This window comes from Chrysoperla carnea, chromosome 5, assembly GCF_905475395.1.
Source record: "Chrysoperla carnea chromosome 5, inChrCarn1.1, whole genome shotgun sequence".
Classification (NCBI taxonomy): domain Eukaryota; kingdom Metazoa; phylum Arthropoda; class Insecta; order Neuroptera; family Chrysopidae; genus Chrysoperla; species Chrysoperla carnea.
In genome coordinates this window covers 3,670,193-3,897,647 of record NC_058341.1, presented here as the reverse complement: position 1 = coordinate 3,897,647, position 227,455 = coordinate 3,670,193, and the positions used below count along the sequence as shown (strand labels likewise).

The window sequence follows — 227,455 nt, the reverse complement described above, 5'->3', positions numbered from 1 at the left end:
TTAGGGAATTCTTAGATATTTCATTGTTTTATATAAATATTTGAGTTTAAAATGTGTGCGTTTTGTTTTTTCTTTAAAATATTTACATTATATAATATTCTAAAAATTTATCTACAATTTTTAATTGCTTTTTAAGTTTTTTTTAAAATGACCAGCATTTCAAATTTTATTATTATTTTAATATATTAATTATTAACTTATTTTTAAATATCCATGTTCCATAATTCCACGAAAATTTGGCAATATATATTTGGCTTCAATATACATAATTTATGAATAAAAAATTTCTGGCACTATTTCATCCAGAACATGGAACTATACTATTTTAAATGGTCCTTGAAATTCTTTAAAATCTTTTTTCATACAAAAACTAAAAATTAATAAATTATTAAATTAGCAACATTGGATAAAATTTCTGAACACGTTTTAAAGAATTGAATATGTTACTTTCTCGACAAGCAGGGAAAATAGAATTGATAAATATTTTTTGATGAACTTTTTGTGTGTATTAAAAATTGAACACTTTGTTTCCAAGCCAAAAATTTGTAACTTTAGTGGCACGTAAGGAATTATTGGAAAATCAAGGAAATGCTATTTGTGAATTTTTGAACTTTACTCCGTATAAGAATCGATTTTCATACATGTATGTCAAAAATACCGTAAGAAACCTGTTGTCAGATAAATTTTTGAATACTAGTTTAACAAAATGTCCAAATTTAATGTTTGAGTTTTATATGTATAAACATGTTTATTAGGATTTAAACATTATTGTATTTTGTGAACAAAACCATATGTAATCCCGAAAATGTGGTCACAGATGTGTAAAAGCTCACCACAAAAGATTTGTCAGAGGATTAAAATTTATTATTGGTATTGTTATTTTAACACATCCTGGTTACTAAAATATAAGTCATGTATAATATGTTGATGAATCTCGTCAAAAATTGTCCCTTTTTTTAAAATTAAATCAAAAATGAAGACACTTTGTAAAGTATTCTATTCTAAATTAAAATTGGGTATAATAATATGAGCCCTGCATAGGCTTGCAAAGTTTTGGCTTGATTGTATCTTTTTTCAAGGATATTAAGACAAAGGTGGACTATCCCAAAGCAGTGGCGTAGCGAGCTTAATTCGCTCCTGGATCACAATACTTTCTTAACGCCAAACTTACTTTCTGCGGATCATTTGGCGTCCTTTGTGGGTAGCGCCCAGGGCATGATGCATCCCCTGAGAGAACTCCTCGCTTCGAAACTTTATTTTCACCAATTCACTATAAATAAAGACTCAAATTAACAGAAAAATTTCATTTTCTACAACGAAACCCCCCGGAAAATCGGAATAACGTTTTTTTAACGGGTCTAATCAACGCGATGTTTTATTTTTTACACTAAACTATTTGGCGGTGAATCTAAATTAGTTTTGGTCCATGATATGGGTGTCATTGAACGTGTTAAATTCTCTTGTAAACATTTCCCATTACTTGTCACACTCGGCTTCGCCTGTGTACTGTAATTATGATGACTATGTACAGATGTTATCGAACCTAAACTAATTGTAATATTTTTTAATTGGCAGCTATCATTATCACTTAACGATGCATCTGAAGCGCTTTCTTCACGGATGCGTGTCGCAGCACGTCGTGAAATTAATCGTGGCGTTGTCGAATTCGAATTTGTTCGATAACGTATAATGGATGTATATTCGGGATCCATTAATGTACGTGCATTTAATTCAGTCCATTTGATTTGTTGAATTTCATTGTTGTTTGTGTTATCAATCTGTTGCTGTTTAATTGACATTGTTGTTGGTGATGATGATTGTTGTTGTTGTTGTAACAATGGTGGTGATGATTTTAATGATAAGAGATGAGCTTGTATTAAAAATTGGATTAGTTCGTTGCCGGTTTGACATGATAATGTACGTTTTTCTGGTTTTCTTTGATCGTCGAATTCTGAAACAATTAAGAAATGATGTATCTTAATATTTGATAGAATCTTTATTAAAGGGGGGGGGGCTAAGTTTTCCAAAATATTATAGGCTTTTGATCAAGCGCGGATTCAACCACTTTAAACTGAATTAAAACTAAAACCGCTAATATGTATGACGTATTCATTATATGACGCAAAATATAACGCATTTTGGGTCAAATGTAGTGTCAGTCACGCATGGAATTACCGTACCAGTTTGAAAAACGTAGTTTCGAAAGTTTTAAATCCTATTCGGTGTATGGCTATAACTTTCTTTCTACTTCGAAACTTTCTACTTTCTATAACACTACGGAATATTTTCATGTATAATTGATTTTTCGAACAGGTTTAACTGTAATAGTAACAATGTTGAAATGCAACAATATATATTCACATATAAAATACAAAATATGTTTGATTCATTGAATATCAAACATTGTGAATACATTACATTACATTTATGATAGCTTTTAAAATATCCGTCATAAAATTTTGAAACATCCATCTATTATTAATATGATGATGATATTTCTAAAATGAACAAACAATATTATCACTAGATAAATACATAAAATATTGAAATGTGTTCTAGCTGTTGTTGGATATTATAGTAGCCATTCGAAAATTATTATTATTATTAATCGATAATTTAATATTTTATAAACTAAATATAAATTTTATTATCTATATTTTGTGAGCAGATAAAATTGTATTAAACATTTTTTTTTTTTGCAAATAATAAAAAATTATAAATTTTAATCCTAAATTTAACACTTGAAAACCTACAGTATATATTTATTTATTCATTTTTTAATTCATATAGGCAATAGTTATTACATGCTGGTTTTAACTATTGCATATATTACATAAATAATGAACCGAAAAAAATTATACATTTTTTAAAACTTTACACTATCTATCCAATAAACGTTTTTGGTAATATGGATGTTTTGTAGGAGTATCTGTGCTGTGTCGAATCATAAAAAATTTCATTTTTTAACAAATTGGTGAATGCAATGGTAAAATGCTTCACAAACATTTCATGATTGATTTTAAAGCTCAAAATTTTTTATAGGTAGACTTTCAATCAAAGAATAGTTCAAAGTCCTTTGATCACAATAAACACAGTTTTAGGACCACTTGTGAGGGAAAATTTTGAATTATTTCATTTGAAAATTGTGATTTTTAGCATAGTACCTTTTTGGAAGAACTCACAATAATGTTAATTGTACAAAAATTAATCGGTACCTTCAAAAAAGCTTTCATCATGAAGAAAATTTATCACAGATTCTGTCTATACAATAAAAACATTACCTTACGGCGCTTTCCAAAGAGGAAACATAAAAAAACTTTGGTTTTTGACGCTTTTTCGATATTTTTAGATCATTTTTTTACATTTACGTCATACGAATTGCCTAGTTGACTAATAGTCGAACCATTTTAAAGCATTTGGAAAAAAATGAAGCTAGAATTATTCTCGAAAGTAATGGAACTGACCATGACAACGTCAAATTATGTAGTCAGTCGTCTATAATTTATCAGTTTTTGATTGGATATCTGAGAAAAAATATTATTTCTTGTTCAGAGTCAAATATATGTCGTAATTACATGATTTCATTCAATATTTATTTTACTTTATAGAAATTGTTTCATATTTATTTTAAGACAACTTGTCAAGCGTGTGCTCTGTGTGATCGTTCATTCACTGCTGATAAAATAATACAAACTGGAATTACATTTAAACAATTAATTAATTCTTAAGTAAATATTGAGAAAAAATTGATTACAAAATTTCAAAAATCTTTTTTTTTCCATTATCATTGTTTCAAAATCCTAGAATTAATTTCATTTGGGTACTTGTTGACTTATTTGTTTTACAGTGTGTTAAAAACCAGTTTTATCTACAATTTTATTGTTACTTAAACTACAGTGGTGGGACATAATGACCTTCAATTAGTTATTTTAATTTATTTCTCGAGTGATTTTAATGTTAAAAACGTTTTTCAAATACACGATTGCTTTTATAAACTTTGTATGTTCAGATCAATGTTAATTTTTTGAGTGTTGTACTTTTTAAACACACAGTAGTGTGTTTGTTTTACTTTGTGTGAAATAATTGTAAGTACGATTTTATATTATATATGATTGAATTTTTTGCGCTCCAAATGTCTATAGTTGTAAAGTATTTCAATTAGAGCCGTTACAGCGAGCTTATTCAAGATTCGAAGCTTTTATACTGGTATCTTAATTTATGGTTTAATCTGTGATCAGCCATAAAAGTCATATTTTTAAATAATTTTTCTCTGGTATGAAAATTTAGAAAAAAATTCGAATTAGCATGAATTTTCATACGTTGATGGTTCCGTACATAAATTATAGTATGAAAATTAGATCGAAATGACATTATGTTTATGATAATTCGCCAAAAATTGGAGAGTAATTTTCAGGACCCTTTTAGAGAAAGCTTAAGATACTTTCTATGCTTCGTAAAAAATAAAGTCCTTTGATATTAACCCTTTTTACGACCTGATTTTTTTTTTAGATATTTCGAAACTTATTTGATAAATTCGAACAACCAAATTATTATTTTCTATGATTTTAGTGAAATTTAATAAGACAAAGAATTTTCCATTTAGAGGTTCACGATTTTTGAATAGGAAACCTTTAAAAATATTTTACTCATATTTTAATAATGTCTGATAGTAAAAAATTAGTTTTTAATAGTATTTTATCATTAGACGTCGTGAGCTAATTAAAAGCTTAAAGATAAGAATTTTAATTCATTTAGAATGTGATTACATTGTGAGTTTACGTATAATATTATTAATTAAATTTATAGGCAACTTGGCGGCTGCAAGGACAGTTTTAAAATCTGTACCCATGAAGCTAACACCTCCTAAAGCGAACTAATAATTTACTTCCTTACATTTTGAAGGGAATATTTGCTCCCAATCGTACTGCGTTATTGATTTTTTCATACCTTCTCGAATTCTTGTTGTATACAAACCGTCTACTTCGCTTAGAAATTTCAACTTTAAATGCTTAAATATATTTAGCATCCATTTAAAAAACATAATTTTTCGAAACTGCCTGATAGTTCCAGAGATTAACGCGTTTAAACGAACAAATAAACAAACAAAAAATGAGAGGTGTCGTGGGTCACTCAGTAGGAACTGTGTTCTTTTCCTATATTCGTACAATACAAATGTAGCGTAATAAAACTAAAAATGATCTTACAAAATTGAACATGTGCATAATCAATCATTCATACCAGCAAAAAAATCAAAGCAAATCCGAACAATAAGTGCGTTAAGGAACATATGGAACTAAATTCTTTAGCTTTAACGTACATTATAATTTTTGGAACACATTGTAATTTTTTAAAGTAGTTAAAATTTATTATACTTTTTTTCTACTTCTAGCATTCAAATATTAACAATGTCAATAAATCATCAATCACCGGAAACAATCAGTCGAACACAGGACAATAAAGACGTTCGATCGTTAACAACAGATGAACATTCTTCAGACAAATCACAATCAAAATGGCAACACAAAGATTTCCTGCAATTAATACTTGAAAAAGCATTGAATACAAAAGATGAAGAAACTTTAACAATTAACTCATATCAGATTAGTTTATTATTACCAAACGGAGAAAACTATTGTGGAAAATTATATCGAATCGATATCGAATATAACAATCATCTTCGAAAACGTTCATTTGTTCTAAAAGATTTACCAGACGGTGAATATTGTCAGACATATGTACGAGAAACGAAATTTTTTGAACGAGAAATCGAATTTTATAAAAATACTAAAACACAACTTGAAAAATTGTTATCAATTCCTGCCCCAAATGCATATTTTTTGGATTCATCACAAAAATTTATAATTATGGATAATCTAAATGAATTTGGTTATCGAATGACTGATCGACATACCCAATTAAATTTGGATCATTGTAAAATTGCCTTAGGATGTTTAGCGAAATTACATAGTGCTTCGTATAAGTTGAGAAATAGCGTACCGGAGATTTACACGGAATCGATGTTAGATTTACCAATTGTTAAATCATTTTGTGAGAGTGCATATTCGGCTTTAACCGATATCGTTTGCCAATGGACGGATAATGATCGTAACTTTGGGGGGAAAATGAAAGAAATTAATTTATGGGATCGATTAAAAAAGGTTTCTAAATATAATCCAAACAAGTTTAATGTTTTAAATCACGGTGATTTTTGGATTAATAATATTTTATTTAAATATTCTGGAACAATTCCAATTGATGCCAAATTGATTGACTATCAAAAAAGTCGTTTTAATTCACCGGTTTTGGATTTACATGAATTTTTCTTTACAAGTGTACAAAATTTAGATGATATAAATATTTTATTAAAATTTTATTATGAAAAATTAACGGAAAATTTCTTAGATTTAAGTTTTAATTTGGAAGAAATTTATGATTGGAATGATTTCATTAATGATTTCGATGAAAAATTATTTTTTGGTTTTTATTCAACATGTGCAGTTTTATCAGCAGTTTGTGCGCAACCAGAAAATGTTATCGATTTAACGCAACTATCGGATGATGAAAATGAAAATTTGTTATCGAATATTTATCGAGGAGAACATTTTAAGCGATTATTTGTGGAACGATTAAAATATTTTGAACAAAGGAATATTTTGTAGTAATTTTAAAAGTTTTATACGATAAGGATTCGAAAAACCTATATAATGGGTATGGCTGTTCAAGTCAGATCTATAAATTCTTGATTATTTAAATAATTTTCGTTCTAAGAAGCTGCGTTTTATATTTTTAAATTCGTGACAATTTAATTAAGTTTCTCTTTTTTAAAGATATCACATTTGCCAATTAAAAAAAATATACTTGCTTTGGAAAAAAACGCTTTAAGCTAAAAAAAATTAAATCAAGTATGAAAATAAACTAACTCGTGGAAGACTTTGTAAAATTAAAAAAAAAAACTAGGATTTTATATCAAGGTATACGAAATTTAGTCGCAAGTGTGTAACGCCTAGAAATATTGATGCTACGAACAAAATTTTGGTATAGGTGTTCATAAAATCACATAAGTAGTTCATTTCCTGTTGTCAGTCTGCCTGTCTTTCCGTCCATCTTTGGACATGAAAACTTAAAAACGAAAAAAGATATAAAGCTGAAATTTACAGCATGCTCTGGACTTAAATTGTTCATTCATAGGACCCATCTTGTAAACCGTTAGAGATAGTACAAAAGTTTGTGTAAAAAATGTTCCTTATAAATAAATAAACAACTTTTGTTTGAAACATTTGTTCGATTACATCACTGTTTACCCGTACTGTCTCCTTTTTCAAAAATAGAAAAACCATTTCTACCAAAAATAGAAAAACTTTGTCATATAATTTCAGTATTAGCTCCTGATAAATCAGAATAAAAAATTACATTACTTGCGTCATTCCGAATTGAAAATACCGTAAAAGAAATGACAAAAAAGTGAAATTAAAATCAATCTGCCTAGAAAAATGGATGATTTACGCATTTTAAACTATTAATTTGACAGAGAGATCGAAAGATTTCTTTTTGCTAGAAGGAGATACGAACAAAAATTTGAGATGGCTTTTATTTTGTTTGTTATAATTATTTAAAATAGTTAATAGTTATTTAAAATGAATATTTACTACTGTACATAAGACACCGATGCAGTTACGAAATATTTATTTTATGCAGGCAACTTATAGCCATTGATGTAAATAAAGTTGCATATATAAAAATAAAATAAAAATTATTTTTGTTTACAATTCAATTGAAATGAAATGTTTCTTGTCTCAAATGATATAAATATATGCTACAGAACCATTCAAATGACACACAATAGAGTTGATGAGTACGATGGGAAATTATATAAGAAAATAATGGAAAACTTATAAACAAGAAAAGTGTAAATAAATATTATAAGTATTAATGCCTTGAATTGAGTTTTCCAGTTAGTTGATGTGTACCTCTCTCTTTCGAATTCTGTTTATGAAGAGTACTAATTAGTTTTGTTAATGACATTTATATACACAACAACGTACAAAAACGTAAGTAAATTGAATGGGAAAAACAAGTAAAAGTAGGTAATAGGAAGATAAGATAAGATGTAATAATAATAATATATATATACACACATAAAAGTTTCTACTTCGAAGGTTTTCCTTTTTCGAAGAAAATTTTGTTTTGTGTGTTTGGACAAAGTACTACACTTGTTTACCGTACTTACGTAACAAATTTGTTGTGTTATACAAACATAGAAAGTATAGAAACTTTACAAAACGTTACAAATTCAATTTCTAAATCGTTTAATTTTATATCTTATCTTCCTTTATCAAATTCCATGATTCACCAATATCGTAGTTATTTGACTCCCAAAAGCAATGCCCACCTCCTTGAATCCTTGCTGGAAATTAATTTGATTGCCTATTCAGAATATGAAAAAAATCATAACATTTTATTTTATATGCAACTCTAAATACATAAATGTTATAATATTGCATACTGCAGAATAAGGTATTTTTTTTATATATTTTTTTATGTAATTATTATTCAAAATAATTTTTAAACATGAAAAGGCGACACAAATAACGAAATAAAATTACTAACTGCTTGATCATATCCAGGTTAATCCAGGAAAATTACTCAGGACATGATTTTTAAAGTTTTTTTGTATCCAAATTAAGAGTACTTTTATTTTGTAAAAATTAGTGCTAAATAAACTTATATGTATGTATTACACTTTATATATCAATTTGTGTTACCCCCTGGTATAATTTTATTCTTATTTTAGAAAAACTAATCTAACTGTGAAAATTCCAAGTGTGTATTTGTGTGTAAAAAAGGCTTAAATAAAGGAGTATTTTAATTTTCCACTATTCTGCAAACATTAGATATTATTTTATATCTAGTATTTTATTCTAAAATTTTATAGTCTAGGAACATTAGCACACATGTACTGATGTATTAAGGCAAAGTATTGTACCTTAGATTAACATACATTTTCTTGGCATATGATTTTAAGTTTGTTATGAGTTTTTTACTGTTTGCAAGTTAGTTGACTTTTGTGTTCTGTCTTTTAAAATGATTCGGTTATCACGTGACTAGTCAACTAAGTTAATTTGTAAATGGCTTAAATGTATGAAAATGCTTTAAATATATCGTAAAATAGATTCTTGTTACAACTCTTATAGAGAGAAGACATAAATATTTAATTGTCGCCAACAATAACAAGAATTAATATTTTTATTAAAAATAAAATAAATTGATTAATCCAATATTAATATTATTGCATAATAGTTAAAATTTTTTGTTTGTTTGTTTGTGATATACCATTTTGTTTACAACTAACTGAGGTGAGTCGGATACTTTATATACATATATCTGTTTTTGTAATACTAAATTTGTTTTTACTATATTTTTTCCAAAAACTCGTGTCTTTTAGTACATTTAAATTAAATTAAAATTTTTATTGCGTATATTTAAAAATAAAACCAACTTCTTAGAGGTGGCTGAGGATGATCCTCCGCCAGACCCTTCTCGGAGGGGTCTGGATGACCCTCCTCCCAATCCCGATACTCCAGTAAATGTTAATAATAAACCCGATCTACCCAATATCTCTACAAAAGAAAAACCTGTCTACAAATATTCGATAAACTCACTTGGACCTTTCAAAGTATTTGTAGAGTCAAATGAAAAAAATATAGGAAGATTGCATCCGTTGGCAATTGGGCGCATATTGTTTAATAATAATGTACCCAACATTGTGAAAATAGAAAACTTGGGACGCAATAGGATTTGTATCCAATTTAACTCCCGTACTGCCGCTAACTCTTTCTTGGACAATCCCGTACTAAAAACTGAAAACCTTCGCGCCTATGTTCCTACCCACTGTGTCACTCGAGTGGGTGTTGTTAAAGACATCGATGAAAATATTGATGAACAAATTATTCTTGATAATATGAAAAACAACAAAAACATAAACATCCTAAAAGTTCATCGAATGTCAAGAAGAACAACATCCCCCGATGGCACACCATCCTATAAACCTTCCTCTACCATACAAGTAACCTTTGAAGGAAGAAATCTTCCCGATTATATTACCCTATTTTATTGTTCCCGTCCCGTAGAAATGTACACATTTCCCGTGACCCAATGTTACAATTGCTGTAGATTTGGGCACATTACCAAAAATTGTAAAAGCTCTCCACGATGTGCCAAATGTTCCGAAGACCACCAATCATTGAATTGCACTAAAGATGACAGCTTACCTAAAATATGCATTAGTTGCAATGGTGACCACTCTGCTACCTATAAGAACTGCCCAGAGTATAAAAGGCAAGTTGCCATCAAAAAAATTATGGCCTCAGATGGCTTAACATATTTTGAAGCCAGTGGTAAAGTACCTAAAATCTTAAGCAATGTAACCCTTCCTAATCCTATTAATGTGTCGTCTACCCCGCAACAATTTCCTTTGCTGTCGTATAATTCTTCTCCAATTGCCACAACGACTAGACAAACAATTCGACGGACGTACTCTAAGGCTACTACTTCACCAACTACCGCCCCTGTTCCTAAGAAACGAAAAGACTCCACTCCCCTTACAAACCCTATTGCGGCCCAAATTGATAATTTGTTGATTAACCCCAACGGTAGGTCGAATTCTCCCATATTTTATAGTTTTCCATCTACTTCTACTACCTTACCCTCCCCCAACGACCCATTTTTTTCTACACTAATCTCAGTTTTGAACTCTTTTGAATTAGACCCGACTATTAAAACAAATGCCTTTAACAGTGCTTCGTGGCAGATCATTCTTAATGAGCTAAGGGTGAGGAAAATTGATGAAAGCCTTATCAGTTTAATAGCGTCGTATCTGTCGGAACGGGAAATAATACTAGAAGCAGAAGGAAAGGTCACAAAGAAGGAAGTCAGTAGTGGTGTACCACAAGGGTCTATACTAGGCCCAACCTTGTGGAATATCCAATACGACAGCCTACTGAAAATGAAACTTCCTATAGGAGTGGAGCTAGTGGGTTTCGCTGACGATATAGCTATGACTGTGGTAGCAACCAACGAGGAAACTCTAATGAATCACGGAAATACTGCCGTTCAAAGAGTGGTCCAATGGATGGAGAAGAGGAAACTGACAATAGCACCAGAGAAAACCGAAGCAGTTCTCTTAACAACTAAAAGAAACGTTGGTCTCATTGAGTTTGAGGTTCAAGGGGTCCCAATCCGTCCAGGCAAGGTTTTAAAGCAGTTAGGTGTTTGGTTGGACACCAAACTTAATTTTGGAGTGCACCTAGACAAGACTATACAGAAAGCCGAGAGAACCATGTCAGCATTATCGAGCCTCATGCCCAATTTGGGAGGACCCAGAGCCTCCAAAAGACGAATATTGTCCAGCGTAATTCATTCTCAATTACTTTACGCAGCTCCTGCCTGGCAACAAGCGATGAAGAAACAACACCTGCTGAGAAAGATGGTGAGACTGCAAAAGATCATTTGCATCAGAGTGTGCAGCGGATACCGGACAATTTCAGCTGAAGGTGCTGGTGTTATATCAGGCATACCCCCGATAGACCTATTAGTGGATGAAAGACTTCAACTCTATGAAGGTCGGCCTACTGAAGAAGTCAAAGTTAGCACAATGGAAAAATGGCAGAAAAGGTGGGAATCTGGGATCCATGGTCGCTGGACATGGAATTTAATTCCAAATATCAAAAACTGGATCGAAAGACCACACGGAGAGGTGGACTACTTTTTGACTCAAGCCCTGTCCGGTCATGGTTGCTTCAAAAAGTTTCTGTTTGACCGAAAAAGATCCGAAACCGATAAATGCCCTTACTGCAATCAGATAGATGACGCGGAACATACACTCTTTTTCTGCCCTAGATGGGAAGCAGCCAGAGAAACATTCCAGAGGAAAACAGGGGAGACTTTCACCTCGCAATCCATGATGAAAAGCTTGCTACTGTCACGAGACGAATGGATAAAGGCCTATGAAGTAGTGCGTGTCATTATAGAGACGAAAGAAAAAGAAGGCAGAGAGAAAACCTGATGTAATTTTAAAGACAGTACTCGCATTGAAGTAATGCTAACGCGGTTCCAATGCGAACTACTAGATTGAGGAGGGGTTTTAGTCGGTAGGAATCTCGACACTATCCACGAGGATGTCTTATGCAAGATTTCCCCTCCTCCTTACAAAAAAAAAAAAAAAAAAAACCTTTGAAGGAAGAAATCTTCCCGATTATATTACCCTATTTTATTGTTCCCGTCCCGTAGAAATGTACACATTTCCCGTGACCCAATGTTACAATTGCTGTAGATTTGGGCACATTACCAAAAATTGTAAAAGCTCTCCACGATGTGCCAAATGTTCCGAAGACCACCAATCATTGAATTGCACTAAAGATGACAGCTTACCTAAAATATGCATTAGTTGCAATGGTGACCACTCTGCTACCTATAAGAACTGCCCAGAGTATAAAAGGCAAGTTGCCATCAAAAAAATTATGGCCTCAGATGGCTTAACATATTTTGAAGCCAGTGGTAAAGTACCTAAAATCTTAAGCAATGTAACCCTTCCTAATCCTATTAATGTGTCGTCTACCCCGCAACAATTTCCTTTGCTGTCGTATAATTCTTCTCCAATTGCCACAACGACTAGACAAACAATTCGACGGACGTACTCTAAGGCTACTACTTCACCAACTACCGCCCCTGTTCCTAAGAAACGAAAAGACTCCACTCCCCTTACAAACCCTATTGCGGCCCAAATTGATAATTTGTTGATTAACCCCAACGGTAGGTCGAATTCTCCCATATTTTATAGTTTTCCATCTACTTCTACTACCTTACCCTCCCCCAACGACCCATTTTTTTCTACACTAATCTCAGTTTTGAACTCTTTTGAATTAGACCCGACTATTAAAACAAACATTGTACAAACTATTATAAATAAAATCACTAATGGATCAGGTGTCCCAAGAACTCAAACTGCTTCAATGGAACATCCGAAGCATCAATCAAAATAAATCCAACCTGGCTCTCATTTTATTTACCTATCCCATTGATGTTGTATTGCTTAGTGAAACTTGGCTAAAACCAACCTCAACATCAAAAATTCGCGGATATCAAATTTTCCGGAATGATAGATATGATGGCTATGGTGGCACTGCGATTCTTGTAAGGAGGGGTGTTTCGGCTCAACTTATTCCGATTGAGTCGAATAACCCTTTTTTCCAGGTAATCGCGGTGAGAGTTGCTGGCATATCTATAGTTTCCATCTACAACAATTCTTCTCAAAATATTTTATCTTCCGAAGAACTTAACCTAATGTTTCAGAATGTTCCCGAACCTGTAATAATTGCCGGTGACTTAAATTATCATCATCCTCTATGGGGTTGCACTGCGTCCGATAGAGGAGGTGATATTCTAATGGAATTCATGGATTCCAATAACTTGGTTTGCATGAATGACGGATCACCGACAACTATTCCTTCACCTCAACAAAGATCATCTGCTATCGATATCTCTTTTTGTTCTCCTCACCTAAGCTTAATTTCGTTCTGGCATACATTAAATGATAGCTATGGTAGCGATCATTTTCCCATTTTAATAACCTTAAATCATCGTCATAATTTATTCCTCCCCAGACATACCCCCCGTAGACAGTACGAGAGAGCAGATTGGCCTCTGTTTTCTCGTACTGTAGACGACTTTCTTCCACCCCCCACATCCGATAATAATCCCTTGGAATGGTATTCCAGTTTTCATCAAAGTTTGGTCTCTGCTGGGGATATAGCCATTCCAAATTCCAAATGTCCTAAAAAACCGTTTTCCCCAACACCTTGGTGGGATGACGAATGTAAATTGCAAATTCAAACCAGGAAGGAGGCTTTGAGGTCTCTCAAGGCCAATTTTACACAGGATAATTTTTGTAATTTTAGAAGAACCCAGGCACAAACCAGGCGTCTATTTAAGGAAAAAAAGCGGAATTCCTGGAAGATTTTTTGCGAAGGTCTTTCCAGGAGTACGCCTATTAAAGAGATCTGGAATAAGGTTAAGATGTATAGGGGGGCTATCAACCCATATCCTCCTTTTCCATCAAACCAGGGTTGGATCTTAGATTTCTTACAAAATCTGACTCCAGACTTTGCCCTTATACCTATTCAAACCCTGCCCGCCCAAAATGATCATCCTATGGATCGTCCGTTCGGAATATGTGAGCTAAGGGGTGTGTTGTCCGGTCTAGTGGATTCGTCTCCTGGCCCGGATAACATATCCTATAGTATGTTGAAAAACTTGTCGGACAGTACAATATCATCTTTTCTGTCAATATTAAATCAACTACTTAGTAGCTCATCTATCCCCGACGAATGGAGACATACGATGATCATTCCAATCCTTAAACCCAATAAAGACCCTAATATACACCAATCTTACCGTCCCATTGCGCTAGCCTCGTGCGTATCAAAGGTTATGGAACATCTAGTAAAAAACAGGTTGGAATGGTGGTGTGAATACAATAACATCGTTCCACCATACTCACGAGGCTTCCGTAAAAATGCCTCTACCCTAGATAACCTTTCTGTACTCTTGACTGATATCCAGATTTCTCTCTCCGAGAATGGATACCTGGTTTGCTGCTTGATCGACGTGAAAGGAGCCTTCGATAATGTTGACATTAATATTCTCATTAACATTCTCACGTCTCTGTCGGCTCCCCCTGGACTAACTTCTTTCATCTACGAATTTTTAAAAATTCGTCATCTCACCGTCAACTACCAAAATCATTTATCCGGTCCTAGAACTGCATCAATGGGCTTACCCCAAGGTGCAGTCTTGAGTCCCCTTCTCTTCAATATCTATACCTCTGGCTTACAGAATGTAATTCAGCCTCCCTCTCAACTCCTGCAATACGCAGATGATCTTGTCCTATACTCGTCGTCCAAATCCTTACAAACGGCTATAGATAATGTTTCAAACGCTCTAGTTTTACTACATAACCATTTAAGATCTATCAATCTGGAAATTTCTGCTACAAAAAGCTCAGCTCTTGTTTTCACTAGGCACAGATACAATATCGAATCAATTCCGTTTCTCAACACATCCATCCCTTGCCACCCATCCGCAAAATTCTTAGGAGTCCTTTTTGATGGAAAGTTGCAATGGAACTCCCATGTCGAATATATCGTAAGTAAGTGTACTCCTCGAATTAACATCCTCCGTGGCCTCACCAAAGTTTGGTGGGGAGCTGATCAAAGTACTTTACTTATGATATACAGACAAATCATTCGAAGTTTCATCGATTATGGCTCATTCCTCCTATGCCCAATATCAAACCAACGATCCTCAAAGTTAGATAAAATCCAGTTTCAATCCTTGCGTATTGCCCTAGGACAAATGCGCTCCTGTCCTACTAACGCCCTATTGATTGAAGCAGCGGATCCTCCATTGATAGTCCGTCGTCTGTATTTGGCAAAAAAATTTTTCCTCAACCAATATTCCTCTTTATCCCACCCGTTAATTCCAAAACTTGCCCAACTCAACCAGCTTTGTACAAATTCGGCCTACTGGAGAAATAAAAATCTCCCTCTTCTCTTGGTGGCTTATCGTGTATTTGCAGTAATCCCCATTTATCAATCTCTTTTATCTCCCTTCTTCACCTTTGACTTTCCATCCCGATATACGGAAATCCCGGTATTTATTGATTGTGGACTTGACAGCGGACATGCAAACTATGGCTCGCCCTTCGTCAATTCCACTTTCAATGATTACCTTTCCTCAATTCTCCCCAACTATACCCACATCTATACAGATGCTTCTAAGTTGAGTGTAGATTCACGAGTGGGCGTTGCTTTTCATTGTGGTGCGCATTCTGCCACACTTAGTATATCAGAACATTTTTCAATTTTCTCTGCGGAATGCGTTGCCATTTTGGAGGCACTAGCATACGTGGACTCAAACAGTATTAGAAAAACAGCTATAATATCCGACTCGCTGAGTTCTCTCTCGCTTATAAAACAAAATTGCATCACCTCTAAAACTCCCTCCCTCATAGTACTAATCAAAAACACCGTACTGAAACTAATTCAAAAACGTTTCTGCGTTGCTTTTGTGTGGTGTCCATCACACATTGGTATACGTGGGAACGAATTTGTTGATATGTTGGCTAGGGACGCAGTTCATATTGGACCAGAAGATAATTCACCTCCACCCGCACAAGATCTGTGGGCTATCTGCAAAAGTTCTATGCTGAGTGATTGGACTCAAATGTGGAATACATCGCCTAAAGGGCGTAAGCTACATGACATACAACCAACTCCATCACTTAAAACATGGTTCCACAAATGGGAAGTGGGCAGGAAAAACATAACAATGATTGGTCGCTTGAGAACAGGCCACAATTCGTTACCTGCCCATCTACATCGAATACATATTGTTCCAGACACCAGATGTAGATGTGGATATTATTATTGTGACATAAATCACATAACGTTCGCCTGCCCACTCCTTAATCAGCATAGAAATATTCTTCTAAGTTCCCTAGCCCGTATGGGCGTTTTTGGTCCGTATTATATTCCCCATCTCCTATCTCTAAATAAGCTTGAAATCCTCTCTGCAATTTGCAATTTCCTCAACAAATCCAAATTTCAAATATAAATATAATCCCCCCCCCCTTCTTATCTAATTTTTGTTTTATAATAAAAAAAAAAAAAAAAAAATTTGTGTGTAGCCCCCTCTACTGTCAACCCTTCCGCGGCCCCCAACCTATGTGTTTTTTCGTGATATTTCCTTTGTATACAGTCTCGACGGGTCCCGACGACGAACTTCCTGTCTAATTCCATGTGTCCTTGTGTTCGTAAAATAGAAAGTACGTTTCATATATTTGTATTTTTATTTATTTATTTATTTTTTTTTTTTTTTTTTCTCTGTCTTCTCCTACTCTTTTTTTTAACTGAATTTATTTATTTTTTCTTTATTTGCAATTTACATATTGTATTTATATGATTTTTTGTTTGTTTGAGATTCATCTTTTTATTTTTGGATACTAGAAAACAATTTACTTTTATTTTTTAATTTCTAAATTACACTTTTTTTTCTCCTGAATGTTAAATTTTTGTTTTTCTGATCTATTTATTATTTAATTATTTATTGTAATATAATTGTATACTTTATTTGGATAATGGCTGTATAGCAAATTAGCTGAAGCCAATTTTAATAAAATAAAAAAAAAAAAAAAAAATATCGTAAAATAGGCAATTTGTATGACGTAAATGTAAAAAAATGGTCTAAAAATATCGAAAAAGCGTCAAAAACCAAAGTTTTTTCATGTTTTCTTTTTAGAAATGTTTTCAGAAAATCTTTGATCCATGGTACACTAAGCTCCCTATATTTGAGATGGTCTATTCTTTGATCATTATAATTTTGAAGATATTATATAATGTTTAAATAATAGTTACATAAAATATAATAAAATACCTTAGGGAATCTTAAAAGTTCAAAAAGGTGTTCTCATAAAATATATTTGGTTTAAGTATATAAAGGGTTTTTAGGGTATATTTTAACGATAAAATATTATCTAGTTAGAATTTCTTGAAATTTTACACAAAAGGATTTTAATTATCTACTTTAAAAAAAAATATTCTATAATAGATTGTCTTAAGATACGTAAAACTCTTATGTTTACATGGTTTTAATACTCTTTTCAAAATGTGCAAAGATATATTCCCTGCACATTTTGAATTCTTTTTTTTTTTATTTGCCCTCAAGATAAAAATATTTCGTCGCCAACTTTAACAAGTATATAGTTCTAAATTAATTTGGTTTTAGTGAAGATAAATTGAAAATTCAGAGAATTAATAGTGGCGTAATATTTTTAAATTTTTGAAATCATTTTGTCATGATATCAAGTCTAGTTTTATATATAACTAGCTGTGAACTACCCGCTTTGCCGGGCAACATCCCCACTTGCACCCCTCCCTCCACATTTCCTTGCGTGGGATAACAGTTTTGTAATGTACACGTCATGCTCTTTTATTTGATACCCCACTTAGGTATATTTGTAAATATTCGATAACTCCTTCCCACTTTCTCGCTACACCTTTCTACCCTCCGAAGGTTAAAAGTAGATAAAAACAATAGATCTTTGAAGCTGGTTGTATATCGTGTCAATATTTGAGCTTAATCGATGCACAACTTTTTTAGTTTTTGAAGCATATCGACCTTTCAACCCCTATTTCAACCCCTTACTCTACTATAATATGGATTTATTATACATAAAAACCTTCCTCTTGAATCACTCTATCTATTAAAAAAAACCGCATCAAAATCCGTTGCGTAGTTTCAAAGATTTAAGCATATAAAGGGACATAGGAACATAGGGACAGAGAAAGCAACTTTGTTTTATACTATGGAGTGATGGCAAATTCCACATCAGGCAACTATACTGTATTGGATCTTGTTCTACAAAAGATCTATTTTCGTCTTTTCACGACCAGACTAAACTAAAATGTTGTTAAAGTATTAAAAGCTCACCTATAATATGCATTGCTATGCTGTACGGGTCTACGCTATTAAATAATAGCAAACTAACGCTTATAAATTTGTAACTACATGCTGTAAGTACATGCTACAAGCACAAGCTACATGTATGTACATTGTTCATTAACAGGTCCATACCTACAGTATATAGCTAAACGACATGAAATTCTACATGATAATACTGAAACAGCATAGAGTGTATATAGATGAGACCTTCTTATAACACGATTACTGGAATAGACTGGAATAGTGTTCTGACGTTGAATTCAATGTATCTTTCGTTCAAATATGAAAATGTGCGAGAATAGATTGATAATATCAGAAATAAAAATTAAAATCGATGGATAAACATGAAAGATGTAAGTAATATGGGATAATCCTGATGTCGAATTGACTATAATACCCATAAAAATGTAAAACTTGATTTGATACCATCACCATGACAAAAGTTGAAAGTAAAATTAAAATTGATTAAAAAACGAAGAAGTTATAAGCAATCAAAGATTGAATTCAAAGGTAGCCCATCTCTTTTTAGCAAAACAAAGTTTTATATTTAATCTCTATGGCGATATCAACGTATAACGTCACCACTGGGTATCTTCCTCTTTGTTTAATTAGAAGTTTTAAACGTTCATATCTTGCATACTAGTAAAACGATTTTTAAAAAAGAACTTAACTTTTCTATTCGGGAAATGATAAAAAAATATTTAGTTCGATCCCCTATTCTTACTGAATGGACAGAAAAGTGAAAAATGGACAGTAAAGTGATTGTTTTTGAAAATCATTAGAAGTATGCAAAATATGAACGTTTTAAATTTCTAATTAAACAAAAAAGGAAGATACTTTTAAAGTGACATCATTATGTTGAGTATAGTCATAGAGATTAGATATAAGACTCTATTTTGCAAGGAAAGAGGCGGGAAATAATCTATGAATGCTTATAGCTTCCCCGTTTTTTGATTAATTTTAATTTTCAAATTTTGCTACGTTATACCTAAAATCTAGTTTTACTAATTTTTATGGATAATGCTTCAAAATTCGATTTCAGTTATCTTATCCAATTGCTTAAACTTTCAAACATCGTGTTCTATAAAGGATGCATGTATATAATAAATATATTTTTGTATATACGAGTACAATGTCATAATATGAAAATAAGATTCCATTTGTATGTGCTACAGTGCACGATATAGTCCTAAAGCCGAGACATATCGTTTTATGGAATTGTTTAAAAGTTTGTCCAAGCGAAGTTATAAGGCAGTTCTAAAAGTACCTACTGAATAAAAGCGATATTGAGAAAGCTGTACTACTTAAGTTATGAGCCCAAAAAATTTGTCGTGTCTGTAATCCGTCACTTTTGAGATTGAATGGTACGAGAGGTCACAGTGTTTTTTAGGGGTGATAAACATCAAGCTAATATTTCAACGAGATGTCCAATTTTTTTATCTACAAAAATTGATGATTAAAAAGAATTGAAAAAAAGAGGTACCAAGATTCGATCCCGGGTCTTTTAGACTAATGTCAAGTGCCTTAACCATCTGGGCCATGTGTGCTGTAGGCAAAATGTGTAATTTTTTCTACTAAACGAATTTTTTTTGCGTTTTATTTTGACAGATATGTGATTTTTTCTTACTCTCATAGGATGATAGTTGAATAAAAAATGCAAAAATAGTTTTGTACCAACATTGAATTAAAGAAGAAATCAGACAACTTAACGTTAGTTTCCGGATAATGGAAAAAAACGATTTTTGCACGAAACGATAGTTATTATTATTATAGATTACTTAAATAATTTTCGTGGGTAAAAAAAGTTTGCCGTCTCGTCGAAACAATTTATGAAATCCTTTGATCTGTCGCACTAAAATGACGGCTTTAGAACTATTATGTATGCTAGAATAGCTATTCTATGTTAAAATGTTGCTCATTTTTCGAGTAAAAGTATCATAAATGTTATTTTCACATTCTAAATAATCATAATAGTTATTATTATTATTTTGTTGTTTATTTGGATTTTCAATTTACACAAAATATTAATAAAATGTTTAACAAAGCATTCTAATAATTATCATTATTGTTTAACTATGTTCTAAAAACAATGCTTTCATGGCATTATTGTTGGTAATATAGGCCTAGGTTCAGTCGTAGACTTAGACAGTTATTTCAGAATGGTTAGAAAATATATAGACCGTTGGACAGATCTCTATCACGAAAAAATGAATCAGGACACATATTCACTGAAAAACGGTAGTCGAAAGTTTAAAAAGTTGCACCGTCATCTATCTTGGATCAATTAACTTATTGTACAATTGATCAATAATAATAGATACGCAATAAATTACACAATTGTTTTCTCCTTTGTTGCGTGCTAACGCAATATCTCTCAGATGTAAGCCACGTTAAAATAAACTCACAAAAACGTTTGCAATAACGGAACCAATAACGGAAATCTGTTAATCAATAGGTATGTATAATATAACAACTTCATTAGGCTATCGTTTCGATTTAACCACAAAATGATTCGTTGATTATTCAAAATTATCCGAATCAGATATTATGTAATATTTATATGAATAAAAAGTTATTATCCATTCAGGAAATCTTCTCTTGAGATTTCTATACGATGTATACTGGATGAGACAGAAAAGTGACGTGATTTTGAAAACGGTGTACAAATAAATCACTATATAAGATTAGTTAAAAATCTGATAACAAAATATCGATGGAAATGAGTCTAATTTTGTAACTCGGAGTCGTTGGGGTAGCTGAACATATGAATATCAGTACGAAAATGGCCTCCGAGGTACCTGAGGCTCTGAACTGACGAAAGGGTGACGCCAGGGACCAAATAATAATTTGTAAGATACCACCTTATTGTAAATCTCAGGAATTCAGGAAAATTTGATGTGACAGCTTTGAGTTCTACTTTCGAAATATCTCGGTGTGATAGCTCAAAACTTGACCAAAATATTTGTCACACTAGTAAAAAATAAAAAATTCCTGGGAAAAAATATTTCTGCTAGGATAAACTTTGTCACATCTAGTCTTGTATGTGATTCATATGCGAAATTTTGAAATTCTTATAAGCGCAGTTTTACTGCCACGGGATTTAGGGCTTTAAAAAGGAGAGGTTGGAAAGGAAAAAATAATTTGGAAAAATGAAATTACATATTCAAAATTGCACATTTCTCTATCCCACCACGTGCATTTCAAAGTTGATCTATTTCGATAGATCTATTTATGTTGCACAATCATATTTACTTATCAACTTTTGAATAGAAATGTTCACTAGGTAATCTAGACGAAGAGGTCCATCGAAATAAATATATACAGAGACGAAAACGTATATACAGCAGATATACAGTTATAAGCTATTATATTTACTTCTTGAATTAAAATATTTACTTTTGAATTTCAATAAAAGGATTTTATTCGAAAATGGAAATGTATCTATAGAAATGTAAATCGGAGTGTAGGAATGTCGAGTTCGAATTCAATCTGTTTAGAACGTCACTAGTTCAGATACAGTAAAAACTGTTTACGTACGGTGGCACTTTGTAAAAGAGAATTATATAGTTTTGTGTTTGAAATAATCTTTAAAATTCTATCAAACATTAATTAATAAAAAATATTTCTGCCAGTATAAACCCTGGCACACTTAGCCCATATTGAACCTATCGTTTAAGGATGTATGAGCATGGTAGTGGAGGGACAAATTTAAAAATAGATATTTTCAATTTTGATGATAAATTTATATTATTACTTGATCATATAAGACGAAAAGTAAGAATAAAATTTTTCGATATCTGGCTTAATTTTCAAAATATCGAAAATTGAAAATTTTGTTTAATTATTTAGCTTTCGATATTTCGAAAACCAAGACACATATCGAAAAATTTTATTCTTATTTTTCGTCTACATTCATGAAGTTATAACAAAATTTATCATCAAAGTTGAAAATAAGATAAAAATAATTTCAACCCTTAATCTACCCTGCTCTTACATCGCTTATATGGACGGTGACACTTAGTTTTTTTCTTTTCTAATTCATTGCTAATATGTTTACTTTCTATTAAAAAGTTTTTTTTAAATTTGTTTTCATTCATTCCAAATGAAAATTATCAAAAACTTCCAAAATATGTCGTTTTTTAAGATTCCTCCATAAGAGCCAATGTATTTTATATCGATTTTTAATGATTTTTTTCTTAAAAATTTGCACGGATACCTAAGCTGAAATTTTAACCACATATTCTTTGAGTAAAAGACTACCTACAAACAAATTTTGAGCCTTTAAATCAAACATTGTTGTCATGCTCATACATCCTTAACTATAAGAAAAGACATCTAGAACTTTTTCAATAATAACACAAAAACTTACCATTTTTTCCCATTTGATTTGATTGTTTATCTTTCCAATTGACATGTGGCTTTGTCATGATTCCACCACCTCCAAAACCAACTTCCCGTCTTCCTGTTGGTGGTGCCATAGAATTCGTTGACGATACCGAATACTGTGTTGCATGTTGTATTTGTGATGAAATCGATGATGCCGTTGTAGTTTGTGTCATATTTTCCATATCGCCACCGCTACGCCAATGATGATGCGATGATGTTGCGGATTCTTGAAAGCCCGAACTACTAAATGATGATTTCTCTGATACGGCCGAAGCAACACGTGATCCGATGTGGCAACGTATGGATTTGGATGTAGTGAATAACGCCCGATTATTCCGTTCGGGTCGTAATAGTATTATATACATTTTTGGTATAAATAAAAAGACAAATGTGACCATTGCACTTAGTGTTACACAAACACACATTGTTATAATCTGTAACAATCGAGAAACAACAAAATTGTATTAAAAAATGTACTATTTTATAATTCTTGTAAACCGATTTTTGGAAACTTAGCTATAAAATGTTCTCAATCAAGTCGGTTCGACTGTTTAGGGGCTACGATGCCACTGAGAAACATACAGACGCACAGATAAACATTTTAAACTTATTACACTCCTTGTTAAATCGATCTCGAAGTTTTTGTCAAGGACATCAGATGAGATGGAAAAGATTTTTAGAGAGCTATCATTTTTTGCTACAAATTTTTGGAAATATTTTAATTAAAATTGAAATATTTTAGTTGACTTTGTTCTTTTAAATTATTGTTTTGAATTACCTAATTATTTTACCATTACACTTTTCGAAATGAATTGAGCCAGGTTTATTTGACCATTCATTTCTATAGTAATTATTTATATGTTAAAATTATATGTCATGCCTTTTCCAAACTAAATTGATTTTGAAGATCATCGCCAACTTTTGAGTTTTTTCGGGTATGTAACACTAAGCTCACACTTGAAACATAGCTAAGAATACTTTGCGTTAAATTACCTTAAAGCATAATTTGCCCTCTCGCAGGTAAACAGTGATGTTTACGAAAAAATGCTTGAAACAGAGGTTGTATATTTTTTTACATTTAAACTCTTGTTCTATCTCGAAAAGCTTACAAGATGGGTCTCAATTGACTTGATATTTGTCATTTACGAACTCGACCTCACGTTATATACGTCCTAAGCAGGCTATACATTTCAGCTTGATATCTCTTTTCGTTTTTTGAGTTATCGTGATGACAGACGGGCAGACAACAGACAGACAGACAGACTAATTAGGTGATTTTATGAATACCTATACCATAATTTTTTTCATAGCATCAATATTTTTAAGCGTTACAATCCTTCCTGTATGGAATGGCTCACAATAAAAATATTACACGGACTTAAAAAAAAATAAAAAAAACTCTTTAAAAAATTTATGTTTTAATTAAAAAACTGTACATTATGTTACAGATGATAAAACTATACAAATTGTTACAACTTGATCATGAACTTTTTCTGAGAGGAGTAAATAATAAGTGTTAGAGGGCTTTGAGATGGGGGTGGGGGGTGACTGAAAGGGGTTGTAGAAGCTGATATTGATGTTCTAATCCAGTTACGCTATCTACTACGTTCATCGTGGTTATTGTTTTATCAACTTTTTAACAAGTGTATCTGGTTACTATTAGTAAAACAAATGTAGAAAAACTTTTTTGAAGAAAACTTTAATTTAAATCAATTTTTGTTCTGCACCCAAAAGGATTCCGTACTTTTTTTGTTCTCTTACAACAGTATTTTATAAAAAGTGAGCCTAAATGGCCGAGCGGTCTCAGGCGTTTGTCTTTGTCTGTTTGTCCAGTTAGAGTAAGGTTGCGGGTTCGAATCCAGGTAGCGGCAGTGTGAACATTTTATAATCAATGGGAGTGCAGAATTGATCACATTGTCGTCGCTTGGATAAGAACGAAGTAACCGACTCTATCCACATCAAAATGTAATTGTAAATATGTTTGTAATTAAATAAATAAAGATTAACAAATAATGATGTGGGAGGCCACTGTTACAGGCGTATATGTCCGAGAAACCGAGGTTAAGCCCCATTATTATTATTATTATTATAAAAAGTACAGTGTTATACTCTGGAACCTGGTTAAGTGAGACACCTGGATATCTAAGCCACTTACCCAATGTCTTAGATATCCAGGTGTAAATAAATATTTGTCTCATTTACAGAGGGTGCCATTAATAGAGATCAGAAAACAGGTTATTTCAGTTATAGAGGTGCGACTAGTAAATTGAATAACGTATTATCAACATCATTGCTGCTACAGACATTATGACTACCGAGCCTTCACGCAGACTCTTGTCCCTTTTCTTTAATCATCGGTCCACTTACCAGAATGTTTTTGTTACGAAATTGCTTGACCCATGTTAGCAAGAACTGTTCAAGTTCAGGTTATTCTGACGTTAGCAGAAGTAAGTGGCTGTTAAAATCGGAGATGTTCTACCAATTTTCCACATTTTCGGATTATTAAGTGTCTCAGGTAAAGGCATAAAGAAAGTAATTTTCGAAATAAAGCAATTTTAAAATAAACTGTCGAAACCGGCATCATTTCTCGTAACATAAGGTCCCTCGATCACTGTCATTTTATTGGCTATAAACAAAATATGTTATGAGACTGACACTTACCTTCGTTTCACTACCAAAATAAATCGGAACAAACGCCACCCAAATCACACACGTCGTATACATTGCAAATCCAATAAATTTTGCTTCATTGAAATTTTCTGGTACATTACGTGTTTTCAGCGCGTACACCGTACATAAAATAATTAGAAAAAAATCGAATGCTAACGGTGCCAACACCCCCGTTGGTGTTGTATTACAAACTAAAATCACCCGATCCAAAGCCGGATATTGAAACGTTGCATCCGCTGGCTCATAAATTAACATTGTTATAGCAAAACCAACTTCCAAACTAATTAAAAAACATGTGATTAAAACTTGTGATGTTCCAGACATAAAACGTGGTTTACGTGTTGGAAAACGTTTTTTTGAACCGGCTAAAATTCGTGCAATACGATTTGTTTTCGTTAAAAGTGATGCATAAATCATTGCGAAACTTATTCCGGGTAAAGTACGCGATAGCGAACATGAAATATCGGATGGTTTTGATATAATTGGAAAAGTTGTCGCATGAGATAGCGTCATTCCGGCTAATATTAAGTAGGATAATTCGCGTGTCGAAGATTTCACCACTGGTGTGTTGTTGAAACGTACAAAAACAATGCAACCAAATGCTGTTGTTAAGAATCCAATACATGAAAAAACAATTGCAACGATGGCTTGAGTATCCGTCCATTGGACGAATTCCACTGGGATATGATTGCAATCTGAAACAGAAAAAATAAAAGGGAATTGAAGAATGATAATTTTTGATATCGATAATAGAAACAGTTTCTTTTTTTTCATTTGGTTTTTCATTTATCTTAGTATTATACCCTGTGAAAAGAAATGTTCGTACCCTGTGTAAAATATTATAAACTGATGGAATGAGAATAAAAAATAATGGATATGTATCGTGAAACACCCAGTAAGAACTATGCTCCTTTCAAAACAAAATTTAAAAAACCCCTGACAAATGCGATTTAATTCTTGTAAACCGATTTTTGGAAACTTAGCTTTAAAGTGTTCTCAATCAAGTCGATTCGACCGTTTAGGGGCTACAATGCCACTGAGAAACACACAGGCGCACAGATAAACATTTTAAACTTATAACACTCCTTCTTAAATTAATATCAAAGTGATGATCAAGGACATCAGATGAGATGAAAAGAATACCTAGAAATAATAAAATATTATTGGCACTGGTTTCTATGCACCGACAGGAGTTAGCACATCTCCCTAGACTTGTATTATCAGAATTACATAAAAATAAAAATAAAAATTAAATAATTAAATAAATTAGAATTGAAGAAAAATTAAAGAAAAGAACATAGTTTCTACCGGGTGTCAAACCTTTCGCTCTTTTTTTTACAGGCGATAAATTTTGTTTAAATAACCTTCTCATTTTCATTTGACCTCAAATTTCAGAGTAAAATTTATGAAATTGCAAAGAAAAATAGAATAGAGTTTTTAATAAAATAACAAATAATATTGTGTGTTCAAGTACCCACTTTCCTGTTTTTCCAACTTCCGTTATATGAGTTTTTCACATATTAAATGAGAAAATTCAATTTTCCCATATATACAATTTCAATAAACATCAATAAATTTAAATTTTATTTAGTGTATTGTTTTTTTTTTTTGTTATATATGATGATACGTATGATACGTATATGTAAAGAAAAGTGTACAGGAAAAGTCAAAAGAAAATTGCCTAGAATTTTATTTCCTTGTAACCGACTTCAAACAAAAAAGGAGGAGGTAATCAATTCGACTGTATTTTTTTTTATTGTGTGTTATCTCAGAACTATCGAATGGGTGAACCAATTTTGATGATTCTTTATCTGTTTGAAAGGCTTCCCATGTTGTACCATTTCATTTTGGTCCAGTTCTGACAACGGCATCCATGAGAAAACCATAAAAGTCTTATATTTGCATTAAGTATGCACGACAAGAGGACGAATAATTCAATATCACGCCAACCGATTTCGATGATTCTTTTTTTAGTGATAAATTAGTTAATGTACTTCAGATTCACTAAAAATCACAAAATAAAAAAAAACTTTCATCAAAAAGAAAACCGACTTCAAAAGAAAAACTTTTCCAAAACAAATTAAAATGCACTCTAAAAGTAAAAAAATAACGATAATATAATGCAGTTAAAATTATTGTTATTTTTGGATTCGGTGTCAGCTAAGCTAATGTAGCAAACTGTTATGTCATAGTTGTGTCCTTGGCTGACACCGACTCCAAAAATAACAATAGTTTTAACTACATTATATTATCGTTATTTTTTTACTTTTAGAGTGCCTATTAATTTGTTTTGGAAAAGTTTTTCTTTTGAAGTCGGTTTTCTTTTTGATTAAAGTTTTTTTGTTGTTGTATTTTTGATATTGTTTATTCAATTTTGAACGAAAAATGCATATATGAGTTTACAGAATGGTTCAAAGGTTAGGCAAAAATGTTAGTTTTATCAGATGCTTTATACTCTAGTCATATAATTACTATTTTTAATACATGTTCTCCTAATATTAATTCAAGAACTTTTGATTTTTTCACAACTTTTCTACGAAATCTGTTGTTTGTTGTTTTTAACCACGGGTTATGACGGGTCCTTACGGATCAAGTTAGTAATATTATAATTCTAAACAAAGTTATGTTATTAATTTAAACACAATCGCAATGAAAATTAGAAACGTCATCGAAATAGTGAAGAAAATCAAAATCAGTCATTCAATTTTAGATTAAAGTCATATTTTGTGGTTTTGTAACATTATTATTATAAACTATATTATAATAAAACTAAAAGCATTAAAAGCAATTATATTACAAAACACAAAATATCATAGAAATATCATATTCACTCTCAATCATCAAAAACATAAATACAATAATATTCATATTAATAAATATAATAATAAATATAATAAACTATTTTGTACAATGATGTTCTAAATTTAGTGTGTTACATAAATAAAATTGAATTAGATGTTCATTCAAAATAACTTCCTTGCACGCTTGAGAGTGTCACATAGCCTTTTTTGCTCATTTCGAATTATAATTGATTTTTCCGATTTTTGTGGCTTTGTGCGCCTCAATAGCGAAATTTTGTTTGAAACGTACTAATTTTGGGTTAATATTTCCATTTTTCGTGTAAGTAAGTCGCCTATATAACTACTTTGGCCAAATGTGGGAACCATGATAATAGTAAAATATTGAAGTTACGTAATATTTGACCGTAAATTTGAAAAGTATGGCAAAAAATTAGTAGGATTACATACTTGGTTTATTAAAATACGATAAAATTTTGGTGTGATGGAGCAAAATTATATTTTTTGGATTTTAATGACGTCATAGTGTATAAAAAATTTTTTTGGATATTTTGGCCTAATTTTGTTGGATTGGAATGAAATTTTTTTTGAAACATACTTAGTTTGGGTCGTGTTTTCCATTTTTCGTGTTAGTAAGTCGCTTATACCACTCATTGGGTCAATTGTTGAAATCATGATAGTTAAATATTAAAAAATATTGCAGAACCGTTAATTTTGACCCCAAATTTGAAAATTATGGCCAAAAATTGGTGGGATTACATACTTGTTTTATTAAAATGCGATAAAATTTGGGTGTGAGAGAGCAAAATCTAACTTTTTGGATTTAATGACGTCATAAAGTATAATAAATCAATTTTTTGGACATCTTGGCCAAATTTCGTTCGATTTGAATGCAGTATTTTTTGAAATACTCATCCAATTCCATTGTCAGTAAATCACGTATAACACTCTTTGGGTCAAATTACTATTCCTTGGAGATAGCATTTAAACTAATTCTCCCAACCTGGACTAGGCCCCGTGGTTTATGAATATTCCTCCTTTTACAGGTTTATCTTACTCTTCACAGGACAAGCAATTTGTATTGCAATTGAATCACTTTGTACAATAAATAGGACATATAGGACAATTTTAAATAATACACAGTCATATAAGAATGTCAAATTTAAGGATATCAAAATATTAGTAGCAAATTATTTTCGGATAATCTAAAATATCTTTTATATAGATTTCTTTTTTTTTGGTATGTATTTATCAGCAAAAATAAATATCATATGTGTCTAGTTAGATGTCTATTACAGATACCACACATATATATGTTCATTCATCCTTTGTCTAAAAAGTTTGATTGTATATCCTGTAGGATTACAAGGAATAATATAATAACCCATGTAATGTGTATTTGACTTTAATTGTCATTAAAATTGAAAAGTAAGTATTTATTTTTTTACCCGCCATTGAAATATTTTGACTTCTTTATTTAAGGTTTGTCATAAAAAATTGGATTAAAACTTATTTGTACGAAATTTCAATCCATAACATGATCCGTTCTCTCTAAAACAGAAACAAGGAAATGGGACATCCCAATCTTGGCCAAACTTTGTTCGATTTGAATGAAATTTTATTTGAAACACACTAACTTTGGGTAGTATTTTCCATTTTGTAGTAAGTTGCTTATACCACTTCTTGGGCCAAATGTGGAAGCCATGATAGTTAAATTTTGAAAAAGATTGCAGTAACGTTAAATTTGACCCAAAATTTGAAAAAAATAGCCGAAAGTTAATGAGATTACATACTTGGTTTATTAGAATAGGATAAAATTTGGGTGTGATAGAGCAAAATCAATTTTTTGGGAATTTAGTGACGTCATAGTGTATAAAAAAACATTTTTTGGATATCTTGTCCAAATTTTGTTCGATTTGGATAAAATATCCAAAGTGATCCACTGTGATTTGCTTATTTTTACGAAATTCCATGTCATAGCATGATCAGGTCCCTCTAAAACAGAAACAAGGAAATGGTACATGACAATCTGTAAAACTATTAGGCAATGATAGGTAAAAAGGGGAATTTTTCTAGGCCTTCTAATAAGTTTGCTGAAATTTCTATCAAGGTTCATCTAAACAGGTTTTTGTTTTGTAAAACAGTTGAACTATTTTAATACAATACAAGGTATTTGTACTTAAAACATGCATTAAATGGAATAAAAAAAATTGCAATTTTTTTTCAGGGAATGTGTATTTCTAGGTAGTTTTTTATAAATTTTTCAAGTTTTTATCAATAATTTCCATAAATTTCATCAATTTATATGAAAATAAAACATTTTAAAATATTAAATTATCTGTCAATTTGACGTTTATACAATTATTCAATTGTTTTTTTTTATATATCATCTTTCAATTGTTTTTTTTATTTGAGCGTTAGACAAGGATAACAAATATGAATTTTAGATTTTTATTTAAAGTTTTATTTAATATTAAATATTATTTAAAAATGTTTTAAAGTAAATTTTATATTTTAAAATTAATTTTATTAATTTTATTAATTTATTTTCAAACAAAAACTTAAAATTAATCAAAATATTCGTTTAAAAAGTATGATTATTTTAAGTATAGTGACTCTCTCTTTAATTCATTTGGGATTATTTGGGCTTGAGATTAAATTTTAATACCCATAATTCTAAGTCATCTAAGCGTCCTTTTTGGTGTTGAATTTGGTATTGGATGGACGCGTTGAAATTTTTGTCCATATTTTATTGATTTTTCTGGGGAAAATCGATATGATTTATAATTATTTTTATATAAAAATTTGTATTAATAGTTTTTCAATGTAGTGAAATATTTTTTTGTTGGAATTGTGTAATATTTTATATAAAAAAATAACTTTGAAAATCACTCAGTATACTTAAATACAGGTAAATTAATTAATTAATTAATTTTTTTCTTTTTAGGTGATTTAAAGTGAGATTTTTATAATTGGAAAAGTTTTATTTATTTTTATTTTTTTTTAAAATTACCTGCAATTAATATAAATTACTTTTATTAGATAATTAATTAAATTTACTTCATTAAATTATGATCTCATTATCATATAACGTACATTTTTGAATGTAACGGACATATTGACACTTTAACTTACTTTTAATTTACAAATTTTGTTCGATTCGATTGAATTTTTTTTTGAAACATTGTAAAAAAATTTGAAAAATATTGTAGAAACATTAAATTTAGCAATTTTTTGGATATTTTGGCCAAATTTTGTCCAATTTTTATGAATTATTTTTTAAACCGTCTTAACTTTTTTTGAACTGTACTAACTTGAATGAAAATAATCTGCATATTCTACTTTTATAACTTGCAAAAATTTTATATCTTTGTTTTTTTCAGTGTTTTTTTTGGATCATCGAATATTCCTGAAGGAAGAAGTCTCCTAAAGGTTAGTGAATTTAAAAAAAATAATTTATTGAATAAAATATATGTATTTCAGAAAAGGATTAAATAATCCTTTACATTTATATCGATTTTTTGGAAAAATATTAGAAAGGTACTTCGTGTAGTTCCTATCGGGATTTTTTGATATAATATTTACGAAAAAATATTTCAAACAAAAGTTGTTTAATTTTTTATAAGGAACATTTTTTACATTTAAACTTTTTTTCTATCTCCAACGGTTTACAAGAGTTGGGTCCTACTGACCCAAGACTCAATTCATTTATGTTGCTCATTTACGAACTCGACCTCACTTTTTATGTCCTCAGAACGCTATACAAATTTCAGCTTGATATCTCTTTTCGTTTTTGAGTTGTCGTGTTTACAGACGGACAACCGGAAATGGACTAACTAGGTGATTTTATGAACACCAAAATTTTGTTCGTGACATTATTTTTAGGTGTTTTTAGATAAATTTGGGACTATTCAATATCAATATTTTTTTTAGACAAGCTTGAGACTTAACTTATTAGTTATTCCGTGTTGAATTCCCTGATTTTTAGACCACCGTGTACAAAACGTATATTTAGAAGTTTTGAATGAGCTAAGTGCAAAGTGCAAACTATATTATTTTGTTAATACGTTTATTGCTTATTAATATTTGTATACCTTGAAGGAGAAAACTCTCTTTACATTCTCAGAGCATACGTTAATTAAAATAACATAACTTTCTCGATTCTGGTTTGATCTTTGTTGTATTATTGGTAATTTTCATGCAACATTCTAGAGATGCATTCAACACTCAACATACTCCCATTAAATTATAGCCCGAGCAGATATTTGCATACTTTTAAAAAGGATTTTACAATCTCATACAGAGTGGAAAATTGCAAAGTTTAATGTGGGGACATCATGTTCTGACATCAGGTTAAGTTTTTCGAGTTATTAGCCAATTTAGATTCTTAAAGGTAATAGATAGAATAACACTTTAAATTAGAAAGATGATTCTCGTAAAAAAGCTAACCTTTTTCATTTAAACCACCAACTTTCAGAGAAAACGCGACTTAAAAATATGCCATTATTTCTTTTAAGAAACACGCGAACTACAGAAAAATGCTTTGGCCAAAAAGAAACCCGAAGAACTGGGTCCAAAAAAACATGATGTCACCCATTTAAGTTATTTTTTGATTGTTTACCTACAAAACAAGCTATCTGCTATTATAGATTCAAATGACACACCCTGTACACCTCTTTGCCAATTTTCTCGGAGTATTAAAGATTCATCTGTTTATTATTTATAAAATTTAATATTGTACTGTGTTCTTGGGTTCATGTTTAGTGCATACACAAACGATATTTCAAGATCATTATATTTATGTAACACTAGCTGTGAACTACCCGCTTTGCTGGGCAACATTCCCACTTTCACCCCTCCCCCCATATTCCATATCCTTTTCTAGGTTACTATCTATCACCTAACTGAAGTTCATCAAAATTCGTTCAGCCGTTTAGGCATGATAGAGCAAAACTCCCAGCAAAAACCATAAAAAAATCACTAACTCAATTCAGTTTTCTGCCTACTTCCTACCCCCTAAGTACGATGACGTGATCATTTTGATCTTATATCCGTTTTTAGGTAACCATCTATTACCTTACTAAATTTCATCAAAATCTGTTCAGCCGTTTAGACGTGAAAGTGCAAAAGTCCCAACAAAAACGACTAAAAATCACTAACTCAATTTAGTTATCTGCCTACTGCCTACCCCCTAAGAACGATGGCGTGATTATTTATAGCCTATGACCATTTCTAGGTTATTATCTATCACCATACCAAATTTCATCAAAATCCGTTCAGCCGTTTAGACGTGAAAGAGTAACAGACAGACAGACAGAGTTATTTTCGCATTTATAATATTAGTATGGATTGTCTCTGAAGATGTCTATACAAAGATGGTGAAACGTTTTCAATCTAAAACTGTGTACATACCTTATAAGGTTGTTTTGTATCTCAAGGAATAGAAGGTTTTCGTTTTGGTATCGAAACACCTTAATATAATCTGTCTTACCATTAATAAAAGGCGTTAAAATCCAATTTACGTGTAGTAAACGTATAAATAAAAATTATCGGAGTTGGTTATAAATATGTTTATGTGAATTGAAGTTATTTTTCAGTTGTAGACTGTACTTTTGTACATATTATATGGGTAATATGTTACAATATATTTATATAAGTAACATAACCAATAAACAAGGTATCTTTATTAATTTACTGTACCATGTAAGAAAATTACTATAAAGGTAACAAGATGACCTTACAAAACCTTATTAATATCAAATACATACAAAGTGCTTTAAAATTTAGGTAAATCTTTTGGGAAATGTCAAGCAATTGGTCCAGAATGTCACTCCTCCGAAATATACTTTTCGTATAATGGTCGTCAAACATGGATTCTAGATAAGATTTTGACTTTTTCAAGACAAGATTTAACTTAGTTTTTTGGATAATTTTTTACTCAATAAATTTCGCTTGAAATCTAGTACAAATTGCTTCTATTTGGGCTGTAATTACCCGAACAAATCTATAGATACGAATATTTGGATATTTCGGCGATTAAACGACAAGCTTTTAAAGTATTCATTGAAATCTACCTTATTTTCTGTGAACCAGAAAACATGATTCTAGATAAGATTTTGACTCAAGAGGAAAGTCAGTTTTTTTTTGATAATTTTTCACTCAAACAAACAAAAAATTGGGCTTATTTAACGATTGGGTTGATAGTTTTTGAATTTTCGCCTGAAATCTTGTACAAAGTCTTATTAAAATCTTGAACCTGGTATCTGAGAGCGGTTACGTTAACTGCGTTTATTAGTGCGTATTCCCTAAAATACCTGCGAAAATTTCGAATTTTAAATTCATTTTAAGGTCATCTTTTAAGGTCACCGCGTCAGATATTATTCTAATAATTAAATTAAAAAAATATATTTTAATCATTTTATTGCGACTGTAATTTCATATTTATAATATTAAAAAAATGAAATTCGATCAGAGAGAAATATTCGAATTTTCGTCAAATATAATGTTTCAGAAAATCTGTCCAAGAAAACGATATACTCCCAAGAAAAGCCAATTTTCTTTTGCATTTACCGTCAGTATTTTTTTATTCTAAATAGATGTCTAAATTTCTCTTTGTCCTACCCCACGATTTTTTAATCTTATTCGGGACTTTATTTGTTACAGGTGAAATATCATCTTGTAATTTTTCCACTTTTTCTTTAACACTTGTAATTGTTTCTCCTATATATTTCAGCATACCATCAAGCTTTGCTAGTGCAACAGCAGCTTTTTCCATTAACATTTTCAAAGTTTCTTTCATTCCCGTAGCTTCATGGAAATCTTTTAACATTTTCATTACAGTATGAAATACATCGTTTACATCGAATTTTATGGAATTATTCACCCCAAGTTTTTCATTAGAATTATTTGCAAATGTTTCATTATTTATTGTTACATTTAAACTTTGCTTTCCATTAAATTTAATTTTCCCATATGTCCCAATTTTTTCATTTTTTCCTGTGTTAAAGCCTTTCGTTTGATAAGGACGTTTTTGATTAGGGTTTCCAGGTCCAATTTTTCCATTCGAACTCTTAGGGGATGTTTTATTATTAAATGTTAGATTTAAATTTTGCTTTCCATTAAATTTTGATTGTATAGGTTTAAGTTGAATTTTTCGATTTTGATTAGTTTCTATTATAACGCCTACTTTTTGATAAGGAACATCGATTGTTTGATTCCCTTTTCCATATATTTTTATTGGAATATGATTTGGCATCATTCGAGTCTTTGAATTTGTTTCGGATAATGTTATATTGTCTTGAAACTTGGCAAATGTTTTGTTAAAACTGTTTAAAGTATTATTTTCATTTATGGTTTTTCCAGATATTTTTGTTATATTTCCTTGAAACTTTCCCAAAGTTTCATGAAAATTATTTGCATTCTTATTTCCAATTTTCGAATCATTATCAGATTGTGTTTTATTGGCTGATAACACAGAAACAATCCCCTAAAACAATAAAAGCGACCGATGGTTACATGTTATACACGATATGAAATGTATGGCGTTTACTACAATGCTGGTATGGTATAGACTATAGTATCTATGCTAGCATAAGTAATATTACAGTATTTATTAGGGTTATTCTCCAGAAGTATTGTGATATCACCAGCCAGTATGGGTCTGACGCCTATTTTTCATTGACTCGCCCGTTGTGGCTATTGCTATGTTGCTATTCTCTTAATATTCAAAACTGAATGGCGTTCAATTCGATACTGACATGGTAATATCCACAAAAAGTTCCGGTACTAAGAAGTAGTTTACGTTGTTTCAAATATTCTAAAAAAATTTGAGCGACAAAATATTCTTAAGAAAGAAAAATCCATGCAAAAATATGTAACCCGTTGATAAAAACTTATAGTTTTTTTTATTTGTATGTATAAATTATACTGTATTTTCAACACACATTGTCATATACTGGGTGGGCCATTATAGTGTATACAGCTAAATATCTCAAATACCTTTAAAGTTTTTTAGATTTAATTGCCTTGGCAACTTTTGGCTAAGATATTTTCCGAAGTTAGCGTGTTTTCTTTCGATTAAATGCAATGATGACATATTTTTAGGCCGCAATTCTTCCGAAAGGTAACGTTTTGCGAAAAAACTTTTTAAACAAAAATAGTTTTTTGATGAGAATCCTTAAGTGTTTCCAGAGAAATTTTTTAAATATGGACTTACCAAACCGATGAATAATTGTAAAAAAACCATTGTTCTAATAAAATGAGTTTTGAAATTTGCTTTACACTGTTGAAAATTTTAACCTATTGGAATTAAGTACAAAGCACTATTCTTCTCTGAAAGTCTATATTAGAAATAAAGCCAGCAAAAATTTTTAACGAAGGTCATTCTTGTGAAACTATTACCAAATAAGATCTAATTAGTAAATTGCTGTTTTTTTTTAACAAAAAATCTGAATCAGTTAATTAAAACTAATTATGAAATAATAAAAATAGATCCAAAGTCCACAATATAGTAAAGATTTTACGATTCTTACTATTTCGTTTTTGGGAAATAAAAAAGGTAGATGTGTTAATATAGATAATTGAAATTTTAAGCGTGATTTGATTGTGGATTTTATGGAAATTGTATTTTTCGATATTTGCATTTCAACGAGTGCATTTCAATGTTTCATTCTTTCGAAACCCAAAAAAATATTGTGCTATATTTTGACGTATTTTTCTGATTTAAATGATTTTATTTTAAGATATAGCTTATACGGCTAGAAATAGAATTTTGAGCCACGTAAAATCGTCAATATTTTGTGTTTCTTTATATAAATAAACTATATATTTGATATCAATTTTTACAGTATGTTATACGATTGATTATTAAACTTAATATGAAAATTTCAAAATATTTCATTCTTTTTATGATTTGAATGGTACACGCTATAAAAAGCTTGGAATTTCATTCGCGTATTTATATAAACACTCGATATATACTTTGTACCATCACAAAATACACAAAATATGCTTTTAGATATAAAGGAAATAGCGGTCTACCATTTAATATGTGTTTAGAAATACATATTACCTACAAATTTATGTGTAAACACATGGGAAGATCGTCAAGGTTGACTTAGCTTATTCATTTATAATATAGCACTGCTGACTTATAACTTTACCTACAGGAATATTACGAAAATTGACATTGTCTCATTCCTTCAGACCATGCTTTACTTGGATTTTTTTTGACATGAGAGGGAGAGGAGGGGGACATATTAGAGGGGGGGAGAATTGTCCTATTATTTAAATAAATGACTTCAAAAGTAGGTATATTTTAGATTGGTCTAAAGGGAAAACGGTGGATGGATGATATGTTTTCATAGATTTCTCCAAAACTAGCCGATTTGAATTAAAAAAAAACTATTTAAAGTGTTTGTTTACCTACAGAATTGAAAAAAGTTTTGGTTTATTGCAAAGTACATACAAATAAACCAAATACATGCTTTGTAGTCAAATAATGTGTTATTTTTAGCTTTACAAAACCATGAAACTACAAAAATATATAATATATTGTGTGCAAGCTTATAAATTTGATAATATAGATATCTCTCTTCAATCATCAATACTCTAACTATAGTCGTCTCTGTTCATCAAATGATGGTTCTTCGATGAACTCATAATTAAATTAAAATTTTGTTTTGATACCATCGGCAATCTTATATTTTGATGGTATTATTATAAACTACAAGATTATCTGAATATTTTAGATAGTTTTTTATCACACTCTCTAGATTTTTTGATATAAAAATATCCAATTGAAAAGTATAACCTATATGATTCATCACTTTTTCAGCCAACTTTGAACGATAATATAATAATAAAAAGCCCGATGATCTAGGAATTTTTTGTGATTTTTGGAATCTTTGTTAATCAAAAAATGTATTTATAAAGTTTTATTGATATTCCTAGTATTATCCAATCCTTGCACTCCTCCTTAACGATGACTAAAAAAGCGACTGGCCTTCCTAGACAACTTTCCCCTTGAATTCATATTATACTATACTATACATACAACACATATATTTATTAAACATATATTTATATGAAAATAGCATTTTAGGTACAAGTAATATCCTTTGTGTTTTAGACTCCTTGTTTTAGTAACAACAGAACATGATAACCAAGCCTAAAGAGCCTTGTAATGTTTTAAGTAAACATTAGTGTAAATATATTGACAGAATTACCACACCTTTTAAATGCAATAGAAAACAAAAATACCTTAAAACGATATTGTCGACATCAAATTATTGTTCTAAACATACACAGTTTCGAAATTTTCGAGATAATGGCCTCAATAACATACCTATTTAAAATGAGTCTCAAAAAGAATGAGGCTGGTTTTTGTAAATGGAGTAAAAAGTATAATTATTATTTGATCTAACTCGTCAATACTTGTGCTATGAACATTTTGCTCACGCTTAAAAAAATTATTCTTCATTATAAAACTTTCAAGGTAGTTTTTCCCATAAACTATGCTTCAGCCATAATAATGGCGAGTCTTTCTTTGCTACGTCCAAACTAGCAATTCTGGCTATTTCCACATTAGTTGAAATGACTACATTTTCGAGATCTAAACTTGATCAAAGTGTTCTCTAAAACAGTATATAATCTACTTGCTTATGGTATGTGGTGTAAAATAAGCTTTTAGCGTAAAATAAGTGTTAACTTGTTTAATTTACTTGACATTTTCATAATCATATCTGTATTAATAAAATTATAAGTACCTACATGGTCTGCATTATAGAAATAGGTATAATTAAATCTAACTAATTTAATATTTATTTTAAAATGAATAATTTATTTATATTAATTATAAAAATAAATAATTTAAAATAACATATATATAGTTATAGTATTTAAATTCACAATAAAATTAAAATTATATACCTGTAATTATAAACGTTTGAAAAATAATTTGTACTGAGTTATTATAATAATTTAAAATTATATAGGAATAGCTCATTATGGACCAGTAACAACTAAACGGGGTTTTCTTTTTTTTTAACGTAGCAATTTCGAAAAAAAATCGTAGAGGAAAGTAGATTCGTCAAAAAGAAACCATTCACGAAGTTTCAAGTATGTATTTATTATTTAAAAAAACCCGCGGTGTCCCACGGTATATTTTTGGTAATTTTCTTAAAAATCGAATTAAAGAAACTCTCAGTATTCTATTATTAAGGATGTATGAGCATGAAAACAATGTTTGATTTAAAGGCTCAAAATTTGTTTGTAGGTAGTATTTTACTCAAAGAATATGTGGTTAAAATTTCAGCTTAGGTAACCGTGCAAATTTTTAAGAAAAAAGTCATTAAAAATCGATATAAAATACATTGGCTCTTATGGAGGAATCTCAAAAAACGACATATTTTGGAAGTTTTTGATAATTTTCATTTGGAATGAATGAAAACAAATTTAAAAAAAACTTTTTAATAGAAAGTAAACATATTAGCAATGAATTAGAAAAGAAAAAAACTAAGTGTCACCGTCCATAAAAGGGATGTAAGAGCAGGGTAGATTAAGGGTTGAAATTATTTTTATCTTATTTTCAACTTTGATGATGAATTTTGTTATAACTTTATGAATGTAGACGAAAAATAAGAATAAAATTTTTCGATATGTGTCTTGGTTTTCAAAATATCGAAAGCTAAATAATTAAACAAAATTTTCAATTTTCGATATTTTGAAAATTAAGCCAGATATCGAAAAATTTTATTCTTACTTTTCGTCTTATATCGTCAAGTAATAATATAAATTTATCATCAAAATTGAAAATATCTATTTTTAAATTTGTGCCCCCACTACCATGCTCATACATCCTTAATAAATTATTATAAAATAAATATGAACTCACATGTTTTATTTGTGTTCGGCCATGTGCCAGGTGGACATTTTCGACATGTAGTCTCATCTGCAAGTATTTCATTCGATCGACATGGTACACATACCCAACAGCATCGTTTATCTTGACCACCTTTCTGGAAATTCTAGAATATAAAAAAAATATATATTAAAAATATAATTTAAATATTTACTTTTTAAATTAAGTACTATATTGTGCGGGGTTTCATTTCATATTTTGGAATTTAGGAATAAAAAAAAAACTATTATCCCCTTACCCAAAGCAGGATAAATATCTGAAATATTTCTGTATATATTGTGAGCAATTGGTTTGTATACGATACAATATATTAAATAGACAGGTATTTATTCATAGTGAAGATCCTTTATAAAGGCCTAGCGTAAATACCAATATCTATGGTTTAAACAGAAAGGTTTCAAAAGATATCTTTCAAAGAAAATAGATATTTCGGGAATTCGTCTATTATGGGATTGCTGTAATTATTCAACTTTTTTATTCTAAAAAAGTAAAACAATTAACATATTTTATTGTTTAAAAACTCTGTAAATTAGAGATCAAGTTTCGAACAAAAAATTCATTGTAGGTAATATAGATCTTTGCAATTTCATATTTTGCTGTAATTTGCTGTGATTCTTTGGACAATTTTGGACAAAGAACATTTCGTTTTAACGATCAAAGTCATTTTTGCATTTATTTCAAGCTGACCCGGCAAACTGCGGTCGTGTTCACTGGGTAATTTCTACTTTAAAAACAAAGACTACCGCGCTACAGTCTTCACCTCCCTTCCCTCACTTGTGTTCCCTTTTACTCGACCTTAAAATAGGTCGAGCAGTTTCGTAGAGTGAGCCCACTAACACAAGAGATTTTTTATATAAGATTAAAAAAAAGCGTATATCCAAATTATTTAGGATGCTTTTTTATCATACTTTGAAGAATTTTCGTGAAGGAAAATGTACTGGTGATAAATGTAACCAGCATCAAACCTATAGTGTTCTTATAAATAGATTTTTCAGTATAGGTTTAAAATTAGTTTACTTAATTTTATACGCAAGAGCTAAAACAAACTTGTAATGAACATTGCCTATATTATTATAAAATATGAATAAATTATTATGTGTGAAAATAATTTTTGGGGAAATACGGAAAATAATTGTATAAATATGTATTTATAAATTATAAATTTACGAAGGTACATGAACTGTTAACAACCGGTTCAATTTTAAAATAATGGTATGTCGGTACTAAATAAACCGAAAATATAGAAAGGATAATGAGAAAATTTTTTTAGAAAACTTATGAATGATGTATTCAAATGAAAGAAATAAATAAATAATTCCTTTCATGTAGATATAATTATTAATTTTCTTATTAAAAGAAAGTTTTTTTTTTATCGTGAAATCGGAAATTTTGTAATGTTTTAAATTTTGAGTAGGTTGGTTCAAATTCAATAGAATTATTATTGAATGATTGTTAAAACTGATTGAAGCTTGAATGTGGAAAAATTCCAATCAGATGGGATAAAATATGGCTGTGTTATCAAAAATATCGATTTTTTGAACTTTGTGACATCTGCTATCAAAAAAATAGTTTTATCTATGTATAACATCTAAATTTTATCCAATTTTGATAAACGAAGTATGAAATCCTACTAAATTTGGGTCATACTTTTCAAATTTATGGTCAAATTAAACCTATCTTTAACATGTTTCAAGAAAGTGAGGTCCTGGATTCGAAATTAAGCACAAAGGAGAAAGCTAGCTTGGAACTAACAACACAGATGAAAAGCTTGGCCTAAAATTAGTGGGTTTCAAAAAAAATTCCAATCAGATCGGATAAAATTTGGCTGTGCTATCAAAAAAATAATTTTTTTTTAACTTGATGACGTCATCAAAATCCAAAAAATTTAATTTTGCTCTACCGCATCTAAATTTTATCCAATTTTGATAAACAAAGTATGAAATCCTACTAAATTTGGGTCATACTTTTCTAATTTGTGGTCAAATTAAACCTATCTTTAACATGTTTCAAGAAAGCGGGGTCCTAGAATTGAAATTTAAGGCAAAGATCTTAAAACTAACAGCACAGATGAAAAGTTTGATCGCAAATCTAAATTGAAATAACTTTTTAATTGTTATTTTTCGAAGAATCGGTGATTGAGAATTATCAGACGTGTATAATTGAACAACGAAAATACTAATAAACTGACTCAGGCTAATAAAGTTATTAGTCTGTCCTCTAGAGGCCTTATTCATCACACTATACTTCCAATGATTATACATTTCATATTTACGTCTTCTTTCTAACAAACAGAGTAGTAAATAAATATACAGAACATTGTTTGTGCATAATTTTTTATTACACAATTTCAATTTTTCCTGTGTACGTGTTTTGTATTTCTAAAAAGCGAACTAACTTGATCTTTAATGATATCTATCTCGTTAATGAACTTCTTCATCTTCATCTTGTTTTCCAAACTCCAAACGTTTTTAATTTATTTATATATTTATTATTAAATAAAAATGAAATGATGCGATCGTAAAATATTATTTTGCATTATATATAATTTTATTATTTGTCTGTAATAAGCAATTGGTTTTAATGCACGTAGCAAAATGAAAAAAATAGGACAAAGAGATATGAAAGGTCTAGGGTTTGATGTAGTATTCGACATGCAATTCAGAACAACTGAAAATGACCCCGAACAAATCACATGGTAATTGGCTCTGAGGTGAATCATCAATACATAGTATAAAACAAAGTCGCTTTCTTTGTCCCTATGTCCCTATGTCCCTTTGTATGCTTAAATCTTTGAAACTACGCAACGGATTTTGATGCGTTTTTTTTAATAGATTGATTCAAGAGGAAGGTTTTTATGTATAATACATTCATATTATAGTAGAGTAAGGGGTTGAAATAGGGGTTGAAAGGGATATGCTTCAAAAACTAAAAAAGTTGTGCATCGATTAAGCTCAAATATTGACACGATATACAACCAGCTTCAAAGATCTATTGTTTTTATCTACTTTTAACCTTCGGAGGGTAGAAAGGTGTAGCGAGAAAGTGGGAAGGAATTATCGAATATTTACAAATATACCTAAGTGGGGTATCAAATAAAAGAGCATGACGTGTACATTACAAAACTGTTATCCCACGCAAGGAAATGTGGAGGGAGGGGTGCAAGTGGGGATGTTGCCCAGCAAAGCGGGTAGTCCACAGCTAGTATTTAATATGTTGTAGTTCTTAGGATTCTAGATAGATGTCTCAATGGCCACAACGAACGTTCCTTCTTACACGTTATCGTTCTGATTTGTTTGGGAATTAGGAGGTAAAACCTAGAAAAATGTAGCATATAAAACGACACCAAAAATCGACCATTTTCATCTAGGTTACCATTGTCCAAATTTTATGTTTTTTCATTAAAAAGAAAATGAATTTTCAAAGTGAGTTATCAGAAGTTAAAGATAATAGAGATAATTTAAAGTAAATACAAGGAAATTTTATGTTATGTCATAATAAATATCCTGATCAAACTAAATGTAATGTACGTGCATATTTGATTGACTACTAAATCAGAAGTATGTCTTTTTTTAACTAATATTATAATTAATTCATGCTATAAAATTAAATTCTTTAAAGAATAATCAAGTATTTGAATTCTAAAATTAATACCTTAAATTTTTAGTAAATAATAATAATGGGGTTTAACCTCCGTTTCTCTGACATATACGCCTATAACAGAGGCCACCCACATCATTATTTGTGAATCTTTATTTATTTAATTACAACTTATATTTACAATTACATTTTTGATGTGGGTGGAGTCGGTTACTACGTTCTTATCCAAGCGACGACAATGTGATCAATTCTGCACTCCCATTAATTATAATTGTTCACACTGCCGCTGCCTGGATTCGAACCCGCAACCTAAGTCTAAGTAAACTAACGGTCTATAACTAATGCCTTAGACCGCTCGGCCACTTAGGCTATAATTTTTAGTAAATATCTTGTAAATGGAAGGTATGAAAGGAATAGGGTTCCCACCGGGTATCCCACGACAATTTTCGTTCCGCAAAAAAAAAAGAATAAATTTATGTTCTCTCTAAACGAAATTTCTAATTGAGTCGGATTAAATCCAGGTCATTAACAATTGATAATAATTAATAAATTAATAAAGAAAGGCTACTCAATCTATTCCTAATAAATTGCACTTTAGAACTAATTTGATTTTAAGCCACTAGATGCCGTTAACGAAGTGGTCAGTTATAAATAAAGGACGAACCATTTTAATATATTACGGGTAATAGTTCGTTTTGAAGCTAATAGCTCGTTTTGTTGTTTTGTGCTTTAGTGAGACATTTATTCAGAAAGCTTAAATCATCAACATATTAAAAATTAAAACAAAAAAGTTGCGTGTCTTTTTTCCATAAGGTTCGTGCATTGTCCGTTCCAATTGTTTTGAAATTACTGTCAAATACTTCACCTGGCTCTAGACCCTAATGGATAATAATAAATTTATTTCTTGAGTATTTAAGCAGAAGAACTAAGATGAAGAAACAATATAGAAAGGAAATAATGTCTATTATTAAATGAGAAAAAAAATCATAATAATAAACTTAAAATGATTGACTATTGGCTTTGGGGTGGGTACTTATTATGATGTATATACTTGCAAAAAGTATTTACTTGCATTTACCATGTGGGGCAAGTTAATGGTACTTAGAAAAAGTTCTAGAAAATTCTTCGAAGGAGATAATAGTAACTTTTCAATCGTATATGATTGCAGTTTATATCTCAGAAACTATTCAATAGGTTAGATCAAAATTTTCATGAAGATGATTTCCATCGAGATTGGAAATAAAGAAATCCCGATTTTTTTCCAATAGTTTTATTTTTTCGTGGGTATATAAACCAACGCTGGACGTCTTTAAAAGGCTTTTCAAAAATTTGTATCTCTTTTTTTTTGGTTTTCTTGACTAATTAGCACTAGTCATTTTACGAGTGGATAAATATTTTCTCAGATATTACCTGAACTCGACCCGGGAAATCGTTCATCGAATCGTATTTTGGACGATATCTCGGAAGCTATGTATTCAAGCATTAAATAAAACCGGTTTTTGAATTTTTTGGGTTCAAATTACCTTATATACTTAGTTTTAACGAAATTGAATTTTTCCATTTTTTGCAATTTTCTTAAGGGGTACCCCTTGGAAAAAATCGAGAAAATCGCAAAATAGTTTTTCCTTTCGAATTTGACGAAGCTTCACCCATAAGGTCAATGACCCAAAAAATTCAAAAATCACGATTATTTATCGATAGGGTGATTGGTTTCCGAAAAAATCGATTTCTCGGATTCATTTCTGACGTTATTTCGAAAAATATTTGCCCAATCGCTTTATGAATTTTTGAATTTTTTGGCTTGAAACTACCTTATATACTTAGTTTTATCGAAATTGGAGACAAGAAATATTTTTTGATTTTTTTGAAGGGGCACCACTTCAAAGGAATCTAGAATTTGTATGTTAGAAAACTAAATGTTTATAAAACTGTATATTTTTGGATACCAAATTGTATTTTGACTTTACAAGATATATTATGTCTTTATCAATAAGAAAACCAGAATTTTTATATTTGTATTATTTTCGTAGTACAATAGAAAATCGATTTTAGCAATTTTTTTTTGTTCGGTTTTACTATTATTTTATTATTTTCTGTCCAGTCACAATATTTGTTTTCTTGTTTGAAATATTATTATGAAAAATGAAAAGTATAATCATGATTTTTTTGTTTTATTATTTTTAGAAAAATGTGTCTAATTCGAGCACTGATTCTATTCAAAAAACGATTCTTACATTCGAAAAAGTTTGTTGTAACTTACAATGATTTTTTAATATCCATCTATTTATTAAAACGCCTGCTGAAACCCAGTTTAAATAAGTTACCAATGGACGCTTAGGCCATAGAGTCCATTGTGATACCATATATATGTTTTACCACCTTTTCGCGGATAATTTAATTTATCAGCTCCTCAATTTCAGAGGCTGAGTGCACCTCCTTCATGCATATACCATGCACTACACCAGCCCATCATAACTATTAATTAAATTAATTTTGTTGAGACGACGGGAATCGAACCCGTTACCCTAAGCATACCAAGACGGAATTGGTTACTAATAAGGCAGCCTAATCGCAAAAACAATGTTGCAAAATTCAAAAGTTTTTATCTTTAATCGCGTATAATATCACAAAGTATCTAATGTTTTTTCTATTTCGAGATGACATTTTTCTGCCAAAAACCTATTAAGGATCATCTAAATTCAATCCACACATTCAATATAACGGAGTTAGGAAATAAAAAAACTAATTGCATTCGACTATTTATATTTTCCAATCTCATTTTTAAGTAACTAAAACAATTTTTAAGTGTTAATTTTTATTACAGTAGAGTTCTTTTTATTCGCATAAACAAATAATAGTTTGTACATAGTACACATAGATACATATTTGTTTTTATTTTTAATAATGATATCAGTTATTGTTTCTTATCAACAATAACAATAATATTCAACAATAATAATACTAAATAAAAGAGACAACAAAGTTTTACGTTTGTTTGTAGAAGAAAATGAGTTTTAACAGAGTTTTGTTCTTACTTATACTGACAACGAAAAAGTTTTTACTTGCTCAAATGACTAAATGATCATCACATCATGATTATGTCTTCTTCACTTCAACTACGCTCTAGTCACTGTGTATAACTAGTTCAAGCTCCCTTGTCAGTAACAATTACGTTTGAGCCGGACGTTGTACTTCAAGTAATCATTTCGTGAAAGGCTGGCTTTTTGTAACGGTTTGTATTTTAAACCTAATTTATACACTAAGGGTAAACAGAGATGTTTACGAAAAAATGTTACTTTATAAAATACTAGCTGTGAACTACCCGCTTTGCTGGTCAACATCCCCACTTGCACCCCTCCCTCCACATTTCCTTGCGTGGGATAACAGTTTTGTAATGTACACGTCATGCTCTTTTATTTGATACCCCACTTAGGTATATTTGTAAATATTCGATAATTCCTTCCCACTTTCTCGCTACACCTTTCTACCTTCCGAAGGTTAAAAGTAGATAAAAACAATAGATCTTTGAAGCTGGTTGTATATCGTGTCAATATTTGAGCTTAATCGATGCACAACTTTTTTAGTTTTTGAAGTATATCCCTTTCAACCCCTATTTCAACCCCTTACTCTACTATAATATGGATGTATTATACATAAAAACCTTCCTCTTGAATCACTCTATCTATTAAAAAACCGCATCAAAATTCGTTGCGTAGTTTCAAAGATTTAAGCGTACAAAGGGACATAGGGACATAGGGACATAGGGACAGAAAAAGCGACTTTGTTTTATAATATGTAGTGATATTTTACGACATATTTGTTACTGCCATGGGAGTTTGGACTATATTATGGTGTTGTTTAGTTTTCATAGATGAGAGAAATCCCATGTGAGCTATGTATGGTGTGTCTCTTTGTATCTTTGTTTATATATAAAAGGAAAAATTCCTAATATGTTTGAATTTATCCGTGTATACGATCTGTATCCGAAATCATTCTTTGTTTAGAAGAGAATATTTTCTTTAGATAAAAGATTTTCAGTATCTTTTACCAAAATATATTTTAAATTCAAATATTTGAATAGTTGCTCAATATATTGTCAGACATTGAGAAGAAATTTTCCGTCCCAAAAATAATAATCAGTTACGAATTTTATCTATATATGTCGAGATGTTGACTCAAAATATACGATTCATATGATATATTTCAAAGTATAACGCTGTCAGTTCACTGAATTTAAAAACTGAAGCCCTGTGAAGGTGATATTTCGAGACCCACTCAGAAAATTGGATAAAAATGTAAAGAGAAAAAAATTAAAAGAATTTCGAGTTGGTGAAAACTTGAAAATTATATTAATAAAAGTTAGTGAAGTAATTTTAGATTGTAAAGCAAAAGTTAATTATATTTTTTGAAAACAAAGAAAATTACAATTTACTACTTTTTATTTATTATTTTTTCCGCTTTTTTTTTTTTTTTAACAACATTTTATTCTTTTGATTTTTAATAGTAATTAAAATTACAATGGGAAGTAATAATAGTAATAGTAATAGAAAATACCATTGTACACGAAATAAAAAGTACTATTTTGAAAATTTTATTACATTTTAAATTATATTATATACTGGGTGTTTCAAAATACTCGTACAACTTGCACTAAAATCCATAGCATGTAGTTGACTTTGAATTTGTAATCCCTTTATTGGTCGCCCTATTAGTTCAATTTGTTAAGGCGTAACAAATTCTGTCCACGGTATGCTTCGGGTAGCGGGTTCTGTCCCCCCTTCGCAACAAAATTAATTTAATTAATAGTTGTGACGGGCTGGTGTAGTGCATGATATATGCATGAAAGAGGTTCACTCAGCCTCCGAATTTGAGGAGCTGATAAATGAAATTATCAGCGTCAAGGTGATAAAACACATATAGCGTATCACAATGGGATCTATAGCCTAAGTGTATCCTTCGTGGGCAGCCAATATAACCTAACTTAGGATAATCTAACCATTGGTAAATTTTCAATTACGAATGAGTTGTTTGGATGTTTTTAGTTTTTAGTTTTGAGTACTGAACGGAGGTTCTTTCCCGATTTATTAACATTTATTATTATCACTGGCTAGAGGAACATTTTTAATAGAAGGTTGTTCCTTAAAAAGTGGTGTACATGTGATCTAAGACACTGGGTATAAAAATAAGAAAAAAATAAGCTGATATTTCCGTAGCTTTTTATACTTTACTTTAAACTAACATACCGCAAGAGTTAAAACTAGCTAAATAATAATGTCGCCATATAACCAGAAATAAATGTCAAAAAAATATGTATTAAAAGAATACGAAATAAAACTAGATCCACATCCAGCTACAACAGAGAGCTTATTCGTATAAAAAAAAAACGTAAAAAATAAATATAGTTAAATAATAAGAGAAATAAATATATAAAAGTCACTACTAACCCATAATAGAATAAGTTTATTATATCTTATGCTAGTTTTATATACTAAAATATAATTGAGTTTTTATATTTATAACATTCTAGTGCTATAAATATATAATCTTATATGTATAATAAATCTCTTTAGTTGTAATGTTTGATATATTTGTTTTTATAATCAATGGATTTAATAAATGAAAAATATATTTTACTAGTATAGTTATCCATTCATTTCGCTGGGAAATTTCACCTTAAAAAGCAAATACTACCGCGTTATAGTCTTCACGTCGAGTTCTTTCACTTGTTTCCCCTTTTGTTTTCAATTTCCTGGATTTTTTATTATATATTTTTTAAACTTTGGTGCAGAATCCTGACTTAAAATCGATGTTAAGTAATGTATCCAAAAATGACGGATTTTTATACCATGCATATATGAAATATACATAGTATATTAAGTTTAGTCAAAAGTTTGTAACGCTTAAAAATAATGATGCTAGGAAAAAAATTTTGTCATAGGTGTTCATAAAATCACCTAATTAGTCCATTTCCGGTTGTCCGTCCGTCCGCCCGTCCGCCCGTCTGGTGGACACGATAACTCAAAAACGAAAAAAGATATCGAGCAGAAATTATTTTTACAGCATACTCAGGACGTAAAAAGTGAGGTCAAGTTCGTAAATGAGCATCATAGGTCAATTGGGTCTTGGGTCCGTAGGACCCATCTTGTAAACCGTTAGAGATAGAACGGAAAATTTAAATGTAAAAAATGTTCCTTATCAAAAATTAAACAACTTTTGTTTGAAACATTTTTTCGTAAACATCACTGTTTACCCGTGAGGGCGCCAATTAGGCGGAAATTTTATAATATGTACTATACTTGATTGTCAGTTATGTATGTGTCACATGTTTGTGTGTGTAATGTGATAAAGAAATCAACACTGACTATGCATGGTATTTCAACAATTAACTCAGTCAATTGTTTGTTTTCACTTGTTTGATTTTACATTTTGATGCAGAACCCTAACTTAAAATCAATGTTTAGTAATGGATCAAAAAATGACGGATTTTAATACAAACTTTTACTCACTTTTACTCACTTTTTCTCAGCCTTACGAGTTAAATCAGTTCTTACTGAGCATCTACATCGCGAAAAGAGTGCATATGTTAAATTTTAATTCAATCGGATGCTTATTTTGAAAGATTTCGTGATGCGACTGTCAGTCAATGGTATTTTTCTTATATATGGTGTTTTTTTTTTAAATTGACATGTGTTTGACACTCTAAAAATGACTTTTATCGATAAAAATGCATCGCAAGTGAAATTTTTTTTTTGAAATGTGAAATGCTTACCTTATAAGAACCAGGATCACATGGCCGTGAGCATACTGATTCCGGTGGACGTAGACCACGATCTGGTCCAAATTGTAGATCACGTGTAAAACCCAATGTTCCATTGTTCCAATCACCAACCTGTAAAACAGTTTTTATTAAATTATAATAAATTGTAATAAAATTATTAAAATGAATAATTTTTAATTATTTTATTAGTATTACTGCGTTTAAATTTAATAAATCTTTTTTTTTTTTTATTTGTTTATAATTCTGATGGAAAATTAGCAATAAAATTTATTTAATAAAAGCTTATTATTTTTAATTATTATTATTTTAATATATCTATTGAATATTTGTGGTTATAATGTGATTGACTTGTTTTGATACATCAAATTGGAACGCAATTTCTGGAATTAATTTTTACCATTAGTAAACTAGAAGCCGATGTTATATGCGGTCTTCCAATAAGATTGATTCTTTTTTAAATTTGAATAAAAAAAAAAAACGACGGATTGCACTCCGGGATTGCCGGCAGAAGTGAAAACTTGAATATTAACGTTGTGCATTTTTGATATTTTGGAATAGTTAGGGAATAATTTTGTACGAATTGCTTTAATTATCAGTATAAAGTACTATCATTTTTGTGGTAGAATACAATATTAATTTATTGTGCTATCGTACACAAACATGACAATTTCATTAACGAACATTTTTTACCCCCATTACAAAAAAAAGTGTACAACGCTGCTAAATAAGTTTTCACTTCAAAAAAAAAAAAAAAAAAAAAAATTACATTCAAGCGGTCACCCATCCAAGTACTGACTGACCCAATGTTGCTTAACTTCGGTGATCGGACGAGAACCGATGTACTGACTGTGACATGGTCTTACGCATTTTCGATCAGGTCACGTGTCCTGACGCTAGTTTTACATTTTTTACCCATTACGAAAAAAGTGTACAACGCCGCTAAAGAAATTTTTACTTCAAAAAAACCCCACTCAATGCAATAAAGTAAACTGCGATTAATTTTGACTTATTTAGGTACTTGATAATACTGAAAGCTAAAAGTACTACAGTTCTGGTGTAATACCAAAATATATTTTCCATCAAAAAGAGTAATTTTTTTTCCTTTCATGGTACACTGGTATCATGTAATCACCCATTCATTGTAACAATGCTTAAGCCATAAATTAAAGAACAATTTTTCTTAGTTAGATTTATTTTTTGGAAATCGATCAAAGTGGACAAATTTTGATAAATTTAAAAATATGTCAAGGGAGTAGTATTTCAAGAATTATTTTCACTTTGAAATAAATTTATGTTGATTAATTATTGATTAATCGCACTGTAGGTATATCGGTTGACAATTATATCCAAAAATTTATTTCGTAATTAATCATCCTTTTGGAATGTATTATTTGTTATTATTATTAACATTATTATTGTTATTCAAAAGCATAGTTGAAAATAATTAAATTAAATAATTTATAAAAGTAATTATTAACAATTAATATCATATTTGTTAGTCTCGTGCGTCGAAAATACACAGTAATTGAAAAAAAGTCCATTACTTTCAAATTTATGATCAAAATTAACCTAGCTCTATTAGATTTCAAGAATGTGGAGGTCTGGTCACGGAATTAAGCACATAAGTGATAACTAGCGAAAAACTGACATCACAGTTGAAAAGAATGACCCAAAATTAGTGGGTTTCAAAAAAAATTCCAATAAGATCCGATCAAAATTGCCTGTGTTATTAAAAAAATCGAATTTTTGAACTTGATGACGTCATCAAAATTCAAAATATTTAATTTTGCTCTATTACATCGAAATTTTATCCAATTTTGATAAACCAAGTATGTAATCCTACTAAATTTGGGCCATATTTTTCAAATTTATTAGCAAAATTATCCTAGCTCTATTAGGTTTCAAGAATATGGAGGCCTGGTCTCGGAATTAAGCACATAAGTGATAACTAGCGAAAAACTGACATCACAGCTGAAAAGAATGACCCAAAATTAGTGGGTTTCAAAAAAAATTCCAATAAGATCCGATCAAATTTGCTTGTGTTACCAAAAAAATCGAATTTATATACCGAAATTATATATTTTTTAACTGTTGGGTTGGGTTGGGTTGGGTTTATGACGTCATCAAAATCCAAAAAATTTAATTTTGTTTAGGGGCTACGATGCCACTTTTTTTTTTTTAAATGCAAATGCCAATTGATTATCCCATTTGACTATCTTTACATACTCTCCCCCTCCTGCCCCAGATACAAGGAGATTTCAAAGCTGCATCGGCAGCAAACTAACGAATATCAACACTTATACTTTAAGTTATTAAAAAATTTATAAAAACACACAGTTATTTCGAAGTTCTCAGTTTTGATTTCTGTCGACAGCACTCATGACTGCCACCGATTGTTTTTTTAACGTACTGTGGTCGACTTCTAAATTGGTTGTGTATTTTCGTTTATGGAGGACAAATTTATGATTGACACATGCAATACAATAATTCTATTGCAATTATTAAAATAAATAAATAAACCACATTCATAACAATACAATAAAAGGATAAATCGTTGAAATATTATTATAATAACTTTTTCACATAAATAAAATTTGCCGGAAAAACAATTTTCACACGTGTATTAATATGACGGTATGACGGTTGTTTAATAAATGGCACAAAATATTTAATTAGATGTAGCCTTAACAGTGAAGTGGCCTCTTTCTAACTTAAAACAAATGGGCTAGGTTTTATTCAAAGTATGTTGATTACGGACCGATTTTAGCAAAAATTGTTTTATTAGTGATATTGATGTGATACTATGAATGTTATTGCTTTTTTACTGATATTGGAATTTAGGAAAAATTTCTTCAAATGTTCATCGATCCTACCTAATAGATGTCAAAAATGACTATCGTTAAAATGTATGTATATACATATACATGTATATATACGTTTATGTGTCTGAAAACTCTCTAGCGGTTGTAATTTAAGTCCAATTTGAATAAAATTTAGTATCAAGAAGGGTTTTGTTCAAACAACAAGTTTGAAGTTTTTTCAAAATAAAAAATATTTTTGTTATTTTTACAATCTCTGAGGGAATTGGCTTGGCTTCTAGAATTTTTTTTCGACCATTGCACTACAACCGCCAAATGACTCAAAAAACCTTAAAAATTGTTTTAAATGCTAGAGCAACCATCGTTTTTTTTATTGTGTATCATTTTTGAAGCGTTTAATAACAGGTGAATATTTTTTTTTTGGAAAGGAAAAGTTTTTTTTATTAAAAACTAAAAAAAAAGTTTTATATTTTTTCTAGTTTTCTTTATTTCCTTTTCTTATGTTGTTTAAATTATTGTTGCAAGCACAGTTTTTCTTGTATAATTATAAAAACCATACCAGACCGTGAATAAAGTAAATATTATGCTAATTAGTTTGACATTAACAATCTTCACATCATCGTAGTTTTCATTAAAATCATAAAAAATAAAATCGTAATAAAAACTTGAAGACTCTATTTTATAAATTATAGTTTTAGATCGAACGATAATGACAGATTTCGGTGTAGCACAATTTCTAGTTTATACCTGGAAAGAGGCGTGCTTAAAAGTATTTTATTATTCGCAAAATGGAGAATGCAAGTGATCTGCTTGAATAGTCAAGTATACAGTAAGAAATGTATGGCGTTTATTACAATACTGGTATGGTATAGAGACATATACTATAGTTTTTATGTTAGCATAAGTATGGGCCATAAAATTGCTAATGTTAATATTCCTTCTATGATCAAGTCAGTATGGTGTTCACACCGATATTGACATAGTGATTTCTACTAAAAATTTCTTAACGTTTAATAATACACAGACCTCATTCCACTTAATTGTGAGCCTCGCGGTTTCCTCTTTCATGGTTTCAATTGGCTGAATATTTCTTATATACTTTCGTTTTATACTTAACGTTAGAGAAATGCTTTCATGGTTGAGCCGTCAAAAGCGCTGGGATTAAAAAATTTTAGATGTGTTAGCCAAGTAAAAAAGTCGGTAATTTTTTCTTTATCGTTGTTAAAACGGGTGTAGTTTTTTTGCAGTACAAAATAAAAGATCGTTCTTGTAATCGTCCTCGTTCTCTTACATTCTGATGAAAACTGATTTTGATCAATTTGAAAATGTTTATGATGAAATGAAAATTACCTGAATGTAGTCGTAATTGCCATCTTCTAGTAATTGAAAATTCATGATATCGTATCTGAAAAAGAAACAAAAAATTATAATTAACTTCAAAAAACTATTTTAAACAATAAAGGAACTAAAAGGTGATTTTTTAAAAGGGGCAGAAAATGTCACGTAATCACAGCAGAGTCTTATTTTCAATTGAAAAAAATGTAATTAACGTTATCTTGACTCCTGGACTCTACATTATCTTGACTCCTGGACTAATAATAGCGCACTGTTGTATGTATAAATTTTTATTCATAAATTAGCCTTTGTTACAACAAGTACAAAGTAATAGATTGTCTTATTGTTATTTGTGTATTGTTGTGAAAATTCCATTCACAACATAAAGAGAGAGAGAGTGTTAGCTCTCTTGTTTGTAAATAGAAAAATAAGAAAATAACTTTTCTTTCTAACATTTTAATATAAAAACATTTGTAGTAAAAAATAATAATAAAACGAAACCAATTGTAATGAGAATGAACTTAAGAGGTCAGAGAAATACATTTCTGATATTCGTATTTCTTTTGAATATGAAAATTGTAAATATCAAATGCAAATTTTAAGTTTTCCTCTCAAATCACAATATAGCAATCCTTGTACAAGTGAAATTTACAAAATTTAAAAACTCCCGACAAATTTTGGGATACGGAACCCTAAACTCACACATGAAACATATAAAGGAACATTCTCCATTAAATTACGTTTTTTTCTTAAAGCATTTGGATTAAAATTAAAGATTATCGCCAATTCTTTTTCGGATACAGAAACAATCATGGTTTTCTCGTAAAATGATTAGAATAAGAATTTAAAGTGGTCACAGTTTTGAAAAAGTATCGATGCATGATAATTTCTCGCGCATTTCAATAGGGAATATTCATGTATTTTTGTATATTTTTAATTCATTGTTCACACCGTTATAACAAAGTAAAAAATATAAATATTGCTTAAAAATGTTGTATTTAAGTGTAAAAAAATATTTAAAATACATTATAATTTTGAGATATTTAAACGCAGTTTTTTGGCGCTCTCTGTTGATGACGTATAAGTACGTGATCTGTCAATTGGTGGCAGTTAGTTGAATGTATAATTTACACTTTAAAAAAATGAATTTACAACACAGACTTCTATAATAACACTCGTTATTATTAAGTTTTCTAATAAAACGCCGTAGAATAATGTAATTTAATGAAATACCATATAAAATGTAAGTAATTAATATCATACAGTATGTCAACAAATTTGACAAGCCCGTACTATGATGTCACGTCCGTATAAAAATTTGAATTTCCATTTTATCAGCTCTATTGTAAATTATTGGATTTTCGAGGTGAATTCAATACTTTCCCCATCAGAAATTCAACAAAGAAAAACAAAAACTTAAAAATATAGAAGCACAATTCGTAATATATTATCTCTTTACAAAAAAATACAACCACTATGCTAGTGTTTTTTTTTAATCTGGGTCAGTTTTGTTTTGTTGAAATGAAAGATATCCTTACTCCTGTTTACGGGATGAATGTGAAATAGGTCAGGGAAGATGAAATGTGAAGGAATTTATTTGAAGAAAATTAACGTTGTATTCATTATTAATTAATGACTTGAGTTTTCTTTTTTTTTTTTAGAATAGAATGAGAAATATTTCTGTATTTTTCTTTTTTAGTTGAGGTTGAATAAGGATTGGCTTGTTTGTAACTCAAAGGAAAGGAAAATTATAAGAGTGAAGTTGTTTGTTTTGGTTTGTTTTGTAGAAAAAAATATCGTAGAAGAAGACTTAATTAAATATATCTCGATAATATTAGATTAATAATGCGCTCTTCTAAAGGGAAATTGAAGACCAAGGGACTCGCATCAACGCTAGCCACGATGTGATATTTCTGCTTATTCTATAAAAATTTTTTTTTTTAGAATTCTGTTTGGAATTCTCCCAAAATTCTCGAATAAACTTTTTTGGCTTAGTTTGTTGAAAGTTTTCAAATTTCACCCCTCTAATGGATTCCAATAATTGGCTTATTTAGCCAACAGAAATGGCCAAACTTTCTAGCGACATTAAGTTTGATGTAGCTTAAAGAATATGTCTTAAAATTGGCCGAATAAGTTGGGTTACAAAAACCTTTTCATCAAACCTCATTTTACACTTTTTCCGTGAAAAATGATTAGTCCAAATGTTCATTTTTATGAGAGTAGTATATCTTAAGCATACCGTACCCTCAAGCCTAGCACCAAGGCACAAGCAAAGTTGTAAGAAAATTTACTAAATCAGAAAGTTATGAACTTGATCTTCAAGAGGTTTTACTCACTATAACAGTTTATTTTGAAGTTGGTTACAATAAAATATATTTAAACTTTTTATTATTTGTGATTAAAAGAAATAGCTGTGAGTAAATATTAATAACACCTCTTTTATAATCTCCATAACTCTATTAGATACTGCTTAAAATACTTTACATATACAATTGTAATTTAAATTGACTGGTTTTGAATAGAAATAATAAACCATTGTGTGTTGTTATAAGTAAAAATAAATTGTTTGTCATTTAAATAGCGTTACGATGATTTCAAAAGGCGTTGTTGTTTGTGTATATTATTCTAAAGTGGCATGGCATAATAAATGAAAACATTTACTACATTTTTAAAAAACAGCATCAGTGAAAAATTGAGAAAGACGATAACGTTTTAAAAACGATACGGGTGGTAATTTGTAAAAATAATACAATATTAAGCTATCTTCGGTTTTCTTTTATCATTGGCGGACATAAAGCTTTTCTTTGAATTATATTGTCTATAGATAAAGACTTTCATTCAAATCGAATACAAAATTCAATGAATTTTCGACCTAAAATACCGAAAAAAAAAGTGAATAAAATTATAATAGTAAATTATTTCTATTCAAGCTCTTTTTTTTCTAACTTGGACTCAAAAAATCACAAAATAAAAAACTATTTCAAACTGTTATTACTAATTTGCAGTTCTTTACATGTTGTTAATGTTATAGTAATGTCAAATTAAAATTATTGTAAAACACGAATTAATTAAACTTAATGCATTAAAAATTGTGAAAATTAGAAATCAAATTGCATAAATATTATTTTTCAAATGTAAATTATCATAATTATTTATTTAAATTTGTGAGACAATAATATTAAATTTTCAATGTTAGTCTTAAATGCAATCCATACAATTATATATGCATCCATACAATTATATGATCAAAGTAGTGTATCGTTACCATGGAAACGAAACTCACGCACGGAGCGAATAGTATATTTCAATACTAGACAAGATCTTTAAGTTTCGTTATCCTTACATACATCCGCCCTTGTGTTTGTTTAACACTGTAGACAGCTTATTAGTATAAATAAAGAGTGTATTACATAATTTAAAACTGTAAATTTTCACAAATGTTTACATAATCATTTCCATTTAATATTTATTTTATATAACTATTTCTTCATTTCCTTTCACAAGAATTATTATCGTCACAGGAGTATAGTTATCTTTCGTAGGTATATCTACTTAAAATATTAAGATTAGTTGTAAAAACATCAAGTATTTTTATTTCTTTTTCTCCGTTGTAGAAGATTTTCTGTACATAAGAAAATCTCTATATTTTATAAATACGAAAGGAACCATGTTTGTTTGTTTGTTTGTTACGCTTTCACGCAAAAACTAGCGAATGATTTTTAATGAAACTGTACAGCAATAAAGCTGATATATCAGAATAACACATGAGATATAATTTATAAAGATATATTAATCAGTAGTCATTTGACATTACCATAAATTACAGATTTCTGTAAAAATAATCAATATAAATATTTTACCTATGTAAAACAATCCTTACCATTATTCCAGTGTTATAGAAAGGGAATAAGCGAGAGCAATCTTTATCAATCTTTATTTTTAAACCCAGCGATGCGGGTGGGTATCACTCTAGTTTTCCATAAAACAAAACAATTACATTAATTTTTATACAAGGCTGTATAATAGAACTAATTTGTTACCAGAAAAGGGACGCATGTTAATGATTATATTATGGTAGAAATATGACACCTGTTTTTTGAAAATTAATCTTCTAAGATCCACAAATCTCTTGTTTATCTCACTTATAGGTGATTGATTTTAATCAAAATCATTGTAAATATCGTTATAGCTCTAATGTTATCCTATTATCTCTCAGTAATATACAGGAAGTCACAAAATATTATTGTACAATACAAATATTTTCTACAATCGCAAATATTTTTAATAAAGTTGTTTCATTTTTCATTTGAAATTATCCATTACTCGTGTATTTCGACGGTTTCTTCGAATTTTATTAGCAAATATAATCGCACAATATTTTTCCTTGATTTCATACTTTTTAGGCCTTTTGATTTGATCATCTTTTTCGGGGCGCGTTGATCAAAGAAACAAAAACTACAAAAATAAGAAATAAAAAAAGAATTACGCAGACCCTTCATTCGGTATTATTCCGAATTCTCTATATGAGTTTTCCAAAAATTCTATAAACAAATGTTTAAAACTTTAAGACATTTTAAAAGAAACAGCAAAATCTGTAAATCCGTTTTCAAATTACAGTCTTACCAACGAACTTTATTATTAATGAGAAATGGAGGAAAAGCTTTTTTCTTTCAATTGGTTATTTAAATCGAAAAATGCAAAATGATTTCCATATTGAACTTTATAGATATTTTCTTCTTTATGGATGCGCACATTGAATTATAATATTTTTAGTATCCATGTATAAAATATTATTAGTAATAATCTATCAATTTCAGTAATTAATTGTGGTCAGAGAGACACATTGCGATACGGTAATGTTATAACTAGCTAACTAAGTATCCTACCAACCCACAAAATTAATTAGTGATGAATGTATTAATTATATTTGCTAAATGTACCTGAACAAAATGTCAATATATGTATCATAATATTTAATTGTTTATTGTAATCGAAATTTTGTAATTGATCGAAAATCTTGATCGTATATGACTTGTTTTTACAGCCTCTTAAAATATCACGAGATATTTGAAGGGAGCTGTAAAGATGAATTCAAGAAATAACATATTTTTGACGATGTTTTAAGCCTTTACGAGTCTTTTTTTTTATGAACAATCTGACCTAATTTCGCCCCCTTAAATACAGCAATTCGACCACAGCAGGTTTTATCTGTTAAAACGGAACAATTCTAACAAATTTTTTTTTTCTAGTACAAAATTTTCATGACAAAGAAAAGTTAAAAGATAATAAAATAAAACCGTTACACTCTAATTCTTTATTATATGTCCAGCCTCGTTGACTTTTTCAAAAACAAGAAATAGCCGTTTTGTTTTTATGATTCAACAAAAATTTTTATATTTTTACTTAACATACGTGTGTGGAAATATTGCATGTATAATACTAATTTTATGTCTCTCATTTTGTGTTCATGTGTTTTATGAAAATTATTATTTACTTAATGTTAGAATATTTATAATACAAGTAGTGGTAGTGACGACTACACAGGAATGTACACTGGAATGATGTACACAGGAAAGAGGAATGGGAATAAGACTCTGACTTATGTATTATGGAAATGGGAAAATGTAAAATATGTCTTCACTTAATAATGTTTACATGCAGATGATGCATATAAAGATGTGCACACTATATGTGATTTTATACGTTTTATAGATGGAAAACTATCAAATGTACTGGGTATTTTTGCCACTTTGTATGTAACGTCAGACGTATGTTATCCCAATAAAATGACCATACTTTTCAATTATTTCATAATTTTTTCTATAGTTGATTTCAAGAATATGGACTCCTGCTCCCGACATTTAGCTCAAAGATGAACGGTAGCGAAAAACTAACATCAAAGCTGAAAAGTTTGACCCAAGATTACTGGGATCCAAAAAAAATTTCACTCCAATCGGGTAAAATTTAGAAAAACTATCAATAATATTGAATTTTTGAACCTAATGACGTCATAGAAATCCAAAAAAATCAATTTTGCTCTATTACATCCAAACAATATCCAATTTTGATGAACCAGGTATGGAATTCTACTAAATTTGGGTCATACTTTTCAAATTTATGATCAAATATTTTCTAGCTATGATAGATTTCAAGATTATGGGGTAGTGGTATCGATATTTAGCTCAAGGGTTAACAGTAGCGAAAAAATAACATCACAGCTGAAAAGTTTGATCCAAAATTAGTGGGATCCAAAAAAAATTTCATTCCAATCGGGAAAAATTTGGCCAAGCTATCAATAATATTGAATTTTTGAACCTAATGACGTCATAAAAATCCAAAAAAATTAATTTTGCTCTATTACATCCAAACAATATCCAATTTTGATAAACCAAGTATTGAATTCTACTAAATTTAGGTCATACTTTTCAAATTTATGGTCAAATTTTTCCTAGCTATGATAGATTTCAAGATTATGGGATAGTGGTTGCAACGTTTAACTCAAGGATAAGCGGTAGCGTAAGACTAACATCAAAGGTGGAAAATTTGATCCAAAATGGTGGGTTTCAAATAAATTTCACTTAAATCGGGTAATATTTGTCCAAATTCTCAAAAAAAGTTTACTTTTGACTGTAAATGATTCAGTATGACCTCTCCAAAGTTCTTACGTAATACAAAATTTGATGATACATTCAATACATATTAAAAATAAAAAGAAGGTATAGAAGGACTTGACTTGACTGAATGAATGAATGAAAAGTGAACCATACTTTAAATAAAACTTATAGACACTGTTACTGACTACTGTTAAGAGTTGTATACAAGAAAATACCAAATCAGTTCTAGGTTCTAGAGCTTTTATATAGAAGAACATAGAAGAAACAGTAGCTTTTGTAAATGATATTGACATAAAGTTTTTAATCGTTACAGAAAATAGTGATTTAGTGTTTGACTTCACCACTCTCATATACATCAAAAAATACATCAAACATTTAATACTTTTGCAAACTATTGCAAGATACGAAAAACGATATTTTATTGCAACCACAGGGTGGTAGACTTGACCAATAAATTCTTGACCAATGAATCGATTTTTGGTTGGTATTTTTCGGTTCATTGGTTCCTTCGAGTGGGACACAACTAAATTATATATTTTATAGTTTTTTGGGTCAAATTTACCTTTACGGGAGCACAAACATTTTCACAATTTTTTCGATTTTTTCTAAGCAATTTCCCTTAATAAAATTCCAAAAAATCGAAGAATATTTCTTGTTTCCAATTTCGATAAAACTCAGTATATAAGGTAATTTTGACCCAAAAAATTCAAAAATCGGGTTTATAAAGCGATTGGACAAATATTTTTCGAAATATCGTCAGAAATGAATCTGAGATATCGATTTTTTTGGAATCTAAACACCGTATCGACAAATTATCGTGATTTTTGAGTTTTTTGGGTCAAATTTACCTTAGAGATGGAGATTTATCAAATTCGGAAGCGAAAACTTTTTCGCGATTTTTTCGATTTTTTTCAAGGGGTACCCCTTAATAAAATTCCAAAAAATCGAAAAATATTTCTTGTCTCCAATTTCGATAAAACTCAGTATATAAGGTAATATTGACCCAAAAAATTCAAAAATCGGGTTTATAAAGCGATTGGACAAATATTTTTCGAAATATCGTCAGAAATGAATCTAAGATGTCGATTTTTTCGGAAACTAAACACCGTATCGATAAATAATCGTGATTTTTGAGTTTTTTGGGTCAAATTTACCTTATAGATGGAGTTTCATCAAATTCGGGAGCGAAAAATTTTTCGCGATTTTTTCGATTTTTTTCAAGGGGTACCCCTTAATAAAATTCCAAAAAATCGAAAAATATTTCTTGTCTCCAATTTCGATAAAACTCAGTATATAAGGTAATTTTGACCCAAAAAATTCAAAAATCGGGTTTATAAAGCGATTGGACAAATATTTTTCGAAATATCGTCAGAAATGAATCTAAGATGTCGATTTTTTCGGAAACTAAACACCGTATCGATAAATAATCGTGATTTTTGAGTTTTTTGGGTCAAATTTACCTTATAGATGGAGTTTCATCAAATTCGGGAGCACAAACTTTTTCGATATTTTTTCTACTTTTTGAAAAATTTATAATCAAATTTATTAGAAAGATAAATCGTGACTAACACTACTGTCACTTTGGATAGCAAACTAATTGTATTTTGAGTTTTATTTTAAAAGAATCCTTAGAAATGATTATTACAGGACACAAGATAGGAACATCAAACCCATTTTCAAGATATAAAAAAGGACAAAAACGCTTTTTTTTAAATACAATTATTAAAAATCAAAAAGTCACTGTGAAAACTTAATAATTACGAAGAAAAAATATTATTAGGTCTTTGAGATACAGAAAATTGAAAGTTTTATAGTGTTGGTACCTTACCACCAAATTTTTAACACCAAAAACAGTAAAAAATTCGTGGTACACTTTTTCATGGAATCACCCATATGCTACATTTTTCTAAATGTAAATTTTCTATAATAAACTTCTAATTTATTTAATGGAAAATGGTCATTGATAAAGAACATGATATCTTCTCTAGAAAGTATGAAAAGCTTTAGAATATTTCTATGTATACAACATACCTCTAGACTTTGACATTTTATAATATAATAATAAAAAAAATTATTTTTATCTCTCAAATATGTCACTACTGAATTATTTCTATCGACAATATAAAAAAAACCACTAACGGATTTACCACCATCGACTTATCTATCATGTACGTGTTCCTACATCAAATGTTGAGAACCTTTCGTAAATATATTCAAAATCATCAAACATGTCAAGTTTGAGAATCATTCAAGTCAATCATATTTTTATGCATAATCATAATAATAACAAACCCACTTGTCTATACTTTAAAATAAATTCGTAGCGCAGGAGCGGCGTTTGCCAAGCGAACTCTCTCAGAGATTGAAAAAAATAACATTCGAACTCCAAATTAAATAGAAATTTTACACTTTATTTGTTAAAATTGGTTAAAGTTTGAGTCTGCTAGACAATTATTTTGGATTTTAAAAAAACAGAAATTAGAATGTAAGATTGATTGCAGACTTAGTTTGTAAAAATAAGTCAAAATTATGGCATGCCAGAAATCGATTCGACATTCCCAACTACAAAAGAACGTATCTTTTAACCAGTGACAAACAAAGAGGTTTATTGAAAGTTGACTTTGTGTCTGTCTGTGTAATATTATGATGTTCTAACCTAATTTTCGAATTCACAGATAAAAAAGTTTACAAAAAATAGTTGTTTATTTTTTAATTTTTATGGGTTTATGTTCCTCATTTACGAATTCGACCTCACTTTTTACAAACTAAGTACGCTAAAAAATTTCAGCTTGATATATCTTTTCGTTTTTTAGTGTTCACAGACAGACAGACAGACAGACGTATAGACGAAAGGACAGCTGGAAATGAATTTTATGTACACCAAAATTATGTATTTAGCATCAATATTTTCAAGGTTTACAAATTTGGGACTAAACTTAGAATACCTTGATATATTTCATATATTCATGGTATAAAAAAGTCTTATTTTTCTTTTGTCTAAGAAATGAGTCATCTCATGAAAAAGAACTAAAATTTGGACAGTTTACTCTATTTTTAAAACAATTTTTCTAAAAGAATTTCTATTTTGAATCGTTTTATATGACAGTCATGTATTTATTGCTGCCAAATTAGTTATTAAAAGGAATTTTTTTTAAATATAAACTATTTTAGATTGGTATATAGGTGAGCAAAGCTTTACATTTATTTCAGGACTTAGGATAGGACTACAGGAATCAAAATGACATGTTGTATACATATTTTTTAGGTTTATATACATGTAATAAAGATTAGAAAATTTAATTAAATTCGACATCTGTCATATTTATATCAAATCCTTATGAGAACTTTTGGTAAATACACGAATGGGGTATGTTTAAGGTTGCAAGAACAACATATTTATAAATGTAAAGCTTTTGAAACAATTTAAATAAAGCCAGGTTCATACTATGTTAGTTAAATTGTACTTAGTTTATACCCATTAGATTAGGGTTATGATACACTTTTGGAGACTGTGGTACAAACCATAGAAGTAATAACATAGAACCGTAATATGGCCATCTAAACGGTTGATCGTTTTAGAGAGAGGTCTAAAAGAAGTACGCGTAAAGCTGTCTTCGTCTGTCTTGTATTAACTCTATGAAATACACAGACATGCATGTGTTTATTCAATAATTCAAAATATTAATAATAATAATAATGGGGTTTAGCCTCCGTTTCTCTGACATATACGCCTATAACAGAGGCCACCCACATCATTATTTGTTAATCTTTATTTATTTAATTACAAACATATTTACAATTACATTTTGATGTGGGTGGAGTCGGTTACTTTGTTCTTAGCCGAGCGACGACAATGTGATCAATTCTGCACCACCATTATTTATAAATTGTTCACACTACCACTGCCTGGATTCGAACCCGCAACCTAAGTCTAAATGGACATACAGCCAAAGGCAAACGCCTTAGACCGCTCGGCCACTTAGGCTCTCATTCAAAATATTAATATAGCGTTTTGATAGGCTGCGAGACAAAAAAGGAAGGCGATCCCTTTTTTCGGTCTCTTTTTTAACGGTTTATAATTCACTTATTACGATTCCTTCATACAGGACATAAACTGCTCTATTTAGTGGCCCCATTTTTCTCTTTGGTTCGAAGTGGGGCATAAAATAAATAACTTTGAAGATAAAATGTTCAAAGTCAGATCGTTAAATAAAATAATTTTTATTGAATAATAAATATGAAATTTTATAATTTATAGTTCGATAATTATTCGGTTTTCTTAATTCGGTTTATAAACTTTATTATAGATAATTCACAAACCAATAAAAAAGACTATAAGATCATACTTTTATATCAAAATTTATTATATCAATTTTGAACGTTGGTACAAATACGAAGTTTAACTCATTCAAAAAAGATTCTGTGTCGTCTTTTAATCAATCTAATATTTTATTTTTTCGAAAAACTCAAGAAATAGTTTTTGTAGATTGGTTTTAATTATGGTTCTAAGGTAACAAAATGTAAGAAACGGAAGGACAAAATAACGTCAGAAATGAATCCGGGATATCGATTTTTTTCTGAAACTAGTCACCCTATCGTGTATATCGAGTATATAAGGTAATATTGACCCAAAAAATTCAAAAATCGGGTTTATAAAGCGATTGGACAAATATTTTTCGAAATATCGTCAGAAATGAATCTAAGATGTCGATTTTTTCGGAAACTAAACACCGTATCGATAAATAATCGTGATTTTTGAGTTTTTTGGGTCAAATTTACCTTATAGATGGAGTTTTATCAAATTCGGAAGCGAAAACTTTTTCGCGATTTTTTCGATTTTTTTCAAGGGGTACCCCTTAAGAAAATTGCTAAAAATCGAAAAATATTTATTGTCTCTAATTTCGATAAAACTCAGTATATAAGGTAATTTTGACCCAAAAAATTCAAAAATCGGGTTTATAAAGCGATTGGACAAATATTTTTCGAAATATCGTCAGAAATGAATCGAAGATATCGATTTTTTCGGAAACTAAACACCGTATCGATAAATAAACGTGATTTTTGAGTTTTTTGGGTCAAATTTACCCTATAAATGAAGTTTCATCAAAATTGGAAGCATAAAATATTTCGCGATTTTTTCGGTTTTTTCTAAGGGGGGTAAGAAAATTGCAAAAAATCGAAAAATATTTATTGTCTCTAATTTCGATAAAACTCAGTACATAAGGTATTTTCGACCCAAAAAAATCAAAAATCGGGTTCATATAGTGATTAGGCAAGTATTTTTCAAAATAACGTCAGAAATGAATCTGAGATATCGATTTTTTTCGAAATCAAATCGGCCAATCGTCTAACCAACTCTTTTTTTAATTTCTATATCAAATTTATCCTCTTAACTGTAATGATTTTTATCTCTGCCGAAAATCTACTACAGAACCCTAAAACCATCGAATAATTAGAACAATAATATAAAACTTCATTGTGAATTGTTTTCTATAAATCTATCCATACATCACACCACTACCACCATCATTCTATTTAAAAACAAAAATATTTGTCTGTCAGTCCATCTATCAGTTCTTCATCCATTTCATAATAATTTTTATTATATTTCTAGATATTATTAATATTATTATTATTATTATTATTATTTTTATCTTTTTTTCATACAAGAAGACATTTTTTGAATGAAAAACGATTTATGATTTCACATTTATTATATTTTATAATACATCATGTTATTATTATACTTATTAAAAAGAGAGAGAAATTAAATATATTACTTTTTTTTTGTTTAGCACAGCATAAAATTTTTAACTATTAATATTCCTTACCAAATTCTTTTTTAATTCGTGATTTTGAGTTATTCGTCCTCTTGTCGTGCATACTTAATGCAAATTTAAGACTTTTATGATTTTCTCATGGATGCCGTTATCAGAACACGATCAAACTGAAATAAGACCACACAGGAAGCACTAGCTTTCAAATAGATAAAGAATCATCAAAATCGGTTCACCCAGTCGAAAGTTCTGAGGTAACAAACATAAAAAAAAATAGAGTCGAATTGATAACCTCCTCCTTTTTTGTTTGAAGTCGCTTAAAAAGACGGGAATGGTGAGGCTCATAAAAAATACTGGCCGAAATGGAAAAATCTGTGAAAGGTCCAGTAGGATTATGACCCTGTTAAATAGAAAATCCATTGTTTGATATTTTCCTTATTGTACACACGATAATTTACTTTTCTTAATAGTCGATACTGAATTTCTTTTAAGCGAGAAAATCGATCATCATTTCAGAATACATTAGAAGTTTTAATAAATTTCGATTTTTGCCCCAATTTCCTAGATCAGTTTTTTGTATTTTTAAAATACGTATTTTCGACTACCAAGTAGTCATCATCAGTAAGAATTAGCTAGTGAATTAACCAAATTAGCAAAGAGTAACATTCACTAGCTAATTCTTACTGATGATGACTACTTGGTAGTCGAAAATACGTATTTTAAAAATACAAAAAACTGATCTAGGAAATTGGGGCAAAAATCGAAATTTATTTCGACATATCCTAGAGTTCTCATTTATTATCTTCGATAATATTTATATTAGAAGTTTTAAATACAGAATGATCCAGGAAAGTGAATATTTTTCGATACACATTCAATGATCCAAAATAAGTATGAAAGTCTCTAAACAATGTGTCCTAGTCTCTGGTATTACAGCAATACTATATTATTGCAACGCTTTAAAATTGGATACATTTTACAAAAACTTCGATACAAAAAATAAAAGGCAACCCCTTGTTTCTGTAAAGTGTGTGGTACTAAAGTATTTACTATTGCTCTTAAAACATCCTGTATGTTAGATTTTGTGACATTCATATCAGACCCATTTAGATATTTAGTCGATATCTGCCTTAGAGATATGAATATTTTAATATAAAATTCTAAGCATATGCGATAATTGTAATTTTGTATTCAATTGACGAATATAATACCCTAAATAACATACCCATAAACAAAAAGGGCCATATGTCAATTATATAATTATATACATCATATCAAATCAAACTATAAACAAGGGTCATATTAGGTCATAATACAATGGTTTTGGTTTGGTTATGATAATATAATTATCACTGTAAACTACATATGACGTTTTATGTTATGTTATGTGATGTCTATTAGAAATAGGATTGATAGCCACAAGCGAAATATTATTGATAGATGATCAATTGTTTGTTCAAACTTTTGTTCAACATTCACACAAAACCAATGATTTAGTTAACCATGTGGTGTTGTTCGATTATTTACACGATAGCGAATTAATAATGTGCATGTCAGTGATGTATTTATTTATTCCTTAAGAAAATTGTCATCAATGAATCCGAAATATCGATTTTTTCGGAAACTAATCGCCCTATCGATAAATAATCGTGATTTTTGAGTTTTTTGGGTCAAATTTACCTTATAGATAGAGTTTCATCAAATTCGGAAGCAAAAACTTTTTTCCGTTATTTTCGATTTTTTTTGAAGGGGTAAGAAAATTCCAAAAAATCCCTTAAGAAAATTCCAAAAAATCGAAAAATATTTCTTGTCTCCGATTTCGATAAAACTCAGTATATAAGGTAATTTTGACCCAAAAAATTCAAAAATCGGGTTTATATAGCGATTGGACAAATATTTTTCGAAATAACGTCAGAAATTAATCCGAAATATCGATTTTTTCGGAAACTTATCATCCTATCGATAAATAATCGTGATTTTTGAGTTTTTTGGGTCAAATTTACCTTATAGATAGAGTTTCATCAAATTCGGAAGCAAAAACCTTTTTGCGATTTTTTCGATTTTTTTCAAGGGGTACCCCTTAATAAAATTCCAAAAAATCGAAAAATATTTCTTGTCTCCAATTTCGATAAAACTCAGTATATAAGGTAATTTTGACCCAAAAAATTCAAAAATCGGGTTTATAAAGCGATTGGACAAATATTTTTCGAAATAATGTCAAAAATGATTCCGAAATATCGATTTTTTCGGAAACTAATCGCCCTATCCATAAATAATCGTGATTTTTGAGGTTTTTTTCGCAACAAAATGAACACCTATAATATCACCCATTTATTCAATGCCTGCTCCAATTTTGTTTTAAGCCCCTTTCAGAGTTTTATTTTGATACACAAGCTATTGACAAAATGATTTTCTTGTACTCAAGTGATTTTACCTATTAACGTGTATATTATTTATTTATGATCGCTTACGTGTAAATAGCAAATGAACATTAGATAAACATGAATTTATTGTGATAAATATATTACGAAATCACAATACGAATTTTAAATCTGAACAAAAGTATATGATGACGAATAACGCTTTTCATATAAATGTTGATAAATATTTCCACTTCATATTCACAGTAAAATACAAGTTTGAAAAATGTATTTTACAAAATATTCAACCATAGCAACTATAAAATGCTACAACGATCTCCATAAATGTTATCATGAAATCCACATTTATTTCATCATCTTTTTATTATTTGGATAAAATTTCAAAATTTTTGTCAATCGACAAAATAAATGGTTAGGAACACTGCAAACTGATTTGCTTTTATTTATAAATATTATTCTAAAATTGCAGCTACAATAATATGATTTTAAAACGTTTTCTTTTAATTATAGAGATTATTAGAGTTAATATCTGGCGGGATGGTAACAACGGTAAAACTGTCTGGCAACTTTAATTTATTTTAAAAAAACAACAAAAATAAAACCGACTTTAAAAGAAAAACTTTTCCAAAACAAATTAATATGCACTAAAAAGTAAAAAAATAACGATAATATAATGCAGTTAAAATTATTGTTATTTTTGGAGTCGGTGTCAGCCAAGGAAACAACTCCGACAGAACAGTTTGCTACATTAGCTTGGCTGACACCGACTCCACAAATAAAAATAATTTTAACTACATTATATTCTTGTCATTTTTGACATTTTAGTGCATATTAATTTGTTTTGGAAAAGTTTTTCTTTTGAAGTCGGTTTTAAACTATCTAATTTGTCACTGAAAAAAGAATCTTCGAAATCGATTGGCGTGATATTGAGTTATACGTCCTTTTGTCGTGCATACTTAATGCAAATATAAGACTTTTATGGTTTTCTCTTTAGGATGCCGTTGTCATGATTAGACCAACATGAAATGGGACCACACGAAAAGCACCAGCTTTTAAATAGATAAAGAATCATCAATATCGGTTTACCCAGTCGAAAGTTCTGAGGTTACACACATAAAAAAAGTACAATTGATAACCTCTTTCTTTTTTGTTTGAAGTCGGTTAAAAAGAGAAGCCATAGAAAATTATTTAGAAAATTTTTTCCTGATGTGTGCCTTTTAAATTAACAATTTTCGTTTAAAGCATTTTCCTCGATTATCCTTATTTTTCAAGTTACACGCTTATGTCTATCAGGTGTCCAGGGCCGCATTATACGAATTATGTGTTTAGGGCCTTAAAAAGGTTAAAGGCGACTCTGTCAATCAGGAAAGAAAAATCAAAAATCCAATAGTCTTAAAATCAATTTTAGTAAATGCCATATATCCAAAAGTAAGAAATACTAAATAATTTTTTATATAAGCGAATGAAAAATCAGGTTAATAGATTAATAAAACAAACTTTTCTTTCTTCATTTAAAAACTTTTTAGAACCAAAATGGATGACATATATACTCGTCCATATTGAAATGGTTTTTTGATTTAGTTAAAAATTGCATCATAAAAAAACTATTATTTTTGTAAATACTTATACTTTGTAAATGTGTGTCCTAATGTAATTTTTATAGTTATGTGACATTGCATTGCCATTGTCATAATTTATACTAATACTTTAATAATACCATGCATATATGATATATATGCATGGTATACTAAGTTTAGTCCCAAGTTTGAAACACTTAAAAATATTGAACTACGAAGAAAATTTTGGTATAGATGTTCATAAAATCACCTAATTAGTCTATTTCCGGCTGTCCGTCCGTCTGTGGGCACGATAACTCAAAAACGAAAAAATATATCAAGCCGAAATTTTTACAGCGTACTCAGGACGTAAAAAGTGAGGTCGAGTTCGTAAATGAGCAACATAGGTCAATTGGATCTTGACCTATGGGTTCGTAGGACCCATCTTGTTAACCGTTAGAGATAGAACAAAAGTTTAAATATAAAATATGTTCCTTATCAAAAAATTAATAACTTTTGTTTGAAACATTTTTTCGTAAACATCACTGTTTACCCGTGAGGGCGAAAATTAAGAGTAAATTGTATAGTATGTATTATATAAATTGTATATGTATGAGCAATGTGATAGAGTAATCAACAATATTTATGCATGGTATTTCAACAATTAACTCAGTCAATTGTTTGTTTTCACTTGTTAAAATACAATTTTAAATACTTTATTTTCATTTTACAAATACTTAGTTCAGTTAAAAGGTAATTTCTGTCTGTATACTAAAGTTTGTATAAAAATTTTTATTACATTTTTCCATATATACGAGATATAAAAATATTAACGACATTTGTATATTTTTGTACTTAAAATTTTAATATTACAAGGTGTTACAGAGATCTTCGCTGATCGAAAATGCTTTTCGCTTTTCTTTTTGCCTTACTTGAATTGTGGTCGATAAAAGAGATTTTCAAACCTACCAGAATCGTTGTTACTCCTTTTCTAGCCATATCATTTTAAGCCATATTGCCTCTAACTGATGATTTCATTTTATTTTTTAAGTTATGTGAAACCATTTCGTACAATTATCCGAAATATCGATTTTTTCGGAAAAGTAATAACCCTATCGGCATGTAATCATGATTTTTGATTTTTTTGGGTCAAATTTACCTTATAGATGGAGTTTTATCAAATTTGGAAGCAATAAATTTTTCGCAATTTTTTCGATTTTTTTGAAGGGGTACGCCTTAAGAAAATTGCAAAAAATCGAAAAATATTTCTTATCTCCAATTTCGATAAAACTCAGTATATGAGATAATTTTGACCCAAAAAATTCAAAAATCGGGTTTATAAAGCGATTGGACAAATATTTTTCGAAATATCGTCAGAAATGAATTCGAAATATCGATTTTTTCGGAAACTAATCGCCTTATCGATAAATAATCGTGATTTTTGAATTTTTTAGGTCAAATTTACCTTATAGATGGAGTTTCATCAAATTCTGAAACAAAAACTTTTTTGCGATTTTTTCGATTTTTTTGAAGGGGTACCCCTTAAGAAAATTCCAAAAAATCGAAAAAATTTTCTTGGCTCCAATTTCGATAAAACTCAGTATATAAGGTAATTGCGACCCAAGAAATTAAAAAATCACTTACATACAGCGATTGGACAAATATTTTTCGAAATAACGTCAGAAATGAATTCGAGATATCGATTCTGGCGCTGTAAAAACTCGAATACATACGCCCAAGTTTTAGTCCTTCCCTTTCAAATATTCAGCTCTTGATGATTAATTAACGTCACCGAATGCCTGTGCTTTGAGAAAATCACTGACGCCAAGTAATCAATATGATAACCAAAAGCACCTCCTGTTAATCCTCCTGTAAATATAAATTTTCTTCGTAGCAGCGAAGAAAATTATTTATAACATTGCTTTTAATTAGTATTTATTTATAATTATTAATATTCATTTTTGTGTATATTGTTATAAATAATGCATGGAAATTAATAACAATATCTGCAAACAATATTTTATTATTTATTTGTACATGATTATCGTGAAAATCATTATTATGCATTATCCTCTCATTTCCATAAAGAAAATGCAACGAAAATGGTAGAGATGTGTATATTAAAAACCGTATTGTTAATTACTTTATTTATATATAGATAGTTATTTATATTAGAATGAAATTGAAATATAAATTAACTCGTGCTTTTAACTTTTCGATGTATGTTAATTATTTTCTTAGATCCAATTAACATTAATTTATAAAACAAAGACGTTGTTAGACAAAGCCTTTTTTGTTTAAAGGTTGTTGGCCGAAATTGATTTGTAACAAGTGAAAACAAACAATTGACTGAGTTAATTGTTAAAATACCATGCATAGTCAGTGTTGATTTCTTTATCACATTACACATACAAACATGTGACACATACATAACTGATAATCAAGTAGAGTACATATTATAAAATTTCCGCCTAATTGGCGCCCTCACGGGTAAACAGTGATGTTTATGAAAAAATGTTTCTTACAAAAGTTGTTTAATTTTTGATAAGGAACATTTTGTACATTTAAACTTTTGTTCTATCTCTAACGGTTTACAAGATGGGTCCTACGGACCCAAGACCCAATTGACCTATGATGCTCATTTACGAACTTGACCTCACTTTTTACGTCCTGAGTACGCTGTAAAAATTTCAGCTCGTTATCTTTTTTCGTTTTTGAGTTATCGTGTCCACAGACGGACGGACAACCGGAAATGGTCTAATTAGGTGATTTTATGAACACCTATGACAAAATTTTTTTCGTAGCATCATTATTTTTAAGCGTTACAAACTTGGGACTAAACTTAATATCCTATGTATATTTCATATATACATGGTATAAAAATTAAAAAAGTGCAATTTGTATTTCACTCTTTTTCAGAGATTTTTTTAAATATCTACTTCCTTTTCAGTTCTCTTTTTCCAAATGGCCAACCTTTACAACTTTCTCTTACATATTTTTGATGATTTATCATAAAATATTAGAATAAGTACAGCCGCTGGATACAACTTGTATTAAATTGAAAACAATTGAACAGAATATATTCATATTTTTACTATTGTTATAAAAATACCTTGTTTGCTGTAAAAAAAATTTCCTGGCTCTGATATTTTGATTTAGGCAACGAAAACAATTTATTTTATAGCATTGTTATTCATGAAAAGAAAACGATGATTTTAAAATGAAAAATTTGAAAACATAAGACTGTATTACTCGAGCCGAGGAAAATATTTTTCTAAATATAAATTTTTTCTCATACAAGTATTTGTCTCTTTACAGAGTGACTAGGAATTTAGTTGTAAAAATTTTTCAAGGAATAAATTCCAAATATTTATAACTACTTAAATGTACTTCAATTTGTTTAATTACGACTAAGCCACTTATAGTGTGAGAAGGATAACCATAATGAAAAATCTGGTTACCCTCTCAACTTCCTATTCGTCCTTGATAATATTCAGCGACCCTTTTTCCATAGGCTAATAAAAAATCAACATAGTAACAAGCCGTCAATTTAAGAAAATACTATCTTATCTGAAATGAATCAGAAACCAATTGGAAAAAGAAATTTTACAAATTCATTTCTTCTTGGTGGCCTAATAAATGCCATTCTTATCTGATTTAAGTTTCTACGGATAATATCAAGTTCACAGGGATTTCCTATTTAGAATCCAATTAATAGGTTAGGTTAGGTTAGAGTGGCTGTCCTGGGGTGGGACACACTTAGACCATAGGGTCTGTTATGATACCGAAAAAGGGTTGGTCCATCCCCGGCCATTATTCCATGAACCATTCGGAGCTGTTTAAGAACAGCAGGAGAGCTTTGACGTCGACGGACTCCAGGTCGGAGAGATCGTCAAACAGAGGCTGGTTCAAGTAAGTCCATCCCTTCATGACAAGAGCTGGACAGTGACAAAGAAGATGAGACATTGTCTCTTCTTCCTTCCCACTGTGACAGCTTCTGCAGTAGTCGTGATACACTGCCAGGCCCAGGCGTTCAGCATGCAGTGAACTTTGCGAACAGTGGCCCTTGGAAGTGATATAAGATCTTCGGAACGCCTGCGATTGTACTCAGATCCAATTAATAAAAAACGATATATTTTCTAATAGGCTGAAATAAAATCAATTTTCGAAAGATTTAGTAATTGATTGGGTATGTTTCGGCTTAAAACTTTCAAGTTAAATAAAATATTGTAAAAGCATTCATTGAAAGAACTCTAGGCCTTTCTAATAAAGTAAAAAAAAATATTCGATAAATTGATTACAACAACTTGATTGAAATTTATTAGAAAAGTTTTTTTTTTTTAAAGAAAATCTACAACCAATAAAAAAGAAAATACCTTACTACTTTTTTGAGGGTAAATAAGTACATACTTGAATTGAAATAGATAAATATTTAGTGGAGAAGAAAAACATTGAATGGTTTTCTTTTTATACCATGTATATATGAAATGTACATAGTGTATTAAGTTTAGTCCCAAGTTTGTAACGCTTAAAAATAATGATGCTAGAAAAAAATTTTGTCATAGGTGTTCATAAAATCACCTAATTAGTTCATTTCCGGTTGTCCGTCCGTCCGTCCGTCTGTGGACACGATAACTCAAAAAAGAAAAAAGATATCGAGCTGAAATTTTTACAGCGTAATCAGGACGTAAAAAGGGAGGTCAAGTTCGTAAATGAGTATCATAGGTCAATTGGGTCTTCAATCTTGTAAACCGTTACAGATAGAACAAAAGTTTAAATGTAAAAAATGTTCCTTATCAAAAATTAAACAACTTTTGTTTGAAACATTTTTTCGTAAACATCACTGTTTATCCGTGAGGGCGCCAATTAGGCGGAAATTTTATAATATGTACTATACTTGATTATCAGTTATGTATGTGTCACATGTTTGTATGTGTAATGTGATAAAGAAATCAACACTGACTATGCATGGTATTTCAACAATTAACTCAGTCAATTGTTTGTTTTCACTTGTTGTTGTTGTTGTTGTTGTTGTTGTATTTGTAAAACTATTAAAAGAAAAATTGCCTTTTCCGACAGCCACCAAAAACCATCTATTATATTATTGTCTATACTTTATTATCGTATACATATATTTTCAATGTGGAAGTAAATGATTTTCTTATAATATATATTTTTATTTTACAGAGTGTTTCAAAAAAACCTACTCATCTCATCGAAAATATTCGTTAAATAGGTAAGTTTCTTAACTTAATTGTAAACTTTAAAAAAAAAAAACAGAAATTCTTTACTGATGTTTAAGGAACGTCTCCAAAAAAGTGAGTGCTTGAAAATATATGACACGTTTTAAATTTTGAGGATGGATTCGTTTAGAACGAGGGAAAATTAGACGAAAACCGCTTGTTAAAAGTTTCTATAAAAAAGTCCTGCTTATGGCATTAAAGATGATCCTAAGAAAACGTGATTTTTTGAGAACGTCCTTAACACAATTGGCTACTGGTAACAGATTTCTGTTATCAAAAAATTAATTATACAAAAAACTGAAAATTATTTTCACGAAAACAATAATTTCGATAACTTTTACGAGGGAGTATCATGAAGACAATTCATATTTGTGATCGGAGTCGGTTGGGGCATTTAGAAAGGGTGGACGGCAATATTTGAACTACCGGTTAAAATAGATAGAAAATACTTTGGAAAATGTAGTTAAGTTTTTTTTTTTTTGTATTCAATAAATGTCATGAGTCCGTAGATAGTATTACAAACACCATCTATTCGCTTTATGAACTATATTAAAAGTTGTACGCTTTTCAGCTGTAGGGGTGCAGTAGATTTAAAATAATTTCATTACTTATACTGCAATTTAAACAACCGAAAACAACAATTTACCACACTTGGAATGTTTTCAGAGCTTTTCTTTATAGCCATGAAACATACGAGTTTGTAAATTCATAAATCGCAGATCTCTGATTCTATTTTACCCAGTCCGAATTTTATTGTAATTAAAGTTCTGAAAGATTTTTAGAGGAAAAACCTAAAAAAAATAGTTTTTTTGTTCATACAAAGAAAATTATTAAGAGAAATATATATTAGATGAATTATCGAAGCATATTTGTTTAATCAAATGATTTATTGGGTTTTATTTTATCCAAATAATAAAGAATTCGACTTTGAAAACATTCTAAACTTAACAAATAAACTTAAATTCCCTAAATATATTACGAATTCCTAGAAAATTTCTCATCATTTCTTTTAATTTAATTTATCTACTTGCCATAATGTTATTTATGAAAAATCATTTTTCGATTCGATAAATAGGTATAAATTTTATTATTTAAATATAACAAAATATTATATAGGTACTGCTATCAATCTTATTTAACAATCAATCATATTCGTCTTTTCTTCGGCATAATAATATTAGGTATTACATACTTTGTTGAATGTATATATATATATTTTTTTTTTGTTGATTCTGAACATATAGAAAAATTATAATAATATCATAGAAAATATACTTTTAACATTTATATTATACAAGAAAAATGTTAGCGATATTATCAAATCAGATGAAGGTATGCATACACAATATGTTACTTTTTTTTCCTCGAAAATGTAAATATTGTATTTATTTTAAAGAGTGTTTCAGAAAGATGGTGCTTCGAATTTTTAATTTATATGTTATTTTGATACTAGAGTTGGCAAAAGCTTGACCATGTTTTTAAGACGGTTGAATTTAGGATTTCTTTGCTAATTGAACTTAAAGGATTTGCTTAAAGAACGATAAAACACGTCTTTCGTCTCATAGCGAATACGTTAATTGAAGCTAGATGTTCGCTAATTGAGCAACCTAACTTCTACCCGGCAAATTAAAGTTACATTCTTTGATTAGTTAAGTAATATCTAATTCGGCGTTTTCGACAATTTTCGAAGTTTTTTTCAATGTACTCCTTAAGAATCGATTTTTATATAAGGCGCCCGGTATGAAAAAAATGTGAGGAGTAAAATCAAGTGATCGAATGACCTCGTTACCTTTCACTTTATAGTAATGCGTGCGTATTACTCATAAACTTGTGTGCTGCAGACAAAGTATCGATTGTTCGAAACTGACAATAACCTGACGGACACTGCATACAATGTAGTTGTTACTCATCGATACAGAATGATTATATAGCTACTCAGCCAACGTACAACGTACGTCTTCAGGTTTTTTCGGGTTATCATTTAAAAATTATACTATATAGTACGTATAACAGGCAAAGCATCTATTGTTTGAAATTGACAATCTCGTGACGGACACAGCACACCATAAAACACTTAACACATTGGTCGTGCGAACACACACGCACTTCATCCCCTCCTAAGGTCAATAAGCAACGAATTATCCAACTTTTTCCACCATTGTGATAATAAAACACCATTTGAAACTTTTGAAATTCATAACACTGACTCATTTTGTACATATTTATTCCGTTTATTTTAATAAAAGCTCTAAATTCTCTCTCAAAAAAAAAAAAAATGTTCAAGTTTAAATATGTACATTTTTCCTCGATGTAAGAAGTCTAGGAAATGATTTATCTTCGAAAACATATCAGATTTTCATTTAAATAAAGAAACATATACAATCATTTGATAAAGTTTTTTCGTCAACAATACACTAAAAATACTGGAAAATATTGGCAGAATCTGTTGGCAAATGATTTATTTACAGATTTTTATCAGATTTTCTTTCTAAATTTGTGAAAAATCACATATAATTTTTATTTTTGTTGAATATGTACAAAATTTTTCTACCAATGTTTAGTCCAAGAGGATTGTACAGTTACAGAAAGACGTTCAGACTTTTAATTTAGGTCATAGTTTAAATCTAAATAAGAAAATCTATTCTTTACAATTAAAACAATTAAATAAAATGGTAGAATAGATTAATAAAGATAGAACAATTATTATTTCAATAAATTAAATTGAATTAACATTATAAAGAAAAATTAATTAAATTTTAAAATAAACACAAGAAATTAGTATTTTACTACTTTACTCTAGTAGTCATAATTAAATCATGAAAAGTTTTTATAACTCAATTTATAACTCAAAAAGTGTTAGTGCAGGAAAAATAATACACTGGCTTTAATATGTAATATGTATAAAATTTAAAATGCAATTCTATTCAATTATACGGGAAAATTTGTAGGGTCATTTTTAATGCTTCTCATTCTTTTACACAATACCATTTTAAATAGTTTTACATTTCACTGCTCTTTACATTCACTATCGTACAGGGTGTTCCATGACTCGATGGACATAAGAGCATATTTTTTAGACAATTTTAAAGCAAAAGTGCCAAAAACCCAAAACTTAAGGAGTTGTGATTAACATTGAATTTAACCAATAAAGTAAAGACATTGATGAGTAAAGAATGTTAAATTAATTAAAAATGTTTCTTTGTACATTTCTAAAGGGGCTATTTTCGACCACGTTAAGGAATTTTCAAATGTTTTTTCTAGAATGTTTCACCAGACCACTAGTTGAAGCTACCTGAAAATTTTCAACTCCATATCTTTTATAGTTTTGGAAAAAAATTGACACCAAAGTTTTTTCCTAATCTTCACCTCACGAGTAAACAGTGATGTTTACGAAAGAATGATTCAAACAAAAGTTGTTAATTTTTTTACAAGGAATAACTTTTACATTTAAACTTTTGTTCCATCTTTAACGGTTAACAAGATAGATCATTATTCATTTGATTGAATGCGCACAAAAATTCTATTTTAAAATTGGCATACCTCGGAAAATTTTGAAGCTAGAAAGTGGAAAAAAATCTACACAACTATATCAGGAAGCTTTTATTTGATGCATAGATTTTTTTAGCTTGTGAAAAACTGAGAACTCCCAAAAAAGGGTTTCGGCCCGTCCAAAGAATACACTCTTAAACTATGTCCATCGAATCACGGTACACTTTGTTTATGACTTATTAAAAATTCAGATTTTCTTTTTTCGAGTATGATAATTGTAAAAGCTTCAACCAATTTAGAAAATTCTTCAACCAATAATTGAAAATGAGAAAAAAAGAATGTAAAAATAATGGTTTTTCGGATTCTTTCTTTATCTTTAATCAAATTAAATTTATTTTTAAGTAATGAAATCAGAATAGATCTATTTTCGAAAAAAAGTATACACATAGATATGTATACGAAATCGGTAACATTATCTGTGTGAAAATGAACTTAAATTATTACATTCAATGAAGTTAATGAAATTGAGACTTTAGTATGTACGTGTACACCAGGAGCCAGACTAAATTTAGTGAGATTTTATTCTGCATGAAATATCAAATAGATAGACTTTTGGAATCTCGCTAAATTTTTAACTAAGAAAAATTTCATTGTTTTAAGAACACCAAGTTATTCTAAACACATAAATTTTGGGTTCGATCAATGTTAAGGCAAATCGCTACTGTATCATAAAAGTCTAACCAATCCTTGAAAAATTCTTGGATATCAAAGCACTGTTTAAAATAATATAGCTATTAAAGCTATAAAGTTCATAAAACCATGGTCATACATGGGTATGGGGTATGGGTATGGAGGTTAGCGGGCCATGCTCGAGCATCGAGCCTCGAAGCAATGGTTCAGAGCACCTAGCCAAGTAGACCCTTGTACTCTATCCCCGCTACGCTTTTCAGTGGCTATTGTAACCAACTGATGTATTGAAACCTTAAATTTGCCTAGCGCTGAGTTCCCTAATTTCTTCTGGTTCGACTATGGCTGGACCAAACCATTTCCTTCACTGCTGTATGATCGCCGGGCAGTAACAGAGAAAGTGGATCGATATTTCTTCTGAATTTCCGCATCTGTCACACGCGGGAGATTGTCTTTTTCCAATCTGATGTTGGAACTTGTTCAGATTATCATGCCCTGTGAGTAACTCTACGATGACTCTAATATCAACTCTGTTTAGTTTCAAGATATCCTCGGCTCTGTTACCAAGCGAGTTTCCTTCACCCAACAGGCTTTTGGCGATTCGCCCTCCCTCGTAGCTGGTCCATACCTTTAATTGTTGATTTTTCAGATTATCTCCTAATCTGTTAAGACCTTCTTGGTATGGCATCCTCGCAAGCTTTTCTTGAGTGGGAGCCATGGTCATACATACATTCGTGCACTATTTGTGAAAACAGTTATGTTACTGTACATAGTACTAAGATGTAGTGTGTATACATATACTAATTATACAAACACACAACTGGGTATTTAAAAGTGTTTTTTTTTAAACATTCTTAATTATCTTTCAAACAAAACAAAAAAAATCAAAATCGGTTCATCCGTTTAGGCGCTACGATGACTCAGACACACATTCGTAGCGGTCAAACTTTTAACACCACTTTTTTTGGTTCGGGGATTAAAAACGGCTTTTAAGATATACAAGAAACAATAGAATTCCAGCCTTTTGTAAGAATTTGGCATGTCTAGCTCTTTGTGTAATCCAATCGACTCATACCCATAGTTCGATGTATAATTTGAGTACTTGACTGGTATACAACATAATCCACTCGATATGCTTTTGGTTACATTCGAAGTAAGATGTTAGAACACACATACACACACATCACATGTCTTTCTATTCGATATCATGTTAGCTGTTGGTAACACACAAATTGTTAGCTTAGTTGTAGTTTTAGTAGAATGTACCTTCTAGCATCATATTCAGTGGTGATGTAAATCGTTTTATGTTCTCATATCAAACTCAGTTCTATCGAAATATTATCAAATATGTGAGATTATTTTTTAACCATGAAAACTGACAAATTCCGGTGAAATTTAGATAATGTAGCCTTTGACAGGATAAGATGGATTTACTAATTTGTAAAATGGCTTTTTTCATTGCAACCTTAACAATTTAACAATATATTTTATCTAAGGACACTCTTCTTTAAACAACCTTTCAAACAAAATTAAATCAAAATCGCTTCATCCGCTTAGGCATTAAAATGCCACAGACAGACAGTTACACACACACAGCGGTCAAACTTATAACAATCCTTTTTCTTAGTTCGGAGGTTAGAAATTAATAAAAATAGTTGGTGCCTAAACTTTTTGCATAAATAAATATATATATTTGGCCGTAATTTATGATTCTATATTTTTTTAGGAAACAAATTTTTGACAATTTTCATTTTTTCATAAAGTTGATAGTTTTCGAGATATTGGCTAAAAATCGTTTTTTTTATGTCTATATAGCGTTAAGTATTGCAATCCCAGCACTTACGAGACTGCACATTAGTAGGGTAGTAAACTGGAAGCCAAAATCTTCCTTTTTATACCATGTATATATGAAATATACATAGTATATTAAGTTTAGTTCCAAGTTTGTAACGCTTAAAAATAATGATGCTAGGAAAAAAATTTTGTCATAGGTGTTCATAAAATCACCTAATTAGTCCATTTCCGGTTGTCCGTCCGTCCGTCTGTGGACACGATTACTCAAAAACGAAAGAAGATATCGAGCTGAATTTTTTACAGCGTACTCAGGACGTAAAAAGTGAGGGCAAGTTCGTAAATGAGCATCATAGGTAAATTGTGTCTTGGGTCCGTAAGACCCATCTTGTAAACCGTTAGAGATAGAACAAAAGTTTAAATGCAAAAAATGTTCCTTATCAAAAATTAAACAACTTTTGTTTGAAACATTTTTTCATAAACATCACTGTTTACCCTTGAGGGCGCCAATTAGGCGGAAATTTTATAATATGTACTATACTTGATTATCAGTTATGTATGTGTCACATGTTTGTATGTGTAATGTGATAAAGAAATCAACACTGACTATGCATGATATTTAAACAATTAACTCAGTCCATTGTTTGTTTTCACTTGTTTTAGTTTTTTTTGTCTTTGAATAAAGTTCACGCAAAAACCGTATTTTGAGCGGACCAATTCTACAGCATACAGTTTAACAGAATTTCAATATGATCTTGCTTCAATTCAACAAAACCTTATAATACAAATCTATCTATATTATACATTTATATGTATTTACCTACCACATATTATATTGGAAACAATACAAAACAACAACCTTAAAGTGTGTAGATGATATAAGTTTAAGGTGGTTTTGTACTTACTTACATTCTTACATCATATTATTATTATATCCTTTAACGTTGCATGACTTTTATGATCTTTGTGTATTGTTTAAAATTTTGTTTGAATAGTTCAGTACACTTAAAAAGCATTCATATACAGCTTCACAGTAGATCAAGAAGTAAAATCTAGATAGTAAAATTTATACACTGTAAAAAAAGTACTTGTTCAGCAAGAAATTACATTCTTAATCCATCAGCACTAACGTGAATCGTTCGGTTATCTTTGGTCACAAGATGAGAGATTTACTCACGCGTTCTACACATGCATCAAATATTCTTAAACTTTGTAATCATAACCTCTACATAATTTAATATAAATTTATTTTTTAGTTTGAAATTTGATTACGTGGTTATTGAATGAGTCTAAATGGACGAGCGGTCTAAGGCGTTAGTCCGCTCTGTTTAGGCTTAGATTGCGGGCTCGAATCCAGGCAGCGGCAGTGTGAACAATTATAATTAATGGAGGTGCAGAATTGATCACATTGTCGTCGCTTGGATAAGAACGAAGTAACCGAATCCATCCACATCAAAATGTAATTGTAAATATGTATGAAGTTAAATAAATAAAGATTACCGAATAATGATGTGGGTGGCCTCTGTTATAGGCGTATATGCCAGAGAAACGGAGGTTAAACCCCATCATTATTATTATTATTATTATTGAATGATGTTTGAGAGTAAAAATATTAGGGCAGAAAAATAATCTTAATAGTTAAATTGATTTCAACTAATTTCATTATATTTCTATCACAAATTTTTCTAATTTACTGAGTACGACTTATGTTAAAAGGTGTTTCTTTACCTTTATTATTGTGATGAGATCTTGATATAAGAACATCAAACAGTTCAACGTATACGTTAATCCAGTAACATTTTTTTAACAGTGTAGTTAGTACTTGTGAAAATGAAGATGATATAATAGTTTGAAGTAAGCACATAAATAACTAAAACTTTCATCAAACTATCATAAATAATTATTTTATGGAGATGGTGGGGGGAGGATTATGAAACTTGTATAAGAACAAAAAATTTAATAATTATTTAACTTAAAAATTAATTTAATATAAGCAAGTACTTTAGATTAAAAACTATAGTTCAATCATTTTCGCTAGTCCACCCGTTACGTGAACGGAATTCGCAAACATTATGGCAAGTTTTAAGGCAAAACGAAGGCAATTAAAATGTATTACAATTTTAAATAACTTTTGTAGGATTTACAGGGTGTTATATAATTGATTGCAGAATTTCCACTTCCAGAATAAGCTCAGAAAAGAAAGAAGAAAATATTCTTTGACAAATTGGGATCTGAGGCCTAATTCACGAGATAATTAACCTACTCTGATATTAATCAATTCATAAAAAATACATTACTCAAAATAAAATTCAAAAAAACTTCATTGGATGAATTTTATTTTGATTAGAGAAAGTTAATTTTCTTGTAAATTAGGCCTCAGATCCAAATATGGTAAAGAACATTTTCTTCTTTTTTTCCTCAGCTTATCCAAGAAGTGAAAGTTCAGCAGACAATTATCGAACACCCCGTATATTTATATCTGATGGTATATTGTATAAAGGTGGTATAGGTAAATCGTTTAATAAGTACGCACCAACCTGCCTGGTGGATCTCCACGACTATCAAATTCAACAACATCACCATCTTCTAATGTAAATGATACATTCATTAGATAACTCTGTAACATAAAACAAAACAATTCAAATAGATTATTATTATTATTATTATTACTATTGGTATATTGAACATTTATTGGTTTACTAATTACAAACATTGTTATGACATTTACAGATATAAGTGAAGCAAGCAGTTATATAACTAAATAACAATTGTTTCTTAGTATATACAAGGTGTTTAGAAATAACGAACGTATAATAAAGATCGTGCCTATTGAGAAAATCACTTAGTCAAAAAAAGTGGTTAACCTCGGAATGTAACGGAATAAACTGAATTTTTGTACAAACGTTTACGTTGATAGTATACAAATGTTGTTCCAAAAGTCACATATGGTCACGTGCGTGCGTTCTTAGATTTTTAAGGTCAAAGGTTGAGAAAATCACTTTTTTTGGTGAATATCTCGTTTGTTTTGCCTTCAATCTGATTTGTCCGAAACTTTTTTTTGTACGTTGGTCTGTTATTGTCATCCATACTGCATTGTCTCGTCTGCCATAACTATGGCTAATGTTACTATTCCCCCAATGGTCAAATCAGCAATGCGTTTTCACCGATATTAACAAAAAAAGTTTTACCATTTACACCCTGACACCCTGTAAATTATAGTTAATTAAAATCTTATGACATTGTCTTCATATTACAAATTTATAAATAAATAATTAATTATGTAAAACAGTCGATATGAGATCGAATTTCGCATTATAATCAGAAACAGTCAAATTTAAATAGTATTACAATTCAATCGTTTCATGTATATACACACTAATATTTTAATTAAATTTTCAATTTTCTAGAAATGTTGCACTATTTCGACAGTCATGACTTATTGAAAATTATATTGAAATATTCTAGTTAATATAATTAATCTTAGTTTTTTTAAGTTTGATGTACCCGAGACACTGGATAAATGAAATACTTCTATAAGGGAGAAAAATTCATTCTCTTGATGTCTCACTTAACCATGTTTGACTGTACTAAGTTTAAATTAAAGATTTTAAAATGCGATAACAAATGTTTGACAGTTGTAGAAAAACTTTTTCAGTAACTTTTTGTTATTTAATGAAAACGATTTTGATAAATTATTATTAACATTGATTTTGCGCGTAGTTATGGTAGGAAGTATAAAATCGACACCCGCGCTCACAGTGGATAATTTTGTCTCTAAAGGAGGCTCTAATGACTAATATTCAATTGTTTACATGTAAATGATATAGTTAATGTCAAATAAATAGTATTGAAAAATAACAATAGTTCAACTTGTTGCATTGGAAATTGTGAAAATAGGAGACGTATTTTCATTGAGATATTTATTCAGCATGATTCAAAGATTCAGGCAAGTTAATTTTTAGCCTTATATGCGGAACTATAATAAGAATAATTAACAGAACACATGAGACAAAAACACAAAGGCGATAAAAAATATTAATATCCAACAATTATGGCTTTTTTCTACCTAAACAACAGAAGCTTACACAAAACACAAAAACAAGGATGCATATAAACAAGTAAAGTGAGACAAAACATTAGAATATTAGAATATAATATAGACATATGTTGTTTAATACCTTAAATAATGAACCATTAAATGGATAAAGTTGTGGACATAATCCAACAGTATTACGGCCACATAAATCTTGTTGCATTGTATGTAAACCATATGCTAATGTATAGATTGCTTTTATTACAAAACTTAATTTTGGATCTTGTTTATAACGTTCTTTTAAACGTTCTTCACCTGTAACAAGAAAAAAAAATCAAATAAAAATAAGAAACACTTAAAAAATTATTTTTTACTTTTAATGACTATCATTAAAAAACTTTTATGATTATCGCATTTTAATAAACCATGAGATAAAATAACTGATTAAAAATGTAATATCTATTATAAATTCAATAAATATGACAACTATCTCAGTTAATTGTTTAAAGACTAAAGTTCCATTAATTATTTTTTGACACAAATTTGTATATAAATGAAAGAATAATCCATTTAAAGTATATTTTAGTAATTTTTGATTGATAATTTCATTTTTTCACCCCTGAACTTAAAAAAGGGTGTGTGTGTGTGTCTGTCTGTCTGTCTGTCTGTTGTATCAATTTTTGCTTCGTTTGGAAGGTAATTTAATGGAGAGTGATCTTAGCTATATTACAAGTACGAGTTTAGGGTTCCGTGCCCTAAACAACTAAAAAATTGGCGATAATCTTCAAAATTGGCTCAGTTTGGAAAAGGCCAAACAAACTTTTGTAACAAAATAATATTTTTCCAACTAACCCCATAAAAATGCTTAAATATTATGAAAAATTTTAACCTTTTTTTCAATTTGACAAAAATTTGCCAAAAATAATTATTCTTCTGAAATAATATCTACTTAAGTGGCAAAAATTCGTAACACAATTGAATTTCTAACTACATATATTTCTTGTGTCGGTGAATTGGAAAACAAACCTAGTAGTCTAAAAATAATTGAAAGAAAATAAGCAAAAATGAAATTTTCATATCATTTAATTTCTCTTTTCACAAGATGAAAGTAGAACATAAACGATTCGAACGAACGCGTTCAGAGTAAAAGCGTTAAGAAAGTTGATGGTTTAACATAAACTGTGTTCGTATATGATATTTTTGAAAGCATATACACAAAACATATTAGATAATGGATTTTAAATTCAAACAGCAGCACAGCAGCGGTGAAAATATTGTATACGTTGAGTTTTCATGTTTATAATAATGTGAAGAAAATGCTTTGTGTGTGTGAATAAGATGTATTAAGTGTTGTGAAAAGCTGTGAAAAGCACAATTTGTACTTTTTACTTGATTTTATTAAACACATGTCGATTATATAAAATTTATTTTACGTTTCTTTCGAAAAATAAAAATCGATTTTCATCGAGCGGTGTTTTTTTATAGAGCGTTTTTGTAGCCTCGAAGGAAAACATTATTTTTTGAGCATTCGAAATTTTTTGAGCAATTTTCGTTTAGGTTGTAGTATGAATTGATCCAAGAGCAAACTTTTTAGTTAAAAAGACACAAATTTTATCTCTAGCATAGGAATCGTTTAAAATGTCGCCACATAAATATCAATTATTTCGTTAACTATGATATACGTATATATCACAAAAGCAATCTATCAACCAAAACTGACAAAGCCACACGGACTTCACTACACTATACTATACATACGAAGTGAACCACGTACATCCATACTAATATTATAAATGCGAAAGTAACTCTGTCTGTCTGTCTGTCTGTTACTCTTTCACGCCTAAACGGCTAAACGGATTTTGATGAAATTTGGTATGGTGATAGATGTTAACCTAGAAATGGTCATAGGCTATAAGTAATCACGCCATCGTTCTTAGGGGGTAGGCAGTAGGCAGATAACTAAATTGAGTTAGTGATTTTTAGTCGTTTTTGTTGAGACTTTTGCTCTTTCACGTCTCATATTTTTAAACCCAGCGAAGCGGGTGGGTATCATTCTAGTTGTATATACTTGCCAATAGATGTCAGGAAGAGTCATATTTTGCAGTTGATGTTTCAGTTTTTTCAGGAAACACGGATAAAAGTGTAAACGTTTTATAAAAGTGTAACCTTGTTGATCGGTTTTTCTCCCTAGAAACCCTCCATAAAAATCGTTGGAGTCATTTCAGAGATTGTTTAATTATACAAGAATTGCTCGTTTAAATATATAAGATATCAGTTTTTCGCATGGCCCAAATAGTAGATACATGATCTACAAAATTCCATTTTGTTTTTCTTTTTTATAATAAAAAATTTGTTTCATTATCATAAAATTTATTTTTGAATTATTATTAAGTAGAGTTGTATGTGGTAAATTGCCTACAAAACAAAAGACAAAACATCCTCCCTTGTGTAGGGTAAGGGAGGTAATAAATATTTCATGTATGTACATTGTAGTACAAAGATATGAATAAATATTTAAAAACAAATTATTTTAGGTACTTGTGGTAGGTTCATGCATTTTTATTTTTAAACATAAAGTTTGAAGAGATATATTGGTATGCATACCTCCAGACTCAAAAAAGTTTTCAATTTAGATCATTCTTAGATCAAATATATAGTCAAAATGTTAAAATTAGTTAAAATTTGGATATGTTACATATGAATCGATTTTTAAAAGATTTTGGTGACGTTATTGAGTACGGAAAATCGATTTTTTTGGATAATATAGCCATATTTGATTCACAATGTGAAGTTTATCCAAAAATTTGAAAAATATGTTCCAAATTTTTTAGAACTACTCATTTGGTTAGTTAAAATTGGTTAAAATTTGGATTTAGTTGAGAAAAGGCACTCTTTTTTAATTTTGATGACGTCACTATGTACATAAAATCGATTTTTTTGGGCAAATTTGATTCACTGAATAATTTGCGCAAACATTTAAATAATATAATTCTTATTTGATATTTGATAAGTTTTAGTATCAGAAAGAACAATCGATTTTTATTTTTATTTATATGACGTCATTATGTACAAAAATTGATTTTTTTATAGCGTTTCCAAATTTGACATAATATATGAAAAAAATGTTAAACTCGCGACAGGGTCACGTGTCCTGATTGAAAAAGCGTAAGACTATGTCACAGTCAGTACACCGGCTTTCGTCCGATCACTGAAGTTAAGCAACTTTGGGTACAGTCAGTACTTGGATAGGTGACCGCTTGGGAACACTGTGTGTGGTTGCGTTTTTATTAAAAATATAATTTTTTTTTTTATTTTTTATTTTTTTTAAGTGAAAACTTCTTTAGGGGCGTTATTCACTTTTTTTTGTAATGGGTAAAAAATGTTCGTTCATGAAATTGTCATGTTTGTGTACGATAGCGCAATAAATAAATATTGTATTCTACCACATAAATTATAGTACTTTTATACTGTAAAGCAATTCGTGCAAAATTATTCCAATTCCAAAATATCAAAAATGCACAACGTTAATATTGTTTACAAGTTTTCACTTCTGCCGGCACTCCCGGAGTGCAAACCGTGTTTTTTTTTTCATTTATATAAGAAACATTGACGTGTCGATGTCTGTACAGTTTTTAAAGTACATGGGTGTTAGATTGTATGTTTATTATTATATGAAACTGACATAATATTCATATAAGAAGAAAATATTGTAAGAATATGTATACCTAAGTTGTAACATATGTAACAAGTTTTTCTTTTGCTTTATTCCATTTGTATATGTATATTGTATAGTGATACAGACATTTACATTTTCCTTGTTTTTCTTTCATTGCACAACATCACATGATGATAACAATTTTCCTTTTGTTAATAGAATATCTAAACATGTACAGACCTATATACAATATCTAAAAACACTGTAACTGTGAATGTTATCTCTTTAACCTTTTGTAACATGTAAAATGAATTTAAATTTTTAAATATTAAATATTACGAATTTCTTTTTTTAAGCAAAAATAAAAATTAAATAATATGCAGTGAAATATGTTCAGTTATGTTCAGATAAGTACAGTTTATCTGCTTGGTTAAAAACTTCCCAGCTGAACTTCGAATTTCGATGCAGAACCTAAGTCTATATTTACGTGGAAAATATGACTAAACATTTTTATACCATGCATATATGTAATATGCAAGGTGTACTAAGTTTAGTCCAAGTTTGTAACGCCTAAAGATATTGATGCCACACACAAAATTTTGCTATAGGTGTTCATAGAATCACCTAATTAGTCCATTTCCGGTTGTCCGTCTGTCCGTCCGACCGTCTGTGGACACGATAACTCAAAAACGAAAAAATATATCAAGCTGAAATTTATACAGCGTACTCAGGAATGAGCATCATAGGTCAATTGGGTCTCGGATCCGTAGGACTCATCTTGTAAACCGTTAGAGATACAACAAAAGTTTAAATATAAGAAATGTTCCTTATCAAAAATTAAACAACTTTTGTTTGAAACATTTTTTCGTAAACATCACTGTTTACCCGTAAGGGCGCCAATTAGGCGGATATTTTATAATATGTACTATACTTGATTATCAGTTATGTATGTGTCACATGTCTGTATGTGTAATGTGATAAAGAAATCAACACTGACTATGCATGGTATTTCAACAATTAACTCAGTCAATTGATTGTTTTCACTTGTTCACAATCAAATTTAGCATAAACATAAAATCTTTGAATACATAAAAATATCTCTTACTTTGTTAAAGTTATAAAAATTTGTAATATAAACTCAAAACCCCTATATGTCTATGTTTAATAATATTCTCTTATATATACGATTTGAGTGTGAAATATTTGTATTTCTCAAAACCAAATAGGTAGTAGTAGAGAGAAATCAAATAAAAAACTTTATAAAAATATTCCCTGATGGTGGTCACACAGGAAAAACTTTCGTTTTTTTGCTTCTTACACGAATATTTGTAACACGATAATCTTTTAAAAAGTTTCTGTATTTTTGAAAGGAAAAAAAAAGTTTTAAACATTGACATTTTTAATATTTAATGGTAAAATCTTTTTTAGTTTTTAGTAAACAGATAAATTTTTTTAAATTTTACTTTAATCATCTAAGGGTTTCACATTGGAATCAAACGGAATAACCTGAATTTTTATACAATCCTTAATTTTGATAGTAAAAAATGTTGTTGTCTCAATAATCACACATGGTCACGCGTGTGCGTCCTTGGATATTCCAAGTCAAAGGTCGAAAACAAAAAACTGATTTTCGTGAATATATCGGTCTTTTGCCTTCAATCGTAATAACACTCATTATAAAAACTGTAGAGGATAAAATTTTCGGTCATTTGCGGCCAGGTTTTAAATTTAAGTGAAACAAGTAAAAACGAACAATTGGCTGAGTTAATTGTTGAAATACCATGCATAGTCAGTGTTGATTTCTTTATCACATTACACATACAAACATGTGACACATACATAACTGATAATCAAGTATAATTCATATTATAAAATTTCCGCCTAATTGTCGCCCTCACTGGTAAACAGTGATGTTTACGAAAAAATGTTTCAAACAAAAGTTGTTTAATTTTTGATAAGGAACATTTTTTACATTTAAACTTTTGACCTATGATGCTCATTTACGAACTTGACTTCACTTTTTACGTCCTGAGTACGCTGTAAAAATTTCAGCTCGATATCTTTTTCGTTTTTGAGTTATCGTGTCCACAGACGGGCGGACGGACAACCGGAAATGAACTAATTAGTTGATTTAGTGAACACCTATGACAAAATTTTTTTCCTAGCATCATTATTTTTAAGCGTTACAAACTTGGGACTAAACTTAATATACTATGTATATTTCATATACACATGGTATAATAACAAACCCATTTTTCGGGCTTGTCTAGTAGCATCGAAAATCAATATACTATATACAAAGACTTGCAGTAGGATCCAATTTTGTAAGAAAATATTTTCGAAGCGGTCGTTTTTCTTAGAGTATATGAAGGTCATTTCGTGAAGTATTTCAAATCAGACGGTACAATATTATTATTATTTTTTTTTATTCCTCGTCGGAATTGTAATTCAGTTTTTATTTTAATGGTGCAGCAAGTGTCTATAACAAAATATGCATAGTCGAAATATTCACCCGAGATATCATTATAGAAGGTACCGTTGCCCGAAGTCGACATTAATTGTATATGCACTACAAATACAGTCGCTTACTTGTATGTAATGTGTTATGTACCAAAAATTTATACACGGTGATTCATTTCATTGTCCATCGTTGTTTGAAAAAAAAAGGATTTATAACATTTTTAACTCCCGAACTAAAAAAAAGGTGGTATAAGTTTGACCGCTATGTGTGTGTGTCTGTGTGTGTGTCTGTCCCGGAACCGATTTTACATTTTTTGGTTTCATTTGAAAGTTAATTTAACGGAGAGTGTTCTCAGCTATGTTTCAAGTGCGAACTTAGGTTTACATATCCGAAAAAACTATAAAATTGGCGATGATCTTCAAAATCAATTCAGTTTGAAAAAGGCATGACATATAAACCCTTTTTTATCTCATCTGATGTCCTTGACGATCACTTTGATATTGATTTAAGAAGGACTGTTATAAATTTGAAGTGAAAACCATCAAAATTTTACAAAATCAACCATTTCCGATCGCTGCCAAAGTTTTGCACTATTTCTTCAAAACTTTTAAAAATTATTTACCAAATATGAATTTATTTCATCTCGTTAAAATGATCCATCGAATTTTTCATCAAAATTTGCGAACGGTAGGTATATGTAAGATATAAGTATCAAAAACATTCAAAACGTAACATGGTTATCCTGTTACAACGATAATATTAACAAAATATTACGTTGTTTATTTACAGTATCGCAATATGCTAGAGTTAGCTAGTAACTCTAACTCATTCGCTCGCTTGTCGCTTATAAACACTGATGCTGTGTATTTAAGCTAAAAATAAACTGCAAAATGCAACAACTTCTTGTTTAGTAAATATAAATGTTGAATTTAATTACACTGAAATTTTATATGTACCGGGTGTCAATCAAACCGTAACACCCTAGATCCATTGAATGGAACATTTCGCCACGAATATAAATAATATTTTTTCTTCGTAAATGTTAAGTTTCCATTGAAATTTCATATATTATGTTTAATATCTGGATGACCGAGCTTTGCTCGGTATTCTTAAAAAGACACAAATTTTATCACTAAAAGAAGACCGTTTTAAATGTCTCCACACAAATACCAATTTGAATCATTAACTACGATATACACCAATAGATGTCAGGAAGAGTTATAATTTGCATTGTATTTCATTAACTACGATATACACCAATAGATGTCAGGAAGAGTTATAATTTGCATTGCCGGTTTCAGTTTTTCATGAAAAGGCGGATAAAACGACGTTTTTTAAAAATGAAACCTTGTTAGATCGATTTATCGCCCCAAAAAACCCCTTTTTGGGGCGCCATTTCCAAGATCGTTGATATATATATATATATACAAGAATTGCTCTTTTAAATATATAAGATAAGAACGTCAAAATTACAACTAGTTAAAATTTTATTTGTGAATTTTTGATTATTGTAATTGTACTCAAAAATAATTAGCATTTAATTACATTTTTATAAATTTAAAATGATTTTGAATTTCCTATCTTGGGGTCTGTAGGTAATATTAATTTCTAAGGTTTCTTTCAAAATACAATTCTTTTGCAATCCAAAGTTATGGTAGTGTCAGTCACGATTTGTTCTATTTGTGTCCTGTAGGTAACGTTAATTTCTAAAGTTTCTTTTAAAATACAACTCTTTTGCAATCCAAAGTGATGGTTGTGTCAGTCACGTTTTGTTCTATTTGTGCCCTGTAGGTAACGTTAATTTCTAAGGTTTCTTTTAAAATACATCTCTTTTGCAATCCAAAGTGATGGTAGTGTCAGTCACGTTTTGTTCTGTACTGTCAGTGTAATAAATTTGCTGCTCAAAATACTAAGATTCTTTATTTTACCATTTTCCATGTTTTACTAATTTGGACCGAGGTACAATTTAAAGTCATTAATCCTTGCATAGAAGAAGACATCCGAAGTTTAAAAATACTCTTGAACTCGGCTTTTTTGTATGTAGTGTCAGTCACATTTGTATTTTGTCAAATAAATCATTTATTATAAAGTTTTATGAGCGCAATTTTTACTACAGAGGGATAAATGTAGAATAAATCATGAAACTATTCTAAAACCATAAAACTATTCAAAAAAGAAGGGTCAAATGTAGTGTCAGTCACATACGGAATCACCCTGTGTAGGAATTTTAAAAAAAGGAAAGGTTTTACTGAAATGCAATATGCAATGTGTTTTCACAAGTCAAGGTGCTTAACACCCGGTGTATAGGTATTAATTTCACCTCCGAGTTTGTCAGTTAAACAAAGTTTTGATCAATTTTCCTTCCCGTAAGGAAAACAAACTCAATAAATTATGATACACAGTAATCAAGTCTAGAGAATAGTTTTAAATGTTCAACAATTTCAACCGCTTTAACCTGATTTGTATAAGTGGGACACTAAATTTTAGTTTGTTAATTATGGAAAAACAAAGATACGAAATTGACTAGGAAGACAATTCAGTATTCCAAGCATTATTAAAAAAAAGTAGAGGATAAACAAGTGAAAACAAACAATTGACTGAGTTAGTTGTTGAAATACCATGCATAGTCAGTGTTGATTTCTTTATCACATTACACATACAAACATGTGACACATACATAACTGATAATCAAGTATAGTACATATTATAAAATTTCCGCCTAATTGGCGCCCTCACGGGTAAACAGTGATGTATACGAAAAAATGTTTCAAACAAAAGTTGTTTAATTTTTGATAAGGAACATTTTTTACATTTATACTTTTGTTCTATCTCTAACGGTTTACAAGATGAGTCCTACGGACCCAAGACCCAATTGACCTATGATGCTCATTTATGAACCTGAGTACGCTGTAAAAATTTCAGCTCGATATCTTTTTTCGTTTTTGAGTTATCGTGTCCACAGACGGACGGACGGATGGACGGTGATTTTATGAACACCTATGACAAAAATTTTTTTGCTAGCATCATTATTTTTAAACGTTACAAACTTGGGACTAAACTTAATATACTATGTATATTTCAAATATTCATGGTATAAAAATCAACGCATTTAGTTGGCTTTTGATGTTCTATTAACCAGGAAATATTTCTTGATTCAACGATATTTTGCCATTATTAGAATTAAGTTTTCAATACTATTTTTATGCGGTCATTCTGGTACATTCTATAAAAAGCTCATTACAGGGCAGGAAAAAATAGTACAAATTAAAACACGTATACACTTTTCAGAATAGTTTGAAAGTGTGCAATGTAGAGAAAGAAAACATTTGAGCACCTAAATGAATATTTGATGGGCGTTAGAGCAGTTAAAAAAATAAACATAGCCATTAGTTTTTTATTTTGAAAATAAAAATAAATAAAAAACTTATAATTTTACAAAAACATATTTTTAATTGTGCGATAATGGTCATTATATTTTATACACAAAAAAAAGAAAAAGAAAATGTAACGTTTTTATTTACATGTAGGAACATAAAAGTTTTAGTTTTGGAAAGAGAAAAAGAAAATGTGAAAATGACAAATAAAAAGTAGAATAGTTTAAGTTTTCACAAATTATAAACAAATAATTAAACTTTTTCATGGAGTATTCAAGATAGTTTATGCGGTGCATTTTCTTCAGTGAGTTTCTTTGAAAATTTTCACCAAATCTAGATTTTCAAGTCTATCTTTTATTTAGAGCAATTAAGGTAGTACGAGCGCCAAGCCAAGTTTAGACTTGTGGTTGAAATTATTTGTACCTTATTTTCAACTTTGGTGATGAATTTTGTTATAACTTCATGAATGAAGATGAAAAATAAGAATATATATTTTCGGTATCTTCCTGGTTTTCGAAATATCCAAAGCTTTTCATCTTATATTCTAAAATTTTTTTTTTTTTGGTATTTGTGTCCCCACTACAGTGCTTATACATCCTTAATTGGTGGGACACAACGGGTTTGTTTTTTATTTTTCAATGATTTATTAACATTTTACATATATTTAAGTAGTTTTCCCCTAGAACCATATATAAATATGTTAAATAAGTTTCTACCCATTCCAGAAGGAAAATTTTTTTACGTTTTTCTCAATTTTGACAAAATAAAAAAATGATTTTTCGAAATATCGACTAAAATTTTCCAACAACCAGCCAAAAAAAACCCGCAATAAAACTAGTAAACGCAGTAACGCAACCGCTCATGGGTGCCAGACGTATTTTATTCCCATTTAATTTCAATAACAAAAGAATTATCCCAAATCGAATTCTCTTGAAATTAAATGATTCTTAACGTAATATTGTTATGCATGATATTCCACCATAGACTGACTACGTTTATCGACTTGTGTTAGGTCAAGCTTATTGAAATAATATGAGGGCCATAGTGAATGCTTTTATAAAGAAAAATACAAAAAAACTATATTATAATCTGTGAACGTAGAAAGCTTAGATAAAAAAACTTTATATATGGTATTTCTACTTTTAAAAGAGCTTTTTTATCGTTAAAAAAAATGTAAATATTGCAGCATATGTATATAAAGATGCTAATTTGCAATATTATCATAGATCAAAAAGTGTTCGTTAGTTTAACAGCAAAGCTCTCAAAAAAGCATTATACATATCGAGTCAGATAACCCGTTGAAATAGCTATATGATACTGTTGTGACAAAAATCTCTTTAATTTTGTTGACAAAATTGGTCAGATCGTTGGTTTTCAAGATATACGCCCAGATCCCTGTGATACGATATCAGGTTAATAGATTTTTAAGAATATCTTGAAAACTAAGGCTCTGGCCATTTTTTTAACGCGATTTTCTTTTTTCTTGGGTCAAAAATAGCCAAGGAAATGAATTTTATCAAAATCCGAAACAAAATTACTTTTCTCGATTTTTTACGATTTTATTAAGGGGTACCCCTTTGATAAATTCGAAAAAATCGAAAAAACTATTTTGTTTTCGATTTTGATAAAATTCATTTTCTAGACTAATTTTGACCCAAGAGAAACGAAAATCGCGTTAAAAAATTGGTCAGAGCGTTGGTTTTCAAGATATACGCCCAGATCTCTGTGATACGATATCAGGTTAATAGATTTTTGAGAATATCTTGAAAACTAAGGCTCTGACCATTTTTTTAACGCGTTTTTCTTTTTTCTTGGGTCAAAAATAGCCAAGGAAATGAATTTTATCAAAATCCGAAACAAAATTACTTTTCTCGATTTTTTACGATTTTATTAAGGGGTACCCCTTTGATAAATTCGAAAAAATCGAAAAAACTATTTTGTTTTCGATTTTGATAAAATTCATTTCCTTGGCTATTTTTGACCCAAGAAAAAAGAAAATCGCGTTAAAAAAATGGTCAGAGCGTTGGTTTTCAAGATATACGCCCAGATCTCTGTGATACGATATCACGATAATAGATTTTTGATAATATCTTGAAAACTAAGGCTCTGACCATTTTTTTAACGCGATTTTCTTTTTTCTTGGGTCAAAAATAGCCAAGGAAATGAATTTTATCAAAATCGGAAACAAAATTACTTTTCTCGATTTTTTACGATTTTATTAAGGGGTACCCCTTTGATAAATTCGAAAAAATCGAAAAAACTATTTTGTTTTCGATTTTGATAAAATTCATTTCCTTGGCTATTTTTGACCCAAGAAAAAAGAAAATCGCGTTAAAAAAATGGTCAGAGCGTTGGTTTTCAAGATATACGCCCAGATCTCTGTGATACGATATCACGATAATAGATTTTTGATAATATCTTGAAAACTAAGGCTCTGACCATTTTTTTAACGCGATTTTCTTTTTTCTTGGGTCAAAAATAGCCAAGGAAATGAATTTTATCAAAATCGGAAACAAAATTACTTTTCTCGATTTTTTACGATTTTATTAAGGGGTACCCCTTTGATAAATTCGAAAAAATCGAAAAAACTATTTTGTTTTCGATTTTGATAAAATTCATTTTCTAGACTAATTTTGACCCAAGAAAAACGAAAATCGCGTTAAAAAATTGGTCAGAGCGTTGGTTTTCAAGATATACGCCAAAATATCTGCGATACCATATCGGTTATTATAAAAGTTAGCTGACTTTTTTACTTACTTAGTTTACATGCAAATTTTCATAAAAAAAACTAATATGTTCATTGAAATGTTAAGAGTATTACATTGATTTTTATCCCATACACGTATCTAAATACATCTAGACACTGTAATGAATATAGATACAAACGTTTGCATTCATATCTGGAGCATTGGATAGATACTAAAAGGTTATATTTACGTTTACGGATACATTTATGTGATAAAAAAAATTGAAAATCCTCAAAAAAAAGATATAAATGAATATATTCTTAGTGGATAAATACTTCATCTGGTTAAACACACTTGATAGAATTAAATTCCATTACAAATCCTTGATCAAGGTATTATTTGTTGTACCTCTCTACAAACACCTAGTATCTAGTTTATACATTCGAAAATAAGGATTACTCCTTTTTATTTATCTATTCACAGGATGATAAAAAAATAACTATTATGGTTTAAGAACGGTTAATCTAAAACCAACTTATCTTAAAATTTTGATGAAATAAAATAAGATACAGTCAAAATCATTTATAATGACATTGAAAAGACTAACAAATTTCGTCATTATAAGCGATATGTACATTTTTATATTGAAATAAAAGTATGTGTTGTTGTTGAGGACTAATTTTAATGATGATTGGTCGCTATAACCGATATATGAGTCAATAAGATCATAAAAAGTTTACTTAAACTCAAAATATAGTTTATGAGGTTCTAAATAATATAAGCTTGGTGTTTTTTTTTAATTGAAAAAGTATGTGCATGCAAAAAAAAGTGTGTTTTTGACTTTGAATCTATTTAAAAATTTTGGAAGAAGCGTTAAAGTGTAACAGAGTGAGCGTAAAAGTGCTTGATTAAATCACAATAAGGTGTCTTTGATAAATACAAATCAATACGCTTTCCTGTTGTTATTTAAAAAAAAAGTTGCAAAATAATATGACATACTGCTATCCAAGAAATTAAAAAATGATGTTTTCAATGCAAGTGTAATTTTTTAAGCAGGAAAAAATGTCAATTATTCAAAATGACAAGAACACAATACCTAAGTGAGAGAGAGTCGTCTTCATCCATTAATCATAAAAAAATATGATTACAATATGAACGCTATTATAATATTTGTATTGACTTGACTGACACAAATAATTATTTCTTTTTCTAACTAGAAAGTTATTTAATCCAAATTCTTTTTCTGTTTGGCAGTCGAAAAAAAAGACAGAGTAACTAATTGATAATTTTTTCTTTCGTATTTGATTTTAAAAAAACCTTATATCAAAAAAAAGTTTTCCTTTTGGAATGTTTCATTAACCTTTGTGAGAAGTATTCATAGATATTTATAGTAAGTCTAGATATCTGCTGTATTTCAAGTAAAACTAGGGAATTTTAGATATGGTATCAAATTTCATTCCGTAGTTAATCCGTCAATTAATTACCTTGAAAACACAAACAAAAACCATATTTTGTTTTCCCATATATATCTAAAAATTTTAAGAATTTTCAACCCAAGAAAATGATAGTTTTGAAATGAAAGAAAATGTTTTTTCTTTCACGTAAATAAAAAAGAGAAACATTTAATAAATAGTATTTTCTTTTTTGGTAGGTATTTAATATTAAGTAAAATAAATGGTTTGTGTACTTTATACAATTTTTATGAACTTTTATACGTAAACCTAAATAGAATTAAAAAAGAAAAACCTTAAATCCTTTTTGGGGGTGGGTGAGAAACGAGTGGTTTACATAACGCATATAAATAAACTGACAATTTTTTTTTTTTTTAAATAAATTATATATCTTTATTTTTATTTTTGTGTAAAATATAATTCAATTAATATAATTGAATTTTTTGAAAAATAGTGAAGAAATGTTCTTATCTTCTCTTAAGGTAATTTTTTGTTTATACAACGTTGTTATCAAACAAATCTCTTTTTAACCCCCGACTAAAAAGAGGGATGGTATGAGTTAAACATGTCTATGCATCTGTGTGTCTGTCTGTGGCTTTGTAGGTATTAAACAGATGAACCGAATTTGATTTTGATGTTTGTAAGGTTAGTCGAATATGTTTTTAGGTATATTATAAGTTAGGGTTTAGGGTTTTGAACTCGTTTACAACTAAAAAAAGGCTAAGAAAAACGAAAAATCAAAATCAGTTAATCAGTTTAGGAGCTGAGATGAAATAAATAATTTAAATATATTTCGTTCACACCCAAGAAAAATTTACGATTATGTCATAAAATTTTATGAAAAATAGTGAAAAACTTGTTTCTTTAAAATACATTAAATATTATAAAAACAAAAATACCGTATTAATTTTTATTATACTTTTCATATTTATAGAAAACGATAAAAATATAATCTTAAAGTATATTTTTCAAAAAATCATAAATAAAAAATTTATAATAATATTCATTTTTTTAAGCACAAAAAAAGCATTAAAATTAATACCAGATAATAATATAATATGGTTGTATATTGTTAAAAATAAAATCTGGTAAATCATAATAATTTTTGAATCATAAAAATGATTATTTGTTTTTTATTTATATTAAAAAGTTTTATGAAAATTCAAAATTAATGGCACTTAATTTTTATTTGTGGAAAAATTTTTATAATTTTATTAACAACGAAACGAGCCTGTGATAATTTGTATATGTATATTATAAACGTTTCTTTTTCAATACTGGCTTTTATGTTACATAGAAAGAAAAAGCACTAGTTGCAGGAAAAACTAATTTTCTTGAAAGAATTGAGATCGGTGGCTCAAGAAATATTTACTTGTTATAAGAATATTAACAGCCACGTAAACGCGTTAACTTAAATTTAGGAATTTTTGAGTTATCGTGTTTTCAGACAGACAGACAGATAACCGGAAATGGTCGAATTAGGTGATTTTATGAACACCTATACCAAAATTTTGTTCATAGTATCAATATTTATAAGCGTTACAAACTTGGGACTAAACTTAGTATACCTTGATATTTTTCATATACATGGGATAAAAATTGTATGTTCCTTGTACGCTGATAAATTAGTCAAATGCATCCAGTCCAAATTGATCTTTTCATTGAAATTTGAAAATCGAAAACTTACGATATCGCTCCATACAAAAGGAATATACAAAAAAGTACACATCTAGCATTTCTCAAAAAGCAAATCGTTAGAAACTAAATCAACTTGAAATTTGTCGTAAATTTTCCAAATCCTCTTTTTAAATTTCATAATTTTTATATATCTTTAAATGATATATTTTTTTAAATAATATAAATATCAGAATTATTGAACCAAATTAAATGAAAATTTCCTTTTAAAATAAATAATATGGTTAAAAATTATTATTTATTGTAATTGATTAAACATATTCAATAACCCGCGAAAATAATATTTAAACAGTTCATTGGTAAAAAAAAGTACATACATATTTAATTTTTGGTTTTATTCTGAAAGAAAGCATCTTTCTTTAAATTTATTTACTCAATTTTATTATCATTTCATTACTCAAAAACAAAGTGGTCAATAATTTAAAAAGTTTAGATTATAATTTTTGGATATATTCCTTTACGATAAAAAATTAAAATTCATAATAACTCATTCACAAGTTGTTTATTTTAAATTTCTACCATTCTTAATGGAAAACCCTCTAAAAGGTGTCGTAGAAAAATTAATTAAATAAATGAGATTACTATCAATTAATAGATAATTTTCATTTCAAAATTAATACCTATCAATAATATTTATGTTTTAAATTGATGATAAAATAGTTGACATACTAATCTCCTGATAAAAGCTCTCTAAAGCTTTATTTTAACAATATTATGCCAGTCAATAGTTTTTTTTTTTGTTCATGTATTTTTTTAGTTTATTTATTTATAACTTTCAAATAAATTATTTATTTTTACAAATTACGTCGTTTGAAACAGTTTTTTCAACAAGTGGCTATAAAATTAATGCAAACTTAAGTAGATCTCGATCAGTATAGAATTCGAAGAATTGATCACATTGTCGTCGCTTGGATAAGAACGAAGTAACCGACTCCACCCACATCAAAATGTAATTGTTAATATGTTTGTAATAAATAAAGGTTAACAAATAATGATGTGGGTGGCCTCTGTTATAGGCGTATATGTCAGAGAAACGGAGGTTAAACCCTATTATTATTATTATTATTATTATTATTATTATTATTATTATTATTATTATTATTATTATTTATTACATTTATAGCGGCCTTCCGGCTTGCATTTGTTCTACTTTCGGAAATATCGAAAGTTTTCGAAACATTTTATAGAATTTTTGTTTTTTGCTTTTTGACCCACTTTCACAAGACTCACTAATTGGCGCTACCCATAAATTTTCAATTGTCCCTGACGGGGAAACAATGATGGTGCTAAAACCTCAATTGACCTATAATTTACGAATCATTTACGAACTCAAACTCACTTTTTACGTCCTAAGCACGCTTAAAGAATTTCAGCTTGATATCTCTTTTTTTTTTAGGACTACTAAAGTCATTTTATATCTATACCAAAATTTTGTTTGTAACATCAATATTTCTAAGCGTTACAAACATGGGACTAAAATTAGTATATCTTGATATATATTTTATATATACAGGGTATAAAAATAGAAAACTTAAGGAAATCTTATCTCAGGTTAGACAACATTGTAATACTTTTCAACTTCCTGTGAGAGACGGAAGTAAGAAAATAAGTCAATATTTGACAATATATTAAATTTTGATGTATATGTAAAATGTAGTAGAAATAGCGATATTATATTCTTGCCTAAACTTTTTTTATTTAGTATCCTTTTCTTAGCTCGTCAATTTTAACTTTTTTTTCTATTTAGTAACAAAAAAAAAAAGTTTTTATTTTAATATTTTTTGCAAACAAACAAAACAAAACCACTCTCCAACTGTTTCAAACTAAAAATGATATATCGACTAATATATATATATAAATTATAAAAATTTGACGGGAGCACCCCATGACTTCCTTGTTAGATTCATGGATAGTTTAAATAGATATTGAAAACTGAAAAGAAAAAATTTTTCATCTAAGCATGGAGCCCGTGATGGTAAGACTGCATTTACACGGATTTCGAAATTTCGCATATGAATCACTGCTATTTAACAATAGGTACAATGGGACTAGGTATTTTTAACCGACTTCAAACAAAACAGGAGGAGGTTATCAATTCGACTGTATTTTTTTATTTTTTTTATGTTTGTTACCTCAGTACTTTTGACTGGGTGAACCGATTTTGATAATTCTTTATCTATTTGAAAGCTAGTGCTTTCCGTGTGGTCCCATTTCATTTTGGTCCAGTTCTGACAACGGTATCCATGAGAAAATCATAAAAGTCTTAAATTTGTATTTAGTATGCACGACAAGAGGATGAATAACTCAATAACACGCCAACCAATTTCGATGATTCTTTTTTTAGTGATAAATTTGTTAGTGCACTTTAGGTTCACTAAAAATCACAAAATAAAAAAAACTTTTAACAAAAAGAAAACCGACTTCAAAAGAAAAACTTTTCCAAAACAAATTAATATACACTAAAAAGTAAAAAATGATAATTTTATTATAAAAGTTTTTTCTACTTTCATGGGAAGTAATTTTTTAAGAGACCATTTCCGCAAGCGATCCGTAGCTTGTACATTCGTAGAATTAAGATATGTTCGAAATGTAAAGAATGGAAACAATTATGAATATTGTTTCGCGATTACAAAGTTTCGTTCAGTTTGTTCAAGGAAGTAAAAATAATATTTTAATAATATTTTTTTTTACTATTTTCATATTAATATAAAATTATTTATGATCATAATTTATCAATTGACTTATTGACATATTAAATTGACTATATACTTTATGTATGTTAAAAAAGAAATTGACTATTTTAGTATTTTATAAGCTTGGTATAGTATTCTGAACTATAGACAATCAATAAATTATATGCTTGCTATGTTTCAAAGTTTGTAAAAGCACTTACTTGGTATCATAACGACATAGAAAGTATATGAAAGATTATTTTAATTTTATAAATTGCTCTAGATCGGTTATCATACATCGTTTTCTAGCTATCTTACAGAGATCACAATTTCAAAAAATCACAAAATCAACCTATGCAGAATATTTGCTTGCATTTTATTTTGAAAGCAATAAAAGCAATTAAACATAATTAATATAAGCAAGTGGCTATCCGCACAATACCGTCTACGGTCTAGACCGTCCACGGTATACCGTATACGGTCTATTTAGACGCGGTATGAAATTATTTTTGCCCTTTTATACCGTGGGGCCCTTATACCGTGCACGGTATACTCTATATGCCGTCGAGCCCTTATACCGTGTGCGGTATAGTCTCGTCCACGGTATACACAATATAGATTGGAAGGCTTATTTGAAGCAAATGAAATATACCATGTGCGGTATACTCTCGTCCACGGTATACATTATACAGATGGGAAAGCGTATTCTACAGAAATGTAACATACCGTGTGCGGTATACTCTCGTCCACGGTATACACAATACAGATGGGAAAGCGTATTCTACAGAAATGTAACATACCGTGTGCGGTATACTCTCGTCCACGGTATACATTATACAGATGGGAAAGCGTATTCTACAGAGATTTTTTGCCGTGCGAGGTTTTTAACCGCACACGGTAAGCTATAACACACGGTATGCGTTTATATTGGGATTATTAAGACGTGAATGGTTAAAATAATTTCATACCACGGTATACAGTGTACGGTATACAGTGTACGGTATACCGTATACGGTCTATTTAGACGCGGTATGAAATTATTTTAACCATTCACGTCTTAATAATCCCAATATAAACGCATACCGTGTGTTATAGCTTACCGTGTGCGGTTAAAAACCTCGCACGGCTTGAAAATCTCTGTATAAACGCATACCGTGTGTTATAGCTTACCGTGTGCGGTTAAAAACCTCGCACGGCAAAAAATCTCTGTAGAATACGCTTTCCCATCTGTATAATGTATACCGTGGACGAGAGTATACCGCACACGGTATGTTACATTTCTGTAGAATACGCTTTCCCATCTGTATAATGTATACCGTGGACGAGACTATACCGCACACGGTATAAGGGCTCGACGGCATATAGAGTATACCGTGCACGGTATAAGGGCCCCACGGTATAAAAGGGCAAAAATAATTTCATACCGCGTCTAAATAGACCGTATACGGTATACCGTGGACGGTCTAGACCGTAGACGGTATTGTGCAGATAGCCACACCGTTAATATAATTAAAAATTAATTGATATTCGTTTCAATATCTCCTTGTTTTTTTATTTATTATAATAATTAAGTTATCGAATGTACCCTTCATTTTTTCCACTAACTTTTTCAACTCGTTCATTATATTAAAAATGATAATGATGTTATCAAATGATAAACCTATGGAGAATATAAAAATTGATCACTCATCAGTATTTATCATTACAATTGATGAAAATAATAATAACAAAATCACGATAATAATCTAATAATTGCATGTTCTTTATATGATAAATTTGTTTATTCATTAAACAATATACTATAGTAGATTCAAAAATATCTACGACTTCCTCGTTTAAATAAGTATTGTTTCTGGTGGTTTTGTCAAGGATTGCTAAAAATTTTTGAAAGAAAAAAGTCAATTTTTTATTTAATTTAATGACATCACTCAAAAAATAATAATCCATCTAATTTGGTGGTTCAACGAGCAATTTGGGATAAATATTTCCCGAATCGGATCGAAATAAAATCTTTTTGCGGTCAAATTTCAGGTGATATCACTAAAAATATTCACCCAAATGTTAATTGCATCCAATTTTTGTATTTTTTGAGTCAAAATAACGTTCTACAGCAAGTTTCATCAAATTTGGAAACAAAAACTTTTTCTCGAATTTCTCGATTTTTTCAAAGGGGTACCCCTTAAGAAAATTTCGAAAAATCGAGAAATTTTTTATGTTTCAGATTTGGATAAAAATCATTTTCTAAGATTATTTTTACCCAAAAAATACAAAAATCGGGTCTGTTTTACGATTGAAGTTGTAGTTTTTGAGATATCGACAAAATCGCTCCAAAAAAAACAGAGCTGGGAGCAATTTTCTAAATCAATACTTCAGATACTTTCTTTTATTCACCAAATCAACTAGAATGTATTATTTTTCGATTATTGTGTCCAATTAAGATTTGTCGATCAAACGAAGAGTTTTCGAAATGTTTCCTGATTCAGTTCGAAATAAAAGCTTTTTGTTGTCCTATTTCATGTAATATCTCAAAAACTATTCATGAAAATATTAAATACACCCGACTTTTTTGTATTTTTTGGCAATTTTTATTAAATTTGAAAACGTAAACGTCCTGAAAATAGATCGATTATAATAATAATAATAATAATCGGGTTTAACCTCCGTTTCTCTGTCAAATACTCCTATAACAGAGGCCACCCACATCAATATTTGTTAATCTGTATTTATTTTAATTACAAACATATTTACAATTACACTTTGATGTGGGTGGAGTTGGTTACTTCGTTCTTATCCAAGCGACGACACTGTGACCGATTCTGCACTCCCATTAATTATAAATTGTTCACACTGTCGCTGCCTGGATTCGAACCCGCAACCTATGTCTAAATGGACAAACAGATAAAGGCAAACGCCTTAGACCGCTCGGCCATTTAGGCTAATAGATCGATTATTATTAACAAACTATTAAGAGAATTATGGTAGGAATTTCTGAACCAACTGTATAATAATATAAACACAAAGATTTGCTCTATAGTCTATACAAATAGAAACAGTAACATTATTAACGATGTATGTATGTTTGCATACACATACAATCCTGGTATTCCCCTTTTACCTTTAGCAATTTCCATTCTCATTGTGTGAATTAAAGCGTAACTAACTTGTACTAAGCCACATATCAACCACCTTCAACAAATCTCACTCTACCCTCGAATGTTAATATGAGGTTCATGATTATTGTGTTGAATGATAGGTACGTTATATATAAAGGATCAATTTACAGGATGTAACGGAAATAGTAGTAGTATTCATTAAATTTTATGTAACTTAAGCTTATTTCGGAGATATTTGTCAATTAAGGATGTATGAGCATGGTAGTGGGGGCACAAATTTAAAAATAGATATTTTCAATTTTGATGATAAATTTATATTACGATATTATAACTTGACGATATAAGACGAAAAGTAAGAATAAAATTTTTCGATATCTGGCTTAATTTTCAAAATATCGAAAATTGAAAATTTTGTTTAATTATTTAGCTTTCGATATTTCGAAAACCAAGACACATATCGAAAAATTTTATTCTTATTTTTCGTCTACATTCATGAAGTTATAACAAAATTCATCATCAAAGTTGAAAATAAGATAAAAATAATTTCAACCCTTAATATACCCTGCTCTTACATCCCTTATATGGACGGTGACACTTAGTTTTTCTCTTTTCTAATTCATTGCTAATATGTTTACTTTCTATTAAAAAGTTTTTTTTTAAATTTGTTTTCATTCATTCCAAATAAAAATTATCAAAAACTTCCAAAATATGTCGTTTTTTGAGATTCCTCCATAAGAGCCAATGTATTTTATATCGATTTTTAATGACTTTTTTCTTAAAAATTTGCACGGATACCTAAGCTGAAATTTCAACCACATATTTTTTGAGTAAAAGACTACCTACAAACAAATTTTGAGCCTTTAAATCAAACATTGTTGTCATGCTCATACATCCTTAAATGTTTATTTTGCGAAAATACCATAAATATTCTGAAATTGATGTTGAAACAACAGACAAATGAATCATGTAAAACGTATCGTAGTACATCCTGTAAACGCAATTAGAACATTAAACAAATAGATGAGATATAAAGCAAAATTAGAATATTTGTCTCATGAGAATCTTCTCATGTTATAGATAGTAATTTTGTGTAGATGTAATTTAACTTTAGTATAGTTTAGGTTGAGTATTAAGCGTTCATTTTCATAAATTAATGCTTTTATTATTTTTAGTGTCTGAATTTTAACAGTTTGTAGTCATAATTATTACTTAAAGATTTAATTGTACACATACATACATATACATGAACAATATAGGTATATTAAGGTAGTTCATTCTTCAAAGCCGGTTTCATTATGTAATAGCTCATGTTCAAGTCATTTATAAAAGCACTTATTGAGCAAAAAACCAAGATTTATTACGACTTTTTCATATATCACCATACAAAAAGGGCTGCTTTTAATCATTACTTTAATTTCTTGTAAACCGTACAGAGAATCGACTTGAAATAGAACAGAAGACGTATTAAATACTCATTAATGACACAAAAAATTTCAGTTCTTTGGTAAACACTTTTGTTTGGGTATCGAAACACCTTAAGGTTTCACCCTTCACAAATTATCATTTGCTGCAACGATTTTCATCATAATCATAGATATTTGTTAGAACTCAACGAAATTAGACTCAATATGTATTTTATGTTTACGAAAAGTAAAATTTATCGATAAAGAATCACACTTTTTCAACGCCAACGGCTTCATATAAAGGGTATTCATCCCAAATATAAATAAAAAATGGCTTTATGAGTGACTCACCTTGATATCAAATTATTGTAGTATCTACTCTAAGAATTATGATTACGATAGCAATGAAAGATTTTATGATTTGTTAGCGTTCAAACTAAAACATTCTATACAGGTCTCAAGGGACTCATTCATTAAATAAATACTTTTAAAATTTATAACAAATGATAACTTTTGGCATAAAATCAAAAGGCGTTGATAGTAAGTTCTTTATTTGATTAATATGAATTCTTCTAGAAAATTATTGTTTTTGTAAAAGGTGGAAATATATTTCAAGAGAGATTTATTTAAAATTATTATTTATTACAAGCCACTACTATAAAAGTAAAATTTCTTGGCCAGAAAATTACTAGTACTCGTTATCTTTTTTTACACGTAATGTAAATTTGGAGTCTAATTTCGTTGAGTTCGAACAAATATCTATGATTATGATAAAAATCAATACCGCGGTAAATGTTCTTAAAAAAGTAAATAAAATTTTGACTATTTGTGAAAAGCAATATTTTAATTAAACTCCTTAAAACTCTTTTTTAAAAGTCATAGCTTTACTTCTCATTTTTGAATAAAATTAAATATTCAAAAATCATCACTTTTCGTAGTGAGATTTAAAATTATTAGACTAACAAAATATTATTGCAACTGAATCCTAATCATTATCGATATAATGGTGTCTCATTTTTTTTATGCAAATATGGTTGTCAGAGTAGATTTTATCTTTAAATCGTTTAAAAAAATGGTAGGTACTTTAGATAATGATATAAATAATTTTAAATAAAAATAATACTCATATATTATATACTTCATTTAGTAATCACTCTTTGGAAATGATCTTTTTGTACAGTTTGTATCTTTGAAGAGTGTATATAGACTTTACAGATCAAGTTGTGGAGAGAATTGAATATGAAAAATTGAAGAAACCAGGAATCACATCTGTTGACTAACTCGCTTAACCACTCAGAAACTCAAAACTCACGCCATCCGATTGAAATGGCCTCATTTAGGTCCAACATTTGTTACAGTGTAAAAAAACTGTACTAATTGCGAAACATAAAAGCAAGTAAATACTTAATTGCTATATTTTAATTTCTGAGCAGTCATATACTTCATATACTTATTATTTAAAGCGTTGACTCATGAAATATTTACTTGTTCGGCCATTCTTTTCGACCACTTGAATAGGGTGGGGGTACATTTTTTTACATTTAAACTTTTGTTTTATCTCTAACGGTTATAAAAATGGATCCAAGACCTTACGGATCCAAGATCCGATTCCCTTATGTGACTCATTTACGAACTTAAATCCTCTTCGTTTTTGAGTTATCGTGATCACAGACGAATAGGCAAATATGGTGAAAGCGATGGAAAAATCAAGTAATGCTTACCATAAAAATGCTTTGTCATTCGATTTACATGTGCGTACAAAATTTCAGCTCAATTGAATGAAGTTATCTACTTGCAAGTTAAATAAAAGCTTGTATATACGATTTTTCTTCCTCCGGACACATGTTCTAAGATGCTTGTTTTTGCGTGCCTTATCACCTGCTGGCTTGGCTAGTATTGATAACTAATTTCAAAATATTTCGAATTTTTTTATGTCAGGTGCAACAGTCTTTTATATTCTCTATAAACAGTTGTAAAAAATACCACCTGTATAATATTATAAAGTAAGTAGTCATAAGCTTTAAAATATTTTGTATATCTTCCAGGGAACATACACAGGTGTGAACACAAGGATTAACACAAGGAACATGGCACAGCAGGAAGAATAACTTGTAAAACAGATATAGTACATATCATATACATATACTAAATGTTTAAAGAAAAAGACAGACGTTTATAATAATTTATGATACGATAAGTAGATAAAATTCATTTCGAAGTTCTTTCGCACTCTTTGTGGTGTAAAATTGAAGAAAATGATAATTCTCAAATGAAAATAAATTAAATTCAATCACTCCACTTGAAATCAAATAAATTCATTATTCATTTATTTTAATTCATTTCATTCATTCAAATAAATTATGTTCGATTTGCTGTTTTAAAATTTAAATATGTTAATTTCAAAATATTTAGCTCAGATAAAACAAATTTTCCTCGAAAAAAAAAGAAAATACAAAACTAGAATAGTATTTGAAGTTAATCATTTGCAATGTTTTGCAGTTTTAATGATTGAATTAATATGCACAGAGTATTGAAACAATTAATTTATATTATATGCATGAAAATAAAATTTTTTTATTTTTATTAAAAATGCACAAAATTTGGTTTATATGCCTGTAATTTTTATTTCAAAAAATAAACTGGTCACAACAACTCTTGTTATGTAATTCATTGGTATTTTATTTATTTGTGTTAAAAATAAAAATGGATTTATTATTTTTGTTTATAAATTAAATATAGCTTAATAAAAGATAGTGCTGATATTAATTAAAAGAATTAATTGATTAAATACTATACCTGTATAGGTATAGGTAGGTTTAATATTTAAAAAAATTTCAAACATACAACAAAAATTTGGTTATTATGACATTTGAAGACACCAATTATGGTTGTTATAAGAGATATTTGTGTTTTTATATTAAAGTGAATATATACAGGCTGGGTCATTTCAATCTATAATCAAAATCACTTATATGTAAGTCGTTATATCCGATACATTCATATATAGTATATAGGGATTCGATCTGGACTTTTTCATTTCACCGTTAGATTCGATTATGAGGTTGAATGTAATTATTTTGAGGGACAAATAGGATGGTTAAGGTCTTAAATTATAAGAAATTCTTAAATTTTATGTTACAATATCCTTGAAAGTGTAAATTAGCTCAAAATATCTTCATGAACTTTATTAGCGTTTTTTTTCAAAACACAGTTTACTAACTTTATCGAAAAACGCCTTTATCGCATCCAACTTCTCAAAAACGAAATTACAAAAGTTGCGTTTATCTTACCCTCTATTAAGATACCTTAGGAACGAACGCCTTATAGTTTAAAAGGAATAATTTATTTATCTCATATTTTTCTTGATTTACAGATATTGGGCCAAACTATCATCCATTATGAATTTCCAGTCAAAGATAGGAATTGTGTGAATTATGAACCGGAAACATCGGTACCAGTCACAAAGGTAAGAGAAAATTAACTTTTATTTTATTTTTAAAGCCTTTTTTTGGAGATATTTTTATTTTTACGATTTCAAACTCATCTGCGCTAATTAAGGTATAATGTTCATTTCATTTCATTTTTAAAAAAAGTCGGTTTACGAGCATTCTACCTTAATGTAAATTACTTTCAAACTATTTATTTTTTAAACCTCCATATATATACGCCCTTGATTTTCGTCAGGTGAATTACAAGCAAAATTGATTGAAAACAGAGGGACACTTTCCTCAAATTTATATGATTTTCATTACCTCCAATTTTTTCTCTTATTCGTTAATCCCACATAATTTTTTTAAAATTTTTAAACCACTTTTCTCTGACCTATTGAACCTCTTGTTGTATAGACATTTTTTCCCCACACTTTCATTAAATAAGGTCAAAATAATATAATTTAATATGTTTTTCAAATTTTTGTTTAACCATAAAAAATACTCATCTCATTTTTTCTACAAAAATACATATTTCGAGGTACACCTACTCGAAATATATATGGTTTCATGAAACTATACGCTACTGTTATAACTTCAAAATATGTTTGTTTTAAAAATAATAAAGTACGTATCCAAAAAAAGCCACTATATTACAAAAATTGTAGCATCATTTCTCACTCCAATAAGCCAAAGAGTGGGATGTTTTTTTTTTCATAAAAATAATGAATGCATAAATAAACTTCAATTGATGTAAAGTATATCTATCGTACACATACGTTATCGTTACAATATTCAACATACTACGGTCCCATTTTGTTGGGGAATAAAATGGCTACATGAAAAAACGTAGCCAAACATCGACCCCGAAGGATGTATGAGCATGACAACAATGTTTGATTTAAAGGCTCAAAATTTGTTTGTAGGTAGTCTTTTACTCAAACAATATGTGGTTAAAATTTCAGCTTAGGTAACCGTGCAAATTTTTAAGAAAAAAGTCATTAAAAATCGATATAAAATACATTGGCTCTTATGGAGGAATCTCAAAAAACGACATATTTTGGAAGTTTTTGATAATTTTCATTTGGAATGAATGAAAACAAATTTAAAAAAACTTTTTAATAGAAAATAAACATATTAGCAATGAATTAGAAAAGAAAAAAACTGAGTGTCACCGTCCATATAAGGGATGTAAGAGCAGGGTAAACTAAGGGTTGAAATTATTTTTATCTTATTTTCAACTTTGATGATGAATTTTGTTATAACTTCATGAATGTAGACGAAAAATAAGAATAAAATTTTTCGATATGTGTCTTGGTTTTCGAAACATCGAAAGCTAAATAATTAAACAAAATTTTCAATTTTCGATATTTTGAAAATTAAGCCAGATATCGAAAAATTTTATTTTTACTTTTCGTCTTATATTGTCAAGTAATAATATAAATTTATCATCAAAACTGAAAATATCTATTTTTAAATTTGTGCCCCCACTACCATGCTCATACATCCTTTAATTGAAATTACTTGTTCGTATGACTTCATACATCTCTAATAACAAATTTTTAGAAATCTAAAACCTTCCCAATAATATATAGCATTTAAGATCTTTATCTAGGAGTTTTGCACTTCTCGTCTGGAGTATTCATAACACGTTGCATAGGTTGAATGGATAGGTTAGTTCATGAAGAATGTAGAACAGGAGAAAGATCGCTATGTACTAAAGCATTAGTGTACCTGTCCCTAAAAATTTGTAGAATTTATAGTTCATTTTCAGCCACCAGTCGCGCTGTCAACAAGAAGTTGTATCTGTGAAGTTAGCTGTTGTTGTTAGCATAATGTACAAATTGATATATCATTTGAAATTAGCGCACAACAGACCGCTTTTATTGATACTACATATTGATCGCAGCGCCTCACTTATTTTATACATATTTTGGGGACAATATTTTCTATAGCGATCGTTCTCCTGTTCTACATTCTTCATGGGTTAGTTGTTGTATCAGAGGTTAGGTTGTTACATTGTAATTTATATATTTACAAGTGTGTAAATGCATCCAACATCATATGTATGGTAGGTATATATTATGTTTTATATAAATATATATGTATGCTTCCATTATTGTGTTCAACAATACCTCAAGCTTTATTATTACCTACAACTACAACAACAACAACACAAATAGTTGAAATTTATCAATAGGTAGTAGATTCCTACATTATTCAAAATTTATTAGCTACCATAGTTTACCTGTTATATGCATAATAACTGTGTACGTATAATAATTAACACTGCTTATTATTTATTTGTACAATTTGGATCTTAATAATTTATATTTAAAATTTACTTCCGTCCGGAAACCATCTAAGGATATTGTGTACTATTATGAGTCAAATTTATTTTGTCTCTTAAGATTAAGTTTAGGTAGTTCCTTGCAATAAATTTTAGATTCAGAAACCCACTTTCTTGAAACTTGTTGAAGATAGGTTAACTTTGATCACAAATTTGAAAATTACGATCCAAATTTAGTAGGATTCCATATTTTGTTTATCAAAATTGGATATAATTTGGATGTGATAGAGCAAAATTAAATTTTTTGGATTTTGATGACGTCATTATGTGCAAAAATTGATTTTTTTGATAACACAGGCAAATTTTATCCGATTTGGATGGAATTTTTTTTGAAACCCACTAATTTTGGGTCAAGCTTTTCATCTGTATTGTTAGTTTTTCACTAGACTTCATCTTTGTGTTAAATTTCAGACCCAAGACCCCACTATCTTGAAACCTTTTAATGATAGGTTTAATTTGACCACAAATTTGAAAATTATAGCCCAAATTTAGTAGGATTCCATATTTTGTTTATCAAAATTGGACATAATTTGGATGTGATAGAGCAAAATTAAATTTTTTGGATTTTGATGACGTCATTATGTGCAAAAATTGATTTTTTTGATAACACAGTCAAATTTTATCCGATTTGACTGGAATTTTTTTTGAAACCCACTAATTTTGGGTCAAACTTTTCATCTGTGCTGTTACTTTTTCGCTTGGCTTCACCTTTGTGCTAAATTTCAGATCCAGGACCCCACTATCTTGAAACCGTTTAATGATAGGTTTAATATGACCACAAATTTGAAAAGTATAGCCTAAATTTATTAGGATTCCATATTTTGTTTATCAAAATTGGATATAATTTGGATGTGATAGAGCAAAATTAAATTTTTTGGATTTTGATGACGTCATTATGTGCAAAAATTGATTTTTTTGATAACACAGTCAAATTTTATCCGATTTGCCTGGAATTTTTTTTGAAACCCACTAATATTGGGTCAAACTTTTTATCTCTGTTGTTAGTTTTTTGTTAAACTTTGTCTTTGTGCTAAATTTGAAGACTAGGATCACAATATCTTGAAACCTTTTAATGATAGATTCAATTTGACCACAAATTTGAAAAGTATGACCCAAATTTAGTAGGATTCCATATTTGGTTTATGAAAATTGCATATTATTTGGATGTGAGAAAGCTCCACTAAATTCTATCCACTTCAATATACTGAAATCTATATGTTAATGTTCAATAAATTCAGAATTGGTAACATCTAGAGGCCTATTTTGTAATTAAAACTACAATGGTACAATACCAGGTGTATATATATAATAATTCACTTAATTTCACCCATGATATTTACGTTACTCACCCATTGTCAAGTTAAAATACCTGCATTATTACGATATATTATTTATGACATACTTTTAATTACTTTTAATTGAATTTTTTTAATTATGTTAAATGTTTTTCAATTTACGTTATTAATACATAATAATAATGAATTTAAATAGACTCTTGGTGGAAGCGCAGTGAAGTTTAATTACAATAATACTTAGTATATATACATGAGTACCGCTTTGCGCTTCTAACATTTTACACAAAGAAATAAATATGCATAATAGGAAACACATGCATTGAATACAGAATCTGTTAGTCTTCTTTCGTGCCTGTTTTTGAATTTTTCTTGCTCTCAGATTTTTACAAAAATTTCCTAGGAATTTTTTTCTTGAACGAGAATTATAAACCAAATGCAAAAATATGCATAACCTTGACAACTTTCCTATCATACAAATACGAGAAATAAAACATAATTTTGAATGTAAAAACATGCCATTGTTTTAAATAATATATTATCATCTCTACTAACTTTAAAACCAAAATGAATAACCATCAATGTGAACTGAACTCAACTCTAAGCTCAAACTTTATTGTAGAACAGATACAGAATAGTAGAGAATTGTGGTTATTTTTTGGTGGTTAAAAAGTTTATTTTAAACTCTACAATAATTTTCATAGCTGCTGTATAGAGTTTTTTACAATTATTGAATAAAAAACAATAGATAGAATATTTTATGTTAAATATTAATAAATAATTTTAATGAACTAATTAACTATTGCAATATTTTATATGCTGAATTTATAATAGTATTTCATGCCATAACTATAACTATAGTCTGACAGCTTAAAGCAAATTTATAAGTTTTAAGTTCATGAATTAAATTGCTTTTAATCCATGTAGATAAATTTTTATTTTTTTTCCTTTTAATAGAGAATTATCTTAAAATATTCGATTTTATTGGGAGTTTTAGTTTTTACTTTCTATATTTCTTTTGTAATTTCTCTAATTTTTTTAACTAATTACGAACTTTTTGTACTATTTTGTTCTTTATATCGTTTAAGAGGTCATTTATAAACTACGTCACATAAATTTTATGATTTTTAGACCCCCACGCTTCATTTTGTCATATTTGTAAACTCTTCCCCCCCCTGGTGTGACATCAAACATGACTTTGATTTTTTATGATTTTCTTAACTAAGCGAAAATTCTATGATTCCTTAATACATGATCTGACAAGGGAGCAGGAAGTGTCAGGAGTTTTGTGACGCCACATTTCAAAGTCTAAAATATGTCCAATAAATTGAAGTTGTTGTTTTAATTTTTTATAAATATAAAATTGAAAAATTTTTGACGTCACCCCAGAGGGGGAGGAGTTTAAAAATATGGCAACGATAAAGGGCGGTGGTCTAAAAATCATAAAATTTATGTGACGTAATTTATGGGAGGTCTCATAAAAGATTCAAAGAACAAAATAGTACTAAGTTTGTAATTGTCAGGTTAAAATTCTTTTACAATAAGGTAAAAAAAGTCGTTGTACCATGATTTTAAATTTCGACCCTTAAGCCACACTTGAAACCTCATTTTCCTATTTGACAAAAGTTTCACTTCATTATGGTCTTTTTCTCTATCACGGAGTATATGTATATGTTTGATGAAGCTAATTTAAAAAACAACAGTAAATTAAAAAAAAGTATAAATTCGTACATAAAAATAATTAAAAATAATTTGTTTGCTTCAAACCAAAAACAAAATAAAAAAGTGCGAAGAAGATTACCATAACTTCCATATACAGACGTATGCTTTTTAGTATAATTAAAATTACAGGACCGAGACCCTGTAATATCTTATTACAATTCCCCCACCCTTACTTTGACTTATCAAGTGTCAGAATATGCTTTAATTTTCGTAGTGAGCAACGGTTCAGAGCACCTAACCAAATAGACCCTTGTACTCTATCCCCGCTACGCTTTTAAGTGGCTATTATAAACCAACTGATGTACTGAAACCCAGGATTTGCCTAGCGCTGAGTTTCCTAATTTCTTCTGGTTCGACTATGGCCGGACCAAACCATTTCCTTCGCTGCTGTATGAGCGCCGGGCAGTAACAGAGAAAGTGGATCGATGTTTCTTCTGAATTTTCTCCGCATCTGTCACACGCAGGAGATTGTCTTTATCCAATGTGATGTTGGAACTTGTTCAGGTTATCATGCCCTGTGAGTAACTCTACGATGACTCTAATATCAGCTCTGTTTAGTTTCAAGATCTCCTCGGCTCTGTTACCGTGCGAGTTTCCTTCACCCAACAGGCTTTTGGCGATTCGCCCTCCCTCGTAGCTGGTCCATGCCTTTAATTGTTGGTTTTTCAGATTATCTCTTAATCTGTTAAGATCTTCTTGGTATGGCATCCTCGCAAGCTTTTCTTGAGTGGGAGCCATGGATATTCTGTACATAGAGATCGGTAAAAAAGCTTCAAGTGTTTTATATAGACTGATTGATGAATTCATCATATTTTTCCATGTTGTTTTTTTTTTCGAGTAGCGTTGAGAAAATTAGAATACTTTCATATTATGTTGTTTTTTGTATTTTTGTATTTTTTTTTTGTGTGTATATTTTTAATCATAAATAAAATGTAATCTAACTTTTTACATGTTTTGACAACAAAGTTGTTCTGTTATGTTTATGATGAGTTTGAATAAGTGTTTGTGTATTTGTAATTATCCTTTTTAAAATAAACACAATATTTTTTTTATTTTTATCCTACTTCTATTATTACATGTTATCCTTGTTATCGTTGCTTATTATCCTTGTTTAATTTTTATATTCTTTTTTGATTTTATCACGCAATTTAACTTAAAGATAATTATGTGTTTTTTTTGGGTTGTAATTATTTATAATTATGTGAAAAAAACATGGAATAATTTACATAAGACATTAATAAAACTTACATAAGACAAACAAATAGGAATATAGGGATAACAACTAACATATTATTAAAGTGTTTGAATAATCTTGACGAAGATTTATTACAGAGCAATGCAAACTTATGTAGGTGTATGATTCAGTCTAGTGGTATATTCGCAATCATCCACTTTGAACATAATATATATTGCTAAGTCGACAATATGGCGTATATTTCATAAATTTTCAAATTTTAAGTGCAACCATTATCTGTTTAAGTGCACATAAAAGTCCTATATCCCTATTTTTTAATAAAAATATAAATAAATTACCGATTTCATCAGATAAACTATATTATAAAATTTTGCAAACTAAGCTCTAGCATATATAAAAATATATAATTTAGTTGAATGTCCGATGTTACGAGATATCTTAATCTTAAATCATATATTCTCTGATTTTAAATAGTCTAAAACTTCTTTTAAGTTGGAAAACTATTAAGTATTTGCGGCCGACTTTCGGTAATACCAACAAGTCTAATAAAATTTTTACTAGGCGGTTTCAAATTACATATTCGTTCACAGATGATCTTCGCCAAATTTAAACCAGTTTGTATTCAGAAAAACTTTTTATATCATTCATTACCACCCGACCCCGATAAAAACTGAGATCGGATTGTACAACTGTGGTTACACTAAGGATGAAATTTTAGTTTTCATCCTAAAATCGAGCACTTTTATATGGCTTAGACCTTTGCGAAATTTCTTATATCTCACTTTCTTTCAAATTTCGGATTCCATTATATTCTTCATGATATTCTTTTTGTGGACTATTCAATTTTTAACGGGTTATCATTGATTTATATATAATGCAAATAAAATAGGATATAGCTACATAAATAATATTAGCAATATTAAATTTTGGCACACAATATCAAAAAAAAAAAAAAAAAAACTATGAAATCGAATATGATGCATATGAGATAAAACTAATAAAATATACATTGAATTATTATTATGATGTTATAGCATTGCATTCGAATTCGAAATAATATTAATATTGATAAACATATAATATCGAAATATATTAGGAAAAAATGAAAATAGTGCATTTTATCATTTTCATTACATATTTATAGAATAATAATAACAAAATTTCGTGGCTTTTAAATTTATGTTATTTTCAAAATTAAATGTACAATGGGTTACATAATTATGTTCAACGATTCTAAGCAATGATTGTAGATCGAAAAATACGTTTATAGGAGCACCATTTTCTCGATTCAGTGGGGGAAAAAACACCGTTTTCGATTAAATTTCACGAGAAAAAACACTCATTCAATTGGTTTATTCGTAGGTCGAAAATTACCCGATAAAAAAGTTTGTGGCCGTTAGAGTTTTTGATGAAAAAGACAGCTGAAAAAATGCCAAAAAAGGCTATGTTTTTTAGAATAAAGCAATTTTCAGACAATTATTGGATGATTCATTAACTGCCTGGACTAAATGTGTATACAATTTAAAACGATTACCTGACTTAAAATGCTTAAAAACAATTAATAAACTTTTATTTAGGGTATTTTACTTTCAACTTCCGACCAATTCCCCTAAAAGTAACCATTTTTATCCCTCTATCAGAATGAATGACCAGAATGTCACAATGTGTACGCATACAAATAAATATAATAACACAAAAGTTTTATCTTATTAAAATAATAAAATTTAAGTCTAGTATAGAGTCAAGGGTGGCATTTGACTATTCATCTCAGAAAAGCTCTATTTTTGACTGCTTCTTTCAAGGTATTGCCTAGCAACTGCTACTTCTTCGAAAATTTCTGATTCCTCCAATCACCTTAGGGTTTCACCTTAGAATCTAACGGAATAAGTTGAATTTTTGTACAAAGCTTTATTTTAATAAGAATTTTAAACGTTCATATCTTGCATACTAGCAAAGATCGAGTCCGATCTCCTAGAAAATTCCTAGAAAGAGGATTTAACGGGTATGTAAATGTTCCTAGAAGAAAAAGTAATTAGATATTATTTCAACAACAGCCTTTCAAATTTCCAGTAATTCTGAAATAATTGTCTCAAATACTACACGTGAGCCCGAACCTATTAAAATAATAAAACGTGTAGAAAGGAAATTCTATGTGTTGAAAGAAAATTTCTATGTGTAATATATAAATAGATAAATCAAAATGAAAATCATTAATTTCAAAGCTTTCATTGTATATGGGAAAAACACCAAGAAGTGTGTAAGGGCAAAATGGTGCTTCCTAACTGTGCTTTAACCATTTATTTTATTTAAGGGGGCGAGAAAAGAAACATGAGTTTATTAAAACATTATTAAATATCATAAATATAATATTTGTCAAATAAATAGAATGCCTTATATACCTCTACACAAACAATCCTTTTAAATGAGACACACTCTTCTTTCTTCCGATCTCATAACTTGAGAATTTTAGCTCAAACGTGGATTTGAACTTGATTTATGTATTTTTGGATCAAAATTACCATAAAAAATGATAACTTTATCAATCGAGAGTCACATTGTTTTCCAATTTCTTCTCATTTCTTCTAAAAGATTAAAAAAGACTTAAAACTGTTTTAAATGTCGCTGAATTTCAATTCTGATTCTGGCAATTAGGCCCAAGATTTTTACATTCGATTTTTATCTTATTCATTCAAGCTTACGGCAAAATGTTTCGGGTAAAACTTGTTTGTTAATCGCTAAGGAATGTCATTTTAAATATAACGTTCATTTTGTTCCAATTTTTACACATTTTTTGATTTTACCACCCAACCAGCATACAAATTATAACATGTGATAAGGAACATAGTTCCAAAAAACTTAAACTTCCAGCTACCGCTCTGTCTTTGCTTCAAATGGGCAAACATTCAAATCTAGCGTTAATTTCGAGACACTCTTTATAAATTTTCCAAAATATACATTTTATTTGTCCATGATTAAAATTATTCTCAATATCAATTTACGAATTTACGAAATACAAAACAAACACAAAAAGTTTTTCTTTTAAAATTACACAAATAAAATCGTAAAACAATTAAATTTATTTTAATATCATTTAATTTATGTAGAATTACATATTATATTTTATACTAAATAAATTCAATTAAATTAAATAATAAATTTAACTTAAAATATGATATATTCCACATAACAATCTGACACTCGACACTTCATCAAAAAAGGTTCTACGTTTATCTTATCGCATTTGTTGCTAATGGTGTGTGTGTGATAGTTTAAACGGAAATATGGTCTTTGATTAATTATTTTAAAATAAATATGGTCTTCTTAATTAATTATAAACAATTTATTCAAAGTAACAGCCAGAGTTGAAACAGTATTGAATTTCTTGCATTTGTTTATATATTTCGATAAGTCAACAGGAGTCAGAGGAGGGATTATCGTCGTAAAGCAAAGTAGGCAAATGCCTACACAGGTACGATGATTCAAACTAGAACGAGTGTTGGTGTTTTTAAGCAAACAAAAGTAAAATTATGTTAGAATGGAAAAAATGACAGTCCTTTTAAAAATTTACAGTTTAATTCATAAAATTCCTGCAGAATTAAGGGAAAATTTTAATAAAAATGTACAGCAAAATTTGGAACGGTCTCTCAATAGTCAAAGAATACGAAAAAGACACAAAAAGGATACGGAAGAGAAAGCTCAAAGCAGATGAATCTGCCGAATTATTTATTTCTTCATTATCTAGTCGGGAAATAATCAGAGTAACAGGATATCTAGTCTAATTATGGACATAACTTGAACTTCAAAAGGAGCGAAAATTATACGGCAATTTCCACCGTTTATTCATTTTCATTTTTAAGAAATTTGATTAATCTATACGGCTAGTACCTTGAAAAGCAACGAAATGGTTTTTAATATTTATAGTAGCATCAATTTTTTTAAGCGTTACAAACTTGGGACTAAACTTAGTATACCTTGATATTATTCATATAGAAATCATTTTGGCTGTGTAAATAAAAACTTTTCAGGGTAACTTCTTTCCAAAAAATTCAAAAATCAGGTTTTTACCAATATATGACTTAGATATGTCCTTTTATGGCGGGTTTAGTTGGTTAGTTTAGGATCGAAATATTTCACCTACCTACCAAGTAAGTGGGTTAGAACGTGCGTTAGAAGTTAAAAATTCCATCCCCAATCTAGTCCACTTTTCTTCATATAATATCAAAAATGTTACAATTAAACAATTATACTTAATTTCATCATTTTAATTGGTTTTGTTCGTTTCTTGAATAGAAATATAATAATTTCGTTAATGTAATTTTGATGTTATTTTAAACAATTTTATTTAATTAAACCATAATTTAATTAGATTACTTATTACAATAAAAGTATTGTTGTATCAAATAAACAAAAACACATTGAAACAAGCAGATCATATTTAAATTTAAGTCTATTAAATAAATTAAATAAAAAATAATCATATACAGAGAGTTCAAAACCACAAAAAGATTTATTTTTAAATGATTCTTTTTTATTTGATGTACATGAGAAAACAATTATACTTTGATGAATCATTGATAAACAATCTGATTGTGGTTTTAAATTGACTGAATAATGATAATGATTATACTTCTCAATGGGTTGAATAACGATAAAAAGTTTTCTAAAGAAAGTTTTCACTTAAAAGTTGTTCTCCCGTAAATTCATACTCCAAAAAAAAGGACAATTTTAATTTGTTTTTCCTTAATATTTTACTTTTAAAATGATCATATTTTCTTGGAAATCGACCTGAATTATCCATTTCAATAAAATATTAAATTACCCTAAATAGTTTAATATTATTAAATTTTTTTTTTTATAATTTTGCGATCCTACCAACTATCTTATTTAGGTGGATAAAATCCAGTCATGGAATATGCCTACCTATAGTAGTAATATAATAATTTCATATTTGATTAATATACTCTGATATATATTAGTCTACAGAATGGGACGTAAGTGAATATACAGTGGATGTACCCGGTAAGAAATTTTTACTGATATCACCATGTATCCCAGAGATATTAAACAAAAAAACAGCTAATTTACTTGCAAAATCCAAGTGAAGATTTACCAACGAGATTATCTTTTTTCGGATGCAAAAAAGTACCTTGAAAATGTGTGCAAAGTCATGTGTGCAAAGAAGATTATTCAAGGTCAAAAGTCACTAAAAGATTTTTTTCAAGTTTTCAGTTTTAGCTGTTATATTTGTTCATGAGTAAATTTTACATAAAAATGGTTCTGCACAAAATATCCGTATAGAAGCAATTGTTCTCAAGGTTCGGGACCCAAAACTCACGCACTAAAAACGTATCTAAGAACACTCTCAATTCAATTACCTTTTTCTTTAGAGCCTTCTCTAAACTGAACCGGTTTTGAGAATCGCCGCCTATTTTTAAGTTGTTCCCGGTACGGATCCCTAAACTCAAACACTCCCCATCCATGTACCTTTCAAACAAAACAACAAAAATTTCTCAGACAGACAACACAGCGGTCAAACTTATAACACTCCTTTTTTTAGTTCGGGAGTTAAATATAGCACTTTATATTACTGTATATCTACTTTTTACCCCACTCTGTATACACACATATTGGCTTTACAATCTGATTCTGGATTCTATAATAATAATTGAATATATTATCCATAAATTTATTTAATAAACAGATTTTGTTACAACAATTAAATTTATTGGATCAATATTTCACATTTTAGGTATATTTTAGGTTTATTTTGTAATAAATATAAATAGATAATGTAGATGCGTCTACTTTAGTCAAACCTAAAATTTAATAACGTACCTACCTAAATATAATATCATATTTTATCCATAATGAGCTTCATGATATACAGGATGATTTTTTTAAAAGTTTCCCCCTTATATTTCACAAACGGAATAAATAAGTGAAATTAAACAAAATTTAAAAAGCCCCCGAGAAGTTTTTCGAGTATGGAACCCTAAAATCCCACTTGAAACGTATCTAAGAACACTCTTTATTAAATTATCTTTTTCCTAGAAGCTTTCTCCAAACTGAACCGATTTTGAGGTTGAACATAGCTAGGAACACTTGAAACATAGCTAGGAACAATCCAAATCGGTCCATCTGTTTCCGACAGACAGACAGAGAGGCTCACATAACGGTCGAACTTATAAAACCCCCGTTTTTGGTTCGGTGGTTCCAAAAAAAAAAACCACTAACTTATTGTGCACAAAAAAAAAATGATCACTTACCAGTACAAAATTTCTTCTGCGTATTTTTCGTACTATCCAGAATCGGTAACGTTGTTTCATGAAACAACATCGTTTCATTTGGATCAGAAACTGTATAAATTGTATCTGATGTAACAACACTAAACGTATTATCACCATTAAACATTATCGCATCACTATCGTCATTTATCGATGATGACGGCAATGTTTGTTGACGATGAAAAAAAATTGATTTTTCCGTTACTTCCTCCATACTGGTACTCCGATCATTTTCAATGGAAGTACTATTATTACCATTGTGATTATTATGATTGTTGTTATCGTCGGGGAAACGACATGAGAATTTCACTTGCCAGAATTCTTTGAACCATGGATTACGTAAATTGGTATCGGGACGTAAATTAAAATAGTAATCATCGAAGGAATGTACGTAAGGAGAATGAATTCGAATTGATATACTTCCATGGGCTTCTAATTCTAAATGTTCGGTAACATCGTGACGATCGGCCCAGCCATCACTGTAAAGAATTGAGAAAATCAAGTTAATTTATCTTCAAAAACAAATAAAAGTGGCCATAAACCAGTGAAAAATGGGGATTATACAGAAATACGATCGATTTTTCTAAGAAATGAACACTTAGAAACAAGTGAAAACAAGCAGTTGACTGATTAAATTGTTGAAATACCATGTATAGGTCATGTAAGCAAAGAAAGATAATCACTCTTCTACAGAAAGTAATAAGAGTATTTTTCTTCTCACTTCCTCAGTAACATAGTAATACATAGTAATAAACAAACACATACGTATATGCAAAACTTAAACTTTAATACAATACATGTATATATACTGTATTTTTTCTAACCTAATTAACGCCCTCACGGGTAAACAGTGATGTTTACGAAAAAATGTTTCAATAAAAACTGTTTATTTTTTTATAAGGAACATTTTTTATATTTAAACTTTTGTTCCACCTCTAACGGTTTACAAGATAGATCCTACGGACCCAAAACACAATTTGCCTATGTTTCTACGCTATTTTCACCTTGATATCTCTTTTCACTTTTGAATTATCGTGTTGACAAACGGGAATTAATTAATATTTTTAGCGTTAAAAACTTGGGACTTTAAAACTGCCTACTGGCGCCAAATCGATAATTTCAATTTTGTTTTTGTATTAACTGGCCAAATCCAAAAATAAAAATGTCTGGGTGAGAACGTTATTTATTAAACTGAGAAAATCAAAATCCGAACCTGATTACATTCGTGATGTTTGATGTTTTCATGGGATCAAAAGAATATAAATGTAATGAATTCATAAAAAGACGATAGTTGAAGAAAAAACCAATATCGAAAATCAATAATAAAAAACAATAAATATAGATATTTATAGATATTTCTAAATAAAAAAGAAAACAATATACAAAATTGAAAAACATTGTGTTTAGTAGTCGATTTGAATGTAATGTGTGTGTGTGAAGTGATTTGTATAAACGGATACAAAATAGTAAAAGGAAATGGTTTATGTCGATATCAAATGAAAAGAGAAAATACAACTTGAAATGGCATCCGGTTATAATGCCCTTATAAACCAACCACTAAAACTTTATATCAACATACAAAATATGTACTGATATTCACTGTTTTATTTATAAACCATTTCATATACAGTTATATCAAAAATATTATTCAATCTTTAAAATTTATCATGATTCCATATTAGAAAAAAACTACTGTTTTTGATGCCTACACTGTAGCACTTTAAGCTTGAAGTATCTTAAGTGCCTAAATAATATTTTTTCATCGTAAATATTTTCATTAAAATTTCATTACTTTATGTTTATAAGAACGTTAATATTCAAATCATTTTAAATTTGATTTGTGACTTTTTTATTCTCATAAATAATATGTAAAAGTAACCGTAATGTCAGTCACGTTTTGTTCTGTATAGTATCAGTCACGATTTATTATTCTTATAAAGATTCTAAAAGACTTGATTCTTTTTTTACCATTTCCCAATAATTTATTTTATGTAATTTTTCCCCAGATACAATTTAAAATCATAAATCGTGCATGCAGTAAAAATTTTGTATGTAGTCTCAATTTTTTCTACAGAGGGATAATGTAGAATCAATCATAAAACTGTACTAAAACTTAAAAACCGATAATATAATAGTTTTCATAATATGATGCAAAATAAAACGAATTTTGGGTGGAAATGTAGTGTCAGTCACATATACAATCGCCCAAATAATTTCCCTCAAACAATCTTATTTTTTGCATAAGTATTCAATAGATGGTGTTTTTATTTTCTTTATGGTGTGTATTATTTTGTATTATGACAGCAACGCGTGGTCAGATCAGCTATTTATTATAACACTAACTTTGATTAGTAATCAATCGATGACCCGAATCAAAACGTTTCTTTTCCTTTGTTATTTTTGATTATGTTTGTGGCTATTTCATAATATTTTTTGTATTCCAGTATAACAATTAATATAATATGTATATGACAATTTTCAATTCAATCCTATTTTCAATATATTTTCTATCAATGATTATCGATTACACCGAGCCTACAGTTTTTATCTTGCCATACAAGATCCGGGTTTAAACGGCTCTGAGAAGGATTATGAGTTTTATTACCCCCCGGAAATTACCGAAATAATTTATTTAATCTTGTTTTCAATGCTATTGAATATTTATAAGTATTCAATGCACTATTTACCGCCTGTAATTTCGTGAAGTTCAGAACTCTCAAATAAAAGTTGAAAATAATATGTATATTTACCTTCCAATAAACAATAATCGTCCAGTATAATTTAATCGTTTTGTGGCTTGTAACAATCCACGGACTGTCATTCCCTCACAAAAACATACCACAACCTGGGCGCTTGTATCTTGTACTAAATTCCGAATAACATCATCAAAATCTTCATCGTCTGCATTACTTAAAACTGAATCTTCTTTAGCAATACATACATCTGAACGTTCGGCTAATTCTCGAAATGCCTGAATACCAGCTTGGCCATAATTTTCTGGAACAAAAAAAAAAAACACTCTAATTTTTTTTCTAAATTAATATCTATCCAAACATTGTTAGTTAGTAGTTCCTACAAGGTTCCTCGGTTTTACAAACAGAAGTGACCAGCATTTATTTTCAAAGTTTGTCACAGGAGTGGAGACACTCGATCAGGGTTCGAACATCATCTATATAGTTTTATTTATGAGATTTTAAGTAAATTAGTAATTCGAATACATTTGTTATTCAAATTTTAAATCTTCTTAAAAAGTTTTGTAAAAAGCTTCTTATACTTGTTAAATGCGATAATTACAGCTTAACCTCTTTAAAAACAAATGTATCATTATATATAATGTTTTAAGTTTAAATAAGTTTCTTTTTATTTATCATGGACAACTCGAAAAATAAACCATATATATATATTTCTTGTTTTACGAAACAATCTTTATTTTTTTGACTTTTAATCGACTTTATCATCTGCTTCCTGTGAGATAGCAAACTTAAACAAGTTTCAACTCATAACTGCAACATAGAAAAGTTTCAAGTTGTGTTAGCTGCCGACAAATTTGAGACTAAAGAATGCCATGGAATCTTCTTTTATTCCATTTTGAAAAAGCAAAGAGAAAATTGCTTCATATACAGTGGTTCACTTTGTTTAACTTTAGCGAGTACACTCGGCTAGGATACTCTGCGCAAAAGTGTGAATCAGGTATATTTGAAACTTTCTGTTTCCTTCCGAAAAAAGTTGAGACACTCTGATTCAATAAATACGGAATTGCTTAATATGAAAAATATCTTCGAAAACCATATCCAACCATAAATTGTCATGGGATAAATACGTTCTCTTTTAAACTAGAAATTATATGTTTTTCTTTAAATTTGTCTTGTCTGTAAGGATTTTAAAACAAGATAATATATGATATTAAAGATTGGATCTAGTGTTTTAGATTAAATTTTTAAAATATCAATCTCAACGGAATCAAAAGGATATGGCATTTTATTAGAATTTCTTTTTATTTCATGAAAAAGAAAGTGGATACAATGTGCATATAGACAAAATTTTTATTCAATTTTTCACAGATTTAAGAGATAAAAAATAAAATATCAAATGCTTTTGTTTGAATGGGTTTTTTTTTTTATTAACTCAGATTATATAAAATATTTTAACAATTTTCGGCAATAATCTTTTAGTCCTTTGAACGACTCAACGTATAAAAAAAAGGTTCCAGACAAAATTTGTAGAAAATGCACTTCAAACTTGCACTTGAGCTAAGGGCACTCCCCGTTAAATTAAAATCGGTTCATCCGTTTAGGCGCGACGACGACACAGTCAGACAGACAGGCACACACACATAGCGGTGAAACTTAGAACACATTATTCAGTTTATTTCGTTAGATTCCGAGGTGAAATCCTAAGACAATTTGACTAATTGACTTTATTTTAAAAAGGCAATAGATTGAATAACAAGTTCAAAAATTATCTTTCCAATGTTTGAGATTTCAAATGAGGAATTTGTTTAAAACTAGCTCCCGGAATAATAAATTTTTTCCTAAATTTATTTTTTTATTTCAAACGTAGCTTTTATGAATATTACCAATCAAATGTAACAACTTCTTATAAATATACGTAATTCGAATTATTGGTGTAAATCGAATATCTCTATACTTCGTAACATTATGTATGAAGCGACGAACACCGAATCGGGGGATGAGTATCGGGAGATATAGGTATGTGGTTTATTTTTAAGAAGATGAAGTGAAATTTATTTTTTTATTATGATTATATTATTATTATTATATATTTACTTCACAATATTTTTGTATCCGTTTCCTCTTTTTTACTAAAAATACATAAAAATATGTATCTATGTATGTGGTTTTTTTCTCGATATTTTGTTTTCTCTTCTGATTTTTATTTCCTTATTAAAAGAAATAACTCATGAATGAACATTACTTATAAAGACCTTGAGCCCATAATAAAACTTTCTATGAATCTTTAATAATTTATTTGGTACCAAATAAAAGTAGACCGTGGGACACCACCGGTTTTTTTAAATTATAAATACATACTTCAAACTTCGTGAGTGACTTCCTTTTTACGAGTCTACACAACAAATGAGCATGATTACATCATATTTGAGTTATCTTTCTCAAAAACTGTAGCAGGAAATTTGCCGGACACTCTATGACCACTTGATATCATTAATAATTTTTTAAAACGATGACTCGTCAAAAGGAAGCCACTCACGAAGTTTTCAGTTTGTATTCATCATTTCTAAGTATTCTAACGGTATTTTTAATGAAAAACGAGTTTTTCGATTTTTATAGTTCACGTTCGTTTTTCGTAATTCGATGGCTTTTTCAAGACTACGATTTATATTAAAAGAAATTCATAGTCAATATCGTACCAAGGAAGTCTCAGAACTGCTAGAGGGGTCTAAATATGAAGTGCATTTTCCTAATTTTTGAAACCATTACTACAATTCTACGAATTATGCTGTCTAGGAATTTTTACTATCACAAATTGTAAGCATTAAAAATGCAATCGTCGAAATATGAAAAACGAAAATATTGTAGAGTGTCGTTAATCGAAAACATCCAGTAAAAAATGATATTGTTTGTTTCTATATACATCTAATATGATTCATTGTTATGATTCTAAAACCACAATAGCATCACAATAACACCTGTTAAATACTGTGTGTACAGTCTCGATTAAAAACAAACATTACAGTGCTGCTTTTGAACTTGATATTTCTTCATCAATCCTACAAATGGCTGAGTAAAAGAGTCATAGACATTTTGTTTCATTGTGAGCCCACGGTCTAATATTAAGGTACTATACATAGTATCTATAAATACATTTACTTTAACGTCTTTTATTTACTACTGTTTTCTTGATTCTTTATCGTTCGTTGGCTTGGCGTGCTGCGCGATGTTCGACGGTCGCTTCTTCTCTTACAATTGTTATTTATTTACGTTTCTGTTTAATATCGATAAAAATTCATTACGAATATAAATTTAATTTTAACTCTAACTATATATGTAGCTATTAAGTAACTATTTATGCAAAGTGTTTAACTGTTAGCGCAAGGAAATTATTGATTGCAATCGATATTTGAATTTTTTTTCGTGGATTCTATTTATGCAAGAAATTTTTTATGTACAGAGTGTTTTTTTAAGTTGACATATGCTGGAAACTTAAAAATAAGTATTATTAGAAGAATATGTAGAATAATAACATTAGCAATAGTTATGGCGGACGAATCAATGCATTATGGGCGTCTGACCCATACTGGTTGACGATAGGACAATACTTCTGGTAGATAGCTCTATTCAATACTGTAATATTACTTATGCTTACATAGATAACATGGTATCTGTCTCTATACCACACCAGCATTGTATGGGTATGGAGGTTAGCGGGCCATGCTCGAGCATCGGGCCTCGAAGCAATGGTTCAGAGCACCTAGCCAAATAGACACTTGTACTCTATACCCGCTACGCTTTTCAGTGGCTATTATAACCAACTGATGTACTGAAACCCAGGATCTGCCTAGCGCTGAGTTTCCTAATTTCTTCTGGTTCGACTATGGCCGGACCAAACCATTTCCTTCGCTGCTGTATGAGCACCGGGCAGTAACAGAGAAAGTGGATCGATGTTTCTTCTGAATTTTTTCCGCATCTGTCACACACGGGAGATTGTTTTTTTCCAATCTGATGTTGGAACTTGTTCAGGTTATCATGCCCTGTGAATAACTCTACGATGACTCTAATATCAGCTCTGTTTAGTTTCAAGATCTCCTCGACGCTGTTACCGAGCGAGTTTCCTTCACCCAACAGGCTTTTGGCGATTCGCCCTCCCTCGTAGCTGGTCCATGCCTTTAATTGTTGGTTTTTCAGATTGTAGTAAATGTCAAATTTTTTAGAATTTTTTATATTAATTTTTTGCAAGAACATAATTTTTTGATTTTTTCTTTATTTTTCCCTTTAAAATTCTGTTTTTAATTCGAAATCCTTTAATTTTAAAAGAATTTGTAAATTATACTTACTTATAAGGTAAATTTAACTTATGGGATTGAATACTTATAATATGATGAATAGAATAAATACACTCGAAATATGAAAAGCACATTCGAATAAAGCATGTTTTACTACACGTTTAACTCAAACTAATCATTACTCTCTCTTTTGATTGATTGATTATAATTTTTAATACAAATAAAATATATCTATTGATAAAAATTAGCTAATTGCATTAACTATTACAATATCTACAATATCATCGTATTGTCAGAATAAAAATATCGGATATCCATTCATATTTACAGATATTTTTATATCACAGTTTTTTTTTTCTGTATGAAAGTTCGATTGGAAAAAAGTAATATTCATGAATATATTATATTGTAGTACAAACTAGATATATATTTCCAATTTCCTTTTTTTATCACATATCCCATTCTCATGTCTACGATCCCTTCACGTTTCAATTTTTTTTTTGCTATCGCTCAGATATTATTCAAATAAAATTTATATGATACTTTTTTTTTAATAATAATGCTTTGATATTTAAAATACCTTTGTAATATTATGATATTACATACAAGAATAGTTTAACCGTGTGTTTAAAAAGTCGAAGAGTAAATCTCTCCAACCTGCAATAATGTTTCTATCTTCTTATCGTCTTGACATTGAAGAGGGTCTTAACAGATTAGGAGATAATCTAAAAAACCAACAATTAAAGGCATGGGCCTGCTACGAGAGAGGGCGAATCGCCAAAAGCCTGTTGGTTGAAGGAAACTCGCTCGGTAACAGCGTCGAGGAGATCTTGAAACTAAACAGAGCTGATATTAGAGTCATCATAGAGTTACTCACAGGGCATGATAACCTGAACAAGTTCCAACATCAGATTGGAAAAAGACAATCTCCCGCGTGTGACAGATGCGGAGAAAGTTCTCTGTTACTTCCCGGTGCTCATACAGCAGCGAAAGAAATGGTTTGGTCCGGCCATAGTCGTACCAGAAGAAATTAGGAAACTCAGCGCTAGGCAAATCCTGGGTTTCAGTACATCAGTTGGTTATAATAGCCACTGAAAAGCGTTGCGGGGATAGAGTACAAGGGTGTATTTGGCTAGGTGCTCTAAACCATTGCTTCCAGGTCCGATGCTCGAGCATGGCCAGCTAACCTCCATACACCACCCATACCCATCGTCTTGACATAGGATTTCCAATCCTCTATGCATAATAAGACCAAATATAGATACAAAACTTTACCAGCAAAGGAAAAACTAAATCAGCGAGCTTGCTGGAAATGACTCAAAACTATCCGACATAAGCATCACTAAGCATGTACGATTATACATTTATGAACTATTCTGAAGATCGAGAATGATGCCAAATAGCCACTATGACAGTTATAAGTAGCCTTAAATCTTAAATAGTGGGGTCCTTGAAATGACCAGATTATTAAAAAAGTGTGTGATTTTTGATTAGATAGTTAATTCATATACAATTGAACAGTGTTATTATAAAATACTATGATTTCTTAATACTCATCTGTTTATTCAATACATGCTAAATTCCAGTTTGAGCCTGTTTTTATCAGAAGGGCTAAAATTAGGGATTTAGTTTCTTTTCCAATGACCTCTAAGCGCAATGTACTAGATGAAATCTTAGAGAAGTGCACGGAGACCACTTCAGGAGCTGTCACAGTGAAGAAAGACACACTGAGTCACCTGTCATAGCTTGAATTTTTGTTTTTATCGTTTTTGAATACATAGAAATAAGTCCCCAATTTTTATAGTGGAAACATATTTTTTTAAACAAAACAAAAAAAATTTTTACAACAAGCAACAAATGATGTTTTTAGATATGCAAATAAACATCACTTGCGCGATATAAAGAACAATAAGAGTAGAGAGAAAAAAAAAACGTATAAAATTAAAGTCAAGAATAATGATAACAACACCACATCAGTCACTCTCATGAGAGCAAGTGAAATATGTTAAAGGGTTCAGTACCATTAAGTAAAATACGTTTTATACGATGGCAGTTTGCTGATCTTGCTTTGCCTCGAAGGGTACTAAAAACTGTTTACAATGTTTTTCGGTACACGGTAAGAAATTTATGACGTTTACTATGATACTAGTATGGTATGGAGACAGATACTAAAGTATCTAAGTTAGTATAAGTAAAATTACAGTATTGATTAGGGTTATCCACCAGAAGTATTTTACTTTCGCCAACCAGAGCATTGCATTGACTCGTCCGTCATAACTGTTGCTAATATTGGCATCCCTTCAATTTTCAAATCAGTATGGAACTGAAACCGAAACTAACATAGTGATGTCTACAAAAATTGATCTGCCTAATTAAATTGAATAAATTCTTTGATAAAACCTCGCCTCGGAAAACGATAACCATAAGGCAAATCCGATAAGTTGTTCACGAGATTCATTAGACAGTTTTTCTTATAACAATGCGTGTCCTTCAGAAATCTCTGTTCTAAATCTACCCATTTTTGGGTCAGTTATCTGAGAGAACCTTTGACCAAACGTTGTCCATAAGCTATAACATATACAAATTTTAAATCATTTCAAAGAAATTGTATCTTTTTATAAGTGGTCTTTTATACATTTAAATCATTTTCCAAGTGAAATACTTTAAAAGAAATTTTTCCAAATTTTATGGTTCTTGTTTTTGTGGTACCATACTTATTCTCATAGAGCTATGATTAAGACACAAGAAATACGTGGTGTTATTTATGGTACCTAAAATTACATACATACAACATACGTAAATAATTTATTCAGAAAAAGCAAATATTTTTGTTTAAGTTAAACATACAGAATGTTTGGGAAAAATAAACAAAAGTATAAATTAAGAGGAAAATAGAAATTATCAAAACCATATCTGTCAAGCCAAGCTTCCATAATTAGAGAGTCTCATACATATATGAGATGATAAATTTTCATTAATGCCAAATATTTGCCATGGACTTCCAGAATTCAATCTTTAAAGGAGTAATCACGACATAGGAAATAAGAATGTTGGGAATCGGGTATTTGCATGAAATTTATTTTTCGAATGTCTTAACATATTATAAAATAAACTATAAGCGAAGTGGTAAATTGTGAAATAGAAATTAAAATTGGCCAAGAAATATGGATGATACAAGCATTTTAAAGACAGGTAATAAACAGAGACATCCGATAAGTACAATGACGTCAGAGTGTCTATCAGTCATATGATATAGCATAGCTACATATGGTATAACATAGCTACTCCATGATAAATTCTATTTTGCTAGAATGAGATAAAAACAAACCTTTATCAATAATTCCCAAGAATGTTAAATTTCTAGCACGATTTTTTCTCGAACGCTCAGTAAATATTATGCGAAAATATTTGTATGAATGTATAATAATAAAAAAATAATAATAATTCCCCCCACTCTTCAACTCTTATCTATGTTTTGTTTTAAGATTGTAAACAACTAGAACAACAACAAAAAAAACCGTAAAAACAATTGAGGAAAATCTTTCTTTTTTTTACGTTTTTATTGTTTAGTCTTTTGTTTTCTACTGCACTTGATTGTTTTATTCGGTATATACCTCTCTACCGGATTGTATTTTATTTTATGTATGTGTGTCGGTTGTCGGTATGAACCGAATAACTGAATGTCTTCTTATTATTATTGAAAATATGTTTTTTGTTAATTTAAATTTTTATTTTGGTTTTTTTTTACAGTGTACTTACGATATAATTTATTTTATTTATTTCATTGGAAAAACTTTTCTAATTCTAATTCAAGTTATACTTAGAAAATCAATGCTCCTTAAAAAAGCCTAGTGCTACTAGGTATCAAAATTATTATTATACTTTAACCCCGATAATATTAGAATGATATTGCATTCTTGAGGGCAATAAATTTGGTGAACTTAATTAAAGAGAATTGAAAAAAATACACTCGAACCCGGACTTCTTGGATTCTTGTCAAGCGCCCATTATCAATTATCTTTTAAACCAAAATTGGATGCATAGGTTCCGAGATATTGTCAGAAAACCTCAACAAGAGCGATTTTTCGAATCGATTTCGGGCAATTTTCTAGAAAATATTTATCTAATAGCCAAATGAACTAAATTTTTGTGACTTTTGGATCTAATTACTAAAACAATTCAATAATGACATTTAATACACACAAATGATAAATAAATTATATCAGAAGTAACAAATAATTAGAATTTATTATATTCAGAAAATATTGAAAAATGGTAAGAAATAAAAAAAAAATAGAATTAATCTACAATTCATATTTTTTCATTTAATTTTTCAGTTTTTTTTATTTTAAATAAATAAATCTTTTGTCTTAAATTTATTTCATGTCGCTTTTAATTAAATTTTTAAGTGTCTTATACATTTTTTATTTTCGTGAATAAGTTCGAATAGAATGAGTTATTACAGTGAATGAATAGAGAAGCACTAGAAGAATACTCTTAGCTCTCAAATCATTCACGAAAAAAATTTCTTTTAATTCGGGATATTTAGTTACGTCCATATACATAAAATGGTATATAGTAGATATACAGAGGATTTGTGTTCTCGTGTTCATTTACTTTTCCTTATAGAGAAATGTTAATATCTTTGGATTCCTCTTTCAAACGGCATAGAAAATTTTAATTACATGGCAAGCTTGAAATACGAAATGGTATATTAAAAAAATAGATTCAATTTAGATCAAAAACTGTCTCCAATCCCAATTATCGGAGCACTCCTGGTTCCGATAACTGGGTCCCATTATCGAGACACGATTGAAAAACATAAACCTACTGAATTGCACAGGGTTTTCTACGATTTGTATTTTCTACACGAAACCAGTTTAACTAATTTTGATATCAAGCAAAGAGACTTTTAAAACAGGGAGATAAATTTTGAAACAGACATAAAGACAAAAAATTACAGCATGAGCCTGTGCATACTGGTTATGTGGCAGGTCTAAAACAAGATTTTTGTATTATTTATTTTAAATTAAATGCAAAAAAAAAGCCATAATAGTTTCGTTTTTTCCTAGAATCTTTGTCCTTTTATACAGAGAAACTTGTAAGGAAAAAATTTCTTTAGATGCAAATATTTAAAAGAAATATGAACAGTCTCAACAAAAATATTATACTACATTTGATATTATATTCATCATCATTTTTAAGGGTTCTTCTTTCAAATATTTATTTAAATAAATTTTCTTCTGAAAGAAAAATCTTGTCTTTCTGCTCTTTAAAATGACATAAATGTCCTCAATTTTCTAAAAAGACAGAGTAAATAGAAATTTAATTTACTCTAATTTTCATTGAAGATATTTCTTTCTTAAAATATTTCATTTCTGAACATTAATTAAATCTAATTTGTTGCGACAGCGGGAATCGAACCCGCTACTCTTAGCATACCGCGGACGGAATTGGTTACGCCTTAACCAACTGAGCTAATAGAGCGACTATAATCGAATAACTTGTACGAAAAATGAAAAATATGTCCCAAAAATAGTAGGTTTCAAAAAAAAATCATTCAAATTCGATAAAATTTGGCCGAAATATCAAAAAAATTGATTTTTTGAACTTTATGAAAATTCAAAAACCATTACGTTTTTGTATTTTATGAAAAAAAGTATCCGATATTTGGGTACACCCTCCCTACCTTGGGGCCACTTTACTGTAGGTATGTATTATCAACAAAATAAAATCAAATTCTATTTTAATTAAGTTAATTTATTATATACTTTTATTTATTTATCCGATCGTTGTTTATTAATGTTTATATTTTGTAAATAAATTATTTACAAGACGTTTTATTGACAAAATGATAAATTATTTTTACAATGGTATTATGTTTATGTCCAAACGTTGAGCTTCTACGATTCCCAGTAGCTTTGTAAGCTGTAAAAGCTATTAGAAGCATTTATTTCTTGTTTAATTGAATACATATTTCAATACAATTAATAATTTATGTAATCGATATTTTCTTGTATCGGAATGTTTTTAAATGCTATAAATTCTTCATTTAGTCCAAACTCCCATAGCAGTAACGCAAAAACCCGAGCTATAAGAGTTGTAGGTATATTCTAGGATATACCACGTAATTTCGAAGTAAAAATTCTTGAAAAACTAAAAATGCAATATTCGATTTTAAGATAAATGTGATTTCAATATCTTACAAAATTTGCTTAGCTAACGCTGCTTCTGCGTTACGAATTTTTATAATTAGCTTTGTCCTAATTAATGTATTTATCCCTTAATAATGTTAAAACCAGCAGCTATAAATTATTTTGTCTGTAATAATCAAGTTGGATGAGATGGAGATTATTTTCTCTCTACAACCCTAATTATAGTCGATTTCGTTTTTGTTTTCGATGATAGTCAAACATTAGAGAATTGTTTTAAAATAATTACACAAATAAACACAGAAAAAGATGCTGAATTAACAAGTAAATAAACAATCGATAACCTATCAATATAATTACCGTTTTCAAGGAAGAGAAAGTAGGGAGTCAATATAATGGAAAATAAATATAAGTTAAACAGTATATTCGGAATTTCAAAAGTATCTTAAATACTAAACATTATTCATTAAATAAACATTTATTGTAATTTAGATTGAAATATTTGAAATAAATTATGGTGTTTAAGGGTGTAAGATCACGTAACCGGAAAGGGTATCAATATTTGAAACCAAAGTATTTGGTATTTATTCACTTGTAAAAATAAGGCAGTTGTCAAGTGAATTTAGTGCAATTTTCGAATTTTTCTAGTCACTTTTTGTCTAAATATGGTTTGAAGCTAATTTAAACCCGGGAAAAACAATGGTGACGATTAAAAATCGATCTGATATACGGTTCTTAAGATATCAACCCCACAGGACTCAAATTCGAAAAATTTAACGTTCGTATATTTCAAAAAGTTGCCGTTGTTCGATGAAATGAATGCAATTTATGCAATTAATGGGCCAAAATTACCCTAGAATATAATTTATATTCAAATTGAGGACCAACAATTTTTCCAAATTTTTCACATTTTTCTAAATTTTTTGTAACACCTCTTGAAACTTACCATCAGTGTTAACAGCTGAAACATATGTCCAATTGAATCGTTTCACAACATCGACCATTACTTGCGCTTGATAATAATCGGATGGGACCACACGTAAAAAATAATTAAAACGACTTTTATCACTTAGATCTTTGGACGTAGTTGAATATCCAACTTGTGGTATATGAAATAATTGTAATAAATTTTGTACTTGTAGTGCAACCGACGATGATCCTGGACCAATTACACCAATTAATGGTCGAACTTGTCGTTTTTCATTATTTGTATCCAGTGAATCTGGATTACCATTGCTGGTACCATCCTGTAAAACACAAAAAAATCTATATTGTAAATGTAAAAGTAGGGATGTTTGTTTGTTTGTTTGTTTTTTTTACTCTTCACGCTCTCACCAAAAAACTATCGAATGGATTTGAATGAAACTGTACAATAATATAGCTCATAGATCAGAATAACACATGGGCTATAATTTTTTATAAAGATATATTTAAAAAAAAATTAAATTAAAAATTAAATGCGAACATGATATTGATTGCTATTTATTGATATGAATATTATAGCTGCGGTGTCCGAGTGGTTAAGGAGATGGACTTGAAATCCATTGGGTTCTACCCGCACAGGTTCGAATCCTGTCCGCAGCGATAAGTTTTTATTTTATTTTATAGATCTAAAAACAAATTAACTTTTTTCACATTATCAATTCGATATTTTAAAGGAATTTTTCGCCATTGTATCCAGATTTTAAATTTGATCTCGAATAATTTTCTTGTAAAGTTTGAAGAACTTGGGCGATATAAATTTTGTATATATATATGATGTAATTTACAAGTCTAACCATTTTAAACAATAATGTATTTTTCATTGAAAATTTTCCAGTTAAAAAAATAGATTAAATCAAATGAGAAAAGTTAATCTAGCGAATTAATTAAATTATTTATAGTCTAGGAACTGCATTCATTCTAATCGATTAGTAGAACCATGAAATTTCTGCACAAACGTTCCTTAAATTTCTGTGTACAATAAGAGATAATTATTGGAAATTCATCCCTTAAATCCTAAGGGACGAAAATGACGGTTGGAAAGCTTGAATGAAACATGGTTTGAGACAAAATTTTACTTTATAAAACTTCATGATAATATAACTGAAAGTTACACAGCGAATCGAGTGGGTAACTGCTAATAAAATATATATTATTGATATGTAACTTACAAAATCCTTTTAGAATATTTCGTAAAAACTATTGAAGGGAATAAATATGAAACATTTGTTGACATGTAAATTTAATTTCCTCTTTTTTTCAATAAAAAAAATTTAAATAAATATATATCTATACATTTTTAAATAATAAATAGAAGACATCATTCACTTATTTTATGTTATAAAAATCATTTGAACATAAAATTATGCTTCAAAAATTATTTCACTGTATCGAATTTATGTATTTTTCAACCTCCATATACATAAGCCATGTTATTCTATGAAAGAAAGATAAAATTATTAATCTTGAACATGTCCACCTTCCAGGATTGCTTACTCTAAATCGGACTGTAGATTTAAAAGGGTGTGTCTCAAATATCTCCACATGAAACTTCCCCAATCAATTAACGTGAAAATGGTATTTCTACTACAAAGTTCTTGTTTACAAGAGAGGGATTTATTTTTTAAATAGAGTAATCCAAAAATAATCTGAATGTTCCATCGAATTTTAGTTTAGCACTTCGACTAAAGCCAGTTAAAACGTGTTCAAAACTTTTTTAATACATAGAAGTTATATACTTTAGAATTATTTAGCACGAAAAATATGTATAATATATATTTTGTTATTAAATCTTTTCCACTTCAAAAACATCGAATCAACTATTTACAAAATATATTTATAGTAAGTTAGTTCAATATTATGTGTAGCTTATATGCGGTGTGTACACTACGATACAATTAAAATGAATTACCTCATAAATTTAAGATAAGAGGATATTATTATTATTTTCGAAAATGCAGTAACGTGCTTCCCACATTTGATATAACGTCTAATATAATCGAACAAATTTCATAAAAAAAGAAAAATATGACCAAAAATTAGTGGGTTTCAAAAAAAATTCATTCAAATACGGTAAAATTTAGCCAAAATATCCAAAAAATTGATTTTTTGAACTTTGTGACGTCATAAAATCCAAAAAATTGCATTTTGCTCTACCACACGCAAATTTTATCCAATTTGGATGGATCAAGAATGGAATCCTACTAATTTTGGGTCGTACTTTTCATATATTTGGTCAAATTTAGCGTTTTTTCAATAAATTTTGAAAATTCAGTATCATGGTTTCCACATTTGATATAACGGCTAGTATAAACAAACAACTTCCACAAAAAATGAAAAATATGACCCAAAATTAGTGAGTTTCAAAAAAAAATTCATTCAAAAACGATAAATTTTGGCCAAAATATCAAAATAAAAGATTTTTTGAACTTTATGACGTCATAAAGTTCAAAATATTTCATTTTGCTCTACCACACGCAAATTTTATCCAATTCGGATCAAGCAAATATGTAGTCCCACTAATTTTTCTAATAACTTTTCAAATATTTGGTCAAATTTAACGTATCTTCTGTTATTTTGAAAATGCAGTATTTTAAGTTCCGCATTTGATATAAAGAACTTAATTTTCGCAACTTTTTATGTACAGTCTCCTCTCAATTCTTTATTGAACCGTGATTCAGTTTTGTATCCAGTCAGTGTACATTCGTGATATATCGTATCGAGATTATATTTTTATAGGTTTTATACTCAGACACACTTTTTATTTTTACGACCTTTTCAATTTTTATGTATATTTTATCATGATAAAAATATTATTTTATAATAATAATATGGAGAAAAATCTAATTTTTCATTAATGGAGAGAAGTCTGCTTTCTCATGGTATCCAAATATACTCTTTATTCTTTCCGAAAGTATTCAAAGTGAATTTGAATTCACACATTATAATAAATATTCTATTTGACCCTTTTAAACCCACAAAAATTGAGTTTTAATATTAATAAAAAAACACAGAAACCTTTTTATGTGTTGATGTAAGGTTTTATGTACTCACACAAATTGACAATGTTCGATCAAAAAAAAGTTTATTTTAAATCTAAGTATTCAAAGTAATGGGTTGTATAAAATACTCGCAATCTACACGGTAAAATATGCATGGCGTTTTTCACAATGCTGATACGATATAGGGATAGATATTCAAAAAGTATCTGATAATACTTTTTATAATATTGCCGTAAAATCCATAACTATGGCGTTATTTACGTTGATGTATATGGTATAAAACCTTTAGCACCCCTTACACTAGTAAATAGTAAGTTGAACTCGATAGAATGATTTTGAGTCTCATACTACATTGTAGATGTCGCAATGCTACTTGTTTTTCCCGCTATGACTTTTGGAGCGTTTATCAATACGCATGATTGAAGTACGATCATATTTAGTATAGGTGTAAACGCTATGGTTGTTGTCACCCTGCTCGCCACTCTATTACTCTATACCTATTTTGTTTTTTTAATAAATATCGCTGGTGTGCTTTAGTAGTATCAGTGACATTACAATACTATTCTCCAGAAGTATTGAGAATATCACTCGTCAGTATAGTCCTGGCACCCATACTGACCACAGTTCATGCACCCTATCTGTTGCTCATGTTCCAATATATCAAAATTAAATTTGACAAAAATAGGTACTCACCGGATTATTATCATTAACGGGACACGTATCCAAACCGCCTTCACCCCGTGCCGCTGAATTCGGTGATATTGAATCGCGAATCAATTCAATCGATTGTTGTAACGCCACTGGTGCATACCAACATGAATCACGTATTTCCACACCCAACGTAATATTTGGTAATATCCTTGGATCTTTATTAATAATATCCAACGTTTGGAAAGTCACTTCAACACGTTGTATACCATACATTTCACGCACTTCACCACACTTTAAAATATTACCGGAGTCTTGTGATTGCGCTGTACGCTTTTGTTTTGGTTGATGATGTATTGAATATAACGCACCAAAGATAAAATCACCGGGTAATAATGCTGAACCACGTTCTTCGATATTATTATTGGTGTTGATTAATGAATTATGGGCATTGTTTATTACTACGGAGATTGTAAATGTTAAGATTATTTTATTTAACGAACACATAATTGGTGTCTTTTTTTTGGAGTTTTTTCCTCGGATTAAATTTCTCACATTCTTTTAAAAAAAGTGTTTTAAATCGCGATTTATTTGATTATTTCATTCAAAATCATTGCGGTTTATTTTTTTAAAGTTATTTTCACAATTTCTATGGTCACTGGTAGTTGTTAGGAGCATATTTGATTGTTCCCAATTTGTTGAAAATTGCAGTGATTTTTCTGTCTCATCACGTTTTCAATCTAAAAATAAAAAAAGAGAAAAAAGATTAAATTGTATAAAAATTACGCTAAATATTCAACCATGTTAATGGCATACAAAATGACAATAAAAATTTGCAAGCTATATCAGAGAACACAAAAATTTAGAAGGATGATTATTTGCCTGGAAATTCTTTCCAGAGGTACATAACTCAGAAACTTTGCACACAATTTCGAATTTACTTCAAAGAAACTTATTTAATCAAGAAAATTTTGGCCACAAATTCTAAGGATCATACTCATCACAGACAGCTTTTTTTACAAATATCAAATACATATTTTAACTATAAATTATCATATTTATGAGAGTTAAACATAAATTATCATTTTTGTCAATAAACTTAGTCGAAAATATTCGACTCTATATCAGTATGAGTGTGCTGATTAAGGATTCGATTTATTTAGGGTAAAATATATAAAAGGATACACAATGGACCTAATTAAGATGTTGATTTATACGTAAAGTTTTCCTTTGATTATTTACAAATTTTTTGTGTGAAATATTAGGAAATGTAGATTTATTAACATATTTATAAAATAATACTTGATTTTTGCATTATCCAAAAAGTTTGATATTTTGTTAACTTAAAAACGATTATAAAGTTTTCGTTTTCATCTCAAAAAATTGTAATCGAAAAATATGGTTTTTATGGATATCAAAGAATTAATAAGACTCATATCCAAATCGATCCAGTGGGTTGGATTAATTTTATTGATGAACTTCGAAAAGAGTTTTCCAATTTATCTAAATTTTATCATTAGATTTCATTCGGGTTCAATGAATTCAATTTGATACATAATTATTCTTTTTTGATAAGAAATTAACGATATTTTCAAACAAAATTCATTTTTTCTTTAATATATTCGTTTTAATCCAAGTTAATCTCAGAGACATGATTATTAATAATAATATTATCACGTTCATAAACAATCTATTTGCAATCGGAAATATTTATATTTATAACAGTAAGTTATTGTAATGCAAGTGAAATTTAATAATACGATTTATTCCTTGTAAACCTTTTTTTGGAAAAGTTGGTTCGACTGTTTAGGGGCTACGATGCCACTGAGAAATACACAAACGCACAGATAAACACTTTAAACTCATAACACTCCTTCTTAAATCAATATCAAATTGAAGGTCAAGGTCATCATCAGATGAAAAGGATACTTAGAGAGCTATCATTTTTTGGGATAAATTTTGGGAAATATTTTAATTGAAATATTTGAGTTGATTTTGTTCTTTTAAGCTATTGTTTTGAATTACCTAATTATTTTACCATTTCACTTTTCGAAATGAATTGAGCCAGGTTTAATTGACCATTAATTTCCATAGTAATTAGTATTGATATGTTAAAATTATATGTCATAATTCGTTTTTTCGGGTACGGAATCCTAAGCTCTTGAAACATAGCCAAGAACACTTTCTCTTAAAATACTTTTCAAATGAAACCAAAAAAATTAAAATCGGTCCATCCGCTTAGGCGCTACGATGTCACAAACAGACGCAAACACTTTTGATTTTATTTCGGGGGTTAAAAATAATTCACCATACTTGAAGCGATAAAATCTTAATCAAATAAGTCCCGATGGAGTTATCCTTGACCAAAACATACAAAATCATTTTATAACAAAATTGAACACGAGTTTTCTTTAAACAAATATGAGCAAAAAAAATATGTAAATATTTTCTTTAGTTATTAAGTATTTATAAGCTCCATGATACATAAATGTATGAGCATGATGTACGGATGAACTGACCCCAATTGAACGTTGTTTTACCACACACACCGTTTTGAATAATTTATAACAAAACATATAATCTCACAACATAAAATAAATATTGACATTTTGATTGATTTGAATAAATATTATACATTTAGAAAAAAAAACAAACTCAATTGATTCCTCCTTTTCGTTTGCTTTTTAATTATATCTCACTCGCCTAAATTAATTTAATCGAAAAATAATTGGTATTTTGGGTAAAATAACTCACTTTAATCTTTGGGTTTGGTTAGTTTAGGCTTGTTATTAATTGTATCAATAATTATTACCTACCATGAACCCTAAAATATCGAAATAAAAAAAGCAATCATTTACCAAATAAAATTGTTACCAAATTGATGCTTTGACATACAAACGCACAATTCTTGCATTACTAGATAGGGTTGTTACCTCTCCAGATTTTATTGGGAGACTCTAGAAATTGATTAGTCCTTCTATCAAGTCTCTATTTTATTCGTCGCTTTCTCATTATTGTATCGCCAAATAAATTTCCTTTTTGTAATTTTCCTAGTGGAATTTCGACTAATATTCCCAAAACTGTATCCTTAATAATTTTCTAGGTATATTAGAAAGGAAAATGCACTTTATTTGATTGCTGAAGGAATATTTTTTTTAAATGATTCCAGAAATTGATCTCCCTTCGAATGAAATTTTGGACAATATCTTTATAAACTATGCAACCAATCGTTAAGGGAACCGTATTTTATGTGTTTTTAGTCGAAATTTAATGAATTTTTATCGAAATTGGAAACAAAACTTTCTCGATTTATCGAAATTGGACTAAAACTCCTTGTAAATAGTCTTCATACAAGATTTATTTTTCTTTAAATTAGGTCACTAATATTATTAATTGAGGGACTAAACAACTAATTAAAACAAAAATAAAAATTTTCTCTTAAATTGATTGGCAATCAATTTATAATTTTTTTTTTAATAAAAATAAACCCAAATCATTTTCTTCATTTTGTATAATGATAATAATCATTTTCCCAGTTCTTTATATTTGTTTTTTTTTTCTGTAAATACAGGATGTACGAAAAAAATGTATACAAATCTAAGAACCGATTTTAGCTTTCCTTACCCAATAACAATTAGAAAATAGGTGATATTCTTCAAACTGAGTAGATTTCCTTTGAAACATAATTAAGAACACTCGATCAAACTACCCCTTCAAACAATGATGAGACCTGGGACTTCTTTTAATTAAATACTATAAATAGCTTTATAAAACAAAAAGGTTGTGTAACTGGATAAATACTAATTGTGCTTTTTTTTCAATATAGCCTACAGCGTTTTTCCATTTATAGCATCTTAAAATACTAAAGCTATGACTTATCAAATTGTGTATTTTTTGTTCTGAAACTTTCTGTATTTTATATACAGTTTTTTTTTTATAATAATAATCTATCCTAATTATTTGTAGTAATTAATCATTCCGAACATATTCTATGTCTTTCTACATCCTCTTATATATGTATACATCCTCATATTAGTAGTCAGTAGTCCTGTTTTATCCCAAATTGTATGGGGATAAATTGTATAATAAATTTATATATAATAAACCAGTGGTCATTTAACTGTGGTGTTTATCTTAATTAACGATTAACACAGATTAAACGAATCCTTTTTTTTCTCCCAGAGGTTTTACGTTTATTCGTTTTGGAAAATTGTTCATGGTACGAATGTCACCGTGACAGGTAACAATAAGCCAAGCTTAAAATCCCTTATTTTTTGTCATCTATTTTCAGCAGCTAATGGCCTGAGCCACTTTTTGTTCCGGTTTTGGAAACAGCCACGGTTTTCTATGATAGATCCGAGGAAAACAATAGGTATAAGGATAACATGTGGTAAAAGATAAGACTTCCTTTCCTAGGTCTTGTAAAATTGAGATCCTATAAATAGAAAACGAATTTTTCGATATTCATGTGCAAACATCAGAAAGTTTTCCTCATTTTAGACTAAAATACAGCCAAATAAAATTGAAGGACCACTGATTTCATAACTAATGTTTTTTAAATAATAATTAGCTGAAATCGTTGAATGAATTTAAAACAGTTCATCCACACAAAAAAACTATAAAATATTTTAAACATGCGTCATGTTGTTGTTTTTTTTTGTTGTACAATGTTTTTGTTTTTCAAAACAAACAAACAAACTAACAAACAAGGCTGTAAAATACATACAAAGAGAAGAAAATAATGAAAGAAAATGGGTTCGTTCATACATATAATAAACATACAAACAGTAAAAAATAAACAGATGAACGCGTGCGAACACAATCTATCAACCTTTGACATTTAACACGATTTATGTTTTGTTTTTTTTTTTTTTTTTTTTTAATATAGTGTAAATATTTGTAGGGAAAATTTGTGACAAAAACCTTTTTTTTTTTGTTATAAATATTAGAAAATTTGTCTTTAACACAAAATATTTAGTTTTATCAGTGTGTATTAGTTCCTGTTAAGACGTTAAGTGTATATAAAAACATTTTTGTAAGCAATAAACACAAAACGTTGCGTTGTGTAGTAGCATTTAAATGGTTGAAGCGCAATTAAATGAAGTAATATATCTATTTTATTGTATACTATACAGTTATTTGCGCTTCAACCATTTTAATAATCTAATTGTACCATGCATATATGAAATATATACATAGTATATTAAGTTTAGTCCCAAGTTTGTAACGCTTAAAAATAATGATGCTAGGAAAAAAAATTTGTCATAGGTGTTCATAAAATCACCTAATTAGTCCATTTCCGGTTGTCCGTCCGTTAGTCTGTGAACACGATAACTCAAAAACGAAAAAAGATATCGAGCTGAAATTTTAACCGCGTACTCAGGACGTAAAAAGTGAGGTCAAGTTTGTAAATAAGCATCATAGGTCAATTGGGTCTTGGGTCCGTAGGACCCATCTTGTAAACCGTTAGAGATAGAACAAAAGTGTAAATGTAAAAAATGTTCCTTATCAAATTAAACAACTTTTGTTTGAAACATTTTTTCGTGAACATCACTGTTTACCCGTGAGGGCGCCAATTAGACGGAAATTTTATAATATGTACTATACTTGATTATCAGTTATGTATGTGTCACATGTTTGTATGTGTAATGTGATAAAGAAATCAACACGTACTATGCATGGTATTTCAACAATTAACTCAGTCAATTGTTTGTTTTCACTTGTTAGATAATAAAATTATAAATTAAAAAATATTTTTCACAAGTTCATATATCGTGTTCAAACCGCTCCATATACGCGAATCATTCATTTTAGAAAGGAAGAAAGCTTTCATGTAATTATATGATTATATGTGAAATATAAATCATATCCAAAACACGCCTCTTCTATAACTGGCAGAATCCGTAAAACCAGACATGCACGAAAATATGAAAAACATGAACATTTTTTTTTTTTTTTAAATAACATAACTAGTTTATATCTAGATTTACTAATATCACTGTCGAATATTCGAATTCGACAGTTTGGACAGATATGGTATATATTTTTTTAAATATTATTTTGAAATAGGTAATATAAATAATAGTTCTAAAAATCATATAGGCGAGACTAAACTTTAAAATAAGGCCTGCTGTTTGATATTGACGTTTTAACAAAAACAAAAATTGTATGAAACTATTATTATTTATTTAAAATACTCATATAACCTTCATATATTGTATTTTTGTGCATTTAATTCATAAGTGAAATTTACAAAATTTCAAAAACCCCCGAAATATGAGATTTATTCCTTGTAAACCGATTTTTAGGGGCTACAATGCTATTGAGAAATACACAAACGCACAGATAAACATTTTAAACTTATAACACTCCTTCTTAAATCAATATCAAAGTGAAAGTCAAGGTCATAAAATGAGATGAAAAGGATACTTAGAGTCATATCATTTTTTGGAACAAATTTTTGAAAATATTTTAATTGAAATTGAAATATTTGAGTTGAGTTTGTTCTTTTGAATTATTGTTTTGAATTACCTAATTATTTTACCATTTCACTTTTCAAAATGAATTGAGCCGGGTTTATTTGACCATTCATTTCCATAGTAATTATTTATATGTTAAAATTATACGTCATGTCTTTCCCAAACTGAATCAATTTTGAAGATCATCGCATTTAAATGTAAAAAATGTTCCTTATCAAAAATTAAATAACTTTTGTTTGAAACAGTTTTTCGTAAACATCACTGTTTACCCGTGAGGGCGCCAATTAGGCGGAAGTTTTATAATATGTACTATACTTGATTATCAGTTCTGTATGTGTCACATGTTTGTATGTGTGATGTGATAAAGAAATCAACACTGACTATGAATGGTATTTCAACAATTAACTCAGTCAATTGTTTGTTTTCACTTGTCTTAAATTCTGTTCAATCCTCTCTGGATTCGGTAAATACTCATACACCCTTGACGAGTTTCAAATTTCTCTCACAAATGTCGAATTTAAAAGTTGCATATGAATGTAACGAAAATTGATAACAAGACTTCTATTATATCGAATAGTATTACATATAGAATATTGTGAACAAAAACGGAAGAGGATATTATGCTGACTGCATTTTGTTTTTGTGTATTTTGTTGTACTTGCTGTGTTTATTGAATACATCTCAGAACAAAATCGATTATAATATAATTGAACAACAGTAAAATTGCATATACTATAATATATCTATCTATATACTTCGATGCATGTTCACGAAAATATATCGAAAAATAGTAAATCGCTGCTGTCTTTTATTGTGTGCGCTATTTCAAGTACCTACCCATATTAAAATATTCAAATATTATTAAAAACTGATTTTCCTATTTTGTTTCATCTTTCATGTTTGCTGTCTTTGTATCGCTTTTATGTTTGATTTCAATAAACAGAAATTGTTTTGTGACCTTTTCAAAATTTATTTGAAATGTAATGCATACTTTGGAAAAAAGTAATCAAAATTTATTGCACTCAAAGGAGTTTGATTTTAATATAGCCTCGATTTTTAGAGATTGTCAATTATAAATTGAACCAGTTTGAATCAAGTTTGGCATACTTTTTGTTTTTTTTGGCAGATTAGAAAATGAGAAAAATTAAATGCGTACAGTATTTTACAATACACATTTATAACCCCCGAACCGAAAAAAAAAATGTTATTGGTTTAACCGCTATGTGAGTGTGTGTGTCTGTTTATCTGTATGTGGTATCGTAGTGCTTAAGCGGGTGGACCGATTTTGATTTTTTTTATTTCATTTGAAAGGTAATTTAAAGCAGAGTGTTATTAGATAGGTCAAGGGCCAATTTAGAATTCCGTACTAAAAAAATTTGTCGGGGGTATATAAAATTTTGTAAATATTACTTGTTATTTTACAAAAATTGATTTTTCTCTATATCTTTCGAAGTTTTACCCATATAATAATTCAAATGTGTTTTTTTCTACAATTCTAAACATGATTTGTTTAAAAAGGAAATTAGCCTTTCAAAAAACAAAATTTTTCCACTTTTTTTTATTTATTATTAAATTAAATACAATTATTTATTCAATTAATTACTCACTTAAAAAAATATTCACTCTGATATACTTCTCATACAAAAAAAAAAAAGCATTTAAAAAACACCACACTTTCCACGCCTACAGGAATCCTTTTTTCCTTTTTATATAACTTAATTAACTCTCGAATAACATGATTTAAACATGATGGGAAAATCTACGCTGAATTGCATTTTTTATGTTTAGTAGAAAGTAGAATGAATTAAATTGACAAATCTATTTAGCGGGAAAAAAAGGTTTTTTTAATTCAATTTTTCTTCTATACGTTAATATCGTCATACAACAAATATCTTTCTTGGTATTTGTGTATAAAACATAAGTTAAAACAAGTAAAAACAAGCAATTGACTGAGTTAATTGTTCAAGTCATGTAAGTAAACAGTGATGGTTACGAAATGTTTGAAACAAAAGTTCCTACGGATGCTCAATTACGAAAACGATCTCACTTTTTACGTCCTAAGCACGCTATAAAAATTTCAACTTGATATCTCTTTTCGTTTTAAGCTATCGTCTTTACAAATGGACCGAAAATAGACTAATTAAGTGATTTTATGAACACCTATACCAAAATTTTGTTGGTAGCATCAATATGTTTAAGCGTTAAAAACTTGGGACTATACTTAGTATACCTTGATATATAAGATTTTGTCTTTAAAATTATTTATAACAAAATATTCTCATTTTTATTCTATATTTCCCATAATTTAATTTCCTTTTACAATAATTTCAAAACATTTTACTTAAAATATGTAAATTATTTTAAGTTTGAAAATAAAGATATAATGCACGTTAATTGATGGATTTAGTTCACTACGTATCAAATTCTTTCGACTTTACTTGAAATTTACAATTTTCAAGAAACGTAAGGATTATAATAACAAATTATTTACGGAAATTATATAATATATTCCTATACATCATAAAGTTAGTTTAAAGCTATTTTCAGATTCATGTTTATATGAATCGTCTTACAACATTAAGGGGGGAACATGACCCATGGTGAAAAATTATATCTGTTCGTTAAGATACCATGCGAATACGTAAATTTTATTTATATCGTAAGCTTTTACGAATAGAATTATAAATAAAAAACATATTTTTACATACCTAAACCCAAAAACATTCTAACAGATAAAAATACGTAAAAAAAATTATGATAATCATATTTAATATGTAAAATGCGTTCATATCTATGTAGAATATAAACGTACTAAAAATAAATAAAGATATGTATTTGTTTAACTTGCAAGATTATTTTAATAAATAAATGGTCCCAAAAGTAGGCATATTTAACATTGGTCTTATGGGAAATCGTAGATGGATGATATGTTTTCATAAATTTCTCCAAAAGTAATTTTCAAAATATTGAAAATTGAAAGTTTTGTTTACCTTTCAATATTTCGAAAACCAAGGCATATATCGAAAAAGTGTATTCTTATTTTTCGTCTACATTCATGAAGTTATAACAAAATTCATCATCAAAGTTGAAAATAAGACAAAAATAATTTCAACCCTTAATCTACCCTGCTCTTACATCCCTTATATGGACGGAGACACTTAGTTTTTTTCTTTTCTATTTCATTGCTAATATGTTTACTTTCTATTAAAAAGTTTTTTTTTAATTTGTTTTCATTCATTCCAAATGAAAATTATCAAAAACTTCCAAAATATGTCGTTTTTTGAGATTCCTCCATAAGAGTCAATGTATTTTATATCGATTTTTAATGACTTTTTTCTTAAAATTTTGCACGGATACCTAAGCTGAAATTTTAACCACATATTCTTTGAGTAAAAGACTACCTACAAACAAATTTTGAGCCTTTAAATCAAACATTGTTATCATGCTCATACATCCTTAAGTTCTATATAATTAATTAAATGTAAAATTCATTTTTTATGATTATAATAAAAACCAGTATAAAATCAAATTATTTAATATTTCTCTTATTATAAATTCATAACACACTCATAAAGATCATACAGGTAATAATTTTCATTCATAATAAAACTGATAATAATAATTTTGTAATTGTAACTTAGTTATAACTGTTTGACAGAAAGATAGTGACAGATTTGAGTGTCTCATACCCGAAGAGGGCTATATATAGTATTTCAGTGTTGACATATCGAAACATATCAAAAAAATTTTATTCTATTTTTCAGACCCTGCACTTGGGCCTTCGTAGATCTTATGTAAAAATATTTTGTAAGCCTCAGTCAACCCGCTTTCATCTACTTCAGACCGTAATTGTCATGTTTCCTTAGCAAATCAAGCTCTTATTTACAACTCTTTTGCTATTTGCAACCCGTATGCCTATTATGATCCGACATTATGCTTCTAATCAGGATTTCCACAAAATGAGGGTATCTTAACTTGTCATAATCGTACGGTCTATATATGCATATACGTTTAAACTCTTGACTAATAACTCGTACACTAATGAATTGTAAAAACTACATATAACAATAATTAATTATCTATACAGTAGTACCCTACTGTAATAGTTTATTCAATTAAATAGTGATGTTACGAATATAGGTACATAAATAAATATAGTGTTTATAATGTAATTAAAAGATCATGAAACAATATACAATGAATATAAAATATACAGCTATTATTATGATTTTAATAAAATAATTGAATGCGTTGTACATTTAGAAATTTTATTATATATACGTTTATGTACAGCGAGTTCAAAATAAAACGATCTCACTATTTTATCATCTACAGAAAGGAATGGCGATGAGTATTAATCATTTTTTTCTCGTACTCTGATAAAACTGGAAATTGTAGTGTGATCGGTATGATTTTTAGCTATTTCTGAAATCTTTTACGAGTAAAAATTATGGAAATTTAAATGAAACAGGTATTTAGACTGAAACAGGTATTTAAACTAAAAATTGAATCGTAACCCTGATCTCGATGCCTCTCGTATCTATAGTAAGAATCTCTCCAAAAAGTGTTTCTACCCTACTACAGCTCGATATCTTTTTTCGTTTTTGAGTGATCGTGTCCACAGACGGACAGACGGACGGATGGACAACCGGAAATGGACTAATTAGGTGATTTAGTGAACACCTATGACAAAATTTTTTTCCTAGCATCATTATTTTTAAGCGTTACAAACTTGGGACTAAACTTAATATACTATGTATATTTCATATATACATGGTATAAAAAGAACTCTTTTTAACACGCTTTTATTAGCTTCACCTGTATGTATGTATGTTTGTATGTAATTCTCTAATATTATATCCATGCATAGGACATCATCAGTTATATACATTTATTATACTACCGATAGCCATACTATACATATACATATACAAGCAACAAGCGTGTTTTTTAATTTTTTAAACTATATTTATTAATAATTAATTGATCATAAATCATCATATACACACACATACATATTACAGTAGGCGTATTAAATATTAGTAGGCGTATTGAAGGCGTATTAAATACTCATTAATTAACACACAAAATTTTTGTTTTTTGGTAACACCTTTCGTTTTCGTATAGAAACACCTTAAGCACCTTGAGTTTTATATTGACATAATGGACACTCGAATTTAATAAAAAAATTTTAAACCATTATATTTCAAAGTAAACATGAATGAATATTTTCGGAATAGGCTAGAAATATTTCCAGAAAGCATTCTAAACATTTGATGCGATTCATTTTTACCATCGGAAAACAATCTATACCAAAAAATCTGTTCATTTTTCGGAGTGTTATCATTTCGTTATAATCAGCCATAAACCATATGCACCCAAGTTCTTAAAACATCTTGTACAAACCAAGTAACTACAAGTAACGTTATGTTACATTCTAAAACAAATACATTAAAGTAATAATAAGGGTAGGTATATAAATATATATGCTCTTGTAGTGTTTAAACATGAACTATACGTTCTGTGCTACCACCTACCACCAGTTACTAACCAGCAACTCCATATATATATTTGATTAATTAATTATCATGTTCGTTGACATGAAACTACTGACTATAGTAATAAAATAATGTGTATGTCCATGTTAAAAGGAGTGGTTGGTTTACAAAGTCATGACTAGAAATACTTAAATCGTAGTAATACTTGTAAAAGCACTTCTGATATCGACTAAAATAAGGACGGATGATCCCAGAGCAATTTTTTTAAACAATACCACAAGAAGACATTCGACTGTGTCCATGACTTTGACCTACAGTTATCGATAGACTTTAAGCGTATTTTCTTTCGATTTAATGCAATAATGACATATTTTTATGTCGCATTTCACTCCGAAAGCTAACGTTTTTTGAAAAAATGTTTTAAACAAGAATTATTAGATTTTATGAGGATAAACTTTCTAATTTAAAGTGTTATCTCTTAACGTTTAGAATATAAATTGGCTATTAAAGAAACCCGAAGAGCTAGGAACTCTACACCTATTTTTTAAGTTATTTTTTCTAACCCTGTATAACTACACCCTGTTAAAATGTACCACCGTGTATATTTTGATTAAATACTATGGAAGTATGAATTCATTAAGAATGTGTAGATATATTATCACGTATAATATGAAATCATTAATCAACAATCCGTTATCACAACAATATAACACATTGACCACACATTTACATACATACATTAGTATACCTACCTCTACAGTTTAGAGTATATAGGCAATGAAAAGTCACTAAATTAATACCAAATAGATATAGTTTTAGAGTTGAAATAGTTTACAACCAAAATAATAATAGCTATACTTACTATTATGATGAAAGTAATTTGTATATTTCTACTCAAAACTTCATATTTTAAAGTTTAATATCACACTATAATAAATTTTAAATAATTTTACCATATCAAACACGCAATATTAAGTAATGTGATAAACTTTATAAACACCGGGGGGAAATTAATGATTTATAAAATATAACTTCATCATGTGTGTGTCAAATATTAATTAAAATTCTTTTTTTAATTATAGGACAGTTTGCTACAAAAATATGGACTGTGGATTACAAGCATCTTATATTTACCAGCAGCTACTAAGGTAAGAATCTAATCAGTTATCATTTCTTGATATATAGTCAACTTCTTCATTATCTATTAGACCTAAGATGGCATATTTGAATCTTATTCTTAATCTTATTCGAGAGTTAAGATTGGCAGAAACTTTTTACCAAAGCAAAAACTCGTTGACATAATCAAGGATAGTCATACCCAATACGTCTTATTTGATTTGAATTAGTCAATGGGCTAATTATATCCGATTTAATGGAACACCTATACCGAAATTTTGTTCGTAGAATCAATATTTTTAAGGATTACAAACATAGGACTAAACTTAGTATATCTTGCGATATTTCATATATATATTTCATAAAAATTGATTTCTAATTTTGAATAAATTGAATTAAACCTAAATTCTCTGGAAACAATAAAGAAGATGTTGGTCGTACATCATCACACAAACTACTACGATTGTCGAATCCATTTAGAAATTTCTGTCAAACGTTACGAAGACAAAAAACCATTTTGGTTTATATCAATTGAGATACAAAATATCTATTCCCATCATTAATCACCCACAAACGATATTCGAAATAAAAAAAACTCATTCGAAGACATATATATGAAATTCAATTCACTATCTACAGAGTCGTTCAAAAGACGATATACAGTCATAAAAAAGTATTGTATTATATAAAGTACCTGGATGTATTATAAAAAGTACTTGAATGACCGAGCTTTGCTCGTTATGTTTTTGGTTGGAGCCGTTTCCTAGAGAAAACGACGTTTTCTAAAAATGAAACCTACCTAGATCGATCCCCCCCCCCAAAAAAAACCCTGCATACTAAATTTCATGCAAATCGTTGCAGTCGTTTCTAAGATACGTATTTCGGCTACTATGTAGGCACCATCAGTATGAATGTATGTTACTCGATGCTAATTTGGTGATGGTCTACAGACCACAGATACAGTTAGCTAATTCATACTGATAATGACTACATAGTCGTCGAAATACCTATTTATATATAATACAGAAATTTAATTAAAAAGAACTGAAACTTCTTCTAACTGTATATCCACTTACATCCCACTCGGTATGTCCCAGTTAAATGTCATAATGGATAATTGAATATCAAAAAATTAACCGGCAAAAAAAAAATAAAAACAAATTCGTTTAAAAGATTATTTTTTTGCTTGTACAAATTAAATGGCGTGTAAATAAACACATTACATGATGACGAGTTGTAGCAGGAGAAAAGAGTGGTTTCAGTAAGGTCGATAGAAACAAGAAAAAATATATATTAGGGTACAATCAATCACAAATATCGGGATAAATCAATTTACTCAAAATATATATCTCTCGCAAAAAGATATATTATTTTGTTTTGTAGAATAATATCAAACAAGAAAAAACACAAAATAGAACATAACCTTTTTACATGAAAATATATAAGGATGAAAATGTTACAAGTATATTGTTCGAATAAGTTTGGGCAATGTAGATGAAAATTGGGAGCCTTTTTCAGGGGGTATTCTGATCTAGAAGCCTCAATTGTAGTCATTTTTCAAACTAAGATCATGAAAAATGAACATTTATGTACACTGAAAAATAATTTAAAATATTGACAACTTCGTCCCGAAGTTGGCCAATTAAAGCATTTTTAGTAATAGAAGTTTTTGTATCTCATACGTTATCGTTTTTTTTCTAAGCTTATCGATTTTGTTTTTGGCATATAAACAGCATTTCATCTTCTTGTTCCAACTTTCTATACATATACTCCTTTTTTTTATGTATGCAATAACAAATATACATAAATGTTATGTAAGTTGCCGATACTCTATTGAACTGTGTAAATACTTGTATCAAACAATATTTTTTATAAGCGAGTGTGGAAAGAGTCACAAGTAGTATTCAAATCAAATTTGTCTATAGAAGAAAGAACCTTTTCTCTATTAAATTTTGTGTATTAATAATATCGTGTGTGGGGAGAGGGCCAAGAATTGCTTTCGATCTGATCGATAAAAGCTGTGTTTCAAGAAAATCTACTGAATCATCGCCTTCGTCACCTTTTTCTACTTGTTATCGGGTTCGGACCCCTAGTAAACTCGTACTTGAAACATAGCTAAGAACACTCTCAATCAAAATAACATTCAAAAATTGAAATTAAAATCAGTTCATCCGATTCGTAGTTACGATACCACAGACAAACACACAGATACACAGATGCACAGATACATTAAACTTATAACATCCTTCTTTTAAGTCGGGGGTTAAAATTAATGATTTTTGAGATTTTGATGATCAAGTTATATTTTAAAAATTCATTGTGTATCATAAAAACTTGTGGTACCTTAACAATACCATGTAGATATCAGCCTAGGGATTCCAGACCCTTCTTTTTATTTTATTTGTATTATACAATAAAAAAAAATCGACCAAGTGCGTTTTAATCTCACATATAAGAATTTTCACAGCATGCGGCTTTCGATCGAAAGATTTTTACTAGAAACTGCACAGTAAGAAATTTTTTTTGGGTATCATTATATATAAGTATCGGTGTGAACGCCATACGCATTTGACCATTGAGGAACGAGTAAATACAGAATGGGCTCAGGCTCATACTGGTTGGTGATAACCACGATACTTCTTCTGGAGAATAGCCCTATCAATTTTAATTTCATTTTTAAATTTTGTGCGTAATAATGCGTAATATGGCCAATTCGATATCAGATAACTACCATCATATTCCGTTGCAATAATTTTCTTCAGCATTTATCAAGCTACTAAATGAATCGAATAAAACCTCCCCCAACCAACCTTAAGGTACAAATCCCTATAAAAGTATAAAACATCATAAACAATTGTAGATATTGTACATTATTTATTTAGCGAATCCCTAACACATAATATTTATATAAATTATTGCTATTGAAAGAACTTATCTAAAATTTATAGAGACATCTCGAATGACACACATGGGATCCTTTTGTTTCCAATTTATTTGTTCGATATATATATCTATTGTTGTTAATAATTATTATTATTTAATAAAAAATTTTGTATTGTTTTATAGAAGTGAATTGTTTTAGGTTTAAAGCTTTTTATTCGGTATAAAGCTGGCGTAAATTTTTTTAATTATTTGCAAAGTGTTCTTATACTGAAAGAGTCACGCTTTTTAAGTTCTAGCTCCGATATATTTTCAATTATTATTATTAGGCGCCATCTTAAAATTGTAATATCTGATTAATCAAAAATAAATACAAAAAACTTTAGTCCGATACTCACTGAAATTGAAATTTCCAAAATGTTGGGCTATGGAATTCCGTTTTTTGGGGTGTTGGATAAATTAATGTTTTTCATATGTGATTTATTTTCAAACGATATTATGAAGAAATGTTGATATTCTACAAATTTGTAACCCCTGGACTAAAAAAGGGGGTGTTAAATGTATGATCGCTATGTGTGTGTGTGTCTGTGGCATCGTAGCGCCTAAACGAATGAACCGATTTTGATGTTTTGGGTTTTGATTTAAGTAATTTAATGTAGAGATATATTTTTTACTTGTTGCAACTTATTCCAGAAACTGTACGCGTGCTTTATGACTATAATACAATAAAAGTAATACTTAGGTACTAATCTCATTTGAGTACTCATTTATTATTTGTGGTTTTAAGGATTAAGGATTATTTATAACCCTTTGTTTTATACTTAACATCCTTAAAATATATATTATATACAATTAACTTTATCTGATATAAGTACGCGTAATTTATTCTTATTTTATTAGGAACACTTTCAAGTCTGGGGCTACAAGAAAGCTTTGAAATTGAAAGGTTCATGTTAAAAAAAGTCGAAAAAATGGGAAAACAATTTTAGTTTCCGATTTCGGTAAAAATCTGTATATACGATAATTTCGACCCAAAAAATTCAAAAATCGGGTTTATTTGCTTTTTGGACGCATAGTTTTCGAGAAAATCGATTTTCGTATAAAATTTTTTAAGATATCTCGAAAAATACGAATCCAATCATGATATTAACCCGATTTTTGTTGTTTTTGGGTCAAAATAGTCTTATATACTGAATTTTATCAAAATCGAAATCACAAAAATTTTCTCGATTTTTTCGTTTTTTTTTTAAGGGATACCCCTTAAAAAAATCGAACAAAAATGTTGGCTCTACAGTCAGATTCATAAAATATCTCGAAAATTACTCATTTAATGGTCAAATAAACACGATTTTTGTAATTTTCAGGTCAAAATTACCTTATAAACTTAGTTTTATCGAAATCGGAAACAAAAACTTTTTTTACACTTTTTGCAATTTGTAAAAATCGAAAAAATCATAAAAAATTCAAAAAAACACATTTTTTGTAATTTTTGGTTGGGTTGGGTTGGGTTGGGTTAGGTTGGGTTGGGTTGGGTTAGGTTGGGTTAGGTTGGGTTAGGTTGGGTTAGGTTGAGTTAGGTTGGGTTAGGCTGGGTTAGGTTGGGTTAGGCTGGGTTAGGCTGGGTTGAGCTGGGTTAGGTTAGGTTAGGTTGGGTTATCACATTATTTTTCATAAACATTGGTTTGGCTGTTGATTTAGGGGCTTGCTCCAGGACTGCCAGATGGAATAAAAAGGGAATAATGGATACAAAAAGGGAATAATTTTGTAATTCTCTATATTCAGCTTGGGACTAAACTTAATATACTATATATATTTCATATACATGATATAAAAAGTCACACTCTTTATATATTTCAAGTGGTTTGACTAAAAACATCTTCGAATAGAATATTCGAAAATTAAGTAATAACTTATTTGTTACCATTTTTAATGAATGGTACTAGTGAGGTTCTTTTTTCCTTTCGATATAACTTAATTTCTAAGTTTTCTTTATCTAGTATTTTATCCTTTTCTTAAACCAAAAAACCCATAATAGGATTTCATTCTGGTAGATATACCTTTTTTTTTCTTTACCAAAGAATATTCTTGGTATAAGAACTGGTAACGTCACGAAAAACATGATTTCAAAAGGATTGCATTTTTATATTTCCTTTCTTTTGAAAGTTAGTTACAGAGGTTAGAGATTTTCATTAACTACGTTGACTAAGGCGCTTTCGCAGATTTACGGCAGATTTTTTAATTCTTATTATAAATCCTTTTAGCTAAATAAATTAAAATTTGCCAGACAGTTTTACCGTTGCTGACACCGCGCCAGATATTATTTTCATATATAATTAAAATAAAAGCGTTTTCAAATAATTTTAATGTGAATTAAATTTTAATATGATTTAACGGCTGAATTTTGGAATATTTCGTTTGGTATTGAATTAAGGCCTGCCAGACGTACCTAGTTCGCCTGAGCGTAGTTGAATTTATTACGTTAAATTAATGATTTAAGTGATTAGGTTTAAAAACAAAAATTCGATTGCGTTAACTAGCACGTATCCAACGCTAGTTAACGCAACCATTCTCAAGACTTACTTCATCTCTACCTAATTTCAATTTTTTTAAGAAATATCCATAATCCATCTTAAAATCAACTTTTTCGTGATGCTCCCAGCTCTTATATACTATTTCATTGTATTTCGTAAAATCATTCTATTATTACGTAACCAATTCTTCTTTAAGATTTTCGAGTAGATAATAGGACAGAAAAATTGGTATTAATTTTCTATTAATATTATTTTTCCTTCATTTATGAATGAACATACAATTCGAGAACATATTCGAACTCAATTGGAATATATTTGTCTTTTTTTGTAATAATAACTTTTTTTTTCTAAGTGGATATTAGCAGAATTGAAGATGATTTCAATTACAAATTATATTAAATAACTTTTATATTCGATTCAAAAGTTCGAAGTTTTTTCTTTTCCGTAGAGGGGAAATTGAATTTTATAGTTTTTTATAATTCTTTTTAAGTATTGGGTGTCCTGATAAATGATTTTGCAAATTGGTTTCTTCGAAAAACACCCATAAACGTTTCTGATCTCGAACAATATACCCATATAAGGATAACACTTGATTGAGAGAAAATTGAGAATTCTATAAAGGGGACAAATTCGGAATCTGTGATAACCGATTCTAACGGCTTTAGGACTCTTGTTCTGTCCTTTTTATTCGAGCTTTTGAGTTTAAGAAAATTTAATCTAATGCCAACCATTTATCGTCCAGTTTATAATTCCTGGGCAAAAAATCGAATGTTTCTTCTTCCTATTATACAGTTACCTTTAATAAAAACACCAAAGTACAAATTTCCCGTTGCTTCCACAATAAAACCTACTTAGTTTATTAATAAAGTGGTAGTTTTTGATATAAAGTTAGCACCCGGTTTAAATTTCATTTCCAGTACAATAAATTTAAATTATAGTTTGTTCTAAATATATCACACAATTATTTTATATACATTGTAGCGGGAAAGTTGTCTAGGTAGGTCTCTTGTCAATATCGACCCACAACATTTTTTTTAAGTATAAATTTACGAAGATCTTTGTTATTTCCATTACAATTTATTTTTACGAAAAGTCAAGGGAACGATAGTTCAATCCCATACCGTGTTTTCTTCTCGTGATAGACAAAGAAGTTTAGATCATTTTTGCAGTCCAAGTATACTCATCAATTTCAGGCGTTACAATATGAAAATTTAACGTGATATTAAATTAAAATCAAACTCGTGAAACAAATTAGATCTGGTCATAAAATGTCTTTTTTATTCCTGTTAAGGACTGAGTGTATAATGTCATTTGGTTTGACCTTGACGACTTTCCTATATATAATGCATTTTATAATATAATGAAAGTTAAATTTTATAATATCTGATACATGCTACATATATCATTCTAAATTCTATTTTAAGCTATGAATCAAAGTTCAGTAAACCAATCCACGATCTAATGCCTTATTAAATATCATTACTAAACAAAGCTAATTTATCCTGCTGCATAAGCTAACATTCAACTTCTAAAAGTTTTACACTGATTAAAAGATTGCGAGAAACCGCTTTTCATAAATAGGGTCGTGGTAGTCACCCTTAATTTACAAAAAATAAGGCTGACTGTCCATTAATTTATTAGCTCTAGGTCTAATTTTCGAAAAATTTGGAAAATTATAGATTTCTTGAAAACAGACTATCAGAAAATTTAACCTGACATTTTCTATAAAAATTCCGTGGGGTAAAGTAATATTTTTGTATTTTTTAATCAGTTTTAAGTAAAAACTTATTTTTCCCATCTCTGAGGAAATTCGCTTTGCTAAGGTAGTTCCTACCTTACAAATTTTTTTTTAAACTCTGTTAAGTACTTTTTTATATGAATAAATTTAGCTATTGACGATGGTTGCTTTGCAATCAAATATCTATAATTAGCGATATGTAAGTCTATTGAACGTTTTTTAATTGTATTTTTAAAATAAAATTTCTTTATATACAATTTTATTTAGAGTATCGTGGCATTTATTTCAATAGTTACTCTATTTACTTATTATCCAAACACAGTGGACACTGTTTGATATGTGGTATTAGAAGTGCTTATAGCACTGTTCTGAACTTTTTTTTTTTCATCCAATGAGCTTTTTTATTGTTTGAGGTTTATAAATATGAATACAAAAAAAAAAATAGAGCTTGTTGTTTTCAAGTTTCACCTGTACAATAGTTGCTATAGTATGTATACCTATGTCTGTGCACCTGTAGTTGTTTGATAGTAGTTCATCTATTTCTATTATATTGTTGAATGATAGGTAGGTATATCATGATGTATATGTCATAGGTACTAGTACCTACTAAAGGTAAATATCAAACAGGTCATGACCTAAAATTGAACTAAATAACCACAGTACAGACATACAGACATGTATGCAGATCAGAGTACATAGTTCAGAGAACACATCTGTTTCAAGTATTGTGTTTGTCTATCATATCGGAAATTTTTATTATTTTATGAAATAATTCACAAAGTTTACAATGTAAGCTTACACATGGTAAGCTAATCTCATGCTAAGCTCATGAGCTCATGCTAAGCTGAAATATATAATTAGCGAACCCACACTATGTGTTTTTGTACCACTGTTACTTCTATGAGTGGTTTTAACAGTCTTGCACCCATCTTCATTTGCTTTTTTACCTCGAATTTCTCCGAGAGACGATTTTTTAAAATAAACACGCTACAAAAATTTTAGCTTGATATTTCCTTTCGTTTCTGAGTTATCGTGTTAACTGACGGACAGGTAGCTTGATTGACAAACGGGAATGGACTAATTTGGTGATTTTATCAACATATATACCAAAGTTTTGTTCGTAGCAACAATATTTCTAAGCGTTACAAACAAAGGACTAAAATTAATATATCTAGAGGGTATTAAAACAGAAAATAGAAAAAATTCCATTCATTAAAAACCGTTTTTAAACAATGTTTTTGCAAGCGTTACAAATTTACAATAGACTCAATTGAAATGAAAATGCCTATAATTTTTTTCAATTATATAGTGTGTTCACAGATAGAGGTAACTATACTTGTAAATTTTCATATTTTGCATTTTTAGAAAAAGATAAAATTCAGTATATAAGGTAATTTCGACCCAAAAAATTCAAAAATCCAGTTTATTTCCTTTCTGGACTCATAGTTTCCAAGAAAATCGATTTTCGTATGAAATTTTGTAAGATATCTCGAAAAATACGAATCCAATCATGGTATTAACCCGATTTTTGTTGTTTTTGGGTTAAAATAGCCTTATATACTGAATTTTATCATAATCGGAATCACAAAATTTTTTTCGATTTTTTCGATTTTTTTGAAGGGGTTACCCCTTAAAAAAATTGCAAAAAAATGAAAAAATTTATTTGTTTCCGATTTCGATAAAATTCAGTATGTAAGGTAATTTCGACCCAAAAAATTCAAAAATCCGGTTTATTTGCTTTTTGGACGTATAGTTTTCGAGAAAATCGATTTTCGCATGAAATTTTTGAAGATATCTCGAAAAATACGAATCCAATCATGATATTAACCCGATTTTTGTTGTTTTTAGGTCAAAATAGTCTTATATACTAAATTTTATCAAAATCGGAATCACAAAAATTTTCTCGATTTTTTCGATTTTTTTGAAGGGGTACCCCTTAAAAAAATTGCAAAAAATCGGAAAAATTTTTTTGTTTCCGATTTTGTTAAAATTCAGTTTATAAGGTAATTACGACCCAAATACAACAAAAATCCGGTTAATTTCATCATTGAATGTCTAGTTTCCGAGATATCATTCAAAAACCCCCTTTAAAAAAAATTTCTTGGATCGATTTCCGACCCTTTCTCTGATAATATTTATCATAGTCAATATATAAATAAACTTAGTTTTTAAACGTACATTATTACATTCTACCATTATCAAAAACAGAGAAACGAAAATTTTCACGCCTTATCAAAACCAAAAGGGCATAATTGTTAATTGCGAGCAACTTTCTTAGTCTCATTTTGTTTTGGTTTGTAATTATAAAAAGCTCAAATTTTTGGCTACCCTATAAATTATTTAGAATTTTTAAATATGCTTACATACTTAATACAGAAAATACAAAATTTTGTTTCTAAAAATGCAAAATAAGAAATCTCACAAGTATAGTTACCTCTATCCGTAGACACGCTGTATACATTTTCATAGATTGAATAGAATTTTTTTTGTTCTAATATTTTTCCTATAAATAAATTTTACAATGAACCGTAAAAATAATTTTAAAAAATTGTGCAAGTGACACGTATTTAATTTAATTTTAATGTCATCATCGACTTTTATAAATAATTTCTATTAATGAAACAAATCATTCAGTAATAAAAATTTAAAAAAAAAAAAAAAAGAGTTTTCCATCAAGAATGATGTTCTTCAACCGCAAAATTAATATGAAAAAAAATATTGTTGATAATTATTATTTTTATGTACAATATTTATGGTTAATTAATTAAATCATCGTATACATTAATTTATTCATAAAATATGAATTTATTAACTGAACTGAACCAATAAAATTCATTATTTTAATATTCACGCAAAATATATACATCATATTAATTATGCTGTTAAGTCATTCAAATTCAATTTATTTATCATTTATTTAAAAAGCACAAAATATTCATTTATTTTACATCAGAGTCAATCATTTATTAAAAGGTCAAATTTCGAATTATGAGGTAATGAAGCAAATTTCTCACATTTCTTTTATAATCACAGTAGGTAAAAATTCAGTCAAATTAGACATGAAAAGGGGACGAAACTTGCATCAAATCGATCAGATCATGCCGAAAAATAAGAAAATCGTCGAAAATTTTGTCCTTATTTCAGTTTTTGCCGATTTTGACCCAGAAGAGCTGGTTTTTCAATCAAAAGTTATGATATTTTTAAGGCAAGTTAAATTTGCAACAATTTGAGATAAGACCGACCTATATAGGACCGATATTTTCGAGGATACATCTTTCAAAGTTTGTCTATTTTGTCAAGTTACTCGATTTTATGCAAAATTTCATCTTGTAAACCGTTAGAGATAGAACAAAAGCTTAAATGTAAAAAATATTGGGTTGGTTAGTTGGGTTAAGTTGGGTTGAGTTGGATTGGGTTGGATTGGGTTCACTGATTATCAAAAATTTCGAAAATCTTCGAAAATTGTTTTCATTTTTTCAGAATGTTTCAAAAGACTCCCAGTTGAATCTACCAGCAAATTTTCAACTTCCTATCTTTTATAGTTTTGGGGAAATTGAACACCAAAATTATGTCCTGATTGGCGCCTCTATGGGTAAACAGTGATGTTTACGACAAAATATTTTTTAAACAAAAGTTGTTAATTTTTTTATATTTAAACTTTTGTTCTATCTCTAACAGTTTACGAGATGAAATTTTGCGAAAAAATCGTATAACTTGAAAAAATTTTGACAAACCTTGAAAAGCTGGTGCCTCCCAAACAATCGGTCCTATAAAAACCGGCTTGATATCAAATCAAGTTTTCTTATTTTTCGGCATGATTTGGTCGTTTTTCGTGGTCGGAAAATTTGGATTTAAGTGGACTTAATTACTTAATTTGTTTTCAATGAAAAATCAATTTTATTGAGGTTTTATAATGACGTCACCACGATCAAATAAATCGATATTTTTTCAATATAATGTAGCCAAATTTGATAAAATATTAAAATAAAACAAATTTTTATCATAAATACATCTTATATGTATAATTTATTAATTTATTTATCTTATTTTCAATTGAAAAATTATGTTAAATCTGGTTTATATCAACGTCTGATTTACATTATTTTAAATTATTACATATATTTAATTCTTTGAATTTTTTATTTTGAACTGTATTTATAGATATCTCAAGAACTGTAATTCAAATTACTGATTATTAACTCAAAATTGGAAAATAAAAAATTGTTAAAAATTTCCTTTGAAAAAAAACAGGATTTTTCCACAACTCTACGGTTTAATTGATTCGGATTTTTCTTCTATTGATTTTAATCATTAAAATAATAACTTTAGGGTATAAAAATTTTCTATACATTTACCTTTAAAATGCATCATAAAAATTATTATTTTTTTTATTTATTTTTCAAGAAAAATATATAAAAATGAAATAAAAAGCATTAAAATCGTTATAATAATATTTCATTTTAAATATGGCTGTATAATCTTAGGCTGTATAAAAATGTTAGGCTCTATAATATTTTCGTATCCATTATATTACCTCTAGTAAACATATCGTATAAAATAAAATATATTTTTACTATATGAAGCAATACAGGGAGTCACACAATTATTATTTGGTATTTTATAGAGACAAATCACATGGAGAATTTTCTGCTTTTTCTGTATCAATGAACTTAATTTTGAAATTTTTGGGTCCAATTTGCTTTGTTCTGTCAAATTTTCAATATTTATATGTATTATGCACATATGTAGAAAAAATTACTACAAAAATGCGAAAAGTTAGACAAATTTTCTAAGAAATCTGTCCGAGAAATCGATCTTCGTAATGGGATTTGGGATGATATCTTATGAACCATGCATTCCATCATGAAAGTAACCCGATTTTTGTTGTTTTTGGGTCGAAATTACCTTATATACTGACTTTTATCGAAATCGGAAACGGAAAAATTTTCTCGATTTTTTGTAATTTTCTTAAGGGGTACCCCTTCAAAAAAATCGAAAACATCGAAAAAAATTTTCTGTCCCCGATTTTAAAGAAACTTAGTATATAAGGCTATTTTAACCTAAAAAAAACAAAAATTGGGTTTATTACATGATTGGAATCGTATTTTTCGAGATATCTTGAAAAATTTCATGCAAAAATCGATTTTCTCGAAAACTATGCGTCCAAATAGCAAATAAACCGGATTTTTGAATTTTTTGGGTCAAAATTACCTTATATACTGAATTTTATCGAAATCGGAAACAAATAAATTTTTTCGATTTTTTGCAATTTTCTTAAGGGGTACCCCTTCAAAAAAATCGAAAAAATCGAGAAAATTTTTGTGATTCCAATTTTGATAAAATTCAGTATATAAGACTATTTTGACCCAAAAACAACAAAAATCGGGTTAATATCATGGTTGGATTCGTATTTTTCGAGATATCTTCCAAAATCGTTAAAATCATAAAAATCCTTACACACCCTGTATATACTGTTTAATAAAATTTACGAAGGGTAATAGCAAACCATTAAAGTATACGAAGTAAGTCGTCTCTAATGTGTAAAAACACATATTGTAATATTATTGCTGCTAAAACATGATAAAAAAAGAGGACGAAACACAAAAAACAAAAACGGGAAGAAAAAAAAAACTAATGTTATGAAAGAGCGTCGTCGAAGTGGGAAAAACGTTGCCAACCTTCTAATAGACGAACCGGGGAATATTTTACTCAATTAGGACACAAGAAAAAGAAAACACACCGCGCGTACCATATAAAAGACATTTTTCGGTATTAAATGTGATTTTCTTGCTTGCTCTCTGATAGATAGGCAATATACATTACATTAGAGAGTCGAGTGATGTATATAGAAGGGTAATTTATTAGTTTAGTGTAGTCGAGTGAAGAATGTTTTATATATAGAGAAGAGTAATTATATAATAGATACGATGGTTGCTTTTCATAATTATTGCCATAAATAGCTTTTGATTGTTGTACAGGTAATTAAGATTTATTTACCTTTATGACGTCACGAGATAGTAAAAAATTTACTACCTAAGAGAACGTTCAATCAAACTAAGTAAGATTTAATACTCGAATTTTTCTTGCTAACGGACAGATCAGTGATTATAAATTTTTTTACGAAAGATAAAAAATGTTAAAAATACAACTAACATAGATAGTTGTTTAAATATCCTGTTTATAAGCATTCCTTCATTGTGCTTTTTACTCAATAATACATAATTTTTGTCGAGAGTATCATAGTTCCTACCGGGAGTCCCATGGCACATCTCGTTTTTTTTTAAAATATATTTTTCTAAAAAAATTAAACAAATTTTTTGTAAATAAAATTATTAATTTATCGCGTTCCAAGGTCCCCACACATGTGATCTCCATCCCCTTGGGAGTAATTATTGAGAGTTCGAGATATCTCTAAAATGTTGTTGAGTGAATTAAACCTTGAAAAATGATTATTTTTTTTAAATACGTAAACAAAAACCACATCCGAATACAATGAACTGATAACTGAAGTGATATTTTGAAAAAAGTGTTATTAATAATGAAATGAATAAATTTTATATTCATTATTATAAATTTAGTAGGTACTGTATCCGTTATTGATATCGTAAACCACCAAAATTATGGTTGTTGGACAATTTAAAAAGGAATATTGTTGGGAAAAGCAGTAGTGACGTCAATATGGCAGTCATAACCATGCTTAAATCCAGCAATTGTCTTTGAAATTACTTATTAGTTGAATGAGCTATTTTTTTTATTAAACAGTTCATTCACACATTAAAACAGTATTGTTGTAAATTACTATAGTTTCTGAATATCCATCTAAACCACCGGAAAATCACAGGGCAATATCTTCTCGTAACAGTAGTCGAGACTTAATCGTGAATTTGAGTCGAGACTTAATCATAATTCATTGAGTATACCAGAAAAGATGGCCATGAATTGTATTTCGTTAATTATAGCTCAAATTTTATTCTGATGTATGTGCTATAATATTGTTTGAGTTTCATTCAAATCCATTCAGTAGTTTTTACGTGAAAGCGTTACAAACAAACAAATAAACACACTTACTTTCGTATTTATAATATATAGAAATAATAAACTAGATTTTATCCTACATTTTTAGCTTTATGGGTTAAAATTATAAAAAAAAACCAATTGATTAATCAGAGAAAATGAAAATTAAGAAATAGTTTTTAAAAATCATTAAACTGAAACGATCAAACATACAGAATCGAACATTAAAGTTTAGTTAGTAGTTTTTTGTATTCCCTGTTTAATCATCATTAGAATTTTAGTAAAAAGTTTTATTTGTGTCTTGATTGAACATCTAATCAAACACGGTTGACTTGATTTCATCCGTAAAATGGCTAACAATCTCTTCATTTAATGATTGGACTTTTTTTTTTTTTTTTGCTAGTAATTCTATAAGTACTATACCTACCATTCGATCTTGTTACATAATGCTAACAACAATGTCCCATGAGGTATTAAGAACACTTCTATTCGACAATTCGACATTTTAAATAGATCAGTGATCTTTTTATGTTTTTAAAACTATTACATTCTATTGTATTACGTTTCTATTCTATAGAAATGTTAAACGTATCTCAAATATAAAGGTTGAGTTAGAATTGACATAAATAAGGGCTGATACATACCCTTATCGAGACGAGATTGATACGTTCTCACTGTGCTACAAGTTAAACGCAAGGTAGAAACTATTCAGCTCGAAATTTTAGAAGATAATTATATCAGCACGGTATTTCACATTCTCAAAATTGATTCAAGATTTTCCAAAAATGGGTTCTTCTCGGTTCTTACCACTAATCTTTAATGGTTTTTAAAACTTGAAAATGATTGTGAAATTTCTAAGAGTAACAAGTCTATTTATTATTTGTGTTTCTTTACTAAATTGTGTATACAAATTTAAACGTCAAAGTCTTTCGATTATTATTTTTATTTTTTATGATACAGTGGCGTAAAATATAAAGACAAATAACTTGTCGAGTGAATGTTAATTCAAGAGAATGGAAAAAATACACACATACCAGGAGTTGAACCTGGGTCTCATGAATTCATACCAAATGCCTCTATCAACTAGACTCTAGAAACAATGAGTAATTTTTTCACAACAAGTATTTTGGTCGGAAAAGTTTTAGGAAGTATCTGGTGATCTCAATTGCTATTAAAATTTCTTTTAGCGTAGAACTTGGAAAACGGTCTCGTCAGTGAAGCTGCAGATCTTTAATTATTATTCATTCTCCTTGAATATAAACCCATCACCATCATGTATCATTTTCTCCAAGAAAATGCATTGTTCTAAGAAAGGGACAGAGAATCGAGATGATTTAGGTGCTAAAACTCCGAATTCGTAGGCTAATAATATAATTGCTGGAGATTATTTCATCTTATGAAATCATTTGTTAATATTAAGTAGGTATTCGATTCAATTAAACTTGAAAGTCATATCAATTTTCTCAATAAGAACATACTTACTTCGCTGATTGCTTTAATAAATAAAGTATACTAACATTTATATCCATTAAAGTTTCTATTTACAAAACGTCTCAAAAAAACGATGTGCTTTTCGAATTTAACTTCTAGATCCTAATTGGAAGAACCAATTTTTTTTTTTTTTTTGAAAGGTTACCCGATACTAGCTTACCCGATAATAGCTATAAAAAAGGTGATGATTTTCAAACGGGTGTGGTGAGCGGATTTTCTTGTAACATTATGCAAGAAATATAAAAATTTTTTGTATTTTATGAGTATTGGGTTTATTTAACGATTTTTCAAAATCAGAAATATTAAAACGCAAAATTTATACGTAAAGAAAAACTGAAAAATGTAACTAACTCGATTTGTGAGACCTTCGATAAGTGCCAACGCACTAAATTAAATTAATTGACTGTTATGTTAATTTTATGTGATAAAATATATGTTATTTTATTATATACAGGTGCATCTTTTTTAACTTGACATTTACAAAAAATATATGAAAGAAATTTTAAAAAAAATTCTAAATGATTTCGTGTTTAAATAAAAAACACTTTTTAAAATTATTCTATGAATTCTTCAAAGAAATCAATAAATTCTTCAAGGAAATCAATGAAAATATCTATTATTTTTGTACAAATCACAAAAAAATATGAATTAAAAAATTTTTGTTCACATAAAAGTTCTTTTTTGTCTATGAAATACGAATGATCTACAAAAAATATAGGGTTCCATTTGAATTTGAATTTAATTGAACACCATTTAGCCTAGAACCTATTCACCTAAAAATAAACATGCATTTGTAATTGATCGAGGCTTTCAAATGATCAAACTTTTTGTTTAAATCTATGACTTCTTTTTTTGCAAATGTCAAGTTAAAAAAGACACCTGTATATAAATTAAATTTTTATTTATATATATATATTAATAAATAGATATAAAATGTTTATTTATAAATAAATATTAAACTAATTTTGAATTTCTTGACATCTTTTAATACTCGAGTAATTTATACTCAAAAACGAATAATTATTTATACTATTTTTAAAAATAGGTGATTTCTTTTTGGCCACTTTGTGCTATGTAGTAAAGTGCCTATAAGTCTATCTGTGTCTATGGTTGACGTAAAATTTACATAATAATTAGTAATGTAACAACAATAGTATTATATAAAGTGATGAACGAATGGAACCATCACATCACAGCATCCAGTTCCACTAACAATCTGTGACAAGTCCATAAATTATATGCAAATGATACCAACGTTTTTATACATATACATGTTGTATCTTTGAAAACTGATATCAAGGTATCAATTTATATTATGAGTTACTAGCTCGACCCGTGAGGAATTACGCTCACGTAGTTACCGTGACCCGTGGCTATCATGTACCCAATGACGTAGAAAAGTGGTTAAAAAAATCAAAAGTTCTTAAATTAATATTAGGAGTAAAAACTAACATGTTTGCCTAATAAACTTCCTATTTAAATTTATGATATTTTTCGTCCAAATTACTTGTCTAGCGTGTTTTTTCCTAAGCGGTACATTTTTAGATCGTGAATATATTTTTCGTCAAAATTAGACATACTAAGCTTGAAAATGAGGCGTGAATCATGGAGTTTGATAGAGGAATAAAGAAGATAAGAGATGGACCGAAACAAACTTGCTAGAGTAATAATATATAAGATTGAATTTTGTTAAACACTTTAAATTGCTGAATAACCGAGATGCGAATTTAAAATTCGAGACGTAATTATTATTCAGTTTCATGACAAAATAACCGGTGACAAAACAAACAAATGTCAAAAATAATCTGAACCTTGTCAGGCCCAATTTTTTGGGTAGTTTTAAAAAGAACAGTTTCTGAAGTGTCTCCATTGTAAACTTACTAACATTTTCGTCCATCTAAACTTTCGATCCAACACAAATATTGTATGTTTGCACTATGAGTACTACTTTTAAAGCGTGTATACAAATCAAAAAAATCCAACCCGTATAAACATTTTTATTTAACACTCACAGGATACCTAAACAGGATAACATTATTTATGTATCCAGTCGGTCAGTCATGTCAGTAGTCAGTTACTATATTTATATTTTCATTTTTTTATACTCAAATTATTATTATAGTCATCAAGGGGACAATAAAAAAAATAAATACAAATAAAATTTAAATTTTGTGGTTTTTTTGTTTTTGAAAAAATATAAAATTTTATAAATATTTAACTTTGTTAACTTTTCATATCAAACTTTTTTATCCATTCAGCAACTAAAAAATTTTAATTAATAAATTTTAGCAAATATTATAGCATTAGTTTAACCTTAAATAGTGTATCAAAAAACAACGCGAAAATATAGAAAATATTTAAAATAAACACAAAATAAAACAGAATGCGCGAATCAAAGATAGGCAATCGAAAAAATTATCTAATAATTCAAAAATCAAAAATCCAATCAAATTGGTCAACTTTTTTAATAAAATTAGAAAATAGCTTGTAATCCCTATAATACTGTCTAGTTAGGACTAAATAAACTCTTCTATTTAGAAGAAAATTCCAAAATCTTTCGAAAGTATAGCTTAATAAGTTTAAGCTTAATGTTGACCTTATAAAAAGTCCCATTGACGATTAAATGATTAGTTTCTGGGACATCGACTATAATCGATTATTTGATGATTATATGCATTTTTTTTCGAAATCTCGCTGAAATGAAAACTTTTTGAATAGAATTTGAAGCCAAAATTAACCAATATGTCATGTTTTTCAAAATTTCAAAACAAATAAAATAAATAATTAAAAACATAAAAAAAACCCGGCTGCGTTAACAAGTCCAGTAGTTTACATGGCGACTTTAACAGTCGGGGTCCATTATTGGGAAGATTTAAGTACAAACAAACATACATACATACAAATGCAAGATCCTCGCGAAAAACATAACTACTACTTGATAGTCGGGTAAAAAATTTTTAAATAGGGAATATATGATTTATCTTTGATTTGAATAAAAATCATTTTCTAGGGTAAAATCGGGATTTTATGATGATTGGAAATATCATCAAAAGCGCTATACAGCAATATCCGTCGATATCACAGAACCTGTATATTTTGTTCAAAAAACTAATACAAAATGAAATTTAATAAATTCTATTTTCAAAAGATATTATTGACTTTATTTTGATATTATTATTATTTTTATTAAATAAAATATTAAATCTATAAAAAAATATAATAATAATAATAATTTTATTTCATAAACAACCACACATATCCAACAAATCCAGAATATCATCCCAAAATATAAAAGTTTTATGATTTATATTTATATAAACAACACATTAAAACTGTTGTTTATTATATTTGTATTAAATATAATATGGAGTCTATTAAAATCGTAAAAATTTTGATTATTATAAGAAAAGTTTTCTTTTATTTACTTATTTTTTTCATGAAAACAAGTAAAATTTGTTCATTATTTCATTAAAATTGAATTATTTTTCAGCTAACTTAAAAAAAAAAAACCGTTTAAACATTATAATGGTCATTTTAAGCGATATGTACATTTTATATTAAAGTCTTTCAGTCTTTTCGTATGTAAATATGTTGGTATTGTATAGATGCTGACTAATTCTAATGAAAATTGGTTGCTACAACCGATATGTTGTTAAATCCGATGATGTTATAGCCGATACATATATGTGTTTATATAGGGACTGTTTGGTACCGTTTCATTTCGTCGTTATAACCGATGCCATTACAACAGATTTTGACCGTATCTTCAATTAAGGCGTTTGAAATTTTGTATTTAATACGACTTCTGTATTCGTTGTGTGCGTAGTCATGGTAGGGACAATAAAATCGATGCCAGCGCTTCCAGTGAAAAATTTTGGCGTTAAAGGGGGCTGTTATTACAAATTTGCAGTTTTTTACATGTTAATGTTATAGAAATGTCAAATTAAAATTATTGTAAAACACGAATTAATTAAACTTAATGCATTAAAAATTGTGAAAATAAGAAATCAAATTGCACAAATATTATTTTTCAAATGTTAATTATCATAATTATTTATTTATACTTATGAGACAATAATATTAAATTTTCAATGCAAGTCTTAAATGCAATCCATACAATTATATATGCATCCATACAATTCTATAATTAAAGTAGTGTATCGTTACCATGGAAACGAAACTCACGCACGGAGCAAATTTAAGTCGATTCTCTGTAAGGTTTACGATAAATTAATCATTTAAAACAGCCCTTTTAACATGGTGTTATATGAAGAAGTCGTAATAAATGTTAGTTTTTTTAGTCAATAAGTGCTTTTAAAACTATTTTGCCATTTACATAAAAAACTTTTATCAATATTCCTCAAGTTTTAAGCTTTAAGCGTTCATAGAATCGATATGAGTTTTTCGCAAATGACGTATTAAAGGATGAATTAATAAATATAATTTCAAATTCATTGGATCAATTTCATTTTTTTCGAAATACCTTAAGAAATATCGTTCTATTCATGAATTATTAATATTTCCGAGCGATCATTAGACACAATCTTAACAACAGACATGTAAATTTTTCGTCTACTAGTTGTCGAAAAATAAACAAGATAATAAAATTTATAGTTCATTTTATTTGAAAAACACTATAATAAATAATATATAGATAAATATTATTAAAATATCTCGTAAATTTGATGGTTTTATTATCAATTAATTGATCATAAAACATCCGTTTAATTTCTATCTTCTAATTAAAATATTCGAACAAAAATTCGTCATTTCGAAACGAAAAAAAAAGATTTTATTTAGCCTACGCATCTTTGCGATAGCAAAGAATTAAAGAAGATAAAAATCTATTAAAAATATTTAATTTTCTTTTTATGTGCGTTTGTTTTTTTTGTTAAGGAGATCTCCTCTCTCGGGCTGAATTAAATACGTTCAACGAAAATTCTTTCAAATATGATATATTAGGTAAAATTACTAAAACCAAACGTTTTCGTAGTAAAATTTAAAATAAACTGTGTGCGTGAAACGTCAAGTAGACGTTATTGCTGACCCTGAATTCCAATCAAATTTGAGCACGCCAAACACATATGCATTTTCGACTTGCGTCCATGAAGTGAGACAGAAGTGTCATAAAAAATTTTACAAAATTTAAAAAAACTCCCACTAATTTTTTGGATACGGAACCCTAAACTCGCTCTTGAAACATATCTGAGAGCACTCTCCATTAAATTTCCCTTTCGTTTAAGGCCTTTTGCAAACTGTGATGATTTTCAAGATCATCGCCAATATTTTATTTTTTTCGGGAACAGAACCTTAAACTCGAACTTGAAACATAGCTAAGAACACTCCTCATTAAATTTCCTTTCAAACGAATCAAAAAAATCTTAATCGGTATCTCTGTTTATGCGCTAAGATCCCACAGTCAGACAGGCAGACACACATAGCGATCAAACTTGTAAAACTCTTTTTTTAACAACAAGTTTATGAGATTTATTTCTCTTAAGTTTTACTCTAATATTACGAAGAAGTTATTCAAAGTGGGTTTTGATACGAAAACTGGAAACGTTTTTGAAACTTTATTTCAAATCGGCTGAATTTTGGCAAGAAAATCTGCCAGAACAACAAAAATGTCTAAAAATTTTAATTTAAATTGCCAAAAGTACATGGAAAATGATTTTAAAATCAAGAATTTTCTCAACTTTTTCGAGAATTGGTCGCAGTAAACGTAGTAAGAGCAACTGATCGCCTGTGCCATTTACTTGAGCCCTAATTTCAATTTAAAAAATAACTTTTTTGTAATGACTTTTCAATCTGTTAGACCGTTTGTGGAGGATCTCCTTAAAAATATTTGATTTTCTTTTATGAGAATGTTTTTGTGTGTGTTATTTTATTATTTTTTATTAATTTAATGAAATAATTAAAATTAATCCTGACTCAGGACCAAATAACAGAGGGTCGTACGTAGATATATATGTACACAAGCTACATATATGTATAATTTCGAACAATAAAATATTTTCGAACAAAAGATATTCGAATAATATAGAAAATGATAATAATAATAATAATAATAATAATAATATCCTCCCATTTATACGATTTTTACCCTTAATTTTGTTCTTTCATACAATTCCCTCGTTTTGGTTTTTCTTTTTATCAATATGGTTTTTGAATTGGTACCTATAATGCAGTCTATAGACGTTCAATATTTTTACACAAAAACAATGACAGAAATCATTTTGTACTATTTTCTGCCTCGTTGTGATTTTTTTATTCGTGCATATAGAAAACTAGCTGTTAGATACCCGCTTCGCTGGGCAACTTCAATTTTAAAAACAAGGATTATTGTGTCATAATCTGCACTTCATTCATAGGCGGTCACTTACTCTCCTTTTGTTCACAATATCGTTTAACCTCTAAAATTACCAGTGTTTCTCTGCTATATTATGCATGTATTCATACATAAAAATAATGCTCTTGAATCACTTTATCTATTAAACAAAATCGCAGCAAAATCAGTTGCGTAGTTTTAAAGAGCTAGGCATACATAGGGGCATAAAAACAGACAGCGGCAAGCGACTTTGTTTAAAAAAATTATTCAACAACTTCTCCCGAGGGACATTTTTGCTATTTTCTTAATGACTTGAAATTTCCAAGGCATTTCTTAATCTGTAGTAGATTTTTTAAGTTTATTACGAAATACAAATCTGATGAAGTGGGAAATAGCATATCAAATTAGAGACATTGATAAAATCTTTAAATACAATTTAATAATAATCCTGAACGAAAAATTGTGAACGTCTATGGGATACTTTACATACACAAATAATTATAATTTTTATTTATATAAGTGATTATTATTTTTCATTAATTTTTCAAATGAGTTTATTAATTAATTGCTTCACATGTTTAAGGATACGTTATCAAATCCTGTATTTCATTTTTAGCAACGAAGTGTGAATGATACTTGGGAGGAGATAGCTTCGTTTACGTTTTTAATACCAAAAAGTCTTTTATCATGATTTTTAATTAATAAGTACCTCTGTTATTCTGTTTTGAACACGAAAAATTTTAGTAGTCATATTAAACGTGAGAATATGTCATATTAACGTCAATTTCGATTGGTTAACAGATCGATGCAGTTACCTATATTGACTTACCTGTTCTTCTAACCTTAATAAATTTTTAGAGATTGAGCAAGTAAAAGACCTGCTAGAAAAAACAATGAAAATAATGGTAATGTCCACTGTTTTTTATGTTAAAAATATTTCTGTTTTTTGAAGAAACAGGAAAAATATAAGTATTCCCATACTTGAAAACAAACTATAACCATGTTTTTAGTTTTTTTCATAAACAAACCATATAAAAATAAAATCTTTAATATATTTTTAATTATATTTTACAAAATTAACGATCTGTATACAGTAATTAAAGGATTATAACAAGGATATAAAATCACCTCATACCAACCCACCACCCTCCTACACATTTATTCCTTTTTTTATATTTCCTTTTATTCCTGTCTCTCCTCCTATGTACATTCAAAATCATTTTCTCCATATCGTTAGAGTATGATTTTTCATTTTATATATGTTGGAAAATGCATCATATACAAAAGACATTTTAGATTTGATTTTATTTATATTTGAGATTAAGGGAAAGTGGTCGGGTTTGAGTTTGTATTCAATAAGGTTACTCATTAAATTGGGAACATGGATCATTTATATAGAAAATTGTTGAATTAAATAAATAAAACAAATTTTTATATTAATTTTTCTTAAATAATTATTTACTTTACATTTTGGGAACTAACTTTATTAGGAGCAGAAGTTAATATAGGTAACTGCACCCATCTTCTAACCAATCGAAATTTAATTACTTTAATTAGAAGAAAGATAATTTAATTACGAAAATAATGGTATAGGCTTTTTTTTATATTTACGTCATACAAATTGCCTAGCTAACGATAATTTAGACCACTTTCTTACATTTACGCCATACAAATTGCCTAGTTGACTAGTTGACTGGTCGCGCGTGACAGCCGAACCATTTTAATGTAAAGTTTTCCAAAGCTAATTACTATATTTTTTTCTTTTACTCTTTAAATATATATAATTCCATTTGGCATATCCGATTTTCTATTAATTTTAAAATAAATGATTAATAAAATTGAAAGATAATTCGATAAACTTAAGGATGTATGAGCATGGTAGTGGGGGCACAAATTTAAAAATAAATATTTTCAATTTTGATGATAAATGTATATTATTACTTGACGATATAAGACGAAAAGTAAGAATAAAATTTTTCGATATCTGGCTTAATTTTCAAAATATCGAAAATTGAAAATTTTGTTTAATTATTTAGCTTTCGATATTTCGAAAACCAAGACACATATCGAAAAATTTTATTCTTATTTTTCGTCTACATTCATGAAGTTATAACAAAATTCATCATCAAAGTTGAAAATAAGATAAAAATAATTTCAACCCTTAATCTTCCCTGCTCTTACATCTCTTATATGGACGGTCCCACTTAGATTTTTCTTTTCTAATTCATTGCTAATATGTTTACTTTTTATTAAAGAGTTTTTTTTTAATTTGTTTTCATTCATTCCAAATGAAAATTATCAAAAATTTCCAAAATATGTCGTTTTTTGAGATTCCTCCATAAGAGCCAATGTATTTTATATCGATTTTTAATGACTTTTTTCTTAAAAATTTGCACGGATACCTAAGCTGAAATTTTAACCACATAGTCTTTGAGTAAAAGACTACCTACAAACAAATTTTGAGCCTTTAAATCAAACATTGTTGTCATGCTCATACATCCTTAATATATAATGAAATTAAATTTAAAATATTTATATTTTATTATAAAAAAAAAAAGTATAAATACAAAATGATATTAGATATAATAATAATTATTTTAAATAAATAAATATAGATGAATAAATAGGTCACTATCTTATGTACCAAATCTTGTTTCACATACAAATAAATATTATTATTATTATTATTATTATTATTATAAATAATAATCCTACATATTTAATCCTGTAATGATATACAAGGATAATACTGTGTACTTTATCAAGCCCACATAGTCTTTCGAATTCAGAAAATGGAAATTGGGGCAATACCCTTCTCTAAAAATTACAAAAGTTAAACTGTTTTAAGGTGATTGTAAACCTACCTAGTGTTGTAAAAAAGTTTTAGTTTATTGCACGGTAAATACTTATAAACCAAATACATGCTTTGTAGTCAAATAATGAGCTATTTTTAGCTTTACAATACTACGAAACTACAAAAATATATAATATATTGTGTGCAAATGATACTTAAAAATTTGATAATATAGATATCGCTCTTCAATCATTAATAAACTTACTATAGTCGTCTCAGTGCATAAAAAAATTGGATCTTCGATGAATTCATAATTAAATTAAAATTTTGTTTTGATATCATCGACAACCTTATATTTTTATGGTATTATTATAAACTACTAAGATTGTCTTAATATTTTAGATAGTTTTTTATCACACTCTCTAGATTTTTTGATATAGAAATATCTAATTGAAAAGGATAACCTATATGATTCATCATTTTTTCAGCCAACTTTGAACAATAAATTAATAAAAAAAAACCAACTAAATCTACTAAAACCAACTAGGTCCCGACTAAATCCCTATGTTAACAAACACCTAAGAACGTATCAACTACAGCAAGATCTGTTATAATGACATATGACATGTAAAATGACATATAAAAAAATACAAATTCTACTTAAAAAAACCTGTGTTTGACCATAAACTAATTTTCTAAAAAATTTAACTTAGAAAATAAAAATCATTAACACTAAATATCTCTAAAACTTTATCGCCATTGATATTTGGATTAACAGTTTAAGAATCTTTTCCCAATTTTTTAGTAAAATTTGGTTGAAAACCATTGTCCATAAAGAATCTGTGAAGAAGAGTGTCTGAATTTACATGATACATCCTTTATAAATTATATATGTATTTGAAAATTGAAGTTTTCATAATATTTTCATCTATTGATTTTATTCTTGAAAACTTTCAATCATCATTATAAATAAATAATATCTAAATATTAAATTATTATAACCAACTCAAATTGATTTCATTATAATTATTATAGTTGTCTGATACTGTACGAAATCAAGCATTTGATCGAAGAATCGACTACTCTTCATTCGATTTTTATGAGAGTCGGTGGAAAGTGTTTACCTGAGCATACTTAAGAAAGTGCTTTTTCGATTTAATCTGTCCCCATACGGTGGGACAGAAGTACCCAACTTAAATATCAAAAAAAGTTAGGTATAAGATAAAAACTCTCCAATTTACTTCGACCAAAAAATATTTAACTTAATACCTCCTTTCATTTTAGAAAGGTCGTCGCAACAATTGAATTTGGTAAAAAAGGATTTTTTAATTAAGTTTACAACTTGACTGTTTTCGATGTTTCTTGGCCAATTTTGAATTTGTCACGTTCTGTTTTCGATATTTTTTGACCTGTAAATTTATCCGAAAGGTCTTGAGTTTGAGACCTTCTCAACAAAAGATTTTAAGAGTGAAAATAAGAGGAATTTTATTGCATAATATTATTGCAAGTAAGAGTGGGAGTGCTGAAAAGCAAAACTGTAAATTTTTTTTTGCTCAACAATTTTTGCCTTTTTTTTTTGCAATGAAAAGTTTTAAATCTAAAACATTTTTTATTTGCAAAAATTTTCAAAATTATTGTGTATTTTTTCGCGGGACCCGAAAGTTATCAATTACGCCACAAGCATAAAATTAATGAGTTTTTGAATTTTTTTTTTCGATTAATAATAAGGTGTATACCAAAAATCCTTAAAGCGGAAATTTTTGTTGACATTTAACGCATATTAATAATTTTCATTTAATAAAAATCATTGTTTATTTTTTACGTTTCTATATAAATACGTGCCAAGTAGGCTTAGTAACGGAAACGGATTTGGTTCAGTAAGAAATATTATGTGGCAAAGAACTATTATAAAATTTATCAAAAAAGAAACTTCTTTAAAATCATCAAACTCTCATAAAAGTTGAGTTTTAAAACTTACCAACATTCAAGAAAATTTAAAACTTTTTAATATCACTTTTACAACAAGTTCATAAAAACTAAATATATCAACTCGAGTTCAAATATTATCAAATATTTATTTTTAAAACTTTTTACATAACTCTTATCGTCATTCGTCAAAAAAAATTATAAATTTTTGCCCGACAAACTTTTTCAAACATTATCAATAAATTCATCTCCACTAACTAAACTATAAGCATAAAGCAACCCACTCAATTATGTATAATTAACAATACAATTAAAATGATAACAATGGATGATTGTTGTGCTGTAATTGTTGAACATTTTACGTAATTGTTGAACATGATAGTTATAATTGTACATGATTAAATGTAGTTCGTTCATACCTAAACGAGACACGAATACGCTACTGAAATACAAACGGACGGATCATGGATGTTCGAACGATATACCGAAAACTTTACTATGTAACAAAAGTTAGTGTAATACTTTATCATATTCACATTCTATCCAATCAACACCGGTTGCGCGTTTTTCATTTGTAAATGCGCAACTGTCGACTGACTTCTTTGTTATCATCGAAAAATGCATTCTATTACACTTTTTATGTCTTTGTGATTGATAATTTTAGTTATTGATAGACAATTGTGCATACATTTTAGTAAAAGAAGTTGCCTATATTAGAAAACTATATGATGTTAGCTTACAAAGATACAAATTGGTTATATACCCTGCATATCTAGTTTGAATATTCTTACTGAAATGAATTTGCCGGTTCGAAAAGTGAAAAATTGTTTCCGTGTTTTATAGAAATATTCGTGCAACTGTCGACTTCTTTGTTATCATCGAAAAATGCATTCTATTACACTTTTTATGTCTTTATGATTGATCATTTTAGTTATTGATAGGCACTTGTGCATACACTTTAGTAAAATGAGTTGCCTATATGAGAAAACTATCAATGCTAGCTGACTTCCTTGTTTATGTATGTCTTCGATGTTGATTAAAATGTATCAAAAAATACAATTTTACTTTTTCAATAAATTTAATTTTGCTCTATCATATCCAAATTTTATCCAATTTTGATAAACTAAGTATGTAATTCTACTAAATTTGGGTCATACTTTTCAAATTTGTCATCAAAATTAACCTAGCTCTAATAAGTTTCAAGAATGTGGAGTCCCGGTCCCGGAATTAAGAACATAAGTGATAGCTAGCAAAAACTGACATCACAGCTGTAAAGAATGACCCAAAATTAGTTGGTTTCAAAAAAAATTCCAAGAAGATCGGATAACAATTGCCTGTTTTATCAAAAAAATCGAATTATTAAACTTAATGACGTCATCAAAATCCAAAAAATTTAATTTTGCTCTATCACATCCAAATTTTATCCGATTTTGATAAACCAAGTATGTAATCCTACTAAATTTGGGCCATAATTTTCAAATTTATGATCAAAATTAACCTAACTGTATTAGATTTCAAGAATGTGAAGGCCTGGTCCCGGAATTAAGCACATATGTGATAGCTAGCGAAAAACTAACATCACAGCTGAAAAGAATGGCCCAAAATTAGTGGGTTTCAAAAAAAATTCCAATAAGATCGGATAAAAATTGCCTGTGTTATCAAAAAAATCGAATTTTTAAACTTAATGACGTCATCAAAATCCAAAAAAATTAATGTTGCTCTATCATCAAATAAATTTTCCTTTAAAAAAATTGATAACATAACTTATAAACCCGCGGAACATCAGTTTTAAAGTTTATAATTTTATTCGTTGTTTTCAGATCTTTACCGCAAGATGTCAGTACCTACATCGATTTCAAAAGTTCAAAAACAAATGAAAAATAGCGTCTGTCGTTTAAATAAAAAGTTGTGAACTTTTTTTGATACTTATTTTGTGATTTTTAAATGAAAAACATTAAAAATTTAAATTTTTCACATAAACTTAATTATAAACTTAATGGTTAATTAGTGTTGTGTGTTTAGTGTGTCCATGGCAGCTGTAATATGGAATGAGAATCAAGGTAAGATTTAAAATGATAAAACTATTTTAATGTAGAATCAGATATTTATTTATAATAAACAGTTTGAAATTTTTTTTATAATTTAATTAGCATTTAGTAATTTTAAAATTGATTTTTCTTTGAATATTTTGATTTTCTTATAACTCCTATGGCAAGATCACCGAAGATATACACAGGTGATAGTCATTTTAATCTTTGCACCTAAATATCATCTCCTTTTGTAGTTAACCATTAGACGAAGCATTTTAGCATTTCAAAGAGAATTTTTTTGTACCTCGATCAATCGGGATATATTTTTTTTTTCTAAATGTCTAGGAAAGTCCATATATCAAAATCTACATCTAACATGGTGCCGCTAGAAAGTTTGGCCATTGATATTAAGTATTAGAATCCATTTCTGAGGTGAGCGGAGGTTTTCGGGGTCGGTGATCACTATTTCGAAGTCAGAATTTCGATAAACCCGTAAACCTCCGTGTATACGTTATTTCTGACCCATTTCGTTGAATAGTAAGTTTTAAAATTTTCAAAAATCACCTTAGAAATGGATTCTAATAGTTGGCCTATAACAATGGCTCAACTTTCTTGCGACACCAAGTTAGATTTAAATTTTGATATATGGACCTTCCTAAACATAAAAAAAATTGACCCGATAAGTTACCAAACCAAAAATCGGACCTCGTGATCATTATGTGACCAGGATCTCCTTAAGGTTTAAGACGTTCTTGTGAATATTAAGCAAATTTTGAAGGTTTTAAGGAAAATTTTTGTCCTCAAATGACTCAAAAAATAACTTAACTTTTGCCAAACTTTTTGAAGACTTGGGTTTTTTGGGATTTTTGATTATTCTTATTATTTAACTGTCGCAAAACGCGCCTGTCTTCAAAAAGTTTGCGAAAAGTTAAGTTATTATTTGAGTTGGAATTTTGTTTTTGTTTGTCCGTATAATGGAAAACCGGCATTACGCTTTACTCTCGAAATTTTACTTAAATTCCTTGATGTAGGTCCTTGATTCCTTGATCTATTATTAAATAAATAAAAGGATAAAAAAAAAAAACAAGTTGTTTAATGAATTTTTAATTATTTTATATTAAGAACATTTTTAATACAAGAAAAATAATTATGAATTAGCATTGGGTCCACGACGACGTCCGAATGTTTGTACAACATTAACAAATCGTCTGTTGTATTGGATACGTCTCTTGGCACGGCCAGTCTTCTTTTTTTTCTTTTCTTGTTTTTCTACTTTTGGTGTTTGCCCTTTCACTTTACCTATAATTAAAATTTAATAAAATTAGTGAATATTAAAAATTTTTAATTTAAAATTCAATTCATATGCAAAAAAAAAAGGGAAAATTTTTAAGTACAAGGGTAAACCACATTTTAATATAAAAAGAGGAACATGCTCTAGTTTTTTTTTTTGGATTGCGTAAATTGTTATGAAATATGAATTTTTAATTAAAATTAACACCTCGCCCAAAGAAACGGATTTAAATATTTTAAACGAGTTTAAGTTTTGTAGACAGTGAAAGTTTTATTTAAATTTTATTAAATTTATTGACTATAATTAATTATTTATCCATTTATTCGGAAACTAAAAAAAATTGAATTATTTTAAGAGGTTTTGCAATTTGGTCAAACTTATTATAAAAAGATTGCTGTTATTGCCACCCGCCACGGATATCCGTGCCTTTATTGATCACAGGATCGACGCAAGAGCCAAAAAAACCGCAGGCCCGAGCTAACTCGAACCAATTAAAGGCATAAACAACAAGTGGCACTACAAGGTGACACCAAGCCAGAGAAAATTCTCAATATTTGATTCTAACTGTATACACCCCGTTTTAAGACAAATTTGATCTAAAATACTCCAAAATGGGCAAATAAATAAATAATGGGGTTTAACCTAGGTTTCTCTGACATATACGCCTGTAACAGAGGCCACCCACATCATTATTTGTTAATCTTTATTTATTTTAATTACAAACATATTTACAATTACATTTTGATGTGGGTGGAATCGGTTACTTCGTTCTTATCCAAGGGACGACAATGTGATCAATTCTACCGCCCTCATTAATCATAATTGTTCACACTCCCGCTGCCTGGATTCGAACTAGCAACCTAAGTCTAAGTGGACAAACAGTCAAAGACACACGCCTTAGACCGCTAGGCCATTTAGGCTCTAAATGGGCAAATAGATTCTGAAAAAACCCATATCTCATATATCGATTTCTGTTATATCGAAAACTACTAGCTCAAGCGTCAAATTCAGCAGAGTTTTGCGTTTTTGTTCAGACGGTTCAAGGTAAACCAACTAAAACTTTAGATGGGTCTGACATTTTTATAAAATGGAATAAACTAATGGAATGGAATGGAATGGAATAACTAAACTTGAACTAATATTAATTACAACCGTTAAATCGTTTGAAAAGTATTTAAGCCTTGCCAAACTTTTCTTCATCACTGTTTATTAAAAAAAAAAAAGACAATAAAACTCCAAAACCAAAAGCCCGAGACTGTAGAAACTGATAAATTAACTCGAAGAGCTTGGCTTTCGAAAAAATTTGTTCATTTTCGCTGTATCCCAAAAACATTTACGTGTTTTATCTAATTTCCCAACAATTTAAATGATTTCATGATAAATTGATCATTTAACACTTGAATGGGCCGTCAAGTGGCACTTAAAAGGATATATATCAATTAAAAATTTTGAATTACCTGCACGAGCTAAAGAACCATGTACTTTTCCTCCCAATAATGGTACTGTGAAATCTAATTCAAAACTGGATAAACTTGATATTAAAACATCATCTTCCAAAGGACTGCCTGATGCTGATAATGTGAAATCATTTGATTCAACCTTTTCCAAAGATGCTACTCTAGCCTAAAAAAAAAACATGAAATTAGGAATAAAATTTTTACCAAACGAATTAATTGCACTTCTTACCTTGATTTGGGCGATTGTTTCATTTTCGGCACACTCAATAACATGAGTTTGTTGACCACGAATGTGTAGTTGCATTTTGAAAGCCTGTAAATAAAATTTTTTGACGATTTTAGCACGTGTGTCAAAATATTTTTGTAGAAAAAACTCGATTAGAATTGAAATTACAACAAATGTAAGGAAATTTATATTAAAATTGGAATAATTAATTTTGATTAGAATAATTTTATAATATTTTAAAATGTTAAATACCTTTACTTGAAAAGTTCAAATAAAAAAACAACCTATTGAAATATGGATTCCGTGTTGTAAAAGAACATATTTAACTGGATACGGAAATAGCATCACTTAGCCTCATCCTATATGTGTAGAAATAGTGAAGCGCGTAATTTAAAATTTATATTTTCAAAAAATTCAATTGAAACACAATTTTTTTTTTAATTTTTTTTTAAGACATTTGAAAGTATTTTATTTTAGAACATTTTTTTATTTTAGAATATTTTTGAATATAAAACTTATGAACTTTTAATTCTTTTTCAAAAATTTTAAGTGGACATTTGTGATTAATATTTTTTGTAAGCCTCAAAGTATTCACTTTTCATACTTTCGATAAGAAGAAAGATTTATAATGCAGAAAATTGCCATATTTTCTTATAAAATCATGTCCTTTTCTTTAATTTCAACTTTTTGGTCACTTGCAACAACCCTTATATCTTATTCGCTCCGTGTATGAGTTTTATTTCAGGCAGTTACCATAGTAATGCCACAATACTTTATTAATATAATTATATGGATGTACATATAAGTCTATGGATTGCATATATGTTTTACATTGAAAATTTAATACTGTTTTCAAAATTTAAATAAGTAATTATGTTATTAATTTACATTTAAAAAATATTATTGATGCAATTTCGTCTCTTATTTTAATAATTTCTAATGCAACAAGTTTAATTAGCTATTAATTATTTTTCATTAATTTTAATTTGACATTTTCTATACCATTTACAAGTAATAACAGTCGCCTTTATCGCCAAAACTATCCACTGGAAGCGCTGGCGTCGATCTAATTCTCTCTACCATGTTTACACACGGAGTCAAAAGTTTTCCAATGCTAGATTTAATTCAATGAACATGGTAGAGCCAAGAAAATTATAACCATTACGAAAAATGGAAAATAAATTTTTCTATATGTTCTCTCGACACGGAAAAACTTTTTGGTTCCTTCGAAGGAAAAGCTGTGCCATTATCTTAATATAGAATTATCTAATTATTTAAAATTTTCATGTTATTAACATATTTATATTTTCATTAAAATTCTATGATAAAAGGAAAAAATTTTGATGCCATGAAACAATTTGAATGTCATGGATTTCTTGATAACCGTTTAATTGTTGAGCCAATTAAGAAATATATGGTATTCCAAAGCTGTTATTTACATTTTTTAACCAGTTATTTACATTTTTGTAACAGTTGGAATGTCATGGATGTCTTGATAACCGGTTAGAATTGTTGAGCCGATTAAGAAATCTATGAAATTCCAACTGTTATTTACATTTTTTCCTTTTATCGCAGAAATTCAATGGAAATTTAAATATGTATTAACTTGGAAATTTTAGAACGAATCTATTCGCTTCGTGCATGAGTTTTATTTCAGGTAGTTGCCATAGTAAAGACACACTACTTTATTAATATAATTGTATGGATCGTACATATAAGTCTATGGATTGTATATATGATTTGCATTGAACATTTAATACTATTCGAAGGGAAAGCTGTGCTACTATTTGAATTTCTATGATAAATAGAGATAATGTAGATTTAGAAACCCTCGTTCGAATACCATTGACATTTTAATACACTAACATTGACATTTTAGTAACTCTAAAGTCAATGTTGAATACTCATCAAGATCAGACGCATGTGGCATTCACCCGGTTATTTGTAAATGATGCAATCGGAATTTGGTAAAAAGTCATCAAATTGATTTTCTATAAAATTTACTCAAAAAGTAAGAGAGTTTTCAATTTAATCGAAAACAATGAATTTTTACTAATTGTGTAAATAAACATGAAAGGGAATATTCAAAAAAACTGAATAAAATGTACTGAAAAAACAAGAATAAATGTAAAAATTTTATTGGCGGCGAAAAATTAAATAAAATTCGATACGTGTTAAATTCTCGTTCAAATTGTTAAAGATATGAAAGGGACCATTCATACAATCCTACTGTTTAGAAAAAATTTTGTCTGCTGTAAAATCCTATTTTTTTCGATAATTGGTTTATTTCATATAATTATTAAAAAATAGCATGTGCTTTTTGGGAAGTCCAACTTCTCAGCCTCCTTCCTCCATCTTCCATATCGAAATTTTATGTTTCTTTGCGATTTTTATGACTTTAAACTACAATACGACCACTCAAATTGAGCTACAAGGTTGGAAATCGTTATGTATGTTGGGTTAGTGTCAAGGATGTGCCTTTAAAGGTGCTAATTTCTCAACCTATCTTCTCCTTTTTTGTGTCGAAATATTATGTTTTTTCGTGGTGACTCCAAATCGGACTAGAGGGCTTTATTGGTATGTAGGTTGTGTTAGGTTCAAGAATGTGTCTTTGAGGGGGTGCCTAATTTCCATCGCTTTTTATATGTACGCATGGATCAAGTTTGATGATTCTTACGTCAATCAATTTGTTTTAACCTTAAAAGTGTCACTAAAGACATGAAAATAATGAAAATTCAATATGGTGACAATCAGACGACATATTATGAATCCAAAACCCCGACTACGTTAAATAAAAACTGGAAAAAGAACAAGTTCAGTAGTTTATATAACGACAGTCGGGATCCTTTAAAAACTAAACCTGTCTCTAAGACCCCGGTTGTTAAAGTTGCTGTGTAAAATATTGGACTTGTTTTTGTTTCCAGTTTTTATTTAATTCACAGTCGAATTTTTTATTTCCATTGCTTCACATTGTTTAAGAAGAGGTTGATATAGAACGAACCCCATAAACATTGTGATGATAAGATTCTGTAAGTGTAATTTGACGTGTTCGCCACAGACATCACATTGTCGCTGGCACACACAATACCAAGGTAACCAAAACTGAACGTTCAAATGTGATCGACGGCTAATGATTTACATACACATCACAACATGAGAGAATTTTCTACATAAAATTAAAAAAATTTGCGCTTATAAGCTGTTAGCTCTGTAGCACCCACGGCAAATCGGCACTCGACTATATTTATTTTGGAGTGGTATATATTATGTTGTTGAATAAGTATTTGAAACAATCCGGACGATACAATGTCCTCGCCATCGGTATACCGTTTACTATTAATTATACTACATTGTTTGTACAATTTAGTTGATTTCATCTTACGAACATGGATCTATTGGAGATATCGAGTGTATCAGTATTTTACAGCAAATACATTTATACAAAATATAGATAATTATATACATTTAAGGATTCTACATTTAGATAAATTACCTGCACACATTGTTATTATTTTGGGAACGGAAAAACCGTCTTACAGTGATTTATCCAATATTGTTTTTTGGTGTATTGCATCGGGAATACCGTATATCACGTTTTATGATCATAAAGGTGCGTAAAAATTTTGTATTTCGTATTTTCAACAAGTGCGCAAACATGTTTTTTGGGGAGTTAAAAATGTGTACTTTGATTTGGAGGAACAGGTGTTAGATCGAAATACTATCGATCTCCTATTTCCATTAAAACCCACTTCATACTGTAATTTTAACCCAAAGAATTCTTAATAGTCAAATAAACTGCCTATTTGTAATTCTACCATCGAATTGCGTAAGCTCTTTCGGATTATAATTATTTAGAAGATATTAATTACTGATTGGGGGAGCCCTGACTGGGATATATTTATCTAAATCGTACCTTGTAACATGAAACTTAGAATCTAATTTTTCGAATTTCAACGATTTTTGCGTTGTTCTAATATTATAAAACGAATCATTTTTTAAATCAGAAATTGTTATCTTTCTATTACGTCTAGAACGTTACGTCTTTATATTACAGTTTAGAAAATAGAATTCTTTGTAAAAATGTATGAAACGATTATTGTTTTCGAAGTTGTTTTTGTGGTTTAATCAATTAATTATTATTTTGGTTTCTATCTTGATTCTTGATTCTCTAGAGTAAATTAGAATTAGGATTCAAAATTCACGTTTATTTATTTGATTATTATTTTCTAAAATCGATTCGAAGAATCGTTCTGCTGATGAGAATTTAGGTAACATCTGGGAAACTATTAATCTAATCATCAAATGAACTCGATTTTTGTATTTTTTGGGTCAAAATTATTCTATATACCGAGTTTTGTTAAATTCTGTAACAAAAATTTGTTGATGGTTTTTTTTCGATTTTTTGAAAGGATAACTAAAGTATTGAATTCTTGAAATATACTTCAAAAACACTTATTTGAATTAATCACGTTGTCATTTTCAACATAAATTTTTCACTCCCCAGAAAGGGTGGTTTCCACTATAAATTTTGATCTAGATGGTAAAAAGAACTTAATCCTAAATTTTCATAAAATCGTTCTGGAATAAAAGAATTGTGAGGTCGTACTAGATTTTTCTGTCCATTCGCTGTACTACTAGATACACATAGCGATCAAACTTATATTATTTATCCAGGAAAAAAACCAGGAAAAATGTGATCAATTACATTGAAAAATCGAGAATCGGTAGGGAATATTGAAAGTTGATTCATATATATCCACCTTTTGACCTTATTTGGCTGAAAATCTAAGGACAACAACCTCAAAATGACCATACAATTTGTATAAAGTTTGTGCACTTGATACGGATCAAAAATAAAAATTTTTCAAGTTTTCAATTGTTTTGAATAAATTTCTAGGAACATTAAAAAAAACTGAAGAAATTCTAAAAGACACATTAATCGAGCGAAAACTCGATATGAAACAAATAATATGGAATCATGAAGAATATAAAAACGGTATCACATCAACAACCACCACAACAAATGGTTATAAAAATGGTAAATCAAAACATGCACAGAATGGAACCAGAAAATTTCATATAAACATCTTATCACATACAAATGGTGGTAAACATAGTTTAGTCAATACTATCAAAAAATTATCAACATCATATTATAATAATCGAGGAGGCGAGACGGGAAACCATCCACCATCGCCATCATCAGATATGATCGATATAGAATATTTAAATAATTATATAAATTCGGATTTTAAATTACCCGAACCCGATTTAGGTATTGTTTGTGGGAATATACTTTGTTTATATGGTATATTACCATGGCATATTCGGACTACGGAATTTATTCAATTAGAAACACATGTAAATATTCATATTGATACATTTTTACAAATATTATATAAATATGCAAAAAGTGAGCAACGTTATGGGAAGTGAATTATATATATATATATATATACAATCTTTATTATTATATAATTATATATAATATATTCCAATTTTAGGTTATTCGATCCTCGTATCGTTAATATTCACAAAAACATAGAACAGCGTCGACTAGCGTCGTTAACAAATTATTTAAGACTTATTACATCCGGTAGTTCTTTTACAATTGTAAATCGAATAGGTTAAAAAATCGGATTAAAAGCGTGAATCCAACCCATTTAATGGTGATTTCGTGTGTTTAAAAATTGACTCATTGCAATACCTCCTCAAAATATTGCGTTTTTATGTTTAAAAAATGAAATGTTTCGAAGGAATCATCTAAGGGGAAAGGGTTTCAAACTTTTGTCCATCATGTTAGGTTATAAAAACCCACAGGCAAATTTGTTGGAATGTGAATCATTTGGAAACGCATTTTGATTACAAAAAACGAGTGCTTCGAGTGAATTTTTGACATCCTGTTGAACTTTGTCGACTCGGAGTCATATTTTTTCAAAATTTACCTCCTCTACATTTTACGTTATGTTTAAAAACTAAAATATAGTGCAGGCTCGTCCTTAGGAATTAAACTCCACCCCCAAGGGGGTGGGATTTGTTTATCGTGCATAGACAAAATTGTCAGAATTCTTAAGCATTTATAGATATTTGTAGATATCAGTAGATATTTGAAAACTCATCTTCATTACAAAAATCGAGCGCTTCGAGTGAATTTTTGACGTCGTATCTGATAAAGTTGAACTTTGTCGACTCGGATGACACGGGAATCATCGTAAAAAATTGAATAGTATGGCTCAAAAAGTTAAGCGCAAGAGTTTTCATCAAAATTTGTTGGGAAAGAAACAAGCAAAATTTTTACATTCTAGCTTCGAATTTGTTTTAACGCGAGCCAAGTTTCCGCAATTCCATGTCGTGTTCGTGACAAATTTCACTCACGGTTTTAATCTTAGAATTAAAAATCAATAAATATCAATAAATGTCGAAACATTTTGAACAAATAATCAGTGGAAATGCGTTTCATAAATGGCTGCTTTACAGGACTATATTTTTACGCACGGGACTGATATGGCGTAATAAATTAACCACCGCTAAATAGCGATTTCGTAGAATGTGCACATGGACAAAACTACTGTCGTAACAGAGGGCAACTATATCATTTTCAATTTTTAATAACGTTTTTATATAAATTAGCAGTCTGTGTGACTTTCAGATAGAGACTTTAATCTAGAGGCTAAACTGAAACGTTATTAGAAATTTCGTATACTAGAATAATATTCAACTACCTGTTCGATTACAGTTGAAAAAGAATAACGTCTAAAGATTTTGTTTAGTTTTAAGACTTAAAACATTCAATCCCAAAGGGGAGGGGATAGTACGTAAAAAAATAGTTGTTTGGAGAGTTAATATTGTTGAATATCAAATTAACATTAAATAAAAGAAGTAGTCGATTAGATCTCGAAATGTTGATGTTACTTGTGACCAAAATTAAATATTAGAAATCAAGGATCGTTTAAGCAAAGTTTCCGAAATGTGCATGCTTATCCCAATCCAGACCAATATTTCCCTCAATAGAATAAAAAAGACTTATTAAAATAGAGGTATCGAATAACCTTAAAAAAAACTTTTAGCTTAAATAAACGAATTATTATCGTATGTTTTTTTTTCTTACGTACAAAAAATACGCATCGTATGTTTCACAAAGTCAACTGTTATTTATAAGCGGGGAACTCGTGACAGTAAAACTGCACTTACACGAATTTCGAAATTTCGCATATGAATCAATGCCGTTTAACGGCAGGTACAATATGGTCTAGGTGTGCCTACAAGTATTTTGCTCTTTCATGGAAATTCATTTGTAAGAGACCTTTTTATTGCAAATTTTACCTATTTTGAGGAAAATTTGACGTGATTGCTCACATCGATTTTTAATATATAAAATTTCGAAATCCGTAAGTGCAGTTTTACTCCCACGGGCTCCAGGGCATATTTATGTTTTTTGAAAATTTCGTTGTTTAATTTTTTTAATTATTTTACGAAGATATATTTCATATAAATTGAACACGTTTTTTTTTTACCAATTACCTTTTGAATATGTCGAAGATTTAAATATCGGAAAATCTTTTTCTTTCGAATACTTTCGTCTTCGACGAAATTTTTGTATAACCGTGGATAAGTAAAAATTGTTGTTATGAAGCCTGTGATTATATTCTTTCGAAATTTATGAAACACAAAATCTTCCAATATTTTTATATATTTTACAAAATTTAATGTTACAATTCTAAATTTTATGATTATTGGTGTATTCATTCGAAAATATACTTCGTTCATAGAGAGATCGCTTTCTTTTATTATAAAATTTATCCCATTTCGATTTCGATTAATTCTTCTTAGACAGACAAATTTTCTATTTATGTCATTTTTCACTTATTTTCTCTTTGAACGAAATATACAAAGGTCATTTCTTTTAGGAAGTGAATGGATGCAACTTTGTATTAAGGTTTAGATGTCAATTGCTTAATAGACTTTTATCATACAAAATATTTGGTAAATTGATAAAATTGTTTTGTCTTATCAAAAAAAAAAAAGGTCTAAAGGTCACTTTAGTCTATATGGGTTGTAGTTATGATTTTAAGTTCCAAATAAAATAATTTAAATAAAAAATGGCCTAATTTTTGTTCTAAATTTCAAATTTAGAATGATTATCTTGTTGTTAAGAACCAGAAAAATTGAAAATCTGTTTGGTGCTATTAAATTCTAATACTCGTTTTCAAGATTTTAATTCAATTGTTTCAAATCGTATGTTCTTCTAATAAATAATGGTGCCAAAAATCGATGATTAAAGCATGTTCAATTTATATGGAATTAAGTATTTTTGAAATTATTAAAGGTGACTGTAGACGTTATCTTTTTCTGTTAATTAAAACAGGAAACACTATCCAATCTCAACTATTTAACCTTTTCGAAATAAAGCTAATATACTAGCTATTAATTTATCGAATGTCACGAAATTGGCTAGGCTTTCTTAGGCAAATGAATCTATAAGATTCTGTGGAGGTCAGAATCCCCACGTAGAAAGCTCACATCTTCTCCACTCGGATTTCTCTCAGGATTGATGGACCCAAGATTTTGAACCTAAACATTCTAAATCTGAGGCCATGCAGGTGCAAATAACAAGTATGGAGGTTTACATATAAGCCCTACAAGTTCCATATCCTTACTACTTCATTGATTTTGAAGATTATGTTCACCGCAAATGGCATATCAAATAGTCGAAAAGTAATGTTTTCGATACAAATAAAAAACTTTACAGCTTGCGGCAAGCGAAGTGAACCTTGAGCACTGTTAAAGGACGTGTCTCGTACAATTAATATAACGGCTCGTAATGTATATGGTCACCTTTATTTTTATTATATTTATAATATTACATTAATTTTTTAATTCATAATCTAGGAATCGAATTTTCATTTAGAAAATAAAACTTTGTGAAAAATTAAACATTTTATTGTAGTCGATTATGTAATGATATGTAATGTAATGTAAATATTAAAAATTGTAAGACATGGGTATACATAATTATTTTAAAAACATCATCATATGAGCATGAGTTATCAGGAAAAAAAACTGTACTTGTAAATATTGTTTATAACAAAAAACTGAAAGAAAGAAAAAAAACCAACAAAAAATGAAATTTTTATTTTATTGTTAATATTTATTATATATTAAAAATTGAAAATATGTCGTAAATGAATTTAATTACTTGATTTCTTTATTCCTTGTGATAGTAAAATAAGTGTGAATGCAAGCGTGAATCCAGAAAGTGGAAATGGTAAGAACACTCTCCTATAAAATCGTCATTAAGGAGCTACGGTGCCACAGACACACACACATAGCGGTCAAGCTGTGCACACCTTTTCTTGCGTCGGGGCTTAATAAAATAGCAAGCAGCATTCTGATAAAGAAACTAGCAACAAACTCCTTACAAGATCACAGTGATCGTAGAAAAGGACGAATTATTCATGAAACAAGCACGGCAAAGAGTGTTCTCAGAAGCTCCAAAAATGTAATGTACTGATAGTTTCAGCGAACAACTAAGGAGAATAGCAGAAGAAAATCGTTATCATCTCTAAATGTGGATTCTATTCATTCAATTTTTCAAAATCAGAATTTAAGGTTTGCATTGAATTACGTGACGTTTTTAATGGATTCCAATTCAGGGCGAAATTTCATCTTTAAACAATAATTTCGTCGATGTTATTTTAGAAAAATGCCGTGTTTAGTCTTTTTAGAGTTGTAATCGTAATCACCGAGGTATTTGGAAGTTTAAAAATGATAAATTTATCAAATCATCCGCTTTATATGATCAAAAATACCCCTCTAAAAGTAAACAAAATAGGAAAAAATTGAAAAATCTTTTAAGATTTGGCTCGAAGTAAAATATTTCCACCTATAATATTATGCAACTTAAAATAAATTATATTTCTTATCAGCGATTAAAAATGTCGTAGGTGAAAAAATTTAAATAATATTTGACGGATTACGATATTTATGGATGATGATTCTGCAAATTTTTCTCTGCGCGTGTTAAAATTATATTAATTGATAAACATTTCAAAACAAATTTTTTTCCATAGCATGTAAAAATAATTTGGAAATATTTATTCTAAGTGTAGGCGAATAGTCTAGACGAAAGTTTTCATGTGGGGGAATTTTCTGAAATTCATTATTTTATTTCTTGGCTTATAAATACTTACCCAATAAACAATAACTTAACCAGCTCATCGACGTAAAAACTGACTTTTCTTGACTTATCAGCAAAAAAAATGCATATGAATCTTTTTCTCGAGATCAAATTGATAAAAGTGAAGAAAAACAAGTGAAAACAAATACTTGACCTAGTTAATTGTTGAAATACTCAAAGTGTTGAATGTCAGACTGTCAGTGCTTGGTTATTTTTTATGATTTAACGGTTTACAAGATGGGTCCTACGGATCCAAGATCTAATTGACCCTCATTTACGAACTCAAAATCACTTTTTACGTGAAAAATTTCAGCTTGAACGAAAATTAGACTTAGGACATCTGTAAATAAAATAGGAAAGAGAAAGAAAAGTGTAGGCCCACTTACGGGTCATGTGCAATAAATTATGAAGTATCAAGAAATTTTGGAACCATCCAACATGAATTATCACTTGAGCACATGACACATAGGTAAGCCCCTCACTTAAAACATACGTTTTTTATTCTCCTATAAATTAATAATTTAATCGATATCTATATATTCTTGAATATAAACAATTTAATACTAATTAAAAATTCACTTACAACTAATTAGTTTATTAATTACAAATCAATTTTTATGTTCAATTTAATGGTTTTAGGATGTGTATGCAATGGCGGATTTAAGCTAAAACGAAACGGTAATTCTTATAGAGTTTTCAGAATGAAAATTGACTTTATTTAGATAAATTGGAATAATTAATTAGGTACTAATTTAGTAACTCGCTAAAAATAATCCTTTTCCGAAGAAAAATTAAGTCCCATTTTCAGAAGACAAGCTGGAAATTCAAGATTTCTTTTGACTTTCGATGGCAGGACTTTCTTTGTGCCCCAACCCAAACTTTTGTTATTCCAACTTGCTTGTTGACATTGTGGCTTTCATTTTCTTCGGAGAAGGATGATTTTATTGAATAACTGTGTGATTCACCTAATTTTAGTCCCTAATAACATAATTCCTGGGTAACTAATTCATACTATTGTTAATTACATTGTAGATAGAAATTCGTAGTTTCTAAAAATAAATTTACTAAGGTCGCTTACAAAAACAGAATCATCAAAAGAAAAGCTGGAAAATCATGAGTTATTTTGCCAATCGGGCATCTTTCATTGTGCCCCAATCTGAATTTTTGTTATTCCAGCTTGTCTCTTGACGTCCAGGTTTTCATTTTTCATTGGAAAAGGATGATTTTATTGAGTATAAATGTGAGTCACCTAATTTAAGTCCCTAAAATCCTTACATTGTAGATAGAAATTCTTAAAATCAAGTTTCTTAACCTTGCTATTTCGCCGATAATATCATTGCGCAAAAGTTGCTAAATTTACTTGGGTAATTTTTTCATAGCAATACAGAAATATACAATTATCCACGGTCTTAAAGAGCTGTGCTTGAAGAGGTCGTGGGATCCCGTCTCCTAAGAGGGGGAGGGGAAGGTTAGAGGGAAAATTTATATTTTTCAACCGTTTAAATCCGCCACTGTGTATTCATGTGTGTGTATGTACTGGAACTTTAATAATTAATTAATATATTTTTTAAATTAAATTAATTAACAAACAAATACAACAATTTATTTTCTTGTATTGTAAATATTTTTTTTAAATGTTCATGGAAAACAACGTAGGATGAGCAAAATGTGATGCTGAAATAAAAAATAATAATATTCCCAACGAAATTATTCACAATACATCAACCCAATATGGGGAGGTGAATTTATTTTAGGGGGAGGGGACATGCAAAAATAAATCATAATAATATGGACATACAGAAACAAGTCTTGAGTCAAGTATTTGAAGGTCATTTCAGAATGGTTGGAAATTTGAGAAGAGGCTTTGAAAAATTTTTAATTGTGTGGCAAATTTTAAGCTGATGAATATTTTAAACTTGCCGTGCAATTAAGAGACAGAAAAACCTTCGTCTACGTGCTAGGGACCCATTTATAGTACTTTCTTGTAGCTGTTAATTTGCCGCGCAATTAAAAAAAATTTCCAGGACTCTTGGTAGAGAAAGTTTTGAGTCGTTCTTAAAAGATTGTCAAGCACTAAGCTTGGTCCTAGATTTAAATTAATATGAAAAAAATTGTATTCTGGGACATCTTATGATCGAATTTCACATTAATGTAGACACATCGGATTAAAATATTAAATTTTTTTGGCTTTTTCAAATACTGATCAGGTAAAGGTGTCATTATCATTTTTTAGCCAGAGAATTTGGTTCCCATCAAAAACTTTAAAAGCCCATTGCCACATGGAATAAATTTAATGTTTTTATCCGGAGTGTTCACATTTTTATGGTAGGATTTTCCTTACTAATATGAATAAAAAAAATGGCAAGGAAGGAAGCGACTAATTTCTTCTAAAAAATGACGGTCGTAAAGAAATAGTTCGAACTCGACTGATATTAAATGAAAACACAATATTATAAAATTCCCGCCACAAGCGCTGTTAACTAAAAACAAACTTACGAGCCGTTTTTTCTCTATTATCTAATCAATCCCACCTAGGGCACAAAGGACCCCTTGTTTGTGGTATCTTACTTATGTATTATTATTAGCCCGATTTCACAAAATTTAAAATTGTTTAAATTGACACAACTTCGGAAACCAAGTACGAACTTTTGCGAGACGTATCATTTCAATCAATGAGGTTATAATAAAACAAAAAGGGGGTTCAATTTTTTGTTGTTCTTACTTGGATTATTCGTAGACCTAATTATAATATTTCGTGAACCCGATGATATCGATTATCGGACGAAATACAAAATTTATTGTATCATAACCTCATTCACGGTTCGTAATAACCACTTCCTTCACAAAAATAAATTTACAATGAAATCGAAAATGGAGTTGTCAATTGCCAATCAAAAATAAGTTTTATCACAGACACCTGGGTCACATTTCATTCAAAATGTAAATACCGAGAGACAAAGCAATAAAAAATAAAAAAAATTAAATACAACCTTTTATTGGAAGAAGTAATTCAGTGTCTGTGGGAGGACTTCTTACCCCTCTGTTGGCTACGACTACGGGATCGTCGATGATATGACCGTGATCGATTTCGTGAACGTGATCTATCTCTTCGATCATATGATCTACTTGATCGATGTCTGTCTCTCGACGATGATCGCTTACTACGACGGTCTCGAGAATTCGAGCGTCGCGATGAATATCTATCACGAGATCTTGAACGTGTTTTAGAACGACGATCTCTTGATCTAGATCGTCTATGAGAGCGTGAACTTCGATCTCGACTATAACTCCGTTTGTTACGTGTACTTTTCGATCTAGAATACTCTGGACTGGAATATCTTCGATCTTCACTATTTCCATTTTTCGAGTTTCGTCTCTCTTTTTTCGATTCAGTGCTTGGATCTTTGAATACTTTACCTGCACGACTGTCAAAGCTATCTGAACGACTTCTCGAATCTCGTTTAGAATTTCTACGTTCACTTACACTACGTCGTCTATTCCGTTCACCATGATGATGTCGATGGCTTCGATGTCGATGATGTCGACTTCCGCTACTATCTGATTCACTAGAACTATCTGATTTTGATTCACTAGACGTTCGTGATCTAGATGAACTAGATTTATCCCGTTTTCGAGATGCCGATTTAGAATTACTATTCGATACTGTATTATTTTTATTGATTGATTTACTATTTCCAGTAGAAGTGCCACTTCCACCAGCGTATGTGTAATCGTCTGTTTTAGGTAATTGTGTATTTTCATTTATAGGTCCATCATGGAAACGTGATTTACGTGGTGTAGGTTTTTCTGAATGACCTATAATTTGTTTTTTATTTACTTTAATGAAAATTTTATGAAAATCTCGTTTCGAATAAAGATCAAAGTTGAAATTAAAACATAAAAAGTAGATGAATTATAATTTTCAACCAAAACAATTTTTACGTGACCTTCTTAAAAGCCCTCTCTTTCGTACTCGTAAGACCTCGGAGTTTTTCATTTTCCCTCGTTCAAAAAGGTGGCTTCTGAACAAATTTGAACCTATTTTCCGATCTTGGTCTTTATTTGTATTTAATTTCAACCTAAATCTTTATTTTTCTGGCCTGATATGCGCTTTCCAGTTGTTTAATATGGTCTCAAGGGGATTAGTGTCTCACTTAGAGACTTTGAGAAAAATCAATCATGAAACGGAATGAAATGTTTTTAAATAACTCACCGTAATGAGAATTGGCTGTGTCTACCTGACTGTATCTCTCACCATCTTTGGCATTATTGCTACCACTAGGGTTTCCCCCACCACTGCTATTGTTGTTACCACTTTGTTCATGCTCGCGTTGTAAACGTTCATGTTCCAGTTGACGGCGTTCCATGTCCAAGGCATGTGCATCAATTTCACGTTCAGTCCGCATAAATTCAGCTTTACGGCGCCGTATTGTTTCCTATTTGAATTTATAATTTTTATTCAAAATGTTTTTGGCCGGAAATTAAAGTTTTTATTTCGTTGATAACTTCATGGGAACTTTCGAAAAAAGTCATTGTGAGAAAATTTGGTAGACTCACCAAAAGAAAGCCACTCACAAAATTTGATGTATTGATCATTTAAGAAAAAGGGTGCTGTCCTGCGGCCTATAAGAACATTAACTTTTTTTAAAGTCCAACGAAATAAAAACTTTTATTAAATTGGAAAAATTTCGCTAAATTTGAGCTAAAAGATTTTTTTAATTATATAATTCGTGATGAAAAAAATTTCTAAAAATCAATAATCACCTTGAGATTAGAATCGGAATCATTAGCATCACTATGCTCCGATTCGCTTCCGCTACTGCCACTCTCACCGTAGATTCCAAGACCTAATGAGATAATTAAATTCGAAATGAACAAAAACAAAATCAAAAAAGAAAATTACATGAAAACTTTTATTTTTTTTTAAAAAAAGATGCACAATGAAAATTTGAAATATAAAATGTTCGCTCAAAAACCAATTGTTCTCAAAATATTTTGTAATTAGATATTTAAAAAAAACTTACCAAGTTTGCCAGTTAAACTGGCCAATGCTGGCGTCTTCTGCGGATTCATTGCTGAAGCTTTCATAAATACAAAAGTTTAGTAATCAATGTGGCCAAATACTAAAATACTGCTTCTTACAACAACAGTTTTCTGGAAGCACACTTTATTTTTTTATAGGCTCTCCAGAGATTCTCTCAACAAAATATCAGATCAAAATTAAGTAAATTCCATTAAATTGTAAGATCAAAAATAAAGAAGAATTCTTTTAATCATTCACTATATTTAAAAATTATCCCAAAAAAAAAAAAAAAAATTATACAGGAGTGTATTATGAAAATTTGGACAAACATTAAAAGCAAACTTCTTATAATCAAAACTTTTTTCAATTAAAAATACGATATAAGAGTTCGCAGTCACAAATTTTGAACTATTTTAGAGAGGCCAACCTTAACAAAAACAAAGTTTTTAAAACACAAGAGTTTAATTTATCTGATTTGATCTTTTAATTCTGCTTTAACTAACATACAGGGTGTCTAGCTAAGTGGCTACATATGAAAACTTTTTATACCATGTATATGAAATATACATAGTATATTAAGTTTAGTCCCAAGTTTGTAACGCTTAAAAATATTGATGCTACGAAAAAAATTTTGGTTTCGGTATTCATAGAATCACCTAATTAGTCCATTTCCGTATGTCACTCTCAACGTTTATCCAGATATTTTTTAAAACTCTCCTGAATAAATAAAATTGTCAAAAATGTTTGATTTTTTTTTTTTTTGATTTCTTCACAAATCAAATTTGATTTTACACTGAAATAATACAATTTTTTTTTAAATCACAAGAATAATTTTTTGTTTGTTTATAAAATAAATAAATAACCAATTCATATGAAAAATCATAATAATTTTCGTTTACAAGTCTTTCGTCTACTTTGAATCAAAACAACAAAAAAACGATTTAACCTATGACTTATTCCCATATTTACAGTACCTGAGGCTCGATAACGTTTTAATTCTTCCTGACATATATTCTCAATTTCTTCGGTTGTCACATCCAATAATATTTCAGTCATCATTCGACGAACAGTTAACATCTGCGAAGAAAAATAAATTGTTTGAGATGCATCTTCCCGAACATTTAAAAAAAATTGGCTCCAGTAGGTTGAGGTACAAAAAAAAGCGAGAATAATATTTACCACATCTTGAATACGTTCTTCCTTTGATTTCGAACGTATTGGAGGAGATTCCATTTCAGTGCTTTCACGCTTCTTCATGATACGCTTCGGTGGTGATGTTTCCCGTTTGAATGACGGTTTAATTCTATCTTCTTTACCAGAATCTTCAGAATCACTTTCCTAATGAAAAAAAAAGTACTTTAATTGTGCGTCGATCACATAACGGCCGAGGGCTTAGTAATTTTCTTGGAAACGAAGCTAACACTCTCCATTAAATTACATTTCAAACAAACAAAAAATCAAAGTCGGTTCATCCGTTTAGGAGCTACAATGCTAAACACAGACATACATACACACTTAGCGGTCAAACTTGTAACACCTCTCTTTTTGCGTCGGGGGTTAAAAAATTAATTAATTAACGCTTCTAAAAACGTACATTTCTTATACTTACAAATTTACTTTTGCTTGGTAACGTAACCATTCCACTATCCGTCATAACTTTACGCACTTCTTCTTCCTCTTGTTTTTTACGTTTTAGGAATTCTTCACGTTCTCGTGCTTCACGTTCCTTATCAAGTTGTTTCTGCTTTTCACGTTCCATTTTTTCAAGTCCTTCTCGAATCCATGCTGGCAGTTGACGACGCTTTGCTGCATCTAATGTTACGGTTGTCGATTCTGGTTCATCGTCAGATTCACCGCCTCGATGTTTTTTATTGCCTTTCATACGATTTGATTGTCCGCTGGTCCAATAACCTGAGGCATAGCTATTCGAACGAGATCTAAGAAAGAATATTCAAATAGAACTGTGTTGTTTAATATATTTTCTTTTTTGACCCAGACCTTGTACTGTCTTAAAAATATGAATTTTCGCTGTGAATCCCGAATTCATTATGCTAAGTTAGTTTGGATACTCAGGTTTTTCACAAATATGTCGAGAAATATGAATTTTCGCTGGTAATAAAGTACCCAAATTCAATACTTAAAATGGTCGAATAAATTGTTTAAAGCAGAAATTAAACTTAGGCTAAATTACACTAAAATTACGGACTATGTTTAGCTTGAAAACTTACCCAGGATAATTTGAAGCTGTAGCATCCGTTGCAGGAAATGTGAATGGTGTAGGTAAAAGTGCATTTTTAGTTAATGCTAAAGGTGGAATAGCAGCTGCAGGAGTTGCACCAGGTACTGCAGGAGGAGCTGTCCATCCTGTATTCCAACCCCACTGCTGTTGCTGCCAACCCCAGCTTCCAGGACCAGAAGCTTAAATGTAATCGAGTTTTCTAAATTTTCGCTCAGAAAATAATGGCTTCAAAAGTACAATTTTAAAATATTTACCTGGTCCAGTCCAAGATGCTGGAGGAATTGACGGATCAATAATAGCCTCAGCATCATCTTTCTCATTTTCCACTTCCATGGGTGCTTCACCACCTTCAATTAAACTTGAACCGGCATTTGAAGAGTTCTCTTTATCTTTTTTTACGGGACCTATAGGCGGTGGTGGTGGAGCTGGTGGAACTTGTTCCGGGGGGCATGTTTCTTTCATCATAATCCATTGTTGAGCTAGAGCAGCCCAATCAACTTGATCATTCGATACATTTTGATATGCTGATGGGTTCAGTGCCCATTGAGTGGGGTAATTTCGGTCACCGTCCGTGCCGGAAAACATTTTTATATCACAAACTTGATCACTTAAAAATGAACACTTTTATTGGAACAAAACATATTTAATTAGATTTCATAATTTATTTTGAACATAAGTAAATTATTTGAGTTTTATTTACAATGTCAATCCTGCAGTTACGTTTCTAGCTTTAATTGGTATGAAATGAGATGATTATTTACGATTTTGTAGTAAAATCTGGGGACATTTCATTATATTTTATTATTGCGGTATTTTTTCAATGCACCAAAATATTTAAGGTAGTACGACTATTATCAAAGCCGTACTACCTTAGTCAAATCAGCAATAAATTTGTATACCATGTATATGAAATATATATAGTATATTAAGTTTAGTCCCAAGTTTGTAACGCTTAAAAATATTGATGCTACGAAAAAAATTTTGGTTTAGGTGTTCATAGAATCAACTAATTAGTCCATTTCCGTATGTACGTCTGTCATCACGATTACTCAAAAACGAAAAGAGATATCAAGCTGAAATTTTTATAGTGTGCTTAAGATGTAAAAAGTTAGGTCGAATTCGTAAATGAGCAACATAGGTCAATTGGGTCTTAGGTTTAAATGAACAAATGTTTAAATGTAAAAAATGTTCCTTGTGATAGACCATCAGTTAGTTCAGAGTAGATAGTTGGGTATAATATATACATAGATAATAAGTATTTATATTTATATTATAATCAGATGTCTATGAATGTATCTGTCAAAATTATTTGTGTTATTTCGTATAGTGATACTCATATTATGTCATCATATTGGATGCCCGCGTTTTTGACAGTTTAAAAAAGGTTTAAAATTTAATTTAAGTTTTTGGCAAGAAAGCGTGTGTATTTTTCCGAAATAAATTTTTGGTGTCCTTTCATTAGCAAAGTCAACATTTTGAAATACTTTTTCAAAAATGGTGGAATACCCTATTATTTATTTATCAATACTTAATAGAGCTCTATGGTTAATTAATATTAGAACTCTATAGTGGATAGTGAACTCTATGATTTGTATTAAAATTGATTGACCAAAGAGTACATCTAGTCAAGTGACAGTAAACTGTGTGAAACATGAAAATAAAGAAAATATTATTATGTACACAATAATTACAAAAATGTTGTGTCAAACTTGTAAAAGAATTAATTAATTAATTAATATATTCTAATATAATATTTTTATGAATTTATTTTGAATAAAATTAATTAAACTTTATTAAGAATGGAAGAATATATCGAAAATTATGTATCAGAGGTAAGACTCGATAATCTATTAGTACAATTAAATTAAATATCTTTGAAATTTTCCACAGTAAGATTGTAAACTCCTCGTAAAAAAAAGTCGACCTCTCAGGGGCGTACCTAACTCCCATTTGTGGGCGGTAGTTGATAGTTTAATCATTTGTTTAAGAATTATCAAAAAACTATGCATCAAATAAAAGTTCTAGCTGAAGTATTTGTACACTTTTCCGTTTTTTTTTTCGACTTTCTAGCCTTAAAGTTGACCGAGATATGCCAATTTTAAAATGGAATTTTTTTGCTCTTTCAATCAAATGAAAAATTATCTTTCTTGTAAACCGTTAGAGATAGAACAAAAGTTTAAATGTAAAAGTTATTCCTGATAAAAAAAATTAACAACTTTTATTTGAATCATTCTTTCGTAAACATCACTGTTTACCCGTGAGGGCGAAACTTAGGAAAAAAACTTTGGTTATTTAGTTTCATTGTACTATCTTTGTTCCACTTAGTAATCTGATTAGAATATTCGAATAAATAAACCTTTTTTAAATTACAGAACACTGCCTTACGTTCAAAATTACAAGCGAAAACAGAAGCATTAAAAATTTTAGCTAAAGAATTAGATAAATGTCGTACGGAACGTGATCAATTCAAATTAATGGCCGAACAAATTCAAGAACGTTACAGTTGTTTAAAGAAAAAATCATGTCATATCAATTTATACAGTGATTCAGGGGGTGGTGGTAATGTGGCACAATTATTAGGTGAAACACGTGAAAATAATAAACTATTGAAATTAGAATTGGAAGCGACTAAACAATGTTTAATTGAATCTCGTGGTGATATCCAAGTGCTTCGACAACAATTACAATCCAAACAAAAACATGGAAGTTTAACGAATGAAGATGTTTTTCCGATTCATCAACGTGAGGAATTGGTTGAACAACTTGAAAAACTTAGTGCTAAAGTAAGTTTAATTCAAATTTTTAAATAAGTCTACGGTTCAAATGATGATTTTTGGGATTAGAGGGATCTCAAGCTAGTTACGTTAGAAAATAAAAATCGGGCAACCTCCCCTAAAATTTTTAGAATTGATTGGGATAGACGCAGATCAAGATCTTCAGAAAAGATCCCACAACCCACCTTCTTCTCTAACTTAGATCCGTCAGTGTAAAAAACAACGCCCTTTGGCTTAATCCCAATAGTTAACAAATAGGTTTATTACGGCCATCGCTAAGAACAAAAAAATGTTTAAACAATTTACTATTTTAGTTGTTTTTATTTGTTTCTTTCAGACAATTCAAATGCGTGCTGATATACAATCATTATTGGATGAAAAAGAGGAATTAATAAAGGAACGTGACGCTTTTAAACATAAAGCACATCGAGTTAGTCATGAACTAGCTATTGCACTTCGATTAACAAGTCAAAATAATGGCGATCAAGATACAAATGATACTCAATTTACATCAAAACCTCCAGCGTATTTGGTGGACGCAGATGCTTTAGTATCAGAGAATCGTTATTTACATGAACGATTACAGCAAGCTGATGCAGAAACTCAACTTGCAACTCAAGCTCTTGCTAAATATAAGGTATTTATTTTCTATTCAAATTTTAATTTAAATATTTTTTCCTAATTAAAAAAGACCACGTTTGAGCCCTGTTACATGTTAGAGAATTTTAATATTCGAAAAAAGTCCGGATATAATATCATTCACTTATTATGATGGATTTAAATTCAAGAACAATTCGATTGCTACCTTATTAAATTAACCACGAATAAAAACAAGATTCAGAAACATTTTTAGCGTAAAATTTGAACATCATCCAGCAACCGAGGTCCCATTTGTTTGAATAACCTTGAATCTGTATTATCCGTAACTTACTTTTCGTTATAACTCCGTTGGACTTTTCGAAATATACTTAAATGACTGATTTTTGCTTAGATTTAACCCCTTTATCGATTTCCGTTGCCATTTTCAACATATATTTTTGTATCCCCAGGGCAAAAGCACCATTAGGCATCCTATAACTTTTGATCTAGAGGGAGAACAAAGCTTAATCCCAAATTCTTATTAAAATCGGTGCTATAGGTTAAAATTTAGAGATTTTGTCTTGGAGTATTTGTATTAAAAATAATTTTTTTGATATCGTAGAATATGTTGGAAACAAAACGCCGAAAAGGGATCATAAAATTGGGTACAAACAACACGGACATGATAATGTCCCACAAACAAGGTAAAATCTACAAACTAAAGCCAAATTTTAAACCAAATCAATTTTAAAAACAATTTAAAATTGTTAATTTTCAGTAAAACAATTACTAGAACGTGGAACAATGGCTGAATTACCTGTAACATCAGCAACAATTGCTGATTTAAAATCGTTATGTCTAGGACTACTCGAAACATTGGGTGATAAAACCTTGGCATTATCACATCAAAAGAAAGCGAATAAAATATTAGCTAGTCGTGTATCCGAACTCGAATCAAAATTAGGTAAAGGTTCAGCATTTCCATCACATATCTTATTAGAAAATTATAGTTCAGCGGAGGCAGATCGACAAGATGTATCTGACGAGTTTAAATTTTGTAAACAAATTCGAAGTAATTCAATTGAACTTACCACCACGAATGATGTTGTTGAAGTGAATGGAGCCGATCGAATTACGGATGAAGATGAAATTGAAAAATTACCACCGAAATTACAAGAAATGGTTGATCAAGCATTACAACAATTAAAAATTGAATTGTAAAGAATGTTAAGGCTGGGGGTACACGTAATTGTAAGGTTGAAAGACATCGAATTTGATTACAGTCAATATTTATTTTTTCGACATCGCTTCTTGGTAACTGCGAGTTGCAACTCCCTAACTGGCGATAATAATTCGTACTAACTTAAACAGGAAGCAGTTCCGTTTTCAAAATGATGAAACGTTTATTGTTTATATTTTGATCTCAGTTTTTTATTTAAGTTTTTAAAGATTTTATTTTTTCGTTTATAAACCATGAATGTTTTTATTATTCGTTAATTTTTTTTCTCGTTTTAATTCTAGTCATAATTTTTTTACCCTGAAGTACCTATTTAATCTTTCAAGGTTTTCGAGGCCCTTTTTCACATAAGAATTAGTTTTGTTTATTTTGATTCGTTCGTTTAGTCTTTCATAATGCTTGACCAAATATTTTAATAATATTCCAAATATAATTCCTTCCTTTATTGATCAAGATCCATGAATATCAGCCTAAGAACTGAAAAGATTTCAGATCGTTGTATTTTTCCAAACCAAATAAAAAAAAATGTGCTTAATTTTTATCAATAAATTTTCATTGATTTTATACACCAATATTTTATAATTTAACAGGAAACGTAAATACATGTTATAAACAAACGTAAGTACATCCATATTCAGGAATCTTGAGGCTTAAAGGACATCGATAGCACAGCAAATTAAATAAAATATCTGTTAGATTTTCCGTCAACTTCTTGAATTAATGGACTGTGAATTTACTTCTATTTAAATATGCTGTCGAATATCCAAAATATATAAATCAATCGTTGGTGCAATTAAAATATCGACAAGTTCAATTAATAAATAACTGGGACCAACCCGTCGAAACTGGATCCCTGAATGGCACGAGTCCTGAACACGAGGAAAATTTTAGGATAACAGGATAGGGAATCGCACTTCAAAACTCGAAATTAACGAACCCGTTTTGACGAAAGAACTTTATAATAATATTTTAATTCACCAAACTCTTCGCAGCGATTTTAATATAGTAGTTAACGCGAGTGTCATCCCCTAAACCCTCAAAATCATGTTCAATGGAACATCGAATGTGCTGTACGTCAACCATTCAAGTCTATATTTCCTGGGTAAAATACGTCTAAAAATAAAAACTTCTTTGCTAAATACAGTGCAACCTCGATATAACGAATCTGAAGGGAACCAGTAAATATTCGTTATATCAAGTAATTCGTTAAACTGAGGTTTGTTATATTGAGGTTAAGTTGGTCTAAAATTCGTTATAAAGAGGTAAAAAGTGTCGGAACCTCTCGCGACATGAATTACATACTATGGAGTATACTAACTGTCATATATTGGTGGGACTTTATACGTTATATAAAGGTTTTGAATTGACGAATTTCGTTATATAGAGGTATTTAAATTTTTTATGTAGTTGAAAATTCGTTATATAGAGGCTGTTCGCAAAAAATATTCGTAATGTAGAGGTATATTTTATATTGACTCTTATGGACAATTCAAGGGGATTGCGAAAAATTCGTTAAATCGAGGAATTCGTTATATTGAGGTTCGTTATATTAAGGTTGCACTGTACTTTCAAAATGATATTTAATTTGTTGATCTTAAAAAATTAATTAAGTACACATAGAAGCCATCATAAAATAAATTTTACAATAATTACGTTTAATTTAAATTTTATTTGTTTTTTAAATAATAAAAATAATTTATATTTTTAATATACAATAATGTACAAATAATAACATTACATTATTAATTATTAATTAATAATCAATTATACTACAACAGAACAGAACACAAAAACAACGGAAGAAACCGAAAGAACCGGAGGGAGAGAAATCATTTTAATAAAAAAAGAATTGCCTTTTAGAAAGGTTTACAAGATTCGAATTAATTATTAATTTCGTTTTGGGCTACTAATGTTTCGAGAATTACATTGCAAGTAGAGCACCTGTTAACAAAGCGGATGCTCCTAACATTGCATAACCAGTTAAATAGACTTCTTTAATTGTTAAAAATTTGCCCATGTCCCAACATAAATGTCGGATTCCATTACATGTGTGATAGGCAAATGGGAATGCAATGATACCTTTTCCAGCTAATAGTACAACGGCTGGTAATTCCCAACCTTCGATTGTTCTCGCTACTGTTTCGAAATCGTGCATAAATAAGGCGCTTACACCAAATATCGTTGCGTAACCCCATAAAGCTACACCTGAAACATAACAAAAATAAATGTAATTTATTAAATGTGAGACTAATTTTTGAGATTCTATCGGATTCTACCGTAAAGAATAAAAGACAAAACCGTCCCGGAAAGAATTAGTTCATTCTATATTCAAGACCCATTTAACGGTACATAAAATCTGGACTATATTGCTTCCTTTAACCGGGACTAAAAGGAAACAGTTTAAATAATTTTATTACCTGTAAATCTATGCGTAATTGACAACATGGATGTCAATTGTGGAGCATAAATTGTTAAATGAGGTGATTGTGGTCGACCAAGTTTTAAATTCCGTTCATTATGATCCTCGAGTACGGCATTTTTAATCGCAGATGTTTTCATTGTAGCGGTAACAATTCCATTCCATGGTTTATTCGGGTTTTTCATCAACTGTGGAAGACTTGCTCGATATAAACCAAAAGCACTTGATGCAAATGATTTGGAGCACATTCTATAAATATCAAATTTTTTAACTTAGTCAGTTATAAACTCAAAAGGGGGTTCAGACTTTTGATCATCATGTTAGGTGATCAGTTTAAAGTCAATAAAAACAAGTAATTCTTTTTTGGGTTCGGGAGTTAAAAATATTGTACAGTTTTATGACTTTCTGGTTTATCTACCGACTTCCCGGAACTTTGTGGTGGGAACTCTACTAGATTCAAAAACTAACTTAGATATTGAGTTTTTCGATTGAACGATTTTTATTATTAATAAAAAAAAATTGTTTTAGAATCCATATTGAAAATTTATTGCTAACGTTATCTTATCGTAATTTACGACTCCCAAAATAAAACATGCAATTAAATTTACAAGACAAGATTGTAATAGACCCAAAAAATTTGCAAACATTTTCCTATCCTTAATATTTTCAAAATGATTTTAACAAAAAAAAAACTTTGAAAAAAACTGTTTTTAAAACTATGTTAAGGTTATTCAATCAGTCACGAAATGTAGAAAGTAAATATCTCCATTATTTAAAAAATTAAAAATGCCCAATTTAATGCCATAATTTTATAAATTTTCAATTTACATACCTTGAATATAATGCCATTATGGAAATTGGTTTAACAAATCTTGAATTATGTAAGGTCTAAAACAATTTTGACTTCCACTCGTTGTGAATGTCCCTCTTTCTCTAAAAAATCCAGAAAATCTTTGGTTAAATACAAAATTTCAATTCGAAAATTAAAAAATGTTATCAAGAAAAACCATTCGAAAAATAGAAAAATTCAAATTTTTTTTAATTTTATTACTATGGAAAATTTTTAAAATACCTGCAGGATATCAAATGTATTATTATTTTACGGAAGCCCTGAATGTCTCAATAGGTTTTTTAAAAGACTTGTGGGACATTATGGAAACAAACTTTTTTGAAAATGTCAGTCGATAATGACTATTCTTTAATTAGCCACTTCCGAAACTGTCTGGAATTATTAATAATTGTGTGTCTGGATTTAATGATAATAATTAAATTTAATGATAATGTTTATAATTTGTCTGTCGTAGTTAGTTAAAATTTTTATTAATATTATTTAAAAATATAATGCTTTAATTAGTCTTTTTTCTCAGAAGATTAAAAAAAGATCCGATAGATGGCAGAACTAGGGTAGGTACAAATATTTTGATTTGCTATATTTTTATTTCCTGCCATCTTCTGAGGAAAAAAGCTAATTAAAGCATTATATTTTTTAAATAATATTAATAAAAATTTTTAACTAACTACGTAAGACAACTTATAAACATTATAAGTTTTTATAAACATTATAAAACATTTAAAAAAAAAAACTATTGAGACATTCAGGCCTCCGTATTATTTTGACAATGTCACGTGATTAATTTCTAACCAATCAAAATGTTTGTATATAAATAGTATTTGTTTGGCGTCGATTTTTATGCGTGGCTTCAAAGTGTTTTTTTGTGTGTGTTATAAAAATAATTATTATCTTTATTAATTTTTAAATCCTACTAATATTTTAATTTATAATTAATTAAAATAATTATTTAATTGTGGTCCCAATACATTTTATATTGTGTGGTTTTTTTATAACTAAACTTGAGTTTTATAAAATGAATTTTTCAAGTGGTGATAGTGTATCGGCGCGAATTCCTGGTTCTCGTGCATATTCCGATGGTAAAATTAAAACAATAAAAGGTGATTCTTGTATTGTGTATTTTCCGTTAGCCGAAAAGGAATTTTCAATACCAAAATCAGAATTAATTGTCGGCCCGATAACATCGTCTCGAAATCGATCACCGGCTAGAAAATCACCATCGAGAACAACACGATCTCCAGGTCGACCGAAATCTCCTTCACGACAACAAGTTGCTGAACCAAAGGCAAATGAAAAATCGAAATCTCCATCACGTACTACTCGACCAAAATCACCGTCTCGAAAAGAAAAATCTCCTTCACGGAAAGAAAAATCTCCTTCACGTAAAGAGGTTAATTTTTTTTTTTTTTTCGTAAACTTAACCACAAATCTTGATCATTATCCCCCCGAAACATTTTGTTGCGCAACATATCGTTCTAATATTAATTTAGGAAATTATCGAAACATTTTTACAAGTTTTTTTTTTAACAATATTTTTTAACAGTAAATTAATTTATTTGAATTAAATATGAAGCATTTTACTTGGTTCCAATCAATCCAATATGCATAGATAAGCCAAAAATTTGATTCTTTCCACAGATTTTGTCGAAAGAGTGAACTACAACTCTAGAGAGTGTTCAAAATGAACAAATTTAACCCAAATTTAACAAAAATATCATAAAAAATGATTAAAAAGTTGGAATAAAATTGATTTTTGCATAAATTCAAACTGGTGCAAATAACATGTATGAAGCTCCCGGACCAAATCTGTATACAGATTTCTAAGGGCCTCTGTTCGCTTAGTTGTTGCGGCTATCACAGGACACTGGCTGGGCGGCAAGCATGCTGAACGCTTAGGCTTGGCAGTGTACCACGACTGCAGGAGCTGTCATTGTGATGACGAGGAGGAGACAATGTCTCATCTTCTCTGTCACTGCCCAGCTCTTGTCATGAGGAGATGGACTTACTTGAGCCAGCCTCTCTTTGACGACCTCTCCGACCTAAAGTCAGTCGACGTCAAAGCCCTCCTGCTGTTCTAAAACAGCTCCAAATGGTTCATGGAGTAGTGGCCGGGGATAGCCCAACCCATTTACGGTATCACAACGGACCCTATGGTCTAAGTGTGTCCCACCCCAAGACAGCCACTCTAACCTTACCTATGATTATCCTAAATTTGCAACCAAACTTAATAATAGACTTAGATTTCCGAATAATTGGGATTTACTATGTTTTACATATCATTATTTATTTTTAGGCTAAATCAACCACAAAAGCAGAAAAATCACCACGTAAAGAAAAATACCCTGCACGAAAATCACCATCACGGAATGCACGTAAAGATAAAAATACAGAGCCACCTAAATCACGTAAAAGTAAGGATGACGAACCACTTAGCTCACGTAAAGATTCAACAACCGAACCAGAATCTGAATCAGAAAAAGATCCATTTTTAAATCGTTTCCGTAATAGATCTCGAAAACGATCTGATGATGAAAAACAAACTGCAAGAGTATCGCCTTTAAATACGGTAAATGGTGTTGTTGAGAAAGTTAGCTCATCGATTGGAGTTATGACTCGACGTGCATTGCGAACCGCTTCACAACCGAAGGAAATCGAAAAAATTATACATTATCAAGATACAATCGAACAAATTTATCGCAATGAATTCTCTGATAACGAAGTTGAACCAGTTTTTGAAACGTTTAAAACAAAGAAAGCTTCAACACCGCTTCCAGTATCAAAAGAACCGTTATCACGTAGCGTTCCCACAATTAAAATTGAAAAGGAATTTGGTGGAACATTAGGAACAATATTCTTTGCAATTGTTGCCGTTTTATTCCCTATTTGGCTCCAATTATGGTGTAACAAAGATCATTGCGAGTACACGAAAATACCCGATTTGAAACCAGTACTCAAAAATTGGAGAAAATTATTTGATTTGGAGGTAGCTCTAGTTTATGTGGGTTTCCAGTTATTGTACGCACTATTATCGATTCTACCGATAGGTGGACGAATTGTAGAAGGTCCGCTATCGAAGTATGGTAAAATTCGTTTACGTGCAAACGGTTTATTCTCGTTTGTTGTGGTTACAGCGATTATTTTTGGTTTGGAATATAAAAATATACGAGCATTGAATTTGATTTATGAAAAACAATTTCAATTTTTAATAGTTGCGATAATTTTTGGAATAGCACAAGCGATTTTCTTGTACATTCGTAGTTCGTTTGTACCGTTGGGCAGTTTAAATGTTCAAGCTAATACTGATAGTCGTTTTTATAATTTCTTTATGGGTTGTGAATTGAATCCACGAATTTTTGGATTGTTTGATGTGAAACAATTGTTGATACGAACTTCAGCACATGTTGCGGTAAGTAAAAATCGGGAGGGCATTCTTTAAATTCAAGGGTTATATCTAGTTATAATTTTCAAAGAATTGATATTTGCATAGTCGGAATATACATACAGTGTGTCCCCGGATAGAGGTAACTATACTTGTAAATTTTCTTATTTTCTTATTTCATTCTTTATAAGAAGTTTTGCTTATTCTGAAAAGTATGTATGAATATTTAAAACTTCTTATGACTTTTTTTCTTAAAATGCAAAATAAGGAAATTTACAAGTATAGTTACCTCTATCCGGGGACACACTATATAACCTCTTCAGGATCCACAGTAAAAATATTTAGCAAGATTTATACAAATAACTTGAGCCGATTTCGGTAAAAATAATTAAAAATTTTTTAGGTTTACTCCCCAAAAATACTTTCGAAATGAATCATTTAAATATCTCTGTATATATTATTTTTGTATTTTTTCTAGGTCCTTATTTATTTGGCATACTTGGTTCGATCTGCTGGTGTAATTTCACCTTTTGACTTGAGGTTGGAGACAATTGTTGTGAAACCGACTTTAATAACAATTTGTCTAATTCAGATGTACTTCTTCATTGATGTTTTAATCTTTGAAAATATATGGTTATCAAGTTTTGAAATTCAAAGCGAAGGTGTTGGATTTATGAGCACTGTTGGGTAAGAAATTTACATAAACTATAAATATCTTTACGAATTCGAGCTCACTTAATCATTTCTCTGTTAAATAACTTCCCACAATATTTGTTAAACTTATCCAAATATTATTTGAATACCAATAAAGTAGAAATTTTAAAAAATTGTATACTTATCGTTTAATTTTTTTTCTAGATATGGAATTTGGCCATTTTCAGTAACTTTAATTGGCAAATATATTTTCGAACACAATATTGAACGACCATTATGGGTTTTAGCTATAATAGTCATCTTATATGCAATTGGTTTAACTATTTATCATGGTAGCAATAGCCAGAAACATGAATTCCGGAAAAATCCATTTAATCCAGCATTAGCACGTAAGTACTTACCTAATACATTCCTTAAAAAAAGAAAAGTGATACTTTTTGTTTCGTTAAAAATACTCATTTGCAGGCAACTTTGTTATACTTGGTGATTTAAAAGCCATGAAACACGCACAGCCCAGGGAGAAATCCCAACGATGAAGCTGTGAGCTTTCTCCGTGGTGTCTCTGGCCTCTTCAGAATCCTATAGTTCATACAATTTTAACAGCGCCTCTAATCCGAAGACATCTCGTCTTCGAGTGACAGGTCGTTCTCAAGGACGGCACGGAGGACTCTTGTTCTAGGTGCTAGGAACGCACTTGTGGTACCCCTCTTTATGTTATTATTATTATTATGAAACACGCTTCCCGAAAGGTTTTCAATATTTTCCGGTTTATTAATTCGATTATATGGTGTATTTTTAACGAAACAAAAAGTGTCGCGTTTTTATTATTGCGAAACGTATTATTTTCGAATTAACTATAGCTTTTAATTAATTTTAAAACTTTGAATTTTATAGATTTAGAAACAATTCCAACGATGCAAGGTAAAAAACTTCTAGTATCCGGTTATTGGGGTGTTGTACGACATCCAAACTATGCTGGTGACATATTAATGGAATTAGCATGGTCAAGTATTGCACCATTAAGTCCAGCTGCATTAGTTGCACTTCCATTTGCATTAGCATTCTTCATACATCGTGCAGCACGTGATCATGCACGATGCAAACAAAAGTATGGATCAGCATGGGATCGATACTGTGAACGTGTTAAATATGTTTTAATACCAAAAGTGTATTAAGGAATAAAATAACCCAAAGAAAGGTTGTTTTTTAGGATTTAATTTACTTAATTTTTAAGGCTTTTTATCCCTCAAAATGTATATTTAAAAAAAAATATATATATAAACCTTTGTCTATCCAAAGTTTTTTTCAGCACTTTGTCGTATTGAATCGAATCGAATTATTCGTTTTATGAATAATTTGGGTCAATATTTTAAGCACAACAATGGAGCTGCGGACATCTCGAAAACTTTCCGTGTTCACAGTGTTTAGATTAAACGACTCTCATACTTTCTAGAAAATATCGAAACCATAAAATAATGTTTTTGTTGCGAAAATCTTGAAAAAATTATTATAAATTTAAAGACTGTGTTTAGCGGAGGTCTTCAAGATGAACGTATCTCAGATATTTTAGAATTTTAAAGACGTGGGGAAAATTAAATTTTCTCCACGTCTTTAAGTCATTGTATATTTTGAGTTCTTTCATCTCAAATGTCTCTGTATAGAAACATTAATTTTTGAGTTGAAAGTTCTGTTTTATCCAAACTTTGAACACACAATTTTTTATTACTTTTTAATTTTACAGCATAAATTCTGGATTAGATTAATTTTCACAATTTGATGTTAAATGGGACTTTATTATTTTCCCAGATTTAAAATTTAATAGGACATTTCATATAATACGTATACATAAAGGACATATCATTAATTTTAAGATCCTGTAGACGATCTCCTAGGGGTCCTCCAAAAAAAAGGTGTCTGTCAATGAGCACCATATCTCTGGCTCTAATTTGATGATATACGCACGCTTTTCTTGAACTTTTTCAAGCGGAATGTGTTTTTTATTAAGTCAAAAATGTATTTTAATGTGTAGAACTTTTAAAGTTCAATTACTTTCCATTTTAACATCGATTTTTGAAAATCAGTCGTAATTTTTTTTTTAGTTTTTAAAACGATCGATTAAGGCATTAAATGATTTTATATAATAATTAATATATAGGCTAAATATTTTTAGGCTTACGCACAATCTTGACTTCACACTTGGATAAGATGACCCAAGAGATGTTTATTTAATTAGGGTAAAAATTCATAGAGATTTATACGATCATCAAAAGTATGAAAGGCAAATTTTAAATACACAAAATTTCAAGTTTTCAAATAAGTTATTTTGGTTCCAACTTGGATAATTTTTCGTAGAGATAAAGCTGTCTTTCAATACTTTTGATGAGTGTATTTTTTGTAGTGATACACTTTATTATTTTTGATGAGTGTATTTCTAAGGAAAAGCTGAATCAATTTAAACATAAAATTCAAGTTGTGATTAGAGATTTTAGTTGTGTATGTACCTGGTTTTTAGGGATGAGTGTTTACTTGAGATCTCGAGGCTATTTTTCAGTTTTCAACGTCACATTCATGTATTTTTTGTGAGTTGAATATCGAAAATAAATTTCGAGACAATTTAAAGTAGATAACTCCCTGTATATAAGATTAACAAAGTTAAAGGATTTTAATCTGAGAACGCACCCATCTCAGAAAACAAAGAAATAAAAAACAAATATTTTTTAATATGTGATTTATTCAATTATGTATTAGATTTGTTTGTTTCTACCAAATACAGAACAGAGATCATTCTTTAATTCATCATAATCCGCTCAAAAATCCATATTTTTATATAGGTGTTTCCGCCATTTTGGTGTTTTATACTAGAAGTTAATGTATTTTACAAATGATACATGAAAACATCTCCAAATCATAGCGCAATTCAAAAAGGATCTTAATTCTGTATTTGTTAGAAATAAAATTTTTGTCTACAAGTAGATTATGTAACGATATCTTTATATTAAATTTATTAATCATCGAATCTTCGATTAAATTGTTTATATATTTGGAAAGGAAGAAGGAAATATTATATGAAACTTCGATCTAGAATATATGGCGTACAGAGGGAAACGAGTCTAGAATAAACGTAACGTCACACAAAATACATCACTGTTTTAATAAAAGTAATTTTAATAATTTAATCGAATGGTGTGACAATCGATTTCTGATTACCTTTTACACGTGTTCCTCTACTAATACAAACAGGATGAAACTCGACCTGCAAAATATGAAAATATTATTCGAGGTTCTGAAGACAGAGAATTTTATAATAGCCTGAATTGAATTCTAAAAATCGGATTCTTTATCGAAATGTGAGAATGTATATATATAGGGTGTCCCTTTTTAAATTGAAATATGCTTGAAACTTGATAAATAAATTTAATCGAGGAAAATTCTTCAAGCGAAAAAAATCGAGTGTGTAGGGCACATCTTACGTAGGCATTAAACTTGATCTAGGTTTTCAGACTCAATGAAAAACTCAGTCTTTAATGAACAATCGACGGTTAATAACGTTTTTAATATAAAGATATCGTTTTAATTAAATGATAAAACGTAATTTTAGATAAAATAATGAATTGGACATATAGTGCAAACGTATTTTTTAAAAAGTATTTGAGCATTTTGAGCATAATATTATATAATAAATAATAATATAATAATTTTTTTATTTTAGCAATTTTACACATAAACAAATTTTTAATTATTTAATAATTATTTAAAAAAAATTGTAAAAAAGACATTTAATGGTTTGAGAGATGCACGGGAAAATATCTTTGTTACATGTTTGAGTCGAGATCACATCGATACGATTCAAAGATCACAGAGAGATCCAGATGTAAATTCCCAAAATTGAAAATAACTTTGAGGCTAAATTTTTGACTTACCTTCAATTAAAGGCATGACAAATTCATCGCCATGTTGTGCGATATAAGCTGTGCCGTAAAAGCCTCCGCGGAGTTGTTTAAATTTTGTGGATTTATATTTTAATAATTATCGGGATTTTTTCCGTTCATCTCCTGGACCATGTTTTAATAGTAAATTTGACTTACCTTAATAATTTTTGCGTTAAAATTAAAAGCTTCCATACAAACTTAATTTTGTTTGGAATCTTTTGAAGTAGCCCCCCAAATTTGGTGGATTTAAGGACGAGGTAAGGATTTATTTTTAATGCATTTTTTCGTATTTTAATTTTTCTTTGCCATTGTTAGTACAAAAATTCGAATATTACTTTGTTTGGAATTTTGAAACTTAACGGGAAGAAGTTTGAATTTGAAAACTAGGATATTTTAAAACCTTATTTCGAAAAATTATTGAGGTATTTCAACAAGAAAATTTAGATTTATTATTATTTTATAAAAATTATTTTCGGTTTTTAATTTTCTCTCATATTTTAAATCGAATTAAATTCGACAAAAACATATTCATGGCTCTCTTTATCTTTTAAAATTTTCCAAGACTGTTTTAATTTTTCATATTAAATGAAAACCGAAAATAATTATTCTTTTTTTTATAGAAATTTTTGCATGCATTTTTGAGTTTTTAAAGAATTTTAAAAAGATCCCATTTGTAAAAAATTATGTATTTTCTTTTTTTAGGAAAATATTTTTCTCAGAAAAATTTTATTTTACAACTCTACCCTAATTATGGGGGTAGTTTTGTTTAAGTATCAACCAGTTAATCATTTAAAGAAATTGGAATTGTCGAATTTTATTCGGTAGCTGAATTTACGAATAAGATTGTGAATTTCAAAGAAATCTGAAAAGCAGCATTGCCAAGTTTAAAATTTTCAGGAAGAATTAGAAAAAAATTACTGATTTTTCACGTTGTTCTTAGTCTTAGATATATTTCAAGGGAAAATTTAATCGGGGATTTCGATTGCGATTTTTAAATTTTGTAAATTTCACGTAATTCTTCCAATCCGATTCTTTAACGCTCTTGGCTCAAATATTAGTCCTCGTAAGTTCAGATTATTCGTAATTCCGCTACCGAATATTATTAGTAATTTGAAAGGTTTTATTTAAGTTTGCCAAAAAATGACTGTATTTTTAATTTAAAATAATGTTTTATTTTGTGGTGAACAATTTTTCAAAATTTACGCTCTCTCTTTAAAAGAAAATCTTGCCAAAAATGAAAATATCCGTTAATTTGAAAATAATTTTTTCAGATACATACCAGATTTAGCACACATTAGGAAAACTGTGATCTTATGATATTTTAAAAAAAAAGAAATATTTGACTGTTTAAAAAATTGTTCGCCATAAAAATTAGATCTCAAAGTTTTTTTTTTTTAAATATTTTATTTGAATTTTTTCAATAGGTCTAGAGACAGGCGTAGTATTTGAACAAGTTTTTACTTTACAAAAATTTTCAAAGCCGTGATTTATTTTTCGGAGGGTCTTGAAAAATGTAATTCCGCGACAAGTTTAAAATTGATGAATATTCTTATTTGAATATCGATCTCAATATTCATCAATTTTAATCTTAAATTACAATCAAAATTTTTCCAAGCCCTCTGAAGGAGAATCTCTTTCTATGGAAATTTTCGTAGATAAACCAAAAATTTTAGGTACATCCTGGATATATTCTAGGATATGAAACTTAAAAAAATCCATTAAACCCTAACTTTCTGCCGCGTGGTAAATAAGCTCTCGAATCGATGTGAAACATTTTCTCGCATAGGAACATATATATGGCAGAGCGGCTGTTTTCGAGATAGAAGGGAAGTGGGAAATCAAGTTTTTTATTATTTTTATTTTCCCCTTCCCCTCTATCTCGAAAATGGCTGTTCTACCATTTGTATGTGCTATGAGAGAAAATGTTCCACATCGATTCAGCAGCTTTTTTTACCACGCGGCAGAAACCACGTTCCATATCCTAGAATAATAATAGTATCTCGAATTTTAAATGACTTTCAAATACCACGCTTGACTCCAGACCTGTCAATTCACTTTTTATTATCTTTTGCACCAATCATGTGACAAATTTTGTAAAAAAAAAGTTGAGGGGAATGTTTTTAAAAGATTTTTTATATTATTGATTGTAAATTTTTTAATTTTTTTTTATTATCGTCTGATACTGATAAGGATTAAATAAATTGTGGCCTTACCAATCATTTTTCATTTTCGATACGTAATCAACAATTTTTTTGTGGTATTTGGTTTGTAAAAAAAAGTTGATGCAAAAAAATTTTTTTAAGATTATCGAATTATGTGGAAGTAATTCGTAAATAGTTTTTATGTATTTTGATTTTATTTAAATAAAGTTGAAAACTCAAAACCTGTTTTTCTTTTATTTTTCCCCATTCCTCTGTAGCACTACACATTATTATTTCAGTTAAAAATAGGTAAGTATTTCGAACTTCACGATAGGTAAGTATTTCAAACTTCGAAAATGAGTTTTACTTTTTGTTATAATTTGTATTAGAAAAATTGAGTGAAAGTCGAAAATATTAATATTATTATTTATTAATATGAATAACAGAGCCCTTATGGTATAGTGGTTAGCGTATCTGACTACGAATAGATAGTCCCATGGTTCGGACCTAGGGGAGGATTATCTTAAAAAAAAAGTTCATGAATTCTTTAAAACAAATTCTGATTTTTATTTTGATTTTTTTTTTAGATTTCCACCCCAACATGTTTGCCTAGTACAAATGATGAAAAAATTAGTGTTTTTTCGTTCAAAAACTTCAATTTTTTTTCACATTTCTACTAGGAGAACATCATGGACGGACAGAATTAGTAGTACCTGATAGAAAGGTAATTGTTGTCACCTCGTAAGTCAGAAAGTTAGTGGTCTGCACCCCCGTGTGTGGTGAGTATGACTTCGGGGCAGACCAATGACTTTCTGCCAAAATAAAATTTTAGACTTTCGGGGTGAAAACACATACTCACCTATTTTCCCTATCAGGAACTACTAATTCCTACTTATGTTCTCCTAGTACAAATGTTGAAAAAATTGAAGATTTTTTCGTACTTTTTTGATGAAAAAGTTTCAATTTGATTGAATGGAGGAGAAAATGATTGATTTTTTTCTACATTTGTACTAGGAGAACATGATGATGAACAGGAATTCCCTGATAGGGTAAGTAATTGTTTTAACTTCGAAAATCAGAAAGTTATTATTGGTCTGTTAACTTTTTTTTTGGTGAGTGGAAATTAAAAAAAAAAAAATAACACCTTAAATTATTGAAAACAAAAATAAACTCATGAACTTTTTTAAAAATATACAAGAAACCCCGCTTGGATTCGAACCAGAGTACTTTGTAGCCGTAGGCAGAAGCTCAACCTACTAAGCTATTTGGTACATATGTAATCTAGTAAAAATTTAATACTTAAACAATTTTTAAAAACCAACCTGTCCTAAACTCATTCTCTTAAATCTTATACACTTCATTCCTTACCTGCTAATTCAAATTTTCTTCAATAATTTTCAATCTGTAAATAAAAAGGGAAAGGGGAGTGGAGGATGTATAAGTCTCAGTCATACAATTAAAGAAAAAAAAAATTAAATTAAACACAAAATCACTAAAAAGTTTTTTATTTTTGTTCACACTTACATACAAACACCAAAGATTTTTTTTTTGTATTAATTATTTTGCCAAATCCAATAAATTTTTGTTTTAGATCCAATAAAACATGTGGGTTTTGGATTTTTGTCATTACGTTTTTTTTTTTTGATTATTGGTAAATTCTAAATTCTTGATCCTAAATTTTTTTTCTAAAAGGAAGATTTTGAGTTTTTTTTTTTTGATCTTAAGCACTAAAAAAGTTTCCATTCATTCTCACTTTTACAAATTACATATTTTTTGTTTCTAAACTTAAAAAAAAATTACTTTAAGGATATCCGGTTAAAAAAATTATTATTTTAACTATTTACACAAACAAAAAAATTTATTTAACAAAAAAAAAAATGAAATTGTAAAAAATAAAGGTGCATTTTAACTTTTTGGGGGAGCCAAATATTCGTACTTACAATTTAAATGAGTAAATGGTGAGAAAAAAATGAATTTCAATATACCGAGTTCGAATTCGAATTCTGAATCATGCAATTTTTCGGTAAATTTATAGTTTTATCGTTTAGTAATCGTGTCTATAAATATTCTCATGATTTTTGGTGTAAGATCGGTTGATTGATGATCTTTGGTCGCTTTAATTTCTTTAAAAGTGACCCACACCAATTTATATTTCCCAAAAATGATCTCCAAGATTTAGTTGTTGATAAACAACATTCGATGACCAGAAAACAGTCCTTCTTTGACCCTATTTATAGAAGAGAACGATGAAATCTCCATGCATGTTATTTGAACCTGCATAAAGCTACAGGGTGTCACAGAGTTTGAATCCGAAACCTTGGATATGAGAACAATCCCGGCGGAGAATCTGTGTGGCGTTTGGATTCGACAGAATCCTACAGCTTCCTCTACTTAAAATAGCACCTCCTATCCGGAGACATGTTTGGGTGACAGGTGTTTTAAAAGAGGATACTGAGGATCCTTCGGCCTAGGGGCCCATTTGTGGTACTCTTATTCTGTATCATTATTTTTTTGCTTCATCTGAGGTGCTTTTTATTCCGATTTTCCTTCTAGTTCGAAATTTCTACCTCACTATGAGTATACATACGTAGAGATTTCTTCAGACTCAATTTTGACCGCCAAGTGGGAAAATTGAGTTTTTTTTCGCGAGATCAAGTCGAATTATAAACGTTTTAGGTTCTGAAACGTCTCATTTACTCAAAAGAAGGTTTAAACTTAAAATTTGAGACAAGATTACAAAAACGATATAAATACGAAAATATACTGAGAAATACAGGGTGTACCTATTATGTTGATGGGGATATAATGAAATTTAAATCTCATATTATCCCCACCAATTTTACAAACTTACATTTCGTATTAAAATGCACCATTTATTTTTTGTTTAGATTAAATTTGAGATGTGTGATATCCTATTTTCTTTTTCATTTTCATTATCGTGAAAAATTATATAAAATCACAAAAAAATTCACTTAACAAATAGTTTAAATTTTTTTTTTCTTTAAATTAGCAATTCTATTGGTGTATTTTGTTTCTTCTGGCCATAGTCAAATTTTCTGAAAATTGATATAGATTTTAATTTCACATGCATAACAAAGTTTAATTATCACATAACTTCGAGAGAATTCTTCGAAATTAATTTCTACATCAATTTTTAAAAAAATTTTAATTATATAGTGTGTCCCCCGGATAGAGGTAACTATACTTGTAAATTTTCTTATTGTACATTTTAAGAAAAGAAGTCATTCTTTTTAAGAAGTTTTACTTATTATGAAAAGTATGTAGGAATATTTAAAACTTCTAAATAATGTACAGGGTAGCCAAAAAATTGATATCATTATATCAATTTTTGGTAAACTACCCTTCTTTTTTTATAAATTGGCGAAATTTTACTAAGAAAAGTTACTGAATTAACAATTATGACTCTATACAAAATATCAAGAATGTACTATCCGAGAGTGTATAGAAAATTAAAAAAGAAAATTTATTTTCTCGGATAAACATTCACTAAAAATGGAATTGTCAAAGTTGGAAAGATCTTCTTAATATTTTGTATAGAGTCATAAATATTAATTTCGAGTAACTTTTTTTTAGTAACATTTCGCCAACTTTTAAAAACGAAGGGTTTTTTACCAAAAAAAAAATAGTGATACCAAATTTTTGGCTACGCTGTGCATTTTTAATAAGTTTTAAATATTCCTACATACTTTTCAGAATAAGCAAAACTTCTTATAAAGAATGACTTATTTTCTTAAAATGCAAAATAAGAAAATTTACAAGTATAGTTACCTCTATCCGGGGACACACTGTGTTTTTTTTTATAAACATCGAAGCTTAATTTTTTTTTCTTTAGTAACAATAATTTAAAAATACTAAATTTTTCTTTACATTTTCTTTGAGAGAAATTGGAAGTGTCAATTTTTTTTTTATTCGCTTAATTTATATGGTTTTTTTTCTCTTGCATTAATTATGAGTAATTAAGATTAATATTAATTAATTAATTATGTAATACAATATGTACAGTCTAACTGCTTCTTAATTTTTATGGCATAAATTTGCATAATCAATAGTGCATACGAATTTTTTTTAATTTAATAATTTTAATTATTTTTTGTTAATTTTTTTAATTATAATTCGAGATCAAAAAACAAAAAATTTATTATAATATTTATTTTTTATTCTTTTTTAGAACGATTTTTTTTATTCGAAACGGGAAACAAAAATAAAATATTTTAAAAAACAAAATAAAAATAAATTGAGTTTTTTCTGTCTATTAAAT

The 227,455-nt window shown here is 29.2% G+C and overlaps 8 protein-coding genes and 1 non-coding gene across 13 annotated transcripts; 4 read left to right on the top strand and 5 right to left on the bottom strand.

Moving 5' to 3' along the window:
* Positions 1-851: 851 nt before the first annotated feature.
* Positions 852-143,483, bottom strand: LOC123300298 (metabotropic glutamate receptor 5-like). Its single transcript, XM_044882851.1, has 15 exons — positions 143,018-143,483; positions 142,936-142,942; positions 139,292-139,581; positions 127,962-128,208; positions 125,482-125,690; positions 123,919-123,946; positions 118,339-118,362; positions 86,575-86,749; positions 84,934-85,013; positions 54,874-54,928; positions 50,696-50,815; positions 40,303-40,435; positions 25,603-26,306; positions 22,925-23,375; positions 852-1,951 (listed from the first exon to the last, which is right to left on the bottom strand). Exons 1-15 carry the CDS (start codon positions 143,481-143,483, stop codon positions 1,383-1,385), a joined length of 3,558 nt encoding a protein of 1,185 aa, XP_044738786.1. The 3' UTR covers positions 852-1,382.
* LOC123301536 lies at positions 34,937-36,749 on the bottom strand. The gene is made up of 2 exons (XM_044884312.1): positions 36,625-36,749; positions 34,937-35,895 (listed from the first exon to the last, which is right to left on the bottom strand). Exons 1-2 carry the CDS (start codon positions 36,652-36,654, stop codon positions 34,993-34,995), a joined length of 933 nt encoding a protein of 310 aa, XP_044740247.1. The 5' UTR covers positions 36,655-36,749; the 3' UTR covers positions 34,937-34,992.
* On the top strand, positions 139,848-139,929 carry Trnas-uga. Its single transcript has one exon. It is a non-coding gene; the product is annotated as a tRNA-Ser (tRNA).
* Positions 143,484-185,892: 42,409 nt separating the features above from the next.
* On the bottom strand, positions 185,893-188,133 carry LOC123299925. The gene is made up of 4 exons (XM_044882348.1): positions 188,028-188,133; positions 187,779-187,862; positions 187,550-187,715; positions 185,893-186,100 (listed from the first exon to the last, which is right to left on the bottom strand). The coding sequence occupies exons 2-4, from the start codon at positions 187,851-187,853 to the stop codon at positions 185,949-185,951; spliced, it is 393 nt and encodes a 130-aa protein (XP_044738283.1). The 5' UTR covers positions 187,854-187,862; positions 188,028-188,133; the 3' UTR covers positions 185,893-185,948.
* A 2,708-nt stretch (positions 188,134-190,841) lies between these two features.
* On the top strand, positions 190,842-193,586 carry LOC123300673 (dehydrodolichyl diphosphate synthase complex subunit nus1). Its single transcript, XM_044883283.1, has 2 exons — positions 190,842-191,385; positions 192,673-193,586. Exons 1-2 carry the CDS (start codon positions 191,082-191,084, stop codon positions 193,209-193,211), a joined length of 843 nt encoding a protein of 280 aa, XP_044739218.1. The 5' UTR covers positions 190,842-191,081; the 3' UTR covers positions 193,212-193,586.
* Positions 193,587-200,194: 6,608 nt separating this feature from the next.
* LOC123299810 (arginine/serine-rich protein PNISR) lies at positions 200,195-205,934 on the bottom strand. Of its 2 annotated transcripts, none has more exons than XM_044882177.1 (9): positions 205,469-205,934; positions 205,204-205,393; positions 204,585-204,912; positions 204,155-204,313; positions 203,950-204,052; positions 202,977-203,033; positions 202,717-202,799; positions 202,166-202,388; positions 200,195-201,768 (listed from the first exon to the last, which is right to left on the bottom strand). In XM_044882177.1, exons 1-9 carry the CDS (start codon positions 205,797-205,799, stop codon positions 200,963-200,965), a joined length of 2,280 nt encoding a protein of 759 aa, XP_044738112.1. In that variant the 5' UTR covers positions 205,800-205,934; the 3' UTR covers positions 200,195-200,962. The 2 variants fall into 2 exon arrangements, with proteins under 2 accessions (XP_044738112.1, XP_044738113.1); XM_044882178.1 differs by having other exon boundaries at positions 204,585-204,897.
* Positions 205,935-207,006: 1,072 nt separating this feature from the next.
* Positions 207,007-210,345, top strand: LOC123301669 (coiled-coil domain-containing protein 149). Of its 2 annotated transcripts, XM_044884514.1 has the most exons (6): positions 207,007-207,046; positions 207,587-207,997; positions 208,326-208,455; positions 208,513-208,625; positions 209,190-209,271; positions 209,346-210,345. In XM_044884514.1, the coding sequence occupies exons 1-6, from the start codon at positions 207,014-207,016 to the stop codon at positions 209,786-209,788; spliced, it is 1,212 nt and encodes a 403-aa protein (XP_044740449.1). In that variant the 5' UTR covers positions 207,007-207,013; the 3' UTR covers positions 209,789-210,345. The 2 variants fall into 2 exon arrangements, with proteins under 2 accessions (XP_044740449.1, XP_044740448.1); XM_044884513.1 differs by having other exon boundaries at positions 208,326-208,625.
* A 1,209-nt stretch (positions 210,346-211,554) lies between these two features.
* Positions 211,555-213,365, bottom strand: LOC123301670 (succinate dehydrogenase cytochrome b556 subunit-like). 2 transcript variants are annotated; one of them, XM_044884516.1, is made up of 4 exons: positions 213,296-213,365; positions 213,056-213,156; positions 212,222-212,472; positions 211,555-212,009 (listed from the first exon to the last, which is right to left on the bottom strand). In XM_044884516.1, exons 2-4 carry the CDS (start codon positions 213,070-213,072, stop codon positions 211,726-211,728), a joined length of 552 nt encoding a protein of 183 aa, XP_044740451.1. In that variant the 5' UTR covers positions 213,073-213,156; positions 213,296-213,365; the 3' UTR covers positions 211,555-211,725. The 2 variants fall into 2 exon arrangements, with proteins under 2 accessions (XP_044740451.1, XP_044740450.1); XM_044884515.1 differs by lacking the exon at positions 213,296-213,365 and having other exon boundaries at positions 213,056-213,214.
* Positions 213,366-214,050: 685 nt separating this feature from the next.
* LOC123301668 (delta(14)-sterol reductase TM7SF2) lies at positions 214,051-219,398 on the top strand. Of its 2 annotated transcripts, none has more exons than XM_044884511.1 (5): positions 214,051-214,440; positions 215,365-216,479; positions 216,931-217,139; positions 217,311-217,495; positions 218,001-219,398. In XM_044884511.1, exons 1-5 carry the CDS (start codon positions 214,089-214,091, stop codon positions 218,279-218,281), a joined length of 2,142 nt encoding a protein of 713 aa, XP_044740446.1. In that variant the 5' UTR covers positions 214,051-214,088; the 3' UTR covers positions 218,282-219,398. The 2 variants fall into 2 exon arrangements, with proteins under 2 accessions (XP_044740446.1, XP_044740445.1); XM_044884510.1 differs by having other exon boundaries at positions 214,051-214,463; positions 215,367-216,479.
* Positions 219,399-227,455: the final 8,057 nt, after the last annotated feature.

Bases quoted from the DNA above. Each gene is read 5' to 3' on its own strand.
- LOC123301536 (XM_044884312.1), bottom strand. From the start codon at position 36,654: ATGGTTTTTTTACAATTATTCATCGGTTTG. The intron at 35,896-36,624 runs GTAAGTCCATAT...TTATTGTTTTAG, and splicing joins TACAATTATTCATCGGTTTG to GGGATTGTTTCTGTGTTATC.
- LOC123300298 (XM_044882851.1), bottom strand. From the start codon at position 143,483: ATGTGTTCGTTAAATAAAATAATCTTAACATTTACAATCTCCGTAGTA. The intron at 26,307-40,302 runs GTGAGTTCATAT...TTTCTGTTTCAG, and splicing joins GCCGAACACAAATAAAACAT to ATTGCAATCATATCCCAGTG. The intron at 23,376-25,602 runs GTAAGTGTCAGT...CGATTGTTACAG, and splicing joins ATTTTGGTAGTGAAACGAAG to ATTATAACAATGTGTGTTTG.
- LOC123299925 (XM_044882348.1), bottom strand. From the start codon at position 187,853: ATGCAACTACACATTCGTGGTCAACAAACTCATGTTATTGAGTGTGCC. The intron at 187,716-187,778 runs GTAAGAAGTGCA...TTTTTTTTTTAG, and splicing joins AAACAATCGCCCAAATCAAG to GCTAGAGTAGCATCTTTGGA. The intron at 186,101-187,549 runs GTAATTCAAAAT...TTTTAATTATAG, and splicing joins TGGTTCTTTAGCTCGTGCAG to GTAAAGTGAAAGGGCAAACA.
- LOC123300673 (XM_044883283.1), top strand. From the start codon at position 191,082: ATGTCCTCGCCATCGGTATACCGTTTACTATTAATTATACTACATTGT. The intron at 191,386-192,672 runs GTGCGTAAAAAT...ATAAATTTCTAG, and splicing joins CACGTTTTATGATCATAAAG to GAACATTAAAAAAAACTGAA.
- LOC123299810 (XM_044882177.1), bottom strand. From the start codon at position 205,799: ATGTTTTCCGGCACGGACGGTGACCGAAATTACCCCACTCAATGGGCA. The intron at 204,053-204,154 runs GTAAATATTATT...TTTTCTTCGCAG, and splicing joins AAGAACGTATTCAAGATGTG to ATGTTAACTGTTCGTCGAAT. The intron at 201,769-202,165 runs GTGAGTTATTTA...AACAAATTATAG, and splicing joins CACAGCCAATTCTCATTACG to GTCATTCAGAAAAACCTACA.
- LOC123301669 (XM_044884513.1), top strand. From the start codon at position 207,014: ATGGAAGAATATATCGAAAATTATGTATCAGAG. The intron at 207,047-207,586 runs GTAAGACTCGAT...TTTAAATTACAG, and splicing joins TCGAAAATTATGTATCAGAG to AACACTGCCTTACGTTCAAA. The intron at 208,626-209,189 runs GTATTTATTTTC...TTGATATCGTAG, and splicing joins AAGCTCTTGCTAAATATAAG to AATATGTTGGAAACAAAACG.
- LOC123301670 (XM_044884516.1), bottom strand. The intron at 212,010-212,221 runs GTAATAAAATTA...GTTATGTTTCAG, and splicing joins AATTACGCATAGATTTACAG to GTGTAGCTTTATGGGGTTAC.
- LOC123301668 (XM_044884510.1), top strand. From the start codon at position 214,089: ATGAATTTTTCAAGTGGTGATAGTGTATCGGCGCGAATTCCTGGTTCT. The intron at 216,480-216,930 runs GTAAGTAAAAAT...TATTTTTTCTAG, and splicing joins GAACTTCAGCACATGTTGCG to GTCCTTATTTATTTGGCATA. The intron at 217,140-217,310 runs GTAAGAAATTTA...TTTTTTTTCTAG, and splicing joins GGATTTATGAGCACTGTTGG to ATATGGAATTTGGCCATTTT.